Here is a 248,171-nt window from a genome sequence, read left to right as displayed (position 1 = left end):
TGTCGGTGATGTATCTTTACCTTTGCTGTATAAAGGACACTGTTTGACCAGCTGAGTTTCTCCAGCATCAAGTGTTTTTACTTCAACCACAGTGTCTACAGAATTTTGTGATTTACTTTGTACTACAGGGAAAGGTTAAACAGGTGAGGACTGTATTCCCTGGAATGTATAAGAATGAGGGGAGATTTGATATTTAAAATTATGAGGGGGTTTGACAGAGTAAATATAGGTCGGCTTTTTCCACTGATACAAACCAGGGAACAGGGGTTAAGGGTGAAAGGGGAGAGATTTTGAGGGAAAACCTCTTCACACAGATAGCGGTGGGGGTGTGGAACAAGTTGAAGTGGTGAATGCAGTTTCAAATTTAACATTGAAGAGGAATTTGGGCAGGTCCGTGGATGGGAGGGGTGCGGAGGACGATGAGCAGGGTGCAGGTCAGTGGGACTTGGCAGGAGAAAATGGTTCAGCACAGACTAGAGGGCCTGTTTCTGTCCTGTTCTATAAGACCAATTGGATATGTCCTGGCTTTCATGGCGTGGCCAGATCCATGGATGCACACCAGCATTGTAATTACACCAGAACAGTCTGGCCAACAGCTCACTCAAACACGAATTGGCAAATTTCAGTCCCATCGGACATGTTAGCAGGAGAATATGCTTTAGAAATCACTTTCTGAAAAAGCAGGATATTTAATACAAAGAAACAAATGAACTCTCTTTCATTTTCAGCCGAATCTTCAGAGGACATGGACGATGACTAACCTCCACGACAGAGCTTAATGCACCCAGAATATTTTAATGCAGCAGTTTTCAAACTTTTTCTTTCCACTCATGCGCCACCCTGTGCCCTGAGCTACCTTCGCTTGTAACAATCCTCCATACACCCGATCCCTTTCTGATACCAGGTGTCCATGATCTTATTACCCAGAGTTATTCTGGGACAAAGGCATTTTTGGAGGCAGCCCAATACATTCTGAGCTTATGGGCTTATTCCTTTTCTTTGAATTAATGTACGGTCCCATTTATATGCAAACTCTCCTATCTATTCACCTAGAGGGTAGGGGGGGGGGGCACCCTTCATGATAAACCTTGCTTGGGCTGCCCAGCAATATTTTCTGAAATCAGGACGTTTCGAACCCCACCCCAACTTTTCCAATGGAGATTCCAGCCTCAAGAAACCTCCTGACACATTCGTTGAGCATCTTAAAGAACCAATGAAATGGGTAACAATCAAAAAAGATACTGGAGTCTTAGCATCACCCTCATTCTGCCACAGTTCACTATGCCCACCAATGGTTTTCAACCATTTTTAAAGCTCTTACCCTTCGTAACTTAACCTTTCTGGTTGTTCCCACCCGAGGTATTTTCCCGAAGTTTCTGTAGTGGTCTTTGACCCAACCGGAATTTTGTAATCTAATTGACTGTATTTTCAGTTGTATGAGATGATAAATACAGATTCTTTATGTAGCATAAATGAATTTAAAAATTATATTGTTTGAATCTTACGGTTCTATGAAAATGAAAGTAAAATATTCAAAAATAAAGTAATCCCTGTGATTAGTAAGGAAAACCGTACCAGGAGCCACGCATCACGGCAAAGGGCCAAAACCTCCAGGCAGTTGACAACTTCACCTACCTGGGCAGTGGAGTCTCTCGCACAGTAAACATAGACAACAGGAGTTGCAAAGCCAGAGCCGCCTTGGGGAGACTCCGTGAGAACGTCAGGGAGTGGAGAGTACTCAGCCTTATCACCAAACTGAAAGCCTACTGTTTAGTGGTCCTTACCACCTGACTATAGCAGATGCACCAAATAGCTCAACCACTTTCACCTGAGCTAGCTCCACAGACTTCTCCACATCAGGTGGCAGGATGAAGTCCCTGACACGGAAATCCTGGAACGAGCAAGGCTCTGCAGTGTCTACACCCTCGGGCTGAAAGTCCAAGCCAGGTGGGCTGGACACGTGGCCAGAATGCTAGACAACCGATTGCCTAAGCAGCTGCTTTATGGAAAACTGTGTCAGGGCAAGCGCTCAGTTGGGGGACAGAAGAAATGTTACAAAGACTGCCTCAAAGCATCCTTCAAAGGCCTGGGTGTCAACATCAATACATGGGAGACCCTTGCCCTTGACCACCCAGCTTGGCACAGAAAGATCACCACAGGAGCCTGGGCAGCTGAAGTCAGGCGTATCATCGAGGCACCACGAAAGCCTGCTGTGCTCAAGGCCCGAGCAGCATCCCCTGCCACGACAGCACCCACCAACATGTGGGTGAGCCTTCAGGGCCCAGATTGGCCTCACCAGTCACCTCCAGACCCACAGCCACTAATCTCCCATTTGACTTTGAAACCATGGTCACCTTCAACTACGAAGGACAAACAACAACAAGGGATTACTCAGGGAGCATCATCTCGAGTGATGGGTCTTTGGACAAAGAAATTGACTCCAGGATCAGCTAGGCTCTGGGGAGGCTAAATTAATACTGCACAAAGCTGGAAGTCTACAGAGTTGTGGTTAACCCCTTCTATTCAGATGTGAGACTTGGGCTCACATCAAACAAATGGAGGAATCCCATCCTTGGCAACCATTGGCAAGAGCAGATCTCCAACCTGGAAGCCTTGGGTGATCCAAAGTCCACCCCTGGTCATCAGAGCCTGGAAGTGGTGGGTGGGACACGCCATCAGAAGGGGGCGGCCCACTGTGCGCCCGGCCAGGTGCCCAGGTCATCAGCGCAAGTGCCATAAAGACGCTGTGAAGGAACCACCCTTCGTACCAAGAGAACTAGAAGTGGTGGCTGCTGACGGGTCCCATTGGTGGGCCTTGTGCGATGACGCCCACTCCAGTTTTGAAGGCAGGTGCTGCCAAATGCTGGTGGAAGGCCATGAACGGCGGCACACAGCAGCAGCCACGGTTATTACAACAACTGACTTCCAGTGCTCCTCATTGTGCTAGACTCTGCATTTCCAGACTGGGACTGCAAAGTCACCTCCATGTCCACATACAAACTGCACAATAATGTATCTTCTTTGAATCGGAGGACTTAAGGTTGGATGTGGGTAGAAAGAAAGTGGTTTGAAAACCACTGTTTTCATCATCCCTCATTGACTCGTTATGTGCTCCGTTTCCGAGCTCCAAAAGAAATGACAACCCGATTTCAACATGTTGTTCCACAAGCTTGCCAGCTTGTCCTGTTCCAGTCCCAGCTCCTGCTGCTGACTGTAGAACTGAATTCTCCCTCTCTCTCTCTCTCTCTCTCTCTCTCTCTCTCACAGAGAAAATGACACAACCCTCTTAGAACAACCAACTCCACTCAGATAGATTATGGCACCGGACCCAATCTTCCAAGTTCATTCATCTGTTGCTTTCCAAAACAATAACCCATTACTCCTCAGCATGTCCAATGAACACCTACTTGTGAAGTCCTTATAGGCGTTCTTCAAAGTTTTTTGCAAAGGCGCCCAGAGCCTGGACTGTCTGGCTTGAGCAGAGCTCTGGCATTTTAAATGAGATCTGTTTTGAAGTGTTTGTTTGTGACCTACACTAAAATAAAATGCCACAATTTATCTCCCTTAAAACATATACAATATAAAATATAACATAATCTGTCACAATACTTCGTCTTCTTTTACCCTGAGATTTACCAATGTAAAATGTGCACCTCTTCATTAAGAAAATGCCAGTTTGCTCCAAATTATTAAATAAACTCAAACAAGTGTGTCAAATGAAGTCATGCATTGATTAATGAAACACGAAGGGCTGTGAAAACACTCCGTAAATCTCTGAGGAACTCAGCTGGTCTCACAGCGTCCACAGGAGGTGAAGGTAGATCACTGACATTTCGGGCCTGAGTCTTAGTCAAGGTGCAAGCAAAAAGCAGGCAGGCACCAGAATTAAAGTCTGAGAAAAGAAAGGGGGGGGGGAGGAGAGAAGGGGAGGGGGAGGAGTCCAGGCCAACAGATAGAAGGGGTTAGTAAAAACACACAATGCTGGAGAAAATTAAATAGTGTCCTTTATGTAGCAAAGATAAAGATACAGATCCCATGTTTCAGGCTCAAGGTATGAGAAAATGCCTGTGTCTGAACAAAAGAGTTGCCAGGGAGACACTCAGTGACTCAGTGGGGGGGGGGGGGAAGGGGGGGGAGGGGGGGTGTTGGAACTCTCTTTTGCTTCTGATTGTAAGAGGTACTTCAGGCAATTTCTGCTGATGGTGAATCTGAGTTCCTGGACGAAAACAAATTCCGTGTAATACTACACTGCCCTCTTTACATGATGATAAATTGAATCATCAATTTCGAGCATCACAGTCAATCTCCTCTGTGCCCTCTCCAAAGCGGGTACGATTTGGCGAACCAGAATTGAACGTAATGCTACAAGGGTGGTCAAACGAGAGATTTATAAAGCTGCAGCATAGCCTCACAGCTCTTGACATCAATCCCCTTAATAACGAAGGCCAACCACACCTTCTTCTCCAACCTCCCAACTTGCATAGCAACCTTGATGGTCTCTATGGATCTCTACTTCAACACTGGTAAGAATTCTAACATAAACTACATTATCTCCCTTCAAGCTTGACCTTCTGGAATGAACTCAGTCAAGTTTATTGTCGTCTGATTGTACAAGAACAACCTGATGAAACAGCATTCTCTGGTCCTTGGTCCAAAAACACGCAGACACACAACCATACGTAACACACACACTCACGAACAGATGATATATTTCCAGGACAGGTATTTAATATATGCAAATAAACAAATGAATATTGTTTCGTGACTATAACAGTCTTGGAGGGTCAGTGTGAGCAGTACCTTTGGTCGTTCAGTGTTCTCTCTGCCCATGGGAAGAAGCTGTTCCTCAGCTTGGTGGTGTTGGCTCTGATCCTCCTGGAGCTCTTCCCCCGATGGGAGCAGCTGAAAGATGCAGTGTGCGAGGGTGGAAGGGGTCCTCGATGATTTTGCATGCCCTCCTCAGACAATCCTGGTCAATCACATCAATGGGAGGGGAGGAGGGAGACTCTAGTGATCCTCTCTGCCGATCTTCTGGTCCTGTGATTGCCTCCGGTCCATTCCTCAGCAGCAACCATACCCACACTGTGGTGCAGCCGGATGCTCTCGATCGATCTCCTGTTGAAGGTTGACATAAGATGGCTGGTAGCCTTGCCTGCTTCAGTCTTCTCAGGAAGTGCAGTTGCTGTTGCACCTTCCAGACAAGTGAGGGGCTGTTGAGTGTCCACGATAGGTCACGAGTTACGTGAACTCCAAGGAACTTAGTGCTCTACGTGAACTCCAAGGAACTTAGTGCTCTCCACTACAGAGTTGTTGATGTGTAGTGAAGGGTGGTCGTTCCTGGTCCTCCTGAAGTCCACGATCATCTCCTTTGTCTTGTTCACGTGGTGACTCAGGTCGTTGCCCTCACACCATATCATGAGATTTTCCACCTCGTCTCTGTAGGGCGACTCCTCACTGTGGCTGTTGAGGCCGACGACTGTCGCATCACCTGCCAACTTGGACCCAGGTCTGGCGATGCCGCCGTGGGTCAGTAGCGTGAACTGGAGTGAGCTGACCGCACAGCTCCGAGGTGTGCCAGTGCTCAGCGTGACGGCTTTGGTCATGTGCTTTTGTTTGGTCAAAGTGCTCCTTCTCTCTCTTGCACTCAGACCAGACATTTCTGAGTGTTAATACTAAATCCAATTTGGAAGAATCCAATGGCAAAATTAAGTGAGGGTCTTCCAAAGACTCTGGCTTAGAGCTGTTCAGTCTTACATTTACCTGAATTAGCTCTCAGTATTAGGAATGGCCACTGTTGGCAATTACCATCAAAGGAGTTCACTTAGGACTGATAAATACAGAGAAACTTTTGGTATCCAAGATTCAAGCAACCGGCATAAAAAATTAGGAAAATAAATTAAAAAATTAAAATTAATAAGAATAAAATCATAGGTTAAAAATATAAAATTGTAAATGTTCTCTGAAGTAACACATAAACCTTTGGTGAAGATGGGAGCAAATATTCAGCCAGCAGAGGGAGGGCCTCGGCCAGGCTTTGCTTGTAGCAGCTGTTTGAATGAAGTTGTGTGAAACAGCGAGGCCGTCGCCCAGGATGAAGAGCTGGTTGATGCCGCTCTCCCTTGAGGCGACTCCCTTAAAGTTGCTCCTTATTCCTGCTTAGTAAGAGTTACCCCTGGTCAGAGGCTTTACCTGTAAACTTGGTGGAGAGGTGGGGGGGGGGGTTAATTATCTGTAATGTTCACCTTTCAGGCGGCTCTATGGAGGGGAGGAACCTGCAGATGCAGTGGTGGTTAAATGTTTTCAAAGAATGTGGTTGAAAATAAAGTAAAATGCTTTTAAGGTTTATTTATTCGTGCAAGTTGGTTCAGCTCACTTTTGTCTTTTAAACTGTTCATTCTTAAAGCAGATGCATTAGTTCGGCATTGTAAGTCTCAAACAACTGGAAATACACTTATCCGGCATCTACCAAATCCCCATCGGTGGCGGATACTGGGGGTTTTACCGTATAATCTAAATGATCTTATTCACAGCCAAAAAAATATAGGAATTGTACATGCAGACGGAAGAACTTCGGAGTCAGAATGAACTTTACTACGAGATGACGTGACTTGTCAGAAAACAAACGGTTTGGGGTTGTGATTTTTTTTAAGTACATTTTTAAAAATCGGATTTTCTCCCTTATCGCTACTATAGTTAAGGCAACATAGTGGTTGAGCCTTACATCGTTACCATGTTTGATTATCCTGGCAAAAGGTTGTCTGTTACATTCTACCTCACACTTTTCCACCTAAGCAATTCTGTTTTTTCCCTGATATGTGCACATGCGAGTCCCGCCTTGGCATTTTACCCCCTTCCTCACAGCTTGGCATGGGTTACCTTCGTTCATTGCTGTAGGCTGCAGCTAGTTCGAACCTAGTTTCACCAGACCTGAGGCCAGTGGCAGATTACACATTAGGCTAAGTAGGCGTAAGCCTCAGGAGAGGAGAAGCCTGAGAGCAAAATCAAAATAGCTTAATTGAGTGTACACATGAGTATTTTGGATGATATTTCAGTGCCTTTGCATGTACCTTTTTGATATCTAATTTGTTTTCTCAATTAGATTTAGATTTCAGATGAATTGTCGGAGTACATATGTGACGTCACATACAACCCTGAGATTCCTTTTTCCTGCAGGTGTGGCAGAATTACCACTTATTGGTAGTGCAAAAAATTAACTGCACACTGCAAACAGATAACGAATGTAAACAAACTGACTGTGTGAAACAGAGAGAGCAAAAAGAAAATCAATAGAGTGCACGAGAATCTTTAAATGGGTCCCTGATTGGGTTTGTCGTTGAGGAGTCTGATGGTGGAAGGGGAACAGCTGTTGCTAGACCCGGTAGGGGGTGAGTCTGGTGGTCCCTAGATCTCTTTCCTGACGGTAGCACCAGAACGTGTGCTGGGTGGTGTGACAGAGTATATCTATATATGTTTTAGGGGAAATACATTGGGAAAGGTTTGTTAGAGTAAGCTACATACAAATACTTTAAAACAGATTTTATTTGAAATACTGGAGCTCTTGCCCCAGGCTAGACATATCGGCTTTTGCAAGAGCTTTGGAGAATGCTCAAGAGACTTCACTAATGAATTGTTGATTACAAAAGGTAACAGATGAAAAATATTGTCTGAGCCACCTTCTGTCTGGAGTAGAGCTTGCTGTTCTAAGAGGGTCATGTGATTTTGCAAGTAAAGAGCGTCAAACAGGCTTTCTCTCTAAGAGAGAGAAAGTCAGATAGACAGAGACAGAGATCATTTTACAGTGTTATAGCCAGCAGAGGCAGCTGGGACTGGAACAAGACAAGCTGGCAAGCTTGTGGAAAACCCCATTTGGAAGATGGCCTGGTCAAAACCCTTGTGGTTCATGCAAGAGGAGAGGACTGGTTGTCTAATGTTTCACTTGGAATAAGATAAACAAGAAGGAACTCTGTAGTGACCTGAAAGAAAGAGGTCATCACCTGGAGAACCCTGAAGGGGCAAGTTTCGTCAGCAAATCATTGAAGTGGTTGATGGAAGTAAATCAGTTGTGGGTATCCAACAAGCAACAAATCTCTCTCTGAAAACCAACAAGAACCTTCCTGAGAACCAAAGCCTGGTGAACCTTATAAATGTTAAATTCTGTGCACAGTATAAGAATTGCCTGCAACCAGTGAACTTTGAGGAATGAGAAGTGGGATTGGATTGTGAACCAAAGAATTTTTCTTAACTTACATACACATGCGCTTAGAATTAGAAGGAGGTTAAGTTAGGTTAGTTAATAGTGATAAGTTAAAGTGTGATTCTGTTTTCATGTTTAAAGATTATTAAAAGCAAGTTTTGTTTAAGTAACCATTTGTTTTGGTGAATATCTATTGCTGCTGGGTTTTGGGGTCCTCTGGGCTCATAAAAGTGGTTTGATGATCGCTGCTGCTCTCCGACGTTTCCTGTAGATGTATTCGATGGTGGGGGTGGGTTTTGCTGTGTCCACAACCTTTTGGCGGGCTTTACGCTCAGGGGTATTGGTGTCCCCATTACCAGACTGTGATGCAGCTGGTCAGCACACTAGGCTCCAAACATATAAGCATTTAAAAGTAACGCTTTGAGGACTTTGCATCCGCGAGATTGTGTTTACCATGTTGACGTTATGATGCCGTGAGTTGGCGTTAACGTATGTGTTGTAAGGTAAAACATCATGAGATGGGAATGTGTAGGGAGTTACCCTGTACAGGGCAGTAACAAGAAGGGGAGGTGTCCTTGTACTCCTGTTAGGTAAAACATCATGAGATGGGATCGGAGAAGGAGTCACCCAGTACTAAGGAGTAACAGAATGCATCCTTGTACTTACAAGATAAGAGAGACATTGATGGATTGAGAGGCAGGAAGCTAGCAGGGAAAGGATAGCAACAGTTTAAGAGAGACATTGATGGATTGAGAGGCAGGAAGCTAGCAGGGAAAGGATAGCAACAGTTTTAGTCATTGGACAAGTAATGATATGATGATGTTCTAAGCATGTATCCAAGGGTATAAAAAATCACCATTTTGCTGATAACGGCAGAATGCATTCTCCGACTAACTTTGTTAGTCGCAAGTGTTACAATCCGGTAATAAAGAACAAAGAACCCTGATTTCGACTCAGCCTGGTGTTTGTCTCACTCATTCATGAACAAAGCAGACCTAACAATTTGGTGACCCCGACGTGATGGGTGAGTGAACACTGGACGACGGTTTCTGTTTTTTCTGACAATCATCTCAGCCGGCTGATAAAAAGGTCCAGAGAAGCCTGTTTTAACAAAATTCTCTTTTTTTAAAAAAAAATCTTTATGATTGTCAGTAAGAACTGGAGATCGGACAAATTAGACGACCACAATTGAAGGTCGCATGCCAGGATTGTAACACGTAAGTGATTACAGACAAGATAAAAGTCCTTAAGGTGTTTGAATGACATTTATTAAGTGCTTCGCAAGAAACTACTAGAGTTTAAAAGTCTTTATTGTGTCGTTGCAAAGTCCAATAGAGTGAGAAGGTGGTCTATAAACAATTGAGGACCTGAGTTTTCTGCCCTAAACTGGTTATTAAGAGGAGAAATCTCCCACGTGAAGGTTGGGCTTTGAAAGAAAACAAAGGTTCAGGCTTATTGGCCTCAATTGTATCTGAGAGACTGACTTATAAATGTCCGGTAGGTATGATAATGTCTGTACACTTGAGAAGTTAAGAATTTATTTCCCCAATTTGCCGTGGTGGAATACCACAGCAGACACTAGAGACCTTGAGACAACAAAAAAAGTACTCAGGGACGCCTGCCTGGTGAACAAGAACGACGACAGAAGGCTGCGACAGCTGTGTCCGGATCAGGTAGGAGATATTAATGAAAAAGTTGACAAACTCCTAAGAGACACCCAGTTTATTCGAAATACTTTTGATAAGTTAAATGAGGGTATTCCCAACATCACCAAGGAGATAAAGTTACGTAAATTCATAGATTGGTACAGGGAAACAGGACAAAAGTATAGCCCAAATATTTGGTTTTCTAGTTGTAATTTAACTTTCAGACCCCTTTGGGAAAACAGAGAGTGGAAAACGAGCAATCAGAGTATACAGGACAGTCTGAAGTCAATTGGAGGACAAGACTTCGAGACTGTTCTTTTAAAAGATATTAGTCATCCAGCTTGCAAGGGGACATTTTTAAAAGCAATTTTCGTTGACATAGATCCCCTAAACAGACAAAAACCTAAATTAAAACAGGCATTAGAAAGCGGTCCCGCAGCTATGGCTGTACAGTTGCCTGCTGAGACTTTTGACCAAGTTATTAAGGAAATTAATCAGGAATTAGAGGAGCGAAATACCAGTAATGCGGCATTGGGAAAACAAAAAATGCTCCGAAAATGTGTAGACCGCTGGAGGAAGAGGGGTTGGTTACCCGGGGGCACTGAGATGTTCCTGACAGGTGAGAGAAAAAAAAAATTTTAAAACGTAGAGGCTTAGATAAGCTGGAAGAAACAAAACACAGAAGGGAAAGGAAAAGTGCCTGTTTCCAGTTTCCAGCCACGAAGTGTCCGGGTTTGCTCTCTCCCTCCCTCCTTTCACCCTCCCCCCTCTCTCTTCTCTCCCCCTCTCTCTCTTCTCCCCCCCCCTCCTCTCTCACCCACTCCCCCTCCCAATCCCAATCTGTGGCGGTGCTGCCCTGAAATCCCCAGGTTGGGCAGGGCAGAGAAATACAATTTGGTTTTAATTTTGTGCCCACAATTCCAGCTCCGCATCAAATGGGATCCTGTTTTATCCTCTCTCCCTCCCTTTTTCCCGCACCCCCACCATTGCGGGATCAGGGCAGACATTGTGGGCTGACGTGTAGCTCACTCGAGGTGAGATGGGAAGGAAGGAGTGATAGTTCCCAGTGGTGGGAGACCCAATCTGATCCAGACCAGTGATCACAGGATGAGAACCTTTTAAAACCTTTGAAACGAAAGTGTTAATCTGAAGACTTTTCTCCCAGTGGGGCCAGTGCAAGGCATTTTCTCTCTCTATCTCTTGTGCTCTGTGTATCTGCCTCTCTATCTCTTTCTCTCGCTATGCTCTCTCTCTCTCTCTCTCTCTCTCTCTCTCTCTCTGACACCCCAGATGGGATCCTGGAGTCACGTCCCTTATATCCAGATATTGAGACACTGGGGTGTGACAAGAACCTCGGGAATAGGGACACATCAGACGAGGTACAGGCCCCTTTAATAAAAATAGAAGGGGGAGTAATAGATGTAGAGACCCCTCTGGAGTCTAAGAAAATAGAAAAGGAGTTAGAGATACAGAAATGGAACATGAAAAAGGTTCAGGATAACATTAAAAACTTAAACAGAGATATTAATGTGCTGGGGCAGATCAGTGAGGATCAAAAAGAATTAATGGTAGGTGTATTTAAGGAAGTGGAAAAGATAAGTACAACACTGTCAGGAGAAATTAAAGCTGAAGGAATGGTAATAGGAGTAAAGGACGAAAAGTGTAGTACAGATGAGGAAACGAGATACGATCCACCATGGGAGGAAAGTAAAAGGAAAAGACTCGGGAGGGAGAAAAATAGACATGCCTACCTGGACATAGTTAGAACAAAAGAGAAAGATGTGAAACAACTAAACTATGGCCGAAAAGATTATCTTAGAGATGAACGTGACCAATATACCTTTGACCCTGAGACATTGGAAGCTGATAGGGACAGTGACAGTGACGAAGAAGAGTCAGAACAAGGTGGGATAAATAAATGCATGCCAAGAGTAAAGAAGGAGCAGAAATCCCCAAAATTGAGATATCAATGCCCATTACTGATCACGGGACGGGGAACTCAAAAATATGTACCCTGGTCACGAATGGACTTAGAGAGTTTAATGAAAAAACTACCTCCGTTGAGTAATGGGGCTAGTCCATGGATTTCTTGTTTTGAGCGAGAAACCTGCCAAGAACAATTAGCACTCGCAGATGTCAGAACTATCATGATAAAATTAAAGGCAGAAGGGGCCCTGAAGCAAATAGAGAGAATTGTAAGAAGCAGTAAATTGGGGGATGAAATAGAATTTAACCCACTTCGGAATAAATTTTGGGAAGCACTTAGAGAAACATTTCCTACACCCTATAGTTTGGATGCCTTGGTAACCCTTCAACTAAAGGAAGGAGAGACTGCACACGAGTATTTCACTCGAGCATGGGACTTATGGGAAACAGGGACTGGAGAAAGACCCGACCACAGCCCCTTAGGAAGGGCTCACTTTCGTAATGGGATAATAAACGGACTACCTGCTACGGTTCAAGCAAAATTAAGGGACATTGTGGGATTAGAGACAATGTCAGAGGATTTGTGGAAAAGACACCTGACACATGCAATCAAACGACATCGTCAATCAGAGCATGCTAAGTCAGAAAGTGCGTCCCAGAAGGAGGTGGACAAGACAACCGATAAATTGGTGAGAGCCATAGAAAATATAGGGGTTAAATTAGCGGCCCAACAGATAGTCCCACAGGTCATGGGGCCAGTGATAAATCCGGGACCCCAAGTAAGAAATGGTTGGGAAAGACAGCTAGGTACAATGTATAGAGGGGAACATGCAGTATGCTGGTACTGCCAAAATCCTGGACACTACCAGCGGAACTGTCCGGAGGCTGGGAGAGCAAGGGGAAAAAGATTACCCTCTATTAGAGGCTATCGGGGAAGAGGAGGAAACTTAAGAGGACAAGCAAGGGGTAGGGATGGACACATTGATGGGCCCCAGAGAATCGGGGGGTGGCAGAGTGATCAACAAGTCCAGGCACCTCAGTGTAATGACTATATTGAGGAAGGTGCTGAATTTGATTATTGAAGGTGCCCTGGAGAATCAAAAATCACGTCTCCCTGGGAGCCACCAAAAATTTGGGGGACGGTAAATGGAGAAAAAATTGAATTTATGGTTGACACAGGGGCAGCAGTTACGACAGTGATTAAAACACCCCCAGGGAGCACATTTTCGGGCAAAACATTATCTACAATAGGATTCTCCGGGATAAGGGAAACACAGCCCTATACAGATAACATCGACATGACATTTGGACGACAAAGGGTTAAAACGCCTGTCCTGGTTGTGCCAAGTTGCCCCATTAATTTATTAGCAAGGGACATTCTTACCAAACTAGGAATAACCATACAATGTTCTGAGAAGGGCCTTCGGTTAACATACCCAGGGGATACAATAAGAAGGGGAGGACAGTTTATAGTAATGACCCCATCTAACGCTTCAGAAGACTCTGTGGAGGTTAGTATTTTCTGGAGTCGGCTACTGTATGATGAACCAGGCCCAGGGCTGATTAAACAGTTTTTTGAGTGGAGGGCCAGTATTCCACGGTATGGGGATTACCATTATCCACTAGATCCTATGCATGTTACATTAAACTACACCATCCACCCGGACCAGGAATATGAGGAGAGGTGGGACTCTCTAAAAGAAGGGAAGACAGAAACGATACATTGTCCATTTATCTTTGTAGGTAAGGAGGGAATAGCTGCTATGGTTGTCATGACAGAAGAACAAATGGAGTGGTTCTGCTTAGGAGTAGAAAGTGTGCCTCATGTGACCTTGGGTATTGACAAAGATCATCACGCTCGACAGCTGGGTCCGATGGTAAAGGAAGCGATAGGGTGTGAATACAGGCAGACAGAAATCCCGGGATATTCCACCTCGGAGGGAGGAAAATTTGTCAGACTGAATATTGAAGCATGGGACCAGGTAGTGAATGAGAAAGTAGAAAGAGACCGAGCCATAGAAGGAGAAAATATTGATCACAGAGACTCAGACAAATATCTTTCTAATCTGAGTCCACATATATGGACAACGGGGCCCTATGATGTGGGAGTAATAAAAGGAGAGGTATTTCTAGAATTGGCCAACCCCGGGCAGAAACCAATATGGAGAAAACAATACCGCTTGTCGCCCAGTCAGGAGGAGGGTATTAAAGGAACGATAGAAGGGTTAATGGAGTCAGGGGTTTTAAGGGCGGCACCTGACAGTATGTGGTACACGCCCATCATGCCTGTTCCCAAACCGGGTAGAAAAGACTGGAGGATGGTACACGACCTCCGGGAGATTAACTTGGCTACCAAGACCATCGGGAGACCAGTCCCAGACCCATATGTAGCACTTAGGGCTCTGAGTCCGGAGCACAAATACTATACTGTCATTGATCTGGCAAACGCATTCTTCTGCTTGAAATTAGCTGAGGAATGCCAAGACTGGTTCACTTTCACTTACCAAGCACATCGGTACACATACACTAGATTACCTCAGGGTTATAAGGACAGTCCAGGACTGTTCAATCAGGCCCTTAGCGAAATCCTAATGAAATTAAAGCTCCCGGAAGATGTTACACTGATTCAGTATGTAGACGACCTACTATTAGCAGGGAAAACGCCACATGGGTGCCTGACAGGGCAGCCAAACAGGTTACTGGTTATCATGAACATATACAGGGTATGATTTTGAGGTCCCATAACAAAAAAAAAATGAATCTGAAACTAAGGAGACTTGTAGCAGATTGCATGACTACACAGATGAGTTTTGTGGAGGAAGAGTGCTGTACAACTGGCTCCCCGCTAACTGGGATGGTCGGTGTGCTCTAGTAACCCTTAATGCGCCAGTGCTGATTGTCAAAATGCAGGAGGGAGACGAGGATTCCCTAGAATTGCGCCACACAGAGAGTTGGCTGTGGAGAAAAAGGAGGAGTGTTGGACTCTTGGGGCCGGGAGCAAGGAACCCTGATGGGGTATGGATTGATGCCATTGGCCAAGCCCGGAATATTCCGGACGAATTTAAATTAGCCGATGAGATTGCAGCTGGGTTTGAAAGCTTTCCTGTTTTTAGTGCAATATTTCCCATCACTGTAAATAAGAATGTTAATAGGATCAACCTTATTCACTATAATGTCCAGCGCCTTGCAAATTTGACCAGGGACGTTGTTGAGGCAATACATCAACAACTGTCAGAAACTTCCCTTATGACACTTCAGAATAGGATAGCGATTGATATGGTCCTGGCAGAGAAAGGTGGAGTGTGTGCTATGTTTGGAGATCTATGCTGCACTTCTATCTCTAATAACACAGGGCCAGATGGATCACTCACTAAGGGGTTAACGAAACTTAGGGCATTGGCGAAAGAATTAAAAGCCCAGTCTGGAGTCTCCAATCCTGTTTTATCCTGGTTACAGGGAGTGTTTGGGAGATGGAGCACATTGTTAGGACAACTTTTGCTGGGTTTGTTCATTTCTGTATCAATTTTTATCACTTGTGGCTGTTGTTGTATTCCATGCATTCGAACGCTGGTCACGAGGACCATAGAGAAAGCCTTTGCTGACCGTGATGAACTGCCTCCGAAATATCAAGCTGTGCAGGCTGTGGAGCAAGACTATCTCACATTACAGGAGACGGAGAAAGTTGCTGAGATCGATCTGGAGTCTGAAGGGGAATGTGATGGGAAGGAGGGATTGTGAATTAGATTGTTACACATATAATTTTAACCTTGCTTGTAACCCAAATATTATAACATTGATTGTAACACAAACATTATTAATCAGATTGTAGAACAAGTATTATGAATTAGATTTTAGACCATATGTTAACTTGGGAATTTACTAATGTACGGGGGGTTAGCTAGTTTTTTGCTTGGGGGCAAATGGGATGAAACTTGTAAACGGGCAATGGGATCGGGGTGACGGATGGGGGGTGTACGCAAAGGAGGGTTGGGGGAGCCCTCGCCCACCAGCCGAACTACCCTGTGAACAGAACCCGTATAGAGCTTGGCAATAATAGGCGAAATAATGTAACGCGGTGGTAGCATAGTCAGGGCGAGATTGTCCTCTAAAGAGGACAAAGGAGGGATTGTAAGGTAAAACATCATGAGATGGGAATGTGTAGGGAGTTACCCTGTACAGGGCAGTAACAAGAAGGGGAGGTGTCCTTGTACTCCTGTTAGGTAAAACATCATGAGATGGGATCGGAGAAGGAGTCACCCAGTACTAAGGAGTAACAGAATGCATCCTTGTACTTACAAGATAAGAGAGACATTGATGGATTGAGAGGCAGGAAGCTAGCAGGGAAAGGATAGCAACAGTTTAAGAGAGACATTGATGGATTGAGAGGCAGGAAGCTAGCAGGGAAAGGATAGCAACAGTTTTAGTCATTGGACAAGTAATGATATGATGATGTTCTAAGCATGTATCCAAGGGTATAAAAAATCACCATTTTGCTGATAACGGCAGAATGCATTCTCCGACTAACTTTGTTAGTCGCAAGTGTTACAATCCGGTAATAAAGAACAAAGAACCCTGATTTCGACTCAGCCTGGTGTTTGTCTCACTCATTCATGAACAAAGCAGACCTAACAGTGTACACTGGTTAAAGGCAGGGAGCAAAGTCTGTTGGAGCATGTGAAATCTATAAAAGAGGATGGTAAACAGAGACGTTACTTAAGTAAGTCAATATTTTGCTGCTCCCTTATAAATGGCAAGAAGTTCAGGAGAAGTTGCCTGTGTTATTTCTCCAAGCACGGGTAAGGGATTCTGTTTTAATTGCAAACTGCTTTCAAGTGAAGACCCTGCTTGATTACTCGACGACACCAGTCAGAACAGGATGACATGAAAGGGTTAAATTTCTTGTTTTATACATGGAGTAAACTATACATAGTGCAACATGTACATAGCTACTTAACATAATGTTACTTTATTTTATTCTACAAAGGGTGGGGCAGAGGAGCAAGGTCAAGGGGAGCCTTACTAAACCTCAGCCTATGGAAAATACACATAAACTATTCACTGGCTATTATCCATTCATTAATCCATTGTTATGTAACAATTCACACACACTATGCTACAAAAGTAATAATCCACCGTGTATTTAATACCCAAGGCCACAGTAATGAATAGGTGGCAGGAGATGCTGAATCATGTGGTCAGAATACAGGATAGGGAGGATGTGGTTTGAAGCAAAATTAGATAATAATGGTGGCAAACCAAGGATTGATACACTGCTAAGGGATGTGATTGATTGAACAAGCAAGGTTAGAATTTAACATTAAAAGAGGATGCTTGCTGTGATCAGTGGACAGTCAAGTGACTGGTCTTCATTGATTTGCCTCCGCTTTTGTTTGTAAATAAACGTTTCTGGAGAATTCTCCATGTTCCCTGACTAATTTTTGCACAACACAAAACCACAGCAAGCCTAGGGGCCCACCAATGCCTGGGCGTGCTTCTGGATTCATGGGCGAGATCAAGGCGGAACTGCTTCATAAAATGCGGCAGGAGTTACCAGGCCAGCGGATGGATGGCATGCTTGTGAAACGGGATGTCTTCAAGACAGGACAATGAGAACCTCTGCGTCCAACCGCCATTGGTAGCGCCGTGGGTGCTGCACAATTGCTCAGCAAAAGGAGATGTTAAGGCACTCCTTCCGTCTGATGCCCTTGGACAAGGTGCAGGACCTGCTTAGCCTCTCAGTCAGGGTCATGTGAAGCCATGGATGGTGGATGGTTTTTACAAGCAGATTCTACAAATTGGAATCAATGGTTGTACAACTAAAAATGCTGGGCAGACGAAGCTGCGGATCAATGGCCAGGGTTTCCATCCAGTACAGACATTGCGACTGAAGGCAACGGGAAACCACATCAGTATTTTTCCCTTGTATAATCACGAGCATCACATCGACTATGGTCTCGGCTCTTTTCTTTTCAAGATATTTTTTATTGAAGTTTACAAATAATACAAAAATTAAACAGTACAATTATGTAATGAGATACAAATTACAAGAAAGAGATCAATTCAAAACTCCAACCATATACAAAGTTGGGGAAAAAGTAGCGTGTGGGTGTCAAGGGGCATCAATCTGGATGGCAACCTTAAAACTTTAGATTGTGGCAAAGGTCCACAAAAGGGCCCCACGTCTTTAGGAAATTAGTATTTGAATCTTTAATGGTCAAATCTAATTTGTTTACTAAACAATACCATATCATTTAACCATTGTGTATGAGTAGATGAGGTATTATCTTTCCACAATCTATGACAGAGTATATATATGTGTGTTTCTGGGAGATAAATTGGGAAAGGTTTGTTAGAGTAGGTCACATGCAAACACTTTAAAACAGATCTTATTTGAAATACTGGAGGCATAGAGTGCTCCAGAGATGTCACTAATGGATTCTTGTTTACCAAGGCAACAGGTGAAAGAGCAGGCTGGAGCCACTATTCTCACCAGGAGAGTTTTGCTGTTGTAAGATGGTCATGTGGTTTTGCAAGCAAAGAAAAAGAAAATCAAACAGACTTTCTCTCAGTCTCAGTGTGTGTGAGAGAGAGGGGCGGGGAGGGAGAGAGAGAGAGAGAGAGAGAGAGAGAGAGAGAGAGAGAGAGAGAGAGAGAGAGAGAGAGAGAGAGAGAGAGAGAGAGAGATCGAGATCATTTGACAGTGTCAGCCAGCATAAGTTACTGGGACTGAAACGGGACAAGCTGGAAAGCTGGATGGCCTGGTCAAAGCCCTTGAGGTTCATGCAAGAGGAGAGAACTGACTGCCTAATGTTTCACATAATAAGTGAAATAAGTGAAACAAAAAGGAACTCTGTGATGACCTGAAAGAAAGAGGTTATCATCCGGAGAACCCTGAGGGGGTAAGTTTCATGAGCAAGACATCAGCAAAAGTGGAGTTGTGGATGTCCTGGAACAACAAATCTCTCTCTGAAAACCGACAAGAACCTTCCTGAGCGGTAACCATTTACCTTTCAAGCACCAAAGCCTGGTGAACTTTATAAATGTTAAATTCTTTGCACAGTATAAGAATTTCCTGCAACCAGTGAACTTGGAGGAATGAGAAGTGAGATTGGGCTGTGAACCAAAGAACTTTTCTGAACTTACACAGAGGGGGGAGCCAGGTATTGGAACTGGGGTGTGAGGAGGGCGCTGAAGGGTTCCTGATCGTGTCAGAGGTTCGGATCTGGAGCCATTGGTTTGGACAGGACTCTGCAGGGGCTGCGGAAGAGCTGGAGGCGAATCTACAGACACTTGGTGACTCTGGGGGGGGGTCTCCTTTTTGCTTCTCTCTCTCTCTGGACTGTAAGAAGCGCTCCAGGGAATTCCTGCCGGTGGCAAATCTGTCTGCCTTGCAGCAGGCAAAGAGAAATTTTATGTAATAGGATGCCGTTTTATACTGTGATAATAAATTTAATCTTGAAAATTCAATTCCATTTTCAGTCAACCAAATGTAACCAAAAAAAATGAACTGACGCATAATGACCAACCAATAAAATTGGGAAATGCCAACCTGCCATTCACAGTCTCACCTCAAAAAGAGGCCTTAGCTGGAGAAGAGGCCAGGACTCCAATTTGGAGGGTCATGGACTGTGACAGATGGGGAGACGTGATTGCCCACTCTGAATGGCAAGACACATGAATGAATGAACTGTTAACACCCAGGGTTAGCTCTGCCATAATCTAATCCATCCTGGTTGATTTTCCATTAATTATAGCTATTAATTCAAGGACATGAATATGATTCAAATTAGCAAAATGGAAAAAGAACTGCCCAATAATATAATGCCAGAAAAATTCGGAAGTTGTCTTCCCCTCACTGTCTTGACTAATTTTTCTTGAGCTTCTTGTACTGATTCTCTTCTGCAGACTTTCTTTTCTTTAAATATCGTTGTAAATGGTTTATGCTGAACTGGGTCAGGCGGAGCCATTCTGGAAACAGATTTTCCATTAAAAAGTGCTGAAGGAAGAGAAAGAGTTCTGTCAGAATGTCCGCCAATCCATGCCCGAACGATGACTGTGAATCCTCGAGCAAGCTGCTGGACTCTCCTTGGCCAGAGGCAGGAGTGTAAAGCACTGAGGATGATTCCCCTATTGGGATAGGTTTGTACATTCATATCACATACAGCTGGGCAGAGAGTCCAAAAGTGAGTGAAACATTGTTGGAATAGGGTGTGAGTGGCGTTATTTGGATTGGACGAGCTCCCCTCCTGATGGGAGGCTTGCTCGGAAAGTCATGAGGAGCAGGGTCCTTGGCTGTGCAGACTCAGAATTGTCTTGACTGTAGAAATCAGAATGGTGGGCGGGAATTCTTCTGCCTGGAGATCATTGTCAAGTGGAGATCCACAGGGATCTGTTCTGGGACCCTCCCGCTCTTTGCGATTTTTATAAATGCCCTGGGCGAAGAAGTAGCGGAATGGGACAGTAGACGTGCAGATCGCACCAGGTGTGGTGGATGGTGCTGAAGGCTGTTGTAGGTTACAACAGGATGTAAACACAAGTTTGGTGGAAACGTGGGAGATGGTGTTCTATTGGGAAGAATGAGAGGTGATGCCTTTTGGAAAGTCAAACTTGAAGGCAGAGTACACGGTTAATGGTTGGAGGAACAGAGAGGTCTTGGGGTCTAAATCCATCCTTCCCTCAAGGTCGCTGTGCAGATTGATAGGATCATTAAGAAGGCCTCTGGGATGCTGGGCTTCATTAATTGTGCGATTGAGTTCAGAGGTCATGAGGTCATGTTGCAATCTCTGGTGAGATCGTGTTCATTTCTGGCCACCTCATTATAGGAAGGATATGGAGAGTGGTTGTGTACAGTGGATCGGTTCTGGGACCTCTGCTTCTCGTGACTCGGATGAGGGGGTGTAGAAGGGTGGGGCTGGCAGGTTTGCAGGCGACACAAAGGTTGATGGGGTTGTGGCTAGCATGGAGGACTGTAGAAGATTGCAGAGGGACACTGATGGGATGTGGAGCTGGAGTTCAATCCGGAGAAGTGTGAGGTGGTACACTTTAGAAGGTCAAACTCGGAGGCAGAGTAGAAAGTTAATGGCAGGATTCTTGGTTGTGTGAAAGAGCAGAGGGATCTGGGGGGGTCCATGTCCACAGATCCCTGAACGTTACCTCACAGGGTAGTTAAGAAAGCTTATAGGGCATTAGCTTTCATAAGTCAAGGGAGGTAATGATAGATACAGCTCTACAAAACTCTGGTAAGACCATACTTGTGTCCATTTCTGGTCGCCTCATTACAGGAAAGACATGGAAGTGTTGGGAAGGGTGCAGAGGAGATTGACCAGGATGATACCTGGTTTAGAGAGTATGAGCAGAGATTAAGGGAGCAGGGGCTTTACTCTTTAGAGAGAGGGAGGATGAGAGGAGGCATGATAGAGGTATACAAGATAGTAAGAGGAATAGATGAAGTGCGTCCTTCCCAGGCACCACTACTCAATACAAGAGGGCAAGGCTTTAAAGTAGTGGGTGGGAGGTATTAGAGGAAGGTGTTTTTCACCCAGAGAAGGGTAGGTGCAAGGAATGCACACCCTGGGTCAGTGAGGGGAGAGGCAGGTACATTGGTGAATTCAAGAGACGACTGGACATTTAAAGTGGAGGGTGATGTGGGAGGCAGGGTCGAAAGGTCAGCACCTCATTGTGGGCCAAAGGGCCTGCACTGAGCTGTACTGTTCTATGTCCTAGATTCTAGCATGGGTTGAGCGTTGGTAGATTGGCAGGAAACAGAAAGAGGGAATAAAGGGGTCCAGTTCTGGTCAGCGACCGGTTACCTGTGGTGCGCTGCTGAGTTCAGTGTTGGGGCTGGTTCTTTTTATGCTACATATAAATAACTCAGATCATGGAGTAGGTGGCTTTGTGGCTAAATTTGCAGATGATACCCAAATAGGTGGTAGGGGAGATTAGGAGAAGGGGAAAAAGGTGGTGAATGAAATGCAATATTGGAAAGTGTACGGTCGAGGTAGAAGAAATAGATGGGCAGACTATCATCCAGATGAGGAGAAAATTCAAAATTCCGAGGTGCAAGGGGACTTGGGGGTCTTCGTGCGGGATACCCTAAAGGTTGACCTCCAGGCGGAGTTGGCGGTGAGGAAGGCGGATGTGATGCTGGCGTTCATTTCTCAAGGAAAAGCAGGCTGTGGGTGAGACCTCACTTGGGAGATGTTTATGGACTTGGGGGCTGTATTTGAGAAAAGACGTGCTGGTGTTGGAGAGGGTTCAGAGAAGATTTACAAGAATGATATCAGGAATGAAAGGGTGAGCATATCATGAATGATTGTCGGTTCTTGGACTGAATTCTTTGGAGAACAGAAGGACGAGGGACTCATAAAGGCACTTTGAATGCTGAAAGGCCTGGACAGAGTAGACGTGGCAAGGATTCTAGGATAAAGGAGCACAATTTCAGGATAAAATGGCGTCAATTTAAAGCAGAGATGCTGAAAAATTTATTTGTTCAGAGGGTCGTGAGACTGTGGAACTTGTTGCCACAGGCGGCTGTGGAAGCAAGGTCATTGGGTGTATTTAGGGCAGATTTTGACAGGTATTTGATTAGTTGGGGCATCAAGGGTTACGGGGAGAAAGCTGGGGAGTGGGGCTGTGAGAGAGGATGAGTCAGCTCATGATTAGAATAGCGGAGCAGGCTCGATGAGCTGACTTCTCCTCCTATATCTTGTGATCTTGTTTGAGGTGCCAGCATTCCATCATCCACATTTGGAACGTACCTGAAGTGCATGGGCTATGCATCCTTTTGCCTGGTCTGTTATCCCGACGGTGTTAAGAGCTTCACAGACGTAGTCATCTACTTTCTTCACAAAACCTCCGCTTTCTATATTATGCGTCATGTTGGTTGAAACCAAAAGGGGTTGAATGGACTGGAAAACAACAACCATCTCACTAACATCATTTTAAAATTTTCAGAAACAGAATCAGGATCTATTGTCATAAACAAGTCATGAAATTTGATGTTTTGCGGCAGCATCACTGGGCAAACATTCATATTATAACCATCTTATAACATTCCTGTAAAAATAAAAGTGCACAAAAATAAGGCAGTGTCTGTGGTTCATTGATCATTCAGGAATCTGATGGCGGTGGGGAAGAAGCCATCCTTGTGCCGCTGAAGGCTCATCTTTAGATCCTTGTACTTCCTTCCCGATGGTGGGGGTGGGGGGGTCTTTGAGGATAGAGGCTGCTTTTTTAAGACACCGCCTAATGTCAATGTCCTCGATAGTGTGAAGTCTGGTGCCCTCTGGAGTTTATTCTTGTCCTCCATAGGAGGTTTTTATGGAAAGATAAAATGTCAAGAGTGCCTTTACAAAGATTAACATGGAAGTATGATTTAGGAGGTTCACAACTTCTGAATTTTCATAATTATTATAAGGAGACACAGTTAAAGTTTATTAATAGAGTGTTTGATTTGGAAAGTCGATTGGTATGGGCAGATATTGAATTAAATGGAATTAATTAAGGGATCATTTTGTATACAAATGGAATTTGAAGTTGTTATGTAAATATAATTCACCAATTTTGATACATTTCATGGAAATATGGAATAAGATAAATGAAGAGAAACAGGTACATGTGGTAAAGTTTCTATGAAGACACCTTTGTGTCAGAATAAACTTTTTCCTTTTACAGTTAATCAACTTTTGAAAATATGGGATCAAAAAGGAGTTAAATTTGTACAGACTTGTTATGAAGCAGGTTATTTTATTACTTTTCAAAGAATGAAGGAAAAATATGAAATACCATTAAATACTCTTTTCTGTTATTATCAAGTTTGTTAATGGACAAAAGAGTCTGGAAAAACAACCAACTGAAAAACCTCACAAAGATAAGCGTATACAGAGCCGTTGTCATACCCACACTCCTGTTCGGCTCCGAATCATGGGTCCTCTACCGGCATCACCTACGGCTCCTAGAACGCTTCCACCAGCGTTGTCTCCGCTCCATCCTCAACATCCATTGGAGCGCTTTCATCCCTAACGTCGAAGTACTCGAGATGGCAGAGGTCGACAGCATCGAGTCCACGCTGCTGAAGATCCAGCTGCGCTGGATGGGTCACGTCTCCAGAATGGAGGACCATCGCCTTCCCAAGATCGTGTTATATGGCGAGCTCTCCACTGGCCACTGTGACAGAGGTGCACCAAAGAAAAGGTACAAGGACTGCCTAAAGAAATCTCTTGGTGCCTGCCACATTGACCACCGCCAGTGGGCTGATATCGCCTCAAACCGTGCATCTTGGCGCCTCACAGTTTGGCGGGCAGCAACCTCCTTTGAAGAAGACCGCAGAGCCCACCTCACTGACAAAAGGAAAAGGAGGAAAAACCCAAACCCAACCCCAACCAACCAATTTTCCGCTGCAACCGTGTCTGCCTGTCCCGCATCAGACTTGTCAGCCACAAACGAGCCTGCAGCTGACGTGGACTTTTACCCCCTCCATAAATCTTCGTCCGCGAAGCCAAGCCAAAGATGTGAAGTTGCCCAGACAGACTAATTTTGAAATTTTAATTATGGATGGTAGGAAAAAAATATTTATATCAGATATGTATCCATTAATAGAAAATAAAATGTTTAAGCCAGATTTACAAAAATCCAGGTTAAAATGGGAACAGAAATTACTCAGGAGAATTGGAGAAATTTGTGTAAAGATATAGATTAGTCTGTTATAATTTTATACACCAATTATATTTAACTCCTGAGAAATTAATGAGATGTAATTTACTTTCTACGAATTTATGTTTTAGATGCCAGAAAGAAAAGGAATGCTTTTACATTCAACATGGTCTTGTGAAAAGGTGAAACTTTTTTGGATGTGGTTTAAGGAACTTTTACAAAATATTTTTCAAGTTAAGGTCCCAATGGGTCCATCAATAATTTTGCTAAGTAATATTAAAAAGAATTGTTTGGAATTAGATTAAATAAATTTTAAATGGCATTTTTTGAGATCAGCATTAGCAGTGGCGAGAAAATGTATTGCAATGACTTGGAAACCCGATACATGGAGTTGAATTTATTCAGAGGACATACTGAATTGAGATCTTGTTTACCCTTGGAAAAAAATTAACATATAATTTACAAGATAATTATCTTTTTTAATTGGAGCCCTTATTTGGATTATATGGGTTTAAGATTTTGAATACTTCTGCCTTGGGGTAGTGGAAGTGCCTCAATCTATGTCATTATAGTTTACATCTTTTTTCATAGGGGGGAGTTTAGGGGTATATAAAGGGGAAGAGTTTTCTGAATATGCGGGGGAATAAAGGTTTTTTTATCTGCCATGTATATTTACTAATATGATATATTTTGTATTGTGTTTATTTAACTTTATGAATCATGGTTTTTAACATTTTAAATATTCAAAAAATAAAGTTGGTGCCTCTGTACCAGGCAGTGATGCAACCCACCAGAATGCTCCCCACGGTCCACCTGGAGACGTTTACAAGAGTCTTCAGTGACGCACCGAACATCCTTAGACACCTCACAAAGTATAGCCGCTGGCGAGCCTTCTTTGTGATGGCATCGACGTGGAGGCCCCAGGACAGATCCCCGAAGATGTTGACACCTCTCCAGTATTTATATCATATTTGGTTGAAAATGAAGTGAGTACACGTCTGAAGTCAAAGAGGAAAGTCTGCAGACCCCGCGGTTGAAGTAAAAACACGACGATGGAGAAACTCAGCAAGCCAAACTGTCTCATTTATGAAGCAAAGATAAAGATACAGAACTGACGTTTCAGGCTTGAGCCCTTCATCAAGGTATGAGCAAAAATGTTGGCAGGCATCTGAACAAACTGGTGGGAGGGAGGGTCAGGGGGAGGAGCACGGTCCTACTGGCAGGGAGATAATAGATGGATAAGGGAGGGAGGGCACAGCAGCGTACAGGGAGAGGGGGGAATGGATCTATGAATGGAAGGGGAAGGGGGTGGAGAGCTGGAGGAAAGGAGATGGAGGGACGGGGAAGGGAGGGAGAATGGGGAGTGGGCCAGCAGGAAAATTAAGTGTTGCTCCTCCAATTTATGGGTGGTCTTCACTGTGTCTTTCTCTACATTGGAGAGACTGGACACAGACTGGCAGATCGCCTCACTGAGCACCTTGGCTCTGTCATCATTAATGACAGGGAGCTCCTGATGGCCAACCATTTCATTTCTGCACCACTCTCCTGCACTGACATGTCTGACCATGACTCCTCTCTCTGACCCTCCCCATCACCATTTTGTTCAGGCACCTGCCTGTTTGGTGCTCTGTGGTCAGTAAGGGGTTGCTTAAGGTGGGTTGCTTAAGGTGGGTGGAAAGAAAAAGTTTGAAAACCACTGTTTTAATCAACCCTCATTGACTTGTTCTGTGCACCATTTCAGGGCTTCAATGGCATTTTTTACTCAAGCAAAATATTTCAGTAACAATTGGGTCTGGAGCAGTGATTCTCAACCTTCCCACTCATATCCCACCTTAAGCAATCCCTTTCTAATCACAGAGCACTTATGGCATTGGGATGACTTAAAGTGGTATGTGAGTGGAAAGAAAAAAGTTGAGATCCACTGGTTTAGGGGGAACTTCTTCACCCAGAGAGTGGTGGGGGTGTGGATCGAGCCACCAGCTGAAGTGGTGAACCCGGGCTTAATTTTAACATTTAAGAGGAATTTGGACTGGTACATGGATGGGAAGGGGTACGGACTGGGACTTGGCAAAAGAAAAAAAATGGTTTGGCACAGACTAGAAGGGCCGAAGGGGCCCATCTCTGTGCTGTCATATCCTGCAGTTCTATATACAGCAAAACAGATTTCTGAGCATCAGCAGGTCAAATTCTGGAATGATGGTGAGGTAAAAGTTCAGACTCAAGGGGTCAATTGGCCAACTCTTGCTCCTATTTGTTACCCTTATGTATGATACAAATAGCTCTGGTCACATGCACAGCCGTGAATCCCTTTCAACAAATCTCATGCTGAGTCAAGCTAGAAGTAACAAAATTTGGTTATTTACATTTCCGTACCTGTATGATAATTCCCTGTGGTTTGTATTCTGCATTCAGTGATCGGGAAAAGATATCCACAAAGGACTGGAAAAGATAAAGATTGGTGATAGAAAAACACCGAGGAACCAAAGTTTCACCTTCAGCCCATGAGTCGGTCCGCAGGCTGAAACTCCCGACGCCTCCGTCGCTATCCCCGGTTCCCAACCACCCTTGTGCTGTAGCCGCCGCCCCCTCTGCCAGTGACCCCGACGGGCAGCATTCTGTATTCCTCCCCCACCCCTCCCCACGCCTCGGTCCCGACTGACACCGCCACCAGTTCCCACACCTACCCCAGCTTCCGGGGATGATGCCTCGGATTCCTCTGCTGCTGGATCCCACTGCCTTACACTCCCGCCCTCCTCCTCTGTCCCCTCACACCCCTCCTGACTCTAATTCTTTGGACACCCCCTTTCTTTGCACTCCCTAGCCTTGAGACCCCTTCTACTCCTATTTTCTTCTCAGCCATCCCACTCCCAGCACTCAGACCACCAGGTTCAGGAACAGCTGCTGCCCCTCCATCATCAGGCTCCTCAACAACAAACTCAATCAGGGATTCATTTAAGGACTCTTGTTCACTTCACTGATTATTTCTCTCCTTGTATTGCACAGTCAGTTGTTTACTTATGTATGTACCTTCTTTTTTTTAGTTTTTTTTAATAATTTTTTATTTTTCACACTGTGAACCATATCAACTAAAATACATACAAACATTTCCCTCTTAAATATATACAGTGGCATTTTCTCCCCTTTTTTCCACCTACCTTCCCTCCCCCCTTCCCACCCCCCTCCAAAACCAATAAACATTCAACATATACATTACAATAAAACCATTAAACAATGTCATCACACAATGAAAATAAACAAGAAAATTGTGTCATCTACTTTTACACACTGGGTCAGTTCATTTCATCTTCTTCTCATTTTAGGGGGTGGAGGTTGGAGGCAAGCCCTCTCTGTTATGTTCCATTTAGGTTCCCAAATTTGTTCAAATAATGTGACTTTAATTTTTAAATTAAATGTTATTTTTTCCAATGGAATACATTTATTCATTGCTGTATTCTCAGGCTCTCTTCTGATTCAAACTGGATGAAGCGCAAAAAAGATTTATTATGATAGCCTTAGCAACATACGTACCTTCTTGAGTCCAGTTTATGGACGACCAGTAAGTGGGACTTCTGCCTTGCCCACAGGAGAAAAGAATCTCAGAGTTGTATGTGATGTAATTAAATTTTTTAATGTGATTTTTAAAAAAAATGTAGACATACAGCATGGTAACTGGCCCTTCTGGCCCACGAAACCTTTCCCCCCCCCCCCCCAGTACGTTTTGAACAGTTGGAAAAAACCAATGCCCCCGGGGAAAACCCAGGCAGACGTGTGGAGAACATACAAACTCCTTACAGATAGTGCGGGATTTGAAACCCAGCCCCAATTGCTGGCGATGTAAGGGTGTTGCGCTAACTGCTACACCAACTGAGCTACCCATCCATATAATTTCATATAACCATATAACTATATAACAATTACAGTGCAGAACAGTCCAACTTGGCCCTTCTAGTCCACGCTGAATACTTTCTCCCACCTCATCCCACTGACCTGCACTCAACCCCGTAACCCTCCATTCCTCTCCCGACCATGTACATATCCAACTTCTCTGTAAATGCTGCATCGAGCCTCTCTCCAGCACTTTGTCTGGAAGCTCATACCGCACACCCACCACTCTGAGTGAAGAAGCCCCCACTCATGTTTCCTCTAAACTTTTTCCCCCAATTCTCAGCTCATGTCCTCTTGTTTGTATCTCCCCCTTTTTTAAAGGAAAAAGCTTCTCCACATCCACTCTATCTCTACCCCTAATAATTTTAAATACCTCAATCAAATCCCCTCTCAACCTTCTACACTCCAAAGAGTAAAAACTGAACTTATATAACTTAGACCCTGTAACCCAGGCAACATTTCCAGTAAATCTTCTCTGCACTCTCTCAAATTTGTTGATATCTTTCCTATACTCTGGTGACCAAAACGGTACACAATACTCCAAGTTTGGCCTCACCAATGCCTTGTACAATTTTAACGTCACATCCCAGCTCCTGTATTCAATACTCTGATTTATAAAGGCTAACAATACTATAAGCTTTCTTCACCACCCAATCCAATTGTGACTTCACCTTCAGGGAACAATGTACCATTATTCCTAGATCCCTCTGTTCTACTGTACTCTTCAATGCCTGACCATTCACCATGTATGTCCTATTTTGATTAGCCCTACCCAAATGTAAACTCCGTCTGCCATCTCTCAGCCCACTCTTCTAACTGGCCTAAATCTTTTAAACCTTTCCTCGCTATACACAGCTCTGCCTATCTTAGTATCATCCGCATGGTTACTAATCCAATTTATCGCCCCACCATCCAGATCATTCGTGTATATGACAAACAGTAATGGACGCAATACTGAACCCTGAATCTCACCACTAGTCACTGGCCCCCAAACTGACAAACAGTTATCTACCACTACTCTCTAGTAGATTCAACCATGAATCTATTTCACTACTTCAATGTTAATACCAAATGATTGAACCTTCCTATATTTCAGATTTATTGTCAGAGTACATACATGACATCACATACAACCCTTCGTTGGAGGGTGCCCAGGCAGAGATAAGGTGTTGTTCCTCCAAGATGTATAAATATAGAAGCACACCTCTGTATCTGAAGTGAGAGCTGAGACTTTACAAAGATGTCTGCAGAGACATCTGCTGGTAGACATTCTCACTTCCCATGTATGAATGGATAAAGGGCTTATAAAACCAGTGTGCTTTGAAGAGACTTTTGCTGTGTTACTCTGCAGTCAGATTTCATTTCAGAGGTGCAGACTGACTTCCACATTAGCGTAGTTGGCAGGATCTCACAGAAACGATTGGGACGGATAGAATAAGTGGCAACAGTGATACCGGGACGTTGGACAGAGTTGATAGTGCACCTCTGGGACCCTTGAACCCCAAACTCCATCACCCATGCCCGGGAGCACTGTGGCCCCTCTTCCAAGGTTGATCTGGTTCCCTGCCGAACCAAGAGAAATAAAGCAAAGGAGGGATGAGGACAGAGCTGGGCACGAAATGGTTAATAAACAGACAGTGAAAAAGGAAAACCCCACGGATCCATTATCAGGCAAGGCAAGATTATTTCTGCAAGATGGCAAGGTTGAGATTCCTTTTGGGCTCACCCAGCCCCTTATTTCCCCCAGGTTCCAGAGGCTGTTTTGCCTTAAGCTTCGCAATCAGCACAGACAGCCTTAGCAGCTACACCAGGGGTTCTCATCCTTTTTCTTCCCTCTTTAAGTAACCCCTAGGCCATCGGTGGTCTGTGGTCAGTAAGGGGTTGCTTAAGGTGGGATGTGGGTGGAAATAAACAGTTTGAAAACCACTGTTTCAATCATCCCTCATTGACTCGTTCTGTGCACTGTTTCAGAACTCCAAAGGAAATGGGCCAGTGACAATTTTTCTCCAGCAAAATATTAGGTCTAGAGCAGTGGTTCTCAACCTTCTCTTCACACCCTCGTCCCACCTTAAGCAACCCCTTACTGATCACAGAACCCCGATAGCCTAGGGATTACTTAAAGTGGGATGTGAGTGAACAGAAAAAGGTTGAGAACCACTGAGCTACAGCACCGGTCCAGGTTCATTCCATAACTGGGAATATAACATTAGACCACCCCCCCGCCCCCCCCACAAACCAAAAACCTGAATACAATGTGCCAATAGATGAAGTAGAGACAAAGAAACTAAGGAAGACAAAATAGAGCAAAAACAATGCCCTATCCATAGGGTTCTAAATCCCTGCACACACCAGCAACAACAAGAACCTAGTGTGTACATTGCTCCTGTTAGAAATAAAGACCCAATGGGTTTTGTTTAACTACATTAGATCAACTCAAAATATATATGGTGCTCAATCCCAGGATATATTCTCTTTGTGCCATGCCATACTAAATCCAGAAGAAAATATAAAGTGAAAGGCAGCTATGCTTGTGGTAAACCACTGTAACGTCTAATGTTGCAGGTTATATTATATAATATAAAAATAGTTCTTTAAAAGAGATAGATTGTGGGGGGAAGGGTTCAGTGTAGGTGACTTCATGAACAGGGTAACAAAACACATCTCATTTAAAACGCAAGAAGCCAGGCATTCAGGCACCAGTGATTTTTGCAAAAGCCAATTGAACTTTGGAAAGAACTTCAGAAGCAGATGTAAATCAAGGATTGGGTTTGGACCTTTGGGAGAAGTTCTAGTTTTTACAAGCAGAGAGAAAGAGAGAGAGAGAGAGAGAGAGAGAGAGAGAGAGAGAGAGAGAGAGAAGTCAGTTCTGCAGTAGCTTTTGGAGGCTGCAATATGGTGAGCTGGTTGGCTTGTTGAAACCCACATTTTGAAGACGGGTTGTGAGTTCTGACTTCAGCCTGTTGAAAACCTTTGTAGTCCTTACAAGAGGAAATAGCTGGCTATTCTCCTGAAATAAGGGAAACAAGAAGAACTCTGTGGTGACCTGGGAGAAGAGGTTACCATTTGGAAAACCCATGATGGGGTAAGTTTCTTTGGCAAGGCACTGAAGTGGCTGATCAGATGAAATCAGTTTGTGTGGGTCCAACAAGCAACAAATATCTCTCCGAAACCAACAAGAACTTTCCTAAGCGGTATCCGTTTACCTTTCAGCACCAAAGCCTGGTGAAAATTCATAAAATTCTGTGCACAGTATAAGAATTGCCTGATACCAATGAACTTGGAGGAGTGAGAAGAGAGATTGGACTGTGAATCAAAGAACTTTACTAACGTATACACATTAAATTTACTTGTGCCTAGAATTAGAAGGGGGTTAAGTTAATAGTAATAAGTTAAAGTTTGATTTTGTTTTTATGTTTAAAGAAAATTAAAAGCAACTTTTGTTTAAGTAACCATTTGTCTTGATGAATATCTATTGATGCTGGGTTTTGGGATCCTCTGAGCTCGTAACAATAATTATCTATTCAAGCACACCAGTTGAACCTGTAGCTCCTGTGGTTCGACAGTCCCCTGCAACTCAGTGCAGGACAGCCGAGCAGTAGGGATATGGTATGGACTCAAATGAATTAAAGCCTATTGGATTCTTCACAATAGTCTCCTGAGTGATCAATGGTCCATCAATGCGGGCACCAGCTAATCCTATAAAAAGGGTGTATCATCTGTCAGAAAAGTAATCCTGCTAAGGCTGTTGCATGTATGCCAGGAAGGGCACAATGCTAGTAAATAGAGCGGTCTTGCCTGATATGGAGGAAGTATTAAGGAAAATAATCTGGAAACTGTAGGGGTGCATAAAGGATCAGGAAACTAATTTTTGGACTTCTCCCGTTGTGTACCGCAAGTATTTTTACCTGTGCTAGTTAATTATATTCACACTATGACACACCTTGGACAGGAAGGAATGGCCCTACAAAGGTAGTGATCCCCCCCTCCCAATTTAAAAGCAGCAGCTTTAGCATTGGGATAGAAGTCAAAAACGTTGAGATATAAATGCGTCGTCCATATTTCTCTGATCAACCGGAGAGCTGTCATGAGCTTGCCCGACGACTGGGCTCGGGTGAAGCACTCTGCGGAGATAAGCCTTGTGGGGACAATTCTTCAACCACATCCTCAGGTCAGAAGCGCAGAATCAGAGGAATTTACTGTCATGAACGTGTCACGAAATTTGTTGTTTGGTGGTGTAACAGTATTAATAATTGGGGAGAATTTATAGTAGATTTAGAGTAGGTCACATACATACACAAATTTTAAAACAGATCTTATTTGAAAGACTGAAGAATTCATATTGCAAGGTCTCTGGAGAATGTAAGTACCTTACATTAACACCAAAAAGTAGGTGTTAATTGAACTGATGGTGGCATAAAATGCTTGACCATTGTCTTGCTGGAGTCATGCTGTCTATCAGTACACTTTCTGCAAAATGCTCACAGAAAGGTCAATTCTGGATTGTTTACCTAGGATAACAACTTGAAAAGAAGAAAGAACTCCTGTTGTTTGCTGGAGAAGGTGGGGGGTTTGCAAGACATGAGTCACATGCTCTTTTTGGAGTTTCAGTTGGAAAAGAGAGAGCATTGAGTTAATAACTCAGTCAGTCAGTTAGTGTGTGGGACACTGACATGTAACTGAAAAGTGCAACCCAGGGAAAATTGTTTGAGACTGATGAAAGCAAGTACCAGAGCAGTAGATGGCTGGAAGTGCTATCTGTCTGATGTTTCTCTTGAAATAGTGGTAGCTTGAACAAAGAGGTTATCATCTAGAAGACCCTGATGGGGCAAGTTTCATCAGCGAGACCCTGAGATGACTAGTGGTGGTACCTTAGTTGTGGAAATCCTGGAGCTTCTCTCTGCAAACCCTACTAGAACCTTCCTGAGCAATAAATATTTACTTTTTAAGCACCAAGCCTGGTGAACTTTATACAGGTTAATTTCTGTGCACAGAATGGTGATTGCCTGCAATCAGAGAACTTGGAAGAAGGTGAAGTGAGATTGAACTGTGAACCAAAGAACTTTCTTTGAATTTACACACACATTACATACATACACATTACATACATGTCTCCTTAGAATTAGAAGGGGGTATAGTATAAGAATAGAGTTAAGTTAAAATTTGATTCTATTTTCATGTTTGAAGTTGATCAAAAATAATTTGTTTTGAAAGCCACTTGTCTATTGCTGCTGGGTTTTGGGGACCTTTGGGCTCGTAACAGTGGCAGCATTAGATCGCAAACATTTACATAGAGTGAAATGCGGAAGCCTGCAGATGCTGTGAGTGTAGTAAAAGAATACCTTAGTCGCTGAATACATGGTGAGCAGTGGATGTGGATGAGTTCCAGCTTCTGATCCAATGTTAATAATGACTCCTTTCTTCCTGCCAAGTAAGAAAACAAAATACAAAATATCTGAACAGAGTAGATTTCAGATTCAGATTTTAGATTCCAGATTCAGGTTTCAGATTTATTGTCAGAGTACATACACGACATCACATACAACCTTGAGATTCTTTTTCCTGCAGGCCAGCCAGAATTAGCACTTAGGGGCAGTGCAAAAAAAACTGACTCAATGTAGCCATGTAAATAAAGAAAGAAATGTAAACAAACTGACTGTGCAATACAGAGAGAGAAAAAAGCAGTAAGAGCCCTCAAATGAGCCCCTGATTGTCGTGGAGGAGTCTGATGGTGGAGGGGGAGCAGCTGTTCCTGAACCTGGTGGGGCGAGACTTGTGGCCTTGAGACCTCTTTCCTGACGGCAGCCGCGAGAACAGAGTGTGCGCTGGATGGAGGGGATCCACGATGATCAGGGGTGTCAAACTCAAATTCATAGAGGGCCAAAATTAAAAACTTGGACTAAATTGTGGGCCAAACTAAATATTTATTGAAAATTTTCAACAACATCTGCATGTTTTCTCTTCTTTCAACATATGTAATGTTAAACTTTTTCTTATTAAAATAAATGTTTAATAATAGTTTTGGTTAAATTCTTTCCAGAAGAAGCATTAACAAATGAGAAATAAAATATTCAATAAATAATATTTCTCTATAGCCTTTAAGCTCCTTTTAAATGTTCTTTTTTTCACAAGCCAACAAGTCAAAAAATTAACAACTTGCTTCAATGAAAATCCAATCTTTCAACTATGAACAGTCCAAAGTTAACCAAAGAAAATATTAATCCAAGCTTAGCTTGCTACACTGTGATTTACTCTGATGCACCTGGGTCTAAACCAGATACTTGGCATCTCTTCTTAGATGCAAGTTCATCAAACTCTGGGGTCAGAGTTTGCCTCCCACCTGTCTTGAAAGGTCCTGTTTTCTGTCTTTCGTTTGGCCATTTTTCGTAAGGGGTTTATTACATGTGAGTTGGGCGACAGGTCACAGATGCTAATGAAAGTAAAGAGAGGAGGTGGGGGCGGTTAGTGGGCTGACGCCAATGCATTTCCAAAGCATTCTGGGATTTGTCGTGTTAGCTGTGCATGCGCTATACTGGCGCGGCGGCCAGCGGGCCAGCTCTAATACATATTTGATATGATCTTGCGGGCCAAATATAACTATATCACGGGCCAAATTTGGCCTGCGGGCCTGAGTTTGACATGTGTGCTGTAGATCTTCTCATTGATGGGGAGGGTTTTGCCTGTGACATCCTGAGTTCCCACAGCAGATTGATTTTAGCCTCAGATCCCAGGATTTGCAGGCTTCTGTGTCCCCTCATGAACTTCACTTAGAACAGAGGAGTTACTTCAGACAGAGGGTGGTGAATTTGAGGAATTAATTGCCACAAGCAGCCATGGAGGTCAGGTATTTAAGAGAGAAGCCTGCTTACACTGTGATTGCAGTAAAAATACACAGAAATGCTGGAGGAAATCAGCCGGTCTCACAACGTCCATAGGAGGTAAAGATATATTACTGACGTTTTGGGCCTGAGCCCTTCCACAAGGTAATAAGGAAAAAGCAGGCAGGCATCTTAATTAAAAGTTAAGAGGGAAAGAATAAGAGGAGCAGTCCAGACCAGCAGACAAAGGTGTTAATTGGATATGATTAGGAAAGGTGAGAATTGATTTTGGGTCTATGAGAGACAGAGAAAAAAGGGGGAGAGAGAGGGTGAGGGAGGGGGAGAGAGAAATGGAGGGGGAGAGAGAAAGAGAGAAGGAAGGAGGGGAGGGAGAAAGAGAGGGAGGGAGAGAGGGAGAAAGAGAAAGTGAGGGAGCGGGAGAGAGAAAGAGAGAGGGAGGGGGGAAGGGAGGGGGGGAAGGGGGAAGGGAAGAAGATGAGGGGGGTGGATTTTAATGGAAACCAGAGAAGTTGATGTTAACGTTATCCAGTTGTAGGGGGTCCAGAGAGAAAATGAGATGTTGTCCTTCCAATTTGTGGGTGGTCTCAGTCTCTAAACTTTAATTAAGTTGCTGGCCTACTTTTTTTGCTTCTATCTTGAAGAAGGGCTCAGGCCTGAAACGTTGATGATATATCTTTACCTTCTTTGGACGCTGCAAGTCCAGCTGAGTTCTTCCAGCATTTACTGTGTGTATTTAAGGCAGAGATTAACAGGTTCTCGATTAGCCTGGGGAATCGAAGGTTATGGGGAGAAGGCTGCAGTGGGGCTGAGTGGGGAGAATGGGCTCATGATCGAATGGCAGGGCAGACTAGATGGGCTGACAGCCTATTTCTGCTCCTCCGTCTAATGGTCTCCCCCTCGCCCACTCCAAATTATCACTCAAAGCTCCTCAGCTCTGTTCCTCCTGCGCCCTTCATGATTGCACTTGCTAAAAAATTAACTCCCAACCTCCCAAATTTCAAAATACTTCAGTACCTTTCGAGCATCTGTGGCAGAACGATACTGGTCATCTACCAAGAAAGAAGCGAGAGTTAAACACAACACACTTGCAAAAGTCAAAATATTAAATACTGCCAACTTCAACTTATTATTTGCAAATTGCCGTTCTGTACATTCTCATGTAAAAGTTGAAACCATATAAAAGTTGACCCCACCCCCCCCAGCCTATTTTTGTGCCAAAAGAATCTGGAAATTTTCATTCTTGTTATGCAAAAGTCTCGCTTTGGCCCTCTCCGCCCCACAGGACAGAGGCTCCCTGCGCCTCAGTCGTGAACTCACCCCACCTGCCTGTCCGTCGGAGCTCCCGGCGCCCCGAACGCGGGCTTACCGCCCGCCCATCTATCAGGGCTTGCGACGCTTCCAATGACGCAGATACCTACAGTGTGACTGGTGACCCTTTAAATTCAGCGTTAAAATATTTTCTACAAAATTCAACTTTTACGAGGATGCACGGTATTTACAATGGGTTTCCAATGTTTTCAGAGCAGAACAATAACCAAGGACATTCAGGAGAATCATCAAACAATTATTAACATATGCAGGAGATAAGAAACTAGGACTGTGTATTTAAGGATCCAGCTCCCTCAACAGCCCCTAAGGCTAGAGCTGGATGAGGTCCTCACCCAGGATGAGACATATAAGGCAATCGAACAACTGAAAAGTGGCAAAGCAGCAGGTATGGATGGAATCCCCCCAGAAGTCTGGAAGGCTGGTGGCAAAACTCTGCATGTCAAACTGCATGGGTTTTTCAAGCTTTGTTGGGACCAAGGAAAACTGCCTCAGGACCTTCGTGATGCCACCATCATCACCCTGTACAAAAACAAAGGCGAGAAATCAGACTGCTCAAACTACAGGGGAATCACGCTGCTCTCCATTGCAGGCAAAATCTTCGCTAGGATTCTACTAAATAGAATAATACCTAGTGTCGCCGAGAATATTCTCCCAGAGTCACAGTGCGGCTTTCGCGCAAACAGAGGAACCACTGACATGGTCTTTGCCCTCAGACAGCTCCAAGAAAAGTGCAGAGAACAAAACAAAGGACTCTACATCACCTTTGTTGACCTCACCAAAGCCTTCGACACCATGAGCAGGAAAGGGCTTTGGCAAATACTAGAGCGCATCGGATGCCCCCCAAAGTTCCTCAACATGATTATCCAACTGCACGAAAACCAACAAGGTCGGGTCAGATATAGCAATGAGCTCTCTGAACCCTTCTCCATTAACAATGGCGTGAAGCAAGGCTGTGTTCTCGCACCAACCCTCTTTTCAATCTTCTTCAGCATGATGCTGAAACAAGCCATGAAAGACCTCAACAACGAAGACGCTGTTTACATCCGGTACCGCACGGATGGCAGTCTCTTTAATCTGAGGTGCCTGCTAGCTCACACCAAGACACAAGAGAAACTTGTCTGTGAACTACTCTTTGTAGACGATGCCGCTTTAGTTGCCCATTCAGAGCCAGCTCTTCAGCGCTTGACGTCCTGTTTTGCGGAAACTGCCAAAATGTTTGGCCTGGAAGTCAGCCTGAAGAAAACTGAGGTCCTCCATCAGCCAGCTCCCCACCATGACTACCAGCCCCCCCACATCTCCATCGGGCACACAAAACTCAAAACGGTCAACCAGTTTACCTATCTCGGCTGCACCATTTCATCAGATGCAAGGATCGACAACGAGATAGACAACAGACTCGCCAAGGCAAATAGCGCCTTTGGAAGACTACACAAAAGAGTCTGGAAAAATAACCAACTGAAAAACCTCACAAAGATAAGCGTATACAGAGCCGTTGTCATACCCACACTCCTGTTCGGCTCCGAATCATGGGTCCTCTACCGACATCACCTACGGCTCCTAGAACGCTTCCACCAGCGTTGTCTCCGCTCCATCCTCAACATTCATTGGAGCACTTTCATCCCTAACGTCGAAGTACTCGAGATGGCAGAGGTCGACAGCATCGAGTCCACGCTGCTGAAGATCCAGCTGCGCTGGGTGGGTCACGTCTCCAGAATGGAGGACCATCGCCTTCCCAAGATCGTGTTATATGGCGAGCTCTCCACTGGCCACCGTGACAGAGGTGCACCAAAGAAAAGGTACAAGGACTGCCTAAAGAAATCTCTTGGTGCCTGCCACATTGACCACTGCCAGTGGGCTGATATCGCCTCAAACCGTGCATCTTGGCGCCTCACAGTTTGGCGGGCAGCAACCTCCTTTGAAGAAGACCGCAGAGCCCACCTCACTGACAAAAGGCAAAGGAGGAAAACCCCAACACCCAACCCCAACCAACCAATTTTTCCCTGCAACCGCTGCAACCGTGTCTGCCTGTCCCGCATCGGACTTGTCAGCCACAAACGAGCCTGCAGCTGACGTGGACATTTACCCCCTCCATAAATCTTCGTCCGCGAAGCAAAGCCAAAGAGAAAAAGAACAGGTTGGAAAATATACTTGTAGTCCAAAGTCAACCCTGATTTGATTAAAGAATGGAGGAACCTATTTCAAGTTAGAGCATTTTCCAAGACTTTGAAATCAGTTGCATTATTTAAATTAATTTATAAAATTCGACACCACACCATCCCCTCACTCAAACGCAGTTGGGCAGCCCTATGGAACTGTGGCCTCTCTGCGCCAGTCTCCCAGGTTCAATCCTGACCAACTGTGCTCCCTGCATGGGGTTCACCCCAGTGGCCTTCGTCCCCCACCCCGCAACCTTCCTAAAACTGCAGTAAACACACAGAGATGCTGGAGGAACTCAGCCGGTCTCGCAGCGTCCACACGAGGTTAAGGTGTTTCAGGCCTGAGCCCTTCTTCAAGGGATAAGCAAATAGGATGGCACAGATGGCACAGCAGTGAGCACGATGCCTTTGCAGCGATCGAGACCGGAGTTCAAATCCCAATGCTGTCTGCAAGGAGTGTGCACGTTCTCTCCGTGTCTGTGTGGGTTTTCCCTGGGGCTCTGGTTTCCTTCCATTGTTAGAAACGTACCAGGGAGTGCAGGTTAATTGGGTATAAATTGGATGGCACAGACTTGTGGGCCGAAATGGCCTGTTACCGCGCGGTATGTATATTTTTTTTATTTAAAAAGCAAGCAGGCATCTGAATTAAAGACTGGTGAGAGAAAGGGGAGAGGGAGGAGGACAGACCAACAGACAAAAGGTGTTAATTGATATAATGAGAGGAAAGGTGAGGATCAATGGGGTGGGGTCGTTTTTGGCTCTGTGAGTCAAAGGGAAAGGAAAGAGCTCAAGGAAAGAAAACAAGGAAGAGATGGGGGTTGGTGGTCAAAGCTAACGGAGACTGGAGAAGTCAGTGCAGGTGAGTGGTAAAATGGGGAAAAAATGGCAATGCTGTCCCTGGTGTGGGCCCACAGAGAGTGGGGAGCAGGGACACAGCGCTCACCTACAGGATTCCACCGCCCAGCCCAATTACCGACAGTTCCATACAGGCTTTAAATGGCCTGTTATAGAAGCCGACAGTAGATAATTTTAAAATCTTGCAACTGCGGGGTCTGGGCCCAAGATGGCGGCGCCTGCGATCAGCAGCGGCCTCAAGGGGTTGCAGACCTGGGGAAACAGAGGACTGGCGCAGGGCACCTGGAAACAGGATCTCCCCCCCAGCCCCATTTGAGAAGGAGAGGAGATGACCCACGGGACAGTGACCATGGCAACGGGCCAGCGAGGTACTCTACGGCTGCTGGCAACTCGAGGTGAGGAACCTACACAGGATGCGGGCTCCCGGCGACAGCAATCAAAGGGCTCACGCGGACTGGCTCAATGAGGTATCAGAATCAAGATTCTGAGGATGCCAAAGGCTTCCTGGTGGTGTCGGAGATTCAGATCTGGAGCTTGGATGGCCGACGGTTTGGATGGAAGGCTGCGGGAGCGCTGGAAGCAAACCCAAGGACACTCGGTGACTCGGAGGGAGGGGGGATCTCTTTTTTGCTTCTCTTTCTCTGACTGTAAAGGGCACCGGGCAATTTCTGCCGATGGCAAATCTTCGCCTGCCTTACGGCCGACTAAAGTTGATTTTGTGTAATATTACATCTGTTTTATTACTTGACAATTAAGAAATCTTGAAACTTGAAACTCTGGGAAGAGTTGATAATTATTGTTGGGAGAATAAAATAGGATTACGATGACTATAAATGAGTGCTTGATGGTGCAGACTCAGATGTGTAAAGATCAGCAAGATTATAGAACCAAAGAAATCTACAGCACAGAAAACAGGCCATTCAGCCCTTCTAGTCCGTGCCAAAAGATCATTCCACTAACCCCATTGACCTGCACCCATTCCATAACCCTCTTCTCCCATCCATGCATCTATCCAATTTATTCTTAAAACACCGCATTTACCACATCAGATGGCAGCTCGTTCCAACTCTCTGAGTGAGAAATTCTCCCCTAATGTTCCTCCTAAACCTGTGGTTTTCAAACTGCCCCCCTAAACTCACATCCCACCTTGAGCAATTCCTAGGCCGTTGGTCCTCTGTGATCAGTAAGGGGTTGCTTCAGGTAGGATGTGGGTGGGAAGAAAAAGATTGAAAATCCCTGCTATAATCGTCCCTCATTGACTTGTTAGGTGCACGGTTTCAGGAAATGGGCCAATGACAATTTTTCTCCAGCAAAATATTTCACTAACAATTGGGTCTAGAGCAGTGATTCTCAACCTTCCCTTGCCATGCACATCCCACCTGAAGCAATCCCTTACTAATGTGGAAGGGAACATGATTTTAATCAAGTAGACGCGAAGACAGAAGTGAGTGAGGGAGTAACTCACACGAAGATGTTGGAATGTGATAAGGATGTGTCCTTGTATGTTTCCTTCTTTTCATTCTGTCTTGTAACCGTACTGTGCGAGAGGGAGCACATATCCTGTAGCAATTGATTAAAGACTTGTTTGTTTTGGGTTATAAAAGCATGTTCTCTGCCTCATATGGGCAGAGTCTCTGTTGTGGACTCTCCAAGGTTAACCTTGTCAATAAACTCGGAAACGATCTCCTGGGCTGTGTTTTCTATTTAAATAATTATAAAGTCCCGAAGAAATCGGCGACAGCTGATCGCAGAACACCGATGGCCTAGGGATGACTTAACGTGGGATGCAAATGGGAAGAAAAAGGTTGAGAACCACTGCTTTAATTTAATGGTGCCGTGGTCTTCATCGACAGCAATGGATGAACATCGTGTTTATGGTCTATCACATTGTGGTGTAGAGGGGCAGAGTAAAGTTAACCAGGATTTACTCAGGTAGTACCGACCTACAAACCAGGATTGATGCAAGATGCTCATTTCCACCACAACCTGGCGCCATAAGGCGCCAATTTTCCACAGAAGAACATGCCTTCTTTATCAATCTTTTTGATTGGTTTTTACAGGAATACAGTTCAAAGAAGAAAAGGGAACAAAACTTAAAATACAATATCACATATTAATATAAAACTTCAAACAGTAGAAACTTGGTCCCATCTCCACTTCAATGGGGGAAAATGAAATAAAAAAACTCAAAAGCATTGTACAAAAAACCCCTTCCTAACTGACTCTGATCAAATCAATCAACTACCACAAAGCAGCTGAGCAGCTGGTCCTGAGGGTGGTAGCGAATGAAGCCACAGCAGATGTTGCCTGTGAGCTGGACCCCACACAACCAGCGAAAGGAATCTTCACAGGAGGGTCTTCGCGCGCAGCCTCTGTCACCCGACCTCTGAAATCATCCACCTCCCGGAGGTCATCGTGCCCCACCCCCCCAACCCTCTGGCCGGCCCACCGGGAACTTCTCCTGATCCTGCAGAGAGGGGCGGGGGGGCCGTAACTATGGGCGCCGGTTTGATAATGGAGTGACATGGTTCACCCCAGGGCTACGTATATTTTGTAGCTTTTGGTTCCTACTGTCAAAGGTAAAACTATATCTCATCTGGAAGGACATCTAATCATCAAATGAAAACAAGGCATAAAAGGTCACTGTGTTTCTTCAAATTTCACTGATGGGATCTAATTTCTTCCGAACTTCAACAGGACATAATATGCAAAAATCAGTGAATCACTGTTGGAGGTCGAGAATCTTTCCATTTGAATAGGATGGCTCTTCTAGTCAGCAATGTAGAGAAGGCCTCAACCCATTGAACAGGTGCAGAAAAACTCTCTCTGTCTGAGTCAATAACCCCGAAAAGAACAGTTGCTTATACTCTCATTAAACATATATACAGTGTATGAATACTTACTACTGAGACAGAAAGAACGTTGCAGTTCAAGATATTGGAGATACTCTGAAACATTAAAACATCATTTTAGAAAAAAAGATTTATTTAAATGTCATTTTATGACATTTCTCTCCACCTCACTCTAAAATCACTAACTTCTATTGAGGTGTAGTGTCAATGAGAATATTTTCCCATCTCACTCAGTGGAGCATCACTCAATGAGAATCAACAGATTAATTCACCATCTAACTCCCTTCTTCAGATCTAAACATCTATCACCTTAGGAATTATAAGTCATTACATTTTTTTAAATTAAATTTAGACATTCAGCACAATAACAGGTCAATTCGGCCCCACGAGTCCCTGCCGCCCAATTCACACCCCATTAATCTACACCCCAGTGCGTTTTTGAAGGGTTGGGGAAACCGGAGCACTCCCCCGGGAAAAACCCACGCAGACACCGGAAGAGCATACAAACTCCTTACAGACAGGATTCGAACTTCATTCCGGTCCTAATCGCTGGTACTATCTGCTACGCCGCGACCCCCCCCCCCCCCCACCCCCCGACCAACCAACCCTAACCCTAATCTGGTGCATGATTAGTTCCAAAAGTGACGGTTCTATGGCGGGTGCCATTTCACTGGCTCTGCACCAAGCCCTGGACAGCAAAGATGCATACATCAGGATGCTCTTTATTGCAGTTTGTTTACATTTCTTTATTTATTTTCATGTGTACATTGAGTATTTTTTTTTTGCACTACCAAGAAGTGATAATTTTTTCTTGCCCGCAGGAAAAAGAATCTCAGGGCTGTATGTGATGTCAGGTATGTACCCTGACAATAAAACTGAAATCTGAAGAAAATTGGCCAATACCCTTACCTATCCAAGTGCCATGTGGTGCAGAAAGAGCTTTGATTAACTTTAAATCTTGGGCAATTATTTTCTTCAGTTTAATCAGAATCAGGTTTATTGGTCATGAACGCATGTCATGAAATTTGTTGTTTTATGTTACAGGTTTAAAATTGCAATAAATTATGTTCCGTACATTCAATATTTAAGGGGGCGAGGCGTAATGGCATTGGGAGAAGACGTGGAGAGACGCCTCCCCCTGGCAGAACTATTAAAAACCCGATTTTAAAGTTTTTAAATTTTTTTTCAGAAAATATTGAAGATAGCATTCCAACCTGAAGATATCGATTTCCTCCGAGATTTTGTGAAAAAACAGCGAGTTGCGGGGGGAGACCAGCCTCGACCCCCTGAGGAAGCTGGGGTGCCGTCGCTGGGAGTCCAGACCCACAGTAAAACTGTTAAAACGCCTTTTGTTGAGTTGCAGCAGGAGCTGCAGTTACCTAGTTCCGCCACTACGTTAGAGAAAGCAGGGCTGAGCAATGTAAGCAGTTAAATGCTGTCATCCAGCCTTTAATGAATGAGCTGGCTCAAATGAATGTTAGTATATGTTCAGAACTGAATACAGTTAAGCATGTGTGGAAGCATCTTGTGAAGATTTTTAAAAATTTCAGTCTGCTTTTTTGGAATGTAAACAGCAAGTGGCTTCTAATACAGAAAAAGTGCTGAAGGCTGAAAACTCCATTATAGAATTGCGAGAACGTGAGAAGGAGTTAGAGAGGAAAATAGACTACTTGGAGAATCAAAGCAGAAGGAATAATGTGAAAATTGTTGGTTTTCCAGAAGGTATGGAAGGACAAGATCTTCTTCGTTTTTTTAAAGACTGGATCCCACAGTACTAGGGCAAGAATTTTTTTCTAGAGGCTTGGTACTGGAAAGCGCTCATAGAGCTTTAAGAAGAACATCTTTACCTGGTCAACCACCGAGACCTGTAATAATTCGATGTTTGAATTATTTGGACAGAGAAGCAATACTTCGACTAGCAGTGCAAAATGCGAGTCAATGACAAACTCCGTTATTGATTCAGAATAGCAGAGTTGTTTTTAATCCTGATTTGAGTCAAGAGGTCATTCAACGTCAACGTCGATTTAATCCAGTTAAAGAAGTTTTGTGGCGTATAGGTTATAAGTCTACTTTTCGCTATCCAGCAGTGTTGAAGGTGCTTTATGGAGACTTTCAATCTTAGTTTTTTGAGAATGATCATGAAACAATGATTTTTGCTGATTCATTGCCAGATATAAGAGGACATAGACAGTCCACCATTGTCTCCTAAAGAAAAATCTGGTTGTTCTGGAAATGGAAGAAATGGCAGAAATGGGAAAAATGGAAATGGAAAGAGTCCAACTTCTTTTGAAATGGGATCTCTGAGTTTGGAATCTCTTGGATGAATGGAAGAATTTTCTTATTCTTATTTTACTTTTTATGTTATTATGATATTTTGATGTTATTCTTTGTTTGGATGGGGAGGGAGAGATTTGCTCTAAGTTCTATTAGTGATCCACACCCAAATTTTGTTTAGGGATTACTACCTTTTGGTAGTTTTTTTTTTGGGGGGGGGGGGTTATTTTTTTTATTTTCATTTTATCTAGCTTTTAATTTGTGATTTTTTTCTCCTATTGGAGGGCCTATATACGTTGATTTGAGTTTTCATATAAAGATATTATTGGTCTTTAGTAATATTAGTAGATAAGTCAAAGTTGAGGTTTGCTACTCTTAATTTTCGAGGTTTAAACAGTCACATTAAGCGTAAGGGAATTTTGGCGTATATTAAGAAAATGAAAATTGATGTTGCTTTTTTACAAGAAACACATTTGAATGTCAAAGAAAGTATGAAATTGAAGAAGGACTGGGTAGGGCATGTATATTCTTCTTCATTTAATTCCAGGGCTAAAGGTGTAGCAATTTTGATACATAAAAATGTATCTTTTGAATTACAATCAATGGAGGAAAAGGCAGGATGTATTCTTAAATTGAATTGTAAGATTTTAGTGAATTTTGGACTTTACTTAATATTTATACTCCAAATGCAGATGATGAAGTATTTATTTCAGATGCATTTTTATATCTGGGTCAGGCTAATGATAATGTTTTAGTTGGTGGTGATTTTAATTGTGTTTTGGAACCTTTATTAGATAAATCTCCGAAGAAAGTTAAGAAATCTAAAATGGTGGTTCAGGTTCAAGCGTTGATGAAAGATCTTAATTTAGTAGATATTTGGAGACGTCTTAATCCGACAGAGAAAGATTTCTCCTTTTATTCATCTAGACATGAATCGTTTTCAAGGATTGACTTTTTTTTAGTATCGGCACATTTACAAGGGAAAATACAACAGTAGAGTGATTTCAGATCATTCTTTGTTATACTTTACATATGCAACCTCTGAGAAAATTCAAGTGGCCGATCATTGGAGGGTTAATACAATGTTACTGCCAAAATGTTTGGCCTGGAAGTCAGCCTGAAGAAAACTGAGGTCCTCCATCAGCCAGCTCCCCACCATGATTACCAGCCCCCCCACATCTCCATCGGGCACACAAAACTCAAAACGGTCAACCACTTTACCTATCTCGGCTGCACCATTTCATCAGATGCAAGGATCGACAATGAGATAGACAACAGACTCGCCAAGGCAAATAGCGCCTTTGGAAGACTACACAAAAGAGTCTGGAAAAACAACCAACTGAAAAACCTCACAAAGATAAGCGTATACAGAGCCGTTGTCATACCCACACTCCTGTTCGGCTCCGAATCATGGGTCCTCTACCGGCACCACCTACGGCTCCTAGAACGCTTCCACCAGCGTTGTCTCCGCTCCATCCTCAACATCCATTGGAGCGCTTACATCCCTAACGTCGAAGTACTCGAGATGGCAGAGGTCGACAGCATCGAGTCCACGCTGCTGAAGATCCAGCTGCGCTGGGTGGGTCACGTCTCCAGAATGGAGGACCATCGCCTTCCCAAGATCGTGTTATATGGCGAGCTCTCCACTGGCCACCGTGACAGAGGTGCACCAAAGAAAAGGTACAAGGACTGCCTAAAGAAATCTCTTGGTGCCTGCCACATTGACCACCGCCAGTGGGCTGATAACGCCTCAAACCGTGCATCTTGGCGCCTCACAGTTTGGCGGGCAGCAACCTCCTTTGAAGAAGACCGCAGAGCCCACCTCACTGACAAAAGGCAAAGGAGGAAAAACCCAACACCCAACCCCAACCAACCAATTTTCTCCTGCAACCGCTGCAATCGTGTCTGCCTGTCTCGCATCGGACTTGCCAGCCACAAACGAGCCTGCAGCTGACGTGGACTTTTTACCCCCTCCATAATCTTCGTCCGCGAAGCCAAGCCAAAGAGAGAGAAGAAAGATTGAAAAATATGGAATTTATTGATTTTTTTGAAAAAACAAATTAACTTTTTTTTAAAGAAAATTCTAATTCTGTTCAAAGTAAGTTTGTATTATGGGATGCTATGAAAGCTTATTTGAGAGGACAAATAATTAGTTATACTTCTAAAATTAAAAAAAACGATTAAATCAGAGTCTTGAATTAGAGAAACAGATCGATGAGTTAGAAAAGGAATTTCAGAAAGATGCTACAGAAGATCAGAAAATAGAATTATCTAGGTTGAAACTGGAATATAATACTTTGCAATCTTATCAATTTGAATGTATGATTAATAGGACTAAACAACGTTATTATGAATGGGGAGAGAAAGCACATAAGGTATTGGCATGGCAATTAAAGAAAGAACAGGTTTCGAGGACTATTAATGCTGTTAGACGGAATTCTCTTATCACTTATAAACCTCGTGAGATTAATGATGAATTTTGTTCATTTTATAAAAAGTTATATACATCTGAAGGAAAATAAGAAAATGGATCAATTGATCTTTTATTATCACAGTTGAATTTACCGACATTAGAGGATGCAGATATACAGGAGTTGGAAGCACCATTTACTGACTCGGAAATTAAAATGGCTATGATGGAAATGCCGAACGGTAAATCGCCTGGTGACGATGGATTTTCGGTTGAATTTTATAAAATTTTTAATGATGATTTTTGGAGATGTATTACGTCAAGTTGGAGAACACTATGAATTACCTGAGTCTTGTTCTAGTGCTTTAATTACAGTAATCCCAAAAAAAGATAGAGATCCTTTGAAATTATCCTCATATAGACCAATTTCGTTGTTAAATGTAAATTATAAAATAATAGCTAAAATTTTAGCGAATAGATTGGCTAAACTTTTACCTAAGTTGATTCATATGGATCAGACAGGTTTCATAAAGAATAGATATGCCTCAGATAATATTTTTTCTTTCTACTCACATCCCACTTTAAGTAATCCCTAGGCCATCGGTGTTCTGTGATTAGTAAGGAGTTGCTCTTTCTGAGTTTATGACTGATTGAATTCCAGATAATGGATATTTTACTGTATAATGAGCAAGTTAAATGCACAATATTGACACCCAAATTAAGTACACAATATATGTACCTTTTGGACATTTGGCACATCCATAAAGTAGCATGGCATGGAAGTGTAGGTCATCCCAACGTTGTTTACTGAAACAAGGAAGATTATAATTAGGATATGCAGTCATACCTCGACTGATGCCCAATAGAGTAACGTCTGATTGCAGATATGTCTGAGGTCACCACAAGGGCTTAATTTAAAATTTAAAATTTACACCAGGACCAACGTTGGCGGGCATTAGCGCATGTTAAGTCACGCATTTGATTTGATAGAGGTATTTAAAATTATGAGGGGAATAGACAGGCTCTTCTCCTTGAGGGGAGATGAGATTGGAACGAGAGGTCGTGAGTTAAGGGTTGGGGGGGAAAAAGCTTAGAGGGAGCTTCTTCACTCAGAGAGAGGAGGCAGAGTGGAATGGTGGTTGCAGCAGGGTCAATTTTGTCATTTAAGAGAAGGTTGGATGAGTGCATGGATGGGAGGGAATTGGACAGGGAGCAGGTAGGTGGGACTAGTGGAGTTCACTTAAATCGGTGTGGACTAGAGGGGCCGAGATGGCCTGTTTCCGCACTGTTATATGGACACATGGGATCAAAAGCCAAAACAAAGAGAATCTGTTGCCAACTGTTTAATCCAACCTATCCTCTAATACAGTACATATATGTAATTTAAATCCATGATTATCTTAGGAAGGATGTAATAATGTTGGACAGAGTACAGAAAAGTTTTACCAGGATGATTCCAGGAATGCAAGGGCTAACAGCTCTTGAACTGTATTTATTGGAATGCAGAAGAATGAGAGGGGATCTCATAGAGACATTCTGAATGCTGAAAGGATTGGACAGAGTCAATGCGAATAAGATGTTTCCCTTAGTGGGTAAATCCAGGACAAGAGGATGAGAAGGTACCCACTTAAAACTGGGATGAGGAGGAATTTCTTTAGCCAGAGGGTCGTGGGTTTGTGGAATTCGTTGTGGAAGCCGGATCATTGGGGCCACTTATGGAGGAGACTGATAGGTATCTGATCAGTCAGGGGATCGAGGGATAGAGGGAAAAGGCCGGAGCTTGGAACCAAATGTGAGAACAGGGTGGATTTGGGGAGCAAACTCTTGTGATGTATATACATTTGACTGTTATTGTGTTAATGTGAAGTCTCTCTATTTATTACGATAAAAACACACGACTGTATAATGTTTCACTAGTCTTGATAGCATATGAGACACCAGACATCAAATTGGATCTGTTATTTATGTGCTATCTCGTTGGCTAAATCTTATCTGAAAAATCTACAGGTTCTGCACAGTATTTACATTTTAATAATTATGGTGTTTAGGTATGCATGTACATATAGAGGTTCAGGTAAATATGTACATGTGTCATAGTATCTCACGTTGTTCAGTATATTTCACCTATTATGCCCAAATTGATTTGCGTCCCCTCTTCCAGAACGTAACCTGGACACAAGTTGATGCTGGCAGTGATCTGCACAACAAATGTTCAGTTTAGAAATTCCTTGTTATCTACCAACTTGTGTCGTTCGCTACTGAGTGTGCTTTCTGAGAGCAAATTTCACCTTTTTTACTGACATTTTTCTATTTTGCTCAGTCCTGACTTTCCCCGCAAGGCCCAACACCCCCCCCACCCCCACCCCACTTAAACAAATCAGGTAAAAGAGCCGCTCCTTATTTCATGCCTCTCAGGGTAGAACCCTGAAGGAGTGGGGGAAGTGGCAGGGCACCACAAGTGGGGAGGGAGGAGAAGCGGGGCAGACGACCCTGCAGGTCGGCGGCGGCGGCCATGGGAGTGGGCCGGTGAGAGGGCTCAGAGGCTGAAGGACCCATGTGGGGCTGCTGGAGTCCGGTTCGCGGTGGGGAGGGGGTGTGCCAGGAGGCGGAACTGCGATTCTTGCTGAGGATGAGAAGGGGACCCTCAGGGCGCTGATTGCATTGGGGGAGGGGGGTTTGGATCCGGAGCTCGGGCGGCCGACGGATTGAGCAAGAGTCTGCGCAGCTGCAGGAACACTAATGGCGATTCCACAGGGCACTGAGTAGGATCTCTCTTCTGCTTCTCTTTCTCCTGTTGTTGGGGGTGGCATGCAATGCTCATGGCCACTCTTTGTCTGCAATTCCAGCAGACAAACGTTTAATTACCAAGGATTCCAATGTTCAGATCTTTCAGGGCTGCCTCAATTAATCCATATATGTCGATGCCAGAAGTAAAGTCAACTGTAACAATCTTGGTTTTCTTCCCATGTTGCTGTTCTGCAATGGCCCAGAAAAAAAGCATGTATCAATCTGGAGTCACTCACGTTCATTAAAGATCTGTGACAGAGTAAATGTTTTTGGGAGATAAATTGGGAAAGGTTTGTTAGAGTAGGTCACATACAAACACATTAAAACAGATCTTATTTGAAATTCTGGAGCTGTGCCCCATGGTAGACACATTGGCTCCAGAACTTTTGCAAGAGCTTTTGCTCAAGAGACTTCACTAATGGATTGTTGTTTACAAAAGGCAACAGATGAAAGAGCACGTGGGAGCCCCCAACCCTTAACTTAAGTTAGATATCTATCAGAAGTTTCCCCCCCAACCCTTAACTCATAGATAGATGAGTCAAAACTGATAGATGTCGATCCTTGCATCTGATGAAATGGTGCAGCCGAGATAGGTAAACTGGTTGACCATTTTGAGTTTTGTGTGCCCGATGGAGATGTGGGGGGGGCTGGTAGTCATGGTGGGGAGCTGGCTGATGGAGGACCTCAGTTTTCTTCAGGCTGACTTCCAGGCCAAACATTTTGGCAGTTTCCGCAAAGCAGGACGTCAAGCGCTGAAGAGCTGGCTCTGAATGGGCAACTAAAGCGGCATCGTCTGCAAAGAGTAGTTCACGGACAAGTTTCTCTTGTGTCTTGGTGTTAGCTTGCAGGTGCCTCAGATTGAAGAGACTGCCATCCGTGCGGTACCGGATGTAAACAGCGTCTTCATTGTTGGGGTCTTTCATGGCTTGGTTCAGCATCATGCTGAAGAAGATTGAAAAGAGGGTTGGTGCGAGAACACAGCCTTGCTTCACGCCATTGTTAATGGAGAAGGGTTCAGAGAGCTCATTGCTGTATCTGACCCGACCTTGTTGGTTTTCGTGCAGTTGGATAATCATGTTGAGGAACTTTGGGGGACATCCGATGCGCTCTAGTATTTGCCAAAGCCCTTTCCTGCTCATGGTGTCGAAGGCTTTGGTGAGGTCAACAAAGGTGATGTAGATCTAAATATGATTTAGATCAGTCTAAATCATATTTAAAAGGAAAGTTAGATTTCCTGATCAAAGCTAATTTGAATATTTAACAACTGATACATTTATCAAAAGATTTACTTCTAATATATATATAAAATAGCAAGACTATGCAGAAAAAGGATCTATTTAAATCTAAATTGAGTTGGGAGATTCAAATATAGAAATTCAATAAGTTATGCTATGAAAGTGTAACTAATACAATTAATGTCAGATACCAAATGGTACAATTTAATTTTTTTATCTCAATACTCCATACAAATTACATGGAATTCATTCAAATCATTCTGGTGAATTTTTTAGATGCAATGTGGAAAAGTAGGATAATGTTGGGAAGATACAAGCATTTTATTGGGACGAGTTATGAAGGTGCAAGTTTTGAAAGATTCCCCAAAATATTTTTATTAGGGGATATCCTTGATTTGAAGTTAGATATCTATCAGAAGTTTCTAAATGTAGCAATAGCGGTGACGTGGAAACTCGACAATAATGTGGGGTTGAATAAATGGCAGATGGAATTACTAACCTGTTCATCGTTATAGAAAACAATTTACAGAAAAATTTGATAAGATTTGGAAATCTTGTACGGATTTTATTGCTGTGTCTTCATCGACAGTGTCTGCCACTCCTGCTCCAGCTCACCCTAGTTAATTTAAGGTTCATTTTGAAATTTAACTAATCAGGAGGATGTATGATTATCAGGTGGGCTTTTTATTCTTCTGTCTTTCCTACTTTTTTGGGAAGGGAGGGGGAAGAAAATATGAAAATATGTATTTGTAGCAGCAGCTACACTGCTTCTGAAAGAACAACACAACCAGACGGGTTGAGCTCAGTGAGCAGACTAGTTTATTGCAGGCTGCTGGGCTGTACTTATACTTCCAGCCCGGACCTGGCTGAGAACCACACTGGAGGGCGCTGATGTCACCCGGGCGTCACATGGTCCCCCAGCGTGGGTTTCTGTGCCCTGTGCTGGGAGGAAGGGAAAACCCCCAATGGCGTCATTTTGGCCGGCTGCCCCGCCGTGTGGCTTACAAGCGGGCCCGGTTCGCCTGCCTAGTGGCGAACCATCACATATTCTTTTTTGCATCGCTGTTTTCTATGATGTGGATTAAATACTGTACTCATATTGATGCAAATGAAAAATAAAATTTACGAAAGAAAAAGCAGAGGAGACGACCTGCGGGACAGTGACCCATGAGGGGCTCTGAGGCTGAGAGCGCGCAGGCTGGCGGCTCGAGGTGAGGAAACCCGCCAGCGGGCGGCTGTGCTCAAGGGCCTCACGCCAGGTAGTGCTGGAGAAGGGGTACCAGGTACTGGAACCTGAAAGCAAGTGGGCACCGGGGGGGGGGAGGGGGGGGGGAGGCAATTGTGTCAGAGGTTCGCTTCCGGAGCTCGGGTGGCCAACGGAGAGCACTGGAGGCAAATCTGCAGTCACTCGGTGACTCGGGGTTGGTGGGGGTAGAAGATTCTATTTTGCTTCTCTTCCCTGACTGTAAGGGAAGCCGGGCAATTTCTGCTGATGGCGAATCTTTTCCGTACAGTGGACTAAAGGAAATTTTGTGTCATCACGTTGTCAGTTTTATTGCATGGTGATAATCTTGAATCTAGTAATGCTTTCAAAAAGCAATTAAAAATTTAGCATCAGTCTAATTAGAATAAGAAATCTACTGTTCTTAACCTGAGGCAGAAACAGAATTAATCTATGTTCCCCACTTCAGGGAACTAACATGTTCCTTACCTATCTCTTCTGCCGTGGCTTTCAGCTTCTCTAATGACCGGCTGATCAGCACAATATTCAACCCTCTTCTTGCCAACTAGGAATCAGAAACAAAAATAATCCCACACATTCCTCAAAGCCGCCACGCAAGTTGATAAGACAAGCTGTCAGATGTTACAGTGGGACGCTGATAGGATGGAAATCTGGGCTGAGAAGAGGCAGGCGAAGTTCACCCCAGGTAAGCGTGAACAGGTTCATTTTGGGAGGTCAAATATGACGGCAGAATATAGTATTAATGGGAATACTCTTGGCCGCGTGGAGGGTCAGAGGGGTCGGGTCTTGGGGATCCATCAGATGCTCAATGCAGCTATGCGGGTTGATTCTCTGGTTAAGGCGGCCTATGGCGGTGGCTCTCCACGATTTCCTTTCCACTCACATACCCTAGGCCATTGGTGCTCTGAGATTAGTAAGGGATTGCTTAAGGTGGGATGTGAGTGGGGAGGGAAGGCTGAGAATCACTGCTTTAGGCCCAATTGTTACTGAAATATTTTGCTTGAGAAAAATTGTCATTGGCCCATTTCCTTTGGAGTACTAAAATGGCTCAACATAACGAGTCAATAAAGGACGATTAAAACGGTGGTTTTCAAACTTTTTCTTCCCACCCACATCCCACCTTAAGCAATCCCTTACTGATCACAGAGCACCGATGGCCGTGTGGCTTACAAGAGGGATGTGAGTGGAAAAAGGTTGAGAACCACTGGCTTACGGTGTATTGGCCTTCGTTATCGAGGAATTGAGTTTAGGAGCTGAGAGGTAATGTTGTCAGAGCCCACTTGGAGTTCTGTCCTCAGTTCTGGTCACCTCACTACCAGAAAGGCGTGGAAGGGCGCAGAGGAGATTTACAAGGAGTTTGCCTTATGAAAAAACAGGTGGAGTGAACTCAGCCTTTTCTCCTTGGAGCGGCGGAGGACGAGAGGTGATCTGATTGCAGTGTTTAAGATGACGAGGGGTACTGATCATCTAAATAGTCAGAAGGCCTGAAATGGTGGACACAAGAGGACAAGGATTTAAGGTGCTGGGGAGTCAGAACAGAGGAGATGTCGGGATAGTTTTTAAACACAGAGAGTGGTTGGTGTGTGGAATGGGCCACTGGCAACAGTAATGGAGGTGGATATATTAGGGTTCTTTAAGAGATTTTTGGACAGGTACATGGAAGTTAGAAAAATAGAGGGCTATGGGGAAGCTGAGGAATAGAATTTAAGAGCAGGGTTGTGATGTTGGGGCTTTATCAGGCCCTGGTGAGACCTCCCGTGGAGTATTGTGAGCAGTTTTGGGCTTCTCATTTAAGAAAGGATGTGGAGAGAGTTCAGAGTAGCTTCACTGGTATGATTCTGAGAATGAAAGGGTTATCATATGAGGAGCATTTGACGGCTCTTGGCCTGGATCTTAGGAGAATGGTGGGGGGGGGGGGAATCTCATCGAATGTTGAAAGGTGTGGACAGTGTAGATGTAGAAAGGATGTTGCCTTGGTGGGAAAGTCCAGAATAAGAGGGCGTAACTTGGAGCAGTGGTTAGTGCAATGCCTTTACAGTGCTAGCGATTGGGACTGGAGTTTGAGTCCCGCACTGTCTGTAAAGAGTTTGTATGTTCTCCCTGGGTCTGTATGGGTTTCCCCTGAGGGGCTCCGGATTCCTCCCACCATTGAAAACATACTGGGGGTGTAGGTTGATGGGGTGTAAAGTGGGTGGCACAGACTTGTGGGCTGAAGTGTGCTGTATGTATGTCCAAATTTAATTTAAGGATGGAAGGGTGTCTGCTCAGAACAGAGGAATTTCTTTAGCCGGAGGGCAGTGAATCTGTGGAATTTGTTGCCACAGGCGGTTGCGGAGGCCGGGTCATTGGGCGAAGATCGATAGTTCCTTGATTAGCCAGGGCATCAAAAGTTATGGGGAGAAGGCCGGGCAGTGGGGAAATGTATCAGCTCCTGATTAAAATGGCAGCACAGCCTCGATAGCCTGTTTTCGCTCCGAAACCTTCTCGTCTTATAAATTGGTTCAGAGACACACGTTTGAATCACGACGACGGCAGCAAGAGAGGAATTTAATTTCACAAACTCCATCAGCTTTTGTCCACATTGACAATGCAGGAACTGGAACAATATTAACATTTGGGGAGCATTTATAAGATTTAGAGTATGTCACATACATTCACACATTTTAAAACAGATCTTGTTTCAAAGACTGAAGAATTCATATTGAAAATGAAAAATGGGAAAAGTTATGTTCTAGAACTATGAAGAATATAATAAACACGTGGTTACGCATGATACAATATAATTGGTTACACAGGCTATACACCACGCCCCAAAAGTTAAATAAATGGGACCCAACAGTATCAGACAGATGTTTTCGTTGTAAGAAGGAAACGGGAACAACAGTACATGCAATTTGGGCATGTGAGAAAGTGGAAAAATTTTGGGAAGATCTAAACCAGGTATTAAATAAAATCACAAAAAGCAACATACCAAAAAATCCAGAGATCTTTCTTCTAAGTAATATAAGAAGTAAAGAACTTGGACTCGATTTGGATGGAGCACAAAAAAGATTTATTATGATAGCCTTAGCTGTAGCAAAAAAATGTATAATGTCAACCTGGAAATTAGAAGAGAGCCTGAGAATACAGCAATGGTACATAGAAATGAATGAATGTATTCCATTGGAAAAAATAACATATAATTTAAAAAATAACATCACAGTATTCGAACAAATTTGGGAACCGTACATGGAACACAACAGAGAAATCCTACCGCGGACCTCCACCGCCTAAAATGACAGAAGGAGAAGAAGACAAAATGAACTGACCCAGTGTGTAAAAGTAGATGACACAAATTTCCTATTTATTTTCATTGTGTGATGACATTGTTTAATGGGTTTATTGCATCGTATATGTTGAGTGGGTGGGGAGGGGGTGAAGGAGAGAGGGAAGGGAGGGGGGAAAAAGGGGAGAAAATGACACTGTGTATATTCAAGAGGGAAATGTTTGTGTGTATTTTGGTCAGTATGGTTCATAATGTGAAAAATAAAAAAATAAAAAAAATATACACAGTGTCATTTTCTCCCCTTATTTCCCCCTCCCTTCCCTCCCTCCTTCACCCCCCCTCCCTTCCCTCCCTCCTTCACCCCCCCTCCCTTCCCTCCCTCCTTCACCCCCCCCTCCTCACCCACTCAACGTTCAACATATACAATACATCAAAACCATTAAACAATGTCATCACACAATGAAAATAAACAAGAAATTTGTGTCATCTACTTTTACTCACTGGGTCATTTCATTTCGTCGTCTTCTCCTTCTGTCATTTTAGTTGGTGGAGGTCCGCGGTAGGCCCTCTCTGTTGTGTTCCATGTACGGTTCCCAAATTTATTCAAATAATGTGACTTTAATTTTTTAATTTTATGTTATTTTTTCCAATGGAATACATTTATTAATTTCTATGTACCATTGGTGTATTCTCAGGCTCTCTTCTGATTTCCAGGTTGGCATAATACATTTTTTTGCTACAGCTAAGGCTATCATAATAAATATTTTTTGAGCTTCATCCAGTTTGAGGCCTAATTCTTTACTTCTTATATTAATTAAAAGAAAGATCTCTGGATTTTTTGGTATGTTGCTTTTTGTGATTTTATTTAATACCTAGTTTTGATCTTCCCAAAACTTTTCCACTTTCTCACATGCCCAAATTGCAAGTACTGTTCCCGTTTCCTTCCTACAACGAAAACATCTGTCTGATACTGTTGGGTCCCATTTATTTAACTTTTGGGGCGTGGTGTATAGCCTGTATCATGAGTAACCTCGTGTTTATTGTATTTCTCATAGTTCTGGAGCATAGCTTTTCCCATGTTTCATTCTTTATGCTTAGATCTTGTTCTCATTTTTGTTTAGGTTTACAGTTTGTTTCCTCGTTCTCCTTTTCTTACAGTTTGATGTACATGTTTGTATTAAATCTTTTAATTATCATTGTGTCTGTAATCACATATTCAAAATTGCTTCCTTCTGGTAACCTTAGCCTGCTTCCCAATTTGTCCTTCAAGTTGGTTTTCAGTTGGTGGTATGCAAACATTGTACCGTGAGTTATTCCATATTTGCACTTCATTTGTTCAAAAGATAATAATTTATTTCCCGAAAAACAATTTTCTATTCTTTTGATCCCTTTTCTCTCCCATTCTCTAAAGGAAAGATTATCTATTGTGAAAGGGATTAGTTGATTTTGCATCAATATTAATTTTGGTAGTTGATAATTTGTTTTATTCCTTTCTATGTGAATCTTCTTCCAAATGTTGAGCAGATGGTGCAGTACTGGTGAATTACACTGTGTAGATTTAAGAGGGAAATGTTTGTGTCTATTTTGATTGATATGGTTCACAGAGTGAAAAATTTAAAAATTTAAAAAAAAATTCACATTGCAGGATCTCTTGGAGAATGTTAGCACCTTTCACATGTTAATTCCACTGACATCATGAAATGCTTGACCATTGTCTTGCTGGAGTCATGCTGTCTTATCAGTGCCCTTTCTGCTCACAGAAAGGACAATTCTGGATTGTTTACCTATGATAACAATTTGAGAAGAAGAAAGAACTCCTGTTGCTTGCTGGAGAAGGTGGGGGTTTTGCAAGACATGAGTCACAAGGCACTTTCAGGTGGCCAAATGCCCCGCTTGTAAAGCCGCATATTTTGGCAAAATGCGGCTGTGGCAAAATGCGGCTGTGGGAAGGCCACGTGAATGTGCAGGAGGCGCCTGCAAGGCAAGTTTAGTAACCCTCCTCTGAGAGGGATAATCCCTGCAGCACAGTGGCCTCCCCAGCCATCTGAATGCAGACGCCTAAAAGTAGCTGCATTTGGATGGCAGTCAACTGGCCAGTGCCTGACAGCTCGTCTCCCAGTTCTCACACTGTCAGCCGGCCAGCGCGGGCTGTCCCCACACTGTGGGGACTGATTTCGGGAGTGGGGAGGGTTGCTCCAGCCCCCCGTATCCCCTGCCCCCCCCCCACCACCAGTCGCACCACCTTCCTTCTCCCCTGCCAGCTACTCCAACCCCCATATTCATCCGCCGGCTGCTCCAGCCCCAAAGGTGCTCAGATGCACATCCTGGTGCAGCTGTCCTTTCAGGTGGCCAGCATTGCGCTTTCAACGCTGCTGCGCTTTCAACGCTGCCACCTGAACACCAATTTACAGGGCCACTTCTGCTTCTTCAGGCGCATTCTTAGCGGAGAATACACCTGAAAAAGCCTACATACTCTCTTTGGAGTTTCAGTTGGAGAGAGAGAGAGAGGGAGAAGAGAATCCTTCTCAGCTGGTATGTGTGGGACACAGTTCAATTCAGGAAGAACTGATGAAAAGTTCCAAAACCAGTGGATGGCTGGAAGTGCTATCTGTCTGATGTTTCTCTTGGAATAAGAGGAACAGAAGGAGCTCTTTCGTAACCTGAAAGAAAGAGGTTACCATCTGAAAAACCCTGATGGGGCAAGTTTCATCGGCAAGACATTAAGATGACTAATAGTGGTACCTCAGTTGTGGAAGACCTGGAACAACAAATCTCTCTCTACCCTACAAGAACCTTCCTGAGCGGTAAACATTTATCTTTCAAGCACCAAAGCCTGGTGAACTTTATACATGTTAAATTCTGTGCATAGTATGGTGATTGCCTGCAACGAGAGAACTTGAAAGAAGAAGTGAGATTGAACTTTGAACCAAAGAACTTTTCTTAAATACACACACACACACACACACACACACACACACACACACACACACACACACACACACACACACACACATTAAGTACACGTGCGCTTAGAATTAGAAGGTAGTAATTTGGGTTAGTATAGAGTATAGCATAAGTATAGATTTAAGTTAAAATTTGATTCTATTTTCATGTTTGAAGTTGATTAAAAATAACTTTTGTTTTGAAAGCCATTTGTCTTGGTGAATGTCTATTGCTGCTGGGTTTTGGGGTCCTTTGGGCTCATAACAGAACAATTATGAAATATAAAGCAAAGGTCCAAACAAGTCAAGCTACCTTCTCGGAAGGTATTATTCTAGGAAAAGAGACAGAGATCTACTTTACCTCATGTGCGTAGGCTTTACCGATCCCACTGGTTGAACCTGTAACAACTGAAGAAAAAAAATTCATTTAAGATCAAGTAAAACACAAAGACATTGATTGAAATAAAAACACAATTCTAGAGAAACCATTCAATTTTCCTAAATTACAATGAGTTCAGGCCAAGAGCCGTCAAACACTCCTCATATAACCCTTTCGTTCCCAGAATCATCCAGTGAACCTCCTCTGAACCCTCTCCACGTCCTTTCTTAAACGAGAAACCCGAAACTGCTTGCAATACTCCACGTGAGGTCTCACCAGTGCCTTATGGACCAAAGGTCATCACCAGCATTTCGGCCTTGTGAGAGCAAAAGGTAGGCAGGTGCCTGAACAGAGTTCTTTTCTGTTCCTCTTTCTCCTTTTCCAAGGGAAACACCCGACAGCCAGTCCTCTCCTTTGACCAGGCCGGCTGCTGACTTTTGGAGACTGGCTCAAGACTGGCTGATGGGGTATCATATATTGTAACCGGGATGCAAGAGAGGGCCAAGGGTGCTGAAAGCTTCCTGAGTGTCGGACATAGAGCTCAAGTTGCTGATTGTTTGGACTGGACTCTGTGAGGAGCTGGAGGCGAATCCACAGACTCTCAGTAACTCTGGCAGGGACGCTCTTTTGCTCCTCTGTACTCTGACTGTAAGGGACACCAAGAGCAATTTTGGTGGAATCAGTGGGAGGGAGGAACGATGAGTTCCCTGAGCAGTTTGCTTCAAGCTCCTAATTTCAGCATTTAGATCAGTGATTCTCGACCTTTTGCAATCGAAGGCCCACCTGGCTTCTAGCTTAACATGCCATGGCCCGCTAGTGGCTATGACTGAGTGATATTTTCATATCAAAGGCAGCTTTGTAAGAAACAGATGTTGCAGATGTAAGTTATGGACCATCATGTTGAAATAGGATGAATAACGAGACCACACTGCACAGAGCAAACTGCAAAAGCATTTATTGACATGCTGCCGGGCATGATATAGACAAACAACAGTGACCTGGTGTAATGACATCTAGAGTACATACTACCTCAAGACATTCATGTTGAGTTGGCAAAGACTTCTCCGTAGACTAACAGATGCTGATGAGTCACTACGCCTCTTGGCTGGAGCCTGTTGTGTCTAGCTATCATGAGTTTGGAGCTGTTAATGCTCACCCCAGTGTACCGCTGCACACATCTTTATCTAATCTAAAGTATTTTATTTAACATTTTTAAAAAGACCCATATGAAAAGACCCTGTGGGCCATGGCTCACAGGATGAGACCCGGATCATCGTCTCCATTAGGAGGTTTAACTTATTTTGACCCCTTCCCCTTCCTGATTTTTTTTCTGGTTCACCTTCCTCCTTAAATTTTTTTAAGCCTGCTTCAACTTCCCAATGATGCACCTTTTGCAACAAAGGACACACCGTAAATGCCATCCAACAGGAACGATCCTTGGAACTTAAAAAAGGCCACCTTAAAAATCGAGGACGTCTGATATGCTGGGCCTAAAATCCATACCTCGAAGGCCAAGTCTCAACACCGCCGCCATCTTCCCGCCGACTCCGATGCAATCTCGTGCGGGCCCTGTTAGTTATCAGCGAAGCCTCAGCGCACTTCCGTGGGGACCATCCGCCCAGTCTGACTGCGATCGGCTTTGTACAGGGTTTGTTCCAGGTTTATTTTAAAATAGCCAAATAAATTTTAAACCTCTAAATTATAATTTATTAACATATTGTGATTTACTTTTAACAGCACCCACTGGTCAGCGGTAAGTTCCAGATTAGGGTTAACTTATACAAAGGGTGTCGCTCAAAAGGGGTCATCTGTACACTGGCAGATATGGTAAGTTATGGTATCCCACTGGAATGGTATCGTTGTCCGGAGAGGACGTGCAAAATCGCGGTGGATCTCTTCCACCCTGCACACAGCATATTTCAGCTGCTTCCATTGGGGAAATGATCCAGGAGGATCAGAGGTAACACCACCAAGGCTTCTTCCCACGGGCTGAACGAGCAAAGGACCTGCTCACACCGACCCTCAATATGAGACTCTCATATCGCTAAAATACTTGTCCTGCATATGTACAGTAACGTCTAGTGCTTTGCACCGAGGAGCAGAGAACACTGTTTCGTCGAATTGTACTTATGCAGTCAGATGACTCGATTTTGAGGGATGTTTTTAAAGAGGAAACTGTGTGAAAATTCCACTGCCCAATACAGCAGCCAGAGAGCCTTGAGGTTTACAATTTGACCAAACCAAAAGCTGCAGTAATGGCGAGCTGGAAAAATGAATTGGGTTCAGGTGCCAGGAGTGTAGCTTGAATCAAAAGCTTTCTCATTCAGGGGCAAAATAAAAAGTGCACTGGACCACACAAGTATCACTCCACAGAATTTGTCCACAAGTTTAGGAAAAGGACAGATGCAAAGTTTGCAGTTCCTTTTAAACTCAGGGAAGAGCAAGTGTAATGGTGCAAAGTTCAATAGAGACATTTCGGAGGTATTGAGTCAATCTTTATCAGTTTGCCACTGAATAGAATGTTCTGAGAACAACCTATTTTGAAGCAAAGCTCATTTCAAAATCTTTAACCACGGGAAAGTGGATCTAAAATGTTCCCATATGAGCACGTCGGCAAAGGCAAAATTGAGAGCTCAACCTGCGAGCGGGCGACGAAAACTGGTAATAGCCGCAAGTCTGCGATGCGATCAGAGAGAATCTCAACAAAAGCTGCCTGCAAACTTACCCGCCCATTCCCCGAAGTGCGGCAAGTCGATCCTCCAAACTTTGGACAGAATGTAGATCCTGATGCCGAACAGCAACTTCCAAATGAGCTTTGCCAAGTAATAGGTGCATGTCAATGCCCCGATCACTTCCAAGACAAAATTCTGGGGAGTGTTTTGAAAAAGAAACATGTTCAGAATAATCCCTGTCAGATTTAAAGTCTAAGAGTTCTCTCCACAGGTTATTCATACACATTATCAAGGGCACGTGCTCGGATTACTATTTCCTATTGGGAAAACGATTGGTGTATTAGTCCAGCCATCATTTGCATACTTCCATGGATATTTGAGTAATTTCCAATTGTATTAAAGTTTGTTTAGAATTGAGCTACATAATCTGCCCTTCTCATTAAGGAGGAAGGCATTCAAGGGATATTGGCAGTGTGGTTGAGAAGAAAAGGGATATTGGCAGTATGGTTAAGAAGAAGAGGGAGCTGTTCAGCAAGAGTAGGCAATAAGGAACTAATGAGTGTGAAATATGGTTGAAGATGATTAAACTCGCACCATTCTGTGAAAAAGGAGACTGAAAACAGAATACTAGTTAGTAGGCTCCTCTTGGAGCCCCAAGGATGCAAGGATCTGGTTCAGGCTGGTACAGTGACCTAAGGTAGTCTATAGGTAGTACTGCCCTTGCTTAATAGGGACATGAATATTAACTTAGACACCCCTAAGGAGGGAATGAACTAATTAACATAACATGCGATGTATGAAAAAGGAGGAACTGAGTGATACCTGGATTGATGGAAGGGAGAAGGAGAATGTTGTAATGTATTGGGATTCTGATGGAAGAAGATAAATGAAGGTGGGGTGATGTTGAGTGCGGGACTTTACAAAAGAGTGATGATTCTGAACCTCTGGTGTGTCTCCAGACCAAGGACACCTGACTCTGCAGACTTGAAATAAAGCGGAACCTGTTCTCCAAGACTTTGTCTCCAGAGTAGTGGTTGTGAACACTTTATATTTCACAATGAGGTTCAAAAAAAATGCTAAAAAATACTGAAGGAAATCAGGAAGGCAAAAAGGAGACATGACATTGTTTTGGCAGATAATATGAAGGTAAACCTGAAGGGGTTCTACAAGTATATTAAAAGGATAGTAAGGGGCAAAATTGGTCCCCTAGAGCAGGGGTGTCAAACTCAAATTCACAGAGGGCCAAAATTAAAAACTTGGACTAAGTCATGGGCCAAACTAAATATTTATTGAAAATTTTCAACAACATCTGCATGTTTTCTCTTCTTTCAACATATGTAATGTTAAACTTTTTCTTATTAAAATAAATGTTTAATAATAGTTTTGGTTAAATTCTTTCCAGAAGAAGCATTAACAAATGAGAAATAAAATATTCAATAAATAATATTTCTCTATAGCCTTTAAGCTCCTTTTAAATGTTCTTTTTTTCACAAGCCAACAAGTCAAAAAATTAACAACTTGCTTCAATGAAAATCCAATCTTTCAACTATGAACAGTCCAAAGTTAACCAAAGAAAATATTAATCCAAGCTTAGCTTGCTACACTGTGATTTACTCTGATGCACCTGATACTTGGCATCTCTTCTTAGATGCAAGTTCATTAAACTCTGGGGTCAGAGTTTGCCTCCCACCTGTCTTGAAAGGTCCCGTTTTCTGTCTTTCGTTTGGCCATTTTTCGTAAGGGGTTTATTACATGTGAGTTGGGCGACAGGTCACAGATGCTAATGAAAGTAAAGAGAGGAGGTGGGGGCGATTAGCAGGCTGACGGGCCGGCGCCAACGCATTTGCAAAGCATTCTGGGATTTGTCGTGTTAGCTGTGCATGCGCTATACTGGCGCAGTGGCCAGCAGGCCAGCTCTAATACATATTTGATATGATCTTGCAGGCCAAATATAATTATATCACGGGCCAAATTTGGCCCACGGGCCTGAGTTTGACATGTGTGACCTAGAGGATCAATTATGTGTGGAGCCTTAAATAATTATTTTTGCATCAGTATTTACTCAGGAAACTGGAAGGAAGGGAAACAAACAGAGTGTCATGGAACAGATGGAGATTAAGGAGGATGAGGCGCTTACTTGCCTTAAATCCTCCTTGGCCGAAGGAAAATTGTCCTTAGTCACGGGTGAGGTGCCAGTGGATTGGAGGGCAGCTCATATTGTTTAAAACAGGCTCCAAAAATAAACCAGGTAATTAAAGGAGAAATTGCATAAGGAGGAGTAAATTAGATGCTCTGAAATTGGAATAAAATACGTTCCAAACTTATAGAATTGAAAGAGTAATACAACGATCTAATCAGAGATATTATGAGTTAAGAGATAAAACACACAAGGTATTGACATGGCAGTTGAAATCTGAACAGACGTCAAGAAGAATAAAAGCAGTGAGGAAAATTTCAAGGGTATCTTATAGATTGCAAGATATTAATGAACAGTCTGTGGAAGAAACACAGCCACCATATTGAGGGTCGTTAACGATTGTTTTTATTCAGATTCAGCACGCCCCTATAAGGGCAGCATGAGCTCAGTCACCTGGTGCATTGTGACATCATAATCGCTGCCTAGGGTGCGCGTTGGAAGGAATGCTGGAGTCAGAGAGAAGCCTCTGACGATGCGCCATTTCCTCATGGCTGCCCCGCCACGTGGCGATACAAGCGGGGCCGGTTCGCCATGAAGCTGTGCGCCGCCATATGTGATTGTTTAGGGAGACATTTGGATTTATCTAAAGAAGCATTATTTGAAGTATTAATTCGAGATGGGGGAAGGAAAGGATTTATTTCAGAAATGTATAAATTATTACAACGGAAATTGCCTAAGGTGGACTTGCATAAATCACGACTTGTATGTGAGAAAGATTTGGGAATTCAGTTTGATATAGATAATTAGAGGAAGATTAATAAAGATACTATGACAAAGTTAGTTAACATTAGGTATAGGTTGGTAACTTATAACTTTATGCATCGATTATATTTAACTCCTGAACGTTCGAAACAATATAAACTGAGTACTTCAGATTTGTGTTTTTGATGCATTCAGTTTGGGCATGTGATAAGATTAAAGGTTTTTGTGCTAAATTAAGAGACTGTTTGCAAGAAATCTTGAAAATACAATTTTCTCTAGACCCAAAGATCTTTTTAATTGGGTTTAATTGGGTTTGTTACTGTGACAGGTGGCTTGGGAGGAATTGCTAGAGTAGCTTTTTATTTTAATTTTATTTAATTTTATTTTTATTTTAAAACACAATATTTGCAGGATTTTTACAGAATGCTTTTTTCAAAGAGAAACAAATTTGCAGAATACAGATTGCCTGGGAGAGCTTGTGACTTTTGCAGGCAGGCAGAGAACAGTTTTGCTCTCAGAGAGGGAGGGTGTGAAACAGAGAGAGGAGTCACAGAAATCAGTTCTGGAAGGCTGTCTAGTCTTTATTAATCTTCCTCTAATTATCTGCCTGGTCGAAGGAGAAGACTGGCGATCTGAAAGGTGACCTGAAAGAAAGAGATTCATCTGGATAACCCTGAAGGGAGCAAGTTTCGTCAGCAAGACTGATTGAGAAGGAATAATTTGCGATTGTCCTGGAAAAGGAATCTCTCTCTAGGCTTCTTCAGGTGCATTCTCCACCAAGAATGCACCTGCAAAAGCAGAAGCGGCCCTTTGAATTGCCATTCAGGTGGCAGCACTAAAAGTGCAGCGCTGGCTGTCATGATAATGAATAGGCATGAGATGTATGCAGATAGAGGTTGAGCTATTAACCTGACCGGAAGTAAAAAGGGCATGTGAGCGTTGTAGGCAGGCGCAAAATGGTGGAATAATGGAAGCAGAGAAATAAAGACGCGCTGATGTTCAACAGGTAAATCATGTGTTGATGGTGTTATCAATTTCACATTTCGGGCCACAAATGTGACATTGGCGACGAGGAGAAAAATTTTGGATTTCGAATCTGTGGCTTTGAGCTGGAACGTTTCATCATGGCAGTCACTGGAGCTGAATTTCTAGCACTTCGCAGTGTTCCTAATTTTGACCCGACGGGCGATGCAAGCACTGTAAGCATGAAGTGGAAGGCATGGCTTGAAGAGTTCGAAGCTTACGCCGACAGTCGTGGCCTATTTCTCGATGGGAGTACGGCGGAGCAGAAAGCGCAGCGGAGGGCGTTACTTCTCTTCACCACAGGACCTGCAGGTCGGGAAACTATTAAGATGCTTTCAAATACTGGAAGGAAGGAGGAATACCAGAAAGCTGTAGATACATTGAATGCACACTATGTAGTGACACCGAATGCCACATTTCAACGCCATTTGTTTCACAAAACAAAACAGGAAGATGGGGAAGCGGTCACCCAGTACGTGACGAGATTGTGACAACTGGCTGTTGGATGCAATGACGTGGCAGCTGATTTGGACAACCAGTTATTGGATCAAGCCGTGCAGCACTGCAGATCAGACAAACTCAGAAGGCGATTGCTGGAAAAAGAGGGTGAGTTGAAACTTACCAATGCCTTAGCAATTGCTGCTGCATTAGAGGCTGTTGAGGGGCAATTTCATACCATGAAACTGAAAGACAACTCAAGCCAGCCCAGTAAAGACAAAGTTGGTCAACAAGTAAATAGGCTCTCACATAGCTGTAGCCAGCCAAGTAATATGCCGACACGTGACTTGGAGTGTTACAGATGTGGAGACAGAGGTCATTTTGGAAAAGACCCATGCTGCCCAGCAAAAGGCAAAGTTTGTAGAAAGTATGGAGGTAAAGACCACTTTGCAAAGAAGTGCAAAAGCAAGGATTGGGAAGAGTACAGATTCTAAGGGCAAAGCTTGGGGGGAAAAGAAAGTCTCCTGGAAAGAAAGGCAATTATGGACAGAGAAAGCAAGGCACCATTCGCCATATAGAAGGTGACCCAGAAAGTGACGATGACGACGACAACCAGGATGGGCAGAAATACTATCAGTTTACATTGAATGATGACCATCATGAGAAAGTCCCAGTGATAATTGGTGGTGTGACAGTTCCGGTCATTGTAGACTCAGGCAGTGACAGTAATGTAATTGACCAACACTTTTGGGAGAAATTGAAAAAAAAGATCATTTGTACGTCAGAGAAGTGTTCAAAGAAACTGTATCCATACACAGCAACCAAGCCATTCCAGATCATTGGATGTTTCACTGCGTCTGTTGAAGCTGGTGACAAACACACCAAAGCAGAGTTTGTTGTCATAGTCGAGAGGGAAGAACCATTGCTGAGTAGACGCACGGCGCAAGATCTGGCAATACTTCATATTGGAGCTCGTGTCAATTCAGTTCAGTCATACGAGGATATGAAGCAAGAATTCCCCGCAGTTTTCCAGGGAGTAGGAAAGCTGAAAGGTTGATAACTAAAGCTAGCAGTGGACAAAACAGTCAAACCCAAGGCACAACCAGTTCTCAGAACCCCATTTGGACTTCGTGGGAAAGTCGAGGCCAAAATCAAAGAGTTGATTGAGCAAGACATTATTGAACCTGTAGAACATTCAACGCAATGGGTCAGCCCAATAGTGATCGTGCCCAAACCAAATGGTGACATGAGACTGTGTGTTGATATGAGGATGGCCAATGAAGCTATAATTCGAGAACAACACCCCATACCAACAGTAGAAGAAGTCCTACAGGAGTTAACAACCAGTCAGGTATTCTCAAAAATCGATTTAAAATGGGGCTATCATCAACTAGAGCTAGACCCAGAATCCAGGGATGTGACAACATTTGTGACTCACTGTGGATTGTACCGGTACAAGAGGCTATCGTTCGGCATCAATGCAGCTCATGAGATCTACCAATGAAAAATCCATCGAGTGATTCAAGGCATTCCTGGAGTCGCCAACATTTCTAATGACACCATAGTCCATGCGGCTACACAGGAAGAGCATGACAGACGGTTGAGGATTGTGCTATCCAGACTACAGGGGGCAGGCCTTACTGTGAATGGAGAGTGCCAGTTCGGTGTCTCAGAGATGGACGTCATGGGACACAGGCTTAAACGGGAAGGACTGAACCCAGCTGATGCCAAGGTGAAAGCTGTTGCCGATACACGTGAACCCCAGAATGCAACGGAGATGAGGAGTTTCTTGGGATTGGTCAATTATTGCGCAAAGTTCATCCCTAATTTTGCTACACTGGCAGAACCACTGAGGAAACTAACCAGGAAAGGTGTACAATTTCCTTTTGGCCCTGAGCAGAAGGAAGCATTCACAGCTCTGAAACAAAGTCTGATGAATGCCGATACTCTTGGGTATTATGATCCAGATGCACCAACCAAAGTCATAGCGGATGCTAGCCCTGTTGGTTTAGGAGCCGTGTTGGTCCAGGTGCATGATGAGGGACCAAGAATCATTGCCTATGCCAGCAGATCTTTGACAGACATTGAAAGGAGATATTCTCAGACAGAGAAAGAAGCACTTGGACTTGTATGGGCTTGCGAGAGATTCCATGCATATTTGTATGGCATTGAATTTGAACTCATCACGGACCATAAACCATTGGAGGTGATCTACGCTGCCAGGTCCAAACCGTGTGCCAGGATAGAACGATGGGTGCTCAGACTCCAACCGTACAAGTACAGAGTAGTCCACATTGCTGAGAAAGCGAACATTGCTGATCCGCTGTCCAGATTGTTGAAAGATGGATGCCCACAATCCAAGTCAGAACTGGGGACAGAAACAGAGAGCTTTGTACGCTTCGCAGCTATCCATTCGACACCGGGAGCTGTGACAATGAGGGAAGTTGAGAGAGAGTCCGAACATGAACCAGAACTCATGGAAGTTAGAGAATGTATCCAAAGTGGACAATGGGACAAGGGCACTCACAAGGCATATGTTCCCATTAGAGATGAACTTTGTTGCATCGGGCAGTGTGTGTTGAGGGGTTGTAGATGGGTGATACCACAGAGGTTGAGACCGAAGATTGTATCATTAGCTCATGAAGGACACCTAGGTATTGTTGGTACCAAGCAAAACCTCAGGAGTAAAGTATAGTGACCAGGTTGTGATAAACATGCAGAGAAATTCGTCAAAACCTGCCATGGGTGTCAACTCACAAGTTGGAGTAATCCCCCAGAGCCGATCCGGAGTACGCAACTCCCGACAGGACCGTGGATCGATGTAGCTGTTGATTTTCTCGGACCTTTACCAACTGGCGAGTCAATCATGGTAGTGGTGGATTACTACAGCAGATACTATGAGTACTCTGTGATGAGGTCAACGGCCACTGAAAAAATGATACAAGCATTGGCAGACATCTTTGCAAGACATGTTACGCTATACTCTGACAATGGTCCACAGTTCATCTCAGAGACATTTGCTGAATATATGAGGACCACAGGCATTCACCATCACAAGGTAACTCCTAAATGGCTGCAAGCCAACGGAGAAGTATAGAGACAAAATCAGTCCATCGAAAAATGACTGCGGATCGCTCATGCAGAAGGACAGAACTGGAGAGAAGCATTGCTATCCTATGTAGCTGTCTATCGGGCAATCCCTCATGCAACCACAGGAAAAAGTCCAGCAGAAGTACTCTTCGGGAGGAAAATCCACACAAAAATGCCCGAACTGAAGGAAATCAGGGATGACCAGGAGATCAGGGACCATGATGCTGAAAAGAAGGGGGCAGCAAAGCTGGATGCAGACTCGAGATGTGGGGCCAGGTACTCAGACATCATGCCCGGAGATAATGTTCTTGTGAGGCAAGAGAGCGGTGGTAAGCTACACACCTTATTACCATCAACCCTACACTGTTGTATCGAGAAGCGACAGTATGGTGATATTCAGGTCTCCAGCTGGAGTCCTCTACAAAAGAAACATGTCTGGTGTCAAAAAGTACCCATCCAGAGCGGCACCGAGTGAAGTGGTTGGAAATCCAGTACGAGTTGCTCAACCTGAGGGACCAGACGACGTTCCAGAGGTAGTTACCAGTTTTCCTGATGAAGTGGCCAGAGTACCAAAAACACCAGAGGCTGTAGTGAGCAGTGTTTCCGGTGCTGAGGGTGAGCAACCAAGTCGTGACAATAGCATTGCAGGAAGGCTGAGACAGGACAGTAGACCAAGAAAAGTGCAGAGAACAAAACAAAGGACTCTACATCACCTTTGTTGACCTCACCAAAGCCTTCGACACCGTGAGCAGGAACCCTCCTGAGTGGTAACCATTTGCCTGTTAAACACCAAAGTCTGGTGAACTTTGGTAATGCTAACTTCTGTGCACAGTACAAGAAAATTGCCTGCAACAAGTGAGATTGGACTGTGATCCAAAGAACTTTTCTAATCTTAAATATACATTACACATACACCTGCGCTTAGTATTAGAGGGGGAGGGGTGTTAAGTAGGTTAGGTAGGTTAAGCAATAAGTTAAAGTTTAACTCAGTTTTCTTGTTCAAATATAATTAAAAACTACTTTTGTTTAAGTAACCCTGTGTTGTGGTGCATATCGATTGTTACTGGTTTTTGGGGTCCTCTGGACTCCGTAATATTACATAAATTAGATCAATTTCAAAAGGCATTTTTGAGATTGGCTTTAGCGGTAGCAAGGAAATGTATAGCTGTTTCATGGAAAGATCAGATGGAGGTTAGCTAACAAAGATGGCATTCAGAATTGAGGTCTTGAATACCAATGGAGAAGATAACCTATAATTTAAGAGATCAATATTATAGATTTAAAAAGATTTGGAGCCCATATTTGGAGAATTCTAATTTGAAAATCTGAGACTGGTCGTGGGTGCAGTTGAATCTCCATATTGTATAGTGAATGAATGATTGAAGTTATTCTCCTTATTTCTTTTTTTTAAAATTAATTTTCTTTTATGGGGAGTAGGGGGTAGAATTAAGTTAAGGGGAGGGGTAGATGGGGGGGTGGGGTGGTTAAGTTTATAGGATTTTTTATAGATCTTGTAGTTTGCTTTCTATGTAACCATGAAAATTTCCTTTTAATAATTTGTTAATATCTTCATTCTGTAATTGTGCTATCACTTTGTTTTCTAATAAATAAAATATATTTTTTTAAATTGTCAGTTGAGGTTGAAGCACCCCTTATTGCTGTTGTAGCGGCCTGCACCTCGGGCCAACACTGGAAAGGCCCATCAAACGCAGCGACCAGCAAGACCACTCCAGTGGAATGGTGAAACTGGCCAACCACCCCCCGCTGATCCCAGGGGGCCCGCCTCCCCAATTGGGGCCCGGATGCTGGAACCAGTCTGCTTAAGCCATGCCCTGGGGTGACGCGGCCGAGCTCACGATAGGCTTTATCAGGTGCATTCTACGCTAAGAATGCGCCTAAAGAAGCAGAAGCGGCCCTTTAAATTGCCATTCAGGTGGGAGTGTTTAAAGCGCAACGCTGGCCACCTGAAGGACACAGCTGCACAGGATGCGGCTTTGAGCACTCTCCGGCTCCTGCCCAGTGTCAGCTGTGCTCCCGCCCACTGATGTGATGTCATTTTGAGTGCAACAAGAAGGAACACAGGACAATGGCCGATCTTGTGCAGGAAGGAGACATAATGATGAGTGTTCAGAATGAGATACGGCAGATAAGGCTATTTGTGCCATTGAAGCTCTTCAATCATCTTTGAGATCTGAAAATCGCATGGGTGCAATCAGGAGAAGATTCCTGCAAAGATTGAGGTCAAGAAGACAGCAGTTAGCGGTCGAAAGGCGCGTGGAGCGTAAGCGCCGCAGACGAAGGTGAATGCTGCTGGTCAGTCAATTAGCTATGGTGACACATCAGTCTCTCTGGAGGTTGAAGAGACCCCAGGGCGCTGAGTTCTGGAGTAACGGCCTCACCAAATATGATGATGCTGAGAGGAGCAGACACTTTTGTATGTCACGTGGCACCTTTCACTTCGTGCTGGAACTCCTAGAATCTCACATGAAGTCGCATAGACCAGACTTGCAGCGACCATTGGAGCCTGGATTTCGATTAGCTGTGGCCTTGTGGTGGTATGCCACCCCTTGTGAGTATCGATCCATCAGTACCATCTTTGGAATAGGCATCCACACTGTGTGCATGGTGGTGCAGGAGGTGACTGTCACCTTGAGGAAGTTCCCCGGTAAACGTTTCATCCCCCTGCCAAGTGGAACACGTCTCCAGACCATTGATGGCTTCGCCCAAAGGGGATAACCAATGTGTGCTGGTGCCATTGATGGGTCACACATTCCCATTATCACACCCAGCATGGATGCTGCAGCCTACTACAATCACAAAGGGTGGCATTCGGTGGTTCTGCAAGTGGTGGTTGACCACAGATTCTGGTGAGTTAAGCCTCTATTGATCTTTATCACATCACATTTCCAATGACTATAACTTCACTGTGATTTCCACTGTGATTTCCATTCATGTTACAGCTTCTCAGATGTGTTTGTGGGGTAGCCGGGCTGCACGCATGATGCCCGAGTGCTTGCCAACTCTCCTCAGTATAGAAAAGCTGAGGACCAGGGCCCTTTTCCCACGTGACATGAGTGTTCACCCTTCAAAGCTCCGTGTTTCATATGTTATGTATGCTTGCTGTGTCAATGTTCAGGTACATGAATTAACTACATGTCTGCATTGTTGTGTCTGCAGGTGTCCAAGGATGTTGAGGGAGTGGAGGTTAAGCGCATCTTGTGGGTGATGCGGCATACCCCCTATGAAGCTGGCTGATGAAAGGGTTCACACAGCGCCGAGTACTGGATCAGGATCAGCGAAGATTTAACAAGGCCCTTAATTCAGCAAGGATAGTGGTGGAACATGCATTTGGCCGTCTAAAAGGCCACTAGTGGTGCCTGTCCAAGCGTCTAGATATTTCTACCACCTTAGTCCCAGATGATGTGTTTGCCTGCTGTGTACTGCACAATCATGCTCATGCAGTTTGACATCCAGAGTTTTGCCGCCAGCCTTCCAGACCTCTGGGGGGATTCCATCCATACCTGCTGCTTTGCCACTTTTCAGTTGTTCAATTGCCTTATATGTCTCATCCTGGGTGAGGACCTCATCCAGCTCTAGCCTTAGGGGCTGTTGAGGGAGTTTTTCAAGCTTTGTTGGGACCAAGGAAAACTGCCTCAGGACCTTCGTGATGCCATCATCATCACCCTGTACAAAAACAAAGGCGAGAAATCAGACTGCTCAAACAACAGGGGAATCACGCTGCTCTCCATTGCAGGCAAAATCTTTGCTAGGATTCTCCTAAATAGAATAATACCTAGTGTCGCCGAGAATATTCTCCCAGAATCACAGTGCGGCTTTCGCGCAAACAGAGGAACTACTGACATGGTCTTTGCCCTCAGACAGCTCCAAGAAAAGTGCAGAGAACAAAACAAAGGAGTCTACATCACCTTTGTTGACCTCACCAAGGCCTTCGACACCGTGAGCAGGAAAGGGCTTTGGCAAATACTAGAGCGCATCGGATGTCCCCCAAAGTTCCTCAACATGATTATCCAACTGCACGAAAACCAACAAGGTCGGGTCAGATACAGCAATGAGCTCTCTGAACCCCTCTCCATTAACAATGGCGTGAAGCAAGGCTGTGTTCTCGCACCAACCCTCTTTTCAATCTTCTTCAGCATGATGCTGAACCAAGCCATGAAAGACTTAAACAATGAAGACGCTGTTTACATCCGGTACCGCATGGATGGCAGTCTCTTCAATCTGAGGCGCCTGCAAGCTCACACCAAGACACAAGAGAAACTTGTCCGTGAACTACGCTTTGCAGACGATGCCGCTTTAGTTGCCCATTCAGAGCCAGCTCTTCAGCGCTTGACGTCCTGCTTTGCGGAAACTGCCAAAATGTTTGGCCTGGAAGTCAGCCTGAAGAAAACTGAGGTCCTCCATCAGCCAGCTCCCCACCATGATTACCAGCCCCCCCACATCTCCATCGGGCACACAAAACTCAAAACGGTCAACCAGTTTACCTATCTCGGCTGCACCATTTCATCAGATGCAAGGATCGACAATGAGATAGACAACAGACTCGCCAAGGCAAATAGCGCCTTTGGAAGATTACACAAAAGAGTCTGGAAAAACAACCAACTGAAAAACCTCACAAAGATAAGCGTATACAGAGCCGTTGTCATACCCACACTCCTGTTCGGCTCCGAATCATGGGTCCTCTACCGGCACCACCTACGGCTCCTAGAACGCTTCCACCAGCGTTGTCTCCGCTCCATCCTCAACATCCATTGGAGCGCTTACATCCCTAACGTCGAAGTACTCGAGATGGCAGAGGTTGACAGCATCGAGTCCACGCTGCTGAAGATCCAGCTGCGCTGGATGGGTCACGTCTCCAGAATGGAGGACCATCGCCTTCCCAAGATCGTGTTATATGGCGAGCTCTCCACTGGCCACCGTGACAGAGGTGCACCAAAGAAAAGGTACAAGGACTGCCTAAAGAAATCTCTTGGTGCCTGCCACATTGACCACCGCCAGTGGGCTGATAACGCCTCAAACCGTGCATCTTGGCGCCTCACAGTTTGGCGGGCAGCAACCTCCTTTGAAGAAGACCGCAGAGCCCACCTCACTGACTAAAGGCAAAGGAGGAAAAACCCAACACCCAACCCCAACCAACCAATTTTCCCCTGCAACCGCTGCAATCGTGTCTGCCTGTCCCGCATCGGACTTGTCAGCCACAAACGAGCCTGCAGCTGACGTGGACTTTTTACCCCCTCCATAAATCTTCGTCCACGAAGCCAAGCCAAAGAAAGACCCGCATTATCATGAAAGTGAAAGTTTGTGATAGTTGGAATGAGTTTCAATGAAGAAAAAAAAATTGCATTGATTCGGTGGAAGCGCAGTAATGATACACGCCAAGGAAACGTGGAAATCTGTGGTGATTGTGGAAAAAAAAGAGAAATAATGTAAAAGGTGTACGCCGAACACGAATGCGTAGATGTGGATGTCAGGAAGGAAACCATCGCGAAGTTGTGCTATGATTACCTGGATCATCGCTGTTTTGTTGTGTTTAGCGTTATTAGAAAAAGAAAACTGTGCGCCGAACATTTATTCTATATTTGACGCGGTTTGACTTTGGAACATCAGTAGCAGTAACCAACAATCAGAAGTATTTTGATGCAGGAAGAGGAATGATAAGGGGAACATTTGGACAGTGATTTTGATAAATACATCATAAAGTACATGTATGAGTGCTGTAAAAATTGCATTTTTGTTTTGGTCGACTCTTTGGTATTAAATTAAAAAAAAAACGTATAATTTTAAACATTTACATTTTGCATATGAGGTGACCATTGTATTAGTATCACTACTGAAGAAACGTTGAGCCATTATATTACATTTGGTTATAACATGGTTACATTACATTTTGTGAAGAGGGAATTTGATGTTGCTTTTGTTGGTTTGAAGGCAGAAAAATGCTATTGATAGTGTTAAAGTGTTTGCATTTAAACAGAAAGAAACACAGCAATGTATTATGTTCGGTGATATTCATACGAGATATACACTTAGATTGAAAGGTTAAGACATATAAAGATATAAAGTTTATTTCCGGTGAAAGGAGGGATGTCATGATAATGAATAGGCATGAGATGTATGCAGATCGAGGTTGAGCTATTAACCTGACCGGAAGAAAAAGGGCATGTGAGCGTTGTAGGCAGGCGTGAAATGGTGGAATAATGGAAGCAGAGAAATAAAGACATGCCGATGTTCAACAGGTAAATCATGTGTTGATGGTGTTATCAATTTCACATTTTGGGCCACAAATATGACACTGGCCACCTGAAGGGACAACTGCACCAGATGCACCTCTGAGCGCACTCCGGCTTCTGTCCCTTCGGGCTGTCAGGTTTGGGATGGCTAGCTGTCAGAGCTGGGACAGCTGGCGCGGGCCATCAGTGCAGGAACGTCCCCTCACTGATAGTGCCACCCAGCTCTCCCAACAGCCTGACATGAGCCCCCACACCCGTTCCCCCAACAGTCTGATACGAGCCTCCACACCGCGGGGTGGCCGGCGCGGAGACGCCCCACGCGGGATGTCCCCATACCGACAGCCCACACCGGCCGCCCCACAGCGCAGGGACCCATGTCGGGCCGCCGAGAGAGTGGGTGCGGGGACCCATGCTGGGCCGCCGGAAGAGCTAGGCAGCAGTACGGGGACGTCCTGTGCAGGTCATCCCCATACTGACAGCCCGCGCCTGCCGCTGCACGTCGAGCCGCTGAAAGAGCAGGCAGCGACATCAGCACTGGCAGCCCACACCAGCTGCTCCTCCCCTGATATCCCACACCAATATGTGGCTGTCAGGCGGCTGCATTCATGTGCAGGGTGGGACCTCAGTGCTCCGGCAATTATCCCTCCCAGAGGAGGGTTACAAAGTTTGCTTCACAGGTGCCTCCTGCACTTTCAAGTGGCCTCCTGACAGCCACATATTGGCATAATATGCGGCTTTACAATCGGGGATTTTGGCGACCTGAAAGTACCTGAACCCTCCTGAGTGGTAACCATTTGCCTGTTAAACACCAAAGTCTGGTGAACTTTGGTAATGCTAACTTCTGTGCACAGTACAAGAAAATTGCCTGCAACAAGTGAGATTGGACTGTGATCCAAAGAACTTTTCTAATCTTAAATATACATTACACATACACCCGCGCTTAGTATTAGAGGGGGAGGGGTGTTAAGTAGGTTAGGTAGGTTAAGCAATAAGTTAAAGTTTAACTCAGTTTTCTTGTTCAAATATAATTAAAAACTACTTTTGTTTAAGTAACCCTGTGTTGTGGTGCATATCGATTGTTACTGGTTTTTGGGGTCCTCTGGACTCCGTAATATTACATAAATTAGATCAATTTCAAAAGGCATTTTTGAGATTGGCTTTAGAGGTAGCAAGGAAATGTATAGCTGTTTCATGGAAAGATCAGATGGAGGTTAGCTAACAAAGATGGCATTCAGAATTGAGGTCTTGAATACCAATGGAGAAGATAACCTATAATTTAAGAGATCAATATTATAGATTTAAAAAGATTTGGAGCCCATATTTGGAGAATTCTAATTTGAAAATCTGAGACTGGTCGTGGGTGCAGTTGAATCTCCATATTGTATAGTGAATGAATGATTGAAGTTATTCTCCTTATTTCTTTTTTTTAAATTAATTTTCTTTTATGGGGAGTAGGGGGTAGAATTAAGTTAAGGGGAGGGGTAGATGGGGGGGTGGGGTGGTTAAGTTTATAGGATTTTTTATAGATCTTGTAGTTTGCTTTCTATGTAACCATGAAAATTTCCTTTTAATAATTTGTTAATATCTTCATTCTGTAATTGTGCTATCACTTTGTTTTCTAATAAAATATATTTTTTTAAATTGTCAGTTGAGGTTGAAGCACCCCTTATTGCTGTTGTAGCGGCCTGCACCTCGGGCCAACACTGGAAAGGCCCATCAAACGCAGCGACCAGCAAGACCACTCCAGTGGAATGGTGAAACTGGCCAACCACCCCCCGCTGATCCCAGGGGGCCCGCCTCCCCAATTGGGGCCCGGATGCTGGAACCAGTCTGCTTAAGCCATGCCCTGGGGTGACGCGGCCGAGCTCACGATAGGCTTTATCAGGTGCATTCTACGCTAAGAATGCGCCTAAAGAAGCAGAAACGGCCCTTTAAATTGCCATTCAGGTGGGAGTGTTTAAAGCGCAACGCTGGCCACCTGAAGGATACAGCTGCACAGGATGCGGCTTTGAGCACTCTCCGGCTCCTGCCCAGTGTCAGCTGTGCTCCCGCCCACTGATGTGATGTCATTTTGAGTGCAACAAGAAGGAACACAGGACAATGGCCGACCTTGTGCAGGAAGGAGACATAATGATGAGTGTTCAGAATGAGATACGGCAGATAAGGCTATTTGTGCCATTGAAGCTCTTCAATCATCTTTGAGATCTGAAAATCGCATGGGTGCAATCAGGAGAAGATTCCTGCAAAGATTGAGGTCAAGAAGACAGCAGTTAGCAGTCGAAAGGCGCGTGGAGCGTAAGCGCCGCAGACGAAGGCGAATGCTGCTGGTCAGTCAATTAGCTATGGTGACACATCAGTCTCTCTGGAGGTTGAAGCGACCCCAGGGCGCTGAGTTCTGGAGTAACGGCCTCACCAAATATGATGATGCTGAGAGGAGCAGACACTTTTGTATGTCACGTGGCACCTTTCACTTCGTGCTGGAACTCCTAGAATCTCACATGAAGGCGCATAGACCAGACTTGCAGCGACCATTGGAGCCTGGATTTCGATTAGCTGTGGCCTTGTGGTGGTATGCCACCCCTTGTGAGTATCGATCCATCAGTACCATCTTTGGAATAGGCATCCACACTGTGTGCATGGTGGTGCAGGTGGTGACTGTCACCTTGAGGAAGTTCCCCGGTAAACGTTTCATCCCCCTGCCAAGTGGAACACGTCTCCAGACCATTGATGGCTTCGCCAAAAGGGGATACCCAGTGTGTGCTGGTGCCATTGATGGGTCACACATTCCCATTATCACACCCAGCATGGATGCTGCAGCCTACTACAATCACAAAGGGTGGCATTCGGTGGTTCTGCAAGCGGTGGTTGACCACAGATTCTGGTGAGTTAAGCCTCTATTGATCTTTATCACATCACATTTCCAATGACTATAACTTCACTGTGATTTCCACTGTGATTTCCATTCATGTTACAGCTTCTCAGATGTGTTTGTGGGGTGGCCGGGCTGCACGCATGATGCCCGAGTGCTTGCCAACTCTCCTCAGTATAGAAAAGCTGAGGACCAGGGCCCTTTTCCCACGTGACATGAGTGTTCACCCTTCAAAGCTCCGTGTTTCAAACGTTATGTATGCTTGCTGTGTCAATGTTCAGGTACATGAATTAACTACATGTCTGCATTGTTGTGTCTGCAGGTGTCCAAGGTTGTTGAGGGAGTGGAGGTTAAGCGCATCTTGTGGGTGATGCGGCATACCCCCTATGAAGCTGGCTGATGAAGGGGTTCACACAGCGCCGAGTACTGGATCAGGATCAGCGAAGATTTAACAAGGCCCTTAATTCAGCAAGGATAGTGGTGGAACATGCATTTGGCCGTCTAAAAGGCCACTAGTGGTGCCTGTCCAAGCGTCTAGATATTTCTACCACCTTAGTCCCAGATGATGTGTTTGCCTGCTGTGTACTGCACAATCATGCTCATGCAGTTTGACATCCAGAGTTTTGCCGCCAGCCTTCCAGACCTCTGGGGGGATTCCATCCATACCTGCTGCTTTGCCACTTTTCAGTTGTTCAATTGCCTTATATGTCTCATCCTGGGTGAGGACCTCATCCAGCTCTAGCCTTAGGGGCTGTTGAGGGAGTTTTTCAAGCTTTGTTGGGACCAAGGAAAACTGCCTCGGGACCTTCGTGATGCCATCATCATCACCCTGTACAAAAACAAAGGCGAGAAATCAGACTGCTCAAACAACAGGGGAATCACGCTGCTCTCCATTGCAGGCAAAATCTTTGCTAGGATTCTCCTAAATAGAATAATACCTAGTGTCGCCGAGAATATTCTCCCAGAATCACAGTGCGGCTTTCGCGCAAACAGAGGAACTACTGACATGGTCTTTGCCCTCAGACAGCTCCAAGAAAAGTGCAGAGAACAAAACAAAGGAGTCTACATCACCTTTGTTGACCTCACCAAAGCCTTCGACACCGTGAGCAGGAAAGGGCTTTGGCAAATACTAGAGCGCATCGGATGCCCCCCAAAGTTCCTCAACATGGTTATCCAACTGCACGAAAACCAACAAGGTCGGGTCAGATACAGCAATGAGCTCTCTAAACCCTTCTCCATTAACAATGGCGTGAAGCAAGGCTGTGTTCTCGCACCAACCCTCTTTTCAATCTTCTTCAGCATGATGCTGAACCAAGCCATGAAAGACTTAAACAATGAAGACGCTGTTTACATCCGGTACCGCATGGATGGCAGTCTCTTCAATCTGAGGCGCCTGCAAGCTCACACCAAGACACAAGAGAAACTTGTCCGTGAACTACTCTTTGCAGACAATGCCGCTTTAGTTGCCCATTCAGAGCCAGCTGTTCAGCGCTTGACGTCCTGTTTTGCGGAAACTGCCAAAATGTTTGGCCTGGAAGTCAGCCTGAAGAAAACTGAGGTCCTCCATCAGCCAGCTCCCCACCATGACTACCAGCCCCCCCACATCTCCATCGGGCACACAAAACTCAAAACGGTCAACCAGTTTACCTATCTCGGCTGCACCATTTCATCAGATGCAAGGATCGACAACGAGATAGACAACAGACTCGCCAAGGCAAATAGTGCCTTTGGAAGACTACACAAAAGAGTCTGGAAAAACAACCAACTGAAAAACCTCACAAAGATAAGCATATACAGAGCCGTTGTCATACCCACACTCCTGTTCGGCTCCGAATCATGGGTCCTCTACCGGCATCACCTACGGCTCCTAGAACGCTTCCACCAGCGTTGTCTCCGCTCCATCCTCAACATTCATTGGAGCGCTTTCATCCCTAACGTCGAAGTAATCGAGATGGCAGAGGCCGACAGCATCGAGTCCACGCTGCTGAAGATCCAGCTGCGCTGGGTGGGTCACGTCTCCAGAATGGAGGACCATCGCCTACCCAAGATCATGCTATATGGCGGGCTCTCCACTGGCCACCGTGACAGAGGTGCACCAAAGAAGAGGTACAAGGACTGCCTAAAGAAATCTCTTGGTGCCTGCCACATTGACCACCGCCAGTGGGCTGATATCGCCTCAAACCGTGCATCTTGGCGCCTCACAGTTCGGTGGGCAGCAACCTCCTTTGAAGAAGACTGCAGAGCCCACCTCACTGACTAAAGGCAAAGGAGGAAAAACCCAACACCCAACCCCAACCAACCAATTTTCCCCTGCAACCGCTGCAACCGTGTCTGCCTGTCCCGCATCGGACTTGTCAGCCACAAACGAGCCTGCAGCTGACGTGGACATTTACCCCCTCCATAAATCTTCATCCGCGAAGCCAAGCCAAAGAAGAAGACTGCACAATATATGTGAGATTAACAAGGAAGTCTTCCCTTCAGAGTGGTCATTGGTTGAAGGAGATGGTCCTGCACCCAATAGCGCAGATTGTCCTGATCAGCAGGCCATCCGTTCTGCCATCATGTCCATCCTGTAAGGGTATGTCCCGGCTACCCAGCTCCCCATTTTCCACGACTTGTACCCCCCACCACCCTCCCCACCCAATGTGGTGACATGAGCCTGCTGCCTGGCATGTTATGTGCTCTCGCGAAGGAACGGGTGCATATAAATGAAACTTGTGACTTGTATGTTTGTCAAAAATTTAATAAAAGACATTCTTTGAGAAATCACACTGCTTCATAAATATCTGAGGTAGATATCACAATGTTAACATTTCACATCTTAAACTTAAACTTGAAGGAAACCATGGAATGGACAAATAACAGTGCAAATCCACTCCACACAGCAGATCAAACACTAAAATAGTGAACACAAACACCCGGCACCATAGCATCTCACTGCTGAATGTTTCCATCCTTAAAGTGTCGCACATAACATTGTACTTATGAGGGGCTTCATCAACAACAAAAGTGAACAGTGAGTTAGCAGCATTAAGGATGTTTATTCCGACACAAACCTGATTCCAGCATTGAGAGGAATGAGTTGGAGGGGAGAGGATGAGGAAACTGTCCCGGGCCCCAGCATCTCAGTCATGTTAAGGCATCCACTAATTTGATGCACTGGTGTGGAATGGAATGGCATGATGGATGGAGGGGCCAGGTACATGGGATGAGGCTGACCATATGACTGTGGGAATGGGGATGGGGAGGCCTCCAATCGCGTGACCAATCTGTTGAAGATGACTGATGGCCTGTCCATTGCGGCGCTCAGTCCCCGCAGGGAAGCCGCAAACTCAAACATCGACTGGGCAAGCTTCTCCACTTCGGAGCGGTGCGTTGGTTCCTCGTCCTCCCTCTGGTCGGCAAGTGTGACTCTCTCATGATCCAATGCCTCCTCTGCACGCTGGCGGTCTCTCTCACTGTCCTCCCTGTCAAGTGCCAACATCATCACCTGCAGCTCCTTTGGGAGAACCTGCCCCTTCATCAGTCGCTAGCGCTTGCGTCTGGGACCAGAGGCTGTGGGTGGAAACAGGAAAAATGCATCAGTGCTTCTCCATAAACACAACTTCAATGCTACTGCACCTGTGTTCTTTGTTGAGAGTGCCACCTCGCCACTTCCAGGGACAGTGATCTCTGCGCTTCCTCTCTCAGGGGCATCTAAATCCGTGTCTGCCGGGTCATCGGTGGTGGCCTCCTCCTCCTGGACCGGCACGTCTCCTCCATTGCCACTGTGTGAACCCTGAGATCCCTCAGGGATGAGCTCTGGGGATTCAGCGGTATCCAGAGCGCTGGCTACATTCAAGGGAGTAGCTGAGCAGCTACCCACCCCAGATAGTGTGGCACTGGTCGAAGAACTGCCACTCCTTGCGCCCATTGCCAATCCTCCTGTTGTGGCCCAGGATTGCGTAAAATTTCTTCCTTATGCTCTTCAGCTTCATAACCACCTAGTTTTTACTGCGCTTGTGCCCTTGTGCTGCGAGCACTCCAGATAAGCGCTCAAATGTGGGACCATCCCTAAATGTCCCAGTGAGTTCCCTTTCCTGGGACTCCTGAGTCAGATATTCTAGAAGGAGTCTTATCTCTTCATCACACCAGTTACAAGCTTTTCTTGGAGCCATTGTTCAAATCCACTGTTTCCCTTCACTGCTAAACAAAACGACTGAATCTGTACTAGCCTGCCTGCACTATGTGCTTCAAGATATGCGCAAGGCGTCTCAAGCTGACGATGTCACTGCCATGTCAGCAGCCCGCCGCTTTCAGCCAGCTGCTTTCAGGTGGCTGGGGGAGCCACTGAGCTGAGCTGATTATCCCTCTTGGTTACGTAGTTCGCCTCAAGAGTGCCTCCTGCACATTCAAAGCAGGCCTCAAAACAGCCACATATTGTCTCAACATGCAGCTTTACATGCGGGGCAATTGGCCACCTGAAAGTGCCTTATAAAAGGCAGAGCTGTCCCCGAATAAACTCAGTGTCGGATACACTTTACTGGCGTGTGTGTCTTCTTTCTATAACCTGGCTGTATCAGTAGCGACCCCGCTACAATGTTTTAATTGCTTCTTTCCATGCAATATAGTTTTCCTTGCACAAATTAGAATTTTCATGACTTGGAATGTGATCCTTTCATTTTCTCTTTCATCTTCATCAGTACTCTATCCTGGATGACTAGTTAAAACACTTACATTAGAAGAGACATCCTCCTCGGTAAACAAAAAAACACAAGGTGCCCAATACAGCAATTGCTTCACTTGACTGCAACACAGCCAGTCTCGTCTATATGACAACCTTGCCATATAGCAAAGAAGGTTCATTAGATTGATACCAGGGATGGCAGGAGAAATGCTGGATCGACTAGGCTTATAGTCACTGGAATTAATGAATAAGAACAAAGACATGACACTTCCTGGTAAACAAGTTTGCAGAAAGGCACATAAACTGATAAGAAGTTAGAAGACAAGTAGGCAGAATTACCTAATGCTAAACAAATCCAGGAGGCAGAAGAATGTTAAGGGGAGAGGTACCTCTGTACTGAAATGGAATGAAAGTTGGGTGAGTCCCAGTATGTGTGTGTATTCCCAGGGTAAGGGGAAGCACCCAACTTTGCATTGTTGTAAAATAAATGTTCTTTGTTCTCAATTTTTGTCTCGAATGAAATCTGTGAAGGCACTTCTGCTTCTCACAACTTGGGGACTCGTCCAGGATCGCACTCCCTCCACTGACAGAGCACCTGATGACGGGGGTAGGTGCACCCCGGCTGATTCAGATGGACTCCCGGATGATGGGAAGCTGGTCAGTGGACGAAGAGAGTGATATCCGAGAAGAGGCATTGAGAACAAACGACGGGAGGACGTTAAGGAAGCGCGCTAGGAATAGCTACTGGATTCCGGTAAGAGGAATTTTATTTTCCTGCCAATATGGGAGGAGGAAGTAGCAAGGGAAAAAGTCCTAAAGAAGGACGGGAGGATAAAATACCGAAACATAGTCCGTTAGGACTAATGTTATCCAATTGGGGTGCGGGGAAAACCCGTGAGTAGGATAAGCAGACCATGGTCAGGTATTGTTGTCAGGAATGGATTAAGAATCCGATAAAAGGGAGATTGGTATATTGGCCAAAGTTCGGATCCGACAAGGACTGGATGTATCAGGCATTGAACATCTGGCTCTACCAAAATCAAGGAGACAATACCGAGAGTTGGGAATATGCAGCCTGTTGGCTTAGTGGATCGTCTAATCAGATGATTTTGGATGAGAAGAAACTTACAAACAAGAAGGATGAGGAACCTTCTGCCCCCGAAATAAAGTGATGGGATATGTTACATTCCCTTCCTCCACCTTATGTTTCCCCTGTGCCGGCTCCCATTCCCTCCCTCTCCCCTACGCTTTACCCTTCTTTACCTTCCCCTCCTCCTCCACAGTTAAAGAAAGAAGGAGAAAGTAGGAGTGGTATGAGGACTCGCTCATAGAGTGCAAGATTACCGCCTCAATCGACACGAGAGGGAGGAGACTTTGATTGTGAGGATCATTCAGAAGAACAGTGTGAGACCCTTCGGGAGGAAAGGGCTGGACTCTTTGATTTATCTCCCAGAGGGCAGGAATCTAACCATCATAGAGGAGGAGATAAGCCAGAAACTAACTGGATGAGACCTTTACGAGAGAGTGAAAGATGGTTTATTGATGGATCTTCCAGCTGCATTGATGGTATTCGTTACAACGGGTATAGTGGACGGGAATGAAGGAGTTGTGATTGAGGCCAGTCGTCTTTCCGGTATTTGGTCGGCTCAATCCTGTGAATTGTATGCCCTCTGTAGAGCTCTCCAGGGTCTAGAGGGAAAGGTAGGCACAATCTATACCGACTCCAAGTTTGCTTTTGGTGTAGTACACACCTTCGGAAAGATTTGGAAAGAGCAGGGAATGATAACCAAGAAAGGACAAAGGTTGATCCATGAGAACTTAATTGTCCAATCCCTAGATGCTCTTATGTTACCTGAGGAGATAGCTGTAGTTCATGTACGAGGCCATCAAATTATTGACTGTCCTGAAGCCCAGGGTAACAGATGGGCAGATGAAGCTGCCAAACGGGCTGCACTAACAAAAATAATAGAGATGCAGCTGTTACTCCCCATCCTACATGAGATTCAAAAGACTCCCATCTTTTCACAGGAGGAGGAGATTTATATGAAAGACCAGGGAATGCGTCAAACTGCAGATGGGTTATGGTGGATGGCAGAGGGATGCCAAGTCCTGAATAAAGCCTTGGCTCGTCAAATTATTGATCAGCTCCACCAGCAGTCACACTGGAAAACGCAGGCACTTGTTGACGCCTTTGTACGGTCCTTTAATTGCTCGGGAATATACACCTTAGCCAAACAAAGTACTCGGGGATGTCCAATTTGTCAGCGAGTGAATAAGAAAGTAATGCGCCATGTAATACCTGGGGGTCGCGATATAGCCTTACGCCCGTTTCAACGAATACAGATTGACTTCACGGAATTGCCCAAGATAGGGCCTATAAATATCTCCTCGTAATGGTGGATCATTTTACTCGATGGGTTGAGGCTTTCCCGACCCCTAATGATCATGCTAACACCGTTATTTGGATATTACTTTTTTTTTCTTTTTTTTTTCTTTGGCTTGGCTTCGCGGACGAAGATTTATGGAGGGGGTAAAAAGTCCACGTCAGCTGCAGGCTTGTTTGTGGCTGACAAGTCCGATGCGGGACAGGCAGACACGATTGCAGCGGTTGCAGGGGAAAATTGGTTGGTTGGGGTTGGGTGTTGGGTTTTTCCTCCTTTGCCTTTTGTCAATGAGGTGGGCTCTGCGGTCTTCTTCAAAGGAGGTTGCTGCCCGCCAAACTGTGAGGCGCCAAGATGCACGGTTTGAGGCGTTATCAGCCCACTGGCGGTGGTCAATGTGGCAGGCACCAAGAGATTTCTTTAGGCAGTCCTTGTACCTTTTCTTTGGTGCACCTCTGTCACGGTGGCCAGTGGAGAGCTCGCCATATAACACGATCTTGGGAAGGCGATGGTCCTCCATTCTGGAGACGTGACCCATCCAGCGCAGCTGGATCTTCAGCAGCGTGGACTCGATGCTGTCGACCTCGGCCATCTCAAGTACTTGGACGTTAGGGGTGTAAGCGCTCCAATGGATGTTGAGGATGGAGCGGAGACAACGCTGGTGGAAGCGTTCTAGGAGCCGTAGGTGGTGCCGGTAGAGGACCCATGATTCGGAGCCGAACAGGAGTGTGGGTATGACAACGGCTCTGTATACGCTTATCTTTGTGAGGTTTTTCAGTTGGTTGTTTTTCCAGACTCTTTTGTGTAGTCTTCCAAAGGCGCTATTTGCCTTGGCGAGTCTGTTGTCTATCTCATTGTCGATCCTTGCATCTGATGAAATGGTGCAGCCGAGATAGGTAAACTGGTTGACCGTTTTGAGTTTTGTGTGCCCGATGGAGATGTGGGGGGGCTGGTAGTCATGGTGGGGAGCTGGCTGATGGAGGACCTCAGTTTTCTTCAGGCTGACTTCCAGGCCAAACATTTTGGCAGTTTCCGCAAAGCAGGACGTCAAGCGCTGAAGAGCTGGCTCTGAATGGGCAACTAAAGCGGCATCATCTGCAAAGAGTAGTTCACGGACAAGTTTCTCTTGTGTCTTGGTGTGAGCTTGCAGGCGCCTCAGATTGAAGAGACTGCCATCCGTGCGGTACTGGATGTAAACAGCGTCTTCATTGTTGGGGTCTTTCATGGCTTGGTTCAGCATCATGCTGAAGAAGATTGAAAAGAGGGTTGGTGCGAGAACACAGCCTTGCTTCACGCCATTGTTAATGGAGAAGGGTTCAGAGAGCTCATTGCTGTATCTGACCCGACCTTGTTGGTTTTCGTGCAGTTGGATAATCATGTTGAGGAACTTTGGGGGACATCCGATGCGCTCTAGTATTTGCCAAAGCCCTTTCCTGCTCACGGTGTCGAAGGCTTTGGTGAGGTCAACAAAGGTGATGTAGAGTCCTTTGTTTTGTTCTCTGCACTTTTCTTGGAGCTGTCTGAGGGCAAAGACCATGTCAGTGGTTCCTCTGTTTGCGCGAAAGCCGCACTGTGATTCTGGGAGAATATTCTCGGCGACACTAGGTATTATTCTATTTAGTAGAATCCTAGCGAAGATTTTGCCTGCAATGGAGAGCAACGTGATTCCCCTGTAGTTTGAGCAGTCTGATTTCTCGCCTTTGTTTTTGTACAGGGTGATGATGGTGGCATCACGAAGATCCTGAGGCAGTTTACCTTGGTCCCAACAAAGCTTGAAAAACTCATGCAGTTTGGCATGCAGAGTTTTGCCGCCAGCCTTCCAGACTTCTGGGGGGATTCCATCCATACCTGCTGCTTTGCCACTTTTCAGTTGTTCGATTGCCTTATATGTCTCATCCAGGGTGGGAACCTCATCCAGCTCTTGCCTTAGGGGCTGTTGAGGGAGCTGGAGCAGGGCGGAATCTTGGACTGAGCGGTTGGCACTGAAAAGAGATTGGAAGTGTTCTGACCATCGGTTGAGGATGGAGATCTTGTCGCTGAGGAGGACTTTGCCGTCTGAGCTGCGCAGCGGGCTTTGGACTTGGGGTGAAGGACCGTACACAGCCTTTAGAGCCTCGTAGAAACCCCTGAAGTCGCCAATGTCCGCGCTGAGCTGGGTTCGTTTGGCGAGGCTAGTCCACCACTCATTTTGGATCTCCCGGAGTTTGCGCTGAAGATGGCTGCATGCGCGACGGAAGGCTTGTTTCTTCTCTGGACAGGACGGCTTTGTAAGGTGAGCCTGGTGGGCAGCTCGCTTCTTTGCCAGCAGCTCCTGGATTTCCTGGCTGTTTTCGTCAAACCAGTCCTTGTTTTTCCTGGAGGAGAAGCCCAGTACCTCTTCAGTGGATTGCAGTATGGTAGTCTTCAACTGATCCCAGAGGGTTTCAGGGGACGGGTCCGTGAGGCGGGTTGCAACGTCGAGCTTTGCTTTGAGGTTTGCCTGGAAGTTTCCTCTCGCTTCGTCTGACTGCAGGTTTCCAACATTGAACCTCTTTCTGGGGGCTTTATTGTTCCTGGGCTTTGGCTTGAAGTGAAGGTTGAGCTTGCAGCGAACCAGCCGGTGGTCAGTGTGGCATTCCGCGCTAGGCATGACCCTGGTGTGGAGCACATCTTGTTTGTCACTTTCTCGCACCAGGATGTAGTCCAGGAGGTGCCAGTGTTTGGATCGGGGATGCATCCAGGTGGTCTTAAGGCTGTCCCTCTGCTGAAAAAGGGTGTTTGTAATGACAAGTCGCTGTTCTGCGCAGAGCTCCAACAGGAGGCGCCCATTGTCGTTGCACTTGCCGACGCCATGCTTGCCCAGGATTCCTGGCCAGGTTTCTGAGTCTTTGCTGACACGAGCGTTGAAGTCGCCCAGGATGACAACCTTGTCGGCTGTAGGGGTACGTTGGATGAGGTTGCGCAGGTCGGTGTAGAACTAGAGGCTATTATTCCACGTTACGGTATTGTGCAAACCATTGATTCAGATCGAGGTACACATTTTACCTCTCAGGTACTCCAGGAGGTGTGTAAAATCTTGGGAATAGATTGGCAGTTACACACCCCATGGCACCCCCAGAGTTCAGGCCGTGTCGAGCGGATGAATCAGACCCTGAAAAATCAACTGACTCGACTTCATGAGGAAACTGGCCTCTCCTGGATTAAATGCTTACCCTTAGCTTTAATCAGGATTCGGACAGCTCCTTGTAAGGACCTTGCTGTCTCACCATATGAGATGATGTTCGGTCTTCCCTACATGGGATTCCACACCGATTCCCCTACCCATGAGGCTAATGACCAATATATATCTAAATATTTACAGGGACTCTCCACTTCTTTGTATGACTTAAAACAGAAGGGGTTATTAGCTCAAAACCCACCCCTGGACTATCCCATTCATTCCATTAAAGCTGGTGATTGGGTATATGTAAAAGCGTGGCAAGACCATAAACTAGAACCTATATGGGACGGCCCTTATTGTGTACTTTTGATTATAGACACTGCAGTGTGAACAAAAGAAAAGGGATGGACTCACGTGCAACGCATTAAGCGCGCTAATCCACAGATTAAAGACGTTGATAATATCCCCTCCATCTGGCATGCAGTTTCGCATCCTTCTGGTCTGAAAGTTACGCTACGCCCGGAAAAAGTGCTGTAATGTTATTTTTATTATTTGCGGTATTGTTTTCTTGCTGGTTCCCAATTTTTGGGAAACCACCCAATTGTACACAATGTATTAAGTCCTCCTGGAATAGGGACAGCAGAGGTGATAGTTACTTTGAAGAATGGACAAGTTTACCTTTAGAATGCAAACGGGGCACAGGTATAGTGTATTCACAGTGGGGTACCTTATTTATTATGGTTTAATTTAGGATCCCAACATGGACCAGGGAGGCAGAACTGTCCTCGGGGAGTGGAATGGGTTTGCGTCCCGGCCTCTAAGGGTATTAAAAAGACAAGTGCTAAAAAATATGGTACAGAGGAGATGGTGGGAAAATGACAGGCAGAACATTAGTCAGGGCTATAACTGGAGTAGGAATAAAGGGAATATATATGCTAATGCTCGCAGACAAGCTGCTATTCACCAGTTAGGTGACAATAAATGGGTAGATTTAAGACAACAAACAGCTGACTTTCTGGGGTTGAATTGCTGGATTTGCGGAGGGCCAACTAAAGATGGTACCTGGCCCTGGCAAGGTGAGCCTTTGAATATATGGGAACTTCTACACTTTAATGCTACAACGAATAAAATTGAACGCCCCCCCCACCCCCCAAACTTGGCATCTTGTAAATCATCCATTGGGTCACGAATGCGTTCGGAAGGCTAAAGGCCGTCACTATAAGGGGGATTCCAGTTGTAAACGGTTCAAGCTGCTCAAGAATTCTACAGCTGTTTGGCATCCTGCAACCCCTACCTGGTATTTCTCTATGGAAAAAGATTCAGATTGTGTGCTTTATGAGAGTATCAATGACACCAGTGACATATGGAACTGTTCAGGTGAAAATCCTTACTGGGGTATCCCCTCGCTTCGGCAGATCTGGAACCAGACTATCCCACATGGATATGCACCAGAGGGTTTATATTGCATTTGTGGGAATATGGCTTATACCTTTTTAGAACCTGATTGGAGCGGAATTTGTTGTATTGGAATCATTCAACCTCAATTTGTCTTATTGCCTTTGCATGCCGACCACCACCTTTCCACCAAGCTATATATGCGCCTAATCCCACAATCTCCTCAGGATACTCGCCCAAAGAGAGAACTTAAAATTGGAAATTGGGGTGAAGACTGGCCCCCTGAACGTATTATTTCATATTATGGCCCTGCTACTTGGGCTCAGGATGGATCATGGGGATATCGAACCCCATTTATATACTAAATCGCTTGATCAGACTCCAGGCAGTTTTGGAAATTATCACCAATCAGACAGCAACGGCCTTAGATTTATTGGCTGATGAGCAGCAACAGATACAAGCTACAGCTTATCAAAATCACCTGGCCCTCGATTACTTGTTGGCCGTTGAGGGCGGCGTCTGTGGAAAATTGAACCTTACCAATTGTTGCTTGAAGATTGATGACAATGACCAGGCGGTAAAAAAAAATATTTCTTCAGGAATTCGAAAACTTTCCCATCTCCCGATCCAGACTTGGCATCCTTGATCTGGTATATGGTGGACTAAAATTTTTACTGGCGACTGGAGCTGGATACATATGGCCCTTACAGTGGCTGGGCTTTTTATTCTAGCCCTTATAATAATTTCCTGCTTAATGCCTTGTGTGCAGTGTTTAATTCAACGGGCCCTTCGCCAGGTCACTGCAACCCAAATGATGTATGCTTCCCAAACTCCGTTCGATGATGCTGAGGCTGCAGTTCGTTTACTCACTCGCTGGGAAAAAGACCAAGCTTAAAAGAATACTGCCCGAATGAGGGTTTACTAAGCGTAGCTAAAGAAAAAGGGTGGATTGTAAGGGATAATGGAATATGGGTGCTAATTAGGAATTAATTATGATGGGTTAAATAAGGGTGAAGTAAGAATGGAATGTGAGGAAGGGTTAAGCAAGTATAATAGAATAGGGGTCTTCAAAAACAGGATAGCAAGTAGATAGATTTAGCAAGTCCTGGGGGTTGATTAATGGAGAACAAAGACATGACACTTCCTGGTAAACAAGTTTTTAGAAAGGCACATAAACTGATAAGAAGTTAGAAGACAAGTAGGCAGAATTACCTAATGCTAAACCAATCCAGGATGCAGAAGAATGTTAAGGGAGGAGGTACCTCTGTACTGAAATGGAATGCAAGTTGGGTGAGCCCCAGTATGTGTGTGTATTCCCAGGGTAAGGGGAAGCACCCAACTTTGCACTGTTGTAAAATAAATGTTCTTTGTTCTCAATTTTTGTCTAGTGTAATAGAAATCTCTTGGTGCCTGCCACATTGACCACCGCCAGTGGGCTGATATCGCCTCAAACCGTGCATCTTGGCGCCTCACAGTTCGGCGGGCAGCAACCTCCTTTGAAGAAGACCGCAGAGCCCACCTCACTGACAAAAGACAAAGGAGGAAAAACCCAACACCAACCAACCAATTTTCCCCTGCAACCGCTGCAACCGTGTCTGCCTGTCCTGCATCGGACTTGTCAGCCACAAACGAGCCTGCAGCTGACGTGGACATTTACCCCTCCATAAATCTTTGTCTGCGAAGCCAAGCCGAAGAAAGAATCTGTGAAGGCACCTCTGCTTCTCACAGATGTGAGAACAATTTAGCTCAGGGAGGTTTCACAGAACAGACTCGATGGGCTGAATGGCCCACTTCTTGTAATCTGATGAGAAAACAGGCCACTCGGCCCCTCTAGTCCATGCCGTCCATCTGGCCTGCACCCATTTCAGGCCCCTCCCATCCATGTACCTTGACCGATTTATTCTTAAGGCGCGCGGTCAAGACCGTGCTCACCGCACCAGGTGGCAGCTCGTTCCGTGCTCTTGCCACCCCCCTGCCCAAACCTCTCCCCTTTTCATCTTGAAACGATGACCTCTCGTCTTTATCTCCCCCAATCGAAGTGGAAAAAACCCACACACATAATCTCAAACAGAAAATCTTTTGTCCGCAGTGCCTTTTGAGAGATGAGTAAAACTAATATGAAAATATGAAAGATGAAGAAAACTAGTATGGATATATGTGTAATGAATAAAGCCAGTATGAATAGGATAAGGATAGATAATAGAATGTAGAAAGTTAGTCTGAATAAGATAAGAGTCTTCTAGCCTTTTAGACAGAATTAGCAAGTTTTGCATATAAGAAGTTAGTAAGCCCTGCCCTGAGAGTTGGGAAGGTGTGAATATAAGGACAATGACATGATGGGACACCGACAGGATACCCCCTGGTCCTCCAAGTTCACAGAAACAGCACGTAGGCAGACAGGATTGCCTAATGCCAAACTCATCCAGGAGGCAGAAGAATGCAAGGGGGAGGGTACTTCTATACTGAAATAAACTGTATAAAAGTTGGGTGAGCCCCAGTATGTGTGTGTATTCCCAGGGTAAGGGGAAGCACCTAACTTTGCATTGTTGTATAATAAATGTTCTTTGTTCTCAATTTTTGTCTCGAGCAAATTCTGTGAAGGTACTTCTGTTTCTCACAGCCTCAACACAGAATTCATTCAGGGCAGGTTTCGAAATCGAAGCCTTCGCTTTTGCGGAAGTTTGGGCTGAGGTGCTCGCCGTACCTTTCCCGCATGTGCGCACTCCCTCTTTCCTGTGCTTACACGCATGCGCGATCGCCTCCGCCGGGGACTTCGCCTCGCTGGCAGGCCGGTGTGTTTTACAAAAAAGTTCTTTTTCAGAACAAAATAATCGCGGAAATTTCTTCTTAACCGATTAATCGTTTTCATCATCGTGCTTTCTTACCGAGTCCTTGAAGAGATGAACAATAAATTCCAAGCGTGAGTTATCCATCTTTAAAACTTTCCTCGGTCGGGCGGTTGATAACGCGAGCTGGGCGGAAGTTCCGCCCTCACTCCCCGGTCGGCGGGGCTGATTGGTCGGCCGGAGATGGGCGGGAGGGGTTGCGGGGCCGTTTGATTGGCTGCTGGCGTTTCCCTTAAAAGATTTGCTGCTGGAAGGGGGGGCGGGGTGGTGGTGAGCAAAGAAGCTGATCGGCCCGCAGGGCGCGTGTTGGCCCTCTGCGCGACAGTTTCACTGGTATATGATTGGCTCTCTCCTGCTGATTTTTTAAAAATCTTTGATTCCGATTTGTCCATTTCACTTACAGGCACATTTATTGGGGATATATATATATATATAAAGGTATTGCAAAAACAACAAATGCAAACACTATATATATATATATATATATATATATATTAATTAAACAAACAGTATTGCAAAAAAAAATGCAAAGCCCAAAACATTGGTGATGTATCTTCACCTTTGCTACATAAAGGTACTGTTTGACCTGCAGAGTTTCTCCAGCGATTTTTCACTTAACCCCGGTCGTGTCCACAGAAACTTGTCTTTTACAGCTGTGCGTGTGAGTGTGTATTATATATATATATATATATATATATATATATATAGTCCTCCTTTGGAATGGCTACCCTCTTTTTCCACACAAGTGTAAAACATGAAAGTCGGCAGACACCATGGTTGAAGTAAAAACACAAGGCTGGAGAAACTCAGCAGGTCAAACAGCGTCCTTTATATAGCAAAGATAAAGCTGCACTATCAACATTGTAGGCTTGAGCCAAATGGTGGGGGGGTGGGTGAGCGTGGAGAGCACAGACCCAAAGGCAGGTGATAATAGGTGGGAGGGAGGGCACAGCAGCAAACAAATCCTCTGTGAACAGAGAGGGAAGGAACATCCAATCTTTTCATTTCCAACTGTATTCGCTCAGAGTTTGGACTCTCAGGAAAACATTTTAATACATCTTCTTCAAATTGTCCTTGTGCTATATAATGCTTGGCAATCTTTATCCCAATTTCCACCTTTTTCATTGATGGTCTTACTGAAGTAATTTCCAAATTTTTGGCAATTCATGCTTTCTAGCCCTCCACAACTCCTCCAGATGCTGCACATCCATTACTGCTGATTTTTCCACACATGCAAACCTCTTAATTGTCTCGCAGAAGGAATTTAGCAAATCATTCAAAATTTAGTCAATCGCTATGTTTCAAATTTCTGTGCTCTTTTTATAGCACATTCACAAATAAGCTCCCAAATTGGAAGCAATTATCATTAGGTTTAATCTGAGGTGGCCATTAATCCTTTGCCCTTTTACTTCCTTGTTTAGGGTTCATTCTCTCTAGCCCCTTTTACACTTGAATCCCACTAAATTGGCCATTCAGTATCCTAGGATAGGAATGGCATTTTTTTGCTGTTCACACTTAACTGGAACATTACACGCGTTCACACTTGCAAGGAGCTATCCCTGGGGTTAGGACTGTTCTACCTTCTACTGGTGACATCATGACGGTCAAGTGATGGTGGACCTGCCCTAAATCTTGATCAAGGTATTATGATCATGTATTCGAGCAAAATTAATCATGACTAATTATAAGATAATTAAGGTTTATGTTCAGCACAGTATGAGCCCTTTAGCCCCTGTTGTTGTGCGACCGATATAAATCTTTATAAGGGACTGGGAAAGTGCTAGCAATAAATAGCAATAGTGGACAATTTTTAAATAGGGTGGGAGAGTTGGTAGTGCCTAGCACACAATTTATAAATATGGTGGGAAAAAGTGATGGCAGATCTGCCCTTCCAGAATGCCATGCAATGGAGAAAGGGCTGTATGCATGGATGCATGCATAGAGCACTCATGGAAAGATTTCTTTGCCGCATGGCATTCTGGCAAGTTGGGTCTGCCATTCGCTTTTTCCCACGGTATGTATGAATTGTGCGCTATAGCGTGACCAACTTTCCCATGCTGTTTAAAAATTGTCCGCTATTTCTGTTATTTATTGCTATTTATTTCCCTCTCTCTCTCCCACTGCAATTTTCCCACGGCAAAGTTTATACCTTCATTTTGATCTTTCACGTTCCTTCACGTTCCTGCTTTCACGCAAAAACTTGGGTCATTTCTATCCCAGAATGCAATTGTCCATTCTATACTCACCTGTCTGCAACGGCGGCATCTACAGACGCCGGGGATTGTACTTGGGGTTGAGACCGTCAATCCTCCGGCTTTGAGACTATTTTCATTCCACGCTAGACACTTTTTAGGCCGATGGGCCGTTAATTCCTGGGACCACTTGCAAGTGTAAAAGGGGCTATTGTTTTGGTTGTCACCCCCATACCATTCCATCTCTCTCTCTCTCTTTTTCATTTTGTTCTCCTTCTGTATCTGAGTGTGGTGGGGCTGTTGGGTGGAGGGTAGGTCTCATAAATAGGGTGGTTATGTCTGACAAGTGGTCCTGAGGTATACTTTTCTTATGGTGCCTTAATTTATTACTTAGTTGGCGTTTTTTTTTGTTGATTCTCCCTGTTTGTCGTGCCATTCACATTCCAACTGTAAGACCTGCCGGGTTTTGTGTTCTCCATTGTGAGTGCATATCCCTATCCCCCTGCAGCTCCCATTCTCTCTCCATCTCTTATTTTTCTCATCATCCCACTTCTCAGTCCTCAGTCCATTACCCGATTACCCATTACCTCAGTCCATTACCCGATCCAGAGCCAGGGATATGCAGAGTGGTTCCAGCTGCGCGGGGGATCATGGGTAAGGGGGACGGCCGTTGCTCCCACATTGAGGCAGCTGCCGCCTGCTTCTCTCCCACCTGGTGCTGGGGAGGGGGAGAGGGGGTCACCTTTCCACCAAAGGTAAGAAAGGGCGCCTACAGGGGCAGGAATGGGGGATGACAGGTGCTACAGGGGACGGGGGGGTGGAGGGGGTGACAGGAGATGACCTACTCCCAGCTCAATCTACCCCCACCTCAAACAGTCAGCCTCTGAAATCACCACAGCTGCAGAGTAAACACCCTCCCTGTGTGATCGGCCACTGGGGAGGTAAGTATGCTAATTTTCTTTTTGTTATTTCTCATTTACTTCTTTGTAAAAATGCCATTTGCCTTCTATAATCATCTTGATTGATCGTTATCTGTCGGATGAAGCACTGGGCGGAGAAGTGGCAGATGGAGTTCAATCCGGATAAGTCTGAGGTGATGCATTTGGAAGGTCGGAGTACAGGTTTAATGGACTGAAAGTCAAGAGTGTGCAAGAACGAAGGGTCCATGGGGTCCATACATCTCTCAAGGTGCCGCACAGGTTGATAGGATAGTTAAGAAGGTCTATGGTATGCTGGCCTTCATTAATCAGGGTTGTTCAGGAGTCATGAGTACCGCCCTACAAATCTCTGGTGAGACCACACTTGAGTATTGTGTTCAGTTCTGGTCACCTCATTACAGGAAGGATGTGGAAGCTGTGGGGAGGGGGCAGAGGAGATTTACCAGGATGTTGCCTGGATTGGAAAATTAGTCTTTCTGGGTCAAGGTTGGTGGAGCTGGGGCTGGGTTTTCTCTTTGGAGCGAAGAAGGATGAAAGGAGACTTGATCAAGGTCGACAAGAGTCTCAGAGGCAAAGGTAAGGTGGACGGCCAGCACCTTTTTCCCAGGCCAGGAATAGCAAACATCGGAGGATACAGTGAAGGGAGGAAAGTTTAGGGGAAACATAAAGGGTATGTCTGGATTTGAACCATCGTAACCTTGAAAAATCCTAAGTGGGGGTCCACCTTTTTTTTGAAATGTGCATTCTATATTTATAGCCTGAAAGTCGATGATAGTGGAGACCATGAACACAATGAAGAGAATGAGACACTGAAGGAAAAAGAAACAGAGTTGGGTGAACACGAAAGGACACAAAGCACTGCCAAAAGGAAGGTAATTGTTGGCACTTCCTTAAAGCACATCACCGCTCCTGGCTTCACTGAATGGTAGGATTCATTGCAGGGCACCAAAATGACATAGTTGGGTTTATTTTATGTGGTGGATCTTGATTATTGATCCTCAAATATGCAGCCCCATAGCAATGTCTGATAGTTTTGTACATATACTTGTAGGATTCTTATTTCTAAATCTGAAGTTCACCAGAAATGGGCTGTAAAACCATGCGGATGTCAAGTTATCAAGTCAAGTTTATTGTTATCTGATTGTACAAGTACAACTCAACAAAACAGCATTTTCTGGTCCTCGGTGCAAAACACAAACTCACACAATTAGGCACAACACATACATACAGACAAACAATACATCCTGTATGCAAGACAAGTGTTCATCTATTAATAAATATTGTTTCATGAATATCTCAGAGGGTCAGTGTGAGCAGTTCCTTTAGTCATTCAGCATTCTCACTGCCCGTGAGAAGAAGCTGTTCCTCAGCCTGGTGGTGCTGGCTCTGATCCTCCTGTATCTCTTCCCCCATCGGGAGCAGCTGAACGATTCTGTGTGTGGGGTGGAAGGGGTCTGCAATGATTTTGGGCACCCTCTTCAGACAATGATCCCAGTAGATCATGTCAATAGGGAGGGGGTGGGGTGGGGATGGAGACTCCAGTGATCCAGTCCTGTGGATTGACCTCCCATCCATTTCTGTGCAGCAACTGTACCCACACCGTGATGCAGCCAGCCAGAATGCTCTTGATAGAGCTCCCGTAGAAGGTTGATGGTAGTCAGTAGCCATGCCTGCTTCAGTCTTCTCAGGAAGTGCAATCTTATGTTAGTGGGAAAATCACGAAAATCTGCAGACAGCATGGTTGAAGTAAAAACACAAAATGTTGGAGAAGCTTAGCAGAAAAGTCAATGTTAATGTCATCTGGCTGGAGATCTTCCAAAATGTCTGCCTTCTTCAACAAACATGGCTTCCCTCCACCACTATCAACTCAGCCCTCAACCACATCTCCTCCATTTCCCGATCGTCTGCCCTGGCCCCCTCCGCAATAAACATAAAATCCCCCTCATCCACACCTACCACTTTACCAGCCTCCGCATCCAACATATGATCTGCCGGAATTTCCAGCACCACCAGACACATTTTTCCCTCACCTCCCCCTTTCGGCCTTCCACAGGGGCCACTCCCTCCACGATTCCCTCGTGCACTCATCCCTCCCCACCCTCGCACTCCCGGCACCTACCCCTGTGCCCGCAGGAGGTGCCACACCTCCTTCCTCACCACGGGTCCGGGGACCCCAAACAGGCCATTCAAGTGAAGCAACACTTCACTTGTACGTCCAGAAGACCTATTCACTGCATCCGGGGCACCCTTAATGGCAATCTCTGCATCGGTTTAGGTTGACTGATAGCTTTGCTGAGCATCTCCTCTCCATCCACAACTGCGACCTCCCAGTAGCCAGCCATTTCAATTCTGAGTCACATTCCCATACTCTGTTCATGGCCTTATATACTATGCCACCAAGAACACCCGCAGATTGGAGGAAGAGCACCTTATTTTCCATCTGGGCACCTTCCAGCCAGATGGCATTAATGTTTTGACTTTTCTGCTTTCCAACTAACCTGCTCGCCTCTTCTTTCCCCTCCCCCTTTCCTGTTTTTCCTGTTCTTCTACCCATTCAGCCATTCCTCCTCTCCCTCATTGCTGTTGTCCCTTCCCTCCTTTTTCCACCTATAAGGCTTCTTCAGGTGCATTCTCCACCAAGAATGCTCCTACAGAAGCGGATTCAGACCTGTGGAATGGTCATTCAGGTGGCAGTGCTGAAACCGCAGCGCTGGCCACTTGAAAGGGACAGCTTCACGGGAGGTGCCTCGGAGCGCACTCCAGCTCCTGTCCCTTCGGGCTGTCAGGGTTGGGGCGGCCAGTGCAGGCTGTCAGAGCTGGGGCAGCTGGCACAGCCGGCGCGGGACGTCCCCACACTGATCCCACTGCCCCGCGCTCTCCCCACAGCCCTGTATCAGTCCCCACACTGTGGGGCGGCTGGCGCGGGCTGTCCCCATACTGATCCCACTTCTCCGCTCTCTCTCCTCACAGCCCCATGTCGATCCCCACACTGATCGCATTGCCCCACTCTCTCCCCACAGCCCTTTGTCGGTCCCCACGGTGTGGGGCGGCCGGTGTGGGCTGTCAGCAAAGGGGCAGCAGGCGCGCGATGCTGGGGAGGCCGGCACAGGCAGAGCAGTGAGATCAGTGTGGGGACCGACACGGGACTATGGGGAGAGAGCGGAGAAGTGGGATCAGTATGGGGACAGCCCGCACCGGCCGCCCCACAGTGTGGGGACTGATACAGGACTGCGGGGAGAGCATGGGGCAGTGGGATCAGTGTGGGGACTGACATGGGGTTATGGGGAGAGAGTGGGGCAGTGGGATCAGTGTGGTGATTAACACGGGGCTGTGGGGAGAGAGTGGGGAAGTGGGATATCAGTGTGGGGACAGCTCGTGCCAGCCGCCCCAGCGCTGACAGCCCACGCCGGCTGCCTCTGCCCTGACGTCCCGCGCCAGGGGGCGGGGGGAATTGGGAGGGGAGCTGTCAGGCGCTTGCCAGCTGATTGTCATCCCCTTGGTCTCACCCCTTCCTCTCCTGACTCTTGTTTGGATGCCTCGGCTTTTTCTCATACTTGATGGATGATGTATCTTTATCTTCGCTACATAAAGCACACATAGACCTGCTGAGCTTCTCCAGCACTTTGTGTTTTTACTCATGTTAGAGGATCTGGAGTTATCGCTGACTTCCTACCATTTCCCTCCCCCACACCCAAACATGCACATGCCAATTTTTACACCACACATAATTTCACAATCACAAAAGGTTGATTTGTGGATTAATGGCTCACAGTTTAGAGAATAAAACAGAAGAAACTGCAGTTGTTCAAGTGTAACATGAAACTGAGGTCCCATTTTTCCCATTTGTTTATGGGTTTTCTGTACACCGATTCCATATAATTTTGACATTTCTGGCCCGTCAAGCCTACTCCGCTATTCAATGGGATCATGGGCATTGATGCCTTTACAGTGCCAGCGATCGGGACTAGGGCTCAAATCCTGCACTGCCTGTAAGGAGTTTGTACGTGCTCCCCATGTCTGCATGGGTTTTCCCCAGGGATTCCCGTTTCTTCCCACCCTTCAAAACGTACAAGGCGTCTAGGTTAATTGGGTGGCCCAGACTTGTGGGCTGACATGGCCTGTTACAGTGCTGTATGTCTCAATAAAAAAAATGGATGATCTGATGATAGGTTCACCTCCACCTACCTGCCTTTACACATTCCTTAATTCCCCCACTATCTAAAAAACTATCCAACCTTTTCTTAAATCTATTTTCTGAGGTCACCTCCACTACATCAATGGGAAGAGAATTCCCAGATTCACCACCCTCTGGGAAAAGCAGTTCCTCCTCATCTCTGTCCTGAATCTACTCCCCTGAAATTTGAGGCCATGTCCCCTAGTTCTGGTCTCTCCCAACAGTGGAAGCAACATACCTACATCTATCTTATATATGACTTTCATAATTTTATACGTTTCCATCAGATCTCCTCTCATTCTTCTAAATTCCAGCGAGTACAGTCCCAGATGACTCAGTCTCTCCTCATAGGCTAACCCCCTCAAGCTGGTGAACCTCCTCTGCACTGCCTCCAAAGCCAGTCCATCCTTCCTTAAGAGATCAGAACTGCACGCAGTTCTCCAGACGTGGCCTCACCAGGACCTTGTACAGTTGTAGCAGAACCTCCCTGTTCTTAAATTCAATCCCTCCAGCGATGAAGGCCAATGGTCCATTTGCCTTCTCGATAACCTGCTGCACCTGCAAACCAACCTTTTGTGATTCATGCCAAGCGCTCCCAAGTCTTTCTGCACGACGGCATGCTGCAATTTAAATAGTATTCTGATCTTTCATTTTTCCTTCAATTTGCCAACATTGTACTCCATCTTCCAGACCCTTGCCCACTCCCTCAACCTCTCTATGTCTGCAGTTTCTTTGTATCTGCATAATTTGCTTTTCCACTCAGTGACTGGCTACATCAGCAAGTGTTTTGTGGATGTCTGAGATGAAATGCTTCACAACCAGGTCTTACCAGACACCAGAGATCCGGGCTCTTCACAGAGTCCGTGATGCTGCCTTCAGGATAGGGGATAGGATGGCACTAAGATCAGCAGGTGCTGATCTGGAAGGCAAAGCAAGGGTATGCACAAAAGATCCACAGACAGCTGTATGACACCGGTGACACGAGGATCATGTGGCAAGGATTCAAGACTATTATGAATTAAGAACGATGGCATCTCCCTTCTGGACAGACAACACCTATGCACGGTTTGATGAGAAGAATAGGATGATGACAAAGAAAACTCCATGTCCCCCGATGAACAGGCTCCCCACATAGCTGTGGCTGAGGTGAGGAGAACCCTCTCCAAGGTGAACCCACTCACGGCGGCGGGACCAGTCAACATATTTGGTCGGGTTCTGAAGCACTGCGAAAACCAATTGACAGAAGTCTTCACGGACATCTTCAACATCTCACTGCAGCGGTCCATCATTCCCGCAGGGTTCAAGACAGCCGCCATCATCCTGGTACCCAAGTGGGTGACAATAACAGGCCTCAAAACTACCGTCCTGTGGCACTGTCCTCCACAAATGCTTTGAGCGTCTGGTGATAGATCTCATCAAAGCACCCAGAGACACTGGATCCATTTCAATTTCCCAAAAGAAGAAACCATTCCACAGATGAAGCTCTAGCTTTGTCGGTTCCCTTTGTCCTGGCCCACCTGGAGAACGACACCTCATTTTCCAGGAGTCTGTCTGGGTCGGTAGCAGAATATTGAGCACTACCACATTGAGCACTGGTGCACCTAGGGCTGTGCGCTCAGCCCGCTCCTGTCCCGAGTTGCCAGATGATACAACAGTCGTCAGCCTCCTCAGCAACAAGGAGTGGAAAATTTCATGATGTGGTGCAAAACTAACAACCTGAGTCTCAACATGGACAAGAAGAAGGACTTCAGGAGGACCCAACGCCAAAATCTGTGAATTCCTAGCTTAAAATAAACATAAAATGTGGACAAGCTGATGAGTTATTTAATATATACCCACAGTCAAATAAAAACATTGCGCCATTCAAGCCTGGTTTAGGTAATGTAGTATAGAGAGGATAACTCTTTTGACTGATGTTTTGGTTTCCACAGGCAGTATCACCTGGAGCTGGAGAACACCCTCTACAGTATAACTACACCTTCTGGTACTCGAGACGTACACCAAGCAGACCAGCCAACACCCAGAGTTATGAACAGAACATTAAGCAGATTGGAACAGTTGCCTCAGTAAGTTAATCACAGCAATGGTTTTGTTACACTGTTCAAAGTGAAGAGAGGGAAGTTTAGGGGAGACATCAGAGGTAAGTTTTTTTTTACATAGAGAATTAAATGTGCCTGGAATGCATTGCTAGGTATGGTGGTGGAGGATGGCACATGTGTTGCACAATTCACTTAAAAATAAATCCCTCATGGGCCGCAGGGTTTGTGCTTTGATGTAATGTTCTAAGTTCTAATGGTCGAGAAATTGATTTTATCATTTAAATTTAGACACACAGCACGGTACAGGTCATTTCGGCCCCACAAGTCCTTGCCATCCAATTTACACCCAATCACAGAGAATGATTCCTTTATTGCCATTACAGAAGGTGTACTATCCCATGAAACTGCCTCTGCCTGCTGTAAGGCTGATGAAAGGACCCCATTAGTGTCACCCGACTCCCCTTACAGACCGAGAGAAAGAGAAGCAATAGAGAATCCCTTCAGTGTCCATGAGTTCATCTCCAGCCCTCCCACAGACTCTGCAGCCACACAAACTTCACTCCAGTCAATCGACAGAACAAGTTCCAGATCCAAACCTCTGACATGATCAGGAAGCCTTCAGCACCCGAGTCCTTCTTGCCCTCAGCACCTTTTCTACAAACCACTACGTGCTATCGTCAGTGAATTTGTAGATTTGTAGATGGTGTTGTCGTACCAAGTCACACAGCCATAGGTGTACCAGTAGAGTGGAGGGGGGGGACACTGAGAACTCAGCCCTGTGGTGCTCCAACAACGGAACATAAATTTCCTTTCATTTACCCTAAGGCAGGCAAGGAGTCGCCATGAGCATTGCCTGGCACTCCAGTAACAAGTGCAAAGCCAAAGGGAGTCCCTTCAGAAACACCGAGTGTCTGTGGATTCACCTCCAGCCCTTCCGCAGCCTCTGTAACCACACAGACTCCTGTTCAAACCATCGGCCACTCAAGGTCCAGATCCAAATCTCCGACATGATCAGGAAGCCTTCAAGGCCCTTCAGGGGCCCTTCTTGCTCTCAGCGCCCTCTCAAATCCCAGCTCCGTTACCTGATTCCCACGAGGTACCAACATCACTTTTTATTAAACTTTGCAACAAAACCTGAGCCAAATCTGATTGTATTGGGTAACATTTTTTATATTTTACTACGCAAATTGAGTAATAAATCTACATATTTATTAACAGCTGGGAACTGTCTATATCCTAGAGCTGCAGAATTGTTGCTGCTGTGTTTTGGGGTCTTCTGGGCTCCTAACGGTGGGGGGGGGAGCCAGAGCACCTGGAGGAAATCCACCGGAGAACAAACCAAGCTGAGATTTTGCAACCTTTCTGCATAACCCAGTCTCTACAACATTTGGTTGCTTTTCAAGGTGGTCTCCCAGTTGATTGGAAAATAATGAATGATATACAGGGTGATGTGGCTAGCCCAACACGAGCCTGCAGCAGACGTGGACATACCCCTCCATAAGTCTTTGTCCACGAAGCCAAGCCAAAAAAAGAAGATTACAGTACCAGCGACCCGAGTTCAAATCCAGCGCAGTCTGTAAGGAGTTTGTTTGTTCTCCGGTGGGTTTCCTCCAGGTGCTCCGGCTTCCCCCCGTTATGAGCCCAGAGGACCCCAAAACCAGGCAGCAACAGGAATTAATGGAGAGAAAATTGTTGCCAAGACAAATGTTTACTTAACAAAAGTTGCTTTTAATTATCTTTAAAGATGAAAACAGGATCAAACTCTAACTTATCTCTATTGACTTTCTTAACCTAACACAACCCCCTTCTAATTCTAAGCGCACGTACATGTAATGTGTGGGTTCTTTAATTCACAGTCCAATCTCACTTCTCACTCTTCCAAGTTCATTGGTTGCAGGCAATTCTTATACTGTGCACAGAATTTAACAGTTATAAAGTTCACCAGGCTTTGATGCTTGAAAGGTAAATGGTTACCACTCAGGAAGGTGCTTGTCAGTTTTCAGAGAGATATTTGTTGTCCCAGGACATCCACAACTGATGTACTTCCATCAGCCACTCCAGTGTCTTGCTGACGAATCTTGTCCCCTCAGGCTTCTCCAGATGATAACCTCTTTCTTTCAGGTCACCACAGAGTGCCTTTTTGTTTCTCTTATTCCAAGTGAAACATTAGGCAGCCAGTCCTCTCCTCTTGCATGAACCACAAGGGCTTTAACCAGGCTGAACTAAGCACTCACAACCCATCTTCAAATGGAGTTTTTCCACAAGCTTGCCAGTTTGTCCTGTTCCAGTCCCAGCTGCTGCTGCTGCTGATCTGTAAAAACTGCAGAACTGAATTCTCTCTCACTCAGAGATAAGCCAGTTTGACTCTCTCTGCTTGCAAAACCACATGACCCTCTTAGAACAGCAACCTCCACTCAAACAGACTGCGGCTCCGAACCTAATCCTCCGATTTCTTTCATCTGTTGCTTTTCAAAACAACAATCCATTAGTGAAGTCCCTTGGGCACTCTTCAAAGCATTCGGAGGGCACCCTGTCTGGCTTGAGCAGAGCTCCAGTATTTTAAATGAGATTTGTTTTGAAATGTTTGTATGTGACCTGCCCAAAAAAAACCTGCCACACTATATCTCCCAAAATCATATCTATATCAATATAAAACACAACTTATTCTCTCACACCCCCACCCTTCAAAATGCACACGGACTGCAGGTGAATTGGTGGGCCTGAGCTTGTGGGCCTGAAGGGCCTGTTACCATGTTGAAAAGAATTTGGCTACAATTTTCTCTCCATTAATTTCAGATGGGAGCATGAAAGAGTTGATTGTTCACCTCGCTCATGCTCAGCAAGATTTAAACCAGCGATTGCAAAGAAAGTTCTTTCTGAAAAGAATAGATGGAAATGTTGGTCCTATGTGTCGCCAATTTCTTCAGGACCCTATATTTATTTAAATAGAAAACACAGCCCGGGAGATCATTTTAGAAGAGTTGATTGACGAGGTTAACCTTGGAGAGTCCACAACAGAGAGCAGCCCAGGGATCCCCCAGTGAGAGGGCACCTCCCGAGGATTGAGGAGGGCGCTGAGGAAGAGGAAGGGGATCCCAGGACGCAGGTCTGCCCAATGGCCCCTTTTTCCGCAGTTGCAGCACTGATCGTTACCCTTATCTCGGGATCTACCTTGTCCTCTTCTCCCTTCATGTGCATATAAAACTGTCCGGCTTGCTTTTCCTTTTGCGTAAACAGTCCTTCCCTGTCCATAATAGCCAATACCGTGATAATATCTGCCCAGTTCTTTCCTTGACAATCCAATTGCTTCATCTTATATATTTTTGCATTTTGGGGCAGCATACAATTCAGCAAGGTTTGTACTGCCAAAGTCTGGTTATCATGTTGAGGCACCCCAGCATTTTCCTCCCAGGTGTTTTAAAATCGAATTGTGAATTCCATAATCTCGTATCCCGTTTTCTGGAGACAGCGGGTGACCTCTCAATATCCCCATGTCTTTTGGCATTCCGCATGATAGCTTCTCTTCCCCTGTTTTGCAACCAATGAACCATGGATTCATTCCCATTATCCGCCATTGTTCTCCAATCCTCGTTCTCTCTAGGCGGTACAGTGAATGATTCTTTCACTGCCTGCCATTGAGAGCTGTAAGCAGCCTGAAGTAACGACCAAAACTCTCCTGGGAGGTAAAGATGGCATGTCTGGTCCAGCCAGTGGTGAAATCTAGTGGGGGCCTTAACAGGGTCAAGGGCATTAGTATTTATATCCCACGCCTCAGCTGGCATCCAGGGTTTCAAGATTGGGGTGTTGCCTATTATAACTCTAGAGCACACATGTCAAACTCTGGCCCGTGGGCCAAATTTGGCCCGCGATATAATTATATTTGGCCCGCAAGATCATTTCAAAAATGTATTAGAGGTGGCCCGCCCTGCAGCAAGAGCCGATGCTTTTTTTTGGTAATGTCACCCCCACCATCCTCCCCCTTCATTGCACATCCTTCCCCACCCCCTAACTATCCCCTCCCCCCTAAAACCATCCCCCTTAAAAGATGGCCAGAATATTCTCAAAAAGGAATCCAGAATGGTAAAGTTCCACAAACCTTCTGCTGGGAATCCTAATAACACCCGAGCATCAGATCCACAGGACGCGGAGGGAGCAAGAGTGTTGCAGGTTGACCGTGCAAACTTTGAGAACGGGGAAAACAAAATTGTAACACGAGAAGTCTGTCGATGTCATCAGCCGGCAAGCCAGTTGGAAGGCTCCCCGCACAACCAGTCACTTCTCCCACCTGTCGTGCGGTGCGGACACGGCAGGCTGCCCACGGCCCCCGCTGTTCCGCAAAGGCTGATTGACAGCGCGCTGGGCCTGAGTGGGTGGGTAAGCAGGGGTGGGCAGAGGGTATAGGTGAGGAGTAATGGGCAGGGGAAGTTATGGTGGTGTGAGGGGCAGTTAGAGGGAGGGATGAGTAGAAGGAGGGGTGGATAGGGAAGAGGTAAAAGGGGAGGGGCAGGGCAAGTAGGGGAGGGGTGATTAGAGGTTGAGAGACGGGTAGAGGGAGGAACAGGTTGAGGGGAGAGGCAGTAGAGGGGCGTGTGTAGGATGGGGTGGGTAGAGGCAGATCGAGTGGAGTGAGGGGTGAGTAGAGGTTGGGCAAAGGACTGGTCAGGTAGAGGGATGGTGGGTCGAGGGTGAATAGAGGCCTAGAGCCTGAGGAGTGAGCAGGGAATGCTGAGTCCTGATGCAAGCCAAAATGGACACAGCCTGTGAATGCTGACTACATCTCCACAGGGACCAAATATGTTTCCCTCAGGTCAAGCAAAGAGTGAACTTGAGCTACCTACTCCTGACCTGTAACATTATCCTCCTAAAGGTATATCCTAAAGTTTAACATTACATATGTTGAAAGAAGAGAAAACATGCAGATGTTGTTGAAAATTTTCAATAAATATTTAGTTCGGCCCTCGACTTAGTCCAAGTTTTTAATTTTGGCCCTCCGTGAATTTGAGTTTGACACCCCTGCTCTAGAGTATCGAGTAGTAGAATCAGATAGACCAGCTTTGTTCTGACTCCGGGTACAGACCTGCGTCCTGGGATCCCCTTCCTCTTCCTCAGCACCCTCCTCCATCCTCGGGAGGTGCCTCTCACTGGGGAATTCCTGGGCTGCGTGGCCTCATCCAGGGGTGCGGGCGGGACACTTGCGGGAACGGGTACGGATGGAGGTATTGGACCAGCCTTGTTGGTGGCCATAGGCGACGGCGGTCTGAATTAGATCATTCCATCCTTTCCTGTCATAGTTTGTGGGCAATCGTGGATACAGCGGGACAGGTTGGGGGGCCCTCATGTTCGGGTCGGGATATGGAGGCACTTGGTTCGTGGGGCTTGAAGGCGATTTACTCTGCGGCAATTTAGGCCACGGTTGGTGGCGCCCTGCCACCTTGGTCCAGGCTATAAAACAGTCTCTAAAATAATTAACATCCCACGTGGGATCCCCTCCTGACTGAACATCATCTTTGAAGTAGGATATTACTTTTAAGTCAAGTGTTCCCCCATATGGCCAGTCTCCGTGGTACCATCCATAGAGATTGTTACTGAACGGTACGGCATAGTCCCAGTTACCCGTCTCGTTCATTACGATGTCCGCTGGTGAGCCCGGAGGCTGCAGTGGGTCTCCTACCAGTCTTTTCGTTTTGCATTGTTGTTTCGATCTCGCCTTCGTAGATCTTCCCATGGCAGGCTTAGGCTTTATCCCGGGAACGGAACTAGCCGCTCGACCGGGCTCTGTCTCTTTAGTCTGACGGTTTCCCATCTGTCTGCGGTCTTAACAGAATTAGGATACACAAAATAGCAAAGCGACAAAAATTTTCTTCTACCTTTATGCGCGTCACCGGTGTCTCTTCCTTCCACGTAGTCGCCCCGGGTTGCTTTAGAGTTCAATTTACCTAAGTCTTATTATCGTCTCACTCCATCCTCGCAGAGGTCTTGATGTTCACCTCACTCTTCTATACAGGAGTCTTGGTGTGTGACCCTTTCAGCTAGGTTCTTGGTCAGTGCCGTCGCCCGCTCACTTCTGTCCATGATCCTGCAAACGAGGACCCTGCTCGCAGTGTCAGATTCTGTCGCTGATTTCTTCGGGACTCTGTAATTATTTAAATAGAAAACATAGCCTGGGAGATCGTTTCAGAAGAGTTTATTGACGAGGTTAACCTTGGGGAATCCACAACAGAGACTCTGCCCGTATCAGGCAGAGAACAAGCTTTCATAACCCGAAACAAACAAGTCTTTAATCAATTCCTACAGGACTCCCTCTCGCACAGTACGGTTACAAGACAGAATGAAAAGCAGGAAACTGATAAAGACACATCCTTATTACATTCCAACAACTTTGAGTGAGTTACTCCCTCACCCTCTTCTGTCTTGGTGTCTACTTGATTAAAGTCATGTTCCCTTCCACACTATGCCACAGATAAAATGAGGGAAGAGCTTATTTTGGTTGATCACTTGTGGCTTAATTTATAAAAAAAAAAGCAGTTATTTACTGATTAAAGAAATTAATCAGTGTAATATTTCCTGTCCCCCCAAAAAAAATTATTTATGTTAATTTTTGGTAATGAGAGATATTCCAGTAATTAGAATCAAAACCCAACTGTTTTTTTTTGCTTGAAGTATGTTGTAAGAAATGTCATGAATCCAAGCAGCAAAGCAAATCTGGACAGGTGATGGGTGGTGTGAAGGATGAGAGTCTGAAAGCCCGAGCAAGACCATTCTTGTGCGTGTTGGTCTGAGAAATTGAATGCCTAAATGAGAAAGGATTTCTCTCTCTCTCTTGCTTTCTCTCTCTCTCCCTATTGCTTTTTCTCTCTCCCTCTTGCTTTCTCTCTCTCTCTCCTCTTGCATTCTCTCTCTCTCTCCCCCTCTTGGTTTCTCTCTTTCTCTCTCTCTCTCACTATCTGATGCTTTTTAACTCCCAAATCATGAGGAAAAGTCATTTCCTATCTTTAGCTGGTGCAATCTTGATTTTTATTTGATTATACTTGACTGATGTGCCTTGACATGCTGTACCCATTAATAAATAAGTAAAGCATCAAAGTAATAAATACTGTAAACCCTGTTATCCAGAATTCAAGCAACCAGCAAGGTGGAAAATAAATAGGTAAAAAAAATGGAAGTTTAAAATTGGTGTGTCTTGACATTAGTTCGGCAATCACGCCACACGTGATCTTGAGCAACCGGAAATTTCACTTATCCGGCATTACCAATCCCCAAGGGTGCTGGATAGCAGGGTTTTTACTATATTTCTTTGTCAATAAAAATCAGCTGGTGCTTCTTGCGCTGGCCCTACGATTCATGAGATTGGATTGCTGTTGATTGTGGGCTTTGACATTTCTCTTCCAGGTAGAACAGTTCTGGAAGTTCTACAGCCATTTGGTGCGGCCAGGTGATTTAACAGGGCACAGTGATTTTCACCTGTTCAAGGAGGGTATCAAACCCATGTGGGAAGTGAGTATACAAAATGTTCCTTTTGCCTTCAATTTATTGGTACGCAAGCCCAAGATGTTCAACCAAAGCTGCACAATTTATCCCCTTGCAGGATGAAGCCAACAAGAATGGAGGAAAGTGGATAATACGTTTGCGCAAAGGCCTGGCATCCCGATTCTGGGAAAATATCATCCTAGCCATGTTGGGAGAGCAATTTATGGTTGGAGAGGAAATCTGTGGAGTGGTGGTTTCAATCCGGTTTCAAGTACGTCAGTGCTGGCAAACCTTTTAGAGGGAAGTAAAAAATCACAAGGGCGCTTCAGAGCACGTAAAGGGACAAACACAAAAGCCATTGCTGGAAACCATGGTGGCACTACTATATCATGTCCGAATCCGGCGCTGCAGTTTGTACTTTCTCCCCGTATCTGTGTGGGTTTCCTCCCACCACCTCCCTCCCAAAAATGTACCGGGGATAGAATTGCTGCATTTGGGGTGGCATGGGCTCTTGGGCCAAAAGGGCCTGTTGCCGTGGTGCTATGTCTAACAGAAAAAGAGTGACCAAAAATTTGGCAGAGAAGTAAGGCACTCAGCCCATTGAGACTGCCTCGCCATTCAATCATGAGCTGATCCACTCAGCCCCACTGCCTGACTTTCTCCCCATAATCTTTGATGCCCCACCTCTGCCTTAAATTGACCTAATGACACGCCTGCAGCAACACCTTCCACAGGTTCACCTCCACCCTCTGGCTTGTAGAAATTTCTATGTTCGAAGTGGACGGCCTTCAATCCTGATCTTACTTGTAAAAGTTTCTCACTTGCTAGATGACCCCTTTGTCTTCAAACAGCCTCTCCCATTCAAACGTAGCAATTTCCTGTCTAATTCCTATATGAGTTCCTTCAAAGTTAGCCTTGCTGTAATCTAGGAGATGTGAACCAGACTTAGGAGATGTGAACCAAATGTAGGAGATGTGAACCAGACCTAGGAGATGTGAACCAGACCTAGGAGATGTGAACCAGACCTAGGAGATGTGAACCAGACCTAGAAGATGTGAACCAGACCTAGGCGATGTGAACCAGACCTAGGCGATGTGAACCTGACCTAGGAGATGTGAACCAGCTCTAGGAGACGTGAACCAGACCTAGGAGACGTGAATCAGACCTAGGCGATGTGAACCAGACCTAGGCGATGTGAACCTGACCTAGGAGATGTGAACCAGATCTAGGAGACGTGAACCAGACCTAGGAGATGTGAACCAGATCTAGGAGATGTGAACCAGACCTATCTGCATTAACTATTTTAAAACAAATGGAATTAAGATCCAAGATTCCTTTTATTGTCATATAATAAAAACAGTGAAATATTATACAGATTTGCTTTTAGTCGACTGTAAAATAGATTTGCCCTCAGCAGAAATTTCCGGGTTCCTCTTACAATCAAAAAAAGAAAGGTAAAAGAGAGTCGCCTCAGTCACCGAGTGTCCATGGATTCGCCTCCTAGCACTCCCACAGCCTCTGCAGCCACACAGAGTCCAGTGCAGATCATCTGCAACCCAAGCTCCAGACCCGAACCTCCGTCGCAATCAGGGATTGTTCAACACCCTCGGCATCCTCCCATGTCCCAGTTCCGTCACCTGGCACCCTTTCAGCCAGTCAGGAGCCAGTTTCCAGCAGTCTGCAGCCCAGTGTGAATCCTTTGACAGCAGCCGGCAGCCCCCGTGGGTTCCTTGCCTCGAATCATCAACAGCCGCTGCCTGTGACTTCTTTAGCCGCAGGACCTCTTACTTGACCGCCACCATGGTCACTGTCCCATGGGTAATCTTTTCTGCTTTTCCTTCTCCAACGGGGGTTGTCTCCCCGTTTTCTAGGTGCTTCCCTGGAGTCTGCAACCCCTTGTGGACGCTGCCGATCGCAGACCATGTTGGGCCACAGAATCTTAAATAAAACCACAGCTGGCTCCATTAAAAGGCTAGCGCCGACGACAGTGGTTGCACCCCGCAGGGGAGTACTGTGTCTTCAATCTCCCCAGGACCACAGCAGCAGTGCCCTCTGGGAGTGCCACCATTTAACAATAATGGCCACTTGGACCCAAAATTTTCCCCCACTGACACTTCAGTCATTTGCCTCGCCTCTTTTCCCATGAGATAATAAAGTGTTGCCCCCCCCCACCACCACTCTAGTAAATCCCACCAACAAATTTCTTGAGAAAGCTTTCCTGGACACACTTAACACATTGTACCCTGTCTAAGCTTCTCACATTGCAAGAGTCCCAGTCAATATTAGGGAAGTTAAAATGACCTCCCAGGACATTTGCACCTCTAGTTCTAGTTAAGTATTTAGGTGACTTTATAGAGTTTTCAAGATTATGAGAGGCATTGATAGGGTGGACAGCCAGCGCCTTTTCCCAGGACGAGACTAGCAAACACGAGAGGACAAATGTACCCCTGACGGGGCAGAAAGTTTAGGGGAGACATCAGGAGCACATTTTTTTTAAAAATACAGAGAGTAGTGGGTCCCTGGAATGCATTGCCCGTGTTGTGGTGGTGGAAGCTGGACAATAGGGGCATTTAACCAGGCATATGGATGCAAGATAAATAGAGGATTATGGGCATGATGTAGGGAAGGTTGAATTTGTTGGGTAGGTTTGTACAGGTCAGCACAACATCATGGGCTATACTGTGCTGCAGTGCACTATGTTCTTGTAGAGCACATCGAAAGAATCAAAGGCTTGTTGATCCAAACCAAGGCTTTTATTAACTAGAAGACTGGAGCGTATCACATGTAGGTCGACCAGTCCAGAATGACCTGGTCTGGCTAGGAGCAACCCTTTAAGACCTACCAGTAGGCATGGCTACAGTCTGAGCCAATCACAGTCATCCTGCACTACAATCTGTACATGTACACATTGGTGATAGAATCTGTACTATCACAGTTCTGTTTGCGGAACCTATTGTAGAATCCCATCAAAGTGATCACATTTTTTCTTTAGACATACAGCATGGTTACAGGCCATCTTGGTCCACCCAATTAACCTACACACCCGGTAGGTTTTTGAAGGGTGGGAGGTAAACCAGAACCCCCAGGGAAAACCCCACGCAGACATGGAGAGAACATACAGACTCCTCACAGACGGCGTGGGATTCAATCCTAAGTTTTACCCTCAGTCTATCAACCCCAAAGAATATTCTGTCTGCGGACAATGTTCTCCCTAATCAAATGCGCAACTCTACCCTTCACTATTGCTGAGTTCATGAAAATCTTTGCTTGTCGAAGTGTTATTCTGAATGTGTTGAAAATTGTATGAAACGTTCTCCCTTAACTTTTACATGCAGGAGGATATAATATCCGTGTGGAACAAAACAGCTAGTGATCAAGCAACCACTGCTCGGATACGTGACACCTTGCGCCGTGTATTGAACTTGCCCCCTAGCACCATTATGGAGTACAAGACACATACAGATAGCATTAAGTAAGATTGCCTCACCATGATTTCTGTCGAGAACTCAACAGTAGACTGGTGTTAGGGTCAAAGACGTCTTGGAGTGATTGCAGGACGTTACGAGAAGGCGGGAGGGGGATGAACAGGTGGAGGCTGGTAATAGCCTAAATATGGCTGGGATTGTCTGACCTCAGAAGCTAAGCAGGCTTAGGACTGGTCGTTACTTGGAGGGGAGACCACCCAGGAACACCAGGTGCTGTGGGTTTCTGTGAGGGGACACTGGGCAAAGTGTCTCTGTCTGCCTTACGCTCTGTGATTAGTCAGGGATTGCTCAAGGTGGGATATGAGTGGAAAGGGAAGGTTGAGAACCACTGCTCTAGACCCAATTGTTACTGAAATATTTTGCTTGAGAAAAATTGTCATTGACCCATTTCCATTGGAGTTCTGAAACCGTACATAATAATGAGTCAATTACATAAGATTAAAACAGTCGTTTTCAAACTTTTTCTTTCTACCCACATCCCACTTAAGCAATCTCAAGGGCATCAGTGCTCTGTGATTAGTAAGGGATTGCTTAAGGTGGGTGGGACGAAAGTGGGAAGGGTATGTTGGGAACCACTGCTCTAGACCCAATTGTTACAGAATTATTTCGCTTGAGAAAAATTGCCATTGGCCCATTTCCTTTGGAGCTCTGAAACGGTGCACATAATGAGTCAATGAGGTACAGGGGTTTTCAACCTTTTTCTTTCTACCCACATACCATCTTAAGCAATCTCTTATTAACCACAGAGCACTGATGGCATAGGGATTACTTAAAGAGAGATGTGAGTAGAAAGAAAAAGGTTGAGAACCACCATACCTCATTGGGTTAGAGGGAACAGAGAGCAGTGGGAGTGTGGAACGAGCTGCCAGCTGAAGTGGTGAATGCGGGATCCATTTTAATTTTTAAGAAGAATTTGGACAGGTACATGGATGATAGGGGTATGGACTGGGTGCAGGTCAATGGGACCAAACATAAAAATAGTTCAGCACAGACTACAAGGGCCAGAGGGTCTGGTTCTGTGCTGTATTGTTCCATGGTGACCAAAAATCATTAGTTGGTAATTGTCACAAAGATTAAGGAGAAATTTCTTTGGAATGAGAGAAATTTTGTGATGTTTTCTTTCCTGGAAAATTAAATAAATATGTGAAGATACAGGGATATTGAATGTGAATGGTACATTAGTACAGTAAATCCCCTGTTATCCAGAATTCAAGCAACTGGCAGCTTCAAGCAGCGGCAAAAATTGTGGAAAATAAAGAGGTACAAAATATGGAAATTTAAAATTGCCATTAGTTCGCCAATCATGCACCATGCAGTCTCAAGCAACTGGAAAATATATTTATCCAGCATCTCCCAATCCCCATAGGTGCCTGATACCAGGGATGTACTGTATTAGCTTTGAAATATTATGGCAAAATAACTAGTCGACACTCCATTTGTGGTATTCTTCCCACCATCATTTATAACTGCATTTGATGAGAGTGTGCAGTGTAGGTTTAAAAATGGTCGGGGACCATTTTAAGAGTGCGGTTTTGTGCATCTTTGTGGAATGTGATCAAAATCAGTGCAAGAGATTACACAAACTAGGCCTTAAGGTGGCATTTAAAGGCTAACATCTTTGAATGTCGTCACCCACCTATGAAGGATAATTAATTTATTTTGCTCTCTTTAGCAAGTCCTAAATGAGTGACGACCAATCTATTTTAGATCAACCATTCTCATCAGGGGCTCCACTGTGGGCCACAGTCCATTTAAGGGGGTTCGGCATGGACTAAAACCATTAAAAAAAAGTATGTTAGAAAACATACAAATGCTGGAGAAACTCAGCAGGTCAAACAGTGCCTTTATGTAGCAACGGTGAAGATTCATCACCAATGTTTCGGGCTTGGGCCCTTCATCAAGGTGTGGGGGAACATGAGAAATGACCGAACAAAGCTTGCTTTTCCCCCTTCTCCCCCCCTTAACTAGTTATTCCAGTTCCTACTTCCTTTTCTCTCTCCACCCAGCCTAGACTCCTCCCCCCTCTGCGGTGTTATGCACCCCCCCACCACCTATCATCTCCCACCCTCACCACCCCCCTTCCCCTTCCCCCTTTTGTTCGGACAACTTTCAGGTTCCCCCACACCTTGATGAAGGGCTCTTCACCTTTACTACATAAAGGCACTGTTTGACTTGCTGAGTTTCTCCAGAGTTTGTGTTTTTTCACTTAACCACAGTGTCAACAGAATCCTGCGTTTTACCCCCCAAAAAAAGTATGTAGTCGGTAGGTGAGAAGTATGGAAGAAAGGTGTTCTTAGAGATTGGATATACAATTACTTGGATAGCCAGAAACTGTTTAGGAATAGTCAACGTGGCTTTGTGTGTGGTAGGTCATGTTTAACTAATCTTATAGGGTTTTTCAAGGAGGTTACTGGGAAAGTTAACAAAGGAAAGGCTGTCGATGTTGTCCACATGGACTTTAATAAGGTCTTTGACAAGATCCCGCATGTGAGTTTGGTTAGGAAGGTTCAGGCACTCAGTATTCATGGTGAAGTAGTGAACTGACTTTGACAATGGCTGGATGGGAAAAGCCAGAGAGCGATGGTGCTTCTCAAACTGGAGGCCTGTGACTAGCGGTGTGCCTCAGGGAGATTGACGAGGGAAGGGTGGTAGATATGGTCTATATGGATTTTAGTAAGGCATTTGACAAGGTTCCCCATGAGAGACTTGTTCAGAAAGTCTGAGACATGGAAACCTTGGCTGTGTGGAAAAACAATTGACTAGCATGAAGAAAATATTCTGCCTGGAGGTCAGTGACTAGTGGAGTTCCGCAGGGATCTGTTCTGGAACCCCTGCTCTCTGTCATTTTTTATCAGTGACCTAGATGAAAAGGTGAAAGGTTGGGTGAGTAAGTTTGCAGATGACACGATGGTTGCAGGAGTTGTGGACGGTGCTGAAGGTTGTTGTAGGTTACAAAAGGATATAGACAGGATGCAGAGTTGGGCAGATTGGTTCAATCTGGATAAGTGTGTGGTGGTGCATTTCGGAAAGTCAAACCAGAAGGGTGAGAACAGGGTTAATGGTCAGTTACTTAAGAGTGTGGATGAACAGAGGGACCTTGGGGTCCAAATCCATACATCCCTCAAGGTCACCGTACAGGTTGATAGGATAGTTAAGAAGGCCAGTGGGCTTCATTAATAGGGGAATTGAGTTCAAGAGTTGAGAGGTCATGTTGCAACTCTACAAATCTCTGGTGAAACTATACTCAGTTCTGGTCACCTCATTATAGGAAGGATGTGGAAGCTGTGGAGAGGAGTCAGAGAAGATTTACCAGGATGTTGCCTGATTTGGAAAATAAGTCACTTGAGGCAAGGTTCGCAGAGCTGGGTTTTTTCTCTTTGGAGCGTAGAAGGATGAGAGGAGGCTTCACAGAATATTATGAGAGGCATAGATAGGGTGGAAGGCCGGCACCTGCTCCTAGGCCGCAAGTAGCAAACCCCAGAGGATGTGTGTTCAAAGTGAAAGGAGGGAGGTTTAGGGGAGGCGTCAGGTTTTACACACAGGGAGTGGTGGGTGTCTGAAATGCCTTGGTGGGGGTGGTGGTGAAGACTGGAACACTAGGAGCTTTTAAGACATATGGAAAAATATAGGGGTATGAGGTAGTGAGGGTTAAGTACATTTTTTGTAAAGAATATTTGGGTCGGATTGAGATAAGTTTTTGGAATGTATTCGCCATGGCTGGTTGGGGGGTTGGGTTGGGACAACTATGGACTTTGGGCATGCTTTTGTACATGAATGGCTTTCTTTATTGGATTTTGTAAGTCTGAAAGCTAAAATAGTCAAAAAGGAATATATGGGTCAACATCGAGGGGCGAAGGGCTTGTATTGTGCAGTAGTGTTCTATGTCCTATGAGCATCACTTTTCGATATGCTTCAAAATCCACAAACTGCCATTGAGTCTTGGTTTCATCTTTTGTTTCAGGGACAATTCAAGCTTCCGGAACACAAAGATCGCAGTGTGATGCACAATCCCACGGAGCATATAATTCAGACAAGGCAAGAGAGTGGCAAATGGCAGAGCGGCAAAGCTCAGAGCGAAACGTGGATTGGTGTTGGACACCGACTTACCTTGCCGTTATTTATTCCCCATCCAAGCAGAACCCATTGTATTTCTGTATTTTTCATCACTCCCTTCGTTCAACACAGTTGAGGAACATTCAGCAGGTTTCTTGTCAACCACACGGGATCAGAACATGTAGCCTGAGAGCACCATCTCTTCCGAGTTATCAGATTGTCTTTACCTTTCCGTGGGCAAGTTGTGACCTCATGCTGTGAGGTCTGCCTGGATTTGTTGCCTTAAGCCTGCACTCTCAGGGTAGAACAATGATTGTCTTGCGCCGCCTGCTTGAATTCCCTTTGCTGTGATGGAGTACAGCTGAAATGGTGACAGTTTTCAAACTACACTAGGTAAATAATATTGCAGAAAGATTTTCTGTGTTAGTATTAAACATCGTAGCCTCAGAGGGGTGTAGTAACATGTTTAAAATAAAAACATTAACATTACTTTAAAATAATGCACATGGGTGTCAATTGTTAACAACTTACTGTACATGCCATGGTATAGGACAACATGTATAGGATGATCCTGGAATCTCCACTTAAAATGTTGGTTTTGAGCGATATCCTCTGTATAAGACAATCCCCCTCCCCCCCCAAAAAAATCTTTCACTTACTGCAAACAGTGGATGCTGTAAAAAGCAAATCACAATATTTTCCTACCAAAATACCCAGTAAAGGTTGTAATGTTTGTTATTTGGATATTTTAAAATAATCCACCATTGGGTCCCCGTAACAGGCCGTTTGAACAGGCTGTTCAGAGCTGAAGGCAGTTGAACACTGCGGGGGGGAGCATTGAGGTTTCGCTGATAACTAAACAGGGCATATGTCGGAGATTGCGTCAGAGCCAGTGGGAAGATGGCAGTGGAGTTGAGACTTCACTGTCAAGGGTCGTATTTTAGACCCAGCATATAGGACGACACTGATTTTGAGGTGTCATGTTTACATTTCGGCCATTGTCCTATACGCTGGCATAGACGGAACATTAATGTTACACTAAAATAATGCACATGGTGTCTAGTGTTAACAAATGAACCCTTTGTTCACAACAAAATCACTTCAATGCCAGTGTTCCCCAAAAATATTAACACAATCTTTGGTCACAATAAACAAATACCACATTTCTCCCAAATAATGCTCATCTTTCACACTTCAGTGATTTTACTTCTGCATTTGGACAGGTACCCGGATGGGAGGGGTCTGGAGGGGGTATGGACTATGGGTGCAGGCCAGTGGGACTAGGCAAAAAGAAAATGGTTTGGAACAGACTAGAAGGGCCGAAGTGCCTGTTTCTGTGCTGTAACGTTCCATGGTTCTAATCCCCGTTTTGCCCACCACTTCTCCCTAGCCTTCGCCACATCGCGCACAACAGAGGAATATGGCTCGAGGCCAGAGCTTCAGGTTTTAAGTGCAGAATATTGTACAGTGGTAAGTTGGGGGCAAATGGGAAGAAAGAGATGAATTAGACCCAAGTTTTTTAAGCAAGCTGCATGCGTTTAGACTGTGGACAGTAATTCTGCGCAGCCGTCCCTCACCTTAGCAAATACATTTTTTTTAATTGTGCAAGAAAAAGGCAAAGTGAGGCAGTGTTTTTGGTTTATTGTTCGTTCAGAAATCTGACGGCAGAGGGGAAGAAGCCGTCCTTGTGCCACTGAGTGCTCATCTTGAGGCTCCTGGACCTTGTCCCCGATGGTAGCAGAGTGAAGAGGGCACGGCCTAGAAGGTGGGGGGGGGGGTCCTTGAGGACAGAGACTGCTTTCTTAAGACACCTCCTCTTGTAGGTATCCTTGATGAAGTGAAGTCTGGTGCCCGTGATGTCGTAGGCCGAGTTAACCACCCTTCGGAGTTTTTTTCTTACCCTGAGAGTTGGTGCCTCCGTACCAGGCAGTGATGCAACCAGCCAGAATGCTCTCTGCAGCGCATCTGCAGATGTTTTTAGTGACGGACCAAATCTCCTCAAACTCCTCACAAAGTGCAGCTGCTGGTGAGCCTTCTTTGTGACAAGACCTTGGGGAACATCAGCCTTTGAGAACGACGTGGAACAGTAATTGTACCCAGAATGCTTTTGGGCATTTGGATTACCTTATCACCAAGAGCTGAAGGCAAATGCAGAGCCGGCATCCATTTCGAGAGGAATACCTTACAAGCACCAAAGCCTGTTTAACTTTATAAATGTTAAATTCTGTGCACAGTATAAATATTGCCTGTAACCAGTGAACTTGGAGGAATGAGAAGTGAGATTGGACTGTGAACCAAATAACTTTTCTTAAATTTACACACACATCATACACATGAACTTAGAAGGGGGTTAATTTGGGTTAGTTAAGTTAATAGAGATAAGTTAAAGTTTGATTCTGATTTCATGTTTAAAAATATTTAAAAACAACTTGTTTAAGTAACTACTTGTCCTGGTGAATATCTATTGCTGCTGGGTCATCTCCGCTGGGTTTTGGGGTCCTTTGGGCTGGTAACAGTATTGTGAGCAGTTTTGGGCTCCTTGTTTAAGAAAAGTTGCTGACATTGGAGAGAGTTCGAAGAAGGTTCACTAGGATGATTCTGGTAACAAAAGGGTTATATGAGGAGCGTTTGACAGCTCTTGGCCTGTACTCATCAGAATTTAGGAGAATGAGGAGGGATCTCATTGAAAAATTTTGAATGTTGAAAGGTGTGGACAGAGTAGATGTAGATGTTGTTAAGGGTCCAGAGGACCCCAAAACCCAGCAGCAATAGATATCCACCAGGTACTTAAACAAAAGTAGTTTTTAATTATATTTGAACAAGAAAACAGAATCAAACTTTAACTTACTACTATCAACTTACTTAACCTACTTAATCCTCCCTCTAAGTGCAGGTGTGTGTAATGTGTATATGTGTAGAAAAGTTCTTTGGATCACAGTCCAATCTCACTGGTTGCAGGCCATTCTTGAACTGTGCATGGAAGTTAGTATTAATGCTCTCTGAGAGCAAAGCTGTTCTCCCCTGCCTGCAAAGATCATGTGCTCTCCCAGGCACACTGTTGAACGTTGCGACTTTGATGGTTTCTGCAAAATAGCCCTCTGCAAAAATTATGTGTTTTAAAATGTTTGTGTGCAACGTGCTCTAACAATTCCTTCCAAACAACTAAATACTCTGTCACAATGTCGACTGGGAGAGTCTATGCCAAGAGGGCAAAACTTCAGGATTGAAGGGTGTCCGATTAATCACAGCAACTACAAGGGGCTGCAGACTCTGGGGAGGAAGTCGACTGGAGTGGGACACCAGAGGACAGGAAGATCATGCACTGTCTGGGAGGGAGAAGTGGAGGAGACGACCCACGGGGACAGCGACCGCAGCGGTGGACCAACGAGGGGGCCTTGCATCTGAGGGGCCAGCGCAAGCGGCAGGGCTGCTGGCGGCTCGAGGCAAGGAACCCGCTGAGACTACAGGCTGCTGGAGACAGCCATCGGGAGACTCGCGCTGAGCCTGTGGTCCGCCGGAGACTGGCTTGAACTGGACGGAAAGGGTACCAGGCATCAGAACCAGGACTCGACAGGGTGCCGAAGGTGCTGAGGGGTTCCTGACCGTGTTGGAGGTTCAAATCTGGAGCTCAGGCAGCCAGTGGCTTGGACTCTGTGGCTGTGGAAGCACTGGAGGCGAATCTACGGACATTCGGTGACTCTGCGAATCTGTCTGGCTTGCAGCAGGCAAAAAAAAATTCATGCAATATGACACTGTTTTATTACTGTGATAATAAATTGAATCTTGAATCTCCAAGCTCATGCCATTCTTCTCAGTTCTTCCACATTCTTACACAATTTCTGTGATCCTTGGGCCCCTGCTACTACTTTCAGCTTAAAACTAGCTTCATTTGTCAGTTAGAGCCATGACAGGGTTTGACTACAGCTGGATATGAATGTTCACCCAGAAAGAGAGAGAGAAGAGAGAGAGCTGCTGTTCATTTAGGAGTGAAAACTTCAGCCTTTTCAAGAAATCCTGTCAGCTTTTGCAAACGGTGACAGCTAGCTTCCTTTGCTCTGCCATTATGTTTGTAATACATTTTTATTGCCTTAATATAACATTATGTTGTGTGTGGAGCATTGGCTCCCTGTCCGTCTGGAATGTGTGTACTGTGGGTGGTCACGTGTCCTCCCCGTCTGAAACTTATTCGGAAGTCACATCATCTGTCAGTCAAGGTCAAGAGTAAGTAAGTAGTGCACACCTTGCCGTTGGCTAATTCAAATCACTTAGCATCATTATGGGCTAGGCGCACAGAATGGCCCTGCACTTAACAGGCACGCGCAGCGCAGTCGCTCTCTCTGCCTCATGGTTCGAGCCCCGGACACTGCTCCATACCAGGTTGCGGGTAGCTGAGCTGTGATATTGTGACGGTAGCAAACCTTGCTGTAGTGCCGCGCTGCCACTGATCAGGTGTCCGGGAGCATGGGTAGAACCCTTGATTATAGTGTGTGAATGTCTGTATCGTCCTTTATGTGAACTAGTAATTGTGCACCGTTTAACGTTTTCCCCTATTTGTTTTCCCACGCTCTTCTCTAGATTGTGCGTGTGTTCATGAAAGTTACATGTGACTGTAACCCTTGTGTCCAGACTCGTCTCTGAACCCATAGAACCTGATGCTCTTCTCAACATGTCACATCCAGCTTCCCAAATGCAAGTTTCAGTAGAAAAATATTTCGTGGTAGGACCATTGGAGTTATGTGCATGTGTTATACTGTTCTCCATCGCCACAGGGGACACAGGATATTAAGGTTCTGATTTTGTACTTGGCCTATAAAACAGCCCCTAGTTTTGGGGTGACATTTTTTAAGGTTCAAATATCAACAAAAAATGTTAAAAGGTGAATCCAATGTTATCAGATTTATGTTTTAAATGTGATCAGGAAGTTGGTTCATTTTTGCATTCTACTTGGGAGTGTCCCAGGAGTCAAACCTTTTTGGCCAGAGGTAAAAAAAAATTTGGAGAAACTATCAAGGGTAAAACTCCCACAGGACTCAATGTTATTTTTGTGGGGTAATATTAGTGGTTAGACCGGTGGTTCTCAACCTTTCCTTCCCACTCACATTCCACTTTAAGCAATCCCTAGGCCATAGCTGCTCTGTGATCAGTAAGGGATTGCTTAAGGTGGGATGTGGGTGGAAAGAAAAAGTTTGAAAACCCCTGTTTTAATCGTCCCTCATTGACTTGTTCTGTGCACCGTTTCAGTGCTCCAAAGGAAATGGGCCAATGACAATTTTTCTCTAGCAAAATATTTCAGTAACAATTGTGTCTAGAGCAGTGGTTCTCAACCATTTTCTTTCCACCCACATCTCACTTTAAGTAATCCCTCTGCCATCAGTGCTCTGTAATCAGTAAGGGGTTGCTTAAGGTGGGATGTGGGTGGAAAGACAAAGTTTGAAAACCCCTGTTTTAATCGTCCCTCGTTGACTCGTGATGTGATCAGTTTCAAGAAATGGGCCATCGACAATTTTTTCCAAGCAAAATATTTCAGTGATTGAGTCCAGAGCAGTGATTCTCGACCTTCCCTTCCCACGCACATCCCACCTTAAGCAACCCCTGACTAATCACAGTGCCCCGATAGCCGAGGGATTACTCAAAGTGGGATGTGAGTCTAAAGTAAAAGGTGGAGAACCCCGGTCTACATGGATGTGGTTTTAAAAAATAAAATATTCAAAATGAAATTCCATCTTGTCCACTGACATATATGGTATGCCCCATGACAACCCTGACAGGGCAACTCAGCTCCATAAATCATATTCAGGACTGCAAAAGTAAAAACGATGAATGAACAAGAGAATAATTTACGTTGTATCTGTACATTAAACATAATTAAAACAGCATTGAAGAATACAGAACAACCACAGAAACAAACAAGTAATAGTCCTTGATGTTTTTTTAAATTGTGGACAGGTGATGGAAGGCTTTGTCCTTTATTAAAAATGTTTCACAGAAGAACCCGTTTAAAGTTGACCATGGGTAGTTTGCAAATCACCCCATTCTCACTCCTTCCTCAAACGCTGCCAAACACTGAGACTCAATCACCTTGAAGGAGCAAAAAGCCAAGACTTTGCGCGGAAATGACTTTCTAAAGCCCCTTGGCTTACAGCTGCTGTGCAGTCATTTATATATATTTGAAAATATTAAACATAATGAGGTCAGAAATGATTCTGGATGTGAACTGGGATTAGGAAGGGGATGGGTGAACAATTCTACTACGGGGCGTACTTCTTGGGGTCCCCCGGGAAGGGGAATTCTGGTACTTGGTTGAAGTGTCCCATGAGGAAGATTGCCAGGGTGCCAATACTGAAAAGTAGAAGAGCAATCCAGAAGCAAGCCTTGTCGATGACTTTTCCAATCAGAAACCAATTTTCGTTTTCCTGCCAAAAAAAAAGTAGTATAAGTTCCATGGCTCAAAGAGCTTTGCAGCCATTTAACTGAGCCCTCCTCTGAAATATATGGATCCACATATATTTAAAGTTATCCCTGCTGATTAAAGTGCCCCTTGAGAGAGAGGGAGAGAGAAGGAGGGAGAGAATGCTTTGGGCAGAGAGAAAGGGCAGAAAAGGAAGAGAGTGTTAGGGAGAGAGAGTTGGAGTGAGAGAGAGAGTTAAGGAGAGAGAGTTGGAGTGAAAGAGAGTTAGGGAGAGAGGGTTGGGGGAAGACAATTGGGGAGAGAGTTAGAGAGAGAGTTAGAGAGAGAGTTGGGGAGAGAGTTGGAGTGAAAGAGTTGGGGAGAGAGTTGGAGTGAGAGAGAGTTGGGGAGAGGGAAAAAGCTGGGGAGTAAAATACAAAAGACTGCAGTTGTTGTGAAAACACAGTGAAATACTGGGGGATCTCAGCCAATCAAACAGAATGCTTTATGTTGCAAAGATACACGAGAGCTTAAAGGTGGAAAGAAAAAGTTTGAAAACCACTGTTTTAATCATCCCTAATTGACTCATTATGTGCACCATTTCAGGGCTCCAAAGGAAATGGGCCAATTTTTCTCAAGCCAAATATTTGAGTAACAATTGGGTCCAGAGCAGTGGTTCTCCACCTTCCCTTCCCACACACCCCACCTTAAGCAATCCCTTAAGAATCGCAGAGCATCTATGGCTTAGGGATTACTTAAGGTGGGATGTGAGTGGATGAAAAAGGTTGAAAACCACTGGATTAGAGGAAGGATTTTTAACCAGAGAGTGTGTGGAATGCACGACCTGGGTCAGTGGTGGAGGCAAGTACTTTGGGGAAATCCAAAGGGCGACTGGACAAGCCTATGAGGGAATTTAAAGTGGAGGGTGATGTGGGAGTCAGGGTCTAAAGGTCGGCAAAACTTTGTCGGCCGAAAAGCCTGCAAGGCCAACAACAATGCAACCTTGATTCTGCTTAACCTGAACCCTAACAGGATGTTGCCTGGATTGGAGAATGTGCCTTATGAGGCAAGGCGAGCAGGGCTGAGGCTTTTCTCTCTGGAGCGAAGGAGGACAGAGGTCTACAAGATTATGAGAGGGTGGCCGGCCAGTGCCTTTCCTCCGGGTGGGAGTAGAAAACACCAGAGGGAAGGGAGGAGTTTAGGGAGTAATCGGGTGAGGGGGGTAAGTTTCCTACACAGAGAGTTGTGGGTGCCTGGAATGCCTTGCCAGGGGTGGTGAGGAGGCATTGAAGAAACTAAGATGAGCACACAGATGGAAGAAAAATAGAGGGTTATGGGGTAGGGAGGGTTTAGTTTTATTTTTGGGAGTAGATATGGGTCGGCACAATATCGAGGGCCGAAGGGCCTGTACTGTGTTGTAGTATCCTATGTTCATCTCCACCTTTACGTGAAGAAGAAGTGGGCCATAAACAGTAAGTGTTGCAACTCTACCGATCTCCGGTGAGGCCACAGTGTGAGAGTTGTGTTCAGTTCTGCTCACCTCACGATGTGGCGACGATAGAGAGGGGGCAGAGGAGACTCACCAGGATGTTGCCCAGATTAGGAAACAAGTCTTGTGAGACAAGGTGACCAGGGCCGGGGCTTTTCTCTTTGGAGCGCAGAAGAGTGAGAGGATATTATGAGAGGCGTAAACAGGGTGGGTGGCCAGTGCCTTTTCCCTGGGGCGGGAGTACCAAACACCAGAGGGCTTCCATACAAAGGGAAGGGAGGAGTTTAGGGAAACATTGGGTGAGGGGGGGGTGGGGGGGTTAAGTTTCCTACACAGAGAGTTGTGGGTATCTGAAATGCCTTGCCAGGGGATGGTGGTTGGAACATTAGGAGTGTATAAGAGGCTTTTAGACAGACACATGAATTGAAGAAAAATAGAGGGTTACGAGGGATGGAGGGCTTTGTTTTTTTTTTGGTGGGAATATATGGGTCGGCACAGCATCAAGAGCTGAAGGGCTTTGTTGATAATGATGTTTAATAAGCATTAGCCACCCAAATGGCGTATCTAACCTGTTCGTGTACATTTAGAAATTAGTTGTTTGATACCGAGGGGATTTCCTGACAGGTGAACAGAGGTGTAATTGCATAACGAGAGAAAGAGAAAATACTTCAGGCTTGGTTTGACAGTTGGCACATGGCCTTGTGGAAACATCAGCCAGGGCTTCATACTCTCGAGAGGAATTTAAAACCGCGAATACACTTGTGTGGCCCACTCTGACCCAGGCCAGTACTCACGGAGCCAGAATCGTTCGCTTCTCTAGTGCTTTTAGCAATAAAGTTGCAAGCTTCGACACAGGATTTTATCTCTGGGGCGAAGTTAGCCAGATTTTTGTAGAGGTCGACTGTCGTTCCAATGTCAATATCTGCGCAAGAGCAATTTAGAAATGTAAACATTACTCTTTGTGCAAAATTACTGGGGGTCAACATGTTCATATTTGGTGAAGTGTCTGGAAGAGATTTGTACGTCACCGTAGACTCTCGTAAACTTCTACAGGTGGACCGTGGAGAGCATTCTGGCCAGTTGCATACGGAGGCACCAACTCTCAAGTCAAGAGTAAACTCCAAAGGGTTGTGAACTCAACCTGCGGCATCGCAGGCCCCAGACTCCACTCCATCGAGGACATCGACATGAGGCAGCATCTTAAGAAAGCAGCCTCTATCCTCAAGAACCCCCACCAACCAGGTCATGCCCTCTCCACTCTGCTCCCATTGGGGGAAAGGTCCAGGAGCCTGAAGACAAGCACGAGGATAGCTTCTTCCCCTCCGCCTATCAGATTTCTGAATGATCAATAAACCACAGACACAGCCTGACTTTTAGTGCACTGTTATTTTTATACTATTGTTGTAAGATGGTTATAATATGAATGGTTGCTCTGTGAGGCTGCCGAGGTGTCGGGAGCTCGGACGGGCGAGCACCTAGAGGAAACGCATACAGACACGGGAGAATGTACACGGTTCCTGTTCCGCCCGTTCCACTGATATCACCCGTGACCTACAGTGGATGTGACTCCTAACCTTCCAATGTGATTCACACTCGACTCACCAGAGGAGGGCAAAGGCCGTGCTGGCTGTGTCTATGATGTCAAGTCACTGAATCTCAGAGAAGTTTCCATTGGCTCCCTGACTGTCTCCTTCTCGCAGGGACAAAATTCTCACCTCTCCTCTTATCATATCCTTTTGGGTTGGTCTGGACTCCTACCCCGGCCGGCACTGCCTCTACTCTGAGATTTCCCTGCCTATTTTTCAAAGAAGGGCTCAGGCCTGAAACGTCGGCATCACCCCCCCCCCCCCCACCCCCACTAGGAGCACTGCGGGACCGGCTAGAGCTCCAGCATCACGTTGGTCCTGCAGGCCTTTACGATTCCCTCTGGACCATTTAGTGGGCCGGGACACTGTCACAGCGCCAGCCACTCGGGTTCAAAGTCGCCACTGTCTGTACGGTCTTTGTACATTCTCCCCCAGCCGTGCCTGCGTGGGGTTCCAGGGCAATGGGTGTGGATTGGGGCTCAAGGGCTGTATGTCTAGATTCTTACCTGAGGACGCCTTGTTGACTCTCTTGAGACCGTGCCTGTCTTTCTGTTCTTCGAACATCAGCTCGCTCCTTGGTTTTTTGAGAATATATTCCTCTGCCTTGATCATAATCCCAAAGGAACTTCTCCGTCTTGCTTGAGGTTTTTCTGGTTCTTCCGCCGCGGATTCTAAATGCATACCCAGATACTTAGGCAGAAATCCCAGGAAGACCTACAACCGGAACACGAAATTCACCGCTATTAGCCTGACAATGAGAGACAACCATCCACGGATCACATACGGGCGCCCCTTTGGACATCTTGCTTCTTCTCCCCCCCCCCCCCCCCCCCATGACGGATTCACCTCACTCATCAGCATTTCCTGGGAAGGCTGAAGCGGGCACGGCCGCCGTCTGGAGAAGTCCTGTCGAGAGCCGGCTCCATCACAGTGGCTGTCAAGGTGCGATTCCCGAAGTGGACGGTGGAAAGATGCAAGGGGACGGTGAGGGAAAAGGCAGGGGGGAGGGGGGGTGCATTCCAAATCTTCCATCTTGTCATTATTCGGTCTGCAGCCAAATTTAATGAAGAAGATGATGCCGTAACTTTCTGGCCAGACTCGGGGTGGCTGCATTGAGCATAATAAATGGCGCTAAGGTGTCCTCGGGAGAGCTGGTCTAGGTGGCACCACTGCCCTCTTAGCGCCACCATCGCACCCCCTCTCAGCGTCGCAACTAACCCTCCCACCCCATTCAGCGCTGTCACTACACGTCTCCCCCTCCCTCACCATGGTGCCATTGTATGAAGAGGGTGGGCACTCAGGATGTGGCCTGGAGGCCAGGGGAGGGGGGGGGATGCGGCCTGAAATGGTTTGGGGACCACTGCCGTCGAGCATCAGATCGGAGGGACACGAGACCCGAGAGAGGATCGGTGGCCCGAAATGTGAAATTGATAAAACCATCAACACATGATTTACCCGTTTAACATCGACGTGTATTTATTTCTCTGCTTCCATTATTCCTCCATTCCACGCCTGCATACCTCGCGCACATGCCCTCTGACCTCCAGTCAGGTTAATAGCTCAACCTCTATCTACATACATCTCATGCATATTCATTATCATGACATCCCTCCTTTCACCAGAAATAAACTTTATATCTTTATGTGTCTTAACCTTTCAATCTAAGTGTATATCTTGTATGAATATCACCGAACAAAATACATTGCTGAATTTCTTTCTGTTTAAATGCAAACACTTTAACACTATCAATAGCATTTTTCTGCCTTCAAATCAACAAAAGCAACATCAAATTCCCTCTTCCCAAAATGTAACGTAAACATGTTATATCCAAATGTAATAATGGCTCAACATTTCTCCTGTAGTGATACTAATACAATGGTCAGCTCATATGCAAAATGTAAATGTTTAAAATTATACGTTTTTTTTTCATTTAATACCAAAGAGTCGACCAAAACAAAAATGCAATTTTTACAGCACTCATACATGTACTTTATGATGTATTTATCAAAATCACTGTCCAAATGTTCCCCTTATCATTCCTCTTCCTGCATCAAAATACTTCTGATTGTTGGTTACTGCTACTGATGTTCCAAAGTCAAACCGCGTCAAATATAGAATAAATGTTCGGCGCACAGTTTTCTTTTTCTAATAACGCTAAACACAACAAAACAGCGATGATCCAGGTAATCATAGCACAACTTCGCGATGGTTTCCTTCCTGACATCCACATCTACGCATTCGTGTTCGGCGTACACCCTTTACATTATTTCTCTTTTTTTTCCACAATCACCACAGATTTCCACTTTTCCTTGGCGTGTATCATTACTGCGCTTCCATCGAATCAATGCACTTTTTTTTTCTTCATGTGTCTTAACCTTTCAATCTAAGTGTATATCTTGTATGAATATCACCGAACTCATTCCAACTATCACAAACTTTCACTTTCATGATAATGCGGGTACAATTAGAAATATGGCACAAAATCTTCATATCACTTAGGTGGTCTACTGTCCCGTCTCAGCCTTCCTGCAATGCTACTGTCATGACTTGGTTGCTCACCCTCAGCACCAGAAACACTGCTCGCTACAGACTCTGGTGTTTTTGGTACTCTGGCCACTTCATCAGGAAAACTGGTAACTACCTCTGGAATGTCGTCTGGTCCCTCAGGTTGAGCAACTCGTACTGGATTTCCAACCACTTCACTCGGTGCCGCTCTGGATTGGTACTTTTTGACACCAGACATGTTTCTTTTGTAGAGGACTCCAGCTGGAGACCTGACTATCACCATACTGCCGCTTCTCGATACAATAGTGTAGGGTTGATGGTAATAAGGTGTGTAGCTTACCACCACTCTCTTGCCTCACAAGAACATTATCTCCGGGCATGATGTCTGAGTACCTGGCCCCATGCCTCGAGTCTGCATCCAGCTTTGCTGCCCTCTTTTCAGCATCGTGGTCCCTCATCTCCTGGTCGTCCCTGATTTCCTTCTGTTCGGGCATTTTTGTGTGGATTTTCCTCCCGAAGAGTACTTCTGCTGGACCTTTTCCTGTGGTTGCATGAGTGGTTGCCCGATAGACAGCTACAAAGGATAGCAATGCTTCTCTCCAGTTCTGTCCTTCTGCATGAGCGATCCGTAGTCATTTTTTGATGCACTGATTTTGTCTCTCTACTTCTCCGTTGGCTTGCGGCCATTTAGGAGTTACTTTGTGATGGTGGATGCCTGTGGTCCTCATATATTCAGCAAATGTCTCTGAGGTGAACTGTGGACCATTGTCAGAGTACAGTGTAACAGGCAATCCATGTCTCGCGAAGATCTCTGCCAATGCTTGTATCGTTTTTTCAGTGGTCATTGACCTCATCACAGAGTACTCATAGTATCTGCTGTAGTAGTCCACCACTACCATGATTGACTCGCCAGTTGGTAAAGGTCCGAGAAAGTCAACAACTACATCGATCCACGGTCCTGTCGGGAGTTGCGTACTCCGGATCGGCTCTGGGGGATTACTCCAACTTGTGAGTTGACACCCATGGCCGGTTTTGACGAATTTCTCCACGTCTTTATCACAACCTGGCCACCATACTTTACTCCTGAGGTTTTGCTTGGTACCAACAATACCTAGGTGTCCTTCATGAGCTAATGATACGATCTTCGGTCTCAACCTCTGTGGTATCACCAATCTACAATCCCTCAACACACACTGCCTGATGCAACAAAGTTCGTCTCTAATGGGAACATATGCCTTGCGAGTGCCCTTGTCCCATTGCCCACTTTGGACACATTCTCTAACTTCCATGAGTTCTGGGTCATGTTCGGACTCTCTCTCGACTTCCCTCGTTGTCACAGCTCCCGGTGTTGACTGGATAGCTATGAAGCGTACAAAGCTCTCTGCTTCTGTCCCCAGTTCTGACTTGGATTGTGGGCATCCATCTTTCAACAATCTGGACAGTAGCTCAGCAATGTTTGTTTTCCCAGCAATGTGGACTACTCTGTACTTGTACGGTTGGAGTCTGAGCACCCATCTTTCTATCCTGGCACACGGTTTGGACTTGGCAGCGTAGATCACCTCCAATGGTTTATGGCCCGTGATGAGTTCAAATTCAATGCCATACAAATATGCATGGAATCTCTCGCAGGCCCATACAAGTCCGAGTGCTTCTTTTCTCTGAGAATATCTCCTTTCAATGTCTGTCAAAGATCTGCTGGCATAGGCAATGATTCTTGGTCCCTCATCATGCACCTGGACCAACACGGCTCCTAAACCAACAGGGCTAGCATCCACTATGACTTTGGTTGGTGCATCCGGTTCATAATACCCAAGAGTATCGGCATTCATCAGACTTTGTTTCAGAGCTGTGAATGCTTCCTTCTGCTCAGGGCCAAAATGGAATGGTACACCTTTCCTGGTTAGTTTCCTCAGTGGTTCTGCCAGTGTAGCAAAGTTAGGGATGAACTTTGCGCAATGATTGACCAATCCCAAGAAACTCCTCATCTCCGTTGCATTCTGAGGTTCACGTGCATCGGCAACAGCTTTTACCTTGGCATCTGCTGGGTTCAGTCCTTCCCATGTAAGCCTGTGTCCCATAAAGTCCATCTCTGAGACACCGAACTGGCACTTGTCTCCATTCACAGTAAGGCCTGCCCCCTGTAGTCTGGATAGCACAAGCCTCGACCATCTGTCATGCTCTTCCTGTGTAACCGCATGGACTATGATGTCATTAGAAATGTTGGCGACTCCAGGAATGCCTTGAATCACTCGATGGATTTTGTACTGGTAGATCTCAGGAGCTGCATTGATGCCGAACGATAGCCTCTTGTACCGGTAGAATCCACAGTGAGTCACAAATGTTGTCATGTCCCTGGATTCTGGGTCCAGCTCTAGTTGATGATAGCCCTATTTTAAATCGATTTTTGAGAACACCTGACTGGTGTTAACAACTCCTGGAGTACTTCTTCTACTGTTGGTATGGGGTGTCGTTCTCGAATTATAGCTTCATTGGCCATCCTCATATCAACACACAGTCTCATGTCACCATTTGGTTTGGGCATGATCACTACTGGGCTGACCCATTGCGTTGAATATTCTACAGGTTCAATCATGACTTGCTGAGTTTGTCTGATCTGCAGTGCTGCACGACTTGATCCAATAACTGGTTGTCCAAATCAGCTGCCACGTCATTGCATCCAACAGCCAGTTGTCGCAATCTCGTCACGTACTGGGCGACCATTTCACCATCTTCCTGTTTTGTTTTGCGAAACAAATGGCGTTGAAATGTGGCATTCGGTGTCACCACATAGTGTGCATTCAATGCATCTACAGCTTTCTGGTATTCCTCCTTCCTTCCAGTACTCGAAAGCATCTTAAAAGTTTCCCGAACTGCAGGTCCTGCAGTGAAGAGAAGTAACGCCCTCCACTGCGCTTTCTGCTCCGCCGTACTCCCATCGAGAAATAGGCCATGACTCTCGGCGTAAGCTTTGAACTCTTCAAGCCATGCCTTCCACTTCACGCTCACAGTGCTTGCATCGCCTGTCGGGTCAAAATGAGGAATACCGCGAAGTGCTAGAAATTCAGCTCCAGTGACTGCCATGATGAAACGTTCCAACTCAAAGCCACAGATTCAAAATCTAAAATGTTTCTCCTCGTCGCCAATGTCACATTTGTGGTCCGAAATGTGAAATTGATAACACCATCAACGCATGATTTACCCATTGAACATCGGCGTGTATTTATTTCTCTGCTTCCATTATTCCTCCATTCCGCGCCTGCATACCTCGCGCACATGCCCTCTGACCTCCTGTCAGGTTAATAGCTCAACCTCTATCTGCATACATCACATGCATATTTATTATCATGACACCGCCCACTGACATGATCGACTGGGATCCTGGTGTGACGAGTGTCTGCAAAATAGTTGAGGGTCCCTTCCGCTCCCGCAGACAGCGTCTTTGGAGCCAGCACCATCAGGTGGGGAACGCTGTTTCATCGGGTCGTACATGTACAATCAGACAACAATAAACTTGACTGTGTCTTCCTGCAGAAACTCTCATATGTACAGAACAGTAGTTATTTATTTGTCTAGATGAAATACTTGTCCTGTGCCTGTATTATTTGTCCGTCTGTGTGTTACGTTTGGGTGTGCATCTGCGTGTTTTGCACCGATGACCGGAGAACGGTGTTTTGTCGGGTTGGACTTGTACAATCAGATGACAATAAACTTGACTTAATTCTCTACCATCTCCCCACTTGTTGGAAGGCGCGACAACAACTGCACTTCCTGAGAAGACTGATGCGGTCAAGGCTACCAGCCACCGTCACATCAACCTCCTGCAGGAGCTCTATCGAGAGCATCCAGCTGCATGCAGTGGGGGCATGGTTGGTGCAGAGAAATGGATCAGAGGTCAATCCACAGGACCAGAGAGGATCACTGGAGTCTCCCTCCCCCCACCCACCACCATCAACGGGATCGTTGTCTGAAGAGGACACTGTTTGAAGTTTGTCTGCTGTCTATGAAGGGGTGGAGTCGAAGAGACAAAACGAATCCAGGTGGCTATTTCAATGAGCATAACAAAGCGTTTAAGTTCAAGTTTATTGTCAAGTACAACCCGGCAAAACAGCGTTCTCCAGAGTAAATCACAAAAATCAGCGGGCACTGTGGTTGAAGTCAAAACACACACCACTGGAGAAACTCAGCAGGTTAAACAGTGTCCTTCCTTTACATAGGAAAGGTAAAGATACAGAACCGACATTTCAGGCCTGAGCCCTTCATTGAGGCATGGAGAAATCTCGGCAGGTGCTCGAATGAAATGGAGGGAGGGGTGGGGGCAGGGGGAGGAGCGTGGTCCCATAGGCAGGAGGTCATAGATAGAGAAGGGAGGGAGGGCACAGCAGTGTACAGGGGGGAAGGGGGGATGGCTCTATGAAGGGAGAGGGAAGGGGGCAAGGAGGTGGAGGGATGGGGGAGCGGGCTAGCAGAAACCAGGAGAAGTCGGCATTAATTCCACCCGGTTGGAAAGGGCCCAGACGGAATAGTAGATTTTGCTCCTCTAATTTACAGGTATTGTGACATGAGGCCATGGACAGACGTGTCGGTGCAGAATTGAAATGGTTGGCCTCTGTCACTGATGCAGACAACCTCTACAAATAGAGAAATATAAACATTCAGTAGTGTATAACGAGCAAAGTTCAAGTCCTTAAACGAGTCCCTGATTGAATTTGTCATTGAGGAGTCTGCTGGTGGAGGGGGAGTGGCTGTTCCTGAACCTGGGGGTGTGAGACTTACGGCACCTAGACCTCTTTCCTGATGGCAGCAGTGAAATCAGAGCATGCTCTGGGTAGGTGTGGGATCCTTGATGATTGCTGCTGCTTTCTGACGGCAGCATCCTCTGTAGATGTTCTTGATGGTGGGTGAGGGTTTTGCCCGCGATGTCCTGGGCTGTGCCCACTACCTTTTGCAGGGCTTTACGCTCAGGGGGATTGGTGTCCCCCGTACCAGACCATGATGCAGCCCGTCAGTGCAATTTCCACTGAATGGGCAGCGCTGGATTCAAAATCCAGTCCCGGTTGTCAGAAACCCTGGCATATTTCTACAGAGGTGCGGTGGAAAGTGCGCTGACCAGCTGCATCACGGTCTTGTGTGGGGACACCAATACCCCTGAATGTAAAGCCCTCCAATAGGTAGTGGACACAGCCCAGGACATCACACGCAAAACCCTCCCCCACCTTCAAGACCATCTACGGGGAACGCTGACATCGGAGAGCAGCAGTGATTGCCACCCAGCACGCACCCCCAGCTGCCGCCAGGAAAGAGGTATGGGTGCCACAAGACTGGCACAACCAGGTTCAGGAACAGCCACTCCCCCTCCACCATCAGACTCCTCAACGAAAAACTCAAATCAGGGGCTCGTTTAAGGACTTGAGCACTTTATTGATTTTCTTTATAATTGCACAGTCAGTTTGTTTACATTTCTTTATTTTTTTTACATGTTGATGCTGTGTACGGTTTTTTTGCACTGCTAATTAGTGGTAAATCTGCTGCACCCACAGGAAAAGGAATCTCAGAGTCATATGTGATGCGATGTTTATACTCTTGTCAATAAATCTGAATCTGAACCTCTACGCTAACTATTCCACACTTCTGTTGGCACAGAGAGATCATGTTCCTCAACCAGCCACATGCAAGACCCACCTCGGGGAAGAAAGCCAGGGGGTTCCATTCCCCCTCCCATTCTCCCCCCTTTTGTTTCCATATAAGCATATAACAATGACAGTATGGAACAGGCCATCTCGGCCCTTCTAGTCCACACTGATTTAAGTAATCTCCTCTAGTCCCACCTACCCACTCCCTGTCCATAACCCTCCAACCCTCTCCCATCCATGCAGTCATCCAACCTTCTCTTAAATGCTGCGACCACCTCTTCTGGAAGGTCATTCCACTCAGCCACCCCTCTCTGAGTGAAAAAGCTCTCTCTAAACTTTTGCCCCCTGACCCTTAACTCACGACCCTTCATTCCAATCTCACCTCCCCTCAAGGGGAAGAGCCTATTCACATCTACTCTGTCTATCCCCCTCATAAATACCTCTATCAAATCCCACCTCAACCTTCTACGCTCCAATGAATAAAGACCCAATTTACTCAATCTTTCTCCGTATTCTAGATACTAAAATCCAGGCAACATTTTAGTGAATCTTTTCTGCACCCTATCTACCTTATTGATATCCTTCCTCTAATTTGGAGACCAGAACTGCACACAATATTCCAATATTGTGCACACAATATACTGCACACAATATTTGGCCTTACCAAAGCCTTGAACAGTCTCAACGTCACCTCTCAGCTCCTATATTCTATGCTATGATTTATAAAGGCCAGCATACCAGAAGCCTTCTTCACCACCCTATCTACATGAGAAACCACTTTCAAAGAACGATGAACCATTACTCCCAGATCCCTCTGTTCCTCACCATTCCTCAATGCCATCCCCTTCACTGCATATGTCCTGTTTCGATTATTACTCCCAAAATGAAGCAGTTCACACTTACTAAACTCCATTTGCCACCTTTCAGCCCACTTGTCAGACGTGTGGGCTGAAACGGCCAGTCAGAAACAAAAATATCAGATCGAATCCAGGCGGAAAAATAACACATCAGTGCTTCAACTGATTCCACAGGAAAGCAGTTTCACCATCACTTACCTGTTTGATCTTCTCAGACAAGGAGTGTGTGTTGGGCGTTCTCAATGAGACGTTCAGCACAATCACGCAGTTCATGACGATCAACATTGATACGAACATCACAAATAGTAAATATCTGCAGTAAAATCAAACACATTTAGCTCAGGGCATCGAAAGTTCAAGGATAATGATGCCTAAGTCAGAAATCTGGTAAATGTGGAAAAACACAACATTGCTCTCTTGGAAAGGAGACTGGAGAGTTTCAGTGAGGAACTGGCAAATGCCTACAATTTCTCCGTGGAGACCATTCTGACTGGTCACATCGCTGCCCGGTACGGAGGTGCTGACAGCAGCAAGGTGAGCTCAGCCAGCGGTATCACAGGCAGCAGTCTCCGCTCGCTCGAGGACACCTGCAAGAGGCGCCCCACCGTCCAGGCTGTGCCCTTTCCACCCAGTGACCATCAGGAAGGAAGGGTTCACCTTTATCAAGAGCCTGCCAGATCTACACGTCATGTTGGGACAGAGGTATTGATAGAGGATGGGACTGGAGTTGACCGCCCTCTGCAGCGGGTCCAAGTATTGTGCTGAGCAGTTTTGGGCTGTGTTGAGGGGGAGGGGGGGAGTTAAAGGAGTGGGAGTCGACCGTCCGGTCCATCAAGCCCTGCTCCACCATTCAATGTGGTCGTGGCTGATCTGATGATCAGGCTCACCTCCACCGACCTGCCTTTTCCCCACATTCCTGGGACAGTTCCAGGAATTGGAAGGGTCACCATATACTTGTTCCCTCATCCTGTGAAGAGAAACTGCCCTCCTCGTGAGCCTATCCGCCCCTCCGCTTTCATGGACATCAGGAGGACCACGAGTGACCACCCTCCGCTACACATCAGCGACTCTGCAGTGGAGAGAGAGTGGAGAGCACCAGGTTCCTTGGAGTTCGCTGGACTCGTGACCTATTGTGGGCACCCAACATCTGCTCACTTGTCAGGAAGGCGCAACGGCGACTTCACCTCCTTAGAAGACTGAGTCAGGCCAGGCTACCAGCCACTTTCATGTCACCCTTCTACAAGAGCTCAATCCAGAGCGTTCTTGCCGGCTGCATCACAGTGGGGTATGGTTGTTGTAGGGAAATGGATCGGAGGTCAATCCCCACGACCCAAAGAGAGGCAGAGAAGATCACTGGGGTCTCTCTCCCTTCCATCTATCGACATGATTTAGTAGGATTATTGTCTGAAGAGGGCAACATCATCGGGGACCCGTTCCACCCCACAACTTTCAGCCACTCCCATCAGGGAAGTCATGCAGGAGGATCAGAGCTGAGGAACAGCTTCTTCCCATGGGCAGTGAGAATGCCGATCGACCAAAGGAACTGCTTACACTGACCCTCCGAGGCTCTCTTTTAGATAAAATACTTGTCCTTGTTTTTCAGTATTTGTGCAATGTCTGTTTATGTCCCTGGAACTATGAGGCAGAAGGACGACATGGTGCATTGGTGTGTCACCCTGAACCGTCCATCATTTCATGTGGAGATGAGCTCTGAACGATCATGTGGGTTACGTCAGGAATGCCTGGCCGGAGGAGTCACGTGATGGAATAGTGGCCGGACGGTGAACTCCAGCCCTCTCCAGAAAAGTCAAAAAAACAAAGAAAAACACAAAGGCACAGAAATAAAAGTTAAAGAAAAGTGAGTATAAAGGTGGAAAGAAGATGGCGACAAAAAAAGAAAAATTGAAATCAACGGTAAGAAGAGAGGAAGAGAAGACAACGGAGGAAGAAGGAGAAGGCCTTACCTGTTCGAAGAGGCCCGCGGTGGAGAGATAACCGCGCATGAAAAAAAAACACACCGACGGGAGGGGTGACCAGCTGGGGAGTCGATCTCCACAGCCGGCAACGACAGCTGCAGAACACCTGCAGCAAGAAGAGAACACAGAAGACAATGAAAACAAGAAAGAAGAGAAGAAAAGGGCAACAAAGAAACAACAGATGGCCAACCCAGAGGAAGAAGAAGAGGAAGAGGAAGAGTACAGTGAAATAGAAGAAGAAGGGAAAGGCAAGATAAAGGATATACTTTCTCTTATTAAAGGATACATGGAGTCATTTAAAGAATGGCAAACACAGGAATTTAATGATTTAAGAAGAAGAATAAACAACACAGAAGAGAAAATGAATAAAATAGATATGACCTTAACAGAAATGGGAAAGAAAATGGACAAGATGGAAGAGCGGGAAGTAGCAGTAGAAATGGAGGTAGAAGACTTAAAAAAGAAATTAGAGGAATCTAATAAAAAAGTTATAGAGACACAAGAACTGTTAGCTCAGAAAATAGATATAATGGAAAATTATAACAGAAGAAATAACATAAAGATAGTGGGCCTTAAGGAAGATGAAGGAGGCAAGAATTTGAGAGAGTTTATAAAAGATTGGATCCCTAGGATCCTAGGATGTCCAGAACTACAGCAAGAAATGGAAATAGAAAGGGCACATAGAGCATTGGCCTTTAAACCACAACCACAACAAAAACCAAGATCTATTTTAGTAAAATTCCTAAGATATACTACAAGAGAAAAGGTACTGGAGAAGACAATGGAAAAAGTAAGAGAGGGCAACAAGCCACTGGAGTACAAAGGGCAAAAAATCTTCATTTATCCAGATATAAGTTTTGAACTCCTAAAGAAGAGAAAGGAGTTCAATACAGCAAAGGCGATTTTATGGAAGAAAGGGTATAAATTTATACTAAAGCATCCAGCGGTATTGAAAATATTTATTCCAGGACAACTAAACAGACTATTCTCGGATCCAGAAGAAGCACGAAAATTTGCAGAACAATTACAAAATAGACTGAGGGATGAAGACGTGTAATGAGAGTAAAAATGACCACGATTTATATGTATGTGGGTAAAGAGGTGTAAGTGTGTATATGTATAATGTGCATACGTGAATGTATCCGTATTTAGAGGAAAATATAGATAGTATAGACAAGAATTAATAAGGGAAGGAAATGGAATAGAGGGAATAAGGAGGGAACTAAAAGAGTGACCTTTGTTACATATGAAAAGTGAAATCTTTTCTGGGGGGGCTGGGTGGGGAGGAGTTGCGGTCACTGCAAAATCAGCTGACGCTTGCGAGTGAATTCGCAAACCCAAATGGAGAGGGGAGATGTGGTTATCCGACAAGGGATAAAGGACAACTCAGGAGGGGAAGGGGAGATTGGGGCTAAAGAAGTTTTAAATAGGAGAATAAGGAAAATGTTTGATGTTTTAGGAATGTTGTCTTATAAAGGGTTTAAAATAAGAAAACAGAAATGGAAAAGGAGGAAAGGTAATGATGGAAAAACGGAAAGGGAAGATAAACAAAGTATAAAATGGCTACGTTGAACTATATGACTTTAAATATTAATGGAATACATAACCAAATTAAAAGGAAGAAACTGCTAAATTTACTGAAAAAAGAAAAAAATTGATATAGCATTTGTGCAAGAAACACACTTAACTGAATTGGAGCACAAGAAATTAAAGAGATTGGGTAGGACATTTAACAGCAGCATCGTATAATTCAAAAGCAAGAGGAGTAGCTATATTAATTAGTAAAAATGTGCCATTTAAAATAGAAGAGGAAATAATAGATCCAGCAGGGAGATATGTAATGATAAAATGTCAGATATATTCGGAGTTTTGGAATCTACTCAATGTATATTCACCTAACGAAGAAGATCAAAAGTTTATGCAAGATATCTTTTTGAAGGTAGCAAATACGCAAGGGAACATATTAATAGGAGGGGATTTCAACCTGAATTTGGATTCAAATATGGATAAAACTGGGAAAAAATTTAACAGAAAGAACAAAGTAACCAAATTTATAATTAAATCAATGGAAGAAATGAAACTTTTGGATATATGGAGGAAACAACACCCAAAAGAAAAGGAATATTCATATTACTCGGCTAGACATAAAACATACTCAAGAATAGACCTATTTTTGTTATCAGCTAGTATGCAAGATAGAGTAAGAAAAACAGAATATAAAGCTAGAATATTATCGGACCATTCACCCTTAATATTGACAGTAAAGCTAGAGGACATCCCTCCAAGAATGTATAGATGGAGATTAAACCCCATGTTACTTAAAAGGCAGGATTTTAGAGAATTTATTGAAAAACAAATAAAAATGTATTTTGAAATAAATACGGAATCAGTGGAAGATAAGTTTATAATGCAATGAAAGCATTCATTAGAGGGCAAATAATAAGTTATGTAACCAAGATGAAGAAGGACTATAATCAGGAAACAGAGCAGTTGGAAAGGGAAATAGTAAATACAGAAAAAAAATTAGCAATGAAGGAAGATACAACTAAAAGAAGAGAATTGGCGGATAAAAAAATAAAATATGAAACACTACAAACATATAAGGTGGAGAAGAATATAATGAAGACAAAACAGAAATATTATGAACTGGGTGAAAAAACGCACAAAATCCTAGCATGGCAGCTTAAGACAGAACAAGCTAAGAAAATGATATTGGCATCAAGGAAAAAAGACAAACAAATTACATATAATCCAAAAGAAATTAAGGAAAACTTTAGAGAATTCTATGAACAATTATACTGAACTGAAAACGAAGGGAAAGAAGGGAAAATAGATGAATTTCTGACTAAAATTGAACTACCAAAACTACAAATAGAGGAACAAAATAAATTAACAGAACCATTTGGAATAGTAGAAATACAAGAGATAATTAAAAAATTACCAAATAATAAGACACCAGGAGAGGATGGATTCCCAATAGAATTCTACAAAACATTTAAAGACTTATTAATTCCGCCCCTCCTGGATGTAATCAATCAGATTGATGAAACACAAAGCTTACCAGATTCATGTAAAACAGCAATAATTACAGTAATACTAAAGCAAGGGAAAGATCCACTCTCACCAGTGTCATATAGACCAATATCTTTACTAAACACAGATTATAAGATAATAGCTAAACTATTAGCAAACAGATTAGCAGAGCATGTACCGAAAATGGTAAATTTAGACCAAACTGGATTTATCAAAAAAAGACGGACAACAGACAATATTTGTAAATTTATTAACTTAATTCATGCAGTAGAAGGAAATAAAGCACCTACAGTAGCAGTTGCTTTAGACGCAGAGAAGGCCTTTGGCAGAGTAGAATGGAATTATTTGTTCAAAGTATTGCAAGAATTCAATTTACCGGAGAAGTATATTAATTGGATTAAAGCATTATATAAGGGACCGTTAGCGAAAGTGACAGTAAATGGACATGTATCAAAGCAATTTAACTTAAGCAGGTCAACGCGGCAGGGATGCCCACTATCACCTTTATTGTTTGCGTTAGCTACAGAACCACTAGCAGAATTGATAAGAATAGATAATAATATAAAAGAAATAAAAATAAAAGACAAGGAATATAAAATCAGTCTATTTGGGGATGATGTTATAGTGTACTTAACAGAACCAGAACTATCAAGAATTATATAAGAAATTGAAGGAATATGGAGAAGTGTCGGGTTACAAGATAAACGTAAATAAAAGTGAAGCAATGCCTATGAATAATGCGGATTTCTCAAAATTTAAGAAGGAATCACCATTTAGATGGCAAATGCAGGCAATAAGATACCTAGGTGTACAAATAAACAAAAATCTCGGCCAATTATATAAACTCAATTATTATCCACTAATGAAAAAATTACAGGACGATTTAGAGCATTGGAAAGATTTGCCACTAACACTAATAGGAAGGATAAACTGTATTAAAATGAACATTTTTCCAAGGATATTATACTTATTCCAGGCATTGCCAATACAACTGACAGAAAAATTCTTTAAGGGGTGGAAGAAAATAATAAGGAAATTTTTATGGAGAGGGGGGAAACCGAGGATAGCACTAGATAAATTAACAGAATGGTATAAACAAGGAGGCTTACAACTGCCAAACTTTAAAAATTATTATAGAGCCGCACAATTAAGATACCACAATTAAGATTATCAAACAAGGGAAAAACCAGACTGGACGAGATTAGAATTAGATAAAATAGGGGAAAAGATACCTGAACACATATTATATAAATGGGATGAAAAATTGGTACAACATAGAAGTTCTCCAGTATTACATCATCTCCTCAATATTTGGAAGAAGATTCATGTAGAAAGAAATAAAACAAATTATCAATTACCAAATCTAATATTGACGCAAAACAAGTTACTCCCTTTTACAATAGATAACCTTTCCTTTAGAGAATGGGGAAAAAAAGGGATTAAAAGAATAGAAAATTGTTTTTCAGGAAATAGATTCTTATCCTTTGAACAAATGAAAGATAAGTACAATATAACTCAAGATACAGCGCTGGCATATTACGAATTGAGATCCTACTTGAAGGATAAATTAGGAAGCAGTTTGAGTTTGCCGGAGGCAAGTAACCTTGAATATGTGATTACAGATACAATGATAATCAAAAGATTTATAACAAATATGTATATTAAACTGCAAGAAAAGGAGAATGAGGAAACAAATGGTAAAACTAAACAAAAATGGGAACAAGATTTAAATATAAAGATAAAAAAGGAAACATGGGAGAAATTATGTTCTGGAACGATGAGAAATACAATAAATACGAGGCTACGTATGATACAATATAACTGGATACACAGACTATACATTACGCCTCAAAAGTTAAATAAGTGGGACCCAACAGTATCTGATAGATGTTTTCGATGTAAAAAAGAAATGGGAACAACAATTCATGCAATCTGGACATGTGAGAAAGTAGAAAAATTTTGGGAAGATCTCAATCAGATATTAAATAAAATAACAGAAAACAATATACCAAAGAATCCAGAGAACTTTCTCCTAAGTAACATAAAGAACAAAGAATTTGGAATTGATTTGGAGGATGCACAAAAAAGATTTGTTAAGATAGCTCTAGCCGTAGCAAAAAAATGTATTATGTCAACCTGGAAATTGGAAGATAATTTGAAAAGACAACAATGGTATATAGAAATGAATAAATGTATTCCATTAGAAAAAATAACATATAGTTTAAGAAATAATATTGAAATATTCGAACAAATATGGGAGCCTTACATTAAATACAATAGCGAAAACCTACCGGGGACAATCATTACCTAAGTTGATGGAAGGAGAAGGAAAGAAAAGAATGGACTTAGTAGAATTTCTGGTGTATTTTTGTTGAGTGACAATATTGTCTGACTGGTTTAATGTATCCTAGATTGTATACCTTAAATGGATGGGAGGGGGGGTGGGGGGGTGTGTTGGGAGGAGGGAGGGAGGGGGGGAGAAAATGTCACTGTATATGTGTGAAAAGGAAAAAGTGTGTATCATGACTAATGTGATTTATGGTGTGAAAAATAAAAAAATTAAAAAAAAAAAAAAAAAAGGAATGCCTGGCCTGATTTCATGGCTGGAGCATAGCATGAGAAACAAAACGTAGGTATTGTGCCAACCCACATCAACCTAACGACAAACCAATGAAACCCTCCCTATCTCATCAATCCTCAAGTTTGTCTAAGAGTCCCCGTGCAGTGTTCTGTGATGACAAAGAGGGGATCTCGTGGGACCCAGAGCTCGGGTGGCTGATGGATAGAATCGGGGTCTGTGTGGCTGGAGACGGATATTCGGTGACTCTCTTTTGCTTCTCTTTCTCTCGAACTTGCGACTAACAGGCAGACGGCGGTTTCATGTAACGTCGCAAGTTCTGCATTATTACATAACAATAAAGGAATCGTAAATCTTGGAAGCAACAAGGCTACATGATCTATTCTTCAGGCAGCTGTGAATCCTGGCAGAATTGACTGCTTTTATTAGCTCCCCGCCGGAAAACTGAGACCCAGATCACTTACTTTCCAATGAGAGGGACATTCAGCGACGTTTCTGGAACTTTCTGTGCAATCAGGAAGAGGAAGACAGTTTGAGCCAGGAGAACAGAGATTGATAGAGTACATTTTTGGCCACCAGCTTTGGAAAGAAGAAGAAAACAAATTTGTTAGCAATCTGTTCTACTTATTTGAATATACAGCCCAGCATCTGGCACCTACATGGATATGCACCTTTTCTCGTTGCTTGAGGCACTCTTACAATATTACAGCCGCCAACCATCGGGACCAGGCTTCGAATCCCCATGGGGCAGCAGTGGTGGAGGGTGGGGGGAGGGGGGGGCGGGGTTAACGGGGTGCAAATTGGGCGGCGTGGAATTGTAGGGCCTGTACTGACAATAACCACACCAGCAGTGCGAGTATAAGACAGCTTTAATAAACTAATATGTACACTAAGAGATCTTGTCTCTCTGCAAGACGAACCATGAAGGCTAGACTGTAGCTCTGGACTGCTTTATATACAAGGTCACCGGGATGACCCCTGGTAACCTAGTGGTGTAATTACATATCACCACAGGGCCCTGTATGTCTAAATTTTATTTTTGATTAAAAATGTCTAACTGATACACCTGGATTGAGAATGAACAATTTAAAAGCCAAAAAATGCTGCAAAAGGTAACGAAATTTGAAAAAAAATCAGTGTTGTAGTGTTTAGTTCATTTTAATCAGGTAATCCCTGTGATTTACAAAATTTTAATTCAAACCCTGGTCTCTGGCCTGGTAAATAGCCGCTTTGCTAACTGTGCCAACGTAAATATTAACCCCCCCCCAGATTTACAGATAAAGCCTAACTAATAGACCGAATGACTCTCAGGGGGGTGGTAGGGAGACATCGGGCAGCTCGTCACCCACATACTGCCTTAAGCAATCACTGAGCATGAATGGTCGAGGGAATACTTCAGGTGGGGTGTGAGTGGAAAGTAAAAGTTTGAAAACCACTGCTTTAGATTTTACCAACTAGTTCCAGGACGCATTATAAGCGGCTAACGGTCAAGGAATGACTCACCGGTGATTGAGCTGTGAATTGTGCCTCAAAATTTGTTTATCAAGGTATTCAAGGAAGCTGTTCAGCCTGACAAGTGCAGACTAGTCCCCGGGCAGGTCCCATTTGTTCCAGCCCCCTCCCCTTAATTCCCTGTAACCCTACAACAGACGGCACTGTGACCTGCGCTGCCTGTAAGGGGTTTTGACGTTCTCCCCGTGTCTGCATGGGATTTCCACCAGGGGAGTTGTAGATCAACTGGGAGTAATTTGGGTGGCATGGACTCAAGGGCCAAAAAGGCCTGTTACCATGCTGCATATCAACATTCAAAGGTATTCTCCCTCTCACACTCACTTTCACTTGGGTGGGGGGAGGGGGTGGGGGGGGGATAACCAACAGTAGCCAATCGGCACAAGATCTCAAGTTAATGGTATGGGGTAGAGAGGAGAAAATTGGGGGAATTTTCAGGTGAGCGGGAAAACTCCACACAAAAGCATCTAAAGTCAGAATCAAAGTCGGATCGTGGGAAAAAAATGGCAGCACTGCTGCCAGTGTGGACCCATGGAGAACTGAGACACAGCACTGCTCGAAGTGTTCAACTGCCCGGTCCAGATGACAGCGGGTCCATACTGGCTTTAAATGGCACTTTTAAAGAGCTGACTGTATTTACTGTCCCATCTATGCTAACCGTGCCCCCTTCTACTCTAACTGTGTCCTCTTCTACACTAACCATGTCCCCCTCTACACTAAGCATGCCCCCCTACACTAACCGTGCCCCCTACACTAACCGTGTCCCCTACACTAACTGTGTCCACCCCCACACTAACTATACCCCCCTACACTAACCGTGCCCCCCTACACTACCTGCGCCGCCCCATTTGGGCTCATTACCTTGTGCAGGCAGGAAGTAGACGAGGATGACCAGCGATGAAATGAGGACACATGGAGCGATGATGTTGATGATGTAGAACAGTGGCTTCCTCTGAATGATCAGGAAGAAGATGATCTCCTGGAACTCGATGTCATCCTTGGTGAATTGCCAGTTGTAATTCTTCTTTGCTGGCTTATGTCTAATTGTCCACTCACCATTCTCTACGGGGAACCCACAGTGGGAATTACAAGGTTCAAAGCTACATTTTATTGACCAGCAACATCAGTGATTCCCAAAGTGGACACTGCCAGACCCTGGGGGAGCTGGTCTTGGTGGCTGCCATGTGGTACTGGGGTCACTACCTCCCTTCTAATCGCTGCCACTCACCCCCTCTCAGTGCCGCCACTAACCCCCCTCTAATCGCCACCAATAACCCCCCTCTCAGCACCGTCACTAACCCTCCTCTCAGCACCGTCACTAACCCCCCTCTCAGCACCGTCACTAATGTCCCCCTCAGCTCCACCACTAACCTCCCTCTCAGCACCGTCACTAACCCCCCTCAGCACCGTCACTAACACCCCCCCCGAGCTCCACTACTAACCCCTGTCTCAGCACCGTCACTAACCACCCCCTCAGTGCCATCACTAACCCCCACTCAGCTCCACCACTAACCCCCCTCTCAACTCCATCACTAACCCCCACTCAGTGCCTCCACTAACTGCCCCAGCGTCACCACTAACCCTCCTCTCAGCCCCACCACTAACACCCCCAGTGCCTCCACTAACCCCCCTCAGCGCCACCACCATCCCCCTCTCAGCTCCACCACTAATGCCCCTCTCAGTGCCACCATTAACCCCCCTCAGCTCCACCACTAACCTCCCCTTAGCACCGTCACTAACCATCCCCTCAGCACCGTCACTAACCCCCCCTTTCAGCTCCACCACAACCCCGCTCTCAGTGCCATCATTAACCCCCCTCTCAGCTCCACCACTAACGCCCCCGCGTCACCACTAACCCTCCTTTCAGCCCCGCCACCAACACCCCCAGCGCCGCCACTAACCCCCCTCTCAGCCCCACCACTAACCCCCCTCTCAGCTCCTCACTAACCCCCCACTCAGCACCTGCACTAACCCCCCCTCAGTGCCGCCACCTTCCCCCTCTCAGCTCCGCCACTAACCCCCCCCCTCAGCACAGTAGTATTGGGGGAGGCATTTGGGATGTGGTCTGGAGGCCAAGGGGGAGAAAGTTTGGGAACCACTGGAGTACATACTCGTGTAAGATGAATGTTCTGGACCATTTTTTAATGGGGTCGACTTTTACGTGGCTTCTACTTTTGAGGGGCTGAAATTTGCACCAGAATCCAAAACACCATATCACTAGCAGATGTCCAAATATCTCCAAATGAGTAAGGAACAAAAACAAAGACAAAAGCCGCAACGTACCGGTGAAGTCTTCAGGATCGATGTGGATCCATTCTACCACCTCTCCCTCTTCTGCTGAAAGTTGCAAATTCACTTCATGTGCATTATATGACTGCGATCTGAAAGCAAAACAGAGCATGAAGTGGAACAACCTCCCCTTGTGTTTATGTTCCAAAATAGATATTATTTTTAGTAAAAACTGTGTGGTTTTGGAAACACAAGAAAGACACACTCAATGCCATTTTGAAGAGACACGATGTCTCCAATGTCCAGCTGTAAACAGAGCCATAAAAATCTAGAGTTGATTGTTCCATTGAAATAGTAAAGACAATGAGTGTTCACTCAGAAAGACTTCTGGTCAAATAGAAAATCATTTGTTTCGTGAAGTGGTTTCTGGAGAAATGAAACTTCAAACAGAGCCTGTAATGATGTAATGTCACATGATTACAACACTTCAATAAAACATTTTTAATATAATGAACCATTTCATCTGAACTCAGAAATGCAGTAACATCCCGTGAGAAAGGACTGCTATTGCCTTCTCCTTGTCAAGGGAGGAACACAGGATCAGAGTGGCTTCGGGAAAGATGGCCACTTCCACTGATCCACTTTAAGAGAAAGAGCCATGCTACTGTGGCCATGGAATGGTCAATTCATCTAAAACCCTTTCCTGGGCTTGTGAAATCATCAAGGAAATCACAAGTTCTGTAACCTCCACCCTAGAGAGGATAATTGGAAAAAAAAAATCATTCGTATAAAGAAACATTTCTCTGAATGCAACTCTGCAAGAATTTGTGAGTTTTGAAAAGTCTTACCAGACTTGGCTCTTCACCTACTTCATAATTATTTTTGAACAACAGTTTACAGATTCTGAGTTTTAGCACAAAAGGTTTATAAGACTGAACTTTGAAATTGACTTTTCAGAATCATGCCTGAACTGTAATGGTTTGGGATCTGCCACACACAGAAAATATACAAGAGACCCTCGACTACAAACCTACGTGTTACATCCACCCACATGTATGACCAGAATTTTTTTAAAATCCTTATTAAAACTACTGTACAAGTACATATTAAAAGTACTGTGTACAGTAATCCGTAGGCCATCGGAGCTCTGTGATTAGTAAGGGATTGCTTAAGCTGGTATGTGAGTTGCGAACCACTGCTCTAGAACCAATTGTTACTGAAATATTTTGCTTGAGAAAAATTGTCATTGGCCCATATCCTTTGGAGCTCTGAAATGAGTCAATGAGGATTTAGTGGTTTTCAAACTTTTACTTTCTACTCACAAGGCAGCTCGGTTGGCGTCATGGTCAGCATGACACCTTTACAGCGCCAGTGATCGGGACCGAACCAAAGTTTGAATCCCGTGCTGTCCGTGAAGAGTTTGTATGTTCTCCCTGTGCCTGCGTGGGTTTTCTCCAGGGGCTCTGGTTTTCCTCCCTCTATTAGAAACGTAGGTTAATGGGGCGTAAATTGGGTGGCACAGACTTGTGGGCAGAATGTCTGTATGTCTAAATTTAAAAATTTAACTACCACTTTGAATAATCCCTCACTAATCACATCGGGAATACTTGAGGTGAGATGTGAGTGGAAAGAAAATGTTTGAAAACCACTGTTCTAACCCATCCATAACACTAGACAACAAAGATTTTGTTTCCTGTATTTTACAGATTTTGGGCTCCTGATCACGAGAATCACCTTAAAATTTTTTCTATCACATACCATTTTTGTAGATATAACCTATTTCTCTGGTGCCTTACTTTAAATCTACTTCAAGCAGACAAAACCATAAAGGGCACCATGTCGCTGAAAATTCATCTTCTGCACCTGCACTTGGACGTCCTCCCCGCTGATCCTGCGACGAATGCAGTGAAAGGATCAGAATCAGGATTTATTGTCAGGAACGAGGCATGAAATTCGGGGTTTACATGGCGACAATGGAAGAGCGGCATCGGGGCAACTGGAACCCGTCGACGCCAGCCGACTGTCGCTGGGCCCCGATGCGAGAGGTATCGGATGCCGAAAATCAGCAGCAAGGTATTTTCAGGTTGGTCGAACTGACCCAAAGTGTCAGCATCGCAAAGCGGTTAAACATGGTGAAATCAATAAAAGTTCATGTTTCTCCAACTTCCGAAGTGATATCGGAAATCTGAAATGATCGATGTGCGTTCAGCTTGAAGTAATCTCCAATTTTTCTTCAGGAAGTGAACCTTCTGAAAGAAATTGTTGCCCCGTGTTATCCAAAGAACTATGAAAGCCCTCATCTTTCCCAGAGAAATGGAAGCGTAAGGCAATTTCTTATCGGAAGCTCGCCCCTTTCAAATACCTACGTGGTGGGTTGGGCGCTTCATGGGGGTGGGGGGGGGGGAACCTTTGTTCTTTCTCCCCTGCTCTTCGGGAAAGTGTTAAACAGTGACTGGCTCCTCCTTCCGCAGCTGTTCCAAGAACTAATGCATGTCAAACGAGAAATGTTCAGGCACATTCAACCTATCTGTGTCCCGGAGCAACTGACAGGTGTGCTGGCAGATGTAGCATGCAGCCCAGAGGCATTGATAGAAGCCTCCTGTTCTCCCTGTCCTTGACTGAATTGAAATAAATTTCAGCATGTCCCTAACTTCCAATTTAGCAACTAGATGAGACAGATCGGCTTTCAATTAGAAGGGAATTTGATCCTTGCCTGAAGGATGTTAGAGATGCATGTGGATGTGAAACATATTCTGTGTCACAGTGTTTACAATGAACACCATATATGTCCAATTCTAAAAACATGAGCAGAAAGATTCCACTGCCCCATTTAGGGAAGGGTTTCACAGTTGGAGGTGGCAAAAGATTGAATCGCAATGATTTCAAAGCAGGAGCCAAAGGTTTCCTTCCGGCGTGGGCAGCATAAGAAATAGGAGCGGGAGTCACCCACTTGGCCCGTCGAGCCTGCTCTGCCATTCCATGTGACCGTGGCAGATCCGATGAGGGACCTCCTCTCTGATGACCTGGCCTTTTCCCTTTAATTCCCTTATGATGTAGCAATCTGTCCAACCTTTTCTTAAATATATCTACTGAGGTCGCACCCCCACCCCACTTCAAGGGGCCCCTTCAATCTGCCTCTTCAAGGGGCAGCGAATTCCACAGATTCCTCTAGGAAAAGTAATTAATCTCCCTGGATCTTCAGGATCAGAATCAGGATTTATTGTCAGGAACGAGGCATGAAATTCGGGGTTTTACAGCAGCGTCACAGGGCAAACATTCATATTATAACCAGCTTACAACATTCGTGTAAAAAAATTAAAATAATAGTGAGGCCGTGTCTGGGTTCATTGATTATTGAGGAACCTGATGGCAGAGGGGAAGAAGCTGACCTTGTGCTCGTCTTCAGGCTCCTTGTCCTCCTTCCCGATGGTAGTAGAGTGAAGAGGGCATGGCCTGAGTGGGTGGGGGGTCCTTGAGGTCAGAGCCATCTTTCTTGAGACTTGCCTCATGTAGGTATCCTCGAAGGAGTGAAGTCTGGTGCCCATGATATCACAGGCCAAGTTAACAACCCTCTAGAGTTTATTCTTGTCCTGAGAGTTGGCACCTCTGTACCAGGCAGTGACGCAACCAGCCAGAATGATCTCAATGGTCCATTTGTAGAAGTTTACGAGCATCTTCAGTGATGAACCGAATCTCCTCAAACACAAGTCAACCCACAAGAATTTGAAGTTTTTGATGCTCTCCACTACCAACCTCTTGATGAGGACTGGGTCGTTTTCCCCTGGCTCCCTCCTGAAGTCCACAGTCATTTCCTTGGTTTTTCCTTGAGTCTATGTCCCCTGTGTCTCCTACCCATGGAAACGTCTACCTCTATCTTTGACCAGCCCTTCTCAACGGGGACACTACGCACCCCTCATCCCTCCCGCCCCCATCCCTGGGGGGCGGCCGCAGCACATTTTAATACTTTTTAAAATTTAGGCATACAGCTCAGTAACGGCCATTTCAGCCCACGAGCTTGTAGCCCCCAATTACAGCCAATGGATCTACGATTTTGGAAGGGTGGGAGGAAACCGAAGGACCCCCCACCCCCCACCCACCGGAGGAAGCCTATGCAGACAAGGGGGAGAATGCACACACTCCTTACAGACCGTGCGGGATTCGAACCTCAGCCGGTGGCTCGTTCTTTTTTCCCCTCAGGTTTGTTTCTCTGTCATCGGAGAAACCTTTAGTGCATCGCAGGGAAAGAGCCCATAAACTTGGAGCCAGAACTGAAAAAAAAAGTTCGAGAACGGCTGGCCTGGCCTGTCAATATCGCTAAAAATATATATTCACACATTTAAGTTTGCAGGAACTTGCTACTGACTGCCAAACTCTTCAGAAAGTATTTCATTACCGCTGGAGAAGCATAGCTTGATGTTGTTAAAACAGATTAATCTGCGGCCTAATTTTAATCACCTCAGAACTATTTTTCAGTCAAACATTCACACAGTAAATGGCCAAAGTGCAATTTTTTGCTGGACCAGTCACCCAGGGGAAACTACATCACTCCATCGAGGACCTCGACAAGAGGCAGTCTCAAGGAAGCAGCCTCGGTCCTCAAGGGCGCTCACCACCCAGGGCTACCTGCCCTCTCCGCGCTGCTACCAGCCCGAAGATGAACTCAAGAGACATCTTCTTCCCGTCCGCCATCAGGTTTCGGACCCTCTGCCTCTCTCCCGTTTTGCACAATTTTAATGTCATGCCCAACATAGCGCGAATGTCTTAGCCGCTCACCTGAAGACGAGCGAGCAGTTCTGCCAGTCGAATGGGAAGTAGGTCACAGCGATGGGGCAGGTGCTTCGATAGATGGCAGGAGGCAGCCAGTACATGCTGCCGTCATTGGACACCAGAACATTGGCGTAGTAAGCAACTTCAAACTGACCATCCACGCTGCGGAAAGCCAGAGGGAGGAAAGAGACCACAAATTCAACGGTCAGGGCTCAGCCTGATCAGTTATAATTGGGGATCGACCCATTATATCGCCAACCCAGCAATTTAAGGGGGATCCCGCCCCCACGATCACGCTTCGCACACTCGTGGGACCTGTCACCAAGTCTCCCCCCACCCCCTCACCAGCCATCAGTCCCTCCCCCAGCATTAGTCACCGCTCACCCACCCAGTCAGTCACCCTCTCCCCCCCATCAGTCGCCACCCACCCCATCAATCACCCGCCACCTCCCCTCCCCCTCCCTCAGCAACGCCCCGCTGCCACCAGCACTAAGCTGTCACTGCGAACCGGAGTGGTGCTCGCAGCAGCGCCAGTTCACTGGCGCTACCCCCCAACTCTGTCCCCCCTCCTCCCCACCGCAGCTGTGACCCCTCTCCCTCCCCTCATGGCAGTAACCCCTCCTCCCACTCCCCAATCACAGCAGTGACCCCTCTCTACCCTCCCCCACACCCAATTGTGGTAGGCACTTCAGCCAGGCATCACAGGAGTAACCAGGTCGGCCATTTTCCCATTCAAATCTCTGGTGGATGTGTCCTGGTTAAGTTTAACCCAGGTAGGTCAGGGGTCCAGTTGTATTAGGACCACGCTGACTGGGTCAGACCCTTTCTAACTGCCACGTGAGTGGGGCACTAACATGGCAAATTGCCTGGTTAACCCCATTTTACATGGCAGCTTGAAAGGGCCTAGTGATGAGGGAGTGTAATTAAACAGGGAGCAATTGTAATTGGGACAGCATGGTTAATGTAACGCTGTTACAGCACCAGCAATCAGGACTGGGGTACGAATCCTGCGCTGTCTGTAAGGAGTTCGTATGTTCTCCCTCGTGTCTGTGTGGGTTTTCCCAGGGGTCTCTGGTTTCCTTCCATGGTTCAAAATGTACCAGGGGTTGTAGGTCAATTGGGTGGCATGGTCTCGTGGACCGAAGGGCCTGTTACCATAATGTATGTCTAAAATTGAACATAATCTGGGTGTCTACTACAATGAAACAGTGAGCTGGAGAATAATATTTTTTAAATGGTGGCACTGCTGGAACTGATGTAACAGAACCATCGGCTTTAAGATCGGGCAGTTGGACCTTACAGGGCAGTGCTGCATCTCTGCCCCCCTCTTATAATCTTGTAGACCTCTATCAAGTCTCCTCTCAGCCTTCTTTGCTCCAAAGTGAAAGTCCCAGCTCTGCTAACCTTGCCTCATAAGTCTTGTTTCCCAATCCAGGCAACATCCTGGTGAATCTCCTCTGCCCCATCTCCACAGCTTCCACATCCTTCCTGAAATGAAGTGACCAGAACTGAACACAAATGTGATCTCATTAGAGATTTATAGAGTTGGACATGACCTCTCTACTCCTGAACTCAATCCCCCTAATAATGAAGCCCAGGATACCATAGGCCTTCTTAACTATCCTATCAACCTGCACGGTAACCTTGAGGGATGTATGGATTTGGACCCCAAGGTCCCTCTGTTCATCCACACTCTTAAGTAACCGACAATTAACCTTATACTCAGCCTTCTGGTTTGTCCTTCCAAAATGCATCACCTCACACTGATCCGGATTGAACTCCATCTGCCACTTCTCCACCCAACTCTGCATCCTGTCTATATCCTTTTGTAACCTTCAACACCTTCAACTCCATCCACATCTCCTCCAACCTTCATATCATCCGCAAATTTATTGCCCCATCCTTCTGCCTCTTCATCCAGGTCATATATATAAAAATCACGAAGAGCAAGGGTCCCAGAACAGATCCCTGGGGCCCCTCCACTCATCACCAACCTCCAGGTAGGATACTTTCTGTCCATCACTACTCTCTGCTTTCTACAGACAAGCCAATTTTTTTATCCACACAGCCAAGGTTCCACTATTTCATGACTTTCTGAATGAACCTCTCATGGAGAACCTTGTCAGAAACCTTGCTAAAATCCATGTAGACCACATCTGCTGCCCGACCCTTATCAAATTTCTTCTGTTACCTCCTCCAAAAAAACTCAATTAAACACTTGAGGCACGACCTTCCCTTCACAAAGCCATGCCAACTATCCTTGAGTAGACTGGATGTCTCCAAATGCTTGTAGATCCTATCCTAAGAATTCTCTCCAATAGTTTTCCTGCCATGTCATCGTTGTATGAGGGGTGGCACAGAATTACTTACTTGTTCTCAAGGACGACATCAGGAAGCCAAAGCAACTTGGAGGGGATTCTGACCAGATCTATCCCTTTGTATTCGGAGACGTTCCAGGATAACCGGTAATCGTTCCATTGCTGTCAGTAGAAAAGGAAATGCACAGCCTCATTGATCCGCACCATTCCCAATGACCAGGAATTGACTGGGCTCTTGGAGACTGGCTCAGGAGAACCAGGTATCGGAGACGGGATTTGACAGGGTGCCGAAGAGCGCTGGAGACTTCCAGATTGTGTCAGAGGTTCAGATCCAGAGCTCAGGTGACTGAAGGATCAGGCGGGAGTCTGCACAGCCTTGGGAGTGCTGGAGGTGAACCCGTGGCCACTCAGTGCCTCTGAAAGGACTCTGCTTCTCTTTCTATCGAACTTTAAGGGGCACCAGGCAATGCCAATGCCAACTCTCTGTCTGCATTATGGCAGGCGAAGGCGATCTCGTGCAATATTGCCCAGTTGCACCCAACTAATATACAATCCCTGTATATCTTGAAGGGTGGGAGGAAATCGGAGATCCTAGAGGAAACCCAGAATAAGGATAGATAGATAGATAGAGAGAGAGAGAGTCAACAGAGAGACAGAGATCAATAGATAGATAGAAGAGAGAGAGAGAGAGAGAGATAGGGAGACAATGGAGAGATAGGTAGAGAGAAAAATAGATAAATGGATTGATGGATGGATAGATAGAGAGAGGGAAAAATAGTTAAGAGAGTTAGATTGGGAAAGAGACAGCGATAGAGATGGATGGATAGATAGACATGGATGGATGGATAGATAGAGATGGATGGATGGATAGATAGAGATGGATGGATGGAGATGGATGGATAGATGGAAGGATAGATAGAGATGGACAGATAGATGGATGGATGGATTGACGTGTGGGGACTACCAATTCACCTGTATGTACTGATGTAGCAAAGTGTGAAGTGACGAAAGAGGACAGGTAAAGGCTCCAGCAGTGTGTGAGCATATTCATGGGATATTTCAGAGGTGGTAAGTACTTAAAACTGAAATTGTGTCCTTGCCTGAAGAACGGCCTCACTTGTGAGCGAATCCAGTCAAGCAGAAAGCACGACACAGTTGAGACACAAATGGAGAGTTACATTTCACACGAAAGTCTGCACATTGTTGTCAAGATACAGTAATGCTGGGGGAACGCGGCTGGTCTCGCAGCGTCCCTTAAGGGCTCATCGAAATGTTGATAATACATCTTCACCTCCTATAGACGCTGCGAGACTGGCCGTGTTCCTCTGGCACGTCTGTGCTTTGAGTTACGTTTCACTGGCACAGACCAAATATTCAAAAAGCTTTTAACCTCAGGATCAGAACAAAGTCGTACTTACTATTTCAATCCAGACATTTGTGGTGAGTGCCTCCTCTTTTTCATTCTGTTTGGGAACAGACCATAAAAGTATGTTAAGTGATCACTCCATCTTCAAGTCAAATCAAGTTTATTTTTATTTGATTGTACAAGTCCAACTTGACAAAACAGTGTTCTCTGGTCCTCGGTACAAAACATGCAGACTGTGGAGGAAAATCTGAACACAAAAGGTTAAGGGTTCACCCATAAGTTGCTTACAAGAACATACAAGAGTCCGTTGCATAAGGAAAAACCAGATTTAACTAGTCAAATGCCCTGCAAAATGATCGGAGACACCCTCATACTAAAGGCCTGGATGCCCACTGAGGCACGGGACATGATTAGTTCAGCACCAGACCCAGTAAGGAGACCTATAGCATTCCACCATTGGCTGCAGCAAACCTGCGCCATCGGTCATCCCTTGCCCGGTGATGTCTGTATGCTGTTACAAGCATATGTTTGTATGCTGTATGCTGTTACAATGGGAGAAGTAACTCAGTGCCTCCAGAAGGGTGGGAAAGAAAGAATTGATTTTGTGGTTCGTTTTAAAAACACTTGGGAAGGAAATGCTGGGGTGCCTTCACAAGATAACCAATCTTTGGCTGTGCAGACCTTGCTAAATTGCCTGCTCCCCAAAATGCCAAAATGTATAAGATGAAGCGATTGGATCGGCAGGGAAAGAAATGGGCTAACACTGTTACTGTATTGACTAATGTGGACAGAGAATGGTTATTCACCCAGAAAGAGAAGCGGACAGGGCAGTTTTATATGTATAGAAAGAATAAACATAAGGGAGAGAGTGGCCGAGAGCAGGGCAGGCCCCGGGATAAGACCCAGGATCAGTGCCGAAATTTCGGAACAGGAATGTAGAAGTCAACTCTGGGGAAGAGGATGACAAAGAGTGGATGCCCATTGTCCTAGAGACCCTGGGCCTTATCAAAATCCCTTTGCGGGCCAGGACTGTAACCAACGGCCCCATTTCTTCTTTCAGCAGCCCAACCCGAAGGGGTGCCTGGAGGGGCTGGTGGTACAGGCCCCCCTCCTCCAATTAGATGGAGAAAGCCAGCCTATGCTTAATGTGCAGGTTGTGGGGGGGGAAAGAGAGTTTGATGTTGGTGGATACCGGGGCCACCATGTCATCTGTGCCACCATCCACAGAATTACCCCTGAGTGAAAAAACTGTGGGTAGCATTGGGGTGTCCAGGACCCTTATGACTGACCCTGTTTCACAACCCACCATTCTAATGGTGGGAGATAGTCAAGTAGAGGAAAGAATGATTGTGTCACCCACGACCCCTGTCCCTATCTTAGGGAGACAAGCTCTCTACAAACTTAATGCTACTTTATAATGTACCGAGGAGGGCGTTTATATGCAACTGCCCACCACGAATACATGCCAGCTTCTGCATTCGCTGTGCGATTCTAAGGAGGAACATGACAAGTTACATGTTGCTCATGACACTCACTCGAGATGTCACTACCCTGGAGCAGCGCTTCAAGTAAAACAGGAGCTGGAACTGAAAACCGCCCAAGAAACAGTTTCCGCCCAAGAGCAGTGTATGTGGGCAACCCACAGCTGCCGAGTGGAGAAAGGCTTGTGGAAGAGTAAAGATGGAAGAGTAGTGTGCATGTGAAGTCTATATCGGCCCTTAGTAAAACTGGCCCACGGGCAAGCCCAACTGGGATAAGTGGGAATGTTGCATAATATAAAGCAGGAATGTTTTGCCCCCGGAATTTCTACAAACATAGAGAGACAAGTGAGGAATGGTCTCATCTGTCAGCAGAACAACTGGGGATGCTCACCTGCCAAATTTGATCGATTGCCCCCTGCTCAGGCCCCCTTTGAGAACTTGCAGATTGACTTTGCCCATATGTCCCCTTGTAAAGGGTACAAGTACTTGCTGGTTAGAGCGGATATGTTTACCCGATGGATAGAAGCCTACCCATCTAGGAGCAATGATGCCCAGACAGTGGCCAAAGTCCTGATGAAGGAATTGATTCCCCGCTACGGGATCCCCAGACGGATAAACAGCGATAGAGGGACCCATTTTACGGGAAAGATAGTGGTAGCCCTGACTGAGATAATGAGGGATCCAATGGTGCTCAGGCCAGAGATATTTCTGAGACAGCCAAAAATGAAACTTTGCATTTGACCATCCCCTCAAATAAAACAGACTCCCAGAGCCTTGAGAGCCTCCTAAGTTATTGGCAGCAGAACCTACCCCACCTTACCATGCTCTTTGAACCACCCTATAGGGTCTCCCATAGGAGAGCCCCATTCCTCTGGGGATCAGAACAACAGGCTGCTTTTGACACAGCAAAGCAAGCTGTTGAACAAGCACTGCCCCTTGCCCCCTGCCAGGCAGGTGTCCCCTTTAAATTACAGACCTCGGCCAGTAAGGCAGGTGCTGGATGGAATCTCCGGCAGAAGATCGAAGGGTGCAGAGTCCTGCTAGTCTTCTGGAGAAGATCTCTGCCTGGTGCCGCCACTTGCTACAACCCACTTGACACCGGGACATCATGTAATGCACGTCGAAAGAACCAAAGACTTGTTGATCCAAACCAAGGCTTTTATTAACTAAAAGACTGGAGCATATCACAAGTAGGTCGACCAGTCCAGAATTACCTGGTCTGGCTAGGAGCAATCCTTTAAGACCTGCCAGTAGGTGTGGCTACGCTCTCAGCCAATCACAGTCATCCTACACTACAATCTGTACATATGTACATATACACATTGGTGATAGAATCTGGACTATCACACATCAGCCAACACTTCCCTCAGGGTTGCTTATCATTTTGCAAGCATGTGTACAATGACACCGAATTGACTACTGACCAACAAGTCAGTTCATCATGTATTACGAAAAAAACCAGCAAGAGAACAACCGTTGGTTTGGAAACTACCACTGGACATTCTATCTTATCGAGCCTTTAACTTTTTAAAATGGCATGTTTTGCTGTGACATTTACAATACATGATGTCTCTAAGCACATTCAGAGAAACTGAAATCTATAGATAAATAATTGCAGGGTGGTTGTAAAGTTACAGTTTGTGAGCTGACCAGTCAATGATCAGACAGTGGTAGGAAACATCGTATCAATTTTGTTTTGCACTGACTGCATCACGTTAACAGAAAAACACCTCATGGGATGGGGGCTGTGGAAACCTTTATTTAAAAATACTAAATTGGCTAACTTTCTGTCCTGACTCCTCCTGGCTATTGTTGCAGGGCTCCAACACAGGCACTTGGGCACCCGTTGAGAGAACGTCTGCAAGAACGGAATCCTGGTGCCAAACGTCAGCTCAGAACAGCAGGCAACCCAGGTACATCCTGGATGTAGACCTGCTGGCCTGCCCCCTGCCTCACCATGGGGTAGCACGGTGACAGGCATCTGGGCTCTGTGGAGTGCCCAAGCATGAGGCTAAGGCACGGGACGCACAAGCCAAGAGAGTGCTCTGGTACCTGATGGATGACCTTGCACTGCCTGCTTGTAAACATTGGTGGTAAGGGTGCTCACATTTGCCAGCTAAGCCAGAGAACCCAGGCATAGGAGTCGATGACCAAACAAATTATTTCTTCTATCCTCCCCTCTGACACTGGGGAGCAGCTCCCTCAGCACCCTGCCCCAACAACCCTGTTGGGTCAGGGGTGCGAGGGCTGGTGAGGTGTTGTCATTGAATTTAACTATGTGCCTTGTCCAGTATTCGGACGGCACTAGTGAATATATTGACCCACTTGATCAGTATTGTTTTTTTACATGTTTTGACATAACATACATAGTTATTGTTTGTCTCATGATTGGCGAGTGGTGTGACCTCCAAGGAGTGGATTGCATTGGGAACCTGGAGGCAGGTAGAAGATTATCGCATTGCATACTGCCATTAACTCCTCACTCCCCTTATTAACTATACCCGTTTGGATAGACTGATTAATGAAAATGACCAAATTACCTACCTGATGAAAAAATTAGGACGAACCATAAATCAAGCCCAAGTGGATTTAATTTACAAGGAGGGACAGTTGATCCAGGTCGCAGGCTGGGTCACTTAGCTCTCCATCCATCATTGGTGGAATATTTTTTAAGGGATGGTCCCCTAAAGCTAACACTGCACCCAGTCATCAGTATGATTAATGCCCTGTTACTCCTGATTATAAGCCTATACTGACAATAACCACACCAGCAGTGCGAGTATAAGACAGCTTTAATAAACCCAATACCCAACCCCAACCCCAACCAACCAATTTTCCCCTGCAGCCGCTGCAACCGTGTCTGCCTGTTCCGCATCGGACTTGTCAGCCACAAACGAGCCTGCAGCTGACGTGGACTTTTACCCCCTCCATAAATCTTCGTCCGCGAAGCCAAGCCAAAGAAGAAGAATAAACTAATATGTACACTAAGAGGTCTTGTCTCTCTGCAAGACGAACCTGGGAGGCTAGACTGTAGCTCTGGACTGCTTTATATACAAGGTCACCGGGATGACCCCTGGTGACCTAGTGATGTAATTACATATCACCGCAGTGCCTATGGATAAGACTTAAGCGGCTGATATGGCAGGTAGAGAAGACTGAAAGAAAGGAACAATATAAGTTGTTAAAGGTGACTGAAAGTGCTAGAAGGAGAAAAGGACACATTTATTTAGTGGAGTTAGGTATGCGATGTTGATCTCTGGATCAACAAGGAGGGAACTGTGGAGGAAAATCTGAACACAAAGGGTTAAGGGTTCACCCATAAGTTGCTTACAAGAACATACAAGAGACAGTTGCATATTGCTGAAGTGGAGGCAGGGAACCTCATGGTGCGATTTATCTCTGCAGACATAAGCTTTAGAATTCTGTGAAACAATGATTAAATTATTGCCAAATGTTGACATTGATAAACTATTGTCAGGTTGACCACAACAGGAAGTCCACATGCAGGAATGCACTGCCATTTATTGTATATAAACTCTGTTAAAACCGGCTGTGGGCAGAGCAAGCCTAGGCTGGGTGCTGGGCATGCTCTCCAAGATATCTTGCTAATAAAACTCTTCTGAAGCGTTACCCTGGTGTCGGTAGTTGATTATTTCTCTGCAACACAGACACACAACCAGACGTAGAATGCATATGCATATACATATTCATATGTACAAATAAATAAATATTGTTTTGTGAATATGGGAGCCTCAGAGGGTGAGTGTGGGCAGTTCCTTTGGTCATCCAGTGTTCTCACTGCCCATGGGAAGAAGCTGTTTCTCAGGCTGGTGGTGCTGGCTTTGATCCCCCTGGATCTCTTCCCCTCAATGGGAGCAGCTGAAAGGTGGAAGATGATCTTGCACATCCTCTTCAGCCAACGACCCCGGTAGAGACGGCGATGGGAGGGAGACCCCAGTGATCCTCTCTTCCACTCTTTTGGATGGACCTCTGATCCATTTCTCTGCAGCAGCCATACCCCACACAGTGATGCAGACAGCCAGGACGAACTCCCGCAGAAGGTTGATGCGATGGTGGCCGCTTCAGTCCTCTCAGGAAGTGCCATCGCTGTTGCACCTTCCTGACCAGTGAGGAGATGTTGAGTGTCCACAATAGGTCACTGGCTCAGTGAACTCCAAGGAACTTGGTGCTCTTCACACTCTCCACAACAGAGCTGTTGATGTGCAGCATCGAGTGGTCGTTCCTGGACCTCCTGATGAAAAGGTCAAGGACACGAGATTTGCCAGCAAGGTAGGATCCCAAAATCTTGTGCTGGGACCTACAGCAACCTGGTAAAGTTATGGCCAGCCACAACCAATCAGCGAATGTATTTTGACCTGGGAGTGTGAGTATGTAAACTCCTTCATGCCAAGTCAGTGAAACATTCATATTTCCCCTTCCCTATCCTCCCATCCCCCTCCACTTGCTCCACCTATTGTAAGCGGTGTGATGTAAAACTGTATCTTGTAATGTTGCAGCTCTACAAATCTCTGGTGAGACCCCACTTGGAGTATTGTGGTCGGTTCTGGTCACCTCATTACAGGAAGGATGTGGAAGCTACGGAGAGGGTGCAGAGGAGATTCACCTGGACACCTGGATTGGAGAATGTGTTTTATGAGACAAGCTTACCTGGGGTTTTTCTCTTTGGAGTGAAGAAGGATCAGAGGTCTATAACAGTGGTTCTCGACCATTTTTCTTCCACTCACATCCCTAGGCCATCGGGACTCTGTGATTAGTTAAGGGGTTGCTTAAGGTGGGATGTGGTTGGAAAGAAAAAGTTTGAAAACCACTGTTTTATTTGTCCCTCATTGACTCGTTATGTGCACCGTTTCAGAGCTCCAAAGGAAATGGGGCCAATGACAATTTTCTTCAAGCAAAATATTTCTAGGACAATTGGGCCTGGAGCAGTGATTCTCAACCTTCCCTTCCCACTCACATCCCACCTTAAGCAATCCCTTACTAATCACATCGCATCGATGGCAGAGGGGCTACTTCAAGTGGGATGGGAGAGGGAAGAAAAAGGTTGAGAATCGCTGGTCTATAAGATTATGAGAGGTAAGATGGACGGGCCTGTGCCTTTTTCCCAGGTTGGGAGCGGCAAACACCAGAGGACATCTATACAAAATTAGGGTAGTAAAGTTTAGGGGAGCGTCAAGTGCACAGAGAGTGGTGGGTACTTGGAATGTGTTGCCGGGGGTGGCGGCAAAGACTGGAACAATAGGGGACATTTCAATGACTCTTTGATGGGCACTCTTAGAGGGTTTTGGATGTGAGGTGGAGAAGGTTTAGATTGTTGAGTGGGTTTGTATAGGTCGGCTCAACCTCGTGGCCTGGAATGTTCTATGTTCTACAAAAAAACTGCATGTATTTACTCAAGATTAATGTGTGCTTTCAACATGACTTCACCATGAACTCAACTTACTCTCACTGCATGGTTAGGTACCCCCTGTACCATTTCATCACGTAGTATCTCTGCGCAGTTAGTAATTCCATGTATTATCTTTATTTTGCCATATATATCATATCTCAGGAGCCAGTATCTTGGAGGATCTTTCCTGGGCCCAACACACCAATGGCATTGTCAAGAAAGCATGTCAGCACCTCTAGAGTTTGCAAACGTTTCTTCAGAGGTGCGGTGGAAAGGGGGCTAACCGGCTACATCACAGTCTGATACGGGGACATCAATGGCCCTGAGCATAAAAGGTAGTGGACACAGCCCAGGATTACCCTCCCCACTATCGAGAGCATCTATGGGGGAGGATTGGGGGGGAGAGCAGCAGTGATCACCAAGGGCCCCACACCCCACCCAGCACACGCCCTGCCTTCGCTGCTGCCGTCAGGAGAGAGGTCCCGGGGCCGCAAAAATCACCCCACCAGGTTCAGGAACAGTCACTCCCCCTCCACCATCAGACTCCCCAATGACAAACTCAGTCAGGGAGTTGTTTAAGGGCTTTGACTTGTGCACTTTACTGATTTTCTTTGCTCTCTGTGTATTGCACAACTTGTTTGCATTCGTTATCTGTTTACAGTTCTTTTGAATGTTTACATGTTCCCGTTGTGTACAGTTTTGATTTTGCACTACAAATGAGTGGAATTCTGTCACGCTCGCAGGGTTGCATGTGATATCATGTATTTTCTACTGAAATTCTCAATTATTCAAGAAAATATTTGCCGGCCACATGATGTCACAAGTTGAAAAAAATATTCTACCTGCCATGCTCAAATGGGATTCTGATGCCCATTTGCAATCCATCAGAATTCTTGTGTACTCAAGGTAAGAATCCAACTTGATTTCATACTCAAGAAACCTCCCCTTGTTCTTTGTTGTTGCTCTATGCTGATGCTACAGGTCAGGGATTGGAGCTGCGACCTTGGCGAACCGGGCAGGTTCAGTGACGGTGGTGGGGAGCTGCTGGGTGCCCGGGCAGGTTTGGCGGCGGCAGTGGGAAGGCACCAGGGACCGGCGATGGCCGACACAAGTATTCTGCCACTTCTCGGATATCCGGATAACGCTGTTAACCGAACAAGGTCCGGGAGTCCCAAGCGTTTTGGTTAATCAGAAACATTCGGTATGAGACAGTGGTGAGGCAATATTTGGAGTATAGTGTGCCTTTTTGGTCACCGACCTACTGGAAGAATATCAACAAGATTGAAAAGGTTCTGAGCAAATTTACAAGGATGTTGCCAGCATTTTGAAGTTACCTGATGTTGTACCAGCCTACAGGATATATTCCTGCCAAAATAAATTAAACCCTTCCTACAACTGAAACCTCTATTTTTCTTCCATCCATGTGCCTTTCTAAGCATTTCTTAAATGTCCCTAATGTTTTAGCCCATCCCCGTCCCCGGCAAGGCATTCCAGGCCCCCACCACACTCTGTGTGAAGAAAACCTACCCCTGACGTCTCCCCTAAACTTCCCTTTGTACACATGTCCTCTGGTCTTTGCAAGTCCTGCCCTGAGAAAAAGGTACTAGTCATGGTTAAACTTTATTCCCTGGAGTGCAGAAGAATGAGGGGAGACTTGATCGAGGTTGACAAACTTAGGATGGATGCAGATAAAGCAAATGCAAGTGAGCTCTTTTCCCCCACTGAGGGTAGGTGAGATAAAAACCAGGGGACAGGGTGAAAGGGGAAAAGCTGAAAGGGAACATTTGGGGGGAACTTCTGCCCACGGAGAGAGTGGTGGGAGTGTAGAACGAGCTGCCAGTTGAATTGGTTAAATACAGGCTCAATTTTAACATCTAAGTACATGGGCAGGAGGGGTCAGTGGGACCAGGCAGAGAAATGGGGTAGCACAGACTAGAAGGGCTGAAGGGCCTGTTTCTGCACTGGGTACCATCTCCACTTTTCAGGGGCCTTTCTGCCATTGATCATGTTTCCACTCTACATTACCAATAAAATATTAGTTTGAATTTAAATTCAGACGTGGAGCCTGGTAATGGGCCCTTTTGGCCCATGCTGCCCCGTTGACCTACAACACCTCCCCCCCCAGTACATTTTTGAAGGGTGAGAGGAAACTGGAGCCCTCACGCAGTCACGGGGAGCGCGTGCAGATGTCGTGGGATTTGATTGCATCCCGGCCCCGCTCGCTGGCGCCATGCGAGCCATGCCGGGTGTGAGGGAGGGTTGGATCAATTCGCAGTTAGAATTCATGTAAGAATTTTAAACAAAATGTGGCATTTCAGTAGTGCAGATGGGCCTCCTTGTGGATTTCCTATGGGCCCCCCATTTCAATTCCCCCATCCCATTTCCCTCACTGACGTGTTTGCCCGCGGTCTCACGCGCTGTCAGACTGAGACCACCCACAAATTGGAGGAACCACTCCTCATCGTCTGTCTGGGCACCCATTAACATCAACATCTCTGGTTTCTGGTAAACCACACCTCACCCATCTTCATCCCCGCCTCCATTCCTCTCTCTCTCTCTCTCTCTCTCTCTCTCTCTCTCTCTCTCTCTCTCTCCTCCCCCCCCCACCCCCCTTTACCCTCTGTCTTCTTTCCCAGAGCCAATTCTCACCTTATCCTATCCAATCTTTTGTCTGTTGATCTGGATTTAGTCAGACACCTGCCCTTGACGAAGGGCTCAGGCCCGAAACATTGGTGATGTGTGTCCTAAGTGCGCCACAAGACTGGCTGAATTCCTCCAGGCCTTACTGTGCGTTTTTACTTCAGGCTCCTTCGTCCTGAAGGTAGGAGCGAGAGGAGGTTGCGACTCAGGGGATGGGGGTTCCCCATCCCCCGCTCCCGTCCAGCGCAGCCACCCCCCACTCCCCAAGTATTCCAAGCTTTGGGGTCCATGAAGGGGGAACGATGGTCTAAAAAGATTGGGGACCCCGGCTTTAAGGAAAGTTTAGGGGAGAGATCAGAAGGAAGTGGGTGCTTGGAAGGTGTGGCCAGGGTTGGTGGTAGAGGCTGGTACAATAGGTAGATTCAAGAAACTCTTAGGCAGCCACTTGCATGTAGGAAAATGAGAGGGTTCTGGGAGTGAGGTAGATTGTTGTGGAGGACAGCACAACATCATGGGCTAAAGGGCCTGTTAAGTACATTCAATTGACCCTGTGAGTTGAAACGAATACACCACGACTAACCTTTTATTAAAAGGCTCCTGGATTACAAATATCAAATCGAACATTTCGGCACCGTACAGGCCCTTTGGCCCACAATGTTGTGCTGACCCATATACACCTACCAAAAAAATTTACCTAAACCCTCCCTACCCCGTAACCCTCTATTTTTCTTCCATCCATGTGCCTGTGTTAAATGCCCTCCAATGTTCCAGACTCCACCACTGCCCCTGGCAACACATTCCATGCCCCCACCACTCTGCATTAAAAAAAAACTTACCCCTAAATTCACCTCCCTTCACTTTGTACATGCGTTTGCTACTCTCGCCCTGAGAAAACGGTGATGGCCTTATCTACGCCTCTCAAAATTTTGTTGACCTCTATTAAGTATCCTCCCTTTCCTCTAAAAAGGAAGGTTTTCCCCATATTTTCCAATCCAGGCGACATCTTGGTAAGTCTCCTCTGCACCCTCTCCATGGCTTCCACCTCCTTCCTGCAATGAGATGAATGGACCTCAATACTTGAAGTATGGCCTCGCCAGAGACTTGTAGAGCCACAACATCCCCTCGTGGCTCTTGAACTCAATCCCTTCAACTGATGAAGCCCAGCGTACAGTGCTCCAATAATTTTGTTACCATGATTTTTTTTTCAAGATTTTCCTTACCAACGAAATGAGGTTAGTTAATGTAAGTTTCAATGACACGTCAATAACTTGATCATGGGTCTTTGCAGGTATGATCCTCTTATCGTAGTCACCCAACAATTTCTCGATAAGTCTTCTTTCTTCATTCGATCTTACTGGAAGTGAAACAGGGTTTCATGAGTATCTGTAATTCTATGTAGATGTACAGCACGGTAACAGGCCCTATTGGCCCAATTACACCCAATCAACCTACAACCCCTGGTACCTTTTGCTTATAATTGACTTGTAATATTTTGCTTTTGTATACAAGATGAGAAAATTTTTTTATCGTTCACCACACTGCTTGACTGAATGCTTCTTCCACTTAATGAGCCCATCACTCAATCTAACAACCTGATTCAAAACGGGCAAAATGTGAGAGGCTCCCTCGGATAAATCTTTTTTAAAAAGCTCAGGAACAGGATCGACAATTTTAAATTTCTGAAGAAACTTGGAAGGTAATTTTCAAATGGGTTACTACCTCTTTTTTATATGCCCGTCACTCTCTCCTACAATTTAAAGTAGTCCATAGGGTTAGCACATCCAAAGTCGAACTGGTTTGTTTTTATGCAGATGTATCTCCTTGTTGTGACAAATGCACCAATGGAGATGCTTCGTTAATTCATATGTTCTGGACGTGCCAGAGTATTGGAACAAAGTATTTTCTCTGCACTTTTTATTTGGTACTGTTGGAGAGAATGGCATCATGTTAATGACGTCAGATTGACGCATATTAACTGATGGCTTGGCAGGTGGTGGTTGCTCAGACGGAGGGACGTTACCCTGCCTAATCACGCTCAATGGCTACATGACGTCGTGTTTAAACAGAGACGATTAGATGCTCAATTCTGATTTGAAAGTAAATTTTCAAACTCCGTGGGAACCATTTTTGAACTACTGTTATAATCTTTGATTTGTTACGAAGGTAGAAATGTTGACTAATGAGGTCATTTATCACTCTGATAAGAATCCCTTTTCTTCTGCCCAAACAGCTTCTTTCTTGATCATGGGTTTAGATCTTTTTTATATAATAAAATATCATCTGTTTGATTAAAATGTGGATGGAGTACCTTGGATGAAAGGACATGATGTAAGTGTAAAGTACTTTTTTGAATTTTAACATATATCCAATGTACTCTGTATTTTGAATGTGAGATTTAAATGTTAATAAAAATATTGAAAAAAGAAAATGGGTAAAATCCACTCAAAGTCCAAATATCTGATGCCAGAAATCCTGACCACCTGGGAATCCCGACTTCTCGAAAACTCTCTGCTTCGGCATGCATGCACGTGTATGTTATCACCACAGATGCACAGCAGCAACAAGCAACCCCGCGGAAGTCACGGAAATGTAAGAACCTTAGAACATTACAGCACAGAACCAGGCCCCTTTGGCCCTTCAATTCTGTGCCACATTTTTTTTGCCTCATCCCACTGACCTGCACCCAAATCATCGCTCTCCATACCCCACCCATCCATGTACCTGCCCAAACACTCCTAAAATGTTAAAATTGAGCCCGCATTCGACACTTCATCTGGAAGGTTGTTTCACACCCCCATCACTCTCTGTGCGAAAAAGTTCTCCCTCACATTCCCCCTAAACTTTTCCCCTTTCACCCTTAACCCGTGACCTCTAGTTTGTACCTCACCGACCCTCAGTGGAAAAAGCTGACCTATATTTACTCTGTCTGTCCCCCTCATAATTTTAAATACCTCCATCAAATCTCCCCTTGTTCTTCTATGCTCCAGGGAATAAAGTCTTGACCTGTTTAACCTTTCCCTGTAACTCAGTTCCTGAAGTCCGGGCAACATCCTAGTAAATCTTCTCTACACTCCTTCTATCTTATTGATATCTTTCCTTTAGTTTGGTGACCAAAACTGCACACAATGCTCCAAATTTGGCCTCACCAATGTCTTATACAACTTTACCATCACATCCCAACTCCTGGGCTCAATACTTTGATTCATGAAGTATTCCCAGATCCCTCTGTTCTGCTGCACGCCTCAGTGCCCGACCATTCACTCTGTAGGTCCTTTCTTGGTTTGCCCTTCCAAAATGCAACACCTCACACTTGTCTGCATTAAACTGCATCGGCCATTTTCCAGCCCATTTTCCAGCTTGTCCAGATCCCTCTGCAAAGCTTTGAAAACCTTCTTCTCTGTCCACAACACCTCCAATCATCTCCCAACTTGCTGATCCAATTGACCACATTATCATCCATTTTTTTTGTTTTTTGGTATAGCGTTTAGCGCAACGCCCTTGCAGCTCCAGTGATGGTTCGAATTCCGCGCTCTCCTGTAAGGTGTTTGTACGTCCTCCCCGTGTCTGCATGGGTTTTCCCTGGGGGGCTCCGGTTTCCTCCCACTGTTTGAAACATACCGGGAGGCTGTAGGTTCATTTGGGCTCGTAGACGAAATGGCTGGTTACCGTTAAATAAACCCCACGACCCAGCCCCCCTCTAATGCCTGTGGCAACAAATTCCACAGATTCGCCACCATCTGCAAAAGAAATTCTTCTGCATCTGCAGAGAGAAAAAGTCTTTTACCACAGTGGGAGAGTCCAGGACAAGAGGACACAACTTCAGGATTGAAGGGCGTCCACTTAGAACAGAGGAATTTCTTCAGCCAGTGGAACAGTCATGAAGGCCGGATCATTGGGTGTGTTTAAAGCAGAGGTTCTTGATTAGCCAATGCATCAAAGGTTATGGGGAGAAGGCCTGGCAGTGGGACTGAGTGGGGAAAATGGATCAGCTTATGATTGAATGGTGGGGCAGACTCGATGGGCTGAATGGCCTATTTCTCATTCAATGTCATGGTCTTAATCTTACACAGAGTTTTTTTAAAATTAAACTTGTTTGTAAATGGGGGTTGCCATTATCAATACTATTTATCTGTGAGATTTTGAACTCTCTCACAAGATCAGTTCTCCAGCTTTCTAGTTGGGCAATGAAACCACGATGCTGGTGTGTAATGTTTGAAGCAAAATACAAATGGTTCTCACATAGTGAAGAACAAAGATTGAAAAATGTGAGAATGCAACTGCAATTTGAGTGGGTTCGGACATTGAAGCCGGTGCTAATTTAGCAGAGCACATTTGGAACCCTGGCTATCGACCAGATTATAAAGCCCTGTGGAATTTGCATTCTGCAGAAGAGCTCTGTCCAAAGTTCAGGGGTTAATTTTTATCCCTTGAACTGTATCACTGACACAGATCAGCTAATTGTTATCATGTGGCAGTAGATGTCAGACCATAGGAGCAGAAAGAGGCCATTCAGCCCTTCGAGTCTGCCCCGCCAATTAATCACGAGCTGATCTGTTTCCCTCTCAGCCCCACTGCCCGGCCTTCTCCCCATGATCCCTGATGCCCTGGCTGATCAAGATCCTGTCTGACGGCCGTATTCCATTCTGACCGGCCGGCCATATCTCGAAATGGATGCCAGTCAGGAGTTCACCGTGTCTGGGTTATCGCTCACCAAATACAACATGGTGGCCATCAAGGCCCTCCCCTGCCATAATCACTGTTTTCAGTAGAAAAGCCCTTACTTTTACCTGGAAAAGTGTAATTTTTCTATTTACAAATATTTGTTCTTTATTTTTTTTAATTTATACAATATTTTTTTTTATTCGTATGTACAAATGGCCGAAGTCACGGAGGTCATAAATCGGACTACCTGTGCACCCAATGACCTGAACAGTATGGTTAGCGCCAGCAACAGGGGGGTTCAATTTCTGCGCTGTCAGTAAGGAATCTGCACGTTCACCCCCGTGACTGTGCAGGGGTTTCCCTCTGGGGCGCTCCAGCTCATTCCCCCCACCCCACCACCATTCAAAAATGTACGGAAGTTTGTGGGTCGGTTGGGCATTACGGGCTCATGGGCCTGTCACTGAAACAAATGAATGGTACGGTCAGGGTGATACTATTTTCACAGCGCCAGCGAGCCGGGTTTGTCTCTGGCGCTGCCCGCAAGGATGTTGCACGCGGTTTCCCTCCATCGTTCAAATGGCGATTGGAGTTGGTGGTTAATGGGCAGTATTTGGGCGGCGTGTGCTCATGGGCCGTTACCATGCGGTATCTCTTCAAACAAAAACACTACTGTGAATTTAGATAGCCCCAGAAAATGAGGGCCTGGAGAATAAATGCAGTATATATGGAACGCTTCTTTCAAGACAGGGCTAATTAGCACAGGCTCTTCCTTGAACTTCAGCCTGAAAGGGAACTGCTCGTCAACCCCCCCACTCCAAACCCCCCCCCCCCCCAACCTCATTCCTCCTCACCTCCCCTACAACTACTGATACCTGGACTGAATTAACACAAGGGGCCATGGGAACCAAACACCGAGGATTCCTTTCAAGTGCTTTGGATGTGAAAAAGAGGTCAGCTTTTTCAGTGCAGGAACAACAATTTGGCCTCCAGCTCTGCATTTTAAATTTAGACCTACACCATGATGGCCAATTAGATTCAGATTTCAGATTTATTGTCAGAGAACATTCATCACATCACGTACAACCCTGAGATTCCTTTTCCCTGCGGAATTACTACTAATTAGTAGTGCAAAAAATAAACTGTACACTGCGTGAATATGTAAACAAATAAAAGAACTGTAAACAGATAACAAATGTAAACCAACTGTGCGATACAGAGCGAACAAAAAGAAAATCAATAAAGTGCACAAGTCAGAGTCCTTAAACGAGCCCCTGATTGAGTTTGTCGTTGAGGGGTCTGATGGTGGGCGGGGAGCGGCTGTTCCTGGACCTGGTGGGTGCAAGTCTGGTGACACCGAGACCTCTTTCTTGATGGCAGCAGCGAGAAGAGGGCATGTGCTGGGTGGGTGTGTGGGGTCCTAGGTGATCGCTGCTGCTCTCCCGGTGGCAGCATTCTCCCATAGGTGTTCTTGATGGTGGGGGAGGGTTTTGCCCGTGATATCCTGGGCTGCGTCCACTACCTTTTTCCGGGCTCCATGCTCGGGGCTGTTGATGTCCCTGCATCAACTGCGCCTCAGATGCCTTTGGAATTGCGGGAGGCAACTGGGGTGCCCGGGAGGGGTGCAATACACGGGGAGAATGCACAACCTCCTTCCAGGTAGCATCAGGTTTGAACTCGGGCTGCTGGTACTGTAACAGTGTCACGCTAACCTCTACGCTGACCGTGCCACCAATTTGATTTGTATTTGAGATTCGCTTTCTCCTTGGGAAGAGAGAGGTGACCTGGCTCCTTGTATTGCTGCCGTACTTTTGGCGCTCCCAGGAGGGGTGTAAGGAAGATAGGCCCAAGTCAGCATGGTTTCCTTAAAGCATGACAAACCTATTACAATTTTCCCAAAAGAGATCACAAGTAGGATAGACGGGGGATGTTGTATATTTGGACTTTCAAAAGGCCTTCGACAAGGGGCCAAACAAGATGAGAGCCCTTGGAATTACCAGCACGGGCAGATCATTGACTGATCGGCAGGAAACAAGGGATCCTGCTCTGGTCGACGACCGGTTCCCAGTCGTTGGTTGTTGGGGCCACTTCTTTTTACGTTGCATATCAATGATTCAGATTATGGAATAGATGGCTTTGTGGCTAAATCTGCTGAGGGCACAGACAGGCCGCAGAGAGACGTGGATAGAGTAGAAGGGCAAAGAGAACCAACGTTGGCGAAGCACCATCAACGGCACCAGAGACTGAAAGCCGGGCAAAACCAGTCAGCTTTTAGTTCGTGATAGAATGGAGGAACCTCCCTGCAGGCCAGCTGTCCCGGACCAAGGGGGGGGCGGGGTTACTGAGGGACAGTCACCTTTACTCAGGATCCTGTGGGAAGGGGGCCACAGGTCCATTCGGCCAATGGGTGTGCCTAGACAGATAAATATATACATACTGTGGTGTACCACCTTTGGAAAGTGTACGGTCATGCACTTTGGGAGAGGAAATGGACGGGCAGACTATCATTTAGATGGGGAGAAAGGTTTGGAGGGGTAAAAGTCCTCAGGCGGGATACCCGAAAGGTTAACCTTCGATCACGGTATCTGCAGACGTACGTATTTCACTTCTGACCTCCAGGCTGAGTCAGGGATATGATGTTGAGACTCTATGAAATGAGACCTCACTTGGAGGACCATGTGCAGTCTTGGGTGCCTCAATTGAGGACCCTGAGATTCCTTTTCCCAGCAGGCAAGGCAGAATCACCACTTATTGGCAGTGCAAAAAAAAAACTGTACGCAGTGTAAACAAATAAAGACATGTAAACAAACTGACTGTGGAATATAAAGAAACTACTTAGAGTGCACAAGTAAGAATCCGCAAATGAGTCCCTGATTGAGTTTGTTGTTGAAGGTTCTGTTGGAGGCTGTTCCTGAACCTGGCGGCACAGGTCTTGCGGCCCCTTCGACTTCTTCCCCAACGGCAGGGCCTGCATTGGGTGGTATGGGGGTGGGCTGTCGGGGGGAGCGGAGTGGGATCAGTATGAGGGCTGGTGTCGGGAGGAAGCGAGCAGTGGGATCAGTGTGGGAGCTGGAAATCGGGGGGAGCAGGGTGGTGGGATCAGTATGGGGCTGGTGTCTGGGGGAAGCAGGGTGGTGGGATCAGTGTGGTGTCGGGTTGTTGGGGGGGAGCAGGGTGGTGGGGTCAGTGTGCCATTGGGGAGGGTTCAGAAACAATTTACTAGAAGGATACCAGGAAGGATAGGGTTAGCGTATGAGCAACGAGGGGGTGAGTCATGGAGCCATTTTGAAGACTGAAAGCCCTGGGCAGGGTAGATGTGGTGAGGTTGTTTCTCCAAGGTCGGGGGGTGGGGGGGTCCAGGACAAGAGGGCATAACTTCAGGATAAAAGAGCGTCAATTTATAACAGAGACGTGGAAAATTTCTTTAGCCAGGGGGTCATGAGTCTGTGCGACTTGAGGCCGCGGGTGGTCGTGGAAGTGTTGGGTGCGTTTAAGGCAGAGATGGACAGGTATTTGATTAGTCAGGTCATCAGGGGTTATGGGGAGGAGGGCTGAGTGGGAGGGTGGATCAGCTCGTGGTTAGAATGGCGGGCCGACGTTTGCTCCTGGATCTTGCGTTTTGCAAACATCTGCCACAGATAGATGATGTGCAAAATTTGGGTGAGCTGAGGCCAGCTTGTCACAAATGAAATACAAATGTTGGAAAGTGGGCGGTCTGATATAAACTATTCCTTAAATGGAGAGAAAATTCCCCAGATGCAGAGAGAACTGGGAGTCCTCATGCGGGACAGCCTAAAGGTCAACTTGTGGTCTGAGACAGTGGCGAAGAAGGCGAATGCGAGGCTGGTGTTTGTTTCAAGAGGAATGGCCCTGCAACCTTCTGAAAGGTGATCATCATTTGTTCGAATGCACATTTGTTGTGCAGCCCTCACTCGGACTGAAATAGAGTTGATATATAAATAGCATTGTGCCAGTTGGCTGACTCTGGACAAAGGCCTGTCTTTAACAAGATGATGGATTTAAGTCCCATTCATAAATATTGGTTGGAAATGGAGGTGCTGACTTTACAATGCGAGTTTAATCTGACTAATCTTAGTCTGTTCTCTTCGTGAATGTAAAAGATCCCACGATAAGGTTTTGAAGAATGGCGATCTTGACTGATACATTTACAAGGGCATGGGAAGCAGGAGGCTCCAGGTTTTTCCTGCAGAGATGTGGGAAAAGGTTCTTAAACTGGTTAACCCTTCATCTGGTTCACCCTTATTCAGTTTAAGGGAGTGCATCGGGCGCATATGCCTGTCCATATTTTCCCTCATTTTAATCCAATCTGTAACAGGTACAATTCACAAGTGGCTTCGTTTTTGAAAAGGTCATTAATTCTCGTGATTGATCTGCAGTGGTTCTCAACCTTTCTCTTTCCACTCATATCCCACTTTAAGTAATCCCGAGGCCATTGGGGCTCTGTGATTAGTAAGGGGTTGCTTAAGGTGGGATGTGGATGGGAAGAAAACGGTTGAAACCCACTGTTTTAATCGTCCCTTATTGATCCATTATGTGCACCGTTTCAGAGCTCCAGAGGAAATGGGCCAATGACAATTTTTCTCAAGCAAAATATTTCAGTAACAATTGGGTCTAGAGCAGTGAATCTCAACCTTCCTTTCCCACTCATGTCCCACCTTAAGCAATCCCGTACTAATCATAGAGCACCGATAGCCTAGGGATTACTCAAAGTGGGATGTGACTGGAAAGAAAAAGGTTGAGAACCCCTGGTTTAGAACGTCATTGGAGAACAGAAGGATGAGGGGATGTGGGGTCCCCATAGAAGCATTTCAAACGCTGAAAGGCCTGGACAGAGTAGATGGGGCAAGGATGTTTCTCCACAGAAGGGGATTCTTGGACAAGAGGGCACAACTTCAGGATAAAAGGCCGTCAACTTGAAACAGAGAAGTGGAGAAACTTCTTTAGCCAAGGGTTCGTGAGTCTGCAGAGCGGGTTGCCGCGGGTGGCCGTGGGAGCGAGGTCATTGGGTGTATTTCAGGCAGGGATTGACCAGTCGGGGCATCAGGATCTTATGGGGAGAAGGCCGGGGAGCGGAGCCAAGTGGGAGAATGAAGTGGTCCGTGATTCCAACGGCGGGGCAGACTCAACAGGTCAACCTCTGTTCCTGGATCTTGCAGGAACTTCTTCAGCAGGTGGGTGAGTGGAATTCATTGAGTGGAATCTGTGGAATTCATTGCCACAGATGGCTGCGGAGTCCGAGCCTGCCGACATCCACCCCCTATGCCTGCTGTGCACAGGCTCGTTCCCTGGCAGCAGTGATTACACTTCACAGAAGTGTCTGCTGGCTGCGGGTTCTGCAGAATCTTTCTCTCTCTGTGTGATGGTAATAACCGTTCATACTTATTCTTTTTCCCCATGCGCTCTGCCGACGTCTCGGCCGAAAGGGTACAATCCTTTTGTCACTCTGCGGGTAAACGTTCAGGGAAACCAAGCCTTCGAATGAAGGGCATATTTGATACCCTCAAAAATAAAGGTTCAAATCCCATTCCGATAAAAACTGTCCCTACTGGTTTCCTGTTTTTTACTGATGGAATGAAAGCAAACCTTACCTTCTAATGCCAGACAAAGAAGCAGGAGAAGTGTCAGTACCATGGTCGCCAGTAAGTGAGCTAGCTTAGCTCTTGAGTGAGTGGTTGGCTCGGGGGTTTTAGCTTCTGGTCATCACGCAGTGCCAGGTTACACCACCCAGCTGCTAGACACACCAGCTGTACACTTAACCCTTCCTGCCCTGGCAACTCAGATTTATTGTTGGACATCACATACAACCCTAAGATTCCTTTTCTTGGCGGGTGAGGCAGAAACATCACTTATTGGCAGTGCAAAAAAAAAGCTGTACGCAGCGTAAACAAATAAAGACATGAAAACAAACTGACTGTGCAATATAAAGAAACTCCTTAGAGTGCACAAGTAAGAGTCCGCAAATGAGTCCCTGATTGAATTTGTTGTTGAGGGCTCTGTTGGTGGCCGCTCCTGAACCTGCCAGCATGGGTCTTGCAGACCCCTCGACCTCTTCCCTGACAGCAGAGCATGCCCCGGGCGGTGTGGGGGTGGGATCAGTGTGGGGGCTGGTGTCGGGGGGATGTGAGGCAGTGGGATCAGTGTGGTGTCAGGCTGTTGGGGGAGCAGGGTGGTGCGATCAGTGTGGGGGCCGGCCGTTGGGGGGAGTAGGATGGTGGGATCTGTATGGGGGCTGGTGTCAAGGGGGATCAGTGTGGGGGCTGGTGGAGGGCCATCAGGGGGAGCAGGGTGGGGTCTGTGTGAGACCGGGCTGTCAGGGGGAAGCAGGGCAGTGGGATTAGTGTGGGGTCTGGTGTCGGAGGGAAGCAGGGTGGTGGGATCAGTGTGCTGTCGGGCTGTCGGGTGAGAGTGGGGCGGTGGAATCAGTGTGGGCTGAGGTGTCAGGGGAGCGGGGTGGTGGGATCAGTGTGGGGGCTGGTGTCAGGGGGAAGTGAGGTGGTGGGATCAGTATGGGTGGTGGCCATCAGGAGGGGAGCAGAGCAGTGGGATCAGTGTGGGGGTTGGTGTCGGGTGGAAGCAGGGTGGTGGGATCAGAGTGGTGTTGGGCTGTCGGGGGAGGCAGGGTGGTGAGATCAATGTGGGGGCTGGTGTCGGGGGGGCGGGGCGGTGGGATCAGCGTGGTGTCGGGCTGTTGGGGGAGGTAGAGTGGTGGGATCAATATGGGGTCTGGTGTCTGGGGGGAAGTGAGGTGATGGGATCAATATGGGGTGTGGTGGGATCAGTATCGGGGCTGGTGTCAGAGGGGAAGTGAGGTGGTGGGCTAAGTGTGGGGGATGGTGGGATCAATGTGGGGGCTGGTGTTGGGGGGAAGTGAGATGGTGGGATCAGTGTGGGGGCTGGCCGTAGGTGGGGGGAGCGGGGCAGTGGGATCTGTATGGTGTCGGGCTGTCGGGGGAGGCAGGATGGTGGAATCAGTGTGAGGGCTGTCGGGAGATTCTCCCGGTGGGCCACTGTCAGTCCCCGCACTGCTCCCACTGCCTTGTTCCCCGGGACCAACAGCAGGCCGCCGGGAGAGAGCAGGGCAATGGAGACTGACAGCTGCAGTTTGTTTTTATAAAATGTTTTCTCCTACAGCCCAGCTGCTTTTCTTTCCTCTTGCGAATGACAGCAGATTTTCCTGTCATCTTTGTTGCCTGTTTTGACTCTCCTCAACGACAGGCCGGCACAGCCCATCATCCAACAAATCTCCTTGTACTGACAATAACCACACCAGCAGTGCGCGTATAAGACAGCTTTAATAAACTAATATGTACACTAAGAGGTCTTGTCTCTCTGCAAGACGAACCTGGAAGGCTAGACTGTAGCTCTGGACTGCTTTATATACAAGGTCACAGAATGACCCCTGGTAACCTAGTGGTATAATTACATATCACCACACACCCTGCAAATTTGAATGAGTAAGACATTACAGTCTCTCCTGGATGTATGCAATGAACAAACCCCCACCCTTTACCCACAAGCACCTTACAATTATCCTTCCAGCATCTCGCAACCTGGAGTGAAGCTCACGATTGCAAATTTCTGCGGGTGGGGAGCATTCTGGCTGGTACAGAGGGGCCATCAGTCCGGACAGAAGACCGAGGGTTGTTAACTCGGCCTGCAACATCACGGTTGCCAGTTCCCACTCCATCGAGGACATCTGCAAGAGACAGTGTCTTAAGAAAGCAGCCCCTCCACCCCCCCCTCCCCACCACCACTACCCCAGGCCACACCCTCTTCACTCTGCTACCATCGGGAAGGAGGTCCGGGAGCTGAAGACGAGCACAAGGATGGCTTCTTCCCCTCCACCATCAGATTCCCAAATGGTTGATGAACCATAGACACTGCCTTGTTGTAAGATGGTTACGACACTGCCATAAAACACTGAATTTCACGACTTGTTCATGACCATAAATTCTGATTCTCTTCACACTACCACCATCAGGGAAAAAAGTTACAGGAGGCTGAAGACGAACACCCAGTTGTAACGAGCCCAGAGGACTCCAAAACTCAGCATGAAAGTTCTTTTTGGTTTTCAGAGAGAGATTTGTTGTACATTTAATTCCATCAGCCACTCCAGTGTCTTGCCAAAAAAACTTCCCCCCTCAGGGTTCTCCAGATGATAGCCTCTTTCTTTCAGGTCACCACAGAGTTCCTTTCTGTTTCTCTTATTCCAAGTTTCCAAGTGAAACATTAGACAGCCAGTCCTCTCCTTTTGCATGAACCACAAGGGCTTTGACCAGGCTGTCTTCAAATATGGAGCTTTCCATAAGCTTGCCAGCTTGTCGTGTTCCTCTCTCTCTCCCCCCCTCCCCCCCCTCTCTCTCTCTCTCTCACACACACACACACACACACACACACACACACACACACACACACACACACACACACACACACACACACACACACACACACACACACACACAGAAAGCCTGTTTGGCTGTCTCTGCTTACAAAACCACATGACCCTCTTAGAACAGCAAGCTCCCCTCCAGACAGAAGGTGGCTCCAACAAGATCTTTCATCTGTTGCCTTTTGGTAAACAACAATCCATCAATGAAGTATCTTGGGCACTCTCCAAAGCTCTTGCAAAGACTGTTGGCCCCGACATGTCTAGCATGGGGCAGAGCTCCAATATTTTAAATAAGATCTGTTTCTATAGTGTTTGTATGTAACCTACTCTGACAAACCTTTCCAAATTTAACTCCCAAAAAATGTCTATATACTCTGTCACACAATGGTACAAAAACACCCTCTGCTACCAGATTTCTGAATGGTCAATGAACCAGACCCTACCCCACTTTTACTGAATGCGGTGCTCCCTTTGAGGCCTTCTCTGCTTCACTCAGCTCCTCCGTTCCGTCCGCAACCACAGCGACCTCCCAGTTCTGGGTCACACTCCTGCACTCACGTGTCTGTCCGTGGCCCTGTGCACTGTCCCGTGCCCCACGCCCCCTCCCGACCACCTGCAGCTCGGAAGAACAACACCTTATTTTCCATCTGGACATCCTCCAGCCACGTGGTGTGAACATTGACCTTACTGCCCCTTCCAGTAAAGCTGCCCACCTTTTCTTCCCCCCCCAACTTTTGCTGTCCTTCCAGCTCTTCTGCCCACCCAGACCTCCCATCCCCCAGACCTCCCATCCCCCACACTGCTGCTGTCCCCTTCCACTTATCATCTCCTGCTTTTCCACCCCTCCCCTTCCCCCCACCTATGCTTTTCTTTAGACGCCCACGGGTGTATTATCGTACTTTGATGTAGGGCTCAAGCCTGAAATGTCAGTTCAGCATTTTGTGTTTTTACTACCTCATTTTCTCTTCTTTTTGCACTCATTTATTTATTTTTAAATGTAATTTATTTGCAACATTTCCACTGTGACACTGCCACAAAACAACGAATTTTGTGAAATGTCCCTCACAATTCCTTCAACATTTTCCCTCATTTTAAATTCAAATCCTCTTGTATGAGACATTTTTAAAACAAACGGAAGGACTTTGTCTTAAAAACACACTGAAATGCTGGGGAACTCAGCCAGTGTTCCAGCATCCACAGGACACTCCCGATGCCCCGACTGTGGACCCTCATCCTGGCCGCCCATCCTACCAGAGCTCCCGATGCCCCAAACATGGATAGCTCCCTATCCCACCGAAGCTCCCGGTGCCCCAACCGTGGACCCTCACCCCGGCCACCCTCTCTACCAGAGCTTGTCCTGTTCCTCTCTCTCTCTCTCTGCCGACCCGACCCGCCCCCCTCCCAGCCCCCTGCACAGCAGCCCCGGCCGTGGACCCTCGTCCCAGCCGCCTGCCCATCTGAGCTCCCGATGCCCCGAACACAGACTCACCACCCAGAGCTGCCATCCGAGCTCCCTTCACCTTGAATGACGCAGGTACTTACCACAGTCAAAATAATGACCTGTGTAAAAGTTGAACCCCCAAATTTGACCCGAAAAATTGGTGCCAAAGATTTGACGATTACACGGGTGAATGTTAGAATTCAACCATTAGATTGATAGAAGAAGAACCACTTACACCAGATAAGGGACAGTGAGAGAAATAAGATTAAAACCCCACCAGTAAACCTTGCAGCACCATTTATTGTGGAACAAAATGTTAGATTAAACAAACCATCCAACGACAGCAAATCAGTACATTTTGTAGAGTTACTCCGTATCGTGTCCAGGAACCAATGGACGAATTGGGCTTTACCATGGGAACTTTTGATTAGTGCGAAAGAACAGCGCTGCAACTTGGCACCGTTAACGAAGCCGCCCAAGACCGAAAAGCATGGGCGGTAGATGTCTATTTAACCTCCCGGCCTGTCTTCGCCTGGAATTTGCGAGATCTAGTAGGACAATTTTCATAAAAATAGGAAGGTTATTGGGGTGCATGAGTTCAAGTTCATTGATTGTCATCCAACTGTACAAGTACAATACGACGAAACAGCATTCTCTGGTCCTCGGTCCTAAACATGCAGACACATGACCCGCATACAGACAAACAATACATGTGAAGTACATACATTTTTTTAATTTCAAATTTAATTTTTTAACATTTTAAATTTAGACATACAGCACAGTGACAGGCCCTTCCAGCCCAAGAGCCATTCCACCCAATTTACACCCAATTGACCTACAACCTCCGGTATGCTTTGAACGGTGGGAGGAAACCAGAGCCCCCTCCCCCTCGTGGAAAACCCACTCAGGGCAAGAATAACCCCCAGAGGGTTGTTAGTTCGGTCTGTGACATCATGAGCACCAGACTTCACTCCATCGAGGATGTCAACATTAGACGGCATCTTAAAAGAGGTCCTCAAGGACCTCCCCACCCACCCACTCAGGCCATGCCCTCTTCTCTCTGCTACCATCGGGGCAAAGGTCCAGGGGCCTGAAGACGAGAATAAGGACAGCTTCTTCCCCTCCGCTACCAGATTCCTGGATGATAAATGAACCACAGACGTGGCCTGACTTTTCATGCACTGTTATTTTTACAGTAATGTCATGAGATGGTTATAATATGGAAGTTTACCCCACGATGCTGTCGCAAAACCTCAAATTTCATGACGTCAGATGTGTTTGTTGAGTTCTTTGCCTCAGACAATGAAGCTAGTAATTTTCAAGTGCGAGATGTGTTTTTTTCATTTCACAATCAGATTATAGTCCTAAATAAAATTTGTGTTCATTACAGCATCTTTGTTCAAAAAAATATACCACTAGCTTAAAAATTGGTTATAGGGTGGGGTGTGGGCAGGTCATGGAGTAGAATTTTAAGGTCAATGGCCTATAGGATGACCCCTTTTGGGGGGTGGGGGATGCTTCAAGGCTTGTCTTATCCACCAAAATTTTTTTTGTGCTTTGCACTTGATATGAGTAAAGTGTTTTGTTAATAAACCGCCTGTTTACTCTCCTTTAATTTGTATTTTAAAAGTACTGCCCGAGAATGCGGAAAAGCCGGAAATCCGGGCTGACCCAGTTTTAGGCTTTGACTGTGGTGGAAAGGCCCGACGGTGCAGACATTTCACTGTCTGAGAGTAACCTCAGCCGGGCCTCTGGTCCATACGTCTTTTACCTTGTTCAATATTCTTGTTAAGTTTTATAAGATATTCATAAATAATAAGTAGATATACTTTTATATGTGGTTAAAAATACCTGCGATACAATGAAAAAGGACACTGATGTCCCATCAAAGTGCTGAGTAGTGAAATAATCAAACTTAACCCCCTTCCACTTCTAAGCGCACGTTTGTGTAATGCGTGTGTCAGTTCAGAAAAGTTCTTTGGTTCATGCTCCAATTTCATTTCTCACTCCTTCAAGTTCACTGGTTGCAGGCAATTCTTATACTGTGCACAGAACTTATAATTTATGAAGTTCACCAGGCTTTGGTGCTTGAAAGGTAAATGGTTACCGCTCAGGAAGGTTCTTGTCAGTTTTCAGAGAGAGATTCAATGTATGTTGACACCACAACTGATTCCTTTTATAAATTATCCACTTCAATGTCTTGCTGAAGAAAATTGCCCCCTCAGGGTTCTCCAGATGACAACCTCTTTCTTTCAGGTCACCACAGAGTGCTTTTTGCTTCTCTTATTCCAAGAGAAACATTAGACAGCTAGTCCTCTCCTCTGGCATGAACCACAAGGGCTTTGACCAGGCCGTCTTCCAAAATGGGGCTTTCCACAAGTTTGCCAGCTTGTCCTGTTTCAGTCCCAGCTACTGTTACTAGCTGTAACACTGTATAAGTGATATGTGTGTGCGTGTGTGTGTGTGTGTGTGTGTGTGTGTGTGTGTGTGTGTGTGTGTGTGTGCGCGTGTGTGTGTGTGTGTGTGTGCGTGTGTGTGTGTGTGCGTGTGTGTGTGTGTGTGTGTGTGCATGTGTGTGTGTGTGTGTGTGTGTGTGTGTGTGTGTGTGTGTGTGTGTGTCTCTCTCTCTCTCTCTCTCTCTGACAGAAAACCTGTTTGACTCTCTCTGCTTGCAAAACCACATGACCCTCTTACAACAACTCCAGACAATCTGTGGCTCCAACAAGATCTTTCATCTGTTGCCTTTTGTAACAACATTCCATTAGTGAAGTCTCTTGGACACTCTCCAAAGCTCTTGCAAAAGCTGTGGAGCCGATATGTCTAGCATTGGGCAGAGCTCCAGTATTTCAAATAAGAACTATTTTTTTTAAACTTTATTTATAATATTTTTAAAAGATAATACAATTTAAAAAACCCTGTTACAAAAATACATCAGTAAAATATATAGTCTTCAATTATATATTTAGAAATAGGATTATACCATTTTCAATGGATAGTTGTTATTTAAAAGAATGGGATTTGAAAGGTAGAAAGGATTTGAAATGGGTAGATGACTGTTTTGAGAAAGGAGTTTTTCTTTCTTTTATTCAATTATTTCATATTTCACTGAATTCGATATTTGCTTATTATCAAATACAAGCTTTTTAAAAAGGAAATTTTGGACAAGAAATTAAACTTCCTAATATGTTCAGATTTGAAAAATTAATTACAGAACCTTTGAAAAAATGATTTATATCAGAAATATATAGCTTATGGCAAGAGAAGATGAATAAATGGTGTTTTTAGAATAAAAACAAATGGGAGAAGGAGTTATAACTTATTATATTGGAGGAGGATTGGTTAAAGATATGTAAAAATGCGGAAACTGAGTTGATTAATGTAAGATATAATTTAGTAAATTATAACTTTGTACATCAGTTATATTTGACACCGGAGAAGTTGAAAAAATATGGTTTTAGGGACTCAGATTTATGTTTCCGGTGTGGAGGACAAAAAGGGACTTTTCTACATTCAGTTTGGTTATGTGAAAAGGTACAAATTTTTTGATTAAAAGTTAGACAATTTTTAGAATGTTTATATAATATTCAGTTATTACTTGATCCTATATTATTTTTATTAGGATTTATGACGGACTTAAGGGGATTGAAGTTGGATAAATTTCAAATCGCTTTTATTCGGTTGATTTTAGCTGTTGCAAGAAAATGTATTGTAGTTTCATGGAAAGACAATGTAGAGATTAGTATTCAAATTTGGCATAATGAATTGAAATCTTGTATCTATTTAGAAAAAATAACGTATAGATTACATAATGATTATTCTTTTTTCATTAAAATGTGGGATCCATATTTAAAATATATGGGTCTTAGTATATGTTAATTAAGATATTTTAATAATTCTCTATATATGTTATGCTGAGGCACTTTGTATAAAGCTCCATTAGCATGTAGAAGTAGAGGTTTGGGGTTTTTTTAGGGGGTGGGGGTTGGGGTGTTTATTAATTTACTAAATAATATCTGTTTTAAAGAATTTGTCTGTGACCTACTTTCCCAATTTATCTCCCTAAAAACAACTATCAATCAGCCATCCATCTTCTCGACTGCTCAGATCAAAAGGAGAAGGGTGGCCTGCAAGGGGCTATGGATAGGATTGGGCTCGGGAGGTGTCCCTGGTCAGTAACGGCCAATCATGGTGTAAGAAACGTAAAAATTATGCTCATAATCGAACCTCCCCGCCCCCTTCATGAAGTTATTTGGTGGGCCCCTCCCTAGCGTGGAGGACGTCTACTGCACGCAATACAGGCGGAAAGCAATAAGCATTGTGAAAGACTCTGCACATCCCTCACATAAACTGGTCTCCCTTCTGCCACCTGGCACTGGGGCCCTGAGTGGGAAGCAGCTTTTTTCTCCCAAGCCATCAGGTTCCCGAACTCCCAATACAGATGTGGATAGTGCGATGTGGACTTTTAGTGTCTACTGTGAAAGAATATATAGATATGTTTTTGGGAGATAAATTGGGAAAGGTTTCTTAGAGTAGGTCACAGACAAACACTTTAAAACAGATCTTATTTGAAATACTGGAGCTCTGCCCAATGCTGGACATATCGGCCCCACAACCTTCGCAAAAGCTTTGGAGAGTGTCTAAGAGACTTCACTAATGGATTGTTGTTTACAAAAAGGCAACAGATGAAAGATCTTGTTGGAGTCACAGATTGTCTGGAGCTATTGTAAGAGGATCATGTGGTTTTGCAAGCAGAGAGAGTCAAACAGGCTTTCTCTCAGAGAGAGACAGACAGACAGACAGATCACTTCTACAGTGTTACAGTCAGCAACAGCAGCTGGGACTGGAACAGGACAAGCTGGCAAGCTTGTGGAAAACCCCATTTGGAAGACAGGTTGTGAGTGCTTAGTTCAGACTGGTCAAAGCCCTTGTGGTTCATGCAAGAGGAGAGGACTGGCTGCCTAATGTTTCACTTGAAATAAGAGAAACAAAAAGGAACTCTGTGGTGACCTGAAAGAAAGAGGTTATCATCTGGAGAAGCCTGAGGGGACAAGTTTCGTCAGCAAGACATTGAAGTGGCTGATGGAAGTAAATCAGTTGTGGATGTCCTGGGACAACAAATCTCTCTCTGAAAACCAACAAGAACCTTTCTGAGCGGTAACCATTTACCCTTCGAGCACCAAAGCCTGGTGAACTTTATAAATTCCATGCACAGTATAAGAATTACCTGCAACCAGTGAACTTGAAGGAGTGAGAAGTGAGATTGGAGCATGAACCAAAGAACTTTTCTGAACTGACACACGCATTACACAAACGTGCGCTTAGAAGTGGAAGGGGGTTAAGTTGGGTTAGTTAAGTTAAAGTGTGATTCTGTTTTCATGTTTAAAGATAATTAAAAACAACTTTTGTTTAAGTAATCATTTGCCTTGGTGAATATCTATTGCTGCTGGGTTTATGGGTCCTCTGGGCTTATAACACTATGTCTTAATATTTTAAGGTGTTAACTGCTTCCCTAACTTTATATCTATGTAAATCTACTCCGTGGTCCCAGAAAAACACTCTCTCATCTTTACCATGTGAGCATGGTATGAACGGTAAATAAAGGTGAGTTTGACTTTTATCTACTATAAGGCAGACAGGAAGTTACCACCTTGTCCAGCATCCCACACGGAAACCTACAGCACCTGGTGTTCCCAGGCAGTCTCCCCTTCACGTATTGACCAGGCCTGAGTCTGTTTAGCTTCTGAGATCAGACAATCCCAGACATATTCAGACTATTAGGGCTTCTGCTAAATAATCTAAATAATCTCATGAAATTAATTAAGAAAAGGACACCATCTTAGATTTCTTTATATTTTTTGGAGATTTATCCGATAACAGATCCAAAACACAATTAAAATCTCCTCCGATTAAAATATTTTCATTAGCCTGGTTTAATGTTAAAAATGTTTCAGACATAAATCGTTCATTATCTACATTGGGTGTAGTAACGTCCATGGTTCTGCATGGTCAGTAACGTCCATGGTTCTGCAAAAATCTTACAATTCACCATTAAAACTCTACCAGCTGTTTCAGAAAATGGTTCCAGTTCAAACGGTATCTTCTTATGAACCAAAATCGCCACTCCTCGTGCTTTGGAATTAAAAGGAGAGGCAACCACATGACCTACCCAACCTCTTTTCAGTTTCAAATGTTCTTTCTCAGTAAATCTTTTTCTTGTAAAAAAGCTTCTTGTAAAAAACCTTCATCTTTTTAATATAAGATAACACACACTTATGCTTAATCGGATTATTAAGACCGTGTACATTAAAAGTCCAAAAATTCAAGTTAGTCATACTTTACTAAAAAAAACCACAACTCACACAGTTAACAATTATTAAAAAAAAACCCTTCAAAGAAAATACAAATAAAAAAATTCCCCAAAACTACACCACTGTAGTAATTCCCCAATGAACTGCGTGTGGATAAACCCACTAGTGGCAGACGACTTTCGAAAGTATCAAATTCATCCACCCCCCACCCCCAGCTGAACTTCTCCACAGTTAATCATCTTATTCAAGTTCATCCCATTGATTCCAATCCCAAAGATTGTTCCAGATCCTCAATATCAAGCAGGCTTCACGTCAATTCCCCCTTCTTTCCGTTCCCATTCCCATTCCTCTTGTCAGATACTCTCCTCTTAGGTGATTGCGGTCAATCAGGTACCCGCACGTCTGGCAAAGAATTCGCAAAAATTAATGCATCAAGATCATTCTCAAGAAACTGAGATTGATAATTCCCATAGAAAACTTTCAACACAGCAGGATACCGAAAAGTAAATTTGTACCCTTTTCTCCACAACACCTTTTTAGCTTAATTAAATTCCTTATGCCTCTTAATTATCTTCGATTCCTGGTTCCCCCATTCCACCTCTTTGAGGCCTACCTTCTTTACTGTAGTTGTGGTTAATTCCTCATACTCTTGTGTCCCTAACAGTGCAGGGCTTTCCTCCTTCTCTTCACCTGCACTTACTGTTGGTCAGGTTGCTCGACTGCGGGTCTGGAGCCCTGCTGATGTTGGGCCAACTTCCTCAGCTCGGTGCCTTTCGGGATCCCCCCCCCACCCCCCATCCAGGCCCTTTACCAACAGTTCGCGCATGCCCGGCAGTACTGTCGATCGCCCAGATGCGTCTTCCGACACACCACTGCGTGTCGCTGAGCCGTTGGGTACAATAGTGGGACCACACATCAATGTCGGGAGCCACTTGGCTATCTCGCTTGTGCGCCCGGCGTCATGGGTCCACGTTTCAGAGTCAGCCGGGCGGGTAACAATGCTGGCGCCATCTTGCGGTTGCAGGACAGGTGCCGGTGTTACTCCGGTGTCCAGGAGTTTGTTGGGCATTAGGAGTAGAGTCAATTGATTCCATGGCTTCTCTCTGGTAGGTAGGTCTCAGTTCTTCAGCAATTTTAAAAGGTCATTTCTTTTGTAATTGAGCCTTCGTCTTCTTTCACATTTGTAGCCATTCTCTATCTTCTGTCTTCAGAAACATTTTTAAAAACTTTTCAGACTTTTCAGTTCAGGCTTTAGATAGTTTAACTGGGAAGAGGTGGAATTACACGTTTTCTTCCTAAGCAATCTTGCCAATCCCCGTCTAAGATGCCTGTTCAGCTGGTGTCTTTGATGAAGGATTTGAATTTGGTGGAAATTTGGAGAAGATTAAATCCAACAGAGAAAGATTTTTCTTTTCATTCATCAAGACATGATTCTTTTTCTACAATAGATTTGTTTTTATATCGGCACATCTTCAGGCTCGGATTATTCAGACTGAATATAAGAGTAGGATTGTGTCCGATCATTCTATGCTATTTATATCTTGTGTCGGTTCTGAAGTCATGCAGTCAACTTACTGATGGAGATTTAATGCAATGTTATTGAAAAAACCTGAGTTCGTTAACAATATTAAAGAACAAATTGCTTCTTTTTTAAGTATAAATACTAATTCAGTGCAGAGTGATTTTATCTTGTGAGATGCTTTGAAGGCATATTTACGGGTCAAATTATTAGTTATTCATCAAAAGTTAAGAAACAATATTTGGCAGAAAGTTTGATGTTGGAGAAACAGATAACTGATTTGGAAAAGGACTTCTAAAAAAAAATATTATTGAAGATACTGAAAAGGCGGAGTTGACCAAGTTAAAACTTCGTTATAATACATTGCAAACATATCAATTTGAGCAGTTAATTCAAAGGTCTAAACAGCGTTATTATGAATTAGGGGATAGACCCCATAAGGTATTAGATTGGCAGTTGAAGACTGAATAATGCTGTTAAAAAGGATTCAATAGCTACGTATAAGCCTCAAGAAATTAATGATCAATTTTGTTCATTTTATCAAACATTATATACTTCTGAAGGGGTTCAAGATAATGGTTCTATTGAATCCTGTTTTATCTGCTTTGGATTTGCCAGTTTAAGGGGAGGATGAAGTGAAAGAACTGGGGTCTCCATTTACAGATTTTGAAATTAAGGAGGCTCTACAGGAGATGCCAAATGGGAAATCTCCTGGAGACAATGGATTTACTGTAGAGTTTTATAAGGTATTTTATGAAGATTTGTCTCCTGTATTTATGAAGGTACTTCAACAGATAACAGGTGAGCAATCGCTACCAGACTCTTTTTCAAGAGCGATAATTACAGTAATTCCAAAGAAATACAGAGATCCATTGAATGTAGCTTCATATCGACCAATTTCTTTATTAAATGTAGATTATAAAATAATAGCGAAAATATTGGCAAATAGACTTGCTAAGCATTTACCTCATTTGGTACATGCTGACCAAGCAGGTTTTATTAAGAATAGGTATGCTTCGGATAATATTCTTAGACTGATTACTTTGATCAATGTGTCGAGGCAGCAACCCAACCTACCAATGGTCATCGCACTTGATGCAGAGAAAGCATTTGATCGGGTTGAATGGAATTTTTTATTTAAAGTTTTAGAAAAATTTAATTTTGGGCCATTTTTTTACTGGTTGGGTTAAGGCATAATATAAAAATCCAATTGCCAGGGTGGTGATGAATGGCCAAACCACTTCATCATTTAAACTATCACATTCAATGCGTCAAGGTTGTTCATTATCACCAGCCTTATTTGCATTGGTCATAGAACCATTAGCTCAAGCAATTAGACAAAATGACAATATTAAAGGGATAAAAATTGCAGAAGATGAATATATCATTAATTTATTTGCTGATGATATATTGATATATTTAACATATCCAGAACAATCTTTGAAACATTTGCAAAAGTGTCTGGAGTATAAAGTGAATTAGGATAAGAGTGAAATATGACCAATCTCAGGTGGTGATTATAATGAAGGTAAACAGATTACAAAATTGTGATGGTCTGACAAAATTAAATATTTAGGGGTAATTGTCGATGCAGATTATCAATCTCTATATAAATTAAATTATGTACCATTACTGAAGAAGATTAAAGTGGATTTGAATAAATGAAAGATCTTCCGTTAACAGTAATGGGTCGGGTAAACTGTATTAAGATGAATATCTTTCCACATATTCAATATCTCTTTCAATCAATCCAATGTTCACTTCCAAAAATATTTTTTCAGGATTTGAATACAGCGGTAAGGAAAATTTTGTGGAAAGGGAAGTTAGCCAGGGTAGCATTACAAAAACTGATTTGGAAATATGCTTGAGGAGGACTCCAATTGCCTCATTTTCAGAATTATTATGAGGCCGCACAATTAAAATTTGTTAATAGGATGTTAGATATTACACAACCTCCGAGTTGGGCTAAAGTTGAATTGGCTTGTATTTATCAGTTTCAGGTTCATCAATTTATATTTAAGTGGAATTCTTGTTTATTACAGGGATATAATATGCCTGTTTTAAAACATTTATTAGGGATTTGGAATAAAAGGAATTCTATTATAGGTTCAAGGGGTAAGAAATCAACCCAAACTCCATTATAATAAAATAGGGTTATTCCTTTATCAATGAATAATATGTATTAAAAGATTTGGGATTTGATTGAGGCTTGTTTGAAGAAGGACAGTTTCTTAGGGAAAAATTTGGAATACCATTTAATTCTTTATTTGTGTACTATCAAGTCCGAACTTTGGTAAGGGATAATTTTGGAAGAGAAATGAAGCTACCTGAATTAACAAAGTTTGAGTTTCTGATTATATGATTTTGCATATATTAAAAAAGGGTTTTATTTCTGATAAGCATGCTTTTTTGCAAGATAGTATGAATAAACCAAATTTAAATAAATCTAGAAATAAATGGGAAAGTGATTTATCTTATGATATACCTCAAGAGGATTGGGAAGTTATGTGTCAAGACGGGGTGACTAAATTACTTAATGTAAGATATAGTTTGGTTAATTAGAATTTTTTACATCAGTTATATTTGACTCCTGAGAAATTGAAAAGATATGGATTTAGTAATTCGGATTTATGTTTGAGATGTGGATTACATATTGGAACATTTCTACACGCAGTTTGGTTTTGTAATATAGTCCAACCATTTTGAGAAAAAAATTAGAGTATTTTTTGAAAAACGATTTAAGATAAAATTGCTATCGGACCCAAAATTTTTTTGCTAGGTTATACCATATCTTTGACTGGTTTGGGGTTGGACAAGTTTCAGATAGCTTTTGTTCATTTAGTATTGGCAGCAGCACAGAAATGTATTGCGATTACTTGGAAGGATAATGTAGAAGTGAACATAGGCTGTTGGCATAATGATTTGAGGTCTTGCATTTATATGGAGAAAATAACATATAATTTGCATGATAATTGTTCTTTTTTTGTTCAAATGTGGCCACCCTATTTGTAATGTATGGGTTTAGAAATATCTTAAATCTTTTTATTATAAGTTTGTGATAGCACACAGTCTATGTATGTAATTAATTGATATATGCATTTTTTGCAGGGCTCGCTGGGGGGGGTTGTTTTTTTTTACTTTACTTTGCTATTATTTCTTATATATTTTGAGAATATTAAATAAAGTTTTTAGAAAAAGAAAAGGACCCCATAAATTTACAGAGTTAAAGTTCATTTCAATAGTAGAACATCTAACTTTTTCCAAAGTCAGACAGCCATTAAATCTGAGTAGGAGGGTCAGCATCTTTCCATCTCACTAATACAGGTCTTCCAGTGATAAGGACAATTGCAGCGCAGAAACAGGCCAGTTCAGCCCTTCTAGTCTTCTCCCACCTAGTCCTATTGACCTGCACCTGGCCCCATAACCCTCCACACCTCCCTCGTCCAAAGTCCTATCCAATTTTTCCTTAATTATTAACATCGAGCCTACATTTACCACTTCGGCTGGAAGCTCATTGCACACTCCCACTACCCTCTGAGTGAAGAAATTCCACCTCACGTTTCTCCTAAACTTCTCCCCCTTCAGTCTCAACCCATGTCCTCTTGTTTGAATCTTCCCCACTCTCAGTGGAAAAAGCCTGGCCACATCAAATTTAGAAGATTGAGGGAGGATCTTATAGAAACATATAAAATTCTTAAGGGTTTAGACAGACTAGACACAGGAAAGTTGTTTCCAATGCTGGAAAAAACTAGAACCAAAGGTCACAGTTTAAGGATAAGGGGAAAGTTTTTTAGGACTGAGATGAGGAAAAATTTCTTCTCTCAGAGGGTGGTGGATCTGTGGAATTCTTTGCCACAGGAGGTAGTTGAGGCTGGTTCCTTGTCAATATTTAAGAGTAGGTTAGATTTGGCCCTTGTGGCTAAGGGGATCGGGGGTATGGGGAGAAGGCAGGAATCGGGTACTGATCAGCTATGATCATATTGAACGGCTGTGTAGGCTTCAAGGACCAAATGGTCTACTCCTGCACCTATTTTTCTATGTTTCTATGACTATCGGTCACCCTCATAATTTTAAATACCTCTATCAAATCACTCCTCAATCTTTTACGCTTGTACGCTTCAGGGAATAAAGTCCTAGCCAGTACAATCTTCTACATTCCAGGAAACAAAGTTCTAGCCTGTACAATCTTCTACGTTCCAGAAAAAAGAGTCCCAACCCTCCTACCTTAGCTCCTCCCTTAGTCCTGCCCATGTGACCCCGGGCCAAAAGGTTGACTCCCCTCTCCTTCCCGCTCATTTTCCTACCCTGGACCCGGGCCAGCAGACTTTAGCTCAATAAAGCCTATCGTTTCCCTCAGTCTTTTGTCTGTGTCATTATTGGGGCTACCGATAGTCCCCAACACCCAGCCTGCCCAATCTTCTATGTTCCAGGGAAGACCCAGCCTTCTCAATCTTCTACGTTCCAGGGAAGTCCAAGCTTGATCGATCTTCTATGTTCCAGGGAATAAGTCCCAGCCTGCTCAATCTTCTACATTCCAGGGAACAGAGTCCCAGCCTGCTCAATCTTTCCCTGTAACTCAAACTCTGAAACCCAGGCCACATTCTTGCAAACCTCCTCTGCATCTCTCTCTAATCTGTTGACATCCTTCCTACAATTTAACTTCACCAATGCCTTGCACAACTTCAACATGACATCCCAACTCCTGTACTCAATTCTCTGATTTATGAAGCCCAATGTACCAAAAGCTTTCTACACCACCCTATCTACATGTTTCTGGGACTGCAGCCCAGACAAATACAAATCTATTGGCTTACTCATTCCAAACAGGGCAAGGAAAGGTAAGGAGTGAAATTAATATTAAGATCTGAAGGCAAGGTACAATCATACCCCTGATCGGATGAGATTTAGAGTTATGAGGAGAATGCTGTCTGATTTTTATGCTGTCATATGAAGCAAGGGTAGCAGAGCTGGGACCTTTCTCTTTGGAGCGTAGAAGGATGAGAGGAGACTTGATAGAGATTCTGTTTCCCAGGGCAGGATCAGCAAACACCAGAGGACGTCTGTACAAAGTAATGGGAGGGAAATTTGAGAGGGGGGTGGAAGATTCTTTTAAACCCAGAGAGTTGCGGGGGCCTGGAATGCCTTGCTGGGGATGGTGGTGGAGGCTGGAACATTGGGGGCATTCAAAAGACTTTTAGACTTGCACACAGATGAAAGAAAAACAGGGGGTTACGGGGTAAGGAAGAGATATATGGGTCAGCACAACCTCGAAGGCTGAAGGCCCTGCACTGTGCTGTATTGTTCTACTAGCTATCTCTCTATCTCATAATTTCGAACCAACTTACTCGAAAATCAGTGTCACAAGACCAAACAAGATGGAACTTGCTGACAGACCAAAAATCAGGTAGATGGATTCTCTCAGGTCCAGCCTGTCTGTTGAAGAAATGTGAATTGTTAGAGCCTGTCCTTCCAAGTGAAGCCACACTTCAACTTGCGCAGCCGCATGAGTCGTCTACTGCACCCGTCGTGGCCTCCTCTACGTTGGAGAGACAGGGCACAGACCAGGAGGTTGCTTTGCCGAGCACCTTCGCTCTGTTCGCAGCCATGACGGGGATCTCCCGGTGGCCAACCACTTCAGTTCGGCGTCCTACTCCCGCGCCAATGTGCCTGTCCGCGTGTACTGTCAAACCAAGACCATCTGCAAATTGGATGAGCAATACCTAATTTTCCGACTGGGCGCCTTCCAACCAGATTTGCATTAACATAGGCTTTTTAATTAATTCTTTTAGACCTACAGTAAAACCTCATTGGAACGCGGTAGTTGGGGCCCAAGATTTCATACCGTATTCCAGTCAAGTCGCGGAACAGATGCATATACGTCAGAGTGCCCATGGATAATCAAACCCAAATATTACCAGTTTTCAAAGGATTCCCTATCTAGGATTAACAATTTCAATGAAAGAAAGCAAGCACATTCTTTTAATATTGGGATTCTGAATTTTAATCAACTTATTTACAAAGTTTGGGGTCCACAGACACCCGCTCTATAAGCGATTCCGCGGATTAACGAATCGCATTCTAACGAGGTTTCGCTGTATGACACAGTGACAGGCCCATGCCAACCAATTACATCCAATTTACCTATGACCCTCCCCCACCCACCCATATGTTTTTGAAACTGGAGCGCCCAGAGGAAACCCACGCAGGCACGGGGAGAATGTAAAAATGCCACATAGGCAGCACGGGATTTGAACCCCGGTCACTGGCACTGTAGCAACATTGCACTAACCACGCCACCCTTCTCTGGTTTCTGCTTGCTCACTCCCTGTTCTCCCTCTCTCCCCCTCCATCTCTCTTTCCACCCCCTTCCCTCTCCATTCACAGAGCTGTTCCCCCCCACCCCCCATTCGCCCTCCCTCCCTCATCCGCCTATTACCTCTTGCCCGTGGGACCATGCTCCTCCCCACCACCATTTTGTTCGGGTGCCTGCCGACATTTTGCTTACACCTTGATGAAGGCCTCAGGCCCTAAACATTGGTGACGTATCTTTATTTTTACTACATAAAGAACTCAGTTTCTCCAGCATTTTGTGTTTTTACTTTTTTTTTAACCGTTAGGACCTGTGGAAGCTCAGGGAGAAGGATGAGCCTGTTTTGTCCCATCTCCACAGCCCAATCTTCCAGCGCAAATCGGCGGGCGATTTGACCAACCGAGGGGCCTGTCCTATCTACGTGAGTGGCCCCACTTCCTCACACCACCAGTGACCCGGATTCAATCCTGACCTCCAGTGCCGTCTGTTTGGAAAAATAGGAGCAGGAATCGGCCATCTAGCACATCAAGCCTGCTCCACCATTCAATGTGACCATGGGTGATAGGCTTATCGCCGCCAACCTGCCTTAACCCCATTGAGGTGGAACAAGGTACTGCAGGAGGTGACCTGTATAGGCTGGCCCACCTCCCACATTGTAACTCCTCCCTGAAAGGTTCCCAATAAAAGTTGATAGCCCTAGTCTCTTCCCTCCATACCAGCCTCGGATCTGGGCCAGCAGCTCGTACCTGAAGTTTCGTTATTAAAGCCTTTAATCACTCGCTTCCAGTCTTCTTGTGGTTACTGATTGCGTAACACCCATATCAGGAGTGTGGGTATGACAACGGCTCTGTATACGCTTATCTTTGTGAGGTTTTTCAGTTGGTTGTTTTTCCAGACTCTTTTGTGTAGTCTTCCAAAGGCGCTATTTGCCTTGGCGAGTCTGTTGTCTATCTCATTGCCGATCCTTGCATCTGATGATATGGTGCAGCCGAGATAGGTAAACTGGTTGACCGTTTTGAGTTTTGTGTGCCCAATGGAGATATGGGGGGGCTGGTAGTCATGGTGGGGAGCTGGCTGATGGAGGACCTCAGTTTTCTTCAGGCTGACTTCCAGGCCAAACATTTTGGCAGTTTCCGCAAAGCAGGACGTCAAGCGCTTAAGAGCTGGCTCTGAATGGGCAACTAAAGCGGCATCGTCTGCAAAGAGTAGTAGTTCACGGACAAGTTTCTCTTGTGTCTTGGTGTGAGCTTGCAGGCGCCTCAGATTAAAGAGACTGCCATCCGTGCAGTACCGGATGTAAACAGCGTCTTCATTGTTGGGGTCTTTCATGGCTTGGTTCAGCATCATGCTGAAGAAGATTGAAAAGAGGGTTTGTGCGAGAACACAGCCTTGCTTCACGCCATTGTTAATGGAGAAGGGTTCAGAGAGCTCATTGCTGTATCTGGCCCGACCTTGTTGGTTTTCGTGCAGTTGGATAATCATGTTAAGGAACTTTGGGGGACATCCAATGTGCTCTAGTAACAGAGCGTATACAGAGCCGTTGTCATACCCACACTCCTGTTCGGCTCCGAATCATGGGTCCTCTACCGGCATCACCTAGGGCTCCTAGAACGCTTCCACCAGCGTTGTCTCCGCTTCATCCTCAACATCCATTGGAGAGCTTTCATCCCTAACGTCGAAGTACTCGAGATGGCAGAGGTCGACAGCATCGAGTCCACGCTGCTGAAGATCCAGCTGCACTGGGTGGGTCACGTCTCCAGAATGGAGGACCATCGCCTTCCCAAGATCGTGTTATATGGCGAGCTCTCCACTGGCCACCGTGACAGAGGTGCACCAAAGAAAAGGCACAAGGACTGCCTAAAGAAATCTCTTGGTGCCTGCCACATTGACCACCGCCAGTGGGCTGATATCGCCTCAAACCGTGCATCTTGGCGCCTCACAGTTCGGCGGGCAGCAACCTCCTTTGAAGAAGACCGCAGAGCCCACCTCACTGACAAAAGGCAAAGGAGGAAAAACCCAACACCCAACCCCAACCAACCAATTTTCCCCTGCAGCCGCTGCACCCGTGTCTGCCTGTCCCGCATCGGACTTGTCAGCCACAAACGAGCCTGCAGCTGACGTGGACTTTTACCCCCTCCATAAATCTTCGTCCGCGAAGCCAAGCCAAAGAAAGAACACCCATATCTCTTAATTCCCCTTCTATGTAAAAACCTATCCACCCTTGTCTTAAATATATTTACTGAGGTCGCCTCCACTGCATCAATGAGCAGCGAATTCCACAGATTCACCACCAGCTGGGAAAAAGCCTCCTTATCTCCGTCCTAAATCTATTCCCCTGGATCTTGAGGCTATGACACCTAGTTCTGGTCTCCCCCAGCAATGGAAACAACTCACCTCCCTCTATCTTACTGACGCCTTTCAGGATCTTATATGTTTCTACAAGATCCTCTCTCCCTCTTCTAAATTCGATGAAGGGCTCAAGTCTGAAACGTTGGTGATGTATCTTTATCTTTGCTGCCACCGAGATAGAGGTGCACCAAAGAAGAGGTACAAGGACTGCTTAAAGAAATCTCTTGGTGCCTGCCACACTGACCACTGCCAGTGGGCTGATATCGCCTCCAACCGTGCATCTTGGCACCTCACAGTTCGGCGGGCAGCAACCTCCTTTGAAGAAGACTGCAGAGCCCACCTCACTGACAAAAGACAAAAGAGGAAAAACCCAACACCCAACCCCAACCAACCAATTTTCCCTTGCAACCGCTGCACCCGTGCCTGCCTGTCCCACATCGGACTTGTCAGCCACAAACGAGCCTGCAGCTGACGTGGACTTTTACCCCCTCCATAAATCTTCGTCCGCGAAGCCAAGCCAAAGAAAGAACACCCATATCTCTTAATTCCCCTTCTATGTAAAAACCTATCCACCCTTGTCTTAAATATATTTACTGAGGTCGCCTCCACTGCTTCAATGAGCAGCGAATTCCACAGATTCACCACCAGCTGGGAAAAAGCCTCCTTATCTCCGTCCTAAATCTATTCCCCTGGATCTTGAGGCTATGACACCTAGTTCTGGTCTCCCCCAGCAATGGAAACAACTCACCTCCCTCTATCTTACTGACGCCTTTCAGGATCTTATATGTTTCTACAAGATCCTCTCTCCCTCTTCTAAATTCGATGAAGGGCTCAAGTCTGAAACGTTGGTGATGTATCTTTATCTTTGCTGCCACCGAGACAGAGGTGCACCAAAGAAGAGGTACAAGGACTGCTTAAAGAAATCTCTTGGTGCCTGCCACACTGACCACTGCCAGTGGGCTGATATCGCCTCCAACCGTGCATCTTGGCACCTCACAGTTCGGCGGGCAGCAACCTCCTTTGAAGAAGACTGCAGAGCCCACCTCACTGACAAAAGACAAAAGAGGAAAAACCAAACACCCAACCCCAACCAACCAATTTTCCCTTGCAACCGCTGCACCCGTGCCTGCCTGTCCCGCATCGGACTTGTCAGTCACCAACGAGCCTGCAGCAGACATGGACATACCCCTCCATAAATCTTCATCCGCGAAGCCAAGCCAAAGAAGAAATAACGTTCACATTTTGACCCTGCTAAGTTTCTATACATTGTGCTTTTTCTTCAACCACTGTGTCTGCCGACTTCCATGTTTTACATCTCTCCTCATAGGCCAACCCCCTCACCTCTGGAAGCAATCTGGTGAACCTCCTCTGGACGCCTTCCAAAGCCAGTACATCTTTTCTTGAGAAAGGAGATCTGAACTGAGTAAAGGTTTGTAATGAACTGAGTTTCTCTGCATTATATTCCATAGAACTTCGACATCACATGGTGAGGGACCCTGTTATCCAACCCCCCCCCCCCCACCCCATCCCCTGCTGGTGAAACCCTGGCATCGGGGCGATATCTCACTTGGCCAGCAGGTCTTCATGTTCCAGCAGTTAACGTTCATCTCTAGACACAGGCTGCAGTTGACAACTGTTGTGGAGTACCCTAGAGAGAGACAGAGAGAGAGAGAGACATAAGACATGCAGCCACCAGAGAGAAGATCAAAGGCCCACCTCCCCCTCCCACTGCTCCCAGGGACGTAGGGACAATCTCCCCTGGACTACAGAACAAACTGGGATAAAGGGTTGCCGGCAGATTTCCAAAGGGAGAGGAAAGCAACTTTTCCTCAAGGACCCCCCCCCCCCCCCACCACCCAGGCTGTGCCCTCTTCACTCTGCTACCATCAGGAAAGAGGTACAGGAGCCTGAAGACAAGCACCCAGCGGCACAAGAACAATTTCATCCCCTCTGCCATCAGATTCCTGAATGGTGAATGAACCATAGAACATTACAGCACAGAAACAGCCCTTCTAGTCTGTGCTGAACCATTTTATTTTTACCTAGTCCCACTGACATATACCCAATCCATAGTCCTCCATACCCCTCCCATCCAGGTACCTGGCCAAATTCCTCTTAAATGTTAAAATTTAAACCACGTTCATCACTTCAGCTGGAAGCTCATTCCACACTCCCACCACTCTCTGTGTGAAAAAGTTCCCCCTAAACTTTTCCCCTTTCACCCTTAACCCATGTCATCTAGTCTGTATCTCATCTACCCTCTGTGGAAAAAGCCGACCTACATTTACTCTGTCTGTCCCCCCTCATAATTTTAAATACCTCCATCAAACCTCCCCTCATTCTTCTACACTCCAAGGAATAAAGTTCAAACCTGTTTAACCTTTCCCTGTAACTCAGTTCCTGAAGCCCGGGCAACATCCTAGCAAATCTTCTTTCAATCGTATTGATATCTTTCCTGTAGTTTGGTAACCAAAACTGCACACAATGCTCCAAAACTGGCCTCACCATTGTCTTACACAACTTTACCATCTCCTGGACTCAATACTTTGATTTATGAAGGCCAATGTGCCAAAGGTTCTCCTTACAACCATGTCTACCTGTGACACCACTTTCAGGGAATTCTGTACCTGGATTCCCAGATCCCTCTGTTCTACCGCATTCCTCAGTGCCCGACCATTCACCATGTACGTCCTTTCTTGGTTTGTCCTTCCAAAATGCAACACCTCACACAGGTCTGCATTAAACTCCATCTCCCATTTTCCAGGTGGTCCAGATCCGTCTGCGAGCTTTGAAAACCTTCCTCGCTGTCCACAGCGCCTCTGATCTTAGTGCCATCTGCCAACTTACTGATATGATTGACCGCATTATAATCCAGACAGATGACAAACAACAGTGGTCATTTTGAATCCGACAGAGCGCTCGTGTGCTGGTCAAAGATTGTCACTGCAATGGCAAAAAGGTCTGCAGATAGCACTGTCGATGCCAGTGGAAAGGAGGAAGTGTCTATAGATGAGAGAGTCAAGATGCTGATGAAAATGGACAGCGTGAAACCGTCCCTGCAGAAATTCTAGTGTTAACTTATTTTTGTAAGCAGAGATCATGTAAGAATGGTAAGAATCAAACTTAATTTCATGCTTGAAAAACCTTTACTTGGTTCTTTGCTGTTTGTAGAGTGCATTGAAAGAATCAAAGGCTTGTTGATCCAAACCAAGACTTTTATTAACTAAAAGACTGGAGCGTATCACAAGTAGGTCGACCAGTCCAGAATGACCTGGTCTGGCTAGGAGCAACCCTTTAAGACTTGCCAGTGGGCGTGGCTAACCTCTCAGCCAATCACAATCAATCTACAATCTGTACATAGACACATTGGTGATAGAATCTGGACTATCACACTGCTATTTTAACCACTGTTACAAGTATTCTGTTTAAAACCACTTCTCAGTTATCTGGAAAAATGCAGTTAACCGATACATGTCCGGTCCTGAGCATTTCGGATCATCGGAAACACACAGTGCTGCCTTCTCCTTCCTATGGAGGCTGCCTGACCTGCCAACTTCCTCCAGCATGTTTGTGCGCTGCCCTGGAGCCCAGTGGTTTACCTCCATGTCCATCTCAGCTACCCCACCCGATAACAAACAGGCAACCCTGCCCCAGAGATTTCAAGAAACATATAGGTTCTACTCACTGCATTTGGGAGCACACATAGCTGTAGAAGAAACAAATGTATCAGTTAGCAGAGAAATAAGACAGACGTAGGAGCAGAAATAGTCCATTCAGCCCATCAAGTCTGCCCCACCGTTCAATCATGAGCTGATCCATTCTCTCACTCAGCGCCATTGCCCGGCTTTCTCCCCATAACATTTGATGCCCTGGCTAATCAAGAACCAAGATTTGAAAATCCCTGTTTTAATTGTCCCTCATTGACTTGTTATGTGCACCATTTCAGAGCTCCAAAGGGAATGGACCAATGACAATTGTTCTCAAGCAAAATATTTCAGTAATAGTTGAGTCTAGAGCAGTGATTCTTGACCTTCTCTTCCAACTCACGTCCCACCTTAATCAATCCCTGACTAATCACAGAGCACCGATGGCCTCGGGATGACTTAAAGTGGGGAATGTGATTGGAAAGAAAAAGGTTGAGAACCACTGGTTTAGAACCATCCGGCCCATCGAGCCCTGCTCTGCCATTCAATGAGATTGTGATGAGGGGTTCATCACCGACCGGCCTTTTCCCCATATCCCTTAATTTCCTGTTATAGATTGAGAATTTAGGTTAAAAAGGGCTTAAGTTAAAATGTGATGATTAATCATAAAAGGGGAAGCCAGAATAGACAGGGAGCTTACCATAAAAGTTCAGCTGGACAATGTTATAACAAACAGAGATCTTTCATGGTCACAAAGAGACATGTAGGAGCCAAAGATTGATAAAAGAGTAAAAAACAGAATTTAGTGTGTGCAGAGTTCGTAGTGTACGTAACTAACATGATAATTACAAATGCAAGTGTACTTAGAATGATTTTGCACAAACTAACCAATTAAAACAGTGTTAAAGAGGAGAGAAGGACAAGCAAAAAAGGTATAAAAATCAATGCACTGTATGTATCGGGGCTTGACTTGGTGAGAAGCCAGTTGAGTCCAACTCTGCAGACTTGTTAATAAAGCTTGTCGTGTCACCGACTTTAAAGAGACTCATGTGTGAGAATTTGTACTTCTGACAACTGGGGGCTCGTCCGGGATCTACACTCCAGCCGTGGGAGGAGGCGAGAAAGGGGGACATCGGAGGTGGTGCACCCCGCTGAGTTCAGCGGCTCCTAGTCCCTTGCTCGTCACCTCGGGCAGCTTGAGCGAGTGGTATCCAGACAAGGTGACACGACAAGACGAAAAGGAGAGGGGTGACGGTTCAATCCCCAGGAAGACACCGGTAAGTGACGACTTACGATTGTGGTGTGGGGATTGACGGATGAGACCACCCAGGTAACGGTCATGACGGAATAAAAAAAATATAAAACGATAAATCAGGTGTAGAGCCTTTGTCGTAGCGTGAGGACCCTGTCGTGGGACCTTAGGATAGAGCCCAGGGAAACCTCGGCAGGAACTGGCGGAGGGATAGTACCTCTGATGAGGCGTCCGAGACGAAAGGGAGTAGGGTCCCGAACGGGGGGGGTCCTCAGCAACGATAAACGGATCTTGGCGGGAAAATGGGAGGATCAAAATCTAAGGGCTCGTCTGAAAGATCAGGACTTTTCCCGGGGGTTCCCCTTGACAGCCCTTTGGGGAGAATGTTTGAAAATTGGGATAGTAAACGATATCGAGACAAAGACAAGAAAAAGATGGTTCAATATTGTCTACTTTGGTCGAAACAGCCTATCAAAGGTTCCTCTGTCTGGTGGCCGAAATTTGGATCTGATGAGGATTGGGTTAGACAAGCATTAAACATATATGTAAACTCAAGACAAAAGGTGAATCAAGAAGAGTCGGCGTATGCATTTTGTTGGGTTCCCTGGCCAGGATCCTTAACAAAATGCTTTAAATTGAGGGTAGCAGGAGAAAAGAAGTGGGAACCTTTGGACAACCTCCCTCCTCCTTATGTTCCCCCGGTGCCCACTGTGCCCGAGTGAAGCTCGCTGCTGGAGGGGAAAGGTGATGAATCTGATTGTCCCGGAAGGGGCCGGGAATGAAGGGATGAATTAAGGGAGTCGGACCCTAAACTTCCATCAGTAAACCGACCCTGGACCAGATCCCAGACTGGTCCAGGACCATCGAAGGATCCAGTAAGCCTAAATCCCCTGAGGGAAGTTCCTATGGGAGGACCGGGAGGGGGAACGGGATATGTAAACGTTCCCCTAACCAGTACTGAGGTGCGGGGATTTAAGAAGGAAATGAAAAGTCTATTGGAAGATCCCATGGGACTGGCCGAAAAGTTCGACCAGTTCCTGGGACCAAACACATATACCTGGGAAGAGATGCACGCAATAATGGGAACATTATTCTCACCCCAGGAGAGGCAGATGATTCGACAAGCTGCCCTCCTTATGTGGGAACGTGAACAACCTGGGGACCCCAGACCCCATGAACAAAAATATCCCCTGAATGAACCCAGGTGGGACAAACGAACACCCGAGGGATTGGCAAGTATGAGACAATACAGAGAGTGGACGATTAAAGGAATACGGGAGGCTGTGCCAAAGGGTCACAATTTTGCCAAGGCATTTGGGAACCACCAGGGGAAAGATGAGTCCCCTACTGATTTCTTGGAAAGGGTGAGAAAGAATGTCCAACAGTATGCGAGTGTGGACCCTAGTACACCAATGGGTGAACAGCTTATTCGAATTGAATTTGTGTCCAAATCGTGGCAGGACATTAGGAAGAAACTAGAAAAGGAGGAAGGCTGGAATGAAAAACCTTGAGCGACCTGTTGAAAAAGGCGCAAAGAGTATATGTGCAGAGGGAAGAGGAAGGTCAAAAGAGGGCAGCGAAGATTATGGTACAGACTATCCGACAGATAAATACCGAGTCCAGAGGGGAAAGGAAACAAAACCCTCCTCTAAGCAACCCAAGATATCCAAGAGAGTGGAGACCCAGGAGACCCGCTAAGTGCTATTACTGTAATGAGGAAGGACACTTCAAGAGGGAATGCCCCCGATATAGGAGGGAAGTGCGGACCCTTGAACTCATGGAAGAAGATTAGGGGGGTCAGGGGTTCCGGGTGTTGGGGACCAAGTATAAGAGGGAACCCCTGGTAAAACTGAAAATTGGTCCCCAGGGAGAAGAGGTGGTGTTTATGGTGGACACGGGAGCGGAACGAAGTAGTGTAATAACTGTGCCAACTAGGACCGAGCCTGTAAAAAGCAATTTGAAAATTTCTGGGATAGAAGGGGCTCCCAGGACTGTATCGATAATTCCCCAAGTGACAGTAAAGCTGGAAGGGAGAGAAGGGGTACAGGACCTCTTGTTGTTTCCGTCGGGCGGATTTAACCTCTTAGGAAGGACAAGCAAAAAAGGTATAAAAATCAATGCACTGTATGTATTGTCAGAAGTACAAATTCTCACACATGAGTCTCTTTAAAGTTGGTGACACGACAAGCTTTATTTACAAGTCTGCAGAGTTGGACTCAACTGGCTTCTCGCCAAGTCAAGCCCCGATACATACAGTGCATTGATTTTTATACCTTTTTTGCTTGTCCTTCCCCTCCTCTTTAACACTGTTTTAATTGGTTAGTTTGTGCAAAATCATTCTAAGTACACTTGCATTTGTAATTATCATGTTAGTTACGTACACTACGAACTCTGCACACACTAAATTCTGTTTTTCACTCTTTTATCAATCTTTGGCTCCTACATGTCTCTTTGTGACCATGAAAGATCTCTGTTTGTTATAACATTGTCCAGCTGAACTTTTATGGTAAGCTCCCTGTCTATTCTGGCTTCCCCTTTTATGATTAATCATCACATTTTAACTTAAGCCCTTTTTAACCTAAATTCTCTATCTATAACAATCCACCCCTTTCTTTCTTTAAAATGTGTGTACTATTTCTGAATGGGGGCCTTAACCCAGGGAAGAGAACCATCTTCTGATAAATCAATTTCGTGCTGAAGTAAAATTCTAATTGGGTCTCCCAGGCCCCCTGGCTGCATGGTCTGCTGGACCATCGAAATCACTAGGCTGCGCAGACAGGGAATAAGACAGGGTAAAACAAGCAGGAGGAACAAAACACCCCCGATGACCCACAATAAGGTGCGCCACCAGGTTCCTCCAAACCATTTGTCCAACCAATTTAATTTTGCGAAAGGATGCCAGGTCTGGACTGGTACATGGGACAAAGTGCGAATATTATCAGCAATTTTGTGAACGGCTTGGCCATTATCATCAATCTTTAAGCAGCAGTTAGTCAAATTAAGCTTTCCACATACACCCCCTTCTGCGGCCAGCAAATAGTCCAGGGCCAGACGGTTCTGATAGATGGCAGAGCGCATCTGACCCTGCTGGGATGCAAGCAATTGCTGGGCTAGAGCCGTTTGGTTTGTAACAATCTCAAGGACCGCCTGCAAGCGAATAATGCGATTTAGCATATAAATAGGAGTACGGTAACCCCAGGATCCATCTTGGGCCCATGTAGCGGGACCATAATATTCAATTATTCATTCCAGAGGCCAGTCATCTCCCCACTGTCCCAAATGCACCGTGCTAGAGCGGGGTCGACGGTGTAATGCATCAAAAACCTTCACTCCTAATCTATGACCGTGATCGTGGGTAGGAGGAAAAATTCAGGGCGAATTATTCCCAGGAAACAAGTTCCACTCCACTGCAAGGGGAGGCAGGTATACGCTTTATCACCACACACCCAGAATAACCCATTTGGGGAGACTCCATATCCCCGTTCCCAAACCCTTTTAAGGGTGGGGTTTGATTGGTATGGTCCTGTGATGGTGGAGCTGCTACAATTCCAAAGCTGAAAATTGCTATTAGACAGGGGTAGGCAATCAGTCTTAAAAACAGTGGATAGGAACCAAGTCAGGGGTTTAGGAAACCAAGTGAAATTTCCAGGCGAAATGCGGATCCATACAGCCTTGCAGGGACTTTTTCCTACCAGGTACTTGCCGGCTCGTAAGAGGCAATAAAAACCGGAGGGGACGTTGGAAAGAGACCAATTCTCCCTTGACCTTGTTCAGTTAGTGGTCCAAACCCGGGAGATCATGGTCCATGAGTCGAGGGACTTCCCCCACCAAGGCCATTGCTCTGACATCTGTAGACCTCCGCAGACCCAACAATTGGTTACATTAAAAGTTCCTGCAATTCTAGTTGCAAGATCAACAAAAAGATTGTCTCCCCCAATTGCGTGGCCGAAACTTTCATGGCCATTTGGATGGACCCGAACCAAGTCCGGATGCCCCAAAGGGGCAGGCACTCCCGAGTGTGGAGTGGGACTCTCTACCGGAACAGTACGCTGGTGTATGCAGAACCAGAGTCCATCAGGGCATGGTGGGCCTGACTCACCCTCCCAGGGCCAACCGTTAAGAGGGAAAGGAGTACTATTAGGAATCTGTATATAATGACCCACACTACTTCCCTCATTCTCCGTACAAGGGGTATATGGATGTTGGGTGGTATTTTCTGCCCAGCATTTCTTAGGAACTGAGGTATGGGAAATGAAACTACCCTCCTTTCTTTCCCAAGTGCGGTCCTAAAAAAGGACTACTGTGTCTCTGCACTTCTTACACTTCAGACCTGACAAGGACATAGGCAAACCAAGAAAAACCAAAGCATATAACAATAACATTGTCAATCAAGTCTTCCTGCGAAATCGTAAAGTGAGAGGTTTGTCTCCAGGAACACAAGTCCAATCTGAGTCCGTATCAGGGTCCTGAGGCGCCTCTACAGGTCCCTTAAATCTGGATGCGTGCGTCCACCCCTTCTCTCTTGTTCATATTGCAGCCTCTGTAGTCAAGAGAACTTGGAATGGACCTTCCCACTGTGGCTGGAGTTTTTCAGTTTTCCAGGTTTTGATGAGAATCCAGTCTCCTGGTTCCACCTTGTGTAAAGAAAAGTCTAGAGGTGGTGTTTGTGCCAATAGTCCCCTCTTTCGTAAATCTGTAAGAGAGCGTGACAGTGCCTGTAAATAGTTCCTAACAAAAATATCCCCTTCCCCCAAGGTGGGACACCCCTCAACTATACTCCAGAAGGGAAACCCAAACATCATCTCATAAGGGGACACCCCCACATCCCTGCGTGGGGCAGTACGAATTCTCAATAAGGCCAGAGGCAGACACTTTATCCAAGGCATTTCAGTCTCCACCATTAATTTTGTCAATTGCGTCTTTAGGGTTCCATCAGGCAGCTGGCTTGCGCCCAACTGAGCCATGTCCTTTTCTTCCTTAGCAGTGAAAATTGGAGCTTTTTTATACCTTGTCTTATTGGGATTAAGGTCAGCAAAGGGACTTCCTATTACATGGCCGCCCTTTTGGCCTCTTCATCAGCCAGTCTGTTCCCAATTGTGGTCGGGGTATCTTCCCTCTGATGGCCTGGTATGTAGACCACTGCTATTTCCCGGGGTAATGTCAGGGCTTCCAAAGTCAGAGTAATCATCTGTTTGTGTACCAATTCCTTTCCTCTTGATGTAATCAGACCGCGTTCCTTCCAGATCTTACCAAAGGTATGCACTACCCCGTATGCGTATTTGGAGTCAGTGTAAATTGTTCCAGTTTTCTCTGCCAGTACTCTGAGGGCTCTCTGCAAGGCATATAGTTCGCAGGACTGTGCCGACCAGCTTCCAGGTAGCCTCGCGAATTCTACCACTTCCCAAGCATCTCCTTCTATTATGGCATACCCGCTTCTCCTCATTCCGTCAACACATCTGGCGGACCCGTCAATGTAGAATTCATATCCCTCTCCCAGGGGAGTATCGCAAATGTCCTCTCGGGTCTTGGTCTGGAGATCCGTCAACTCGACACAGTCGTGCTCCACTTCTTCCCCTGTTTCACCGTCGTATAAAAACTGAGCTGGGTTGCAACTATTATTCTTAGCAAACTGTAGGTCTTCTCCGACCATTAAAATGGTCTCGTACTTTAATATGTGGGAATCAGTCAGCCATCGATGGGCGGTTTGTGCTAATAGAACACTCACAGAATGGGAGGTGTACACAGTCATCCTTCCTCCAAAAGTGAGTTTGCGTGCCTCCTCCACCAACAGAGCAGCAGCCGCTACTCCCTGGATACACGTCGGCCATCCGCGAGACACTGGGTCCATCATTTTGGACAGGAAAGCCACTGGGTGTCGCTGACCGCCTTTTTCCTGCGTCAAAACTCCTACAGCTGTTCCTTGGTTATGAGTGACAAATAGCTGGAAGGGTTGTTTTAAAGAGGGCAGAGTGAGTACCGGGGCCCGCGTCAGGTGATGCTTCAAGTCCTCAAGCCATCCCTTCTCCTCCTGGGTCCATTTCAATGGATATTCATCTTCATTTGTCAGCTTTTCATACATAAACTTCACCAACGCTGAGTAAGGGTTTTGTTTCCTTTCCCCTCTGGACTCGGCATTTATCTGTCGGATAGTCTGTACCATAATCTTCACTGCCCTCTTTTGACCTTCCTCTTCCCTCTGCACATATACTCTTTACGCCTTTTTCAACAGGTCGCTCAAGGGATTTTCATTCCAGTCCTCCTCCTTTTCTAGTTCCTTCCTAATGTCCTGCCACGATTTGGACACAAATTCGATTCGAATAAGCTGTTCACCCATTGGTGTACTAGGGTCCACACCCGCATACTGTTGGACATTTTTTCTCACCCTCTCCAAGAAATCAGTAGGGGACTCATCTTTCCCCTGGTGGTTCCCAAATGCCTTGGCAAAATTGTGACCCTTTGGCACAGCCTCCCGTATTCCTTTAATCGTCCACTCTCTGTATTGTCTCATACTTGCCAATCTCTCGGGTGTTCGTTTGTCCCACCTGGGTTCATTCAGGGGATATTTTTGTTCATGGGGTCTGGGGTCCCCAGGTTGTTCACCTTCCCACATGAGGAGGGCAGCCTGTCGAATCATCTGCCTCTCCTGGGGTGAGAATAATGTTCCCATTATTGCGTGCATCTCTTCCCAGGTATATGTATTTGGTCCCAGGAACTGGTCGAACTGTTCGGCCAGTCCCATGGGATCTTCCAATAGACTTTTCATTTCCTTCTTAAATCCCCACACCTCAGTACTGGTTAGGGGAACGTTTACATATCCCGTTCCCCCTCCTGGTCCTCCCATAGAAACTTCCCTCAGGTGATTTAGGCTTACTGGAGCCTTCGATGGTCCTGGACCAGTCTGGGATCTGGTCCAGGGTCGGTTTACTGATGGAAGTTTAGGGTTTCTTCTCCCTTAATTCATCCCTTCGTTCCCGGCCCCTTCCGGGACAATCAGATTCATCACCTTTCCCCTACAGCAGCGAGCTTCCCTCAGGCGCAGTGGGCACCGGGGGAACATAAGGAGGGGGGAGGTTGTCCAAAGGTTCCCACTTCTTTTCTCCCGCTACCATCAATTTAAAACATTTTGTTAAGGATCCTGGCCAGGGAACCCAACAAAATGCATACGCCGACTCTTCTTGATTCACCTTTTGTCTTGAGTTTACATATATGTTTAATGTTTGTCTAACCCAATCCTCATCAGATCCAAATTTCGGCCACCAGACCGAGGAACCTTTGATAGGCTGTTTCGACCAAAGAAGACAATATTGAACCATCTTTTTCTTGTCTTTGTCTCGATATCGTTTACTATCCCAATTTTCAAACATTCTCCCCAAAGGGCTGTCAAGGGGAACCCCCCCAGAAAAGTCCTGATCTTTCAGACGAGCCCTTAGATTTTGATCCTCCCATTTTCCCGCCTAGATCCATTTATCGTTGCTGAGGACCCCCCCCCCCTCCCGTTCGGGACCCTACTCCCTTTCATCTCGGACGCCTCGTCGGAGGTACTATCCCTCCGCCGGTTCCCGCCGAGGTTTCCCTGGGGTCTATCCTAAGGTCCCACGACAGGGTCCTCACGCCACGACAAAGGCTCTACACCTGATTTATCGTTTTATATTTTTTCCCCATCATGACCGTTACCTGGGTGGTCTCGTCCGTCAATCCCCACACCACAATCATAAGTCGTCACTTACCGGTGTCTTCCTGGGGATTGAACCATCACCTCTCTCCTTTTCGTCTTGTTGTGTCACCTTGTCCGGATACCACTCGCTCAAGCCCCCCGAGGCGATGAGCAAGGGACTAGGAGCCGCAGAACTCAGTGGGATGCACCACCTCCGATGTCCCCCTTTCTCGCCTCCTCCCATGGCTGGAGTGTAGATCCCGGACGAGCCCCCAGTTGTCAGAAGTACAAATTCTCACACATGAGTCTCTTTAAAGTTGGTGACACGACAAGCTTTATTTACAAGTCTGCAGAGTTGGACTCAACTGGCTTCTCGCCAAGTCAAGCCCCGATACATACAGTGCATTGATTTTTATACCTTTTTTGCTTGTCCTTCCCTCCTCTTTCTTTGGTTTGGCTTCGCGGACGAAGATTTATGGAGGGGGTAAAAGTCCACGTCAGCTGCAGGCTCGTTTGTGGCTGACAAGTCCGATGCGGGACAGGCAGACACGGTTGCAGCGGCTGCAGGGGAAAATTGGTTGGTTGGGGTTGGGTGTTGGGTTTTTCCTCCTTTGCCTTTTGTCAGTGAGGTGGGCTCTGCGGTCTTCTTCAAAGGAGGTTGCTGCCCGCCAAACTGTGAGGTGCCAAGATGCACGGTTTGAGGCGATATCAGCCCACTGGCGGTGGTCAATGTGGCAGGCACCAAGAGATTTCTTTAGGCAGTCCTTGTACCTTTTCTTTGGTGCACCTCTGTCATGGTGGCCAGTGGAGAGTTCGCCATATAACCCTCCTCTTTAACACTGTTTTAATTGGTTAGTTTTTGCAAAATCATTCTAAGTACACTTGCATTTGTAATTATCATGTTAGTTATGTACACTACGAACTCTGCACACACTAAATTCTGTTTTTCACTCTTTTATCAATCTTTGGCTCCTACATGTCTCTTTGTGACCATGAAAGATCTCTGTTTGTTATAACATTGTCCAGCTGAACTTTTATTGTAAGCTCCCTGTCTATTCTGGCTTCCCCTTTTATGATTAATCATCACATTTTAACTTAAGCCCTTTTTAACCTAAATTCTCTATCTATAACATGTATCGGGGCTTGACTTGGCGAGAAGCCAGTTGAGTCCAACTCTGCAGACTTGTTAATAAAGCTCGTCGTGTCACCGACTTTAAAGAGACTCATGTGTGAGAATTTGTACTTCTGACATTTCCCAACTCTGTAAAAATCCATCCAACCTCCTCTTCAATATTTTTACTGAGGTCGCCTCCATTGGTACAATGGGCGGCAAATTCCACAGATTCACCCCCCCACCACCCCCCGGGAAAAGCAGTTCCTCCTCATCTCCGTGTGAAATCTATTCCCTTTGATCTTGAGGTGAAGTCCCCTAGTTCTGCTCTCACTAGGATTTACCGACCTCTGTCTTATCGATGCCTTTCATAATTTTATACGTTTCTATAAGATCCCATTTCATTCTTCTGAATTCCAGTGAATGCAGTTCCCGACAACTCAAAATCAATTGTAACCCAAAAACCGACTACATTGCGGTATAAACCTACTATATATGCTGGCGTATAGGGCAATACTGTGTGGGACTCCCCCCAGACTTTCCACTTTGTATAGGATGACTCCCTAAGTCTGGCTCTGACCACTGACCAGTGGAGTGACGCTGTCACAATATTTTAATACCCAATTACCCTGTAAAAGTTTTAATTTTATCAGCATATTTTAAAATAAAATGCCATCAGTTCCTGTAATAGGCCATTTAAAGGCTGTACAGACCCGACGGCAAGTCGGACCCTGCGGGGGGAGCGTTGAGACTTCGTCAGGCGCACGCAGGTTTTCCCCGCTGAACACTCAATGCAGGTGCATTCTTTTCACTAGTGTGGAGGTGAAGTCAGGCTTGTCAGCGCGGGGAAGGTGGGCCAGGGGGATGGCCCTGACCAGGACGCTGACGTGGAGGTGAGCCAGGTTTGTCAGCCAAATGTGGGCCGGGGTCCTGACCAGGATGCTGGCGTGGAGGTGAAGTCGGGTTGTCAGCGTGGGGAAGGAGAGTTGGGGGCCTGACCAGGACACTAGCATGGAAGTGAGCTGGCTTGTCAGCGCGGGGAAGGTGGCGGGGGGATGGGGAAAGGGTATAGAAGGGGAGGGGGAAGATGGCGTTGAGACTTCGCCGTCAAGGTTTGGATTTTAGACCCAGAGTCCAATTTTGAGGTGACATTTTTAAGTTTCAGATCGTCCTATATGGTACCTGTTTCACTAACATCCTGACCTGGTCATTCCCAGACATTCCACTATATTGGCTCATTGCTTCCACTCCCCCACCCCACCCCGCCACCTCAGTTCACTGGAAATCAGGATTGGCCAATAAATGTCGGCTTTGTCAGCTTTCCCACTTTATGTAAACAAAAGAGGGGAAATCGGAAATGGTAGTAATTGTGCTCACACTCATGGGTCAGTTGTGGAAGCTTCTTCTCGTAGAGCCAGTTCCAAAAGTTGGGCAGATCTGCCAGCGTCTGGTTGATTTCTGTGGAGTTAAACATACATACAGAGATAATGAAAATCGAGACTGACCTCAGTTTGGGAAAGTAGGCTAAGGAGTTAAGATGAATACCTATAACTCGGAGGACCCGGTGGACTTTTTCCGAGATCATGTTCACCAGCACTTCATCTAGAAGGAAAATGAGGACAGTTGAAGTGGAGGTTGTTATATAGAGAATTTAGGTTAAAATGACTTAAGTTAAAATGTGATGATTAATCATAAAAAGGGAAGCCAGAACGGACAGGGAGTTTACTAGCAGCCAAGGGTGACGGTTCAATCCCCGGGAAGACACCGGTAAGTGACGACTTACGATTGTGGTGTGGGGATTGGGTAACAGGTGTAACGGGATACACCTGTTTGGATAAAAAAACCTAACATAATAGATCAGGTATAGAGCTTTTGTCGTGGCGTGAGGACCCTGTCGTGGGACTCTAGGATAGACCCCAGGGAAACCTCGGCGGTAACCGAAGGAGGGACAGCACCTCCGACGAAGTGCCGAGAAGAGAGGGGTCAACCCCAGGGAAACCTCAGCGGTAACCGAAGGAGGGACAGTACCTCCGACGAGGCGTCTGAGAAGAAGGGAGTAGGGTCCAGAACGAGAGGGTCCTCAGCAACGATAAACAGATCTAGGTGGGAAAATGGGAGGATCAAAATCTAAGGGCTCGTCTGAAAATTCAGGACAATTCCTGGGAGTTCCCCTTGACAGCCCTTTGGGGAGAATGTTTGAAAATTGGGATAGTAAAAGATATCGAGACAAAAACAAGAAAAAGATGGTCCAATATTGTCTCCTTTGGTCGAAACAACCTATTAAAGGTTCCTCGGTCTGGTGGCCGAAATTTGGATCTGATGAGGATTGGGTTAGACAAGCATTAAACATATATGTAAATTCGAGACCAAAGGTGAATCAAGAAGAGTCAGCATATGCATTTTGTTGGGTTCCCTGGCCAGGATCCTTAACAAAATGTTTTAAATTGAGGGTAGCGGGAGAAAAGAAATGGGAACCTCTGGACAACCTTCCCCCTCCTTATATTCCCCCGGTGCCTACTGCGCCCGAGGAAAGCTTATTACCGGAGGGGAAAGGTGATGAATCTGATTGCCCCGAAAGGGGCCGGGAAAAAAAGGATGAATTAAGGGAGTCGGACCCTAAACTTCCACCGGTAAACCGACCCTGGACAAGATCCCAGACTGGTCCAGGACCATCAAAGTTTTCAATAAGCCTAAATCCCCTGAGGGATGTTCCTATGGGAGGACCGGGAGGGGGAACGGGATATGTGAATGTTCCCCTAACTAGTACAGAGGTGCGGGGATTTAAGAAAGAAATGAAAAAGTTATTGGAAGATCCTATAGGACTGGCTGAACAGCTCGACCAATTCCTGGGACCAAACACATATACGTGGGAAGAGATGCAGGCAATAATGGGAACATTATTCTCACCCCAGGAGAGGCAGATGATTCGACGGGCTGCCCTCCTCATGTGGGAATATGAACAACCTGGGGACCCCAGACCCCTTGAACATAAATATCCCTTAAATGAACCCAGGTGGGACAAACGAACACCCGAGGGATTGGCAAGTATGAGACAATATAGAGAGTGGACAATTAAAGGGATACGATAGGCTGTGCCAAAGGGTCACAATTTCACCAAGGCATTTGGGAACCACCAGGGGAAAGACGAGTCCCCAACTGATTTTTGGAGAGGGTGAGAAAGAATGTCCAACAGTATGCGGGCGTGGACCCTAGTACACCAATGGGTGAACAGCTTATTCGAATTGAATTTGTTTCCAAATCATGGCAGGACATTAGAAAGAAACTAGAAAAGGAGGAGGACTGGAGCGAAAAACCCCTAAGTGACCTGTTAAAAAAGGCGCAAAAAGTATATGTGCAGAGAGAAGAAGAAGATCAAAAGAGGGCGACAAAGGTTATGGTACAGACTATCCGACAGATGAATGCCGAATCCAGAGGGGAAAGAAAAGAAAACCTTCCTCTAAACAATCCAAGATATCCAAGAGAGGGAAGACCCCGGAGGTTCGTTAAGTGCTATTACTGCAATGAGGAAGGACACTTTAAGAGGGAATGCCCCCGATACAAGAGGGAATTGCGTGCCCTCGAACTTATGGAAGAAGATTAGGGGTGTCAGGGGTTCCAAATGTTAGGGACCAAATATAAGAGGGAACCCCTGGTAAAACTAAAAATTGGTCCCAAGGGAGAAGAGATGGTGTTTATGGTGGACACAGGAGCGGAACGAAGTAGTGTAATAACTGTGCCAATCGGAACTGAGCCTGTAAAAAGTAATTTGACAATTTCTGGGATAGAAGGGGCTCCCAGAATGGTATCAATAATTCCCCAAGTAACAGTGAAACTGGAAGAAAGAGAAGGGGTACAAGACCTCTTGTTATTACCGTCGGCTGGATTTAACCTCCTAGGAAGGGACTTACAGGCTCTCCTAGGTTTGGGTGCTCTCCCTGTGGACGGAGAAGTGCAAGTCAACCTCTGCGCTTTAAAGGAAGAGGATGAACGGCAGATTGACGAGAGAGTCTGGTATAAGGAGGGAAGTCGAGGAGGTCTGGACATCCCACCTTTACATGTCACATTAATACCAGGTCATCAGCCGGTAAGGAAACGTCAGTATCCTATTTCTTTGGAAGGGAGAAAAGGGCTACAGCCGGTAATTGAGACTTTAATACGAGACGGACTATTAGAAGAATGCATGTCACCTTATAACACCCCTATACTCCCAGTGAAAAAGTCAGATGGATCCTATCGCCTAGTTCAGGATCTAAGAAGTTTGAATGCTATTGTTCAGACCCGCCACCCAGTGGTGCCTAATCCCTATACTATTATGAGTCGGATTCCCCCAGACCATGAGTGGTTTAGTGTTATCGACTTGAAGGATGCCTTCTGGACGTGTCCATTAGAAGAGGAAAGTAGAGATATGTTTGCGTTTGAATGGGAAAATCCATGGACAGGTAGACGGAGACAGTTTCGGTGGACTGTATTGCCCCAAGGGTTCACTGAATCTCCAAACCTGTTTGGACAAATGCTAGAACAAATCCTGGTGGACTATCCACAATCTGATGATTCCCAACTAATGCAGTATGTGGACGATTTACTATTATCAGGACCCAAGGAACAAGAAATGAAGGGAGATACAATTAGACTCTTGAATTATCTGGGGAAAAAGGGTCTACGGGTGTCCAGGAACAAGTTACAGTTTGTTGAGAGAACTGTGATATATCTGGGACACCAGATAAGTAAAGGACAGAAACGGATTACCCCTGAACGGATTGCGGGAATCACTAGAATGCCGTTACCCCGTAATAAGAAGGAAATAAGACAATTCCTGGGACTCTTAGGTTACTGTAGGTTATGGATAGAGGACTACTCAGCTTTGGTGAAGTTTATGTATGAAAAACTGACAAATGAAAATGAATATCCATTGAAATGGACCCAGGAGGAGGAGGGATGGTTCGAGGACTTGAAGCATCGCCTGACACGAGCCCCAGTACTCACTCTGCCCTCTTTAAAACAGCCCTTCCAGCTATTTGTCACTCATAACCAAGGAACAGCTGTGGGAGTTTTAACACAGGAAAAAGGCGGTCAGCGACACCCAGTGGCTTTCCTTTCCAAAATGATGGACCCAGTGTCTCGCGGATGGCCGACGTGTATCCAGGGAGTAGCGGCTGCTGCTCTATTGGTAGAGGAAGCACGTAAACTTACTTTTGGAGGAAAGATGACTGTGTACACCTCCCATTCTGTGAGTGTTTTATTAACACAAACTGCCCATCGATGGCTGACTGATTCTCGCATATTAAAGTATGAAACCATTTTAATGGTCGGAGAAGATCTACAGTTTGCAAAGATTAATAGCTGCAACCCAGCTCAGTTTTTATACGGCAGTGAAACAGGTGGAGCACGACTGTGTCGAGTTGACAGATCTTCAAACCAAGACCCGAGAAGACCTTTGCGATACTCCGCTGGGAGAAGGATATGAATTCTACATTGATGGCTCCGCCAGATGTGTTGACGGAATGAGAAGAAGTGGGTATGCTATAATAGAAGGAAATACTTGGAAAGTAGTGGAATCCACGAGACTACCCGGAAGCTGGTCAGCACAATCCTGTGAACTATATGCCTTGCAGAGAGCCCTCAGAATACTGGCAAAGAAAATTGGAACGATTTACACAGATTCCAAATACGCATACGGGGTAGTGCATACCTTTGGTAAGATCTGGAAGGAGCGTGGTCTAATTACATCAAGAGGAAAGGAATTGGCACACGAACAGATGATTACTCTGACTTTAGAAGCCTTGACATTACCCCAGGAAATAGCAGTGGTCTACATACCAAGCCATCAGAGGGGAGATACCCCGACGGCAATTGGAAACAGACTGGCTGATGAAGAAGCCAAAAGGGCAGCCATGCAACAAGAAGTCCGTTTGCTGACCTTAATCCCAATAAGGCAAGGCATAAAGAAGGCTCCTATTTTCACTGCTAAGGAAGAAAAGGACATGGCTCAGCTGGGCGCAAGCCAGTTGCCTGATGGAACATGGAAGACACCAGATGGAAGAATGGTTCTAAATAAAGAAATAACTCGCAATATTTTAAAACACCTGCATCATCAGAGCCACTGGGGCACCCAAGCCTTATGTGACACAGTGCTTCGAGAATATGTGTGTAAGGGAATCTACACCTTGGCCCAACAGGAGGTGCAGAATTGTCACCTATGCACAAAAATTAATAAGAAGGTAATGAGGACAGGGACCATGGGAGGTCAACCATTAGCCATACGCCCTTTTCAATGTATCCAGATCGACTTCACAGAGTTACCTCAAGTCCAAAGATGGAAATATCTGTTGGTGATAATAGATCACTTTACCCGATGGGTGGAAGCCTTCCCAACAGTAAATACTACAGCCTCTACAGTAGCTCGCCTCCTCCTAGAGCAGATAATCCCCAGATATGGTATAATGGATTCTATAGACTCAGACAGGGGTCCACATTTTTCTTCAAAAATCCAGCAATTGATTTGTAATGCATTACAGGTCTCTTGGAAATTACATACCCCTTGTCATCCTCAAAGCTCAGGGAGGGTTGAACGTATGAATGGAACCCTAAAAATGCAATTGACAAAATTAATGGTGGAAACTAAAATGCCTTGGATAAAGTGTCTGCCCCTGGCTTTATTGAGAATTCGTACTGCCCCACGAAAAGATGTAGGGTTGTCCCCTTATGAAATGATGTTTGGGCTTCCCTTCTGGAGTACAGTTGAGGGGTGTCCCACCTTGGGGGAAGGGGATATATTTGTTAGGAACTACTTACAGGCACTGTCACGCTCTCTTGCAGATTTACGAAAGAGAGGACTATTGGCACAAACACCGCCTTTAGACTTTTCTTTACACAAAGTGGAACCAGGAGACTGGATTCTCATCAAGACCTGGAAAACTGAAAAACTCCAGCCCCAGTGGGAAGGTCCATACCAAGTTCTCTTAACTACAGAGGCTGCAGCACGAACAAGAGAGAAAGGGTGGACGCGCGCATCCAGATTTAAGGGACCTGTAGAGGCGCCTCAGGACCCTGATACGAACTCAGACTGGACTTGTGTTCCTGGAGAAAAACCTCTTACTTTACGATTTCGCCCTGCAATTACTTGCATCCCAGCAAGGTCAAATGCGCTCTGCTATATATCAGAACCGTCTGGCCCTAGACTATCTCCTAGCCACGGAAGGAGGTGTATGTGGAAAGCTTAATTTGACTAACTGCTGCTTACAGATTGATGTTAATGGCCAAGCCATTCGAAAAATCACTGATAATATTCGTACTTTGTCCCATGTACCGGTTCAAACCTGGCATCCTTTTGCACAATTAAATTGGATGGACAAATGGTTTGGGGGAACCTGGTGGCGTACCTTCTTGTGGGTCATCGGAGGTATTTTATTCCTCCTACTTATTTTGCCCTGTATTATTCCCTGTCTACGCAGCCTGGTGATTTCCATGGTCCAACAGGCTATGCAACCAGGGGGACTGGGAGACCCCGTTAGAATTTTACTTCAGCACGACATTAATGTATCATGAAAAGTTTCTCTTCCCCAGGTTAATATCCCCATTCATATCTATATATATATTACACACATTTTAAAGAGAGAAAGGGGTGGATTGTTATATAGAGAATTTAGGTTAAAATGACTTAAGTTAAAATGTGATGATTAATCATAAAAAGGGAAGCCAGAACGGACAGGGAGTTTACTAGCAGCCAAGGACAAAAGGTTCTGCTGAATATGTTTTTTTAAACCTATCTTTTCATGGACATAGTGAGAGACATGCAGGAGACAAAGGATTGATAAGAAGGGTGAGAAACAGAATTTAGTGTATGTAGAGTTCACAGCGTACGTAACGAACGTGATAATTAAAAATGCAGTTATACTTAGAATGCTTTTGCAATACTAACCAATTAAAACAGTATTAATAAGAAGGGGAAGGGCAAACAATAAGGGTATAAAAATCAATGCACTGTATGTATCGGGGCTTAACTGGTGAGAAACCAGTTGAGTCCAACTCTGCAGACTTGTAAATAAAGCTTGTCGTGTCATCAGTTTTAAAGAGACTCATGTGTGAGAAGTTTTATTTCTGACAGAGGTCATTCCTTCTGCCCCACCACCACTGTCCCGCAGCTGCCTCTAAATTCCTCAAGTCCTGGTCAGGCTGGAAGTTCGCGCCGACTAAGTATTGGGATATCTGAAACCATCTGGGCTCCATTCCTCACTCCGGGCTGCGCACTCAGCCTGCTACTGACCCACGGCCGCATCGCCAGATCCACCTCCAAGAGCGTCCTCAAGTTGGCAGGTGGCACGACAGTCATCGGCCTCGTCAGCAACAGCGTGGATTCGCCCTATGGAGAAGTGGTAGGAAATCTCGTGATGCAGTGTGAGGGAAACAACCCGGGTCTCCACGTGGACATCAGGAGGACCACGAACGACCACCCTCCACTCCACATCAACAACTCTGTAGTAGAGAGAGTGGAGACACCAAGTTTCTTGGAGTTCACTTGACTAGTGACCTATCGTGGACACTCAACATCTCCTCACTTGTCAGGAAGGCGCGACTGCACTTCCTGAGAGGACTGAAGCGGGCAAGGCGAATGGCCACCATCATGTCAACCTTCCACAGGAGCTCTATCGAGAGCGCCCTGGCTGGCTGCATCACAATGTAGGTACGGTTGTTGCAGATAAATGGATCGGAGGTCAATCCACAGGACAGAAGAGTGGTAGAGAGAATTAACTTTCAGCTGCTCCCATTGGGGAAGAGATACAGGAGGATCAGTGCCAGCCCCACCAGGTTGAGGAACAGCTTCTTCCCATGGGCAGTGAGAACGCTGAACAAAGGAACTGTTCACACTGACCGTCTGAGACTCTAATTTGTACAAACAAAATGTATTTATTTATTTGTACAGATAAGATACTTGTCCTGCGTATGTATTGTTTGTCTGCATATGTATTATGTCTGCGTGTTTCGCACCGAAGGTCGGAGAACGCTGTTTCGACAGGTTGTACTTGTACAATCAGATGACAATAAACTTGATTTGACTTGAACTGCACTCCTCTGATCCACATCAGTCTATCACCCCAACCCACATTTCCTACCGGAAACCCCTTTAGGATTCTTCCTGAAGACCATCTGAAAGGCCAAGCCTCACCTAATTGAAAATTGACCAGGTTTGCCTCCGTGTATTTGCTGCAGTTGGCAGTCCCTGCCATCGTCTTGTATTCCCCGCACAGCTTCTCAAACCTGTCACGTATTCTCTTGTGCGGAAAAGCACAGAACATGCAGCCCTCGTTCTTAGCGATGAGACCCAGACAGAAGGCAGCGATCATGAGGGCACGAGCTGTCTTCCTCATGATGACTTCCTCACGGAGACAAACAGCTCAGGGCAGCATTAAATTGCTTGCCCATGTTATCATTTGAATGAAATCAGTTAACCTGGAAGTTTTAAGTGGGCAGCAGAGTTCCAGCCTTTTATGCTGTCATAAGAATTGTCAGAAGATCAGTGAGGACAGCAAAACTGCAATCTCACCTGTCATTCCATACAATGTTTCATGATAAAAACCCATCGCAAATACAATGACAACATGAGATTTTGTTCAGGTGCTCCTCAACTTACCAAGGGGTCGCGTTCCAGAAAACCTATTGTTATATAGAGAATTTAGGTTAAAAAGACTTAAGTTAAAATGTGATGATTATTCATAAACAGGGAAGCCAGAACGGACAGAGAGTTTACTAGCAGTCAAGGACAGAAGGATCTGCTGAATATGATTTTTTTAAACCTATCTTTTCATGGTTATAGTGAGAGACATGCAGGAGACAAAGGATTGATAAGAAGTATGAGAAACAGAATTTAGTGTATGTAGAGTTCACAGCGTACGTAACGAACGTGATAATTAATAATGCAGTTATACTTAGAATGTTTTTGTAATACTAACCAATTAAAACAGTATTAATAAGAAGGGGAAGGGCAAATAATAAGGGTATAAAAATCAATGCACTGTATGTATCGGGGCTTAACTGGTGAGAAACCAGTTGAGTCCAACTCTGCAGACTTGTAAATAAAGCTTGTCGTTTCATCAGTTTTAAAGAGACTCATGTGTGAGAAGTTTTATTTCTGACAAATGGGGGCTCGTCCAGGATCTACACTCCGGCCGTGAGGGGAGGCGAGAAGAGGGACATCGGAGGCGGTGCACCCCGCTGAGTTCAGCGGCTCCTAGTCCCTTGCTCGTCGCTTCGGGCGGCTTGAGCGAGTGGTATCCGGACAGGGTGACACGACAAGACGGAGAGGAGAAGGGTGACGGTTCAATCCCCGGGAAGACACCGGTAAGTGACGACTTACGATTGTGGTGTGGGGATTGGGTAACAGGTGTAACGGGATACACCTGTTTGGATAAAAACCTAACGGAATAGATTAAGTATAGATCTTTCGTCGTGGTGTGAGGACCCTGTCGCGGGACTCTAGGATAGACCCCAGGGAAACCTCGGCGGTAACCGAAGGAGGGATAGCACCTCCGACGAAGTGCCGAGAAGAGAGGGGTCAACCCCAGGAAAACCTCAGCGGTAACCAAAGGAGGGACAGCACCTCCGACGAGGCGTCTGAGAAGAAGGGAGTAGGGTCCAGAACGAGAGGGTCCTCAGCAACGATAAACAGATCTAGGTGGGAAAATGGGAGGATCAAAATCTAAGGGCTCGTCTGAAAATTCAGGACAATTCCTGGGAGTACCCCTTGACAGCCCTTTGGGGAGAATGTTTGAAAATTGGGATAGTAAAAGATATCGGGACAAAAACAAGAAAAAGATGGTCCAATATTGTCTCCTTTGGTCAAAACAACCTATTAAAGGTTCCTCGGTCTGGTGGCCGAAATTTGGATCTGATGAGGATTGGGTTAGACAAGCATTAAACATATATGTAAATTCGAGACCAAAGGTGAATCAAGAAGAGTCAGCATATGCATTTTGTTGGGTTCCCTGGCCAGGATCCTTAACAGAATGTTTTAAATTGAGGGTAGCAGGAGAAAAGAAATGGGAACCTCTGGACAACCTTCCCCCTCCTTATATTCCCCCGGTGCCTACTGCGCCCGAGGAAAGCTTATTACCGGAGGGGAAAGGTGATGAATCTGATTGCCCCGAAGGGGGCCGGGAAAAAAAGGATGAATTAAGGGAGTCGGACCCTTAACTTCCACCGGTAAACCGACCCTGGACAAGATCCCAGACTGGTCCAGGACCATCAAAGTTTTCAATAAACCTAAATCCCCTGAGAGAAGTTCCTATGGGAGGACCGGGAGGGGGAACGGGATATGTGAATGTTCCCCTAACTAGTACAGAGGTGCGGGGATTTAAGAAAGAAATGAAAAAGTTATTGGAAGATCCTATAGGACTGGCTGAACAGCTTGACCAATTCTTGGGACCAAACACATATACGTGGGAAGAGATGCAGGCAATAATGGGAACATTATTTTCACCCCAGGAGAGGCAGATGATTCGACGGGCTGCCCTCCTCATGTGGGAATATGAACAACCTGTGGACCCTAGACCCCATGAACAAAAATATCCCTTAAATGAACCCAGGTGGGACAAACGAACACCCGAGGGATTGGCAAGTATGAGACAATATAGAGAGTGGACAATTAAAGGGATACGGGAGGCTGTGCCAAAGGGTCACAATTTTACCAAGGCATTTGGGAACCACCAGGGGAAAGACGAGTCCCCTACTGATTTTTTGGAGAGGGTGAGAAAGAATGTCCAACAGTATGCTGGTGTGGACCCTAGTACACCAATGGGTGAACAGCTTATTCGAATTGAATTTGTTTCCAAATCATGGCAAGACATTAGAAAGAAACTAGAAAAGGAGGAGGACTGGAGTGAAAAACCCCTAAGTGAACTGTTAAAAAAGGCACAAAAAGTATATATGCAGAGAGAAGAAGAAGATCAAAAGAAGGCGACAAAGGTTATGGTACAGACTATCCGACAGATGAATGCTGAATCCAGAGGGGAAAGAAAACAAAACCTTCCTCTAAACAATCCAAGATATCCAAGAGAGGGAAGACCCCGGAGGTTCGTTAAGTGCTATTACTGCAATGAGGAAGGACACTTTAAGAGGGAATGCCCCCGATACAAGAGGGAATTGCGTGCCCTCGAACTTATGGAAGAAGATTAGGGGTGTCAGGGGTTCCAAATGTTAGGGACCAAATATAAGAGGGAACCCCTGGTAAAACTAAAAATTGGTCCTAAGGGAGAAGAGGTGGTGTTTATGGTGGACACAGGAGCGGAACGAAGTAGTGTAATAACTGTGCCAATCGGAACTGAGCCTATAAAAAGTAATTTGACAATTTCTGGGATAGAAGGGGCTCCCAGAATGGTATCAATAATTCCCCAAGTAACAGTGAAACTGGAAGAAAGAGAAGGGGTACAAGACCTCTTGTTATTACCTTCGGCTGGATTTAACCTCCTAGGAAGGGACTTACAGGCTCTCCTAGGTTTGGGTGCTCTCCCTGTGGACGGAGAAGTGCGAGTCCACCTCTGCGCTTTAAAGGAAGAGGATGAACGGCAGATTGACGAGAGAGTCTGGTATAAGGAGGGAAATCGAGGAGGTCTGGACATCCCACCTTTACATGTCACATTAATACCACGTAAGGAAACGTCAGTATCCTATTTCTTTGGAAGGGAGAAAAGGGCTACAGCCGGTAATTGAGACTTTAATACGAGACGGACTATTAGAAGAATGCATGTCACCTTATAACACCCCTATACTCCCAGTAAAAAAGTCAGATGGATCCTATCGCCTAGTTCAGGATCTAAGAAGTTTGAATGCTATTGTTCAGACCCGCCACCCAGTGGTGCCTAATCCCTATACTATTATGAGTCGGATTCCCCCAGACCATGAGTGGTTTAGTGTTATCGACTTGAAGGATGCCTTCTGGACGTGTCCATTAGAAGAGGAAAGTAGAGATATGTTTGCGTTTGAATGGGAAAATCCATGGACAGGTAGACGGAGACAGTTTCGGTGGACTGTATTGCCCCAAGGGTTCACTGAATCTCCAAACCTGTTTGGACAAATGCTAGAACAAATCCTGATGGACTATCCACAATCTGATGATTCCCAACTAATGCAGTATGTGGATGATTTACTATTATCAGGACCCAAGGAACAAGAAATGAGAGGAGAGACCATTAGACTCTTGAATTATCTGGGGAAAAAGGGTCTACGGGTGTCCAGGAACAAGTTACAGTTTGTTGAGAAAACTGTGATATATCTGGGACACCAGATAAGTAAAGGACAGAAACGGATTACCCCTGAACGAATTGCGGGAATCACTAGAATGCCTTTACCCCGTAATAAGAAGGAAATAAGACAATTCCTGGGACTCTTAGGATACTGTAGGTTATGGATAGAGGACTACTCAGCTTTGGTGAAGTTTATGTATGATAAACTGACAAATGAAAATGACTATCCATTGAAATGGACCCAGGAGGAGGAGGGATGGTTCGAGGACTTGAAACATCGCCTAACACGAGCCCCAGTACTCACTCTGCCCTCTTTAAAACAGCCCTTCCAGCTATTTGTCACTCATAACCAAGGAACAGATGTGGGAGTTTTAACACAGGAAAAAGGCGGTCAGCGACACCCAGTGGCTTTCCTTTCCAAAATGATGGACCCAGTGTCTCGCGGATGGCCGACGTGTATCCAGGGAGTAGCGGCTGCTGCTCTGTTAGTAGAGGAAGCACGTAAACTTACTTTTGGAGGAAAGATGACTGTGTACACCTCCCATTCTGTGAGTGTTTTATTAACACAAACTGCCCATCGATGGCTGACTGATTCTCGCATATTAAAGTATGAAACCATTTTAATGGTTGGAGAAGATTTACAGTTTGCAAAAATTAATAGCTGCAACCCAGCTCAGTTTTTATATGGCAGTGAAACAGAGAAAGAGGTGGAGCATGACTGTGTCGAGTTGACAGATCTTCAGACCAAGACCCGAGAAGACCTTTGCGATACTCCGCTGGGAGAAGGATATGAATTCTACATTGACGGCTCCGCCAGATGTGTTGACGGAATGAGAAGAAATGGGTATGCTATAATAGAAGGAAATACTTGGAAAGTAGTAGAATCCACGAGACTACCCGGAAGCTGGTCAGCACAATCCTGTGAACTATATGCCTTGCAGAGAGCCCTCAGAATACTGGCAAAGAAAATTGGAACGATTTACACAGATTCCAAATACGCATACGGGGTAGTGCATACCTTTGGTAAGATCTGGAAGGAGCGTGGTCTAATTACATCAAGAGGAAAGGAATTGGCACACGAACAGATGATTACTCTGACTTTAGAAGCCTTAACATTACCCCAAGAAATAGCAGTGGTCTACATACCAAGCCATCAAAGGGGAGATAACCCGACAGCAATTGGAAACAGACTGGCTGATGAAGAAGCCAAAAGAGCAGCCATGCAACAAGAAGTCCGTTTGCTGACTTTAATCCCAATAAGGCAAGGCATAAAGACAGCTCCCATTTTCACTGCTAAGGAAGAAAAGAACATGGATCAGCTGGGCGCAAGCCAGTTACCTGATGGAACATGGAAAACACCAGATGGAAGAATGGTTCTAAATAAAGAAATAACTCGCAATATTTTAAAACACCTGCATCATCAGAGCCACTGGGGCACCCAAGCCTTATGTGACACAGTGCTTCGAGAATATGTGTGTAAGGGAATCTACACCTTGGCCCAACAAGAGGTGCAAAATTGTTACCTATGCACAAAAATTAATAAGAAGATAATGAGGACAGGGACCATGGGAGGTCAACCATTAGCCATACGCCCTTTTCAACGTATCCAGATCGACTTCACAGAGTTACCTCAAGTTCAAAGATGGAAATATCTGTTGGTGATAATAGATCACTTTACCCGATGGGTAGAAGCCTTCCCAACAATAAATACTACAGCCTCTACAGTAGCTCGCCTCCTCCTAGAGCAGATAATCCCCAGATATGGTATAATGGATTCTATAGACTCAGACAGGGGTCCACATTTTTCTTCAAAAATCCAGCAATTGATTTGTAATGCATTACAGGTCTCTTGGAAATTACATACCCCTTGGCATCCACAAAGCTCAGGGAAGGTTGAACGTATGAATGGAACACTAAAAATCCAATTGACAAAGTTAATGGTGGAAACTAAAATGCCTTGGATAAAGTGTCTGCCCCTGGCCTTATTGAGAATTCGTACTGCCCCACGAAAAGATGTAGGGCTGTCCCCTTATGAAATGATGTTTGGGCTTCCCTTCTGGAGTACAGTTGAGGGGTGTCCCACCTTGGGGGAAGGGGATATATTTGTTAGGAACTATTTACAGGCACTGTCACGCTCTCTTACAGATTTACGAAAGAGAGGACTATTGGCACAAACACCGCCTCTAGACTTTTCTTTACACAAAGTGGAACCAGGAGACTGGATTCTCATCAAGACCTGGAAAACTGAAAAACTCCAGCCCCAGTGGGAAGGTCCATACCAAGTTCTCTTAACTACAGAAGCTGTAGCACGAACAAGAGAGAAGGGGTGGACACACGCATCCAGATTTAAGGGACCTGTAGAGGCGCCTCAGGACCCTGATACAAACTCAGATTGGACTTGTATTCCTGGAGAAAAACCTCTTACCTTACGATTTCGCAAAAAGACTTAATTCACAATGTTATTGTTATGTTCTTTGATTTTTCTTAGTTTGCCTATGTCTTTATCAGGTGTGAAATGTAAGAAATGCAGAGATACAGTGGTCCTGTTTCAGGACCACATTTGGGGAAGAAAGGAAGGTAATTTCATTTCCCATACCTCAGTTCCTGAGAAATGCTGGGCAGAAAATACCACCCAACATCCATATACCCCTTGTGTGGAAAAAGAAGGAAATAATATGGGTCATTATATACAGATTCCTAATACCACTCCTTTCCCTCTTAACGGTTGGAAAGGTGACTCAAGCCCACCATGCCCTGATGGACTCTGGTTTTGCATACACCAACGTACTGTTCCAATGAAAAGTTACACTCCACACTCGAAATTGCCTGTCCCTTTAAGACAGCCGGACTTAGTTCGAGTCCATCCAAATAACCATGTAAGTTTCGGTAATGCAATTGGGGGAGATAACCTTTTTGTAGATCTGGCAACTAAAATTGCAGGAACTTTTAATGTAACCAATTGTTGGGTCTGCGGGGGTCCACGGATGTCAGAACAATGGCCTTGGTGGGGGGAACCCCTCAATTCATTGACCATGATTTCCCGGATTTGGACAACTAACCGAACGAGATCAAGAGAAACCTGGTCTCTCTCTAACGTCCCCTCTGGTTTTTATTGTCTCTCACGAGCCGGCAAATACCCAGTAGGAGAAAGTCCCTGCAAGGCTGTATGGATTCGCATTTCGCCTGGTGTTTTCACTTGGTTTCCTAAACCTCAGACTTGGTTCTTATCCACTGTTTTTAAAACTAATTGCCTACCCCTGTCTAATAGCAGTATTCAGTTTTGGAATTGTACCACTTCCACCATCACAGGACCATACCAATCAAATCCCGTTCTTAAAAGAGTTTGGGAAAGGGGGTATGGAGTATCCCCAAATGGATTATTCTGGGTATGTGGTAATAAAACTTATACTCGTCTTCCCTCAGTGGAACTTGTTTCCTAGGAATAATCCGCCCAGAATTTTTCCTTCTACCCCACGATCACGGTCATAAATTAGGCGTGAAGGTCTTTGATACATTACATCGTCAACCCCGCTCTACCACGGTACATTTGGGACAATGGAGAGATGATTGGCCTCCAGAACGCATAATTCAATATTATGGTCCCGCTACATGGGCTCAAGATGGATCCTGGGGTTATCGTACTCCTATATATATGTTAAATCGTATAATTCGCTTACAAGCAGTCCTTGAAATTGTTACAAATCAAACAGCTATAGCCCTGCAATTACTTGCATCCCAGCAAGGTCAAATGCGCTCTGCTATATATCAGAACCGTCTAGCCCTAGACTATCTCCTAGCCACGGAAGGAGGTGTATGTGGCAAGCTTAATTTGACTAACTGCTGCTTACAGATTGATGATAATGGAAAAGCCATTCGTAAAATCGCTGATAATATGCAACCAGGGGGAATGGGAGACCCTGTAAGACTTTTATTTCAGCGTGAGATTAATGTATCATAAAACATTTCTCTTCCCTAGCTTAGAATCCCCATTCATATCTATACATATATTCAACACATTTTAAAGAGAGAAAGGGGTGGATTGTTATATAGAGAATTTAGGTTAAAAAGACTTAAGTTAAAATGTGATGATTATTCATAAACAGGGAAGCCAGAACGGACAGAGAGTTTACTAGCAGTCAAGGACAGAAGGATCTGCTGAATATGTTTTTTTTAAACCTATCTTTTCATGGTCATAGTGAGAGACATGCAGGAGACAAAGGATTGATAAGAAGTGTGAGAAACAGAATTTAGTGAATGTAGAGTTCACAGCGTACGTAACGAACGTGATAATTAATAATGCAGTTATACTTAGAATGTTTTTGTAATACTAACCAATTAAAACAGTATTAATAAGAAGGGGAAGGGCAAATAATAAGGGTATAAAAATCAATGCACTGTATGTATCGGGGCTTAACTGGTGAGAAACCAGTTGAGTCCAACTCTGCAGACTTGTAAATAAAGCTTGTCCTGTCATCAGTTTTAAAGAGACTCATGTGTGAGAAGTTTTATTTCTGACACCTATCGCAAGTCAAAAAACTGCAAGTCGATACAAAATACAGTACCTACCATTTTTTCATAATTAAATTTTGAATACCTTTATTCCACAGTGAAAAAAAAACAACCATTAACCAGCACAGCTGAAAGCAAACTGGGCAGGAAGGATGTTTCAAGCATTGAACTAAAATGCCCGGCATCGCAAGCGTGGGGACACAACGGAATTCACATTGAAAGCACGGATTCGGACCAGCGTAGCTTTGAAAATAGCGTGAAGCTGGACCATCGTAAGTCAGGAAACACCTCTACTCTTGAGAATAAATCTGAAATCTGATTACACCGGAGCAAAGGAGTGGAGAGAATAGATGTAGACAGGTGTTTTCCCAAGGCAGGAGAGTTTAGGACCAGAGGGGACGACATCGGGATTGAAGGGCGTCCACTTGGCGCAGAGGAATTTCTTCAACCAGAGGGTGGTGGAATTTGCTGCCACTGGCGTCTGTGGAGGCCGGGTCATGAAGGCAGAAGTCGCTTTCAGGTGGAATCACCGGGAGAATGCAGGTCCAGAGCCGGCTGCGGGTGCGTGCGAGGCAACATTCAGGTGGCAGCGCTGAAGGCGCTGTTCTGCCACCTGAAAGGTCCACAGAGGGGAGAGGGGCCGTGGAGCAAACGCTGGCTTCTGAGTGGGGGCAGGGGCAGCCGGGAGGGGGGATGTCAGGTGCGGGGAGGGGGGCTGTCGGCAGCAGGGAGGGGGGCTGTCAGGCGCGGGGAGTTGTCAACAGCTCGCCCCCTGCTAGGCACCTGAAAACCTTTCAGTCTGCTGCTTTAAGGTGCCTAGGGGGAGCGCTCGGAAGCAGAGAATATACCTCCCCGAGGTGGGTTGAGTTGGTACTCCTCCAGGACGGGTCCACCGTTTTCAGGTGGCCTCCCGACAGCCGCATTTGGATATTTTAGGCGGCTTTACATTCGGGTATTCTGGCCATCTGAAAGCGGCTAGGGATTGGAAAGTTCTGGATTAATCAAGGCATCAAAGGTTATGGCGAGAAGCCTGGGCAGTGGGAGAATGGATCAGCACTGTTCTCCCACTCTTTATCTCATGGAATATTTAATCTATACAATTCGAGTCGGTGTATCTGCTCCAGCAAGAATGTCAAGGCATCAACCAGATGCACTTCTGTGTATGACAGTGAGGCGACTTGACCAGTCTTCCGGGGTAATGACGCCACCGCGCTGCGACGCGATGGCGTCAAAAGGAACCCGCCGCGGGCCTCGCAAAGAAGCGTCCCGGCCTTTCCCAAGATGGCGGAGGGTGGGTCGTTCGCCGACCTGCTGCAGGACTACGGCGGCGCCCAGTGGCTGGTCTGCCGGGGCCCGCTCACCGTGCTGTTGCTGGAGAGGTACCGCAGGGACCCGGATAGTGGGCCGGCGGGCTGGGAGACCGACGCCTAAGACGTGAGCCTGAGCGACGGCCGCCGCTGCCCGCTGTCTGCTGCCAAAGCTCGGCGAGCACGGCGCAACGAGCTGCGGTGCGGCGGCCGCCTGGACTGGGGGCGCTTCGGCGTGGAGGACGACGAGAGGAGGGCCGCGGCCGGAGCTTCCTGATGGTCGAGGCCCAGGAGGCAGCGGGCGGCGGTCGGGCCCGGGCCTCTCCACGGAAGGAGGCCCGGCTGCAGACGCTGGGAGACGGGGCCGAGCAGCAGGAGGCGATGCGACCTGCCCCTCTGGAACAGCGTGGACTATTACCGAGAGGGGTGGCGCCGGCAGCCCAGCACTCGAGCCCTGGACCTCTGCCAGGCATCCCAAGATGAAGGGCTCCATCCACTTGGTTCGGGATATCGTTGTGCGATAAATGTTGCTAAAAAACACACCATGCAGGAGAAATCCAGCAGGTCAAACTGTACAGAAGGTCAACTAGGATAGTCTGAGGACACCAGGGTTGAAGTTAAGACCACGATGGAGAAACCCAGCAGGTCAAAATGTACAGAAGGTCAACCAGCATAGGCTGAGGACACCAGGGTTAAAGTTAAGACCATGATGAAGAAACCCAGCAGATCAAACTGTACAGACGGTAAACCAGGATAATCTGAGGACACAAGGGTTGAAGTTAAGACCATGATGAAGAAACCCAGCAGGTCAAACAGGACAGAATGTCAACCAGGATAATCTGAGGACACCAGGGTTCAAGTTAAGACCATGCAGGAGAAGCACAGCAGGTCAAACCGTACAGAAGGTCAACCAGGATAGTCTGAGGACACTGGCGTTGAAGTTGACTATGCTGGAGAAACCCAGCAGGTCAAACTGTACATAAGGTCAACCAGTATAGTCTACAGTCACCAGGGTTAAAGTTAAGACCATGATGAAGAAACCCAGCAGATCAAACTGTACAGACGGTAAACCAGGATAATCTGAGGACACAAGGGTTGAAGTTAAGACCATGATGAAGAAACCCAGCAGGTCAAACAGGACAGAATGTCAACCAGGATAATCTGAGGACACCAGGGTTCAAGTTAAGACCATGCAGGAGAAGCACAGCAGGTCAAACCGTACAGAAGGTCAACCAGGATAGTCTGAGGACACTGGCGTTGAAGTTGACTATGCTGGAGAAACCCAGCAGGTCAAACTGTACATAAGGTCAACCAGTATAGTCTACAGTCACCAGGGTTAAAGTTAAGACCATGATGAAGAAACCCAGCAGATCAAACTGTACAGACGGTAAACCAGGATAATCTGAGGACACAAGGGTTGAAGTTAAGACCATGATGAAGAAACCCAGCAGGTCAAACTCTACAGAATGTCAACCAGGATAATCTGAGGACACCAGGGTTCAAGTTAAGACCATGCAGGAGAAGCACAGCAGGTCAAACCGTACAGAAGGTCAACCAGGATAGTCTGAGGACACTGGCGTTGAAGTTGACTATGCTGGAGAAACCCAGCAGGTCAAACTGTACATAAGGTCAACCAGTATAGTCTACAGTCACCAGGGTTGAAGTTAAGACCATGCAGGAGAAACCCAGCAGGTCAAACTGTACATAAGGTCAACCAGGATAATGTGAGGACACCAGGGTTGAAGTTAAGACCATGGAGGAGAAACACAGCAGGTCAAACTCTACAGAAGGTCAACCAGCATAGTCTGAGGTCATTGGGGTTGAAGTTAAGACCATGCTGGAAAAAACCAGCTGGTCAAATTGTACATAAGGTCAAGCAGTATAGTCTACATTCACCAGGCTTGAAGTTATGACCATGTAGGAGGAACCCAGCAGGTCAAACTGTACATAAGGTCAACCAGGATTGTCTACAGACACCGGGGTTGAAGTTAAGGCCATGTAGGAGAAACCCAGCAGGTCAAACTGTACAGAAGGTCAACCAGGATAGTCTGAGGACAGCAGGGTTGAATTTAAGACCATGCTGGAGAAACTCAGGAAGTTAAACTCTACATAATGTCAACAAGAATAGTCTGATGACACCGTGGTTGAAGTAAAGTTACAATGCTGGAGAAACCCAGCAGGTCAAACTTTACATAAGTTCAACCAGTATTGTCTTCAGAGACTAGGGTTGAAGTTAAGACCATGGAGGAGGAACACAGCAGGTCAAACTCTACAGAAGGTCAACCAGGATAGGCTAAGGACACCAGGGTTTAAGTTAAGACCATGATGGAGAAACCCAAAAGTCAAACTGTACAGAAAGTCAACCAGGATAGTCTGAGGACACGAGGGTTGAAGTTAAGACCATGTAGGAGAAACCCAGCAGGTCAAACTTTACAGAAGGTCAACCAGGATAGGCTGAGGACACCAGGGTTGAAGTTAAGACCATGATATAGAAACCCAGCAGGTCAAACTGTACAGAAGGTCAACTAGGATAGTCTGAGGACAGCAGGGTTGAAGTTAAGACTACAGAAGGTCAACCAGGATAGGCTGATGACACCAGGGTTGAAGTTTAGACCATTATGAAGAAACCCTGCAGGTCAAACTGTACAGAAGGTCAACCAGGATAATCTGAGGACAACAGGGTTGAAGTTAAGATCATTATGAAGAAACCATGCAGGTCAAACTGTACTGAAGGTCAACCAAGATAATCTGAGGACACCAGGGTTGAAGTTAAAAATAAATGAAGTAGAAACCCAGCAGGTCAAACTGTACAGAAGGTGAACCAGGGTAGTCTGAGGACACGGGGGTTGAAGTTAAGACCATGCTGGAGAAACCCAGCAGGTCAAACTGTACAGAAGGTCAACCAGAATAGGCTGAGGACACCAGGGTTTAAGTTAAGACCATGATGGAGAAACACAAAAGTCAAACTGTACAGAAAGTCAACCAGGATAGTCTGAGGACACCAGGGTTGAAGTTAAGACCATGATGAAGAAACCCAGCAGGTCAAACTGTACAGAAGGTCAACCAGGATAGTCTGAGGACAGCAGGGTTGAAGTGAAGACCATGCAGGAGAAACCCAGCAGGTCAAAATGTACATAAGGTCAACCAGGATTGTCTACAGACACCGGGGTTGAAGTTAAGACCATGTAGGAGAAACCCAGCAGGTCAAATTTTACAGAAGGTCAACCAGGATAGGCTGATGACACCAGGGTTGAAGTTAAGACCATGATGAAGAAACCCAGCAGGTCAAACTGTACAGAAGGTCAACCAGGATAGTCTGAGGACAGCAGGGTTGAAGTTAAGACCATGATGGAGAAACGGAGCAGGTCAAACTGTACAGAAGGTCAACCAGGATAGGCTGAGGGCACCAGGGTTGACGTTTAGACCATTATGAAGAAACGCTGCACGTCAAACTGTACAGAAGGTCAACCAAGATAATCTGAGGACACCAGGGTTGAAGTTAAAACCAATGAAGGAGAATCCCAGCAGGTCAAACTGTACAGAAGGTGAACCAGGATAGTCTGAGGACACTTGGGTTGAAGTTAAGAGCATGCTGGAGAAACCCAGCAGGTGAAACTGGACATAAAGTCAACGAGTATAGTCTACAGACACCAGCGTTGAAGTTAAGACCATGCAGGAGAAACCGAGCAGGTTAAACTGTACAGAAGGTCAACCAGGATAGGCTGAAGACACCAGTGTTTAAGTTAAGACCATGATGGAGAAAGCCAAAATTCAAACTGTACAGAAAGTCAACCAGGATAGTCTGAGGACACGAGGGTTGAAGTTAAGACCATGATGAAGAAACCCAGCAGGTCAAACCGTACATAAGGTCAACCAGTATTGTCTTCAGAGACCAGGGCTGAAATTAAGACCAATTAGAAGAAATCCAGCAGGTCAAACTGTACAGAAGGTCCGCCAGGATAGTCTGAAGACACAGGGGTTGAAGTGAAGACCATGCAGGAGAAACCCAGCAGGTCAAATGTACATAAGGTCAACCAGGATTGTCTACAGACACCGGGGTTGAAGTTAAGACCATGTAGGAGAAACCGAGCAGGTCAAACTGTATAGAAGGTCAACCAGGATAATCTGAGGACACTGGGGTTGAAGCTAAGACCATGCTGGAGAAACCCAGCAAGTCAAACTGTACAGAATGTCAACCAGGATAATCTGAGGACATTGGGGTTGAAGTTAAGACCACGCTGGAGAAACCCAGCAAGTCAAACTGTACATAAGGTCAACCAGTATATCTACAGTCACCAGGGTTGAAGTTAAGATCACGGTGGAGAAACCCAGCAGGTCAAACTGTACATAAGGTCAGCCAGTATTGTCTTCAGAGACCAGGGATGAAATTAAGATAAAATAGGAGAATTCCAGCAGGTCAAACTGTGCAGAAGGTACGCCAGGATCGTCTGATGACACACGGGTTGAAGTTAAGACCATGCTGGTGAAACCCTGCAGGTCAAACTGTAATTAAGGTCATCCAGTATAGTCTACAGTCACCAGGGTTGAAGTGAAGACCATGCAGGAGAAACCCAGAAGGTCAAACTGCACAGAATGTCAACCAGGATGGGCTGAGGACACCAGGATTGAAATTAAGACCATGATGAAGAAACCCAGCAGGTCAAACTGTACATAAGGTCAACCAGCATAGTCTTCAGAGACCAGCGATGAAGTTAAAACCATGCAGGAGAAGCCCAGCAGGTCAAACTGTACATAAGGTCAACCAGTATAGTGTATAGTCACCAGGGTTGAAGTTAAGACCACTCTGGAGAAACTCAGCAAGTTAAACTCTACATAATGTCAACGAGAATAGTCTGATGACACGGTTAAAGTAAAGATACAATGCTGGAGAAACCCAGCAGGTCAAACTTTACATAAGTTCAACAAGTTTTGTCTTCAGTGACTAGGGTTGAAGTTAAGACCATGTAGGAGAAACCCAGCAGGTCAAATTTTACAGAAGGTCAACCAGGATAGGCTGAGGACACCAGGGTTGAAGTTAAGACCATGCTGGAGAAACCCAGCAGGTCAAACTGTACATAAGGTCAACCAGTATGGTCTACAGTCACCAGGGCTGAAGTTAAGACCATGCTGGAGAATCCCAGCAGGTCAAACTGTACATAAGGTCAACCAGGATAGGCTGAGGACACTGGGGTTGAAGGTAAGACCATGCACGAGACACCCAGCAGGTCAAACTGTACAGAAGGTCAACCAGTATAGTCTACAGTCACCAGGCTTGAAATGAAGACCATGCAGGAGAAACCCAGCAGGACAAACGCTACATAAGGTCAACCAGGATTGTCTACAGACACCGGGGTTGAACTTGAGACCATGTAGGAGAAACCCTGCAGGTCAAACTGTGCAGAAGGTCAACCAGGATAATCTGAAGACACCAGGGTTGAAGTTAAGACCATTATGAAGAAACCCAGTAGGTCAAACTGTACAGAAGTTCAACCACGATAGTCTGAGGACACTGGGGTTGAAGTTAAGACCATGCTGTAGAAACCCAGCAGGTCAAACTGTACATAACGTCAAACAGTATAGTCTACAGTCACCAGCGTTGAAGTTAGGACCATGCAGGAGAAACCCAGCAGGTCAAACTGTACAGAAGGTGAACCAGGATAGTCTGAGGAGACCAGGGTTGAAGTTAACAATTATGAATAAACCCTGCAGGTCAAACTATACAGAAGGTCAACCAAGATAATCTGAGGACACCAGGGTTATAGTTAAAACCAATGAAGGAGAAACCCAGCAGGACAAACTGTACATAAGGTGAACCAGGATAGTCTGAGGACACTGTGGTTGAAGTTGAGACCATGCTGGAGAAACCCAACAGGTCAAACTGTACATAAGGTTAACCCGTATAGTCTACAGTCAGCAGGCTTGAAGTGAAGACCATGCAGGAGAAACCCAGCAGATCAAACTGTATAGACAGTAAACCAGGATAATCTGAGGAAACAAGGGTTGAAGTTAAAACCAATGAAGGAGAAACCCAGCAGGACAAACTGTACATAAGGTCAACCAGGATAGTCTGAGGACACTGTGGTTGAAGTTGAGACCATGCTGGAGAAACCCAGCAGGTCAAACTGTACATAAGGTTAACCAGTATAGTCTACAGTCACCAGGCTTGAAGTGAAGACCATGCAGGAGAAACCCAGCAGATCAAACTGTATAGACGGTAAACCAGGATAATCTGAGGACACAAGGGTTGAAGTTCAGACCATGATGGGGAAACCCAGCAGGTCAAACTGCACAGAAAGTCAACCAGGATAGGCTGAGGACACCAGGGTTGAAGTTAAGACCATGATGAAGAAACCCAGCAGGTCAAACAGGACAGAAGGTCAACCAGGATAATCTGAGGACACCAGGGTTCAAGTTAAGACCATGCAGGAGAAGCACAGCAGGTCAAACCGTACAGAAGGTCAACCAGGATAGTCTGAGGACACTGGCGTTGAAGTTAAGACTATGCTGGAGAAACCCAGCAGGTCAAACTGTACATAAGGTCAACCAGGATAATGTGAGGACACCAGGGTTGAAGTTAAGACCATGGAGGAGAAATACAGCAGGTCAAACTCTACAGAAGGTCAACCAGCATAGTCTGAGGTCATTGGGGTTGAAGTTAAGACCATGCTGGAAAAAACCAGCTGGTCAAATTGTACATAAGGTCAAGCAGTATAGTCTACATTCACCAGGCTTGAAGTTATGACCATGCAGGAGGAACCCAGCTGGTCAAACTGTACATAAGGTCAACCAGGATTGTCTACAGACACCGGGGTTGAAGTTAAGGCCATGTAGGAGAAACCCAGCAGGTCAAACTGTACAGAAGGTCAACCAGGATAATCTGAGGACACCAGGGTTGAAGTTAAGACCGTGATGAAGGAACCCAGCAGGTCAAATTGTACAGAAGGTTACCCAGGATAATCGGAGGACACCAGGATTGAAATTAAACCCATTATGAAGAAACCCTACAGGTCAAACTACAGAAGGTCAACCAAGATAATCTGAGGGCAGCAGGGTTGAAGTTAAGACCATGCTGGAGAAACTCAGGAAGTTAAACTCTACATAATGTCAACGAGAATAGTCTGATGACACCGTGGTTGAAGTAAAGTTACAATGCTGGAGAAACCCAGCAGGTCAAACTTTACATAAGTTCAACCAGTATTGTCTTCAGAGACTAGGGTTGAAGTTAAGACCATGGAGGAGAAACACAGCAGGTCAAACACTACAGAAGGTCAACCAGGATAGGCTGAGGACACTGGGGTTGAAGGTAAGACCATGCACGAGACACCCAGCAGGTCAAACTGTACAGAAGGTCAACCAGTATAGTCTACAGTCACCAGGCTTGAAATGAAGACCATGCAGGAGAAACCCAGCAGGACAAACGCTACATAAGGTCAACCAGGATTGTCTACAGACACCGGGGTTGAACTTAAGACCATGTAGGAGAAACCCAGCATTTCCAACTGTATAGAAGGTCAACCAGGGTAATCTGAGGACACAAGGGTTGACGTTAGGACCATGCAGGAGAAACCCAGCAGGTCAAATTGTACATAAGGTCAACCAGGATTGTCTACGGACACCGGGGTTGAAGTTAAGATCATGCAGCCCAGCAGATCAAACTGTACAGAAGGTAAACCAGGATTGTCTGCAAACACCGTGTTTGAAGTTAAGACTATGTTGGAGAAACCTAGCAGTTCAAGATGTATGTAAGGTCAACCAGAATATCTGATGACATTGGGGTTGAACTTAATTCCAAGATGGAGAAACCCAGCAGGTCAAACAGTATATAAGGTCAACCAGCATTGTCTACAGCCAGCAGGGTTGAAGTTAAGACCATGGTGGAGATATCTAACAGGTCAAACTGTACATAAGGTCAACCAGTATTGTCTACAGAGACCATGGTTGAAGTTAGGACTATGATGGAGAAGCCAAGCAGGTTAAACTGTACAGAAGGTCAACAAGGATAGTTTGAAGACATGTGGGTTGAATTTTAGACCATGCAGGAGAAACTCAGCAGGACAAACTGTACAAAACGTCAACCAGGATAGTCTGCGGACACCAGGGTTGAAGTTAGGACCATGATGGAGAAGCCCAACATGTCAAACTGTACAGAAGGTCAAACAGGATAATTTGAGGACACCGGGGTTGAGGTTTAGACCATGCATGAGCAACTCAGCAGGTCAAACTGTACAGAAGTTCAAGCAGGATAGTGTGAGGACACGTGGGTTGAAGATAAGACCATGATTGAGAAAGCCAACATGTGAAACTGTACAGAAGGTCAACCAGGATTGTCTGCAGACACGGAGGTTAAAGTTAAGAATGTGAAGCCCAGCACATCAAAGTGTACAGAAGGTCCACCAGGATTGTCTAAGGACACAAGGGTTGAAGTTCAGCCCATGATGGTGAAACCCAGCAGGTCAAACTGTACAGAAGATCAACCAGGATAATCTGAGGGCTCCAAGGTTGAAGTTAATACCATGAAACCCAGCAGATCAAACTGTACAGAAGGTAAACCAGGATTGTCTACAGACACCGGGGTTGAAGTTCAGAACATGCTGGAGAAATCCAGCAGCTCACACTGTACATAAGGCCAACCAGGATTGTCTGCTGACACCAGTGTTGAGTTAGGACCATGCTGGAGAAACTCAGCAGGTTAAACTCTGCATCAGGTCAACCAGAATAGTCTGCTGACACCATTGTTGAAGTAAAGACACAATCCTGGTGAAACCCAGCAGGTCAATCTGTACTGAAGGTCAACCAGGATAGTCAGAGGACACGGGTTGAACTTAAGACCATGCTGGAGAAACCCAGCAGGTCAAACTGTACATAACATCAACCCAGATAGTCTGAGGACAGCGGAGTTGAAGTTAAGACCATGCTGGAGAAACCCAGCATTTCAAACTGTACAGAAGGTCAACCACGGTAATCTGAGGACACAAGGGTTGACGTTATGACCATGCAGGAGAAACCCAGCAGGTCAAATTGTACATAAGGTCAACCAGGATTGTCTACAGACACCAGAGTTGAAGTTAAGACCATGCTGCAGAAACTCAGCATTAAACTCTACATAAAGTCAACCAGAATATTCTGCTGACACCGTGGTTGAAGGAAAGACGCAATGCTGGAGAAACCCAGCATGTCAAACTGTACAGAAGGTCAACCAGTGTTGTCTGAGTACACTGGGGTTGAAGTTAAGACCATGATGGAGACACCCAGCAGGTCAAACTGTACAGAAGGACAAACAGGATAGGCTGAGGACACCAGGGTTGAAATTAAGACCATGCTAGAGCATCACAGCAGGTCAAATTCTTCAGAAGGTCAACCAGGATACACTGGGGACACCAGGGTTGAAATTGAGACCATGCTGGAAAAACCCAGCTGATTAAACTGTACAGAAGGTCAACCAGGAGAGTCTGAGGACACCAGGGTTGACGTTAGGACCATGCTAGAGAGGATCAACAGTTCAAACTGTACAGAAGCTCAACCAGGATAGTCTGAAGACACAGGTTTGAACTTTAGACCCACGCAGGAGAAACCCAGCAGGTCAAACCGTACTAAGGTCAACCAGGATATTTTGAGGACACCAGGGTTGAATTTAAGACCATGATTGATAAACTCAATGTGGGAAACTGTTCAGAAGGTCAACCAGGATTGTCTGCAAACACCGAGGTTAAAGTTAAGAAAATGAAACCCAGCACATCAAAGTGTACAGAAGGTCCACCAGGATTGTGTGAGGAACCAGGGTTGAAGATAAGACCATGATGGAGAAACTCAGCAGGTGAAACAGTACAGAAGATCAATCAGGATAGTCTGATGACACCAGGGCTGAAGTTAAGGCCATGCAGGAGAAACCCAGCACGTTAAACTGTACAAATGGCCAACCAGGATAGTGTGAGGACACCAGGGTTGAGGTTAAGGCCATGATGGAGAAACCCAGCAGGTCAAACTGTACAGAAGCTCATCCAGGATTATCTGCAGACACCGAGGTTGAAGTTAAGACCATGAAACCCAGCAGATCAACCTGTACAGAAGGTAAACCAGGATTGTCTGCAAAGACCGGGTTTGAAGTTAAGACTATGTTGGAGAAACTTAGCAGTTCAAGATGTATGTAAGGTCATCCAGAATATCTGATGACATTGGGGTTGAACTTAAGACCAAGATGGAGAAACCCAGCAGGTCAAACTGTATAGAAGGTCAGCCAGTATTGTCTACAGACACCAGGGTTGAAGTTAAGAACATGCTGGTGAAACCCAGCAGGTCAAACTGTATAGACAGTAAGCCAGGATAATCTGAGGACACAAGGGTTGAAGTTAAAACCAATGAAGGAGAAACCCAGCAGGACAAACTGTACATAAGGTGAACCAGGATAGTCTGAGGACACAAGGGTTGAAGTTAAAACCAATGAAGGAGAAACCCAGCAGGACAAACTGTACATAAGGTGAACCAGGATAGTCTGAGGACACTGTGGTTGAAGTTGAGACCATGCTGGAGAAACCCAGCAGGTCAAACTGTACATAAGGTTAACCAGTATAGTCTACAGTCACCAGGCTTGAAGTGAAGACCATGCAGGAGAAACCCAGCAGATCAAACTGTATAGACGGTAAACCAGGATAATCTGAGGACACAAGGGTTGAAGTTCAGACCATGATGGGGAAACCCAGCAGGTCAAACTGCACAGAAGGTCAACCAGGATAGGCTGAGGACACCAGGGTTGAAGTTAAGACCATGATGAAGAAACCCAGCAGGTCAAACAGGACAGAAGGTCAACCAAGATAATCTGAGGACACCAGGGTTCAAGTTAAGACCATGCAGGAGAAGCACAGCAGGTCAAACCGTACAGAAGGTCAACCAGGATAGTCTGAGGACACTGGCGTTGAAGTTAAGACTAGGCTGGAGAAACCCAGCAGGTCAAACTGTACATAAGGTCAACAGTATAGTCTACAGTCACCAGGGTTGAAGTTAAGACCATGCAGGAGAAACCCAGCAGGTCAAACTGTACATAAGGTCAACCAGGATAATGTGAGGACACCAGGGTTGAAGTTAAGACCATGGAGGAGAAACACAGCAGGTCAAACTCTACAGAAGGTCAACCAGCATAGTCTGAGGTCATTGGGGTTGAAGTTAAGACCATGCTGGAAAAAACCAGCTGGTCAAATTGTACATAAGGTCAAGCAGTATAGTCTACATTCACCAGGCTTGAAGTTATGACCATGCAGGAGGAACCCAGCTGGTCAAACTGTACATAAGGTCAACCAGGATTGTCTACAGACACCGGGGGTGAAGTTAAGGCCATGTAGGAGAAATTCAGCAGGTCAAACTGTACAGAAGGTCAACCAGGATAATCTGAGGACACCAGGGTTGAAGTTAAGACCGTGATGAAGGAACCCAGCAGGTCAAATTGTACAGAAGGTTACCCAGGATAATCGGAGGACACCAGGATTGAAATTAAACCCATTATGAAGAAACCCTACAGGTCAAACTACAGAAGGTCAACCAAGATAATCTGAGGGCAGCAGGGTTGAAGTTAAGACCATGCTGGAGAAACTCAGGAAGTTAAACTCTACATAATGTCAACGAGAATAGTCTGATGACACCGTGGTTGAAGTAAAGTTACAATGCTGGAGAAACCCAGCAGGTCAAACTTTACATAAGTTCAACCAGTATTGTCTTCAGAGACTAGGGTTGAAGTTAAGACCAGGGAGGAGAAACACAGCAGGTCAAACTCTACAGAAGGTCAACCAGGATAGGCTGAGGACACTGGGGTTGAAGGTAAGACCATGCACAAGACACCCAGCAGGTCAAACTGTACAGAAGGTCAACCAGTATAGTCTACAGTCACCAGGCTTGAAATGAAGACCATGCAGGAGAAACCCAGCAGGACAAACGCTACATAAGGTCAACCAGGATTGTCTACAGACACCGGGGTTGAACTTAAGACCATGTAGGAGAAACCCAGCATTTCCAACTGTATAGAAGGTCAACCAGGGTAATCTGAGGACTCAAGGGTTGACGTTAGGACCATGCAGGAGAAACCCAGGAGGTCAAATTGTACATAAGGTCAACCAGGATTGTCTACGGACACCGGGGTTGAAGTTAAGATCATGCAGCCCAGCAGATCAAACTGTACAGAAGGTAAACCAGGATTGTCTGCAAACACCGTGTTTGAAGTTAAGACTATGTTGGAGAAACCTAGCAGTTCAAGATGTATGTAAGGTCAACCAGAATATCTGATGACATTGGGGTTGAACTTAATTCCAAGATGGAGAAACCCAGCAGGTCAAACAGTATATAAGGTCAACCAGCATTGTCTACAGCCAGCAGGGTTGAAGTTAAGACCATGCTGGAGATATCTAACAGGTCAAACTGTACATAAGGTCAACCAGTATTGTCTACAGAGACCATGGTTGAAGTTAGGACCATGATGGAGAAGCCAAGCAGGTTAAACTGTACAGAAGGTCAACAAGGATAGTTTGAAGACATGTGGGTTGAATTTTAGACCATGCAGGAGAAACTCAGCAGGACAAACTGTACAAAACGTCAACCAGGATAGTCTGCGGACACCAGGGTTGAAGTTAGGACCATGATGGATAAGCCCAACATGTCAAACTGTACAGAAGGTCAAACAGGATAATTTGAGGACACCGGGGTTGAGGTTTAGACCATGCATGAGCAACTCAGCAGGTCAAACTGTACAGAAGTTCAAGCAGGATAGTGTGAGGACACGTGGGTTGAAGATAAGACCATGATTGAGAAAGCCAACATGTGAAACTGTACAGAAGGTCAACCAGGATTGTCTGCAGACACGGAGGTTAAAGTTAAGAACGTGAAGCTCAGCACATCAAAGTGTACAGAAGGTCTACCAGGATTGTCTAATGACACAAGGGTTGAAGTCAACCCATGATGGTGAAACCCAGCAGGTCAAACTGTACAGAAGATCAACCAGGATAATCTGAGGGCTCCAAGGTTGAAGTTAAGACCATGAAACCCAGCAGATCAAACTGTACAGAAGGTAAACCAGGATTGTCTACAGACCCCGGGGTTGAAGTTAAGAACATGCTCGAGAAATCCAGCAGCTCACACTGTACATAAGGCCAACCAGGATTGTCTGCTGACACCAGTGTTGAAGTTAGGACCATGCTGGAGAAACTCAGCAGGTTGAAATCTGCATCAGGTCAACCAGAATAGTCTGCTGACACCATTGTTGAAGTAAAGACACAATCCTGGTGAAACCCAGCAGGTCAATCTGTACAGAAGGTCAACCAGGATAGTCAGAGGACACGGGTTGAACTTAAGACCATGCTGGAGAAACCCAGCAGGTCAAACTGTACATAACATCAACCCAGATAGTCTGAGGACAGCGGAGTTGAAGTTAAGACCATGCTGGAGAAACCCAGCATTTCAAACTGTACAGAAGGTCAACCACGGTAATCTGAGGACACAAGGGTTGACGTTATGACCATGCAGGAGAAACCCAGCAGGTCAAATTGTACATAAGGTCAACCAGGATTGTCTACAGACACCAGAGTTGAAGTTAAGACCATGCTGCAGAAACTCAGCATTAAACTCTACATAAAGTCAACCAGAATATTCTGCTGACACCGTGGTTGAAGGAAAGACGCAATGCTGGAGAAACCCAGCATGTCAAACTGTACAGAAGGTCAACCAGTGTTGTCTGAGTACACTGGGGTTGAAGTTAAGACCATGATGGAGACACCCAGCAGGTCAAACTGTACAGAAGGACAAACAGGATAGGCTGAGGACACCAGGGTTGAAATTAAGACCATGCTAGAGCATCACAGCAGGTCAAATTCTTCAGAAGGTCAACCAGGATACACTGGGGACACCAGGGTTGAAATTGAGACCATGCTGGAAAAACCCAGCTGATTAAACTGTACAGAAGGTCAACCAGGAGAGTCTGAGGACACCAGGGTTGACGTTAGGACCATGCTAGAGAGGATCAACAGTTCAAACTGTACAGAAGCTCAACCAGGATAGTCTGAAGACACAGGTTTGAACTTTAGACCCACGCAGGAGAAACCCAGCAGGTCAAACCGTACTAAGGTCAACCAGGATATTTTGAGGACACCAGGGTTGAATTTAAGACCATGATTGATAAACTCAATGTGGGAAACTGTTCAGAAGGTCAACCAGGATTGTCTGCAAACACCGAGGTTAAAGTTAAGAAAATGAAACCCAGCACATCAAAGTGTACAGAAGGTCCACCAGGATTGTGTGAGGAACCAGGGTTGAAGATAAGACCATGATGGAGAAACTCAGCAGGTGAAACAGTACAGAAGATCAATCAGGATAGTCTGATGACACCAGGGCTGAAGTTAAGGCCATGCAGGAGAAACCCAGCACGTTAAACTGTACAAATGGCCAACCAGGATAGTGTGAGGACACCAGGGTTGAGGTTAAGGCCATGATGGAGAAACCCAGCAGGTCAAACTGTACAGAAGCTCATCCAGGATTATCTGCAGACACCGAGGTTGAAGTTAAGACCATGAAACCCAGCAGATCAACCTGTACAGAAGGTAAACCAGGATTGTCTGCAAAGACCGGGTTTGAAGTTAAGACTATGTTGGAGAAACTTAGCAGTTCAAGATGTATGTAAGGTCATCCAGAATATCTGATGACATTGGGGTTGAACTTAAGACCAAGATGGAGAAACCCAGCAGGTCAAACTGTATAGAAGGTCAGCCAGTATTGTCTACAGACACCAGGGTTGAAGTTAAGAACATGCTGGTGAAACCCAGCAGGTCAAACTGTATAGACAGTAAGCCAGGATAATCTGAGGACACAAGGGTTGAAGTTAAAACCAATGAAGGAGAAACCCAGCAGGACAAACTGTACATAAGGTGAACCAGGATAGTCTGAGGACACAAGGGTTGAAGTTAAAACCAATGAAGGAGAAACCCAGCAGGACAAACTGTACATAAGGTGAACCAGGATAGTCTGAGGACACTGTGGTTGAAGTTGAGACCATGCTGGAGAAACCCAGCAGGTCAAACTGTACATAAGGTTAACCAGTATAGTCTACAGTCACCAGGCTTGAAGTGAAGACCATGCAGGAGAAACCCAGCAGATCAAACTGTATAGACGGTAAACCAGGATAATCTGAGGACACAAGGGTTGAAGTTCAGACCATGATGGGGAAACCCAGCAGGTCAAACTGCACAGAAGGTCAACCAGGATAGGCTGAGGACACCAGGGTTGAAGTTAAGACCATGATGAAGAAACCCAGCAGGTCAAACAGGACAGAAGGTCAACCAAGATAATCTGAGGACACCAGGGTTCAAGTTAAGACCATGCAGGAGAAGCACAGCAGGTCAAACCGTACAGAAGGTCAACCAGGATAGTCTGAGGACACTGGCGTTGAAGTTAAGACTAGGCTGGAGAAACCCAGCAGGTCAAACTGTACATAAGGTCAACAGTATAGTCTACAGTCACCAGGGTTGAAGTTAAGACCATGCAGGAGAAACCCAGCAGGTCAAACTGTACATAAGGTCAACCAGGATAATGTGAGGACACCAGGGTTGAAGTTAAGACCATGGAGGAGAAACACAGCAGGTCAAACTCTACAGAAGGTCAACCAGCATAGTCTGAGGTCATTGGGGTTGAAGTTAAGACCATGCTGGAAAAAACCAGCTGGTCAAATTGTACATAAGGTCAAGCAGTATAGTCTACATTCACCAGGCTTGAAGTTATGACCATGCAGGAGGAACCCAGCTGGTCAAACTGTACATAAGGTCAACCAGGATTGTCTACAGACACCGGGGGTGAAGTTAAGGCCATGTAGGAGAAATTCAGCAGGTCAAACTGTACAGAAGGTCAACCAGGATAATCTGAGGACACCAGGGTTGAAGTTAAGACCGTGATGAAGGAACCCAGCAGGTCAAATTGTACAGAAGGTTACCCAGGATAATCGGAGGACACCAGGATTGAAATTAAACCCATTATGAAGAAACCCTACAGGTCAAACTACAGAAGGTCAACCAAGATAATCTGAGGGCAGCAGGGTTGAAGTTAAGACCATGCTGGAGAAACTCAGGAAGTTAAACTCTACATAATGTCAACGAGAATAGTCTGATGACACCGTGGTTGAAGTAAAGTTACAATGCTGGAGAAACCCAGCAGGTCAAACTTTACATAAGTTCAACCAGTATTGTCTTCAGAGACTAGGGTTGAAGTTAAGACCAGGGAGGAGAAACACAGCAGGTCAAACTCTACAGAAGGTCAACCAGGATAGGCTGAGGACACTGGGGTTGAAGGTAAGACCATGCACGAGACACCCAGCAGGTCAAACTGTACAGAAGGTCAACCAGTATAGTCTACAGTCACCAGGCTTGAAATGAAGACCATGCAGGAGAAACCCAGCAGGACAAACGCTACATAAGGTCAACCAGGATTGTCTACAGACACCGGGGTTGAACTTAAGACCATGTAGGAGAAACCCAGCATTTCCAACTGTATAGAAGGTCAACCAGGGTAATCTGAGGACTCAAGGGTTGACGTTAGGACCATGCAGGAGAAACCCAGGAGGTCAAATTGTACATAAGGTCAACCAGGATTGTCTACGGACACCGGGGTTGAAGTTAAGATCATGCAGCCCAGCAGATCAAACTGTACAGAAGGTAAACCAGGATTGTCTGCAAACACCGTGTTTGAAGTTAAGACTATGTTGGAGAAACCTAGCAGTTCAAGATGTATGTAAGGTCAACCAGAATATCTGATGACATTGGGGTTGAACTTAATTCCAAGATGGAGAAACCCAGCAGGTCAAACAGTATATAAGGTCAACCAGCATTGTCTACAGCCAGCAGGGTTGAAGTTAAGACCATGCTGGAGATATCTAACAGGTCAAACTGTACATAAGGTCAACCAGTATTGTCTACAGAGACCATGGTTGAAGTTAGGACCATGATGGAGAAGCCAAGCAGGTTAAACTGTACAGAAGGTCAACAAGGATAGTTTGAAGACATGTGGGTTGAATTTTAGACCATGCAGGAGAAACTCAGCAGGACAAACTGTACAAAACGTCAACCAGGATAGTCTGCGGACACCAGGGTTGAAGTTAGGACCATGATGGATAAGCCCAACATGTCAAACTGTACAGAAGGTCAAACAGGATAATTTGAGGACACCGGGGTTGAGGTTTAGACCATGCATGAGCAACTCAGCAGGTCAAACTGTACAGAAGTTCAAGCAGGATAGTGTGAGGACACGTGGGTTGAAGATAAAACCATGATTGAGAAAGCCAACATGTGAAACTGTACAGAAGGTCAACCAGGATTGTCTGCAGACACGGAGGTTAAAGTTAAGAACGTGAAGCTCAGCACATCAAAGTGTACAGAAGGTCTACCAGGATTGTCTAATGACACAAGGGTTGAAGTCAACCCATGATGGTGAAACCCAGCAGGTCAAACTGTACAGAAGATCAACCAGGATAATCTGAGGGCTCCAAGGTTGAAGTTAAGACCATGAAACCCAGCAGATCAAACTGTACAGAAGGTAAACCAGGATTGTCTACAGACACCGGGGTTGAAGTTAAGAACATGCTCGAGAAATCCAGCAGCTCACACTGTACATAAGGCCAACCAGGATTGTCTGCTGACACCAGTGTTGAAGTTAGGACCATGCTGGAGAAACTCAGCAGGTTGAAATCTGCATCAGGTCAACCAGAATAGTCTGCTGACACCATTATTGAAGTAAAGACACAATCCTGGTGAAACCCAGCAGGTCAATCTGTACAGAAGGTCAACCAGGATAGTCAGAGGACACGGGTTGAACTTAAGACCATGCTGGAAAAAACCAGCTGGTCAAATTGTACTTAAGGTCAAGCAGTATAGTCTACATTCACCAGGCTTGAAGTTATGACCATGCAGGAGGAACCCAGCAGGTCAAACTGTACATAAGGTCAACCAGGATAGTCTGAGGACAGCAGGGTTGAATTTAAGACCATGCTGGAGAAACTCAGGAAGTTAAACTCTACATAATGTCAACAAGAATAGTCTGATGACACCGTGGTTGAAGTAAAGTTACAATGCTGGAGAAACCCAGCAGGTCAAACTTTACATAAGTTCAACCAGTATTGTCTTCAGAGACTAGGGTTGAAGTTAAGACCATGGAGGAGAAACACAGCAGGTCAAACTCTACAGAAGGTCAACCAGGATAGGCTAAGGACACCAGGGTTTAAGTTAAGACCATGATGGAGAAACCCAAAAGTCAAACTGTACAGAAAGTCAACCAGGATAGTCTGAGGACACGAGGGTTGAAGTTAAGACCATGTAGGAGAAACCCAGCAGGTCAAACTTTACAGAAGGTCAACCAGGATAGGCTGAGGACACCAGGGTTGAAGTTAAGACCATGATATAGAAACCCAGCAGGTCAAACTGTACAGAAGGTCAACTAGGATAGTCTGAGGACAGCAGGGTTGAAGTTAAGACTACAGAAGGTCAACCAGGATAGGCTGATGACACCAGGGTTGAGGTTTCGACCATTATGAAGAAACCCTGCAGGTCAAACTGTACAGAAGGTCAACCAGGATAATCTGAGGACAACAGGGTTGAAGTTAAGATCATTATGAAGAAACCATGCAGGTCAAACTGTACTGAAGGTCAACCAAGATAATCTGAGGACACCAGGGTTGAAGTTAAAAATAAATGAAGTAGAAACCCAGCAGGTCAAACTGTACAGAAGGTGAACCAGGGTAGTCTGAGGACACGGGGGTTGAAGTTAAGACCATGCTGGAGAAACCCAGCAGGTCAAACTGTACAGAAGGTCAACCAGGATAGGCTGAGGACACCAGGGTTTAAGTTAAGACCATGATGGAGAAACACAAAAGTCAAACTGTACAGAAAGTCAACCAGGATAGTCTGAGGACACCAGGGTTGAAGTTAAGACCATGATGAAGAAACCCAGCAGGTCAAACTGTACAGAAGGTCAACCAGGATAGTCTGAGGACAGCAGGGTTGAAGTGAAGACCATGCAGGAGAAACCCAGCAGGTCAAAATGTACATAAGGTCAACCAGGATTGTCTACAGACACCGGGGTTGAAGTTAAGACCATGTAGGAGAAACCCAGCAGGTCAAATTTTACAGAAGGTCAACCAGGATAGGCTGATGACACCAGGGTTGAAGTTAAGACCATGATGAAGAAACCCAGCAGGTCAAACTGTACAGAAGGTCAACCAGGATAGTCTGAGGACAGCAGGGTTGAAGTTAAGACCATGATGGAGAAACGGAGCAGGTCAAACTGTACAGAAGGTCAACCAGGATAGGCTGAGGGCACCAGGGTTGACGTTTAGACCATTATGAAGAAACGCTGCACGTCAAACTGTACAGAAGGTCAACCAAGATAATCTGAGGACACCAGGGTTGAAGTTAAAACCAATGAAGGAGAATCCCAGCAGGTCAAACTGTACAGAAGGTGAACCAGGATAGTCTGAGGACACTTGGGTTGAAGTTAAGAGCATGCTGGAGAAACCCAGCAGGTGAAACTGGACATAAAGTCAACGAGTATAGTCTACAGACACCAGCGTTGAAGTTAAGACCATGCAGGAGAAACCGAGCAGGTTAAACTGTACAGAAGGTCAACCAGGATAGGCTGAAGACACCAGTGTTTAAGTTAAGACCATGATGGAGAAAGCCAAAATTCAAACTGTACAGAAAGTCAACCAGGATAGTCTGAGGACACCAGGGTTGAAGTTAAGACCATGATGAAGAAACCCAGCAGGTCAAACTGTACAGAAGGTCAACCAGGATAGTCTGAGGACAGCAGGGTTGAAGTT

The 248,171-nt window shown here is 45.4% G+C and overlaps 4 protein-coding genes and 1 long non-coding RNA gene across 10 annotated transcripts; 1 reads left to right on the top strand and 4 right to left on the bottom strand.

The window, feature by feature from the left end:
- Window positions 1-17,727: 17,727 nt before the first annotated feature.
- Window positions 17,728-92,670, bottom strand: LOC138754943 (very-long-chain 3-oxoacyl-CoA reductase-like). Of its 2 annotated transcripts, none has more exons than XM_069919979.1 (12): window positions 92,571-92,670; window positions 61,591-61,732; window positions 58,848-58,894; window positions 52,748-52,823; window positions 49,880-49,990; window positions 47,754-47,821; window positions 42,382-42,426; window positions 36,153-36,187; window positions 33,642-33,723; window positions 26,791-26,856; window positions 22,524-22,673; window positions 17,728-19,762 (listed from the first exon to the last, which is right to left on the bottom strand). In XM_069919979.1, exons 1-12 carry the CDS (start codon window positions 92,616-92,618, stop codon window positions 19,631-19,633), a joined length of 1,002 nt encoding a protein of 333 aa, XP_069776080.1. In that variant the 5' UTR covers window positions 92,619-92,670; the 3' UTR covers window positions 17,728-19,630. The 2 variants fall into 2 exon arrangements, with proteins under 2 accessions (XP_069776080.1, XP_069776081.1); XM_069919980.1 differs by having other exon boundaries at window positions 19,633-19,734.
- LOC138754944 (eukaryotic translation initiation factor 4E type 2-like) lies at window positions 92,421-123,641 on the top strand. Of its 2 annotated transcripts, XR_011351964.1 has the most exons (8): window positions 92,421-92,605; window positions 96,419-96,533; window positions 101,767-101,901; window positions 109,264-109,368; window positions 109,460-109,612; window positions 112,677-112,813; window positions 116,788-117,272; window positions 121,455-123,641. XR_011351964.1 is itself a non-coding variant. In XM_069919982.1 (7 exons), the coding sequence occupies exons 1-7, from the start codon at window positions 92,586-92,588 to the stop codon at window positions 116,825-116,827; spliced, it is 705 nt and encodes a 234-aa protein (XP_069776083.1). In that variant the 5' UTR covers window positions 92,421-92,585; the 3' UTR covers window positions 116,828-117,368. The 2 variants fall into 2 exon arrangements, 1 of the variants encoding a protein (XP_069776083.1); XM_069919982.1 differs by lacking the exon at window positions 121,455-123,641 and having other exon boundaries at window positions 116,788-117,368.
- Window positions 122,692-175,008, bottom strand: chrne (cholinergic receptor, nicotinic, epsilon). The gene is made up of 12 exons (XM_069919978.1): window positions 174,907-175,008; window positions 165,859-165,992; window positions 155,163-155,207; window positions 153,797-153,906; window positions 151,433-151,588; window positions 146,714-146,811; window positions 145,292-145,492; window positions 143,386-143,500; window positions 135,533-135,647; window positions 126,849-127,056; window positions 125,551-125,678; window positions 122,692-123,292 (listed from the first exon to the last, which is right to left on the bottom strand). Exons 1-12 carry the CDS (start codon window positions 174,947-174,949, stop codon window positions 123,128-123,130), a joined length of 1,518 nt encoding a protein of 505 aa, XP_069776079.1. The 5' UTR covers window positions 174,950-175,008; the 3' UTR covers window positions 122,692-123,127.
- A 4,420-nt stretch (window positions 175,009-179,428) lies between these two features.
- On the bottom strand, window positions 179,429-218,737 carry LOC138754945 (sperm-egg fusion protein TMEM95-like). Of its 4 annotated transcripts, XM_069919983.1 has the most exons (7): window positions 218,459-218,737; window positions 210,841-210,897; window positions 210,673-210,753; window positions 199,320-199,340; window positions 197,202-197,282; window positions 192,321-192,408; window positions 179,429-179,696 (listed from the first exon to the last, which is right to left on the bottom strand). In XM_069919983.1, the coding sequence occupies exons 1-7, from the start codon at window positions 218,658-218,660 to the stop codon at window positions 179,654-179,656; spliced, it is 573 nt and encodes a 190-aa protein (XP_069776084.1). In that variant the 5' UTR covers window positions 218,661-218,737; the 3' UTR covers window positions 179,429-179,653. The 4 variants fall into 4 exon arrangements, with proteins under 4 accessions (XP_069776084.1, XP_069776086.1, XP_069776085.1 ...); XM_069919985.1 differs by lacking the exon at window positions 192,321-192,408; XM_069919984.1 differs by lacking the exon at window positions 199,320-199,340.
- LOC138754946 (uncharacterized) lies at window positions 202,696-209,357 on the bottom strand. Its single transcript, XR_011351965.1, has 2 exons — window positions 208,258-209,357; window positions 202,696-205,223 (listed from the first exon to the last, which is right to left on the bottom strand). It is a non-coding gene; the product is annotated as an uncharacterized lncRNA (long non-coding RNA).
- Window positions 218,738-248,171: the final 29,434 nt, after the last annotated feature.

This window comes from Narcine bancroftii, chromosome 2 (genome assembly GCF_036971445.1).
Source record: "Narcine bancroftii isolate sNarBan1 chromosome 2, sNarBan1.hap1, whole genome shotgun sequence".
Taxonomy (NCBI): Eukaryota; Metazoa; Chordata; class Chondrichthyes; order Torpediniformes; family Narcinidae; genus Narcine; species Narcine bancroftii.
Note: the sequence above shows the minus strand (reverse complement) of the source record. Positions and strands in the feature narration are given on the sequence as shown.

Excerpts from the sequence above, each read along its gene's own strand:
- LOC138754944 (XM_069919982.1), top strand. The coding sequence starts at position 92,586 with ATGAACAATAAATTCCAAGC. Across the intron at positions 92,606-96,418 it reads ATGAACAATAAATTCCAAGC|CCTGAAAGTCGATGATAGTG; the intron begins GTGAGTTATCCA and ends CTATATTTATAG. Across the intron at positions 96,534-101,766 it reads AAAGCACTGCCAAAAGGAAG|GCAGTATCACCTGGAGCTGG; the intron begins GTAATTGTTGGC and ends TGGTTTCCACAG.
- LOC138754943 (XM_069919979.1), bottom strand. The coding sequence starts at position 92,618 with ATGGATAACTCACGCTTGGAATTTATTGTTCATCTCTTCAAGGACTCG. Across the intron at positions 36,188-42,381 it reads ACGTTCTTTCTGTCTCAGTA|ATGACCAGTATCGTTCTGCC; the intron begins GTAAGTATTCAT and ends CTTTCTTGGTAG. Across the intron at positions 33,724-36,152 it reads CTGCCACAGATGCTCGAAAG|GAAGAAAGGAGTCATTATTA; the intron begins GTACTGAAGTAT and ends CTTACTTGGCAG.
- chrne (XM_069919978.1), bottom strand. The coding sequence starts at position 174,949 with ATGGTACTGACACTTCTCCTGCTTCTTTGTCTGGCATTAGAAG. Across the intron at positions 151,589-153,796 it reads GATGTCGTCCTTGAGAACAA|CGTGGATGGTCAGTTTGAAG; the intron begins GTAAGTAATTCT and ends GGCTTTCCGCAG. Across the intron at positions 145,493-146,713 it reads CGATCCTGAAGACTTCACCG|AGAATGGTGAGTGGACAATT; the intron begins GTACGTTGCGGC and ends GGTTCCCCGTAG.
- LOC138754945 (XM_069919983.1), bottom strand. The coding sequence starts at position 218,660 with ATGAGGAAGACAGCTCGTGCCCTCATGATCGCTGCCTTCTGTCTGGGT. Across the intron at positions 197,283-199,319 it reads TATGTGTGCTCCCAAATGCA|GGTACTCCACAACAGTTGTC; the intron begins GTGAGTAGAACC and ends GTCTCTCTCTAG. Across the intron at positions 179,697-192,320 it reads CTTGTGACACTGATTTTCGA|ATCTCGCAAATTCCAGGCGA; the intron begins GTAAGTTGGTTC and ends TTGTCCTACTAG.